The sequence below is a fragment of the Mesocricetus auratus genome, unplaced genomic scaffold (assembly GCF_017639785.1).
Source record: "Mesocricetus auratus isolate SY011 unplaced genomic scaffold, BCM_Maur_2.0 Super-Scaffold_100008, whole genome shotgun sequence".
Taxonomy (NCBI): domain Eukaryota; kingdom Metazoa; phylum Chordata; class Mammalia; order Rodentia; family Cricetidae; genus Mesocricetus; species Mesocricetus auratus.
This window is the reverse complement of record NW_024429192.1, coordinates 4,204,793-4,479,322: the sequence shown is the minus strand read 5'-3', so window position 1 is coordinate 4,479,322 and position 274,530 is coordinate 4,204,793. Positions and strand designations below refer to the sequence as shown.

Sequence of the window (274,530 nt, the reverse complement as noted above, 5' to 3'; positions counted from 1 at the left end):
GGGCCGTCCTGGCCTTCACTCTGATTGACTGTATATGATCATTGTCCAAATCAGTAAGCAGGTTTATTTCTCAATGTAGTTTACATATTCAAAGATGACTCTGGTGTCTAATAATATGTAAGATTAATTTCTTCCTTGAGGGCATTGCTTTCTCTCTGTCTCTCTGTCTGTCTTTCTTTTCCTCCCTCCCATTCTCTCTGTCTGTCTGTCTGTCTCTCTCTCTGTGTCTGTCATTTTCTTCCTCCATCCCACTCTGTCTGTCTGTCTGTCTGTCTGTCTCTCTCTCTCTCTCTCTCTCTCTCTCTCTCTCACACACACACACACACAACTGCAGCATAACATGTAAGTCAATACTGAAGCATGTGCTGACAGCTGAAGCTCACACCTTTTACTTGGGAGAACTCAGTACGCTTGGGTGTGTCATACACTTGTGGCTAATCATCACTGATCCAATGTGCACGTCACATATTTTGTTCCCTAATTAGACTTTCCTGACTTTCAGAAGATGCCCCACATTTGAGGAATTGAGTGTGAAAAGTCAGGGGTCAGGACTGAGAACCTACTATGCACATAACTTCTGACAGGGTTCTCAAGCTCGGACTCCTTGCTTTGGGGGTAAGAAATGGGCGGAGAAGGGGAAGAGTCACACTGCTAGGTCTGTTCGGTATTCATCCTAAAAAAAAAAAAAAGATCCGAGTGAAAGTTGTGAACACAAATCTGCCTCGAAACCAGACACGCTGACGGCAGTTGCTCGGTGCAGTGCTGCTGTGAATGCTGCCTTTCAACGGGCATTTCGAACCAACTTTTAATCCTTGAGGCCGGTTCAGGATGACTAAGTATGCATTTAGGAAAAAGAAAAACAGATGTTGGATGTGCAAGCCCCCGCTGTCAGTCAAGATGAGCTGAGTTCAACCACGGCTTTGCAGCCGCATGCAAAATGAAGAGCATAGCGTGTTCTCCCTCCAGAATTCCATCCCATGCCTGCCTTTCCCAGTGTGGCAGACATGGAGGCCGGTAATAGTTATTTTCCTTTAATTACTCAAGGGATAGAGCTATTAATTTAACATCACTTAACTCAAAATCATATTTCACCTGTCTTATGAATTAGGTATGCCGGAACCGCAGAGTGGTTTTTTTTGTTGTTGTTAACTTACGTGTTTTATGTGCGTGAGTGTTTGCCTTGATACTTACTGTACACCACATGCGTGTAGTCCCCGAGGAGGCCAGAAGAGGGCATTGGATCTCCTGGAACTGGCGTTACAGACAGTTGTGAGCTACCATATAGGTGCTGGGAGCCGAACCTGGGCCCTTTGCAGCAGCCGCTGGTGATCTTAACTGCCGGACCATCTCTCTAGCCTCTAGTTTATTTTCTCTTAAATGGGCCGTAGTTAAGAACAAATACTGGATTTAATTCCACTGACTGTGACCTCCAATTTGATCTCTCGCAGCCTCTATTACAGAATCTGGAAACCATGAAGACAGGGATGGGAACCAGCGACGCTTGGGGTGGGGCGTAAGATCAAGAAAGCTAGTTAAAGCATGTTGATTTATATTTAGTACGGCATAACTTCCCAAGAGGTGACCACCTGTTACGAAAGGCGAAAGCAAGCTAGGGAATACCATGGGTTTTATTACAGAACTTTCTAGAAGGATATTTATATGTAAAATATGTTAAGACAGTAGGGGTTGTCTCTAGTGTTACTGTAAATTATGACAGTCGGGACAGTTTCGACATAGCCTGAGCAAATGAGACTAGACCCTGTACACTGACATTCACGACACCAACCCCCTCTCTGCCTGCCAGGCTCCTCAGCAGCCCTCTTCCTTTGGAATCCACTCTGGAACCTTCTAAATGAACTGGTAGGCCTAACCGTGGAGCTATCTTTATAGCTCTGATTGGATAGCTACTTGATCTTGGAACTCCTGGACTAGAATTCAGTTCATTCTGCCTGCATCTTCCTCTAGTGTTTCATTCCAAGTTATTTGTGTTTTCTTGGTTTTCAGACAAATTCCACCGTGTTTTGTTTCTCCAGGAATAGACATCCACGCTGCAAGATCAGCTAAGTTCTGCAATTAAAACAATTTTCATGTCTGACTTACCTACGGAAATAAGTACTTTTCTGATCATTTTAGTTTCCGTCCTAGCTTCTTGCCAGGCAAGGCAGCTCAGCAGTTCCCAAGCCTGGGAACTGGGTGGTGAGTTACTTTCTCTATTTAAAATATTTGTTTTATTTTCTCCTTGTTTGTTTAAATCTCATCCAAAATCACTAACAACTTCTTCCCTGTTGATTACATGTTTCAATGAAGAAGAGAATGAAAAAGTGTGGCCCTGTCTTAAGATTTATATGACAAGGACCATGCTGGGCTTTTGAACTTCACATTCTATACCATTTTTCTTATTTCATGAAATTTCAAAACTATTGAGAATGGCCGTCGGCATAGATTTACATTACCAAATAGGAACTCAAAGCTAGAATCCAACCAGCAAGAGCTGTGTACGTACCAGAATTTTTTAAGGTACCACAGAGGCTGCCTGCTGGGCCACATCCACAGACAAACACTCCTAACATTTACCAACCTCACACCAAGGTCAGATTCAAAGTCTGACCCAAGAAGCCATTTATTCTCACCTTGGCTTTGTTCAAGGACACATGAATGTCATCCAGTCACCGAGGCTGGGGACAGAGACAGTCTCGTCCCCGTCCTCTGTCAGCAACAGCAGCAAGAAAACATCCTCAAAGTCCAGAAAAGGAAATTTTACAAAGAGCACGGGACGGGGGCGGTAGGGGAGGGTAGGGGGGGTAGGGGGGTTGTATCTTCACTTGCAATTCTTCTGTCTGCCCTCTCCAGGACCAATGGAAATACTCATGCAGGCACAGTTTAGTGTAATGGGTTGAGTCTATTATATCACTCTGTTCCATATTTACATTCATGTTGAATAAAAGTCAGAATGTAGATAAAAGAAAAAAAATAAACCAAAGCCACCGCACCGTGTACAACTCACAGTGAAACTCTCCCAATGATCTAAAGCTGCAGCCGAGCTCTAGAGGAAATTACTCGCCTCTATTTACTGTTTGGATTAAGTGTTAAAGGAAAACAGAGTAATAATATATAAAACCGGGGTTTCCTGTAACAACAGCAATTATGAAAACTAACCTCTGCACCCAGCTTTACAGTTTGTAAAGTGCTGCCTCATGCATTACCTCATTCGGTGGAGGGGGAGTGTTCAATGAGCCCAGTTCTGAGACACATTTTATCCACGGTGTAGAGGATATTATACTCTTAAGCACCTTTAGCAAAAGGTTTCTTCAGGAGCCCTCTGTGCTGAGCACGGATGGAAAGCAGGTTGGGCAATGGTGGAAATCCAGTGTCTGGCCCGTAAATCACACACACACACATCAAATAAAATCTGCCAAACACTTCGTACGCTATGGGCATGTCATCAGACTCAAGTAGAACCCTGCTGTGTCACCTACGGATGATGAAGAGGCCCAAGGTGTGAGAGCATGCTGCTGGAAGTTTCATTAAAGCCGTATTTACTAGTTCAAAACGAATTTACATTGATCTTTTAAACTATCGTCAACCACAAATGCATTAAACCTAAACACTCTTCATTTACTGAAAAATAAATGTGTCAGCAAATGCCGGTAGGGTGGAGGGGGGTTGTCCAACATGGTTCCGGCATTTAACTCACAGCGGCTCAGTGTTAAGCTTTTTATTGCTTGTTGTGCTAAAGCACGCTCATTTAATTGCCAATATATTTCCTTCCTGCATCATTATCAAAATTGTTATCTTAAGGAAATATTGTTTTTAAATAATCTGCTGCAAAACCAGAGCAGTCCGTGGGCTTACTCAGAATAATTGTTTCCTGCGGCAGATGAGAGGACAATTAAGTGGAGCCCGGCTTCAGTAATATTCAGGGAGACGAGAAAGAATGGAGTCGGGTTGTACTGAGCAGCATTTCGGGGAGCAGGGGCCGTTTCTGTGTGTGTGCTTGAGTCAATGACTCCTTGTTTGTACTTTTTAAGGAATTTTGTTAACTGCTCCAGGGCCTGACGCTAAATAAGTCACCTGTGAAGCATTTTAAAATTTGGGGAGCACAAATCATCTCCAATATGGCCTTAGTTGTTGTGAGCTTGAAATGGGAATGGGCCCTCTAGGTTTGGCTTTGATCTCAGCCTGTCCTTATGTTAACTTGGGAAGAAGAAGAAACCCTTGTGATCGGGCTTTAGATGAAATCATCCAGAAGTACGATTAGCATTTCTCAGTAGCCAAATTCAACAGACATCTCCACTCAGTGTGTGAGAATTTCCTGATGATCTTCTCGGTTCTTCATTAGCAAAACCCACAATGAACGGCTCTCATCAGGGCATCCATTAAAACAGACCTATTTTTGAAAGGTTCACTGGGAAGTGGAATTTTCAGTTCAACTATGTTGAAATTCAAGAGACAGAAGAAAAAAAACCCTCTTCTTTACTGAGAGTGCGACTATGGAAAACACTTTGGGCAGTGTTCCTCATTACCAGAGTTATTTATGTTTACAAAAATGAAGGAAAAAGAAAACCACAATTTCTAGAGAGTAAACCACCAGAAGCCAAGAAGGGTTGTAACCAAGAGAACCCAAATTTTCACCACTGACGTTCCATTAAAACAGAAATCCCGGGAACTGACTAGTTATTGGCCTAATAGAAAGAGAAATGAGGCTTCCATGCCCATGCCATAACAAAAGAACCTGTCTCAGTTTATTACAGAAATCAAGTATAAATAAAAGTATGAAGTCAAGTGATAACCAGGGACTGCATAAGGGTGTGTCCCTGCAGCGCGTCAATGGACGGCCAGCAGTTTCAGCACAGCCAAGAAGGGAGTGGCAGACATGGCATTGGATGGCGAGAGAGAGAGAGAGAGAGAGAGAGAGAGAGAGAGAGAGAGAGAGAGAGAGAGAGAGAGAGAGAGAGAGAAGACACCAGAACACAGCCTGCCTCCATCTTGCCTGGCCTCTCCGGGAACCACCCTTTCTGCCATCATTAAGGGTCAGGCATTCTGAAGGCATGGGCGGGCCCACCCCAAACTTCAATATCTCACCTAGAACCCAGAGCCCGGGGCATTTGAAGGGCAGTGAACGTATCTACCGTGGTTCCTATGCCTCGCTCAAAGAGCTAACTAGGCCAGAAGGTCCTGCCGCGCAATGAGAGAGAGGCTAGCAAGCCATTAAGTGGGCACGGGATGGGACGTCAGGGAAAGGGGGTAGCCATCGTCGGGAGTGGCCGCAACCGTGAAACACTGCCAGTCAGAAAATGATGGTGTTACCTTGACAAAACAGAGACATCCTTCCGGGCCATTGCGCATGAATCTTTCTTCTGGCCACAACCCTTCCTCCGCTGTCACCCTCTGCCTCTCACGGGTCCCCCATCGCTATAAATATTGCAAATCCTCGCGCATGGTGTGCCCTGTGCCAGCCTCTGCACTCCTCTGACTTCCTCTGCTCACCTCCCACCGCCTCCCACCACTTTCTTTTTGACCAAACGCTACCTGTGGTTTTCTCGTACTTTCCACCATCCATTTAGGTACTCCAAAGTGTTGGATTGTTGTCTTAAATGCCTTCTTGAAATCAAGACCAAATTCCTCTGTGAGGTCAAAGCTCAGCTCTCTCCTTGACCACAGTGACCCTCTCTCCAGCAATCTTCTGCCCTCCATAAAAGCAGAGCAGCGGAGTGTGCTGAAGCCTGCTCATTGGATAACCCTCGCTGCTCTGTGCAGAGGTGTGTTCAGCTAGGACTCGCCGCCCCCTGGTCTAGCCTCCCTTATACTTTATCAGATACCAGGCAGGCACATTTCTTAAATAAGCAACCTCCCGCCCCGCCATAGCCCAAGCAACAGACAACGTTGGCCCTCAGTCTCCGTGGTACCTACATCACAGGTTCAGCCAACAAAGGGTTGGTCAAAAATACTCAGGGGCAAACCAATGCTTGTGAGTGCAAGAAAATCTCCATTGCTCCCGTGTCCAAAGCAATACAGAATGACAGCTGTTTATGCAGTGCCAGCACCGTACTGGGTGTTAAGATTAATCTAGAGATAGTTTGGCATAATGCGAGGTGATGTGTGGGGGCCATTTGCAAATGTGATACCATTTTATGTAACGATTGTATAAAGACTTTATATAATGATTCTACACGATTCAGATACCGTATGAACTTTGCAGGTATTTGACATTCCAGCTGCATTACTCTTGAGTACATAACCCATGTGACCATGCATGAATTTGAGTGTGGAATTCCATAGTCCGTGAACTTTTCCGAAGACCAACAAACTCTTTCACAAATAACAATATCGTTTTAAACACAAATGGCTTTGCTGTTGGTCCGTATCCTTGCATATATTCTCTTAGTGGTCTCATTCCAACCACACCCCAGTGCAGTAACAATAGTTATTTGCTCTTACACATATGGACCAAAGTGGGCCCGAGATAACCACAGAGCACCCCTCTAGGGCACCAAATGCTAACCTCACTTGTCCTTTATGAGTCAGGAGCCAAGCTCTCGTGGACCACCTGAACTCTGGGTCCACCAACAGGGCCCTCCCTCATCCTGAAGATAATAAAGTGTGTGATTAAGCACAAAAAAACCCACAAGCAACAGCACCCTCAAATATTCATAGGCCTCATATACACACGTGTTTATGTCTTAGTTAATTTGTTCAATTGGCAGTGGTTCAGGTTTTGTGAGTCCAGGATGCTCCAGCTCAGGGACGTTTTACTCACATCCAGAATACAGACAAGCTTTCCAGTCTCAGCAAGCAGGAGCACTAACAATTTCAGGACCAGTTATGCCAGAGTGTAAAACAGATCTCACCAGAGCAAACCTAAAATAATACGACAACCAAGACAAATGATCGCGGCATCATTTCAGAAACGTATATAAAGAATTAGCTAAGTAAGAAATGAGAGGGCAGGCGGATAAGGGAAGAAAATATGTTCAACTGACAGAATAGTTTTTTCAGAACTGACATGTTTAAAAACATCCTTACGAGACACAGTGCGATGTACGATGAATACACACAACTGTCATTCAAAACATAAAAGAGTAAGCCACCGCTAGCGAGTATAGACTGTTTCTATGCAGTCATCACTGCGGCCTTTGCAGTATTGCGTGTGTTTTCTTTCAATGTCTTATGTCGCCTTCTCTGGATTCAGTGGGTAGTCGAATCGCCTGGTAAAACGAGGTCAATGCTGTCATCATTTTCTACTGTGCTATCGTTTTCACAGGTCCGAGTTGAAATGAAATCAATTATGAGAACAAATAGCCTCGTTTTATCACTGATGAGTGGGTTTTGCATCGTCTTCCGTATTCCTGCCACTTAAAACGAAAGAACTAGAGCATGCAAGGGACAGAGAAGGCTCAAATAGTCCGCGGGCTAATGGTGGGAAGACTTAAGTATCGCCCTATACAGCTAATATAAACCAAAGTGGTTTATTACCACTGTTTTGTGATTTACGGCCCACATTATGACTTTATTTTGAAATGGTTGCGTGAAATATTAATGTGTGGTGAGAGAATGCGTAGCAGGCAGCAGGGATTGTCTTCTATCAGATGTAAGGTTGCCTGATGTCTTCCTCGTAATACACCCGCTCTCTCTCTGCTTCCTGTCGATGTACTTATGGTCACTGGCCCCTCACAGTCCAACTTCTCAAGGTGAGATGGGCCTACTTTTGTGTTCCGTTAATTTTTAAAGGGATGGAGAAGTTTATAACGGATGTGAATAATTTATACCGAGTGTTCTCAGCATTGATTAGCGTTCTTTTGAAATATAATGTCTTTTGGATATGGATCGTCTCTCTGATGAAAAGTCAGGAAACCTGTTACTGCATTGCTTAATGGGCAAGTCAACTTTAATTTCAATCATATATAACATGGACGATAAATACTTACATTTCCCCCCCTCTTTGGAACTTGCCAGGCATTAACATTAAACATTAGCTTATCTGGAGAGAAGTTAACAGTGGAGCAGAGTCATTCTCTCTTGGATCTGAATACTCTTGCCTTCTCCAAACTTCTCAGTCATGGCTCCTGGAATATTGATTTCTACCCTATTATAGGGCATCCCACAGTCCACTCTGAAAAGCCCCAAATTTTTGGTGGGGTGAGGGACAGATTCCATCACAACCTAATTGCCCAGTTCCTCATTCTATATCAACATGATTAGCAGCATTTAGCACACCAAACACTGATTGTCTTTTTGAATCCTAGTAGAAGATAACGTTTGATTTCTACTATATATGAATTCACTCATCATTATCCCACTGTTACATATTTTAGCTAGCAATTGATTGAAAAAAATAGCATGCTCACAGCTCATATCACGCTTTCCATGTATGTGGTGCATACCATGCCTGCACTTCACCAAGTCATTCACATTTTCTTTCAGTGACCTGCGTAGTAAATTCTATTATATTGCCTACTCTACATTGTGTTATTACAATTATTTTCAGGTCAGGGTATCTCTGTGTAGTCCTGTCTGTCCTGGAACTCACTCTGTAGACCAGGCTGGCCTCAAACTCACAGAGATCCATCTGCTTCTGCCTCCTGACTGCTGGGATTAAAGGCGTGTGCCATGAGGAACCAGAACTCACTTAGCCTGCTGTGTGTGTGATTATGTGTGGGTATGATTGTAATCTCGGTGCTGGGGAGGCAGAGACAAGCAGATCCCAATGATCGCTTCCATTTTAGTTTGCTGAGATACCATTGCTTGCAAACTCCTGGGTGTAAATCTGCAAAAATCAGGGCTGAAGAGATCCTCAGCCATGGAGAAAGGGTGCATCCTACTATTTCAGTGGGCCTGAACTGGGCTCACAGTATCCTATTAGGCAACTCCTTGGATGTGATGCCCTCTGCTGGCCTGTGTGTGAACCTGCAACCCATGTGCACATACACATAAGTAAATATTTTTAAATAAAGGTTTAAAAGCAGAAAACCACAAACATCTAATTGTTTGTATAAGATCGGACTTTATGAAGGACCAGTGTTGAGAATGAACATGAACTTGAAGTTCCTTGGTGACCTCTGTCCCTTGTTATGGCTCCATGCAGTAAGGATTCTCCCATAGTCCTTTGGGGGTTGTGTGAAAATGTAAAGTAAAGAACACTTGAGCAAGGAGAACTTCCTGCCTGGATAATCATGGGACTGTCATTGAGCACTCTGAGGAAAGACACCCAAACTTCCAAACAGAGGCAGTGGCAGCAGCCATCGGCAGAAAAGAGTTGTAATGATGGAAAACAACGTGAGCACGTGGCCTGGCCACCAGGACTGTGCTTGTGTGGACTGTGCTTGTGTGGTGTGGGCTGGCTGTGCCAGCGGTGTCTGCTCCAGCAGTGGAATCCTCTCCACAAGCCTGTACTCAGAAGCCGCCGCTTAGACCCAGGCCACTTGGTGCTTTCAGATACGAGCCCCAACGGACTTAACTCAGTTCACTCACCGAGTTGTTTACATGCATTCTTTTTAAAAGGATTTATTTATCCATTTATATTTGTGTGTGTGTGTGTGTGTGTGTGTGTGTGTGTGTAGCATATCTACCGTATGCATGCAGGACCCTGAGCGGTCAGAAGAGGACCCCGAAGCCCACGGAACTGGAGTTACAGGTGGTTCTGAGTGGTCTTGTGGGTGCTGGGAACTAAACCCAGGTCATCCTCACGAGCAGTGAGCACTTTTAACCACTGAACCGCTCCTCACACTTCAAGTAGACACTGTGAAAACCTGGACAAACACCCTGGAAATCCAGGAGAGGGGTACTGCCTTCACCGAGAAAAACCCCACTTGAGGACACCGCCTCACTCTCCTGCACTTTGACTTACAGATGCATGGTCTGGGTGCTCCTGGTCTCTCTCTTGGGGTTTGTTGGAATAAATAGAACAAAGTTCAGACAGGAGACAATGTCAGGTTGATTGGGGGTGGGGGGAAGTATTCATAGAAACAGGAGAAATGAAAAAAGAAGAGGGTCAAGAAAGGTTGAGACGATGTCTCAGGAGGACAACACGAGGAAGACATCAACATAGAGCACTTTCAAAGAAGCACAAAGACTGGAAATAAAGTCCTAGAGACCGTGTGTGTGTGTGTGCACATGTGATGGAGGATATCCTTCTGTATATATGTTTCTCTTATTGGTTGATAAATAAAACATTCTCTGGCCAATGAGACAGGAACATAGGTGGGACTAGGACAAGGAGAATTCTGGGAAAGATAGGCATAGAGAGCCTGCCAAGGACAGTCTCAATGTAGTTGACAAAGGAGTAGAAGGTCCGAGCATTCTCTGGTAAGCCAAGACCACATGGAAATACATAGATTAATAGAAATGGGTTAATAACTAAAACAGAGCTAGCCAGTAAGAAGCCCTAGTCATGAGCCAACAGTTTTATATTTTAAAAAGTCTCTGTGTGCTTATTTGGGGCTGAGAAGGGTGGCAGGACCTGGCAGGTCAAGAAACTTTCATCAACACACATGTGTGTGCATATGTGTGTGTAGGCATGTGTGGATTGGGGGTGGGTATCCGCCTATAATCCCATCAAGAGGGCAAGAGAAAAGCACACAGAGATCCCAGGAGCAAGCTGCCTGGCAAGCTAGACTAGCCAAATTATCAACTTCTGGCTTCAACTGAGAAACTCTGCCTCCATGTATACAGTAAAAGTACAACTAAAAAAGATACCTGACATAAGTTTTGGCCTTCACACATACATGTACACACATATACCCACATATATGTATACATATGGGGATGCATATGCATGTACACATGTACATGCACACACACATATGTACACATGTATGTTCACTTGAACACACCCCCCACATGTATGTATACACACATGGGGATGCACACCCACATGCACACCCACCCACATATATGTTCACTTGTACACACAAGTACCCACATGTATGTATATGTACACATACACACATACACTTACATATACATAGACCTGCACACACACACTCATGCACACACATAAACCCACATATATGCACATATATACTCACAGACATGCACACACAAGTACACATATATATGTACACATATACATGCACATATATGTATGTATATGTGTACACACACACACATTAAAGGGGAGAAAGAGAGGAAAAGAAAAGTTTCCACCAGAGGAAAGAAAACCAAACGCTGACATGCCAACGGAGCTGGAAACTGCTGCTGTTTGGAGTGGCCATGTCTAGGGAAGAGGAGGAAGAAGAGATGGGCGTCCTCTCTGACATCCTCCAAAGAAGAAGTGATTGCTCCATGAAACCGAGACAAGGGCGTGCCTTTTGCAGGACGCTTGTCTTCATGAAATGGCACACTGCATTCGAAGTGCTGCTTGTTCATAACCTGCCATGAGACAGTGATGCCTGTCACTGACGTTTTGTTGCTGTGATAAAGCGCTATGACCAAGGCAACTTACAGAAGACCACATCGAGGCTTGCCGATCCAGAGAGCTGAGAGGTCCCTCACGGCAGGAAGGCATGGGCGCGAGGTGCAGACACAGTGATGGGAACAGGCAGCTTAGAATTTACGTCTTCAAAGCCATCCACAAAGCCCAAGAAGCAAACAGAAAGCAGGGCACGGCTAGAATCTCAACACACACACACACACACACACACACACACACACCGCCAGTGACGTACTTCCTCCATCAAGTCTGTGCCACCTAAACATCCCCAAGGAGTGTCACCAACTGGGGACCACATACCAAAATACTGGCGCCTACGGGACGTTTGCTTTCATTATTGAAGCCATTGTAGCTGGGAAAGATGCTCTGTGTCCCCTCGGCAGTGGGGGGCAGACACAGATGCCCTATCACACCAGGAGGCCTCGTTCCCCAGTGCATGGCTCCCAAGTCATTCTGTCTCTGAAGATGTCATTGGGAAAGTAAGAGTTGTCTTATTGGAACAATTTCAAGGAGCTGCTTGCTCTTGTTTGTTATTTATCAAGTCTGTCTAAGATTCTTCTGCCTCCTGTGACCCTGTCCTGTAACTCATACTCCTCTTTCATCTTCCTTTTGCGTCTCTGAGTCTCTCTACCAGTAGCTCAGGATCCACTCCTGTTAAGAGAAGCTTTTTTCCTTGCTAGCCGCTTTGGTTTATCTCCCGCCAGCCGCCTGGGCTCTCCCGCGCCAGCATGGTTCTAGAGCCGCATCAGTCCCAAATAAACACACAGGAGGCTATATTAATTATGAAGCTGTTGGCCTTGCTTGTTTCTTACTGGCTAGCTCTGCCTTAAGTAATTACCCCATAATTGTTAATCTAAGTATGTTTCTTACCGGAGAATAGTTCTGGGCTCCTACCCCTATGGCGTCACATGTCGACTCTCCTGTGTTTCTCCTTCCCAGAGTCCTCCTGGACTCCTAGCCCCACCTATCTAGATTCCTATTGGCCAGCAGTAATTTATTAACATATACACAGGACTTCCCCAACATCTCCTCTTTTCTGTTTAAACAAAAAGAAAGGTCTTAACTTTAACATAGTCAAATTGTATATGACAGAACAGTTATCAAGTAAGAACACAGTTACAACATTTTGTCTATTAACATTTAGCAAGATCTAAAGAAAATATCATCCATCCCATCCTTGTGAGTCTAAAGTTCTATATGTAGCTTATCTCTTATCATAACTAAGGAAAACTATAATTATAACTATCTGTCTTCAACTCCATCAAAGACCACAGAAGGATAATATATAAACACTAGGATTGACAGAGGTATCTTACTACCTGGACAGTCACCCGAAGTTCCTCTATAATGTTGGGGCATCCATCTTCAGCCCATAGGCCACAATGTGTCTGGAACACTTCTCAGCAAAGCAGGAAATTTCAAACTGTCCATCTGCATTGGCAGTCTGTCAGTCATTTGTCTTTGTCCTGCAGAACGTCTCCTAGACTCTTCCATGAAGCAGGAACTCTGTAAGACTGAGTTCAGCAGTCACTTTTCTGTGGGTCCTGCATGTCCAGATTATACAACAACAGTTAAACAGTCTAGGCAAGAGCAGTTTCTTGCCCAAATGGCTAATATTGCCACGTTGAAAGCAAACTCCATAACGAGTTTCTTTGATGCCCATTTTCCTCTCAGACATAATTGGTGCTGCCAGGAGCAGACATTTCTCATTGTCAAGAAAAACCCTAAACCATATTAAATGCCATTTTCTGAAGGTCTTTGAGAGGTTTGAAGACTGTTTATCTATCTCAAATATATTTCTGTATATCTAGAAAACCTAACTTACCTAACTATAAATTCTATTATAAGTAACTATCTATAGTCTGTATTCAATTATGCATTACGTTTTAAAAGATCAGTATAAGCACAATACTTAATCAAGAGGAGAAATATACACATCACAAAATTGACCTTGAATTTGTATCAATAAATGAAAAACAATACCCATACCATAATTCCCCTTTTTTACCATTAAAAAAGATTGGCTGTGATCACTAGCCAATTATAAACAATCCCATTTAAATGAAAACAAAGATTTATAAACAAGATGGGAATTGGGACGTCGCTCATTCCAAACTGCTTCCTGCTGGAAGGGGGCGCTGTTTATACCATGGGGATCATGACAAAACTCAGAAACCTGTATAAGTCCGTATTTTTGGGGTCTGTAAAGCTGTATCATCTTAGCTGTCTCAGTCGTTGGAACACCTGGTCCACTGCTTCCGGGGGTCTTGGTTCGTGAAACCACAGAAGCCTGGAAGGAATTCTCAGCTTTTCATTTTCTGTAGAAACATAAATAAAATCTCCTTTTCCGAGTAACATATCCTTATACTTAAATTTTGAAGTCAAGGTATTTTCAAAAGATATAAGTTGGATTAATTCAGCAGCATTTATAATCAAGTGTACTTTAGCAGCAGTTCCTTCCTGAGCAAGCAAAAAACTGAAAAACACAATAGCGTACAGTATCCAGACTCTCTGTGTGTTTTCCATCTTTACGTGGCTTATTTATTTATCTATTATTACTTTATTTCACTTTTATTTATTTTTCTCTGAGACAGGCTTTCTCTTTGGAAACCTGCCTGCCTCTGCCTCTGGAGCAATTCCTACCGGCGTGCGCCACCACGGCCGGCTTTTCTATTTATTTACCACTTTGTCGTTTTATTTTCTCTCTCAGTCTCACGTATATTTTTAAACACACTGTAAACCTTTAGAGATTTTTCTTTATCCAAGTCTGACTTTACTATAAATCTTTATGTTTTTCTGGCCACGTGTCTTATCTGTAAAACTGCGGCTGTTTTAAACTGCCGTTTCAAGATGGCGGGCGTAAGCGTGACTACAGTTTACCGCCTCAGTCCATGCTGACATCCAGCAAATGTTGCCACTTCCAACTGTACGTACACACCTTTCAATCGTTAGCAGAGTCTCTTAAAACAACCTTGCTGTTTTTTTTTTTTTTTTTTTTTAAGCCGAGTCAGGAAGACTCCGGTAAGCGAGCCGCGTGAATCTCGGCTCGTCGCTAGCAAAACAGAGTACACCTGAGAAAATGCTGCTACCAAAAATCTGTGCTTCTCTCTGTTCTTCTGTTTCTAAAATTCCTTTAAAGCTTTTGTTATTTTGCGTGGAAATTCATGATCCCACTTCCTGACACCATTCTGTTAAGAGAAGCTTTTTTCCTTGCTAGCCGCTTTGGTTTATCTCCCGCCAGCCGCCTGGGCTCTCCCGCACCAGCATGGTTCTAGAGCCGCATCAGTCCCAAATAAACACACAGGAGGCTATATTAATTATGAAGCTGTTGGCCTTGCTTGTCCCTTACTGGCTAGCTCTGCCTTAAGTAATTACCCCATAATTGTTAATCTAAGTATTTCTCTTACCGGAGAATAGTTCTGGGCTCCTACCCCTATGGCGTCACATGTCGACTCTCTTGTGTTTCTCCTCCCAGAATCCTCCTGGACTCCTAGCCCCACCTATCTAGATTCCTATTGGCCAGCAGTAATTTATTAACATATACACAGGACTTCCCCAACACACTCCACCAGCCCAGCTCTCTCTCTACCTCCTCGCCGTCAGTGCTGAGCACCGGTGCCATGGGAAGAAGTATGTAAGTAACTATTAATGGGCACTCTGTAACGGAAACTCAAAAGTCAGGGCGGACAGCTTCATATGGACCGACACATCAGCTGGGGGAATGCTCCTTTTGAACATAATTGCTTGTGTGTTACCTCAAATACCATTTCCCCAGAGGCATTTGTCATGGCTGGGGTGCTCTTGGGCTCTACCAAGGTAGAGATTGAAGATGGGCAAGAGGTAGTTACCTTCACGCTGATAGCCCTGAGGTCCATGCTCACAACCTGGGCTTCCAAACCAGAGGTATTTAGCCCCAGGCCTTGGGGAAAAGTCATATGACTAGAAACTCCCAAAGCTGCTCAAGACAGAGGCTCATTGCCCAGGCCTAGCATATTAACCAACACGAAGCATCCATAGTCATGGCTCTTGGGTTGGGGACATCATGGCCCTTGACTCTTCACCTTTTGCTGCCTCTCTTGGACTCTCATCAGCTCTTCACAGCCTCTCTTTCCTCCTGCCTCCAGCTCTTCAGAACTCTCCAGTTCCATCTTGCAGTTTTACCACTGGGTCCTAGTGTCACAGATCAGAGCAGTGGAGCCCTCAGCTCCTGGTGACTCATTAGTACTTCCCATCAGCTTCCAGGGACTCTCTAGGACTCTCCATTATCTCCTGGGAACTCTCCAGACTCTCCATCATCTCCTGACAACTATCTAGGACTCTCCATCATCTCCTGGGAACTCTCCAGACTCTCCATCATCTCCTGACCACTATCTAGACTCTCCATTATCTCCTGACAACTATCTAGGACTCTCCATTATCTCCTGGGAACTCTCCAGACTCTCCATCATCTCCTGGGAACTCTCCAGACTCTCCATCATCTCCTGGGAACTCTCTAGGACTCTCCATCATCTCCTGGCAACTCTCTAGGACTCTCCATTATCTCCTGGGAACTCTCCAGACTCTCCATCATCTCCTGACCACTATCTAGACTCTCCATCATCTCCTGGGAACTCTCCAGACTCTCCATCATCTCCTGACCACTATCTAGACTCTCCATTATCTCCTGACAACTATCTAGGACTCTCCATTATCTCCTGGGAACTCTCCAGACTCTCCATCATCTCCTGACCACTATCTAGACTCTCCATTATCTCCTGGGAACTCTCCAGACTCTCCATCATCTCCTGGGAACTCTCCAGACTCTCCATCATCTCCTGGGAACTCTCTAGGACTCTCCATCATCTCCTGACAACTATCTAGGACTCTCCATCATCTCCTGACAACTATCTAGACTCTCCATCATCTCCTGGGAACTCTCCAGACTCTCCATCATCTCCTGACAACTATCTAGAAGTCTCCATCATCTCTTGGGAACGCTCTACGTTTCTCCATCATTTTATGGCAACCCTCTAGGTCTCTCCATCATCTCCTGGTGACCCTCTAGGTTTCTCCATCATCTCCTGGGAACTCTCTAGGACTCCCCACTTTCATGCTTTTGACTCTAACACTGGAGTCAGGAGCCCTAGGTCTCATGTGCTTTTCATGCAACCAAGTCATCACATGTTGACACAAGACCCTTCTGCAGAAGCCTTTACTGGGGCCTGATGTAATAGTCGATGAGGGAAATGGGCGCACAGGAGGAAAGCCCTCCAGACTACCTGAAAAGTATCAAGAGCGGCCTGGTTATATCACCAGGGCAGATGTAGAACGGACGTGCTACACATATTCAGAATTTGGACTTTGCAACAATGACAACACAAGCGTCCACTTTCACCAAAACCATTCATCCCCACCCCGTAAGGACCCATAACAAGTGACACACAGAGGGAGCCCCTTTCTGTCAATCAGAAGTTTTGTTTGTTTCTGGGTCACTAATGAATATTCTCTCCCTCCTCTGGGTGTAGCTGAGGACTACTCTTCTGAGTTCCAAGGTAGCTAGGATTGGGTTTGACCAGAACGGCTGTGGGTCAGGCAAGCTGGAAGACACTGGTGCTACATGCGGAGACACCGTGGGTAAGATGGAGTTGGGGGCTCAAGGCCTCTGGAAGCCAGTCACAGCCAACACGGAGTCTCCAGTGCCCCCGCAGATAGAGGGAGCTTCCTGGAGGCACAGTGCTCAGAGCAGCGATGATTCCTAATGTCAGTCCTCCCAGTTTCCCAAAGGGGGACTGCTCAGTTGACTCTTCCTCAAAGCAGAGCGGCACAGGAAAGCAACTGACAGGTGTCAATCAAAGAGTCAATGTCTATCCCCAACTACTCATCTGATTGGAAAGAAAAATAAACATAAAGGAATGTCATGCTGGGCATGGTGGCATACAAGACTCAGAAGGCATACATCTGTGAGTTCAAGGCCAATCTGGTCTACACAGAAAATTGCAGGCCTCTCAAGGATGCACAACGAGACACCCTGTCTTAAAAATAAACAAAGAAATGCCTCCCAAAACATCGTCTACCACTGACACGAACATTTTCAACAGAGCCTGACAGCACTTAACTGTCGTGAGATGTGCCTCAGGAGGACTGGGGTCTTCTACCAGCATCAGCATTCAGTTTCTCCTTCTAGCATCCTTGATCTAGAAGGCCGGAGTGAATCAGAGGTGTGCTGTCCACGTAGGCTGATCAGAACTACTAGGGTTAGTCAGAGGTGTGCTGTCCACGTAGGCTGATCAGAACTACTAGGGTTAGTCAGAGGTGTGCTGTCCACGTAGGCTGATCAGAACTACTAGGGTTAGTCAGAGGTGTGCTGTCCACGTAGGCTGATCAGAACTACTAGGGTTAGTCAGAGGTGTGCTGTCCACGTAGGCTGATCAGAACTACCTGGGTTAGTCAGAGGTGTGCTGTCCACATAGGCTGATCAAGACTACTATGGTTATTGAAATGTGTGCTGTCCTCATCAGTTGATCAGAACTACTGTGGTTAATCAGAGGTGTGCTGTCCACGTAGGCTGATCATGACTACCGTGGTTTTTTAAAACATAACTGACTCTAGAAAAAGTGAAGGAATTCACACTGTAACCCTGGTCATTCTACCTACTTGAGAAGAAGACAAGTTATAAAAGAAAGTGGGGAGTCAGTCAGGTCTTAAACCTCACATGAGCTTAAGGGACTATCTCTCAAGTTACCCTCTGTCTTAAGGGACTATCTCTCAAGTTACCCTCTGTCTTAAGGGACTATCTCTCAAGATACCCTCTGTCTTAAGGGACTATCTTTCAAGATACCCTCTTTCTTAAGGGACTATCTCTCAAGTTACCCTCTGTCTTAAGGGACTATCTTTCAAGTCACTCTTTGTCCACTGAGGAATTAGTGAGTCACATCTTGCCCTGAAATTTCCTTTTAAAGAACATTCCCAGAGTCTTCCTGTTATGAATTTTTAAAACCTCTGTTTATTCACTGGTTTATTCAACAAACATTGCTGGAAGGCCCACTCCACAGCAGGCAGTGTTCCAGGTCTTGGGGACCAGGCTATAGGCTAGAGATGCCATTGGATCTAGTGAAGTTTATAAACAGGAGGAGGAGGACACTCTGAGAGAGGCTTGTGGCCTATTTACTTTATGCACTCATATTACACAAGACACGTCTCCTAGTTTTTGATTTTTAATTGGGTGTGTGTGTGCACGCACTTGTGAGTGTAGGTGCTGGGGTTACAAATGGCTGGCCGCCAGCCACGTGAGCAGGTGCTGGAAACTCAGCCCAGGTCCTCAGCGAGAGCAACCAGGGCTCTACCCACTGAGTGGCCTCTCCAGCTATGTCTTATAGTTTTAAGAATATGAAGAAATAAAGTCTTCAAGTAAGCTCTTTGTTTTTGTTTTTTGTTTTTAATGGTTGCAATATTGAGAATGGAGGCTAGGGGAAGTTCCAAGGGCTGCCCAGTTAAAGGAAACAATTAGTTCATGCTAATGAGCTAAGAGAACAGTGTTTGCCTGCATCCACCTCTCCATGGTGGCCCTCAGGCCCTTCAAACCAGTGAAGAAGCTGGCTTGGAGAAGGTGGGGCTGTCAGTGGAGAGTCTCTTGTACCAATAAGGCCGTTACTCCCTGCATGCTTGTGGGGTGCCTGCTAGATCGCTGTCAGTACCGCCAGAGCTGGAGCACAGTGCCGTATAAGAGTAGGCTCCAACAAGGATCCCAGAATGAAGGGGATAAAAACTGTAGAGCACCAGGAAGACAAAGGAAATACAAATCAGAGAGGGTGTGTGTGTGTGGCAAAACTCGGCAGAGCTCAAGAAGACAGAAAGACAAAATCAATGTCAAGGGCATTTGATACCACTCCAGGGGAAACAAAAGCAGAGGTGAGTAAGCTCTGTTTATGGCTTTAAAATACCATCTCTTGGACGACAGTCATAACAGAAAAGCTATGCTGGGTTCAGTCCCATGCACTATAGACGTCAGAGCCCAGTCCAAGGTCCACTCAGAATCCAGGAAGAGTTCAACATTGCCTGGAGTAGCCTGGCTGACCCCAGAGGCAAGGGGGACCCTGGTGGTGTCCATCGACCTCAAAGCTCACTCTTCCTTCCTCCTCCTCCTCCTCTTCTTCCTTTCTTCCTTCTTTCCTCCCTACCTTCCTCCCTCCCTCCCTCCCTTCCCTTCCTCCTTCCTTCTTTTCTTTCTCTTTCCTCCTTCCCTTCCTTCATTCTTTCTCTCTCTCTTTCTCTCCTTCTTTACTCTGGATACTCTATAAATTCTTTATAATACTCTTTTCTCGCAACCCTTCCATTAGCTCGCAGAGAGGTGGAGAGCACTATGCACCAGGATCACCACTTTTACCAAGTATCTTGCAAGAATTCACAGCCAGCTGTTTCAAAGTCACTGCAATCACAATGTACAGGAAAAAAATAAGGTTTTTCTAATGGTTGTCTGGAAGATTTATAGCCCTAAAATGTAATTAAAAAGTAGATTTAGAAATATACTCAGCAATCAAAAAGATTAAATATTAATGTCGAGTGTAATTAATAAATTATACATCTCTTGATTACTAATGGCTTATTGACTGTAAAAGCCTAACATTATGGAATATTAGGGCAAACAAAGGCTTTTGGGGAATATTGTTCAGCTTCGGGGAGGAAGCAGCTGCTCTTGAGTTTTCAGAAGAAATCTCCATTTTGCAAAGAAAATAATAACTGGCAGAACAGTCTCCGTGACTACTCTTATTCCATCCTGTGCATTTGAAAGGTTCTCAGATTTGGGAGGCTCCTTACTGATGTTCCAGTGTCAGCTGCACTAGGACAATTTTGTTTCAAATCCTATCGGCTTCTAAACTGAAAGAGAGTTTTAATTTCCAGAGTATTTCTGACTTTTATGAAAACAAGATGTCTGATGTCATTAATAGAAGGGTGCTTGCCAGTGAAGACAGACATCTGAAGAGATGTATGGTGTGTGTGACAGAGAACCCTAGAGCACCTATCTCTGCAGGAGAGACGGAGAGATGTACCGTGAACAGGTGACAAGCTTCCCGGCGTTTCTTCAGAAATGCAAGCACCAGTCTTCCCGTGGTCCTAGTGATTTTCCAGACAGCTGTCAGGATATCAGAACCGGGAGACACCCCAAAGGTGACCTAGCCGACCAGCTCCATCCTGGGAGTACCACGGCTCTCACAAGATGGCAGAACGGAAGCATAATGCCTCCTCACGCTCCGTTGTCCTTGTTCCACGAAGTAACCGAGGGGCTACCGAAGCCGCCTCCTTAAGGATCTTAACCTAGGTGTCCTCTGATCTTAAGAGCTTTGTTTTTTGTCAGGGAACGTGACCAAAGCATACGCAGCAGCAAGCTGTGCGCAAACTTTAGAAGCCAGCGTGGGGCCACAGACCCACAAGCCAGCCCCGTTTGTCCTTTTGGAATCAGGCTACGTCTTACTCTGCTTGCTGCCCAGCCTGCACCAAAGCAACAGACAGCCATCAAGTCAATATGAAGAGGACTTTAGGAAGCGATAATATCTAAGCATCCTGCTTAACAAGGTTTGCACTTCCTCAGCAGACAAAACAGGGTGAACGCTAGGGAAAATCAGGCTGCTTCTCAAAGTGTAATACTTCCTGGGTCAAAGTTCAGAGTAATGGAGGTCTAACCCCTCATCCTTCAGAAACCCAGTGAAGGGCTTCATGGGTCTTCTGTCAACTTCAATGCTTGTTCTTCAGACAAAAACATCCTCCCTACACCGATTCTTCACATCGTACACACCAATGACACTCAGTTTTGCCTGTGTGTTCAATAATTATTAATACATAATCCACTCATCCACTTGTCTGTCTAACATTGAACCCTGAGATAATTCACTTCTGCCGTTTTCCCAACAAGTGTAAAATACGTACGAACACACATAACTAAGCTCAGGAGAGACAAAAGGGCTTGTTTCCACGTGGAGGAAATCACATGAGCTTACAGAAAGGTGAAGAGGAGAATAAAGAGAGTCTTCTCCAAGTATAGCCTAGTATTACCACAGCAGAAATTAAAAATTAATATAGCCGGAGACGCATTCCAAGACAGTGATGGCGTCTAGCTGTTTTGAATAGAGATTCCAAGTTCCTTAGGCAGTCATGGTGACGAACTCCTTCGCAGGGAACTATTATGTGGCATTTTCTATTATGGGGCTTTGTGACTTGACTCAGTCTTGTTATTCTGTTGTTGGAGTAGACATTTTAGACCTCAGCTGTATACACCTTTAACCCTTATGACAATACCGAGATACAAACAGTCCTAGAAATTGACATTTTTGTGCTAACTCCTTTAGGGACAAAAAAAAATCTATCCTGAAGCAACATAGAGTTATCCATGATCCACATCCCACCATTGGGGACATTGGCACATGATTGACGAAACAGAGATGATTATGACTATGTTGAAAACTTTGCTGGGACTGTGTTGTGCTCTGAGTGTGAAATGCTTCTCACCGGTGCCTACACTTGGACCCCTGATTCCCCAGAGTGGCACTGTTTGGGAAGGCTGTGGAGACTTGATGGGAGCTCCCTGAAGGAGGTGCAGCCTGACTTCCTGTCTATGCTGCAGAAGATGCAGGGTGACCAGCTGCTTCCTCCCATTCTGGCCATGAAGCCTCCCCGTGGACGGCAGCCCCTCTACCTGTGACCCATGGTAACCTCTTGAGTTGTGTCTGTCAGAGTTTTGGTCACAGCACAAGAAACTAATACAGGAAGTGGCATAATGGGTGACATGAGTCACATTTCACCTCCCCAAACCTGCAAACTTTTCCATTTCAAACTCAATACAGCTCTGAAGATGAAGGTGGGTTTACCTCGTGCCTTACTCTTCCCCTTAAGTAAAAGCCACACTCAGCCCAAATTTGATTAGACCTCACTGTTAATTACCTAACAACTTCCTAGCGACATTGGCCCTAGAGAGCCCTCCTTCCTGGCTGCCAGAAGTCCACAGACACGGAGTGTGAACCTTGGGCTTCAGCAACAATGACAAGGAGAGCTTTATCTGTCCCCTTTATTAACCTGCCATGTACATTCTGGAGTCTCTCACAAGCTGTGGCAGAGAATGTCTAAACGGCTTCCTATTTCAAAAGGAATGACTGGGAGTGTCTGTATTTGGGCTTTGAAATAAAACTATTAGCCAATAACTTAAGCCCCAGATGTAAAAAAATGTTTTGGAGGTATACCGAAGTGTTCTAGGAGTGAAACATGGGAAAGAATAATTAAATTTGAGGTATTTGGACTTTTAAAGCCCTTTTTGGTGGTGGCATTGACAAAAGAGGCGTCATTAATTCCCAAAGCTCTGTGAACTCACACAGGCCTGGTGCTTGTGAGTTGTTATTCAAGTTGACTAACGTAAGTATTTTCTCTAGTTTCTTGTAGTCAAAAATTATCCCACATCCTCCTGTATGTATCCACCAAGCTTACAAAGTGAACACACGTCGCAAAATGCCACAGAACACTCCCAAGTCAAGTATTCCCCGTGCAAGTCATGTATTGGGAGTAACATATTAACTCTTTGGAAGCCTCTCAAGGCCCATTTAACGTATTCAAATAATAAGTCAGGAAATCAACACCAATTAATATGTCTGTGTGCCCGCAGGGTACTTGGCACCATCTCTTGGACTCGGTGGGAAGCAGCCATTAACTGTCCCTGCTCTCAAAGGGCATTTTCCAAATAGGCAGTAACACTCATTGGTTCTTTTACCAAACCGCAGAAAGCCAACACAAAAATGGAGTGCTGGCACATTAAGAGGCCGTGTTTTTTAATGGCAGTCTTAGCCCCGCTGGGTTAAGCCCGTGTCGCGGAGGCAGTGCGGGATGACTGTGGTAAACAACACTTTGAGACGGGATCTCTAATGCCAGGAGGAGAGAAAGCAGGAGAGGGCGACAGGTTCCAGCTTGCTGGGGACACAGCCTGCCCCTTCTCAGGATGGCTGAGAGACAGTCCATCCGTACGGCCCCTCGTTCGTTCGACTCTCATCCCCAGATGAGACAAACACTGCCCTGTGTTCTTGGGGGAGAAGTAGGTATAACGTAGCCTCTGACCTCTAGTACACGGTGGGAGTGCTCCTGGCCCCCGTTTGGGGGGGTGACTGTCAGTGGTGCATGAGTTAACACATGTAGTAGTGCGACTTTGATGGTCTGCCTGAGACCTATACAAGGTTGGGGCCGTCAGAGCCCGTCCACAGAGAGGCTCACAAGCCCCCCCCCTCCTGGAGAGTTATCGTCAGTTAACTGCTGCTGCCACAGGGAGAAGAACGTTCTTCAGTGACTTGGCCACCTGTGAGACGCCCATGCTCCCGTACGCAAGCCCAGTGAAACTCTCTATACCACGAAAATAGATGGGGACCAGGTGGGAAGAGGAAGGGCATCCAGAGATGGGAGCGAGAGACGGGAATGGGGAGAAGGTGATCAAAACGGATGGTACCCACATACAAAAATGTAATGGACCCATTGCTATGCGATTGTGCATAACCAGTAAGGCTAATAAAGCATTTAAAATAGCCCAACTCGAGGAACGGGCATGGGAACAGACATCTCAACGCAGGGCGATCAGAAAAAGCAGAAGAGTCCAGGGCAGCGGGGAGGGGCGAGGGCAGGGGTGAGGGGAGGAGAGGGCAAGGGTGAGGGGAGGAGAGGGCAGGGGTGAGGGGAGGAGAGGGCAGCAGAGTGGGGCAAGCAGAGGGGAGGTAAGAATAAGAAATCTGATTGAGGCCCTACACTGGCAGGGTCAGACTTCAGATCTGCAGGTGTCCTGCTTGGAGGTGCCTTCCAGGGTTCTGATGCAGGGAAGGAGCTGGTCTCCTGGTCTCTGAATCTGAGTGCTCCCTCCTGACTCTGCTGATCCTGCAGCCCTCTCCCTGGTCGTGCTGCCTGCCATGCCTCCTTCCCAGGTAACCAGCTGTGAGCCAGGCCAGTGTCTCCAATAGAAGCCAGGTGCAGCCGGGTGTTGGTGGCGCACGCCTTTAATCCCAGCACTCGGGAGGCAGAGGCAGGCGGATCTCTGTGAGTTCGAGGCCAGCCTGGTCTACAAAGTGAATTCCAGGACAGCCTCCAAAGCTACAGAGAAACCCTGTCTCGAAAAACCAAAAAAAAAAAAAAAAAAAAGAAGCCAGGTGCAGTCACCAGATGTGGGAATCAAACTGTGCAGGTGAATAGTCGGGGAGGGAGAGGGGACCACACCGTGGTGTCTGCAGTGCCACCCCAGGGCTTTGAGAGAGGAGACTGTCTGGAAGCAGGTGAGGGGCATGAGCGTGGGGCACTCCACGTCTCTGATGGGCAGAGTCTGCCCCAGAGCGTCCAGGTCTCAAAAAGCGGACACGGCGCCCGGTGACGGAGGGACGGCGCAGTCCACGCCTGTCACTGGGAGAGAGCAGCAGACGCCGCCGTTCTAACTCAAGGGGTTCGGGTCCCCAAGCCCGGGCACTTCCATCCCAACGGGCTGCGCGTGGTGACCCACCCAGATACGTAAATTAAAGAGGTGAGTAAGGGGGCTTGCAAGCAGAGGCGGGAGATGACTCAGTGCGCCTGTGCGTTGGGAGGAGGTCCAGAGAAAGGGTCTGGTGACTCCCACAGCCATCCTCTCCGTACCGACAGGAAGCTCAGGTTTAAATAGAGCTTGGGAGCTGGTGTGCACCATGAAGCCGTCATGGTCAAGGTGTGCTCTGCCCATTGCTGTCCTACGAGTTGGTCGACGGACTGTTAATCTATTAATTACTGTCATCACTGGAGATTATCTGAAAGACCCCTGGGTGGCGTCTGGTACACAATAAATAGGTGCTTAATACATAACAGGGATCTTTTTTTTTTTTTCCTCAGAAAGGGCAGACAGCTTTAACGACAACTTCTATCAGTGAGTCACTGAACATTTCTACGGTCCTTTTTTTAAATTTAGGTTAGAAACAATCTTGTTTCACATGTCAATCCCAGCTCCCCCTCCCTCCCGACCAGGTCCCCCAGTCCCTCACCCAATCTCCACTCTGATCTCCAGGGAGGGTGAGGCCCTCCATGGTGCATCTCCAGTGACTTGTCATTTTATCCAGGGCAGAGCCTAGGCCCTCCCCCAAGAGTCCTGGCTGAGAGACCCTCCCATATTGTGGCATGGGTACTCAAAGTCTATTTGTACACCAGGGATAAATACTACCCAAGGCCGCATAGATTACCTAGGCCTCCTCACTGACACCCACATTCAGGGGATCTGGGTCAGTCACATGCTTTCCACACAGCCATCAATCTGGAGTCCAAGAGCTCCCCCTTGTTCAGGTCAACTATTTGTGTGGGTTAAATCAGCCCACTCTTAACTCATTTGCCCATCAGTTCTCTCTTTCTGACACTGGATTCCAGGAGTTCAGTTCAGTGTTTGTCTGTGGGTGTCTGCCTATGCCTGGACACCCATGAGCTCACAGGCATTCAGAGCTCACCGTTGGAGTCAATGGACTCTCTTCCCTGTGCATTCACAATGCCGTGAGTGTCCTTCTTATGGTGATACTGTGCATTTGGCTGCAGACTTGAGAACGGGCTCCTCTCACACTGCTGAACCTAGCATGCCTACCCAATGGGTCCATTGCTCTTAAATATGATCTTGTGGTAGGGGAGGAAACCAGGTCACGGCAGGCAAGGAGTTAATCCTGGAATCCTGTTTCATTTTAGCTTTTTAACTTTCCCCCTTTTTGTCACATACCTTGGTCACTGATGTCACTAAGTGGTCCTTAGACGGTTTAGAGTGAGACGGCGTGTGTGCTTTGCCCATGGGGACAGAAGGCTGGTACCTGGATGTGGTTGAGCATGTCTGTACCCAGATTCTCCACACTTCCTAAGACATTTGAGCCCACCCAGGATGTTCCTCGGTTGCCTTGGAGTGGATGAGTGAGTACTCAGAGGTTCACATGCTGGGAACGTAGACCTCACAATGGAGATGTTGAGAAGGAGTTATGAGAACCCTAGCAGTGGGGTCTAATGACAGGTGGTGGGTCCACTGGGGGGTACTGCCCTCAGAAGAGGCCAATGAAGTTCTCTTGGGACTCTGCCTAGTTCCTGCTGAGTTCTAAAAGAGAAAGTGTGGCCTTGAGTCCCTAGGTGGCAGCAGAAAAGATGCACTCAGCTTTGGAATGTGATAGCAACTTCCTTTTGGAACACAGGGCCAGCCTTGCTGTGTTGCTACAGCGTGGCAGGGGGACAGACTGGCCTTGTCTCTGTAATGAGCGAGAGCCACATCTCTCACATTCTTCAGGTTAGGAGTTGAAGCTAATGTTTCACATCAGGAACTGTCTTCCTGCTACGTGGGGAAAACAGTGAGTGTGCTGAGCGGCCTTTACACACTGGTTTGTGAAGGAGCTGGACAGGGAGACAGGATGCCCTGAAAGCACATATGATATTTCCCCATCCTGCGCCCCGTCTTGAGTTTCTGTAGCCCTGGCTAGCCTGGAATGTGCCGAATAGATCAGGCTAGCCTCAAACTCACAAAGATCCCCCTGCCTCCTGCCTCCTCCCAACACATGCTTTCACCTGCCTTTCCCTCCAAAGTCCTGAGACTGAAAGTGTATATTAGTTATTTTTCAGGTGCTGTGACAAAACACTGTGACAAAGGCATCTTATAAAATAACACATTAAATTTGGGGCTCACGGGCCCAGAGGGCGAGAGTCGTCCATGACAGCTCAGTAGTCAAGCATGTCCCAGGCACTCGTAAAGCCCAGGTCTCCATCCACAGCGCCACCAAGAGAATGAAAAGGAAGGCTGTACCCAAGCTTGTTTGGAGGCTTGGCATTCAGTCACAGGAGGACCAAAGGGCTATTTATCTATAGTATCTCCCTGGCTTCTCTCAACTTTGCCATGACCCATGAGCACCTGGGGTGAACATCTCCTATATAACCAGCATCACAGCTCAATGTCAACATAGCATGCCTCTGGATACAGACTCAACATACAACCACTTCCTTTCAGGTAGACAGGAAGGAAGACACTGCATCTCAGGCTCTCTATGTCAGTGATCTAGCGGTCGGTTTAGGGATAAGGTAATCATGACACCACTAGAGAATGCTATCAAAATATAATAATAAAATGCCTTCTAAGATGATTATAATACAGCTGCGGGACAGCTCAATAGCCGAAGTGCTTGCCGTGCAAACGCAAGGACTTGAGTTCAATTCCCTGAACCCATGTGAAAACACTGGGCACTATGGCGCATGCTCATGGAACCAGCAGTGGGGAAGCAGAGCCAGGTGGGTTGCTGGAGCTCACTGGCCAGCCAGACTTATCCAATTGGCAGTCCCCAGACTGGGAAAGCAGTACAGGGACTGGAGAGATGGTTCAGTCAGCTAAGTTCCTGCCATATGTGAGTACTAGGATTCCCAACATGTATGTAGAAAGCTAGGCACACATGTCTGTAACCCTAGCATAGTTGTTGGGGAGTCAGAGTCAGGCCCTAACCCAGAGAGCACACACGGGGTGAAGAGGGGGATATCAGAAGAGAAAAATCTTGTCCTTACACCAACTTCAACTAGAAGTTAATGTCTACTCCCTGACAAATATGACTTCCAGTGACAGTAAGAGTGCCCCACAGTTAACAATGCTGTGACCTCATTTGGCAGCAGCTTTTAGTTTGATGAAATTTTAACCTAGAGAGAAGCTTCAAGAATAGCATATACACTTTTCCTAATCCTCCCTCCTTCCCTCCCTCCTTTCCTCCCCCCTCCCCCCCTCTCTCTCCTCCCCCTCTGATATACCACACTGCACGAGTGTCATAGTCTTAGGAGTAACGAGTGCATAACTCCTGATTCTAGGTTTTCGTGAAATGAAAATAACAAGGCCTCAGATGCTCTTCGTCTCTTTGGACCTCTGTCTCCTCAGCTCCAAGGCAGAATTATATCTGAATGCCAAGTGCCACGAAGGTCCCCTTATGTTGTCACTGATAATAGTGGCATGAGCACCGCAAGTCCGTAGCTGGCAGAGGGGGAGCTTTGGAACTCAGCAGAGAATCGGTAGAAGAAATCAGAGACAGGAGCGGCGGTGGCGGGTCCTCAGAATGGTGAGACACCCTCTTGCAGAGCAGACATCTCTGAGGAGGCTACAGGAACAGCTCTCTCCACTCAAGCAGGAAGTGGGGAGACACGAAGCCTGTCTGCCTGTGAGTTCTAAATGCTAGCATGCTGCACGGCAGACCTCATTAGCATCTAGTTGGGTAGAAAGTCTGGGGAAAGTCTCAAGTAGGGAAACAGGTTCTTGAAATTCCATTTCACTCCCAACTCACAGGGCCACAACGATGACAGGGCCCCACAGAGGGAAGGGACATCTTAGAAACATTGTAAGGGTTTTAATGCTAACTTTAAAAGGTTAGGAACCGGAATCTTCTCTGTTCTGCAGAGGCATTTAGCTATAAAGCAATTTTTTACAAACGTTCAGAATATCTCTTGGCCTTCAGCCTGAGAAAGACAAACTATTTGCCTGTTTGTTCTTTTAATTTGCTTGGCAAACCTTTGCCCTACACCAGCCCTAATAAGTCAATGCACTTCACCAGCATATTAAGTGTAGTCCAGAGTTTCAATCAGTGACTGTCTCTCTGGTGAGGCCAGCTAGGTCATATAGTTCTTTCCTTAAGATTCTCAATAACTACCCTCTGGCTCCCAGGCTGTGCACCTGCCAGCCCAGCCTCTACCTCCTCTCATTTTCTTAAAAGCCGGAACTTGGTTTCATTTTTCACTCTTGATTTTAAAGCAGTTGAATAAAGCCGTTGGAAAGCATGAAAGAGAAAGGGGCCAGCAAGAGAGGTAAATAAATCTAATCACAGTGAAAAGGCGATGAAAGACCTGTGCCCACGTTTCCTCAATTTGTTCTCCAAATGATCCTTGACACGCTCGTTGCCTGAGGACCAGCTCCCGATTTTCATAGGAGACGGGAACAAAAGATCCAGTTCTTTTCGAACACAAATTGGAGCCATTAGTTCCCACCTTTTCCTCTTTGCATTTCCAGGGACGTTAATAAGTAGCTAAATTGACTTGTTTGAATTCTACTCCCGCCCCTTCTCTCGCCCACCCTCTAAGACGAGTGTGGTTGGGCGGTTCGTTAGTTAGGAGGAATGACACTAAGAAAGTCCTTGGGAAATGGCCACCCGCCACTTACGGCACATGCACATGTCTAGTAAACTGAACAACTCAACAGTGTCTGAAAGGGGGCGGGGGGGAGAAAGCTGGAAGTGGGCAGCATGCCAGGTGTCCTGAGCACCATGCCCTTGGCAACACCACACTCCATACGTGTACTCTGGGCGTCTGTGAGAGCACGCAACTGCCAACACTCTCCCTGATGGTTTTCTCTGGGGTGACGGATAGGAAGGTCTGGAGCGCTGGAGGGGTAACTGCCCTTGAGTGGCAAGCAGTCGGCCCCTATCAACCCAGGCTTGAGCTGCAGTTGGCACGTAACCAATGCCGCCGGCTGGAGAGTAAACCTTCAGCCTTCTATCCCACAGGGTGCAACCCTCTACACGCCTGTTCGGCACTGTGTCCCAAAGTCATGCCTTGCAGATGAGTCACTGGCCATTTGCTACCTTAGCAAGGGCTCTGGGTAGCAATCAGCCTTGGGAGAAAGAGAAATGTCTCCCCCTGGAGGAAGCACAAGTGTGCTCACTGACCCATTGATTGTCTGGGCCAGATTCAGGCCCACTGAAACCATGTCTTGTGGAAAAGAGAATGAAGCCATGGGTTCTCAAGTTCCTCACTGCTTTTTAGTCATAAAGTCTTTCCTCCTTGTTGTCATGGTTTTACATCCTCCACCAGCATCTTAGACACCAGGGAATACCATTCAGTCAGTCTTGCAAGTGTGGCAGAGGTCTCATACCAGAATTGAATTTCTCAGTCAAAATTAGAATAATCACATCCTAATGAAATTTACCTTAAGACTTTACTTCGCTCTATGAACCAAAAGAGGACACGGTTAAAACAGAATGTTTTAAGGAATGACACTCCAAGGACTTGGGGGCTACAGCAATGGAAACTAAACCACCCAAATACTCAGCAGTTGGCACATACGTCAGAGGCCCTATGGCTAACACACGGTCTCCCTGTCTCCAGCAGTAAAGTTGCCTTAAAATTCAGGGTGTTACAAGTCCCTTCTCCTAAAAGACTGTGTGTGTGTGTGTGTGTGTGTGTGTGTGTGTGTGTGTGTGTGTAGATAGATAGATAGATACATAGGTACATAGATAGATACTACATACATACATACATACATACATACATACATAGATACATAGACAGACAGACAAATAGGCTGTATGTGGTAACAGCTCCACATAATTCCAACTTTTGTTTGTCTCTTATGAGACATTTGCTTACTTTATATCCTTGCTTATTGTACCATAAGCGGGTCCATCATGCTGAGTGTACATATTAACATTACAAATGGGGGAGACGTATAATTGATGAGGAGAAGGTAAAGTTCTTAGGACATGATCTCTTCTGAGTTGAAAAGGAAGTGCAGGGACACAGCTGGCAATGGGCCTGGCAATATGGCAGAGGTCCGAAGGGTTTACTTGTGGACACGTGGGTGCGACAACCCCATGGACATGACAGAAGTGGAGGCTCTGAGGACCTCGCCATCGGCAGCCAGCACGGACCCGATTGTTCAGAAGGAGACACTCGGCTGCTATAGCCAAGCAGCTCTAGCTTCACGTCTCTTACACAGCAAGCAAATAGTTCAGCTAAGTTCTCTCTGTGCTGTCTGTAGAAGCCGAGGCTGGGCTTGCTGTCCCTGCCTCGAGAGCTTCCACTGAGATTTCCCAGGTCGCATGCCACATCCACAGGTGAACATAAGAAAGCCTGGAGGAGGTGGTGACCTGGCAGAATCATCCTCGCTTCAAGGAAGAAACCGATGAGACCCAGAGTCTAGAGGCTAATTTCCCTGAGACCCAGAGTCTGGAGGCTAATTTCCCCGGTTTCCTACACTCCTCAGATTAATCTCAGAATGACACCAAAAGGCCAAGGTAAGAAATGCAAGCAGTGAAAGCAAGTCCACTCATTGTTTAAAGGGAATTTTAATGTTACAAATTAACATGGTCATGCAAGGGACAGAAACAGTGTCCAAAACAAGCACTTCCATCTATCATCATTTGGTTTGCTTGTCTGAGTCGCTTCTGTGTCACGTAGAAATGAATGAACCATCTCTTCTAAAAATAGGGCACTCCTGGCCTGGCCTCGGACACTGATTTGGTCACCTGTTTGGAGGAGAGCAAACATCTTCACACACACAGTCACTTATTGAAGGCCTGAACACCGAGGCCTTGTGTTGGACTCTGGCAACTCAGAGGGCTGTGACTCAAGCTGGTGTCTTGAGGGATTCTATTATGATACAGACTTTTTTTTCCAAGATAAAAAATAAAATTAGTATTTGACTTTGTGTTTTTCCACAGACTTTGATGATTGAGTTTCCCCCGGATTCTCTGTAAAAACAGAAACCCAGGTGGGAAATAAGATGTGGTTTTATTCACCATTGTTAACTATGGATTCTAACCATGGCAGGATCCTCAGGGTTTCCTCCCTGCGGCCACAAACAGCAGAGAGTTCACAGCCTCTGATTGCCTCGCTTTTATTTTAGGGTCTTCACTGGTTTCTTTAGTTCTCTCAGCGGAACAAGGAGATGGTCTGGGAACTGCTATTTGATTGGACCTAAAGAGGTTTAAGGCCAAGTCCAAGCATACCTCAAGGTTAGCAAACAGGCAGAGATACAGGTTCCTTTGGCCCAGCCTCAATCCCAAGGATTGAAATGAAAAGAAAAGCCTCCCTAAGCCGCCCCCTCTACCGGAGTGTCTGAAGCTAGACTGTGGAGAGCTATATGAAGTCACATAGGCGTACTCCCCACAGTGTGCATGTTTATACCAAGCATCCTAGGGAAAACTCCTCACTTCAGTTTATAAATTGTATATAACCCATAAACTAGACAAGGACACTAGGAAAAACTATTCCAGGTCAATCTATATGTAGATTAATTATAAACGCAAAAATCTTAGGTAAAATATTGGTGATGACTAGAAAATCAGTACAAGGTGTCATTGTATGAGTCTCTCAGGAATACAAGAGCAGATAAACATTATGAAATAACATTCGCAGATTACTGTATGAGAAAAAAGAACCATAGGGAATGTTCTGTAGAAAACTGAGGAGTGAACTACAAATGTGAAACTTGATACTTGGAAGCATGACAAAAAATCATGAAAAATTTAGAGGTGTAGTGTGTGGTGATGTCTCGTTTGTACAAATAAAGACTGTCTGAAGATCAGAGGGTGGAGCTTGCCACTAACTAACCATAGAGGTCTGGAGGTCTGTACAGACAGACAGGAAGTGAGATGGGTGGGCGTAGAGGATATGGGGGAGGAAATAGAAACTCTGCTGTGTTTTCCAATGGGAAGCTAATGAGGTAGAGATTAGGTCTCTCTGCTCTCTCCACATTTTTCCATATGTCTGACCCCAGGCTTTTATTATTAAGACCTATTAGAACTCATGTTACAGGTAGAGAAGTCTTTAATATGGTGTTGTAGTTTGGGTTTCTATTTCTGTGAAGAGACACCATGACCAAAGCAATTATTGGAAAGAAAACATTTAATTAGGATGGTTCACTTACAGTTTCAGAGGTTCAGCCCACTACCATGGTGGGGAGCATGGCTACATGCAGGCAGACATGATGCTGGTTACATCTCGGCTGGCAGGAACAGGAAGTCGACTAAGACACTGGGCAGTATCCTGAGCATAGGAAACCTCAAAGCCCACCCCCATAGTGACACACTTCCTCCAACAAGGCTACACCCAATCAAACAAAGCCATACCTCCTAAGAGTGGCACTCCCTATGAGATTATGGGGGCCAATTACATTCAAACTACCATATAGGGTAAGAGGACTTTATTCAAGTCATGACTAATGATTGGAAGTCAATAGTGTCACCTAAAAGGGAAAATCATAAGCCAGAGACATGACAAACTTCTGCTCAGCAGAGTACCTCGCCCACACAATAAGGCATGAAAAACTAAGAACTAACCAACCGCTGGAAGGGATGAAATAAAAGTTACATAGAGAACTCCAGAAAATTCACAAGTTGTTAGAGTGAAGAAATAGTCGTGAAAACGTAGGGTTGGTGGATGGGTTACCAACCTGCACACGTGCATTTCATGTGCAACACAAGAGCTGATACAAAGTTGCAAGGGAAAGGCATATTGTTCTAAAGAGGACTGCTCATCTCAGTGAACACCTTTGCTTCTAGACAGTTACAATGACAGCTCCCAGATGTGGTTAAAGTCAAATGTTAACATTTATAGAAGGAAGTTAGAGAACAATTCCTTCACAGCTTAAAGTCATTTCCAAGCCAAGGCAGACAACAGGCAACCGGTAAAGAGTAGTATTTCCTGTTTGTCTGTCCGTTTTTAACTACACTCAACTCTGGGGGTGACACCTTAAACAAGCACAGAATTCACATCGAGGAAGTGAGCACCGTAAATCACCTCAGAGGGACTTTGCTTTAGGTGGAGTCAGTTGCCCATGGGTCTGGTGACCATCATTCAACCATGTGAACTTGGGGAAGACCCATTGTCCTTTGTTACGATATCAGGTACTCATACAAAAGGGCACACATAAATCTGTCTATCTTCTAGGAATGCAAGGAGGAATTAACATGAGAAAACCAAACAATATAATTCACAAGTTAAAGGTGAGAGCATATGACCATTCAGAGTCAGAAAAATTATTAAATTCATTTAACAATTAAAGAATTAAACTAACAAACTCAGGCTAGAAAGGAACCTTCTTAACCTCTAAGGAAAGTCAAGAGCCAATAGTGTACTTTGGCAAAATTGAAAGGGCTCCTTGGGTTCAGACATGAATGGTTTCAACCTTTTTTTTCAATTTCTATCTACTTTTGGTGGGCCTTGTAGGAAATGCAAGAAAAATTACTTAAATGACTAAAAGGAGTCACAAGAGAAGCAGACTTCCATTATGCATAGAAGATGACTGTAGCAGGTCCCTGAGTGAGTGTGGGCTGTGACCTTCTTTTGACATTCTTGTGACGTCAGTCTCAAGTCTATAGTAGTATCATGAACTTTAAAAACTACTCTAAAGAGTAGTGTATGAACTAATCTTGCCCTTAAATTTTATTTCATTTTTATTTGCTTATTTTGTGCACACACACACACTATATGTGTGTAATATATACGGGCATGTGTGTGCCATGGTGTGTATGTGGATGGCAGAGGACGGCTTACGGGCGTCAGGGAGCTCTGGGGATCAAACTCAGGTAAGCAGGCTTGGCTGCCAACCCAATGCCCTTAGCCATGTTTCCTGTCTTCCATATCTTGTTACATTGATATCTTTGCAGAACTCCAAGGGACTGCCATCAGCTCCCCATGGGCACGTCCTTGGAACACAGGTGCCAGGCTCTTCAGCCTGCACCCAAGCTCATTGGGGATGGACTCAGTGAGAGACAACACCCACAGGTCCGCTGACATTAGTCAACTAGCAAAGTAATGAATGCATCCTACCCCCCGCTCCACCCGCTTGTCATGAGTCACCGTCCCGTCCCTCAGAGACCACGCTGAAGAACCTGGCCACAGTTCACCCTTCCCGCCTCCGCCTCCTGGTCACTGTGTGTTTGCCTCCCCACAGCGTGGCAGGCCTCCTTTGTGTGGTAGCTAAGAACCCATCTGTTTTCTATCCGTCCTCTCTGGATCTGCAGGCCTCACCACCCCTATGTAATAGCAAACATGTTCGAAACCAATGCTAGGATCAGAGGTATTTATGTAACTTACTGGGAAATTCTACAAATAACCAGAATATTCTCTGTGTGAGGAGACTTTTTTAACATTGTATTTTTAAAGAGTTTCTAAACTCATTTGTGTTTCCTGTTTCTTGTTGGGATGGTGTCAAGCTGCCTTCCTCAGCTTTAACACGTGGTCAAGCCACATCTTATCATGTCTTACCCTTTCTCTGTAGGACACAACCACGCCCAGTCTTTTCTGCTGACATCATTGGTGCCTATTGGACCAGAGCACATTTGCCCTGGGTTTGGAATGTTCTTGCACAGAACATTGCTGTTCCTTCATCATCATCATCATCATCCCAAACGGGCCTTCTCTGCCACTTGGTCTAAAGTCAATCCCTCCTCCCCCTCTTTCTTTCTTCCTTCCTTCTTTCCTGCCTTCCTTCCTTCCTTCCTCCCTTCCTCCCTCCCTTCCTTCCTTCCTGTCTTACATCACTGTTTTCTTGTATTCCATCTATTATGCCACTGGTACTTTTTGCAATCTGGGATCGTATTTCTCCGTTATTTTTGTGTTTTGTTTACTGGCTTCTGGCAAGATGGGTTTCTAGGGCTTGAACCTTGCATGTGCTAGGTTAAGCGCCCCCCCCCACAGAATTTCACCCTGCACAGTGCTTTAGTCTCTTGTGAGCTGCTTCTGAATGAGCCAGAATCCCCAGCTTTCACAACCTTAGCTTAGTACTTGGTACACAGTGGTATTGATATAATATTTGAATGAAGAATTAATAAAAGGAAAGTTGTCACAGGTAGAAGGCAGTGAGATGACCATGGACTGCAGAGTCCGTGCTGTTAGGGCGTGGTGAAGGAGAGCTGAAGGTCTGTCTGTGCAGTAGGCAGGTCATACAGGTATATGCACAAAAATCCCCAAGCCCCTTTACTGCTAAAGCCTTTGAGTTAAGTAAGACTACCTACCTGGAGGCCTGGAAACTCATTTGCCACTTCCCAACACACAGTGATCAGAACTAAGCAATTTAAGTCACCAACTGGAAATAGTATTAACAAATGATTAGATATAGGGAAACACAAAATGGACTTATTCTTTCTAAGGGTGGGAGACATCTTCAAAATTCTATTGTAAGATAAATATCACTGTGCATCAATTTTCCCGTTATATGAATCCTGGCATCACTTAAAAAGTGCCCACCTTGGCAATTTTACAACAGGAAATGGAAAGAGGTTAGGTTTTACCTTGATTCGGGTGTCATTTGATATATACACACAGGAAATTAGGCCACTGAAATAACTTTTCCCCCAATCAAGAAGCTTACAGCCCAGAAGAAGATGCTTCGATCGTCTCATCCATGGCTCTCCTCGTGTTAGCTGTGCTTTTCTTCATAGTCATTCTCAAACCTGCTCTGTGTCGGTCACTCAGAACTGCAGAAGGGGGAAAGTGTGAGTAGTCCCCGAGTTCACTTTTCTTCCTAATATTCTAAGAGCAATGAACTTGAGCTGTAAGAGCCATGGGTGACAGTGACCACGAAGAAACTGTCTTTTCCAGATGCAGGAGAGCATTGCATGTAAGAATTCGTAGCAACTGACACCTGTATAGACACACGCCAGACAAGGTCCCGGCATAGAGAATGGAGGTGGGGGCAAAGCCCAGCCCCTAAGGGAAACCAATAGCTACTGAGAAGGAAGGGCTAGTTTTCTTAAGGAGTTCAGCCCTGACGGGTTGACGACACTCTACTGAAAGGCCACGTGCCCAAGAGTACATGGGCAGAAAAATTAGACTTGATGGATTTTTTTAAGCTGGGCAGGTAGGAAAGAGAGTTGAAGCTCTGAGAAGTTGAGGCTGGGAACAAATGTGATCAAAATGCACTGTAGGAAACTCTCAAAGAACTGACGAGAATGAGAAAACAGATGTCATCTACTAGCATCTGGTACCTTACATTCTTGCTGTGGCATCGAGGTGGGGGAGGGTCTGCTTTCCATTTGCTGGGTAGCTGTTTCTTCCAAGAGGAAACCTTTCGTCCTCAAGCAAAGAAGCTAAAGAAACTCAGACAGGGCAGGAGGCCCAGAGAGATCCAAGGCTCCTGAGCCCCCCCTGGGAACTATATAAACAAAGAGGAATTATTGAGGGAGAGGAGACTCCTCCAAGGTAGCTGCCTATAGCTTATGCATGGGGCTCCTGGGATACAGGCTCCTAAGTCCTTACCCCGATGGGTGTGTCTTTTCAGCAATGTGACTACATGGATCACCCACACTCCTGTAAATGACAGCCATGCTCTCAAGCCTAGAGTTGAGTGCATTTGTTTCTTTGATCTCTTATGAATGCCCTATCCATGGTGAGCAGACATTTGTAATACAGCACTAGTTACAATTCTGTCTTTACCCACACATACACTTGGGGAAGAGTATAGAAGCAGCTTGCCTGTGTCTTTCCTGGCATATCACGTGGAAAGTCTCTAACCCCCAAATCCTAAACTCAAAATGTGATAAAAATCTAAAACTTTCTGAGCGCTGACATGGCACTGGAAGTAGAAATTCCATATCTGTGACACAGTAAGTAGAAAATTCCATATCTGATGTTATTATGACAGGTCATAGAACAGAGGCACACTGGGAAATGTTTTATAAAATGATCACATGTGTAAGGTGGAAATATATATATATATATATATATATATATTCCCTGCATCTCATCTCTAAAATTACCCATCTCTCTGTATGTATATATGATATACATATGAGACTTCCATGTATCTCATCTCTAAAAATCCCCCCTCTCTCTGTAGATACATATATATATATATATGTATATATGTGTGTGTATATGTATGTATGTTTGTATATATAGGTAGTATGAGTATGAATAGATAGATACACACACATACATATAACACACGAACAAATGATATTCTAAGACCCAGTCACTCTGAGCCCAGACTCTTTGGCTAAGGAACATTGGATCTATACTCTAAGTCACTAAGGTGTCAGGGTAGTGCCATAACCAGGTGTGGCAGTGCACCCCTGTTCTCCCAGGACTTGGGGCATCAAGACATCAGGAGAATAAGAGGGAACGATACCAAGTCTAGCCCAAGCTGTATAGCAAGACAGCTTCAGAAATCAAGAAACGGAATCGAGTCACAGCATTTTAACACTCACCTTTCTCCACAGTGCTCTCCACAATGAAAGAAGTGGGCCATGAGATTCTAACCTGCGTTCCAAAGGGGACCTATGGCTCAGGAGATGCTTGAAAACACACGTGAACTGTTTTTAAAGAGAGGAAAAGTTTAAATCCGACGTGTGCAAGGCACTGAACTGATTTGCTTACGAATACCTGCAGTAGAGAAGTGCTTCCAGGCAAAGCTCATACATTTAATATGCCCAGCAATGAATCACAACCACTCACCCCGCGTTTTCCTACTGAAATCATCCCACTCCACATTAATTTTTCTGACTGGGACTTCAGGCCAAGATTAAGCAGATAATTTTTCAAACAGTCGCCCAGTCACTTTTTCTGCTAATGGACAACGCTGAGGAGGTGGGTGAGTGCCCATGAGCAGAGACAAAACAGCCTTCTGTACCAGACTGCAGAGAAAACACTGCTGTTGGGGTGGGCTCTGTTGTTCTAGCCAGTGTATCACATAGAAGCTGGGGCTTTTCTTGCTCAAAGAAGTTACAAAATACACAGCTTAAATGAGAACAATCTGAAAGTCATACGATACCAATTTTGAGAATTAAGTTGTAACTGAAGACATTGTGGCCCATTATCTACCCAGTGGGTTAATCTTGGTCATTAAATTGATTGGATTAAGAGCCACCCAGGAGATACACTTCTGGGGGTGCGTGTGGGGGTGTTCCCAGAGAGGGATAGGTGAGGATGGAAAACTCCCCCCTGAACACAGAGGGGCGCCATCACACGGGCTGGGGGGCTCTGATTTAATAAAGAGAAAAGACAGTCAGAGGAGCACCCTTACTCCCTGCTCTGGGTGTCTCGGCCGGCTGCGATGTGAGGACCCCACCCCCACCCCACACTCCTGCTGCCACAGGCTCCCCACACCTCCCCCCTCAACAGACTGCACACCCCCAGACTGGAGCCAGGATAAATGCCCCCATTTGGAAGGTGCCCCTTGCCAAGTCTTTGGCCACAAAACCAGAAAAGTGACAGAAGCATTCTTCTAGAACACTCACTCGCCATGCACTGGGTTTGGATAATGGGCCTCCTGTGAAAATCAGAAGATGTCACCCCAAACAGCACATGAGAAGGCCCAGTCTCCTCCCAGGATGGTAGTCCTAGCTCTGATTTTAGAGGCACTCTCCAGTACAGCCAAACACGGCTAACGCATTACTTTCTATGTGTTTCCTACCAGACAGACTTAAAAACACTTGTGGGCTTTTCCATGGAGAAAAAAAAAAACATTATGGTGGCATTGCTGGATATTTCCAGATTCTGCTCATAAGAAAGTGCCACTGAACACGATTCACTCAATATTTGCCTCCTATGTATCTCACACTGGCTTTCCGAATTGTTTCCTGACTCGTGCGAAGAGCATGGGAATGCAGCTTGCAGGGGAAGCAAGTAAATATTTATATCCTGAGCCCTGATTTATTCCAAACACACCGTTCTCACATGTTTTACAGAGAAAGTGATTACACATCCAGTTATCTTGAAATAATTAAAAGGTCATCAATTTCCTGTCATGGATGTGATATAGTTTAATTACATTCTATGAATATATTGACCAGACCATCAGGGGACACAGCTGTGGGGAGAGGTTATTATCTTAACAACAAACTGACATCTATTGAGTGGGGTGTAGGTATGTAAGTGGCTAGGGGACCTCGGAACTGACCTCCCAGACCCAACCACAGAGCTGGCTTGAGCCGGAGGGTCTAATGGTTCTCACATCCTGAGCAGAAACCTGTCTTCCCAGTGAGATATTTATGCTGAGACATGTAAATTTATTTATATTAATTTGAAATGTTTCCTCTAAAAAACTTTGACGCTATTGAAATTGTACAATTAAGACCATAAACAAAACAGCACGATTAAACAGACTTCCAAGGAGACCCTGTCTGCCGTTCGTCCTGAGCTATTTTTAAAAAGTAAAAGGAGATGATTTTACCACCATCTGAGTGTGTGAAAAAAATGTCACACAGTAGATGAGACAGAAAAATCTGACCAGCTACTGTAGTCTAGGACTTCCCATCCGTGAAGCCATTTTTTCTCAATCCACCCGCCGGCTGTTTACAAGACAGGGGTGGGTTTGATTCCTCAGACTGGCATGCCCCTCCCTGGAAGAAGAAAACTACCGTCTTCCCCACTGGTCGCATCAGACAGCATGCTCCTCTGTTCACAGCCAATCAGGGCCTGACCAGCTGGCCAGCTTGCCCCTGTCCTGCCCCATGTAGAGCCCGCTTTTCAAACTCCCCCTAGGCTGCACTTTATTCCACCCTGAGAACATCACGGAGAATTTAACGGAAGCCTGCCCAGTACCTGGTTAGCTCCCCCTGCTGTACTCCCGTTCAGAATGTCCAGGTACAGCCATTTCTATTGAGTGGTGGCCTACAGCAGTGCCCAGAGTACAGCTGGTCAGTCTTAGTGTGCAGTTCCTAACTCGTTAACAGTTGGTACCAATGCTTTTCTTGTTTCTGCTCTTGTTTTGTTTGTGGATTTTGTCACCCCTCTTCCCACCATGAATGTGTGCTGAGATCTGCTGGGTTGATGTGATTCCTCTACAAAACCGGACTGAAAAATTCCTCCCGTCTGAACCTTCTCTGGTACACACTCCCTGAAGGCTCCACCTCCCACCCTGTCTCAACCTAGGCAACAGTATTGCTCTTCCTAACTCCACTCACTCCTCAGCATTCTAAAAGAGCCCCCCCCTCAGATAAGCATGTGTTAGCCTTATCCAGCTCCAGCCTGTCTCTGAGAGAGCAGCCTCCTTGGATGAGAAGTCAAATTCCTACTTCCTGACTCTGAGGAAACTACTCAGCATCTCTGCTGGGAGAATAAATAATGCACAATTTAGTAAGTCTTCCAGCGACCAGGCAGCATGCATGACAGGCCTAGTGCAGCCTGGCAATGCATCTGCAAACTGCAGTGTCCCTGGCAATGCATCTGCAAACGGCAGTGTCCCTGCACCTCTACTCAATGTTACTTTCACCTAGAGCCCCCCACAGAGGGTGTCTGCTTCTGATCAGCATGCTGAGGGACCCCAGCCTGCACTGAGTTGGCATGTCCCGATGAGTAATCCCTAGGTCCAAAAGTCCACACATACACAGGTAGGCATTGGTGTGTGGTGTGGTTCTTTTCATGTGTTATATATTCCTCCTGGCCTATCTGATCTCCTGTGATCTCCAGCAGATTTGCAGGCCCAGATCTTCAAGAACTGAATGCAAATATGTAAGTACATAGAAACAAGATTTCCCACAAACAACCATGATCAAAGGCAGTGAGTGGGTGAGCACAGTAGGTGAGCACTTAAGCTGAAGGAACACAGCAGGTGATCCATGGAGCTGAAGGAGCACAGCGGGTGAGCACTGGAGCTCAGGGAGCACAGGGAGCACAGGGAGCATAGGGGAGGCCTGCAGAAGCGGGAGCTAGGGTACAGCCTTTCAGACAAGAAGAGTGTGTGCGCTGAAAGATTTGCTCCGTCTTAACAATCTGAAAACGACTGAACTTCAAATGTGGTGTTTAAAAGTCAGTCACCGACGCTCTTCCCAGTGCTCACCAGAGCAAGGCAGTCTTGGGGGTGGTGGTAAAACAGAGATAATCTACACCTGCCTGTCAACAATGCATGCTACAAATTGATAAGTAAAGCACTAGAATTCTGAAACAAAGTTAAACCGAAAACCAGCAGATCAAACTAAATCAAGAAGTGAACTAAATACACACATACACATACATACATATATATATGGCCGGGGTTCCTTTAATGTATGTAAAAGAAACATATTATATTATTTATTCTTTAAGAAATATTTTAAATGAATGAGCAAAGGCTAGCTAACCTGGGAAAATTGTATACTTTATGTACATATATAACTTTTATGCATCTATTTAATATGTAAATTATTTTTACAAAGTTATTTTTTGTCATAGTTGTGGCCAAACACCTAGAAGACCCAATTTAAAGGAAGAAGACTTGGTTCTGTCTCTGGTTTAAGGGTCACAGAGCACAAAGGGCATCACGGCTGCGGGTGGCTCTGTTCCCATGGAAACATCACCCATCCCACAGCTGCTCCCACTCATCTTGGAGAAACAGAAAACAGAGACAGGTTGGCTCAGATAGAAGCCTCCAGCCCCGACCCTACAGCCCTGATGACTCCTCTAGCTAGCCTCAGAAGGGCTGGAGAGATGACTCAGCAGTAAAGAGCACTGGCTGCTCTTCCAGAGGTCCTGAGTTCAATTCCCAGCAACCACATGGTGGCTCACAACCATCCGTAATGAGATCTGGTGCCGCCTTCTGGCATGTAGACATACTGTATACATAATAAATGAATCTAAAAAAAGTCCACAGTCACTTATATCTTTGACACCAACTGGGGACCAAGTGCTGAAATACTTGAGTTTGAGGGGACACACTTTAGACTCAAGTCACATCATTCACTTACTTGGATTCTCACTAAAAGCATTCACCAAAATAAATCCTAAAAGATTTTAAAAATTAAACATAAGTATTAATACATAAGAAATCAAGAATAAAATTGAATAAGTATTTATAATCCTTGGAGTAGATACAACTTACCACTTAGAATAAAAGCATTAACCTATTTGTTAAAAATTTAAGTTCTTGTCCATTCAATATAGATACAGAGAAGAAAAACAAAGAGCAGCTGTCCTGTTTGGGGGAAACATGTCATGGGAAATATCACATTGACAAAGTAATAAATACCCCTTGGTATGAAGAAATCCATCATGGTTCACGCTAACATGTTAAAGCCCCATAGATAAACTGGTGAAGAATGTGTATAGGCCACCTGACATGGAAACACGGCCAATCAACCAATGTGTGGGAAATGCTTTCCTCCACTAGTAATCAAAGAATGGCACAGGCAGCTTTCATGGAGCAGCATTTGACCCCTATAAAATTAACAAGTTGGTTTTTTTTAATGGTATCGCCTGATGACAAAGAATCCTGAAAGGGTGTGCTCCAATACTGCTGCCATTCTGGAACAATCCCTTTGGGAAGCAATTTGACAAAAAGCCTCAAAGTGCTTATTCTCAATAATTCCTCTGATTGAGGAAGGAAGCCTAAGAAAATAATCCTGAATATTGTGAAGCATTAGTTATAAGAGCAAAAAGGAAGAAAGAACTCTAGTACCAAACTAAAACATGTAAGTTATATGAATTATGCAGTCACTTCCACTAAGCTATGTGTTCCTAAAGTTATAAAGATTGTGCAGACATGGGAAATACATTTTATAACATTAAACCAAAAGCAAGATAAATATAACACACACATGGTGGTTATATTTATATTAAAAGCAAATAGTATTTGTTTTATATAATAGTATATTGGATATGTCATCATATATTATATAATAGATATATATTAAATATATTTTATAATGTGTATATATTATACACTAATAAACATATAACATTATATAAAAATGAATACTGGAAGGAAATATAAAGAAATGGCAGCTGTCTTTCTGGGTAGTTAAACCATGAACTATCTATAAATATATTGTGTATACCTGTATAAACTTCATTAAACCCAAAGACCTACCCACTCTAAATTATGTCTGTTGTCCTTGTCAAACCTTACTGTATGCCACATGAAGCTTTAAAGAAATCATTTTTAAAGCCTCTGTTGTGGTATGAATGTGACATAGTTTATATGTTGGACATTTGTCCCTGCTGGTGGCACTGTTGTGGAAGACTGTAGCCTTCAGAAGTTGGGGCCTTGCTGGAGGGAGGGAGTCATTGGGAATCGCCCTTGAGGTTCTATAGTCAAGCCCCACTTCCCCTCTGCTCTCCACTTCCTGTCTGTTCTCCACTTCCCCTCTACTCTCCACTTCCCTTTTACTCTCCACTTCCTGTCTGCTCTGCAGTTCCTGTCTGCTCTCTACTTCCCCTCTACTCTCCACTCCCTGTCTGCTCTCTACTTCCCCTCTACTCTCCACTTCCTGTCTGCTCTCCACTTCCTGTCTGCTCTCCACTTTCCCTCTACTCTCCACTTCCCCTCTACTCTCCACTTCCTGTCTGTTCTCCACTTCCCCTCTGCTTTCTACTTCCTGTCTGCTTTCCACTTCCCCTCTACTCTCCACTTCCTGTCTGCTCTCCACTCCCTGTCTGCTTTCTACTTCCCCTCTACTCTCCACTCCCTGTCTGCTCTGCACTTCCTGTCTACTCTCCACTCCCTCTCTGTTCTGCACTTCCTGTCTACTCTCCACTTCCTGTCTGCTCTCCACTTCCCCTCTACTCTCCACTTCCTGTCTGCTCTCCACTCCCTGTCTGCTTTCTACTTCCCCTCTGCTTTCTACTTCCTGTCTGCTTTCCACTTCCCCTCTACTCTCCACTTCCTGTCTGCTCTCCACTCCCTGTCTGCTTTCTACTTCCCCTCTACTCTCCACTCCCTGTCTGCTCTGCACTTCCTGTCTGCTCTCCACTCCCTGTCTGCTCTGCACTTCCTGTCTGCTCCCCACTTCCTGTCTGTTCTCCACTTCCCCTCTACTCTCCACTTCCCCTCTACTCTCCACTTCCTATCTGCTCTCCACTTCCTGTCTGCTTTCCACTTCCCCTCTACTCTCCATTTCCTGTCTGCTCTGCACTTCCTGTCTGCTCTCCACTTCCTGTCTGCTCTCCACTTCCCCTCTACTCTCCACTTCCTGTCTGCTCTCCACTTCCTGTCTGCTCTCCACTCCCTGTCTGCTCTGCACTTCCTGTCTGCTCTCCACTTCCTGTCTGCTCTCCACTCCCTGTCTGCTCTGCACTCCCTGTCTGTCCTGTACTTCCTGTTTCACCTCAGCCTGAGGCAGTGTGGCGTCTAGGCTGCACTCTCCTGCGACCATGGAGCCATCTGTCACACACTTTCCCAACCATGAAGGGCTGTGCTCCTTCCAACTGTGAGCCACGGCTAACCCTTCCTTCTCAAGTTGCTGCCAATCAAGCATTTGTTTTCAAGAACAGCTAACATCACTAACACATCCTCCACACCGAAAAGCGTTGTCCTTTCTAAGATTTTTTTTTCAGGAAATAAATTCCTGCCTTTAAAATTTTTTTGAATTTACGTAAATAAGAATCAGCTTTTGTTTTGACTTTCATTCGTATTGTCAGTATGTAAAAAGTAAAAATAAGAGCTTTAGCATTTCTTTCAAGGGAAAATCCAAATGCCTTACCCTGTACAACAATAGTTCTCTGGCGTACCATTGAAAAAAATGCTAGGGCTGGAGAGATGCTCAGAATTTAAGAGCACTGGCTGCTCTGGCAAAGGACCCAGGTTAGCTTCCCAGCACCCACAGGCGTTCCCAGTGACAGGCTCACAACTCCGTAACTCCAGTTTCAGAGGATCCGATGTCCTCTTTTGACGTGTGTTGGCACTGCATCTACACAGTATACCCCTAACCACATAGGCAAACACTCATACACATGAAATGAAAACAAGCAAACCATTAAAAATAAATTTAAAAACTCCACTGATTATCTCATAACCACTGTAAAGTGTTTCCATTTGTCCTCCATTTATTCCTTAAAGTTTGAAGTTCAAAGTAGAAATTTAAGCTTTTTTTAAAAAAATATTGTGACATGGTCCAAATCTTGTGAACATTAAGTTTTTAAACATTAGTTTTTTAAAAACCTATTGGTTTTAACATTCACAAAGCATACCTAAGAAATGTTGGGGGGCTAGCGAGCTACTGAGTGAGAGGACTGTTCAAGTATAAGGACCAAACGTGATAAAAGTCAGACACAGCAACCCAACCTGTAATCTTAGTGTCCTTGATGGGATGTGGAGCCAGAGAGAGGAGCAAGACCAGGAGCTTGCAGGCCAGCTATCCTTGTATTTACAGTGTTGAATGCCAAATTATCTTGTCTCAAACAAGTTACGGCAAAGACCTCCTCCACACGTGGCACCATAACGTATGTGCATAAACATACACACACACACACACACACACACACACACACACACACACACACACACACTGAGAGACAGAGACAGGCAGACTTTCCTAAAAATAAAGAATGATTCTTCTAGTCAACTAAGAAATGTATCAAATTTGGATTTGGCTAAAGTTGAGTTTGAGACTGACAGAAGGGAACACAGGTGCTAGCCAAGCCCTGAACCAGAAAACAGTAGTTCAAAAACGTCCTAACACTGGGAGCCTCTTGGCCCTGAGACCCAAGTGCACCAGCTGAGTTAGAAAATGGGGCACACGCCAGAGGCTTTTAGTCCACCTCTCTCCCCAGCCCTGTACTCTCCTCTGCTGGGCACAGACAGGACATACGGAACAGTAACCAGTCCCTCTGGCCACCATGGACCAGGAAGGCTGCTTGGTCGAGGGGAAAACAGCAGACTATCTCTCTTAGCTTTTCTGCCTGGTGGATAGCCCTGATGGATAGGGTGAGAACCTGGACCACTGACACTTGACATCTAGACGGCATGACATGATTCACAGCATCGTTGGGTTTCAGGTTCTTTCAAAACTTTCAGCCTTGTAAAACTCACTGTCATACTCTGTAGCTGATAGCCACATGGGGCTATTTAACTTTAAAGTCGGGAATGCTGAAAATTCATTTCCTTGGTTATATACGACACATTTCAAGCACAACCACGCTGTTGGCTTCCACATCACAGACTACCGTCACAAACCAGTTCCAGCACCATGTAAGGTTCTCAAAGTCGCCATTCTCCTGGACTCTAGCAATGGTGAAGGGGCCTGGTCCCCCGTTTCTGTGATGATAATAGTTAAAGGGTTTCACCAGAAATCCCCAGGGAGGAGGCTTGAGTGCTATTTACATTTAATTAATTAATTAAAATTTGCCTTCGGTCCCCATATAGAACACACCCTGACTGTGGTCAACGGTTACTCACAGACTTGGTCATTTTGCTGACGGACCACACATTCTCATTGATCAATTCTAAATTGGATTATTGTTAGCTTTAAAAGCGCCTGAGCAGCAGAAAGTGGCTGTGGTGGCAGGCAAAGAAGAGATTGATAGCAGAATAAACAGGGGAAGTGACAAGATTGGCGACGGAATTGATCACTGTCAGCGGGTCGGTGGTCAGCCGGCTGCCCTTTAGTGTCCAAAGCAAACATCAGAATAATGTTTAGACAAACACGTTTGATTTTCGAGGTAATGGGTATGTCAACTAAATGACAAACCTTAGAAAGGTCAAAGGGATATCCATTTTTCAGACTTTTTCAACGATTAATCATTGATTTGGGTGCAGTGCGCTTGTAGGCAGAGTGGGGAGCCCGTTGGCTTGTGTGTGGCTGGGAGATGCTCCAAGACCCCATCAGCAACACCGCCACCACCCGGGATTTATCCAGAGCTTTCCTCCACACAAAGCCGTGCGGTGAGGAGAGTGTCCACTCTTCCAGATTGGATGTCCCCAGATGCAGAATTTCCATTGTTGTAGAGACTTGTAGAGACCCTTCAAGTGCAGTCCATCTTACCAACAATCTGCACCAGAGAGATGGCACTCACTGTAATAAACCAAACGCAGCCAACTTGTTCGCCGTTGGCCTCCAATCTCTGAGGACTTTACAGTCTTGTCCCAGCGCACGATACCATTAATGGATCACAAGTACCCCAAAATTACAACTTAGCGTAATTCCATATTTGCGGGTCACTGTGTTTGTATGTGTTCGCACTGGTTCACATGGGTGAACATCAACACATTCATCTGTACCAGAGTGCGGGCGGAGGCTAGCATTTGACACTGGGAGTCCTTCTCAGCTACCGTCCACCTACTTTCGGAGCAAGGGTTCCACTGAACCTGGAGCACGCTGGTCCAACAGATTAGCAGTCAACGTTGGCGACAACCGTGCTGTGAAGGTCGGTGTTGGCTTGGTTCTCTGATCTCATACAGGGATTGTTCCTTTGCCCCAGGAGACTTGGCAGAAGAAAGCAGACGAGGACAACTTGCACTACAGAAAGCAGCCTACATGCAGCCTACATGCAGAAGGAGCTGTAAAGAGCAACCACGTTTCACACGGAATGCCCTGATGGGCTGGCCCTGTTGAACAGGTGTCCTCATCAAAGGGCTTGCAGTCTCTCAACCTTGGAAGTAGCCAGCGGCACTCTGCATCCAGAAGGACGTGCCGGTGTCCTTGGCTTCTGTGGTGGCATGAATGAAAATGTTCCACTCCCCATCTCCATAGGTCACAGGTTCAGTTGTTTGAATATTTGGTTCCCAACTAGTAGATTAAAAGTTGTGGCCTTTCTGGAGGAAGTACATCACTGGGGAAGGCTTTGAGGCTGGGAATGGCGCAAGTATTTGTGCCATTTCCAGTGTGGGGAATTCTCTCTGCTTCCTGACTGCAGTTCAAGATTAAGCCCACAGCTTCTGTTCTCAGGATCCAGTTCCTGCCACCTGCTGCCTCTGCTCCACCATCATAGACTCCAACCCTCTGCGATCACAAGGCCAAATAAATTTTCTTCTACATATTGCCTTGGTCATGGTGTTTTTTTCACAACAGAATTACTATTACTATTATTGTAGCTCATACAGTTTCTGTCACCGTCAAGATGTTCAGATTAGGTAGCACCTCAGGAGGGAAAGCAGAAGTCTGTAGTCATCTATCCTTGGTGTCTAACATTCCTGCCAACTTCCTGCGTAAGTTACATATGCATTGTAGGCGGCATCTTAGCTCAGGCCACTGTGCAGAATTCCACAGACTCAGTGGCTTAACAAACAGAATTTTAATTTTTTCTCTTGGGCCCAAGCACTACAAATCAAGACACCAGAATAATCAGGGGTTGCTAAAGGATTTCCTCCACTCTTGAAGATATTTGTCTTCTAGCTATGTCCTCATTTCACAGAGATTAAGTCCCGAGGTATCTCCTCTTCGGGTACTAATCTTCTCACAAAGTCCACATCCACATATTCCATCTAACCTTAATTTCTTCCCAAATGCCCATCTCCAACTTCCATCAAGGCTTCAAGATAAGAATCATAAGGGACAGGATTCAGTCCATACATGAGACATGTGATTGTCAGCTTTCAGGAGTAGAGATGGGGGAAATCCATCACGTTAAAAACAACTAAGGAATTAAAAACCAATAAAGAGAATAAATGCCTAGAAAAAGACCCTATGCCACAAAATGCCTGCAGCTGGCAAGATGAACTCTGAACACATGCAAGAACAAGGGACACCTGAGATTATCTGGCCAATCTATACAAGGCAAAATAGAGAATTCCTTCATCCTTATTCAGTAAGGAAACATCCTCTGTCTCAGGACCAGTGAGATCACCCAGTGGGCACAAGTGCCTACTGTCAGGCCTGGTAACCTGAGTCTGTCCATGCAACCCACATGGTGGAAAGAGAGAAACACTCCTGCTAGTCTTCTAATCTCTACACTTGTACACATGCACACACACACACACACACACACACACACACACACACACGCATGCACGCACGCACGCGCGCGCACTCAGAGAGAGTAAATAAAATCTTAATCCAAAATCACCGAGGGCCAACCAGTTTAATTCTACTCTGTTTTCATGATTTTTACTTAAGTGACCCAAAGAACTCTACCAGGGAACTCTTACAGCTGATTAACACCTTCAGCAAAGTGGCAGGATACAAGATCAACTCAAGAAAATAAGTAGCCCTACTATATACAGATGATAAGAGGGCTGAGAAAGAAATCAGAGAAACATCACCCTTTAAAATTGCCACACACAACACAAAATACCTTGGGGTAACATTAACCAAATAAGTGAAAGACCTGTATTGCAAGAACTTTGAGTCTTTAAAGAAAGAAATTAAAGAAGACACCAGAAAATGGAAAGATCTCCCATGCTCTTGGTTAGATAGGACCAATGTAGTAAAAATTGCACTCCTGCCAAAAGCAATCTACAGACTCAATACAATCCCCATCAAAATTCCAGCACAATTCTTCACAGACCTTGAAAGAATAATTCTCAACTTTATATGGCAAAACAAAAGACTCAGGATAGCCAAAACAACCTTACTCAACAAAGTAACATCTGGAGGCAACACCATCCCTGACTTCAAGCTCTACTATAGAGCTGTTGTCCCGAAAACAGCTTGGTATTGGCACAAAAATAGACAGGTAGACCAATGGAATCGAATTAAACACTCTGTGATTAATCCACAAACCTATGAACAGCTGATTTTCGACAAAGAAGCTCAAGTTATACAGTGGAAAAAAGATAGCATATTCAATAAATGGTGCTGGCATAACTGGATATTGGCATGTAGAAGACTGCAGATAGATCCATGTCTAGTGCCATGCACAAAACTTAAGTCCAAATGGATCAAAGACCTCAACATAAATCCAGCCACACTGAACCTCTTAGAAGAGAAAGTGGGAGGTACCCTTGAACAAATTGGTACAGGAGACAGATTCCTGAACTTAACACCAGTAGCACAAACACTGGGATAGACAATTAATAAATGGGACCTCCTGAAACTGAGTAGCTTCTGTAAGGCAAAGGACACAGTCAACAAGACAAAAAGGCAGCCTACAGATTGGGAAAAAATATCCACTAACCCCACATCTGACAAAGGGCTGATCTCCAAAATTTACAAAGAACTCAAGAAGCTATTTTCCAAAACACCAAAGGACCCAGTTAAAAAGTGGGGGGACTGAACTAAATCAGAATTCTCAATAGAGGAGACTAAAATGGCTGAGAAACACTTGAGAAAGTGCTCAACATTCTTAGCCATTAGGGAAATGCAAATCAAAACAGCCCTGAAATATCATCTTACTCCTGTGAGAATAGCTAACATCAAAAACACCAATGACAGCTTATGCTGGAGAGGATGTGGAGAAAGGGGAACATTCGTCCATTGCTGGTGGGAATGCAAACTTGTACAGCCACTTTGGAAATCAGTATGGAGATTCCTCAGGAAAATGGCAATAAGTCTACCACACAACCCAGCAATTCCACTCTTAGGCATATACCCAAAAGATGCCCATTTATACAACAAGGATGTCTGTTCCACTATGTTCATAGCAGCATTATTTGTAATAGCTAGATTCTGGAAGCAACCTAGATGCTACTCAGTGGAAAAAAAAACAATGGAATCTTGAAATTTGCAGGCAAATTGATGGCACTAGAAGAAACCATCCTGAGTGAGTTAACCCAGTCACAAAAAGACAAAGATGGTATGTACTCACTCATATATGGATTTTAGACATGGATCAGGGGAGTGTCAGCCTACAATCCCAGGGCCAGTGAGTCTGGGAAACAGGGAGGTTCCCAAGAGATATGCATTATACCCCAGAGAAGCGGAAAGAGGCAAAATCTCCTGAGCAGATTGGGAACATGGCGGGAGAGGAGAGGCAACCAGGAAAAAAAGAGGGGGATAAGAGGAGGGGGGAGGAGACATGGGGGAGCAGGAAGGTTGAATCGGGGTAAGAATATGAGAGATACCATAATAGTTAGAGTCAATATAGCTTTGAGGAGAGAGCTGACACCAGTGAGATTTCCAGAAATCTACAAGGATAACACCAACTGGAAAACTAAATAAATAGCGGAGAGACTACATTAACAGCCCTTACCTAATGATAAGGCTGATGACTTCTTTATATGACATCCCAGAACCTTCTCTGCTTCAAATGTCAATCCCAGCTCCCCCTTCTCCCTCCCAGCCCCACCCCCATTCCCCACCTCCAGCCCAATACCCACATCTTTCCCCAGGAAGGTGAGGCCCTCCTTGCGGGGATCTCCAGAGTCTGTCATTTCATCCAGGGCAGGACCTAGGCCCTTGCCCATGTGTCCAGGCTGAGAGATCATCCCTCTATGTGGAATGGGCTCCCAAAGTTCATTTGTATGCCATGGTGAACACTAATCTACTACCCAAAGCCCCAGAGATTTCTCAGGCCTCCTCACTGGCACTACATTCATGGAGTCTGGATCAGTCCCCTGTTGGCCTCTCAGCCATCAGTCTGGGGTTCAAGAGCTCCCCCTTGTCCAGTCAGCTGTCTTTGTGGGTTTCACCAGCACTGTCTTGACCCCTATGCTCATCACTCCTCCATCTTTGTCACTGGGTTCTTCAGGGTCAGTTCAGTGTTTAGCTGTGGGTATCTGTTTTTGCTTGCTTAAGATTTTGCTTGCATGCATGTTTCTAATTTAAAGAAGAAGGAAAAAAAAAGAAACTATAGATCATTCCAACATGTGTTACCATTGCTGTGAACACGGACAAACCAGAAAAACTCCTGGAGATCCACAGGTTAGTCTCAAGTCTGCCACCAGATAGTGTACACATAGACCCCACCTACCAGCTTCGGCTGTAAGGTAAACAGGCGCTAACAGTTCACCCGTGGGTGAGCCATCTCTGTGGCATTTCTATGGGTGGGTGAGAAGTAAGCAGCTGTGTTCAACTTCAATATAAACCTGGGATCAGAGTACATTTCAATTTCTAAAAATGTTTTTAGGAGGTATAGTAAAATTGAGGCTCTCCCCTTGAGCGTGAGGTTCCTTGAATTTTAACACATGTGTGGATTTGTACAAACACCACTATAAAACAACACAGGAGAATTTCATTACCGTGAAGCATTCCATTCTATGGGACAACAAGTTGGCTCAGTGGGCAAAGGTACTTGCCTCTGAGACTGATAAGCTAAGCTCAATCCCTGGACCCACGCTCAAAACTGCAAAAGTTGTCCTTGACCCTCGACACACGCACTGGGTCAAGCATGTGCCCCCTCCCACATAGACTAAATAGATGTTCAAAGTAGTTATAAAATAATTCCATATGCCTATCTATTCTTTCCCTGCCCCCATCTCTGCAAACTTATTTCCAGATCTATTCTGATAATTTTTTTTCTCTAAAAGCAGTCACACAGAGTTTCACAATGTGCAATACTTTGGAACTTGCTTAATAGTGTTTCGTGGCATAGACATACCGTTTGTCCCTTGAGGGACATCTGTGGGTATCTGTCTCTGCTTAAGATTTACATTATTTATGGTTTTGTGTATGGCTGTGTGAGTGGATTCCACATGTATGGTGCCCTAAGAGGCCAGAAAAGGGCACCAGATCCCTAAGAGCTGTAGTGACAGGAGGTTGTGAGCCGCTTGACCTGGGTGCTGGGAACCGAACTCCTGTCCTCCGGAAAACCAGTGCACGTTCTAAACTGCTGAGCCTTCTCCCTAGCCCCAGGGTATTGCTTTGATGAGTGCTTCCTGGAGGCCCATCAACAGAGCCTTGTTCCCCGGTGAGGCAGCATCAGAGGTATTTAGAGGCCCTTTGGACAGGCATGGCCAGTAGACAAGCCCTATGTCCCTGGGTGTACTGCCTTCTAAGGAGACTGTGGAACGCCTGCTCTCCATCATAACTTGATTTCCTATAACTGTTATAAAGAGCCTTGACAAAAGCAACGCAGAGGAGAAAGGACTTATTGGACCCACAGTTCCAGATTACAGCCTGTCACCTTGAGGAAGTCAAATGCCAGGCAGGACGTGAAGCAGATACTCAGGTTACAGTATCTGAGAGCTGAGAGCTTTGAGTTAACATGTGCATGCTACAGCCCAGAGGGCCTCTCCTTTTCATTCAGTCCAGAGCCCAGGTCACAGAGCTGCACTGTCCATGTCAGGGCAGGTCTTCCCACCTCAGTTAACCCAAGAAAGAAAATCCCTGGCATGCATTCGCTCACATGCGGACCCACCGGCCAACTTGTCCCGGACAGTTCCTCACTGAAGCCCTTCCTAGGCGATTCCACAAAACCAAGTATGAAGCAGTCCGTGCCTGTCCCCTGCCCACAGGTGAGTCATTTTCTCTACTACAAGAGAGGTGAGGCATCTGATCTTCTAGAATTAGTGAAAAGAACCCTTTCTCTTTAACAAGTTAACTCCCCCCAGGTATTTCACTGCCCCGGCGCACGGCGAAGGCATCTGCTTTATTTTCATTACCCCATCAGCGGTAAGGAGCATTATAAACGTCCAAGTGCAGCTTGTCATGGGAAACATGCATCTTCTTTGCCCAGAGATAAACAAATATTGACATGCGAGTACTAACGTGACAATATGGGTACAGATATTTGCAAGCAAGTCTCTCAAGAGACAGTAACCCTGTCGATCACTGCACACAGGCGATCACACCTTGCCTTCTGTGAGATCTGAGTTGTTTTGGTTATCTTCGGCGGTGTCTGGTATTTCTCTGATGTAACTGAGTATGTTCCCTAAAACATTAACGGAACAGCATTAGCAGCTACAAATGCATTCTAGTGGGCCTATCAAGAGTTACTCTTTCAGTTTGAGGGGTATTTGTTTAGTTTTACAAAAACAAAAAAGTAAAACAGCTTAGTAGAGAGGGGCCCGGTCACGTGAGCCTTGAGCCAGCAAGGACTCGAGACTGAAAGGCCACACATGCTACACTTTGGTTAGAACACAGTGCCTCCTCTCCCAGGGAGAGGTCAATGCTCCCGAGAGCACTTGAAGATGATCATGGGAGCATTCCAGCTGTGTTCAGCAATGCTAACTGATCCTGCAGGACTGAAGCTCTATGGGCCAATCCGTAGCTAGGTCCAGTCCCCCAGGTTGACGATGATAGCATAACGTCCGTGTACTTAAGATTCAATTGCGTTCTTCCTAATCTATGCCCCATTATGCAGGTCTTGGACATAATCTCCGAAGAAGGTAAGCCTTCTATTGATCCCCATCAGCCTACACAGCAACTGGTGTGCAGCAATGCCGTAGTTTACCGGGGGGGGGATATCGATTCTAGGAAACCTAATATTATTAAAAGACAGTTGTATTAAACCTTTTTCCTGGGTTTAGCTGAGCTCTTTTTTTACCCCCTCCTCTTTCCCATTTTCAGAAAAATCAATGAAGCTAGCTAGCATCCTTGTTGGTTTTAGTGTCTACTGAAGCAGTTTCACGTCACCGTAGAACCTACGCTGGGTGAAGCCTGGGCACTGGGGCTTGGAGACCTGGGTTGGCAGAGGATGAGGGCAAGCTCTTGCCTTCATTAGTCTGCCATATGGAAGGAGCTACGTTCAAATTTTACTTCCTTTGTGATCTGCTTTCTTTGGAGTGTAATGATACAATTCATTACTCAAAAGCAATTTCCAGTTTGAGAAAAATCTAAAGAAATAAAATCAACAAAGACAGAAGAATTTTTTGATGACACACCCACCAATCAAAAGGAAAAAACCCTCATAGTTTGATATTTAAGAATACAAGTCATATTCTCTTTGGAGCTATCTAGACTCAAGCTTTGCTTTTCTGACACAGTGAACAGCTGCTTCTGATTTCTGGGAAGATTAAAACATTCTGGAACCCCTCTGCATATCCGAGTTCTGATAAAATGTTGGTATGTCATTATCAAATGTAACAAGGCTGGGACATGGCTGGGAGGCAATGAACCGAAAACTGGAATCTTCATCTAATTATGTCCATGAAACTCCTTTTAATTCCGATGCCATAAATTAGGAATTTGGAATATTAAGAGGGGTTGGGCTTTGCAAAACAACACGTTCTTTCTAGATACTACAAACAGTGTTTTAAAAATAAGAAATCAAGAATAATGTGGAAAATATGTGGGAAAACATCACACTGTTTATAAGACTTTTCAAAGATTTTAGGAGAATTTAGACAATTTTAGCCCTGGAAATATTCGTGGTGTGTTCTGTAGTTATTTTCCATCTCTGTCTCGGGCTTCAGTTGAGTGTGAGACTGTCCACTAACAACCAGCCAGATCTGCGGCACTGTTGCAAACACCATGGAGGTCTGTGCACCTCTGACAAGAGAGGCTGGTGGGATTCCTGTTCACTGTGACCTTTCTTGTTTTCCCACTCGCCGCTAAAGGACTTCTTGTCTTCACTCTAAAAAACAATCCAAAACAGGGACCAAAGACACTGCACAGGGAATGTCTGTCTCACCTCCCCTTCTTTGGGATCTGCCTTCTGTTTCTTACCGTTGAAGTACCACTCCTGGGCTACCACTCACCAGATCTCTTGGATTTCATCCGCGACCAGAAGGTCCTTCTGAGGGACCAAGACACATTATGTCAAATCATATGGAAAACTACTATTAGCTTGACATCTGATAAAATGCTACAATCAGCACTGTGCTGGGAGGAATTTGGCTCAACTCATGCGGCCGGAGAGCTCAGGCAGGTATCCAGACCAGGGTCATGGTAAAAAGTCCACTTCATCACTCCAACCACAATTATTATAAGGGGTGGATAGGTGTGCTAATTTGCTCTCTGCTGCTGTAGTGAAACACTCAGACCAAAAGCAACCTAGGGAGGAAACGGGTGTGTTTGCATGTGACTCACACTTCCCGGTTAATCTGTCATGGAGAGAAGTCAGGGCAGGAACTCAGTCAAGCAGGACAAGCAGAGCCCATGAAGAAATGATGCTCACTGGGCTTGCTCTCAGTCTCATGCTCAACACAGCCCAGGCCTACCTGGGTAGCAGTGATGCTGTCCACAGTGGGCTGGGCCATCCGATAATAATCAGTCAATAATCTCTCATAGACATGGCCATAGACCAATCTGATCTGGGTAGTCCCTCAACTGGGACTCCCTCTGATGCTCTAAGCTGTGTCAAGGTGACAGCTGACGCACACTAGGACAGCAGGTTAGGAACTCATACTGATGGACTTTTGAAACTATGCATCTGTGACTACAGTTGTGCTCTTGTTGTTGTTATAGTTGTATTACATGGGCACCCCACCCCCATCCAAGCCTATGGGAGCCACAGAACCTACGTCAGATAAATCCAAGTCGATTCTGAACCACACAACTTAATCATCACATTGGTCTACCGGTCATCGTTGCTAGTAACCACCCCCATTGCCTTTATTTAGGGAAAAGGGGGATTTATTAACATTTCTTTAGTGTTTTCCTTAGACATTGGCTTTACCAACACAAATGCCCTTGTCTACAATTCCAAGGTGCTCACCCCTTTTCCAGAGGCTAGAAACTATAAAATCTATAAGAGACCATCACACTAAATTCCAAGGTATTTGTTAGAGGACTGACTTCTCTGAACAAAAACAAAATTTAAAATAAGATAAGGAATGCATTAATGAGATGCTAGACATCTGAATCCAACTCCCAAATAAAGTAAGTTGCCTAGAAATCAGGTGTTTTAATCCTTCTACAGGGCCCTGTTTGCCTGTCCTGACCAGCATGACATATCCTAGAATGCAGACTTTATGTCTCCTTCTGACAGCACAAACTGCCTGTGGCCACAGTTGAACCCAGTGCCGTCCTGCCCAAAAATTCTCTGCTTTGTTGAGAACATTTCTGCTCATCCCTTTCCCCTTACAAGCAGCTTCCCATCATTATCTCCCTAAGCCCCGATGCCGTTGACTTCCCAATGACCATCCCTGTGTTTTGCGTGTGCACAGGTGCATGTACATGTGTGCCCACACATGTACACGCATGCACATGGATCTGACATTGATTGTCCTTCTCAGTCATCCTCCACCTTATATTCTGAGACAGGAGTTCAGAGAACCTGGAGCTCACCCATTCAGCTAGAATGGCTGGCCCTCGGATCCTCCCGTCTCTGTCTCCTGAGACCCGGGATCCCTGGCATTCACAACAAAAGCTCGGCTTTTCCTACATGGATTCTGGGGGGGGGGCTGAACTAGAGTCAGGATCCTTATGCTTTCACGTTGCTGGCTGAGCCCTCTACTGACACCCCTGCTTGGCCTTCAGGTGACACTGGGCCAGCCTGTCAGCATTCATACCACTGACACACTCTCCCACTCTTCCCGAAGGCTTCCGTTGTCTCCTAAACAGCTTTTGTGACCACTTCCGCAGCCATCAGATGTCTTCTTATGTGGACTCCCCTCAAGTCTTCCCCCTTCCCCCCTCAATGGCGCTCTCCCACCTATCCAGGTGGAGCAAAAATGTCACCCCCTGAACCTTCATAGTCTCTCATGTCTCTCCACAAAAGAACAGGGGCTCCTGGCCCTTGGCCATTTGTTCTGTCATCATCCCTGCCCTTAGCTGGTTCCACTATGGTTCCATGCTTCAGAGTCCCCCAGCCATGTATATTTCCTGAAGCCCTGACCATTGCTCACTCCCCTTCCCTGACTCTCGGGGGCCCGTGGCATCTTTTGAAGCATGGCACACATACCCAGAAGCCTTTGCATAACTTCTGCTAATGAGTTCTTTCCAGTCACTCTCCAGCAAAGAGGCTTGGATGATCTAAAGTATGATCGTTTGCAATTTAGGCTCGATTAAATTTTGTGGCTGACTTACTTCACTCTTTCCCACTAGGGTCCCCTGTCCTCCCTAAGAACAGGTTGCTTATGTAGAGTGGGTATTTTTCCGAAGGCGGGGGTCCTATGAGAGCAGATGACATTAAGGATCTGGAGGCTCCTCAGTTCTTGCTTCTGAAACCTGGGCTTGTCCTGCATCCCTGGGGAGCACAGCTGTGCAAGGGGAATCACCTGTTGGCTCCCAGAGCAAACAGTTCTGAGATTGATCAACAGCTGTGGGTGAAATTAACAGTGTGGTCCCTGAGGCCATCAGTCCTTGTGCCAACAAATTGGCTTTCTGGAGCCCACACCTGCCTCAAGCTAGTCAATTATCAGTGTTGAGAAAGCAGGAAATGAACGTCCCATGGCTGGGAGCATCAATAATTTAAATAAAGGAGCCATAAAGAGTGGTCCTCCTTCCTGGGGTGTAAATGAATGGGATTCTAAGTGTATGGTAAAGACACTGTAATTGCCAGCAAATTAACTCCCAATGAAGACAGAGAGGGAAATCCATCTCCTTTGACTCTGGCACAATTTCCTTCCAAAGGGATCTTAGCGCTAGGAGGGGGAGCTCAGTTCAGAAGGGACCCTGCTTCTGCGGTGGAGTCGGTTCACGGCAGCCTCCTAGGAGACTTCTATTGACAGGGTGAAACCCACGTGGGGCTGTGAGGCTTTCTGCTTTATGGCTCCAGCCCTCCCAGGAGCCTCGTCTAGAGGTGTGGGGGGTTGCTTGATTGTGGGAGAGCAGCTCTCGTCTCCCCCGTGTCCTCTCTGGCACACTGAGCCGTGAACATGTGTGTGCTAAGTATGCACAGGTGCACAAGTATGCAGACAGCCATCCTGGGTGCCGTTCCTGCAGCTCTGCCTTTCATGCAGGATGTCCCACTGCTAGCATCCTTAGGTCTCCGCCTCTCCAGGGCTGGAATTGGAAGCATGTCCCATCATGCTCAACTTTAAAAATCCTAAGAGTTCTGGGGATCAAACCCATGTCCACGTGCCCGTATAGCAACCACATTACTGACTATTCTGTCTCCCCCAGACTCTGACACACTGATATTTAATAATAAGATCTCTACATGTTTGGCCCCATAGCCAACAATACCATGTGTTTTATTAGGGATGTCCCGTTGGAATGACCAGACCAGAGTCAGGCCTCATCTTAACTGAAGATGGCTCCCCTACTCTTCACCCTCCTCCTCCACCATCTCACTCTGGTTTGTGGGGACTCTGTATCTGGGAGTTTCCTCAGTTCCTTTGAGTTCAAAGCAATGTTGTCAGTCAGCCTCAGCCAGGCTAACACGTGCATGGTCTTCCTCATTCGTGGAGGTCTCTTAACTTGAAAGGCCTTTCAAGTGCACCAGAATGTATAGACCACAGCCTCCCAAACTATATACAAAGGCACCAGGAATCAGTCCTAGCCAGGAGTGAAGGCCTGACCCATGAAATCTAAACCCAGTGGGTGGTTGGCTGTGGAAACCGGCGGAAGACTGAGGCTGTTCCCTGGCCAGTCTGACTGAACACCCTAACAAGAGTGCCTCAGGCAGGGAGCACTCCAGTTTACAGTCTCCCGTCTCAGGGGAGCTAACGCAGGATGCTCGGGCAGCTAGAACACCACATCCACGATCAGAGAGAAATAAACGCACGCACGCTTGGTGTTCAGTCAGTCAAGTGCAGCGGAGGGCAGGAGAGGCTGTTCGATTGCCCAGAGCATGAGGTTGTGAGCTACTTCCTCTGCATGGGTGCCGGGAATTGAACCCAGGTCCTCTGCAAGAAAAGCAAGTGTTCACAACCACGAGCTATCTTGTCCATTCCCTCGCCTCAGTTTTAAAATGCCTGCGGTGGACGTACCCACTCTATCTACAGGCGCTTCGTATAAAGCCCCGATCCGGGATAACTTCAGATGCGGTAAAACAGGGCACAGGAGGGAGGGATCCTGCAGACAGCTTTCTTGTGGCCTCTAAGTCAGAGAGACCGGCCTCCTCCATGAGTCTCACGCACGGCCCTTCTGAGAAGCCATGGCTTGCCTGAAGGAAATCAAGCTGAATGGGGCTCGTCCTTTCATCCACACAGATCCATTCGCTGTCAAGAAATGAGGGGAGCAAACAATGCTAACTGGAATTATTATTGTCTGTATGTTGTGCTGGCCTTGTCTTCTCTGTGGCCTAAAATTAGGTGGTGGTTTATTTAGCTCTTACATGGAATTGTTTTTTAGACTGCGTTGTTTTTCTAACACTGTGGCGGCGGCGGCACAAAAGTCAGGCAGAATAGCTGGTGATTGCATGCAGGTGACTTCATGATCTCACCCTGGGGTGGAGGCAGGGACCCCGTCGAGGAAGCAATGTTGATTTCTGGTCTCCAGCTATCTCACGCCCTCAACTAAACTCAAGCATCCTCCCCAGAGCCCCAGCAATCAAAGCCCAAGCATCGCAGCACCCTAGATTGGAAGGTCTGGGCAATCTCATTCCATCCTCACTGGGTACATGAATGTACCACCCCCTTCCTAGGCAGAAAGCCAGCACCATGGTATAGGAGACATAAAAGATGAGCTTGGAGTCTGTGTAGGTTTACTGGCTTTGCTTTTATTTATTTATTTTTTTATTGTTTTTTCTTTTCGAGACAGGGTTTCTCTGTGGCTTTGGAGGCTGTCCTGGAACTCGCTCTGTAGACCAGGCTGGTCTCGAACTCACAGAGATCCACCTGCCTCTGCCTCCCGAGTGCTGGGATTAAAGGCGTGCGCCACCAACGCCCGGCCTGGCTTTGCTTTTAACTTTTTATAAGATAGGCATTCTCTTTTGTATTGTTACCAAGAATAGAAAAGCGGTTCGAGCTAAGAGACAGACATCACCCCAGTTACTCTAAAAGGGAAATGAAATGGGAAGAATTATGAACATTCAAAAGCGGGACCCTAAGCAGTCTCAGGAATCGTGGCTACAACCTCTGAGCTAAAGGAGAGAGAAAACAAGAACCAAAGGCTGGGGAGAAGCCACCGATGACCTTGCCAAGGCTGAGGGTCAAGTTTATTCTGAGAGATGACCCCACAGCGACTCAGCCTGCTCATGGTGAAGGAGCTCTCTGGAAGGCAGGTAGCAAGGAGGCTCTATAGAAGAAATACACCCATGGCAAGAGAATGTGAGTGGGAAGTAGCCGCCAGTGTTGAAAGTGGGGACTGAGGACACATGTGGGGCTCAGCTATGTAGGCCAGGGGTCACCCCATGTTGACAGTCTAGTACAGTCTAGTGACAACACCAACACGCAGCGGGCTGGCCATAGAGAAGCATCTTCAAGGCCCAATGTTACAAAGCAAGGCAGAGAAGGGGGATCTGGAGCCTAAAAACAGTATGTTGACACTAGGCCTGGAAGGGACACTCACCCTAGGTGTGGCCTGACTTTAATGTCAGCAGATGGCTACCGCAACGCTTTTATCCAGGGAAAGTGAACAGCTTGCTACACCCAGCTTTAGATACTAATGCACGAGGGCATATCTGGGTTGGTTAAGAAGCTAAGTTTTTGGAAGTCAGTGTGTGCATTCCTGTGTGTTAACTTGTTCATGTGTGTGTCTTCATGTGTACATGTTCATACATGTTCATGCATGCCCATGCTACTGTGTAAGCATGTCCCGGTGTGGGATCCTGTGTGTGCACATCCATGTGTACATGTTCATGAATGTCCATGCTACTGTGTAAGCATGTCCCAGTGTGAACTCCTGTGTGTGCACATCCGTGTGTACATGTTCATGAACGTATTCATTCATTTATGTGTGTTCATATGTTTGTGTGAGGATGTTCATGTGTGTACACTTTTATTCTCTCTCTCTTTTTATTTCCTTTGACTTTTCTTGTGTATGATCGTGTATTTGTAGACAAATGGGAATATGGTTGGGTGTGGATATGGACAACCTCAGCTGTCCTTCCTTGGGACTCTATCCAGCTTGTTTTTTTGACAGTCTCTCACTGGCTGAGTGACATGAGGCCCGGATATCAACCTGTCTCCACCTCCCTGTTGCCAGGGTTACAAGGCACTCACTACTCTGACTCTTGTCTATGGGTTGTAAGGCTGGAACTTGGGTCCTTGTGTCTGCAAGGTACCTTGGTTACTTTTACAATACAGTGAAGAGATACTATGACCAACACGAAGCCAGCTGATAGAAGAAAGAGTTTACCGGGGCTCAGGCTCACAGTTCCAGAGGGTGAGTGCATGACCAGCATGGCGGGGAGCCTGGCAGCAGGCAGGCAGGCACTGGGGCAGCAGGTGAGAGCTCACACCTGAGCCACAAACACAAGGCAGAGAAAGAGAGCTAACTGGGAATTGTGTGAGCTTTTGATAGCTCAAAGCCCACATGCAGTGACACACCTCCTCCAACAAGGCCACACCTCCCAATCCTTTCCGAAGAGTTCCACCAACTATGACCAAACAGTGAAATGTATGAGCTGTGGAGGCCGCTCTCATTTAAACCAGCACACAAGATAAGCACGTAAGTTATCTATTGCCCCTTCTCTGGGTTTTGTTAAAGTGAAATACTTCAAATGTCATAAAAGTTGAGCGGCTCTGTCTTACTGGGTAGATTCTTCTGCCACTTACGTAGTTAACAAGTCCCAATATAGAAATCCTAAACCAAGACTTCAAAGACCATTTGAAACCTGGCTGTCACACCTTTACCTTCATGGGACTCCGTTATCCACAGGACCTCTGGGGAGTCTCTACAGAGGCCTCTTGGACTACAGATATTTGACAGTTTTGTCACTCAGTATCCTGTTTGTGGGACCTACACATTTGTTTCAACCCTGGAGAGAGCTGATCAGGCCTTACCACACCTGAAGGCCCTGCTGTCTCCATCACCAGGCACTTCCTGAGGAAGCAGAGACAAGGACCATGCTCCTCAGTTGAACCATTTGTGTAACCTACTCATTATTGCTGCCTTCTCTGAACAGCAGCTAAATTTCAGATAAAAACACCCCCAAAACAACAACAACAACCCTTATCCATAGAGACAGGTTCAACAAATCCCGAGTGACAGGACTGCCCGGTTGCTCAGTGAGTGAAAGCATCATGAGGACCCGGGTTCCCCAGAGCCCATGTGAAGCTGGAAGCAGCAGCCTGGTTCGTGACCCCCACTCCTCTGGTGAGACGGGAGGTAGAGACAGAATCCACAGAAGCCTGTGGGTTAGACAACCTGAAGGCTATCACAGTGGATAAGAGAGCCTAAGTGGGGGGCAAGGTGTCCTCTGACTTCCATTGTGTGTGCAAATGCACAGATAGATTGAGAGAGAGAGAGAGAGAGAGAGAGAGAGAGAGAGAGAGAGAGAGAGAGAGAGAGCTCTATAAAATACATGGAAGAAACAATAGTCTATTATTTTCTATTTACAACTACGAAAATGCCAAGACATCTATTTTAACTGTTGACTTAAATGCAGTTTCGCCTCTAACAAATTTTGGCTTATTTCACTTCTCAAATATGGAGTTCAAACTTGGTCACTTTTAAGATCAAATTTCCAAGGGTGGGAGTGTTGTCGATTAATGTGAAACTTGGAATGTGCATCTGCCCTGATGAGGCGTTTGGGGTAAGGATGCCCTGCCAGGAATGTGCAACCCAAACGAGAATCACAATCAGGGTTTGAAGCCACAGCCTCAGCACTTAGCTCAAAAGTAATTACCGTCTAACCAACACTGGCAAGGGTAGGAGGGAAAAGAAGTCAACTGCGTTCACTGCACGATTAAATGCCAATTAGCAGCTAAGTGGCCTGCAGTAACTCAGTTCTCACAGCTCCTCACAGTGGCCTCCCCATCCATACCACTGGCCTCTGGGTATCACAACTCTATACATCAGGGTAGGGCCCCCGAGGAATCCCAAGACCAGTTGTCACACCAGCTAACATAGAGCTGATGGGCCCACAGATTAGTGGTTAGGATGTGGACTCAAGAGCCAAGCTTCCAGGACACCGGGCACAGCTTCCCCGCTGTCCAGATGCTAACTGGCATGCTGAGTTACTTAATGTCCACGTCTGTCCCTGATAACTGGGGAAACAGTGACTTCCAAAGCAAAGCTTGATTGTGCAGATGACGTGAGTTCAGGGGTGTGGAGCATTTAAAGATGCAGCGTAAAACCACAAAATCACCTAAGGGTTCCCCGTACCTCAACTAGTCCCCTCTCTGCAGCTAGAATAATTTAATTCTTTCCCACCAAATTCCAAATGGTTTCTGAAAATGCACAGTGGAGGCTGTCGAGAAGACTCTGTAAGAGCACTTGCTTTGCAAGCATGAGGACACGAGTTCAGATCTTTAGCTCTTATTAAGATAAAGCCAGCTGTGGCTAAGCATACCTGTAAGGCCACCGCAGACAGGCAGCATGTCAGGCCAGGATCTGCGGAACGCATATGCCGCAACACATATACCTCCCCCCACACAATGCGCTGCTAACCACAACCAAAGCAAAACAAAATTAAAAAATCCCTGCCTTGGGCCAGCCTTTCCCTTCGCTCATTCAGGGAAATGGGTTTAAACACACGAGGATCCCAGGATGTGGGTTCAGCCCCAAACTATAGAGTTTCTGGCATCCCAGGACTGAAACGGGAGGGAACAAAGCAGAGGATTGCCAAAAGGAAGGAGTGTGTGGTCAGCACTAGGCTGTGGACATTTCAGTCACAGTCATTTCTCCATCCGACATCTCTTCCCATCTCGGTGATCGTGAATTCGATGCAAGCAAATACTGCTTAGCAAATCACTTTGAAAGCATAAGCAAGTGATAACTATTGTAAAACCATAAAACTTCAAGACCTCCACCAAGGACAACACGTACTATTTGTTCTCTGGTGACCAGCGAGCCCTTACCCCCCTCTGCATCACAAGCCCCTGCATGCCCCGTGTCCCCTGTCAACTTGGTCAATGGAAACCAACACTGAACTCTTCGATCTGTAACTTCCACCCAATATGGCAGCCACTAAACATGCACGGTTACTAAGAGCCCTAAATATGATTGGACTCAATGACACTGTGCCCCAAATGTAAAAAGAGTATCACAGCTTTCAGAGTCTCAATATGAAAAATCACCTAAATTTTTTAGTTGATAACTTTTTTCGCTGGTTGCATGTAAAAATTGTAACATTTTAGCTGGGTGTTGGTGGTGTACACCTTTAATCCCAGCACTTGGGAGGCAGAGGCAGGAGGATCTCTGTGAGTTCGAGGCCAGCCTGGTCTACAAGAGTGTGTTCCAGGACAGCCTCCAAAACAATACAGAGAAACCCTGTTTTGAAAAACCAAAAGAAAAAATTGTAACATTTTGCATATATTTGGATAGATCCAATACATCATCAAAATTCATTCCATCTGACTCTTACTATATAACCTTGTTAAGTCTGTTTCTCCATATCCCAGGGAGCAGCACAGATTCTAGAATTTAAGGAGATGAAGACATTTGCACCCCATTCTGCGTGCGCTCTTCACAGGGAAATCTTAGTGGAAAGCAGCGGTATTGACACTCTGATGGGCGGGATGGACAGCAGCAGAGTTCATGGAGGGATGGAGATGTCAGAGTTCCAGCTTGCTGACACGTGGTTCTGGTTTCTATCCGCAGAGAATACAACAGAGACCCAGTGATGGCGTCCACTCATGCCCTGCAGCTAGTGCTCCCCTCGGAAGCCAAGCAAGGAGCCCTTACTTTTATGAGTTGAAACCTGAAGTATGTCAGAGTCAGAAATATAACTGCGTGTATATGCCTCTGTGTGTGTGTGTGTGTGTGTGTAATATTTACACACACACGTAAGACAAAGCTTTAGGATTTTCAGAGGAAAAGATCTCAGACATACTCCGCCATCCCCTTAAAGAATTTCATTCACCATCTTAATCCATAGGCTTGGCGTATAGCTTTGTACATACTGAAAGCTTAGTGAGATTTGCTGAACCTAGCCAAAGGGACAGTTTAACCAGCCTTGCAACTGCTGGGACTCTGAATCTAGTCAGGCTGATTTTAAGCAAAGGGTCCAGAATTGCAGATTGCCAAGAATGTGCCCCAGGGGTCTGTCATCACCATTGAAAACTCATCCCGACTTCTTCAGAGCACCAGAATGTTGTCCACATGACGCATCAGGACCTTGGCTCCCGGGAGTACAGTAGCTGTCCCGTTGGCCTTTTCGAGTACTGTCTCGCCACCCCTCTCTGGGCTGCTTCAAACAGTTTTATCCCAGCGAGGATGAGAAACCTGTGTGGACTCCCCTACATCTCTGTATGCACGGGAGTCCTAGGGCTCAGAGATGGGTAGGGCAACGACGTGAATTGCTGGTGTGGTTGTTACTGGATGTCACAGATTCCTTGGAAGGCATCATCTGATAGATCAAGACAACTGCAATTTTTTTCTTTGTCTTTGCGGGTCCTAGGGTGACATTGCCTCAGTACTGTCCTGAGTCACATGAGTTTGCTGGCTTAGAGAGCTCAGGGACAAACGCTGACCTTCCCCGCACTCAGTATCCCAGCTCCACAGGGCTGGCCACCTTCCTGCTAACATGGCCTTGATGCTGACACTTCACAGAGCTGCTCTCATTTCTCCTGGAGAGTCTCAAGGGTAAACCCCAAGCTCTGGGGGGGGGGGCTGCCTCAACCTCTCACACAGCACGGAACACTGACACAAACAGTTGACTTTTGAAACTCCCAGAGCCCGCTATTAATTATAGTAGACCGAATGAATAGTCACCACCTCCACCCTCCAAAAGGATATGTTTAAGTCCTAGCTCCCTGTACTTGGTGTCAGAACAGCATCCAAGAATGGAGTCGTGCGAGGGGAATTCTGGGTGCTTGTGAGAAAACTCCAGGAAAACAAGACAAGAGTCTTGAGAGACTTCGACTTTTATTGTTCTTGGAGTGGTGTGTGTGTGTGTGTGTGTGTGTGTGTGTGTGTGTGTGTGTGTGTGTGTGTGTGTGTGTGTGTGTGTGTGTGTGTGTTGCCATCAGAGGCCAGAAGAGGGTGTTGACACCCAAGAACTGGAGTTACAGATAGTTATGAGCCGCCATGTGGGTGCTGGGAACTGAACTTAAGAGCAGCCAGTGTCCTTAACCACTGAGCCGTCTCTCCAGCCCCCCACCTTGTGAGTTTCTGCACGCAAGGACTATGCTTTCTATGGACAGTGACTTTAACACCCAGAGCCTTATCCCCACAGACAGTTATCTTAGTTCATGTTCTGTGCTGTAAGCAGAACACCAGAGATGAATAAATAATAAGGAAAGGAGGTTCATTTGGTTCCTTGTTCTGAAAGTGAGGAGACCTCTGATAGCTGCTTTTGTGAGTGGGACACCTTTCCCCCTTCCCCCGCTCCGCTCAGAGCTGAGAGAAGAGCAGGTTTCACTTCACCCCACTCCCAACCCCTGCAGAGAGCAAGTCTCTTCCAGAGAAAGCAGGCCAGCTGGGCAGGAGACAGCTCTGTAGTGTCAGAGCAGCACTGTCCAAACAGGCAGAAACGATGGGCACCTGGCCAAAGGAGACAGGCAAGTTGACACAGGTGCACACACCTGCGTGTGTGCGTGGTCACAGGGACACCCGTGGGCTGCCACCCACACCCTGGGACCAGTTCAGTCCCATCCTGCCTGGGAAGTCCATCTCCAAAAGCCTCCCACCTTGCCTGGCTGCGTTCTCCTTGCTAGTGTTCCTTTCCTGGGTGGAGTATCTCTCTGATGGTGGCTCCAGACCCCTAAAAGCTTTCTCCCGAGTTCTCTCCACAGAGCTTAATATTTTACCGCCATAATTGCCCTGGGCCAATTTCTTCTAAAGGAATTAAAAATGCAAATCTAATATTCTAATTGCATAATAGGAGGATCTTGGCAGCCTGATCAATACTATCCCTCCCCGCTGTCAATAACATGGCGGGAAGGCATGTATGTCAGAGCCTGGCGGTCTCACTTTATCACTGGCCCCGTGGCCCATCCACGTCTATGAGATGTGACATTTTATGAGTGGCCTCCCATCCATCAGCTCCGATTTGTGCATCCCGGAGACGCTGGTTGTCATATCAGCATCCGCATCGCCGGGGTGCCAGACAGCACAGAGCTGAAGCCTCATGATTCCAGCAACTGCGCCAAATGACAGGCCTGGACCGCAGCCACACGTGACCCTGATGACGTGAGAAACAGCCCCCTTCCCCCCGCCCCTGGGTAACCCCTCAGAGTAAACACTTAAGAGATGAGAAGATACAGAGATGCAAAGCTCCAAATTCATGCATGGACACAAGGCTCGGGGCGGGCAGTACTGCATGAAACCCTAGCTGCAAGTGATGGCCACTGGCCTCAGTTTACCCTTCTGTAAGTAAGGATCCTGCCCTGCCATTGCTCCAATCCGCAGTCCATTTTGCTTCTAGAAGCGGGACCTTCATACTCAGGGTAGCCTGGATGAGGATCCCTTTGCATTGGCTCAGGTCAGGCTTCTGGGCAATCTGCCAGTTAGCAATAGAAACACCCCCAATTAACACTCATCAACGGGAGAACTAGGTTCCCGCCACAGTGCGCTTCTTCAAGTCCTTCCCGGTTGCCTCTCAGGTGTTGTCTTTGTAGCTGAGACTTTCAGGTTTATCAAGTGCCATGCTGTTTAACCCAGAGTGCTTACGGTCCGTTTGCACACTTAGAGCATCTGTGTAAGCTACGCACACAGATACCCACTTCCGTCAGAACAAGTTGGCAAATGGGGTGCGAGGGAACTTTAAAATCCCATTAAATCTGATTTTAGAGTAACCTGGTGACAGAGGTCAAATGCTCAAATGCTTTGAAGAATTTTCTACTAAACCAATAACATCCCAAAGCACAACACAGAAGGTAATTTAGGACAAGATGACTCAGTGGGGAAGGGGTGCTTGCTGCTCAGCCAAAAGACCTGAGTTTGAGCCCTAGGACCCAGACAGTAGAAAGAGAGAACTAATTCCTATACTTTGTATTCTGACCGTCACAGACACACTGCGGCATGTTTGTGCACACACAGAGATAGATAGAATAGATGAATATATAAGTAAATAAGTATAAAATAAGTTCCTAGGCAATCCATTTGGCTTTGTAGGTATGTCCTCAGTCACGACAGTAAACTTTCTCATCCGTATCGCTCTTTTAGTTTATGTGACAGCTACCCATGGTATCCGAAGTGTTGTGTAAGGAACTTTCACACACAAGTTTGTTTGTTTTTTCTCACTTGGGTTTCATGGTGACCTGGGGAGTTGGGCGAGGCGGATGGTGTCACACAGAACAGGAAGCCATCATAGGAAGATGGGAAGACACACCCATGATTCTCACAGACAGAAGAGTCGAGAATTGATAGCAAGAAGAGCAGCTACGGCCGAGAGGTTGAGCTGGGCAAAGAGGCCCATTTTCAAAGAGGGCACGGTAAGAGATGGGGGGAAGGACGGCGGGAGGGGAGGGGTTTCCTGAAATACGGACTAAGAGGGCTAACATTGATCCTTGGCGGAACTAATCACGGCAGGGTGACCGGTGAGCTCAGGGCAAGAATGCAGTGACTGCCAGGAGGCCACCAGTCACCCTCATCTAATCTTGTTTCCTGTCCCGATAGGTTGTTAGGCAAGGTGATTGGTGTGTCTAGCCTTCAGCAGGGCACTTGACAGAGTCTCTCGGGGTATCCCTGTGGACAAGACGGGGAGACGGGGCTCCACCGAGTGGCTATATAACTGGGGAACACGGACGGTCAAAGTGCTGATGTAACAGAGACAGGGCAATCTGAGAGGAGGTGAGCCCCGGGCAGCCATTGCTGTATCCGGGTCAGGTCCTACCCTGTGTGCGTGCTCAATGGTGGCTTGCAGAGGGACAGGCCTGGTTGTCAGAACATTGAATGACATCAACACAGGAGTCGTGGTAACACGCTGCACAAAAAGACTCAAGATCCCAAAAGTTCCCATCCTGAGAAGTCCAGTGGCCCAAAACTGTGGAGCAGAGATGCTATGGGACAATACAACTCCTTCCGTTGCTTCTGGGCTAGCAACACAGCGACTGACATACATACATGTGCTCCTTGTCTCTGGTCAACTGATGCTGTGTCACCGGGAGACTGCCAGCAAGAAGGCCATGGCCAGATAAGGGTTCTCAAACTTACATCTCTAGAAGCAGAAGCCAGATGAGGGCCTCTTTTTCATAAGGGAGCATGCTCACCTACTCTGCTGCGAAGTAACTAGAAGCAGATTCCTGCAGGAAGGACAAGTGGCCACCACGTATCCCTGAGACAGCTAACACCAGAGGAGTGAGAAGATGCACTCGCTGCTCTGTGAAGAGTGCGGGCACTCCAGAAGCACAGAGAAAGCTCCGGAGCAGCAGGGTGACCCGGTGTCTGAGTTCTGCACTCCTATGTGTGCTCCGCAGATGCATGCATTCCTATGAAGATGCACACACACACACACACACACACACACACACACACAGAGGCACACATGCACACACATGCGCACACCCACAGGCACTCACATAACTGAAAAGAAACCTTTTTTAAGGTTTACCATTAGGAACTCCCCCCGCCCTATTTGGTTTTTTGTTGTTGTTGCTGCTACTGTTGTTGTTTCAAGACAGTGTTTCTCTGTATAGTTCTGACTGTCCTGGAACTCGCTCCAACTCACAGAGATCCGCCTGCCTCTGCCTCCTGAGTGCTGGGATTAAAGGTGTGTACCAACACCAAAAGAACTTCTAATATGAGCCGTTTCTACCAACCTGACACTGCTGTAGACGGAGGTTTCAAAACTGAACAACTGCCCCATGCCTGACGCCCTTGGGGAAGCTGACAGGCCCACAGAACAGCTTGACTCTTCCCCTTCTCCAAAAACTCATCATACCCTTCACATGGGGTCGTGCCGTCAGCCCTCTGTCACCGTAACAAGCAGCTGAGAAGTGGACTCAAGGGCACTGTCATAGGCATCCAAATGCCGCCACCTCCATAGAGCAGCATAGTGGAGACAGCTTTACACACGTGTCTTTGGGGATCGGCTCAGATCCAGCTCATAATTGACTCTTTCCCTGGAGCAGCAGAGCTTCTTCTCCTGCTAGTCCTCATAGTGAGGCTTGCGGGGAAGATGCAGTCAGTCGGGGAAATCACTCCATTGGGTTAAGGGCTGGCTCTGCAGGCATAAGGACCTGAGTTTGATCCTCAGAGCCCACATAAAAGAAAGCCAGAAAGGCATGCACTTGTAATCCCAGTGCTGGCTAAGCAGAGGCAGCAGGGGTTCTGGGGTTGGCTACCTAGCCAGCCTAAATCACTTGTGAATCCCAGGCCAGTGAGAGACCCTGTCCCAAAAGGAGGGGGACTAGACCCTGAACAAGAGGATACTGGCTGGTCTCTACAGGCATCCGCACACAGATACACTGCATCTACTCTCTCTCTCTCTCTCTCTCTCTCTCTCTCTCTCTCTCTCTCTCTCTCTCTCTCTCTCTCTCTCTTCACGAAGAAATAAAGTGGAAGAGCAACATGTCAATTTGGGACCTAGGCATTAAGAGTCTTTGCTGGGAATGGGTGTGTTTGGGGGAGGATCCCAGGATTTTGCCCCAGGCCTCCAATAATTTTGGAAATGATTGTGGTAGTTTCTCGGAAAATTGGGAATCAATCTACCTCAAGATCCAGCGATACCACTCTTGGGCTTACACCCAAAGGATACTCAGTCACACCACAAGGACACTTGCTCAACGATGTTCATAGCAGCATTATTCACAATAGCCAGAACCTGGAAACAACCTAGTTGCCCCTCCACTGAAGAACGGAAAAAGAAAATATGGTACATATGTACAATGGAGTATTACTCAGCTGTAAAAAAAAAAATAAAACAATGACATCATGAAATTTGCAGGCAAATGGATGGAACTAGAAAAAAAAACCATCCTGAGTGAGGTAACCCAGACCCAGAAAGGCAAACACGGTTATGTACTCACTCATAAGTGAATATTAGATGTGAAGCCAAGGATAACCAGACTACAACCCACAGCTCCAGAGGAGCTAGGTAACAAGGACACTAAGAGGGACACATGGGTTTCTCTGGTAAGGGGAATTAGACGTGATCTCCTGGGTAAACTGGGAGTGAGGGTGTCGTAAAGGGGAGGGGATGGGGGAAGGCAGAGGGAGAAAAGGAAAGAGAGACCTTGATAAAGAAATGCCACTATGGGGTTAGGGAGAACCTCATGCTAGGGAAATTCCCAAGAATCAACAGGGATGACCCCAGCTAAGACGCCTAGCAATAGTGCAGAGGGCGCCTACCCCTGTAATAAGATTGGAGAGTACCCCAACTATCGTCATAGAGCCTTCATCCAGTGACTTGTGGAACCAGATGTAGAGATCCACCACCAAGCACCAGGCTGAGCTCTGGGAATTCAGTTGAAGAGAGGGAGGAGGGAACATATGAACAAGAGAGGTCAAGACCATGATGGAGAAATCTACAGAGACAGCTGAACCATGGAAACTCATGAACTCTGGACCTACAGCTGTGGAGCCTCCATGGAACCAAACTAGGCCCTCTGCACATGGGAGACAGTTGTGAAGTCTGGGTTGCCTGTGGGGCCCCTGGCAGTTGGACCAGGATCTATCCCTGATGCTTCTTGAGCTAGTATGTTGGAGCCCATTTCCTATGAGGGGACGCCATGCTCAGACTTAATACAGGGATGAAGGGGCTTGGTCCTGCCCCAACTTAATATGCCAGACTTTGTCAACTCCCCATGGGAGCCCTTACCTGTTGGGAAGAGTGGGCGGGGAGTAGGCTGGGGGGGAGAGGGTGGGAGGGAGAACTTTGGTTGGAATGTCAAATGGAATTAAAAACTTAATAAAATGTCTAAAAAGTGTCTTTGCATGCTCCTACCTTGGCTCTTTGAACCACGCTCAGTCTCCATGGCAACAAGCCCAGGGTACCCTGACGGGGCATGAAAGGCCACGTGGAGCAGAAACTCCCCATTCTATACGATGCTGTCCTTGTGTAGGGTCCCCAAGCTGAGCCAGTATCTGACTGCAGTCACAGAAACAAGCTCACTTGAAAGGAGCAAAGCCACCCAGGACACCCAGACCTGTAGACTCAGGAGTGAGACCAAAAAAAAAAGGCTAATTTGTTAAGCTTTGCAAACATGGGGTGTTGATTATCCAGTGAGAACTGACAGATACAGGCTTCCAGTGTATCCTCAAGTGTTCACCTGCTATCTCTTCCTTCCTGTGATCGCCTGAAACCATTCCATAGAGTCCCAAAGACCTAAACTAAAAGGGGGAGGACAAGGCCTTGGGAGACAGGATGAATTACTATCTGCTTCCCTTTTACAAAGGCCTTGGCAAAGCACATTTATGTCAACCTTGGATGGCAGCCTTCAGATCCTTTGTTTCCTATATTTCCATTCTCCTAAAGAGCAGCAGCGGCATTGATTTCAGCCTCCAATTGCCGGGGAAATATTAAACCCTATTGATTTGAAATTCAGGATCGGTGGCAAGTCAGGCACTCTGCATATTCTAAAGATGGGCAATTTAATGTCTTCAAGTTGAAGAGTAGAGGAGCATCGCAGTGCGTGTCCGATGCAGTCCTCCGTGCCCGCTTCCCCGTTCTGTCTTCCCCTGTGCGGTACGAGCCATCGCACCTGACATGAAGAAGCCGTGGTTTTTTTTTTTCTTCTTTTAATACGCACCAGCACAAGGAACACATAATCTCTCACGATTGCATTGAGGACCACCTTCATGCTTCCTTCATACCCTCAGGATGCCAGCAAATTCCTCGCTGGCAGAAAGCAAAGACACCCTACTGAGCAGGAGAACCCGACAGGACCCACATGGTGCTGTGGGTTCCTGTGATGTCTTGCTGGCAGCGTACCATGTGTCTGCCACTCCTGAGAGCACAGCACCTGCCCCCCAGCACAGCCACGGCTGAAGCAAGCCATTGCTCTGCAATGCTCGGAAAACAGACCCGTGTCCTTCCGAAACAAGCTATGCTGGGGTGGCTCAAGAGCTGGGATCCAGAATAGACAGCTCATCTGAAAACGGACAAGTCTAAGGGTGTCCTCTAACTCCCCATGCATGGCTGCACCATCCTCAGGATGTGCAAACAAAACAGATGAATATTTGACACGAAATAAATTCTCAGAAAGAATGGATGGACTTAAAATGTGTGCAAGAGAGGTCACCCAATCTGAAGGAAGAAAACAAACATGCTCTCTCTCCTGTGAAGATTCTAGATCATAGTCTGTATGTTCACGCATGTAAATGAATGCAAATGTGGGAAGAGTATGACATGAAGAAAGGACAACCAAAGAGGGCATTATTAGGTGATGAGGAAGGACAGAATGCAGGTAAAGACACGAGTCATGAAAAGAGGGTATAGTCAATTTTTTCTATTTTTAACTATTATTTTTCTTTCTTGTGGTAGATACATAAAAGTGTAATCAATAGAAAAAACATAAAACCCTAAGTGAAGCTCCATAGCTCAGAAAAACTCTTCTAACAGGGCAGAAGTTTAAATGCTTAGAGTCTGAGACTAAGCAGGTAGTTTGCCTCTTGTAATCTAGCAGTATGGTGTTTCATTTGTGAGTTCATTTTTAGTAAGGTGGTTTTATATTTTTTTTAAAAAAAAGAACATTGGCTCGAACAATGACTCTAGATACTTCTATTGCCCTGGATGCAAAAATCCCCAGCTCCCCAGTCACCACTAGCTGAGGGCATACTCTCACGGGAAGTATGCACAATGAGCTCAACAAAGACTCTGCTGCTACTGCTGCTGACACTCACTGAGCGCTTACTGTATACCAGGCACATTCCAGTGTTCACTACAGCAACCGATGACTTTGAGTGCTTAGTGTATACCAGGCACCATCTTGTACTCACCACGGCAACCTATGACAGGGACCATTTTCAAACCAGGTAAAGAAGGCACAGAGGAGGAAAGCAGTGGCCCCAGACCTCGCTGCTGCAGAGTCATGATCTGGAACGCTGACAAAACACCTTCATCTGCAGCCTGCTTTGCCCTGTCAACCATGCACCATACCTGGGGGTCATTGACCTCTATGCTTGACCTCCTAGACCACTGAGGAGTCCCTGATGTGTCCAGAAGCCTCTCACTAGGAAGTCTGCCTCTGAGGACCTTAAGCCCAAAAGATAAAGACATTCAATGGCCAAGAGAGACAGAGACATCAGTGGCTAAGAGAGAGACAGAGACACCAGTGCCTAAGAGAGACAGAGACATTGATGGCAAAGAGAGACAGAGACATCAGTGGCTAAGAGAGAGACAGAGACACCAGTGCCTAAGAGAGACAGAGACATTGATGGCAAAGAGAGACAGAGACATCAGTGGCTAAGAGAGAGACAGAGACACCAGTGCATAAGAGAGACAGAGACATTGATGGCAAAGAGAGACAGAGACATTAGTGGCTAAGAGAGAGACAGAGACGCCTGTGCCTAAGAAAGACAGAGACATCAGTGCCTGAAAGAGAGACAGAGACATCAGTGCCTGAAAGAGAGACAGAGACATCAGTGCCTGAGAGAGAGACAGAGACATCAATGGCCAAGAGAGACAGAGACATCAGTGCCTGAGAGAGAGAGAGGGAGACATCAGTGCCTGAAAGAGAGACAGACAGAGACATCAGTACCTGAGAGAGACAGAGACATCAGTGGCTCCTGAACAGAGAACTCAGGAGGCCTCGTCCAGAGGTGACTTATGGAAACCCTGATAACAAATGTTTGAAGCCATTGGGCCTGGTTATTTTCTTAGGTGGCATGGACCCCTAATCTACTGATGTTTGAGGAAATAATAATGAGACTTTCCCTAAAACAAACAGCGAGCAAACAAAACCAGAGTTCATCGGACTCTGTCTCTGAAGCCAGAAATGAAAGAAGGAATCATGTATGTTGGCTGGTGGTTCGAGGTGGGGGGTGGGGAGTGAGGTCTGTTGGTGCTGGGTCTGTGATGAGGCACAGAACCACGACATCAGGACCATGTGGCAGGGCCCGATCACCTCATGACAGACAGGAATCAGGGTCAGATGAACACAGGAAGTAAGGGAAGCAGGATGCACATGCCCCGTGAGCTACTTCCCCCAACTAATCCCCACCTTCTGTCTTTCATTGTCTTCCCTTAATACCCCCATATGGTGAGTCCATGAGGGGATGTCATTGGCTAGATCCTCAAGGCCCTCCCACCTCTTCAAAGCCCATCGGCTGCCAATCAAGAACTTATGAGCCTCTGGGGACATCACACATTCGAACTGTAACATCCAGTGAGGCTTCATGAGGGACCCAAACCTTGCTTGATTGCAGACAGAAGCAATAACCACACTGCTTATGTTCGCGACAGTATTAAAGCAAAACAGGGTGGAATCAGCCTCTCAGAGTGGTCAACAGACCCGTAATTGTGAAGCAGGGACTCCGGGGAGGTCAAGTAGGGCCCTGCAGGGCACGCACACACTGCCTTTACATTGCTACCACCTTAGAAAGTTCATCCCTGGAGCCCCCTCTGTCCAAATCCCAGCCCTCCTCTGGCCAGAGCTTCCCAATTCAGGAAGGGTTGTTAGTTCAATAAACTTTATAAGACAGTACTGTCCCTCCGTTTGCCTACTTAACCACACCGACAGTGACAGGCTCCTCCCTGACCGTAGGGATAGCTCCTGGGGGTGGGACTGAGGAGGCAGGAGAAAAAGAAGCCTCCTCCACAGTCCAGGAGCTGGTATTTCAGCTGACCAATCTGTAGGGCCTAATATTACCCGGATCCGACTTTGGCAGGGCCCCTCACAGCTTCTTCAACATTTTCATAGACAGCAGCATATGGGGGACACTGGAGAAAACTCATGGAGGAGACACTGAGCACACTTGGGGAGCTACTGGAGTGCTGAAATTTACCCCACCGACCTTGTTTCTGTGCCCAGGAACCCCTGTTCTAGACATCCTTTCCCAGCTGGGGCAAGGCTGTCCCAAGAGGAAAGAGTGGTTTGAGGGCAAGGTAAAAGGGTTGCATTCTTTTGTGCACACGAAGAAATGGGACCACACAAACAGCCACGTGTGCCTGTCCTGTTGTCATCAGACAGCTAGGAAGGCCTGAAAAGGCTCTGCGAGGGACAAGGGAGTAAAACAGGTAACAAAACACTAACAATTATGTTACAGGCAGGATGGACGGAGGATGTAAGACTCAAGTGTTTTGTTGTTGTTTTGTTTTGTTTCGAGACAGAGTTTCTCTATGTAGCTTTGGTGCCTGTCCTGGAACTAGCTCTTGTAGACCAGGCTGGCCTCGAACTCACAGAGATCCACCTGCCCCTGACTCCCAAGTGCTGGGGTTAAAGGCGAGCACCACCACCGCCCAGGCCTCAACTACAATTCTACATCTTGTCTTGCCTGGTGGTGGGTGACATGGTGTGTTGGCTTGCTCTCCTAAATTCATGTCTATCACTTGGAGAGCATTATAACCCAAAGGAACTTAGGAGAAAAGGGTTTATTTGAATTACCTTTCCAGGTCACAGCCCATCACTGAAGGGAAGGACAGGAACTCACAGCCCATCACTGGAGGAAGGGAGGAACTCATAGTCCATCACTAGAGGAAGAGAGGAACTCACAGTCCATCACTGGAGGAAGGGAGGCAGGAACTCACAGTCCATCACTGGAGGAAGGGAGGAACTCATAGTCCATCACTGGAGGAAGGGAGGCAGGAGCTTGTTGCAGGTGACCCTACTCCGCCCCCCAAGGACGACTCAGGCACCGGGAGTCTGTGAGTAGCAGACCATGGTACAGACTCGTTTACAAGGAAGTTAGACCAGCCTTTATACCCCCTCCCAAGGTCCTATTGGATCGGTCGGCTGACTCTGCTGTGTTGTCCTTTCCTCGTTGGTGTCTCTGGGTCAGGTGTCTCTCCCTGAGCAGCCTCTGGGCTTTGAGGCAGGCTTGGTGCCTTGGCTCAGGAAGGAAGTGCCTGCTGCGCATACGGGCACTTGCATGCTCATGAGGGCTGGCTTGGGCACGGAGGCAGGGCTACGGCAACTTGGGTAGACTGACTGCAGCTTCTCCTGCAGGAACTCACAGTCGCTCCCTGGAGGAAGGGAGGCCAGGAACTCGAGCAGAACTTGAAGGCAGGACTCCTTGCTATTCTAGACAGCACTGCCTCCAACCAGGGAGCTCACTCACAGCACAGCCACGGACATACAGCAAGAACCATCCAGAAACCCTGCTGCTGGCTTGCTCCCAGACTCATGCTTGGCCTGTTTCCTTATGAAGCCCATCTGGCCAGGACCCTCTGCTGCCCCAGAGAGCCTAGCCCTCTTGCATCAATTAACAATCAAGGCACAGGCGTGCCCATGGGTCAATCTAACCCCAGGTGGGTTCCCAACCCCCCTGCACAGGTGATTCTCAGTTATGGTAAGTGGACATGCGAAACCACCCAGTACACCTTTGAAAAGCCGGGACGGCAAGCTTAAGATCTCCACGTTTAAACACACTGTAGTAGTGAGATGTCTTTACTCTTTTGACTTTTCTTACTCTGTTGGAGGCCTGCAACCCAGCTCCCAAATAAGTCACACACACACAGAGCCCTAGTCTTAGTTATGAGTGCCTGCCTTAGCTTGACTTGTTTCTCAACAGCTTTTCTTAAGTTAACCCATCTACCTGTTCCCTCTGGGCTTTTATCTTTCTTACTTCTGTATATCTTATCTTCACTTTTACTCGGTGGCTGGGTGACTGATCCCTGGCATCCTTCTCTCCTCGCTCCTTTTCCTCAGTTCTCCTATGTATACTCTGCCTGCCAGCCCCGCCTCTCCCGCCTCCTGCCTTCTGCCTCACTATTGACCGTTCAGCTCTTAATTAGACCATCAGGTGTTCTAGACAGGCACAGTGACACAGCCTCACGGAGTTGAACAAATGCGGCGTAAACAAAAGTCCCACACCTTTAAATAATGTTCCACCACAGCACACTGCATCAGACAGCTAGGTTTGCCGACATTAAGAAAACCAGAGCCCCTTAGTCCCAACACCTCCCAGCTCAAGATGCTGTATGTGAAAGACCAAACTCAAGATGCCAGGTATTGTCCTGGCTTCCCTTTCCTGCAAGGGCAGACCTTCTAAGTTAAAAAAAATCCACATCCGGGTATCTCATCTAGAAAATGGGCTTAAGAATACAACCTACCTACAAAGTGCTACCTCAGGATAGAATGGGCTTAAACACATAAGAGTCTCAAAATAGTACACGCTAAAGTACATTTGACGCCCTGGTTTGACCACAGCTCCCTGCTGTGATTTCTCTCTCCCTTTAAGTTCCTGAGGGACTGAGGAAACCCCAGTGGTATCTTTCTCCAGCCCTCCCTGTGCTGGGCAGCGAGAGCCGGAGACTCCTGGAGCTGTGGTTGGAATCGTGGAATCTACTTTCTTGTGGCATTTTGCTACAGTTCACAATTATTGATCTTGGTTTCTGGGAACAATATGGTTACATATTAGATGCTTTCAGACCCAATTTTGTTTAGATAAAGGGTCACAACTTCCTAATCTTGACACAGAGGAGTAACCAGCAGGGAGTCTGGGGCCTGGGGTTCAAATTCCACCTCACTGAGGCCTCTCACCTAGAACAGCCAGATTCTCCCATCTTGGCGATGAGAACAGTGGGCTACGAGGACCCCTTTGGTCCCCCCCATGGTGTTACATAATCAATCGTTGGTGGTGACAGTAGTGGCTCCCCTCTGAAAGAAAGCATGCCTGCAAGCTTTATGATGACTGACCCTTTCAGTGTCCAGGACAAAGGTACTCTCGTTATCCCCATTTCACAGACGCAGAAACTGAAGCACAGAAGGATCCGTCCCTGGCAAGCCACACACAGAGACCAGCGCCTGTGTTCTCTTCCTTATTAATGTTTAATTGTGTGCTTATGTGTGTCTCTTGTGCAGGGTTATAGGGTTATGCAGAGTCTCCAGGAGAAGATGCCTGCTCGCCGCAGCTGCAGCTGGAGTCACAGGCAGCTGTGAGCTGCCCAGAGTGGGTATTGGAAACCAAGCTCTGACTGTACGAAAGATCAGTACCAGCTCTTAACCCCTGCACCATCTCTCCAGCCCCCACCATCTGTGTTCTTATCCATGATAATGATGCCCTTCGGCATCTCCCAGGACCAGAAATGCTCACTATGTTTCCCAGAGTGTGTCCTGTGTGTATGTCCCCACCCTCTCAGCCTCGGTGACAACTCTAAGGTAATCCCACAGGTCATCCTCCAAGATCTTCCCCGAAGCCTTTATGGGTCCTCACACCAGCAGCCCTTGACCCTGGCTCATGCGTCTCAGTCCTGGGCTCTGCGTGGAGGTCATTCCAGAGCCTGGGTGGCTACTGCCCCCCTGTATGGCCTCCCCGCTCTCCCACATAAGCAATGGGCCTTCCAAGGCTAGCAGGCGTCATCTTCTTTGGACATGTTCATACACAAGTTCAGGATTGAGTTCATTCAATGTCTTAGGAGTCGGAGCAGCCCTGATGGAGGATACCTTCACTTGATAAAGTCTAGTGGTCCAGAAGACAGGGTGGTGGCAGAGAGAAGGCGGCCAGCGTATCTTGTCTCAGTGTCGGGATGAGTTGAGGGGCCCCAGAGGAGGAAGGCACCTGTCAGAGAAGGCAGAGTGAGACAACGGAATGCCCACATTTCTACAGCAGAGTGTGAACACCTAGCACCGGGCCTGCAGGTTGCCATGGGAACCTCCTTCCAGCCCCACCCCAGGTGCCCTGGAGGAGTGATGCATCACCTAGGATGTGATCTCCACGTTTACCTTCTTGTAGCATTAATGACCTGTCCCTAGAGGATGTCAACATCGGTTACATGGACTCTGGTTCCCGCACTGAGATCCCATCAGGCCTTTGGGCCAATGGAAACACTTTCTGCTCTAATTCTAGAGGCCTGGTGGCAGGGGTGTTCATGGACAGAATCCCGTCTCAGTCTGTCTCCTAAAGCTGACTGTGGGGCAGAGAGCTCACTTGTCGGCAGCTGTTTTACAAGCAGCAGAGGCTGCTTGAGGGCCGTTGCCCTACTTCAGTGCCCCCCCAACTCACTCTTCAAGGAGCCACCCGACCGTGTGAGTCATCGAACCTTTCAGCCTGTGGGTCACCGTCTCTTCAACCACTCTGCATAGGAACTGACCCACTACACCTTCATCGTGCCTCGTTTTCTGGATTTGAGTAGATCTGTGTGAGACAACTCTCCCACTGCTGCCCCTGGAAGCAAAGCAGCATAGCAGAAGTTAATTCCAGAATCTGATCAGAGTCATAAAGGTACGCCAGGTGATGCCTCACCCCCAGACTAGATGCTTGCAGCTGCTCTTGCCATGAAATGTGACCTCTGCCGGCATTGGTAGAGGATAAAAGGAAACCACCCGGGTATCTCAGAACGTCCAGGGGATGAAGAATTTGCCCAGACTGAGTCTGCTGTTTTTTTTTAAAATAGCTTAATCCATTTACATTTATTTTTATTTGGAATTATATGTTTGGATCAATTTTTGCTGTATGCTCCTGTTTTTTTCTTTCTTCTTTCAACCTTCCCTTATAGGTTTTTCTTTTTGTTCCTTTTTTCTTAGTGTTCTTCAGAAATTATATACCCATACTTCTATGCCCTCACCAATCTACTATGATGCATAAATAACACTCCATAATAATAAAAAGGATCATTACTAACGTTTTTTCATATACTGGTATATCTAGTATCTCTACTCTTCACGTAATATAAGGACCTTAAACCTCTCTTCCTCACAAATTGTTGTCCAGTGTTTCCTTTTTGTTTTAAAAACCCCCCTCAAATTTGATATTGTTCTTGTGGTAAGTTTGCAATGTTTCCCTGGCAGTTTCTTTTATATCTTCTTTTATTTTAAAAGCAATCTTTTCTCATTTACATACCAATCCCATTTCCCACTCCCTCCCCTCCTCCTGATATCCCCTTCTCCCCCCACCCCCACCCCCACCCACTCCTCAGAGAGGGTCAGGCTTCCCATGGGGAGTCAATGAACTCTGCCACCTTACTTTGAAGCAGGACGAAGGCCCCCTCCCACCTATATCTAGACTGAGAAAGGTCCCTGGCAGTTTCTTAGCTTCTTGCTGCCCACGGAAACTATCTAGCATCCTTTTTCTTCTCTCAGTGTTACACTGTTTCACTTGCTTGCTCAGAAGTCTCCTAGACTTTGTATATCTTAAAATATTGTCCACCCCCCCCCATTTATGTTGTGTAGCTATTACTTAGGGATTGAAATATCTAGTAATGGCAGGAAGCAGAAAGGCTCACCAGGCTCAGGTGACGGTAACCTTTAAATGTCAGCTTGACACAACTTAGAATCACCTGGAAGAGAGGCTCAAGGACAGACTATCAACCTGGGGTTGCCCTGTGGGCATGTCCCACAGGGGGTTGTCTTAGTTAAGTTCCTTGATGTGAGAAGTCCATCTGAGGCTGCTTCCATTTGCACCTTATAAAGACTCTTGCTCCAGGCTGGCACAGTGACTGAGTGGGTAAAGGCACTTGTCGTGCAGGACTAGAGACCCGAGCTCTATCCTAGGAACCAACACAAAGGTAGAAGGAAGAGATCAACCCCACAACACTGTCTGCTGCGTCACTTGCTGGCTGTGGTTCCCGCACCTGCTGGGGCACACAGTGATAATAGATAAACTTTTGCCTTTGTCCTGTTTTTAAGATAATTTTACAGGGCGGAGAGATGTCTTGGGGTTAAAAGCATTCACTTCTTTTTTCAGAAGATGTCAGTTCGATTCTCAGAACCAACCCCAGGTATGTCATCTGCCTGTCACACCAGCTGCAGGGGATCGATAGTGCCCCCTTCTGGGCTCTGTGGGTATCTACATTCTCACGTGCATATACTTCACACATACATACATGTGCACATAGGTAAAAATATTAAATTATTATTTTAAAAGTACTTACCTTCCTCATGCCATGACTTCACAGGACTGTGTCAGGGCCTGGTGATCACTGTGTCTGGGTTTAGGGCTAAACTGAAAACTGATTTTTCAATCATGAAAGTTCATCAGTAATTTTTCTTAAAGTATTGTTTTCCTCCTGTTTTTTTTTCCCCCGCATCACCCTTCTGGAACCCCCCCCCCCCGGCCGTATCTGAGAGCCTTTTTGCCCCTCTGAGTTGCATCCTCATTGGGATTCTCAGCTTTACCATCCAGTGTATCGTTCCCGACCTGTGGTCACAACCTCTCCGTTCCCAAGCCCACTTGGTTTTCACTTTGCAAGGCTCATTACTCATTTTGTCACTTTGAAAAATCAAAACACTCCCATTTACAGATTCCTCGGGCATCCCTTCCATCCATAGTTCCTGTTAATTTTCACACTTGTAGGACTTGACTCTCTCTTTCAAGGAGCATAATGATCTCCTATACTTAAGACAAGTGTCTGTGACTCTACACCACCAGTGAGATGAGAGCCTGTGTTTGGCATGGACAGGCTCATGAAGAAACCTGAGGTCTATGCCCTCGACTCAGAGGTGACCCCTCTGAGGGACATTCAGCCATGGCTTCTGCAGATCACAGAGTCCGCCAGCTCTGGGTTTGATGAGCGGAGGGCTTCGTTTGTACCCGGCTGGTGCATTTTGTCTAGTAGCTGCAGACTGTACAGGCCTGTGCATTAATTCTTTCCTACCTAACGTTGAGTGTTAAACCTATATCTGTGACTCAGTGGACTTGTGGTCACTCTCCCAATGACAGAATGGCCCTTGTTTCTGGGCTTCAAGGTCTCCTCAAACCCTCCCTCTGACTTTTTGGCCAGACACCCTCCTTCTGCTCTGTGTTTCCCAAATTCATGACAGATTCCATAATTCCTAGGCTCTGCTTCTGACTCAACTCTTGCCTCTGGCCCCTCGATCTCTCCCTTCCCTGCAACTGAACTCATGTGTGGATTTCTCGATTTTCAGAACTGCGAATAATAGAATGGGCTTCCCAATGGCTTCAGTTCATCATCTTGACCAAAGGTTGTGAGAGAATGTTGGAAGCTAAGAGACATTCATTCATGGCCAGCAGAGAGACAAAGGTCAACATACTCTGTGAGGCAAAAGCCCAACCTCCCAGGAGCTGCCACACCAGGAAAGCTCACTCCTGAAGGGAGCCTTTGGAAGTCCACTCTGGCTTGCATCTTTTGTGTGCACGCCAAAAGTAACCCGGTTAGTTCAGCCCAAGAGAAGTCGCTACCCCTGCATCCTGCCCTCTGGGACAGGGTCCACTTTATGAGAAGCCCTGTTTTTCTTGGAAACGCAATTTCGCAAAGAAGGCTCTGTCTTCACGGTTCCTCACACTCGCCGCATTCAAGCTCAGGGACTCTGAGCATGTGCGCGTCTGTATGCAAAGCTGAGCGGGCCAAAGTCGAGCCGCTCAATAACACACAATAGAAATGTTAACTGCACTATCGATTTCTGATTACATTTGTATTGCCTGTTTAATTTTATTTTCCTTGCAGGAAATTTTTAAATCAAAAATCCAGTTATTGAAAAGCCCATGAGCCAAGTGATACTGATGAGACCGGAGGAAACAGTCATTAAATCTGAAGGCTGTTCCCTCCTCCACTCTCCACCCACCCCCAGCCAGGTTCAGAACCCAAAGAGCCTCCATTTCCAAGCGAGAGTAAATGCATGTGACCTTCAGCTCTACGGAGGTTCACCTACTCCGATCAGCTTTGCCATGTTATCTCATTAAATAAAAACAGTTTTGACACCCAGAGACTAAAGCACCCTCGAGATAACACAATAACACCCTGCAATCATTCCAAATTGGATTGCAATAATCCATTTAGGTGACCATACATATTTGTTATGTGTAATATGAAACATCGCAAAATGAAATCAATAGGAATGCTTCTCGTTAATGAAGATATACTGAGCTGTTATGTGTGGGTTGCGGACTCGATACCGCAGAAATCTTATTTGTATTATAAATTTCAGAGTATCCTGAGAGTTACAAATGAAGATAGCATTTCTTAGAGAAGTGATGGCTGGTCATTTAGGAAATTATGTCATCAATTTGATGTCAAATCTTGGTCTTCCAAGGTCTTTGCATAATAACATAGTCTTAAAGTTCAGGTAAAAAAAATTCTGGCTAAGTGGTTGCATATAATGGCTTGCAAACAAACCAAATAAACTTCTAGGCAAACTTTTACTGTAAGACTACAGTTCTCAGAATAATCTAGCTTTATCTGAAGACCTACCCTATAAAATCCTAATGTACATTTCAAGATGGTTTTTTATTTTTTTACTATTCTCATGAAAACTGAAACTATGAAGTAGAGATAGGTAGGCGGTTACATGTAAAGATATATACAAATTAGTATTGGTTTTTAATTTCAAATACACACACACATGCGCAGTAAGGAGGGAGTGGCATACACACCACGGTGTGGTGCACCTGTGGACAACCTGTCGGAGTCAACTCTGTCTTCCACCCTGTGGGCCTTGGGATGGAACTCAGGCTGCCAGGCTTGGCTGCAAGCAGCTTTATCCACTGCTCCATCCCATTGTCCCTATACATGCATGCATGCATGGGTACATACATACATACATACACACATGCCTAACACTGAGCCTGCAATGCACGCCACTAGAATGTTGCCAAACCACATATTAGATACAATGTTGCGCAGTTCAGAATATACACAATCGCTTACACTTGTCAACAAATAAGATAAGATGTTTTAATTTCTCTTAACTAAACACTTTCTCACAAAGCGGTTTTTCAGAAGGCCAAGTTAAGGCTATCTTTCTGCATTTTGGACATTATGGTGCAGTTTCAGTGAACAGTTGGTGAATATCTGTAATAAGGGCAAGGGATGTGTGAAGTCAGGAGTTAGGATTCCACTGGCATGCCCGATGTCATCGCTCATGTCCCACTGGTCTAGGGACTTGACTTACACCACCAGCAAGGTCCCCAGGAACGGCCTCTCTGGTGAGAGAGGAAGGTTTCTGGAATGCAAAGACAGCCACTTGCTAGTGCAGATTCCTTACGGAGCACTGTGACCCTGCTGCTCTATTTATGGCCGTTTGTCATGGCACCTTCTCCACCAAATCTTCTTAATCCATCAGTGCCTATAACCACGGATCAAAAGCAACCCCTGCAGCCCACCTCCATCCCTGTGCTCGGCTGGATGGGGATGCTGATGGGGATGCTGATAGGGATTCTGCCCACCCTGCAGGCTCCGTGCTCCTCCATCTTCACTCCAAATCCCTTCTACCTGCTACCCCTCGCTCGGCCATCCACAGAACTTTATGCTTACAGTGCTTCGCTCCTTAGGTAACCCTGTGGACAAGCAGACTCCTCCAGGACCCCTGTTCCTTCCACACAGAACTTTCATCCAAGGACCCTCTCTGCCTACAAACCTGGGACTCTGCATCTCTGCCTAGTCTTTGCCCCCCCCCACTCCTCCTCAGGCTGAGAGTCCTCTCTACCTGTGCAAGAGCTCCTCCATACCATCAACAGACACCCACATCTCCCCTGTCCTTCCCCGCTCTGCCTCCTGAATGATGGATCGCACATGGGCAATCCTAGAAATACAGCTCCCTAGACCTCACCTGGCAATGACCCCGCCCACCTGGCACATGACCCCACCCACCTGGCACATGACCCCGCCCACCTGGCACATGTTGGCTCTTATCCCTTTTCTTTCCAGCGCATTTTCTTGAAGCAGTAACTTATGTTCCCTTCCGGTTGTCCCTCCCCTCACTCTCCCAGCTCACCCCCTTCCCCACACCACCGAACTGCCTTAACCAAAGTCCCCAAGGCCGGAGAAACTTCCAATCCAGCCACAAGTTGTCTTCATTCATAGTGGCCACAGGTTTCCAACTTTGAAACATTTACATTCCATGAATTCCCAGCTTGTGTCTTCCACAAAACGATTTCACCTTCTTCCAGTGTTCCTTTCTATTAAGGCCTTGTCAATTAAGGCCTTTTAAAAGAATTTAAAGCCCAGAGAAAGCCGTGTTTATTGGGCGCTATTACATGCGTGTCCTCGGTGACCTCGCTCACCGTCTGAAGTCTGTCCCCCTGACACTGCTGGTAGTGCTGTCATCGCTGCATCTCCCGCCCGCCTGTCAGTTTCTGAACCCTCCCACCCCTGGCCACCTCCAAAGGGTGGTCACCCTGACCTCTCATACCGCCCCCCACTCACTCTCCCCCCTCCTGGATGTGCGGCTGCCTGCCTTGTCGGCCGTGTCCATACTGTGGGGGACATTCTCACCGTGGATCAAGGCCTGCTAACACATCTCAGAAATTGCCTTTCTTCCTGTGCCCCTAGCTCCGCCCTCTCGCCCCGTGAACCTGACTGCAGTTCGGTGTTTATCCGTCCTGGATGCATTCCCTTACCTGCCTCTCGCGTATTATTTACCCATCCCCGCATACATTTTGCCTTTGCCCCACTAACACGTTATCACGTTTCTTTCCTCTAGGGAAGGCTCTGTGGTCCTCCCCTGCACCAGCCCCCCCCCCCCGAACACACCACGAGGCCCAGTCTGTAACACAGGCCAACACCTGCTCGTCCCTCGTCTCCACTCTGATTTCCCAAGCTGAACCACCTCCCTTACAGAGCGCCATGCTCCTGCCGTGATCCCTCTCCATGGAGCCGATTTAGGTCACCCTTAAGGCGCCCACTGCTGCAATTTCTCTTCCGGTCGCCTCGTCTCTGATCCACGGTGACCCTGCCCCTCTGTACACGCCTCGGGTCTTATTCTTGCCACACGGCTATCCGCTCAGCACCCTGGCCATCTGCGCATGCCCAGAAAGCCGCAGCTGCTCTGGCCTCTCTCCCTGACCGGTGAGCGTCCTTCATCGAGAAGATTCTGCACAAGTGCTCAGCTTCTCCTGACTCCGGAGCCCGGTCATGGGCACAGGGCTGGCCTGCTGGGCTTTAATCGAAAATCAATCACACGGCCAGCGCTCGAATGAACCCTGCTCCGGGCACAGGACACAGCACTCAGAGAATTTCAACAAACATTTCGTCTGGAGCGAGAGCGGTCACTCGGTTACTTTAAAGCATTCCAAATGAAGTTAGCATTCTAAATTACTCCAGTGTCCTCCGGAGTCACTGCTTGAAGCCCACGGGCGCAAGCCCTTCATTTGGAGGACACCCAACATCTGGGCTGTTTGACCCCACGAATGACCGCTTGTCTGGTGAGATTGGCCATCAAAGCCTTCCACCATACGGTTTGACTTCCTAAGAGATGGGGTGACTTCTCTTCATCCAAAATAAGATAGCAATGACTTAAATAAATCTCTGCACACAGTTTGATTCTCTGACACAGCAGGCAAGGAAGCCACCACCTTGACGTCACTGGAGGAGGAAACCCTGAGCCGCCATCGCCCTCTGCGTAAAGCATGGCCCTGCCCTCTTCTCTTTTATATTGACACTAATTGGCTTAGGCTTGAAAATGCCCAGGAAATTTGGAAATGCAAGCAATGGGATTAGGATTCGAACTCTGACCCAAGAGATGAAACCCTGGCAACTCAGCATTTTAAACTATATTAAAACGTTTGACTCAGACGGGGGAAGGGGGAGTGATCAGTATATCTCTGTTCTGTAGGGAGCCTGAATTACAAGCAATAGTGAGAAATGACTGTCCCGAGTAATCAGATGCAGCCCAGCAATTCCCAGGGCTCTGGCCAGCCGACGTCATTCTAGACGTCGTTCTCTGTGGGGGAGGTGAAAATAGGAAGAACTTCCGGAAAGAATGTATGAAACCCTTGTATACTTGCTTATTTTCAAACAGAAGAAAGCATTGGTCCCTTATGAGACTGTCTTGTCAATCAGGCAGCTGCCCCTGCGGGCCTGCCCCCAAATGCTCTCCTAACTCACTGTGAGATGCAACTGTTAGTGCCGTTTCTTTTAGCTCGTGTGTGGCAGCAGAAGGTTGGAGAGTTGCGGACAAAGACCGGAACACTTATTTCTTCCCTGCCTCCGTTTGACTATGGCTGTTCTTCTCTACCCGCAGCCACGACCCACATCCGGGGTCCTCTCTAGACCCTTCCATCCATCCTTTCAGAGCTGAAGAAGGGTCCAGCTCCCCAGCGGCCCCTGCCTGCATCCCACATCCCCGTATACCCAACAGAGTGGGAGGGGCAAGAAAAGAATGGGAAAGCTTTCAAGTTCTCAGAGAGCCGCTCAGCGCCACGAACTCAGAAATCCATGGACCGTTTCTGATCATGTGTTGTTTTTCGGGCAAGCTCTGCAAGGGGCTATGTGGCCAGCCTCTAACAGTGTCAGCTTGCCCTCTGGGCTGCTGTGCCACGCCCTCCCTCCTCTGCTGGATGCTAGGGTAAACTGGAAGAGATCAGAGCAAAGCAAGCTACCCCCTGCTTCCTGTGACGCACTTCCTCCCACCAGGCCTCACCCCTGTCCCCCTTCTCCCCCCTTCTCCCCCCTTCTCCCCCTTCTCCCCCCTTCTCCCCCCTTCTCCCCCCAGCTTTCTACCTCCCTCATTTTGAATCCATCGATGGATAAATCTGCTCACTACATCAGAGCCTTTGTGAGCCAAATGGTCTTTAGGATTGCAAACGGACACTCATGACAGTGGGTTTCAGTCCCTCTGGGCATTTCTCCACCTAAACAAGTTGGCAATCAGAATAACCCACGACCACATGAAGAGCCATCTCGAGTTACGAGCCTTGACCTAGGCCCCCGATGCCCGTAGTTTACAGCGCTGTCCACGGTTCTTAGCTCAGAGCTAACCACATCACATTGGTTGACCTAGCCCCCCCACCCCCCGTGCCCAGAGGTCACAGCGCTGTCCACGGTTCTTAGCTCAGAGCTAACCACATCACGTTAGTGGGTTTATTATCCACCTGTCCTCCAGCCAATGGAAAAGAAGTACCTTTTTGCTTAAGAAGTATTCATTTAGCAAAGCAAAAAAATAATAGGTGCCCTGATAAGACCTATAACTTTCTAGCCGTGAGTTCTTGACTAGGTTTATGTTGCCAGGTGCAGGCCTCAAATCCAACCAGAAATCAGTCAGTGATTTCCAACCAGAAATTACAATAAGTGATACTGCATAATATAAACATAATATAATATGATTGTACCATTGTTGTATCAGCTCAAACATCTTGACTGGCAGGTCATTGCTGTAAACTGAAAAGTTCATGGCTGGGAAAGACTATAGATGGCTTCTCTGCCTCATCCTTATCCCCACCGAAGTCTGTAACTGGGAAGCCTCCCTCCCAGAGCCCATTTCTTCAACCCTGCAGGACTTGGGGCTGAGACATCTGAGTCCCTGAGTCCTGTCTCCCCCCCCCACACACACCAGTCCCCAGACCTGGTCATGTGAGGATTATCTTCTCTTCTAAAGGCCTATCATTTGCTGTCAGTAGATGATGACACAATACACGCCCACTCAGCAAGTGGCAATGTTCGTCTCCTGCCCGCCATAGCTCCCTTGGCCCCACTCAGAGAGTGAGGCTCCGCCTTGGTAATGCGTGTGACGTGGCTGAGCTATACCAAAACGCAGACCTCACGGTTACACATCATCCTGGGCTACGCTCCAGTGACCGTTATCGCCTGACCCTATCTGGCCTTTCCCCTTCTCCTTTATCTCAGATATCCCCGGGTGGCCCTGGAATTCTTTCATCTTGTCCTCCCTGTCCTGTCCTGTTTCAGGCCTATAATGACCTCCTCGTTCATTTCAGTCAAGAACACCTTAGGCAAAGAACAGATTATACCACAAAGGCCCCCTCAATGAGGTCCCCATTTCTTGGCCTCCTTGCTTAAGAGCACTAGTTACACCCACGTGGCCCTCTGAATTATAAAGTTTCACATCTTTGTTTTTAATCACTTGGTTCCTTTGGACACGATCAATAATATTCTGTGTCAGGCACCCTGTTTTCGGGTGTTTGTCTAATCGCATTGCTTCTCTTCAAGGTCAAGGACTGATGAAGTTCTTAGTGGTGTCACATGGAGCCGAAAAACAGTGAAAAGCAGACTTCTGTGAGCCCGAGATTTAAGTGTTCGGTCTGAGAGAGAAATCTGAGGAACATCCCCACATCAAGCCATACTACAGGCTTGGAAAGAGAAGATTGTAGGGGGCCATCCCCATAGTGAGCTGTACTACAGTCCTGGGAAGAGAAGATTGTACTACAGTCCTGGGAAGAGGAGGTTCTAGATAATCCAATAAAAGAGCGTGCTCCTCCTCATGTGTGGTCCAGCAGGAGAAGAACATGAAGGTGGGATTCGCAATTCATCTTTAGGGAATGATACCGAGTCACTTGATTGTGGGAGGAAGTTGGAGAGAGAGGAGCAGCTAAGAGAGGCCACTGGACCCTGCACGACAGCTGTCCCCCAAGGATGAAGTCAGCATACACACCACACGAGAGCCAGCCTGACCAAAGCAGAGACAATGGAATGTCTCCCACCTCAAAGGCAGTCAGCCTAAATTAATTTTGATATATTGGCACATCTCTTACGATCTACTAAAAAATTAAATTTTTCATTCATCTATTGTATTCAACAAGCACAAGTTGCAAGCCTGGATTATTAATGATGTCAGATCTTGTATTACTAAAACAAATGCATAGAGGTTCCATTTCTGATGACAAAAGGAGAGTCATTTGTTTCAATCACGGAAGGACAATCTGATTAAACATTGCCAACTTACTGCCAAGCTGGCTGGTCACCAGTGTGCAGCTACAGAACAAATGGAATCAGAGGACTGTCAATCTTCAGATAGTGTCACTGTCCCCAAAATAATAAACTTACGGGAGATAAATCTATTATGACTGGAGCACTTTTGCTTCTTAACTCTGGACTCCTCAAATGCAGAATTTCCATAATTCCCTCCTGTAGGAGCACGGCTGTTTGGAAAGGCTACAGAGGCAGGGACAACATGACCTTACCCGTGTACACATTCAGAACACTGACCTAACCCTTCTGGACAGCGATTCAGTGAAATCAATAAAAAGAGCAAATTCTACAAAGTCTTTGTACATCTGTCTACTTGGTGTATGTGGGGGGGGGTTCACACATGTATACAATGTATCTTGGTCATATGTATCTCCCTACTCCCTCCTTCAAACTCCCTCCCCAAACCTCCCCTACAACAACATCCCCTATCTCCCTCCCGACTTCATATCTTTTAGTTTAATAACTTACTAAGTCCTATTAGTGTTGCCCATGAGCATCTGGGGGGGGTACGGTCATCCACTGAGGCATGGGCAACATACCATTGGTCCCTCCTTAAAACAAAGTGACCCCTCCCTCCTCTGCTAAGTCTCCACCAACTCTCATTAGTGCTTCTGCTATGGGTGGGACATTTGGAGCCTCTTCCCACTCTCATGGTCTTGTGGGTATCTTGTGCAGGTAGTGACAGCTTCTGTGAATTCAGTACATCCGTTTATAACATCAAGGCCTGATCTAAAATCCCTTCAGTGCCCCTCAACCCCTGAAAATTTCTTAGATAGCTCCCATTCTAACTCCTCAGAAGTCAAACATATAATTTATTGCTTGCAGTGAATCCCAGGGTACCAAAGTAACTAAAATACACACGTTTTGAGCCCATTAAGAAAAGTTGAAACTGGCCCGGCAGTGGTGGTGCATGCCTTTAATCCCAGCACTCGGGAGGCAGAGCCAGGCGGATCTCTGTGAGTTCAAGGCCAGGCTGGACCACAGCCTCGAAAACAATACAGAGAAACCCTGTCTCGAAAAACCAAAAAAAAAAAAAAAAAGAAAAAGAAAAAGAAAAGTTGAAACTGAGTACCACATAAAGAAACTTTATTTGTGAGTTTGACCAACCTTTTAAATGTGTCCTTTTAATTAGCTGGTAAATGCTGAAATGGCTTCAAGAGGTAGTAAGTTCACATCATGATCCAACAAGATTTCTCTGTGTTCTGTTTATAAAAAGATGAATCACAATCTTTGGGGGTTTTAGACGTGTATAGCATTGCTGGTTAATTACAGTGCTGACCCACTCCTGTGTGTATGTAACAGCAAGGTCAGGACTCTTGTCAGGCCAGCTAACAACTTCTCTAAACCCCTCCAATCATTTGTCAGACACACCTGGAGAAGTCGTGCACCTTGGACACTGAACCTTACACTCCTGGCTGAACAGAGCCTGCATTATCCAATCTTTGTGATTTTCTGCACTTTACAGAGAAGTGGGGTTTCTTACAGTGTTTCCATTGTAAGTCTGCCCAGCTACGGAACACGCTGGTGTCCCTGGTACAGAGGAACAAGTGATGGGCCACTCGTGGTGATGGTGGAGATGAGGCCCAGAGCTTCACTTTTTAAGATAAGCAAGCATTTCTTCCGCCGGATTACATCACTGTCTTATTTTTTATTTTGTGACATGACCACACTGAGCTGGGCCACGGCTTCTTATGCAGTGCAGGCTGAACTTGGACGCGTACTCTTCCTGCCAAGGCTTCCACGATTGACCGCTTCTTCATCTTCTTTACTTTCTACAAAGAAGTGGGAAGCATCACAGTGCCGTTGGGCTAGTGGGTGCATTAAGCTGAACCGTCTACCAACTGGTAGGCATGTAGGCGATTTCAGCTTGTCGGTGTCCTTATCAGTCTGAGGATGGAGGAACCAACGCCCGACCCAGACGGGGTAGCAGGGAAATACCTTAGTCACGGGAGGAACACTGTGTCGTTGCCGTGTATGGTCCTTCTGGGTCTGAAGCTCAGTGTGAGGCTGGGGCTCTTTACTGATTGTAGGAAGGAAGGGAGGTGCTGGGATTCTGCCTGCAGCGTAGATTAGAATGGACCGGTGACAAGAGAAGGATGCCCCAACCTGTGTTCCCTTGCTCCCTCTCCTTCATCCTCCTTGGTCTATGTCATCTTAAGCCCAGCCCTGGTCAAAGACCGCACTTTCCCCATAGAGACTTGCAGCAGGCTGGCCCTGGCCTGTGACGTCACCACTCACAGACACCATTCGTCCATCTCACCTGTTCCTCCTCCATTTCTGCATTGATTCTTTGTAGTCCTTACCAACTCTGTTTCCTAAAAGCAGCCGCTTCCCGTGGTGAAGACTGTGCGGTGACCTAGACTGTGCGGTGACCTGGACTGTGCGGTGACCTGGAAAGCCTTCACCCCCCACCCTTCAGCTGACCGCCTCTCAGAGAGGTGAGGTCTCGAGATGAAGAGCTGCCTTGGATGGAGGCAGAAGTCACAACCCTGCTTCTCCGTCCCCTGCCTCCCCCTCCAAGTGGGGTTTACTCCCCAGACACCACCTGTTCCTAAAATGAACAGTCAGTATTTGTCAGCTAGATGTGAGTACTGGGAAGCTCTGTCCTGTTCCTGGCCAGGTTGTGTCACCATGGAAAAATCCAAGAGCTGACCATGGCTTTAATTGTGATTAGAAATGAATATCCTCTTTTTTATCAGTTCAGCCCTACCAAATTGACAATGGAATGTAATTCTAGGCTCTTTCCTGGCTCCTTACCTGCTGTAATTTTGAATCTTAAGACATAATATAATATAATATATACTATAACCTATAATAACACTAAAGCCTTGGTCCCCAGCTGGGCACTATTAAAAGGGGGAGGAGCCTTCAAGAGGCGGGACTTCCTGGGACGTCTATAAGGTTACTGGAGACAGATCTTGAGAAAACTGTGGTCTGTTTCTCCCTCTTTCTCTCATTTGCTCTCCAGCCACCTTATGAACAGGCTCACTGGCCCCCACACTGAAGCCATGGTGAGATTCCGCAGAGCCAATACACCCACCCAGCATCACAAGTCAAAATAAGACTTTGTCTTTATCGAGTTGAGATCTAACACATGATGGTAACCCTCATTCAAGCCTTCAGCGTCTCTCTCTCTTCAAGATGGCAATGAAACTCACTGCAGCCCAAGTCAGCCCCTGCCTTGACACCTCCATAATGAAAGCGCCAACGGCCCATCACAGAACATCGCTTACAAGGAGAACGTGCCTACTGACACAAGCTTTTCCCCATTCGGAATCTGTTTAAAGGACAGTACAAGAATGAGAGTCCAACAAACTGGCAATAACATCAGATGCTGTCAGCAAATGAGTGGCCAATAAATTCTAATGCATTCAGGATATGGGATGAAAGGAATCATTTAAAAGAATAAGACAGTGAGGCAGGAGAATGCCCACTATATTTACATGCTGCTGTGGTGTGGACACGAGATGGCCTCACGGCCTCACGGCCTCGCCTGTCCCGTGCTTGGCCCCCACTTGGTGGTACCACTGTGAGAGGTTCTAGAAACTTCAAGTGTGAGGGAGTAGAGCACCGGGGTGTGTCTCGGAGCATTAAATGTGGCCCTGGTCCCCTTCCAGCTGTCTTTTGTCTGTGTACAATGAGATTGAAATACTTCCCTGCCACTATTTTCACCACTATGACGTCCTGCCCAAGTTCGTGGGACAAAACACAATCCTCATACACAATGGGAAAAATAACTGTCCCCAGGAATTTGATCACAGGCATGTGGAAGCAGATGTCACATGGGCCTTGCTTTCACGCTGTCGGAACAACAAAACATTAGGCTGAGAACTCATCAGACACATAAACCTCTGCCCACCTGTGAAGTAAACTGGAGGGAAGGGAGGGAGGACAGTATTTATTTTGATATTGTTATATGAGCTTCTGTGTTATTTAAACGCATGACAGTAAGCAGTTTTGACTTTGTAAATACCTAAATGAAGCCAGGATTTGTAAATACATTTATCATCTGAGACATCATGTATTTGTGATACATTAAATGTTTTCCAATGTGTGTACTTGCTACCTGGCAAACTTACAGAATGCGGTCATCAGTAAATTCACCTTTGCACTTTCCCAGAATGCTTTGCTTAACACATGTATTAGGATATATGCTGTATATCTACATATGCAACATTACAAATATACATTAAACAGAATCTCCCCAGTTGATGATATAATGAAACAATGACCATGACTTTACAATAACTTACCTAATGTGCTGTATGTAGGCCATATATTTTACTATATTTTGCATATTGTCATATATTACATATGCATGCAACCAAATGAGAGAATGACCTGTGTGGTGCTATTATTGTCACACGTGTCTGGGTCACAGTTGTGGGGACTCCATCAGCAAGTGTTTCCAAAGGCCAAGAGTCGGGCTGGAGAGATGGCTCAGCCATTAAAGGCTAGGCTCACAACCAAAGGCCAAGAGCCATCCGGCAGGGAGTGGGGATTAGGTTAGGAACAATGTGCGTACGCAGCTTTGGCTGGTTTCTGTGAGTCAAGGCCACTTAAGCGATTAGACACATGAGCAGGAAAGTCCCCTCTGACCTTGGGGAACTTTACCTGAGAATGAAGCAATGGTTCTGAGGACCTTTTGGGGGTAAGGGAAGAAATTCTCAAGTCCCAGCTTGCTGCAAGAGAGTACTCACTTCGCACACATGCCTCCAAAATCCTGCCCAGGCACCAAAAGGCATTAACTGGTACTTAACTAAATATTCAAAATCTCACAGAGACCAAAGCAATCACCAGACAGAAGAGCAAAGAAAAGCAAACCAAGCCTTTGCCCCCACGGCAGTTAATCTGTCTCCCCAAACCCCAGGTAGTTGCTAGATAGAAAGCCCAGGGACAGAATCGAACATGCCTAATCTCTTTTATAACAATGTTCTTATTTTAACCCATGTCATCGGGGGAAATGGCTGAAAATAGTGACAAATACAACATCAATAAACATAATAATAATTGATTTTTCCAGAGATGAAAAATTTGAAATTAGTGACCATTTCCCCCCCAGCGCATTGGTTGATTAATTTAATGTTTGTCTTGGTCTTTCAAAGACATCCTCTCCCAGAGCATCTGCTCTGCCAGCCGCTGTGATGGGCTTTGTGGTTTTGGACCCCGTGGTTAGAGCACATTGCACAGTTCTGCAGTTTTAAAGAGAGTCTTGATAGTGGAAGCGAGGCTGCTGCCAACACCAAGACTGAGGCCTCCAGAGAATGGAGACTGGCTTGTCAGAATATAAGCTCCGTGGTGTGTGCTCAGTGTCTCCAGCCTCCGTATCTGAGAAACAGACTTGAAGAACAACAACCTACGCGGGACTGGAGAGCTGACTCGGCAGTTAAGAATGCTGGCTCTCCTCCTGGAGACCCAGTTTCAGTTCCCAACGTCCAGATTGGTAGCTCACGACCATCTGTAACTCAAGTTCTGGGATATCTGAAGCCATCTTTTGACCTTCACAAGTACCAGGAAGGCATGTAACACGCAGACAAAACATACACACACACAGAGAGAGAGAGAGAGAGAGAGAGAGAGAGAGAGAGAGAGAGAGAGAGAGAGAGAGAGAGAGAATAAAGATAAGTGCCATTAAAAAACAAATGCTACCTTGCAATTTTCTACAGTGGCCAAAATTCACCAAATTAATTTTAAAAAATCTCAATGTAGACTCAGTAAGGAACAAGACAACGTTTAAGTGGCCTTGACTTTTTCCTCCCCACTTCCTGTCTCCTTCCTTTTTAAATTTTCGATTTTTAAAGTGTTTATTAGATATTTGTACATTGGTATTGTTTCTCATAACGTTTTTATTGATTATTTGGGAATTTCATATCATGAACCCCAAGCACACTCACTTCCCAGGCCTCCCAAGTCCTCCCCTCCCACCCTTGGGACTCCCCCCTCCCAGAAAAAAAGGAAAAGGAAGAAGAAGAGAACAATTCCCATCTGTGTAGCCTGTGTACTCCCTGGAGCACGGTCAAACGCCTGGCCAGCCCCTTAAAGACAACTGAGTCTTTCTCCCCAGGCCCCAGCCTAAGCCCTCAGCTGTGGAGAGGCACACTTCAGCATCCTTATCACAGTTTTTAAGAGTTCTCTTCAGCAGCTTCCTGTCTAGGCTGCTACTTTGGGGGTAAGTGGGGTTAGGAGTTGTCACAGAAGCCTTCTCCATCCCTCTTTCTCTACTGTGAGTCTGTGGTCATCAACACCATGGCACGGTGGCTTCCCTACCCCTTACAGTCATCAGTAACACAGATCGTAGGCTTTCCTGTGACTTCCGGCACCACAGGTCATGTTTGGGTCCCGGTCCTACTGCAGCTGGGGTCAGAGTTGATGTCTCCTTCCCTTTATTTTTATTTATTTTTTAAATGATTTGTTTGCTTTTTTAAAAAAATAATTTACTTCATTTTATGTGCATTGGTGTGAAGGCTTCAGATTCCCCCAAAACCAGAGTTACAGGCAGTTTTAAACTGCCATGAGGGTGCTGGGATTAGAACCCAGGACCTCTGGAAGAGCAGAGCAGTCAGTGCTCTTAACAGCTGAGCCATCTCTCCAGCCCCTGTCTCCATCATATTAAAACACCAAAAAATAATGTTTAATGTCACCTGTAAACCATCCCAAAGTCTAATGATCATATTTACCCTGACTGTGCAATCTCTGCCCACTGTTCAAAACATGAGTACACAGGGGCCCACTAGGAAGGACGTGAATTCTCATGACCCTGTAGTGACTAAGTGAACTCGGGGGCATGGATGGAGCACCCTCCCCCCACACAGCAGAGCCAGAATCCTCCTGCCTCCACAGGTAGCCTTCCCTAGAGCAACCAGGCAGATCTCTACTCAACTCCATGATCAACAGCTCCATCCAATGTCCCCATCACCCAGAGCAACAGCTCCATCCAATGTCCCCATCACCCAGAGAGACAGCTCCATCCAATGTCCCCATCACCCAAAGAGACAGCTCCATCCAATGTCCCCATCACCCAAAACAACAGCTCCAACCGATGTCCCCATCACCCAGAGCAATTCTTGCATAGAACCCTATGCATCTGTACAGAGGCACGAATTTAAATCTCTCACCTCCTGGCACTTCCCAAATGTTACATCACTCAAGGCTCTGTACTTTAACACTCTCAACCTGTGAGCATGAACTGCAGGTGCATACTTAGGGACCAGGATTCCTTGTGTTTCTTTATGCCATCAGCTGCAGCAGTGAGCCTAAGCTTTGCACATGGCTTCCAATGCCCCCAGCAGCAGCTGTCTGACCTTAACCTTGGCAATGACCCTTCCTATTCATTATGACCCTACTTTCCTTTGGACACAGTATGTAGAGGAGTTTGTCTCACCTTGTACCTATTACCCTGGTACCCTATAGATCTACCAGAGGATAGTGGCTTCCACCTCTCTCAGACGTGTGCCCTTTGACCTCATTCCCCTCTGGTCCAGCCTAGGGACCCCACCATTATCTGCTGTAATAGCCCAGGATACCTCTTGTGAAGATATGTCCAGCCTAGAGCTGCAGTGTTCACCCTCACAGGGAAGGAGGCGACAGAAGATACTCAGGGACCCTTATGAATGGACGCAGACTCCTCTGACATTTTACAGAGAACGACTCTCCCCAAATACAGGTCAGGGTGACACAGCACTGAGTCATCTGCAGGCCAAACTCCTTACTTAGGCCGCATCAGCATCAGACACCAATGGAAGATGCCAGAAATAAAGACAAGACCTTTCTTCTAAGAAAGTAACACGTCATTTGTAAACACTTAAGAGTTATTTTTTTCATCTTTTCCTTTTTGGCGCTAAGAATCAAACCTAGGGCTTCATTTCTGCTAGGCAAGCATTCTTCCACTAAGCCACTCGGCACTGCCCAAGTGCACTTTGAAAGCCATTTTTGGCTCCCATTAACTACAGCTTCCTACAGGAAGAAACAGGAGGAAATGCCCTCCTGACTACCTTCTGCCTTCCAGAGCTGCCAGGCAGACTCAGAAAGTGAAACCATCCCCCAGGAGGGCTGGGGAATCCACTTAGAGTAGGGACACAGCAGTCACTGAGTCATGGACTCCAGGCATGGCCCCCATTTATAACCTCTTCCCTTAACTTTGTTTATCTCTGCAGAAACACACAGATGCGTCGCACTTTCCAGAAGTTGGAGCCCTGTGATCATCACTTGTCATCGGAAGAGATGAGATTAGGTAAGTTTAATTCCTCTTCTCAGAAAGCCCACACTGTAACAAATGGTTCCTCGGTGACCTTCATCCCTGGGCGGGGCTGTTGGGTCTCTCTGTTCCTGCTTGGCCTTGGTGTCACAAGAAAGACTCTCAAAGGTGGTGGCCTTGACACTTAACCTGCATCACAGACAGATAAGAGGGCGGAGGGGCTCACCTTCTCAGCCAGCCTTTGCGACACAGGGGCACACCTGTCGGGAAATGGTAAGCATTCCAGAAGCCTGTGTCTGTGCATTGCTGGATGTACCCAAGAAGTACGCAGCACTGAGTGGCTTCCACAGCATGCATGTCTTCGTGGCTGTGGAGGCCAGAGATTTGGTTATCTCTGAGCTGTGAGGGAGGGATCAGCTATGGGCCTCTCTCACGAGGACACTCTCCTCATATATCACTCTCAGGATCTTTTAATCTGCTTTAGAACACCTTTTGAGAATTTTTTATTAGTTCTTTAGGAATTGCATACAATGCATTTTGATGATATTTGCTCTCCTCTCCTAAGTCCTCCATGATTCATGATTCACCCCACCACACCCCCCCACCAGCTGCCCCAGGCTTCCGGGACAGAACTGCAAAGTCACACTGCACAGAAAACAGAGAGAAAGCTGCTGTTTCTTGCAGCTGATGAATCTCAGTCAGAAGTACCTGAACAATGCTAATCTCTAGACAGCCAGCAGGACAAGCAAACTCAAGCTGAGCTCAGGGCTTCAAGGTACCTCTAAGTGAGCTCTTCGTGTTCTCTGGCCTCGAGAGTCCACCTAGAAAAGACTCTGGGAGCTCTGCTTTCAGAAGTGAGCAAATCTCTAATCAGGCTGAACCCTGACCTGACAGAGAATTCATTCAAACAGAGGAGGGTTCTGCTCCCCACCTGGCAATCTCCCGCTGTGGATTTGATCACATTCTTTGCTCCAAAGGAGAAGAAATATGAGGAATTTCATCTAGTACATAAATGCCACAGAAATACTATTAAGATTATGCACACAAAGAAAGAAAAAAGATTTCCTTTTTAAAAAACTATTAAGGTAGAGACCCAAAGATAGCATATAGCTCTGAGAACCTAACCTTGGCAATGAACTCCAGGCAGCTGTCACCATGAGCTCCATGGTGAGGTGGATGGAGGGATGGAACATGGAACCCATGAACCTCCACTGTTGGCCTCACCCTTAGGACAATCAGCATCGTGTCTGCTGTCGCTCTCCTTCAAAGGCAGGACTGAATGAAGCAAGGTGTGGTCTCCTGAAACCCAAGCCTGTGGGCTTTTGCTTGCAATGCGTTGGTGGGTGGTGATGAGCCCCTTCTTTACTTTTCCTGGACATCTGATTTCCACTCTTTTATTTTCCTTTTTCCAGGAAGAGATAAGGAGTCCAAAGCTGGGATCCCTCTTTAAGTTAAAATACCAAAGACTTGGTGCTTCCTCTTTCTGGTGTTAGATGACAAGGAAGGCAGGTGTGACAGCATGCCTTCAATTGTGGCACTGGAAAATGGAGACAGGGCTATCCTCTGGAGTTCCAAGTCAACTTGGGAGGCAGTGTGAGAACCTGTCTCAAATGTTCTATGTATATATGATGCCAAGTAAGTTAACAAAGTAACAGAGGAATGTAACATTCCCTAGTTATAGTTCAAAAAATCCCTCACCCTCTCCCTCTCCCTCCTTCCCTCTCTCCCTCCCTCTCTCTCTCTCTTAAAACCTTGAAAGTGTGGATTTAGGGAAACAGAAGTCAGGCAAAAGGAGCTGAAGGAACTTTTAGATTCTCAAACAGCAGCCCCTGCTCAGATGTGCTCTCAGAGGCCTATCAGCTCTAACCCCTCCATCTAGGAAAGCAGAGCCTGCCAAGAAGGTCAATGTCACCCAAACAGTCTCCAGGGTGCACACAAGTTGATAAGATGCTTCATTGAACTCATCTTAATAAGCTTTATAGATTCAAAAGGACCAAAGATGGAGACAATGTATCTTGGTGGTGAAGAACAGGAGACAGTGTATCTTGGTGGTGATGACTAGGAGACCGTGCAGCCTGGTGGTGATGAACGGCACAGGCTTTATGACCTGCTAGAGACTCGGTTCGGTCCTTGTCGTGGGTTGTATGCCATCGCTCCATCTCCAGGATCCAGAAGTTACATCTTAACCTCCAGTGCCTCAGACAAGTTCTTCACAGTGCTGATCAAGTTTCACTAAGGTTGCTAGGTGGGTCCTCACCTACTATGACTGGCTTTCTTTTAAAAGGAGGAAACTCAGACACAGGCCCTCCCGTGTGGAGACCACCATGTGAAGATTAAATATGTTACAATCTGTCTACAAGCCAGACCCTGTGTGAGACTGCCAGGTGCATCAAAATCCAAGAGTCAAGCCTGGAGCAGGTTCCTCCTGCCAACCGGAGAGGGGAACCAGTACAGCTGAAACCCTGACTGACCGTGTGTGTGTGTGTGTGTGTGTGTGTGTGTGTGTGTGTGTGTGTGTGTGTGTGTGTGTTTGACATACTGTTTTCTGTATCACAGGCTAGCATCAAGCTTACTATACAACTGAGTTTGGTCTTGAACTTCCTGTTCTCCTGCCTCTGTCTCCTAAGTGCTAGCATTATAGGTGCGTGCCACCACAGCTGGGCATGAGTTTAGACTTCTGCCTCCAGCCGTAAGAGAAAATTCTGTTGCTCAAGCCATCAGGCGGTGGCAGTTTCTTAGAGCATCGGTGGCACGGTGAGAGGCACTGGTCACCAGGCATCTTTCGGATTGGCTCCCCTGCCTCTCCTGACCTTGTCCATTCCCAGTGGATGATAATTTCATTTTATAGCATTAAAGGATGTTAAGATTCACTAAAAGTATTGCTGTGTAGACTTTGTTCATATGGCTCAGTCTGTCAAGTACTTGCCCTGCAGGCGTGAGGAGCCATGTCAAAAACCTGGGCTCAGTGGCACGTGCTTGCACCCCACTGCTGAGGAGGCAGAGAGAGCTGTGTCTCTGAGGTTTGCTGCTGACTTAATGAGCTCCAGACCCTGTCTTTGTAAAACAAGCTACATGATTCTTGAGAAACACCTGAGATTGGCTACTGGTCCACATGCTCACGACGTGTGCACACACACTCAAATGCACACACACACAATCACACACAGCACATGACAAATATGCACACACACTCACATTAGCATGCACACAAATGAAACACATAACATGTATGCACACACACTCACATGCACACACACATTCACATGCACACACATGCATTCACAAGCACTTACATGCACACACACATTCACATGCACATACATGCATTCACACACACACACTCACACACACACATACACACACATTAGTATGAATGATGATGATGACTAAGAACCCATATGAGTAATTGTTACAAACAGAAGTTAATACAAAGAGGTACATAAATATCTGTTAACTGAAATTTTTAAAGCCAACATCCACATGAGTCAGTCTATGAATTATTCGTGACTTTTGACTCTCCAGCCACGTGGCAATAGAGGAGAACTAAGCAATCCTTTAAAAAGCCGAAATGTCATTACTTCTCCCAAGCCCTGCCCGAACTGCTCTAATTGTATCTAAATTGTTTCCTTCTTTGCTCTCTCAATAGTGTGATGTGGCAGTGCCCAGGGCCTTCAGCGTTCTAATCAATTATTAATCTGGGAGTTAATAATTCATGTTAATTGGTGCTATAAGCACTTTCTCTGGCAAATGTGACCAAAGGTCACAACTTTTAACAGCAAAGGTGAAACATTCTCCAAGTTTCTCTTTTCCACGGCCTATCGTGGAAATAGCTAAGATACGAAAGACAAATTTAACCAGAGCTGGGAAAGCAAAGTAACTCTACAGCCGAAAGACTAGACTCACACACACACACACACACACACACACACACACACACACACACTCAGGGACTAGTTCAGTTCCACAGCCTGCTGGACACGGAGAGGTCTCCAGGGAAGCCAGACTTTAGCCCCACAGAAGCTGTCCCTGCACAGATGAGCACAGTCATCCAGGTTTATGAACCTCCAACGAGATGATGACTAATATAAGTCAAACGGCTGGATCCCTGTTAATCAAGAACGCTTTTCTTCAGAAAATAAAAGGAGGTGTTTGAGAGACTAGCACTCTCATGGGGGTTTTCATAAAGGATGCCTTTTATAGCTTGCAAGACTAGGCTAGACGACATGTTCCGTGCTGCCACAGGCATGGGACAAATTCTCAGCGAAACCTCACCACCATTGAGCGTTTTGGGGTTCACGAATGTATGTATGCCCTGTTTCGTTTCTAGGACAAATGTGAGGGGTTTCCTCATTGCCACAGAAGGTAGACAAAAAAATCTTATTTCATCTACCCTGGATGCCCTTCCAAGCCCGCTCCTTCTCCCCGGCCTGTGAGGCAGCCACACAGGCCGAGACACTGTGGGTGTTTGATTCCTTTTGAGCCTTGCTAATTGTTTGAAAGGCTCATGTCAAATCCCAGACTGATGCGACGAGATAGCTCATTCCCACTTGGAGAATAAAACTATTCCTGCTAGCTTTTTACGGCCTTGATTAAAAGACAGAAGTGAGCTGTGCAGGGCGTGAGTGTTGCAGACTTGGGATAGGACTCAAATGGAAACCACAGCTTCAGAGAGCCAGGGCCAGGAGGCCAAGCCTTCGACTTGTTTTTCTAAGGAAATGTGAGTAGCATATGCTTTTCATTGCACCCCCTTTTGGCCATTTACATATTGGGGGCCGTGTGCTTGGCAACGGGTCCTGTTGTTAGGAGTCCTTGAAAACCTGCCCTTTGAAACTGTTTTCATTCTGGCACACGTGTGTGTTTTCAGCAGCATTAGAATATACAAAGCTAAGAGAGGAAAAGAGAAACATGTGCACGGAAACGGATGGTTTTTGCAGCCCGACGTCGCACAATAATAAAAGCAATCATTCAGTTGCGACTTTAAAAATGGATCCTTGCCCAAATTTTCTGACTGTTTCCTTCTAAATGACTGTTTCTTTACAGAACTAAGCTAATATAAAGAGATAGGTTGTCCCTGTGCCAGGACTGAACAGGCAAAGTAGGACAGAGGCTGTTTTTAGGGAAGGAATGTAGCAAGATAATGTCTGTTCTGTCTCCTGTAGCCTCTTAGGCAGAGGCCAAAGAAGACACCGCATGCCCGCCGCATGGTTGCAGGCACACCCTCCCCACCTGACTCTGCATAAGTGCCACAGTTCTATTATTTGCCACCAGTAACAAAGATTCATCCTTGTGTTAATCATACAACACGGAGAGTCTTTGTCACTCAGTGTAGTTAATAGACTCCTACTCGCATGGGAATATAGGAGGATGCTCGCTCTCTGTATGTGACTCCGGCGTCTTCAGAGGAGGCACCGGGGATCCTTCCGCCTGCTAAGACCGTAAGACGACAGAACTCCAGCTGCAGTGGGAAAGGGATAGGCAGAGTGTGTCTGGTGGGGCTGGGCAGACAGTTCAGTCAGTGAATGCTTGCCAAGCCAGCCAGAGGGCCCAAGGTCTATCCCTGGAACCCACATAGAAAGGCACACATGTGATCCAAGCCCTGGAGAAGCAGGGATAAGCAGATCCTTGGGGTCACTGGCCAGCCATCTTAGCCCCATTAGCAAACTCCAGGCCAATGAGAAACTCTGTCTCCAAAAGAGTTGACAGAGCCTGAGGAACCATACCCAACACTGGCCTCAGGACTCCATATGCACAAACATACATCACGCACACACACACACATGTACACACACTGACACACACTTATGAACACGCATGTGCTGAGTGAGAAACAGGGTGTTCCACAAGAGACTACTCCAGGCTGAGCTAGGAATCCACTTAGAAACCTATCAGAGAGAGTTAATAGGCTCAGACTTGAAAAGACAGCACTCAAAACAGGCTTGGAGGGCCAGGAACGGGACCACTTATGAAGGATTAGATCCTCCTACTCCAATTAACAACTAAAACTACTCCCCACAGACATACCCACAGGCAAATCTGAGCTAAGCAATCCCCATGGAGATCTCCTTCTCGGGCAACTATAGCATGCATCAGCTTTACAGTTAAAGCTAACTTGAACGCCATGCCTTGTGACAAACATGCCATTTTTTTTTGGTTTTTTGAGACAGGGTTTCTCTGTGGCTTTGGAGGCTGTCCTGGAACTTGCTCAGTAGACCAGGCTGGTCTCGAACTCACAGTGATCCGCCTGCCTCTGCCTCCCGAGTGCTGGGATTAAAGGCGTGCGCCACCAACGCCCGGCAAACATGCCATTTTTTAAAACAGAATTCGGGGTGCACTTAAAAATAATAGATTTGCATGCATGACTTTAATTCCTCCTCCTGGCACCCCATTTTTAGTTGACATATTCTTAAGTGCGTGAATGTCTGCATGACCTCCACCCCAGACTCTTTCTCACATTGTACAACTGATTAGTGTGTGTGTGTGCGCGCGTGTGCATGTGTATGTAACATGTTCATTGTGTGTATGTGCATATATGTGTGTAGGTGTATGTACACGTGAGGAGGCCAGGCATCGATGTCGGGAGTCTTCCCTGACCTCTCCACTCCTTATTGTCTGTGGCAGGGTCTTCCCATTGAACCAAGAGCTAATCAGTATGATTGGTCTAGCTAACCAGCTCCTAGGTACCAAAACCACAGGCAGGCTACCTCACATACATACCTGGCATCTGCACATGTTCTGGGGATCTGAACTAAAGTCCTCATGCCCTTTTGTGTTCCTTTTTCTCAGGATACGCCCATAAAAGGACTCTCCCATCCTTCTCCTTTGGACTCCCCCATCCTTCTCCTTCCCACAGAGACACCAACCGTATCACATTAGGATCCCATCGTCACCACTTCTTTAGACTCCGGACCCCCTGACAGTCCGCAGACACAGTCACGCTGGGAGCTGGGGGCTCAACGGAGAGTTAGGGGAGAAACTCACAGCAAGTTATATCCAAAATCCCTCCAAAGAATAAAATGCACTCTCCACTCACAGTAGAAGAACACCCTGACTTTACAACTCTACAAATAACCTTGCCAGGCATTTTAGTGTAGACTTTATTATTTGTGATATGTTTAATGTAATGGCACAATGATGTGTTATTGCTATTTGATGAGGGGAAAATGCAATCATGTGGCAGGTGTTTTAAGCTGCAAAATATGGATTTAGTCCTATACAACCACATTTTTTACCTAAAATGTCAATTTTGTAATGATACATACATAATCAGTCCTCACTGTGGATCGACATATAAATAATTTGTAATTTAACTTGCGTTTACTGTTTGTTTACTGTTGCGTTTACAATTTGTTCTGAAGTCCCAATGGGAAAGGTCAAAGCTGTCATGATTACCTAAACACTAGATGGTACTTCACGAAACTAAGGCAGTTTCGCTACCGCCACCAATCTGAGTCACAGCAGGAAAGCAAATCCAAACCGATGGACTGATAAAGGCCCCACTGCACCTGCCTCGGGAGGAACCACACCTATTCCTCCTCCGTGAGTTATGAAGATTGAGAAAAAGAAAAGAAATGAATGGATGCTGTCAGGCATCCTGTTTCCTGATTGACTTTGCTATGGTTAGCTCAGGGTGGCCCGGCATGTATACGGAATACCTGCGAGGTTTTACTGATGGTTAAACGTTACCCTTCAGATGGCGCCTCACCTCCGGTGGCTTCTAGGGCCACTCCACACCTTGTCTCCAATCTCCCTTATACTGTGCATCGTGGAAAGTGCGGACCTGCCCTCCAGATGCCAAATTCATGTCAAGCTGGTTGTATAAGAAAACTTCACGAGCCACAAAGGAAGGACGGTTCAGTGGCTGTGGCTAGCTGAGTCTGTGCCAAGCCGGATCCCCACAAGAGGCTGGAGCTGCTGACAAAGGGGATGTCTGGGATCCTAGAGTGCAGCCACCTTAGGAAGCAGCAATCTGGAGTGCAGCAATTTCTTCCAGACTTACAACTGAACACACCTACAAATAGCGAAGGGGCTACCGGGAGCTGCTCTTTTCTTTCTGATCAAATGAGTCAATGATCTTGGAGACAACCTCTCAGCCACAGCAGGCCCAACAGCGTTAAACTCTGTGGCGAAGGGACTTGGAGTCTGAGCATGCCCCACCACAGTTCCCTGTCCCAGGATGTCTTCTCCACACCCGTACCCACCAGCCAGCTCCATGGACACCCTTTTCACCAAGGCCTGGATTCCATCCTGTCTCCCTAGAATGTGCGCTTCCAGAACTCTCAGATTTTTTTTTCAGAGCCTTCGCCTTCATCAAGGTTCAGACACCGGCTCACTTTCCTGCTGTTGCTTCTTTGTCCTAATTCTCAGGAGTGTGCTCCCTGCCAGGGCGTGTGGCCGTGGGCTCCACGCACTCAGAGAGAAAAACCAGCCGCCGGCTCCCCACAGGCAACGTGTGTGCGAGAGTGTGTGGTGGCATTCCTTGTCATATTTCTACTCGTTTACAAATTAACTGAGAATGGATTCAACAAACCCCGAAGGACCATGGAGAAACCACCACACCCCAACACACACACACACACACACACACACACACACACACACCAGCTGCAGGATCTGCAACCTGGCAGTCTGAATCCTCAGCCCATCACCCCTAGTCACCCCACAGCACCACCCACCAGCACCCTTCCAGGACCTGCACGCCTGTCGTTAGATGTTAGCTAATATGCTTCCAACTGTCCCAATTCCTTAGCATAGATGTCACTACCAACGCAATATAGCTTTTATCCGTACTCTCATCCCTCCGTTTGGTGAGGCAGACCCCTACGGAGATGTCAGAGCTACCCTGTGACCGCTACTAAACTCTGGGGGTGGTGCCCTCCCATCCTTCGTTCCTCTCATTTATCAACACCCCTCCCAAGGGAGACGGAAAGATTAGATCTTCAAATATTTCTTCACAACCTGGGATGATCTCTCTCCTCTAAATCCGCTGTGAATAATGGCATCCGGCTCCCAGAACAATAGGAAATGCCCTGCTTCCTCACACACAATCGCCGTGGCAGGGTCACAGACCGGTTCTGTGGGTTTAGCTGGGACTTCCCCACCCCGGGTTCCAATCAAGAAACTTTCTGGGTATATAGTGACACACACCTGTAGCCCCAGCTACTCTGGAAACTGAGTCAAGAGGACTCCAGATTTTTAGGCCAGTGTGGACAGTAGATCAAGACCCTATCTCAAAAAGAAAAAAAAATAGAGCTCTGTTTCCCTATTTATGAAGCGGGATCAATGGACTCCTTCCTAGAATGAAACGCCACTTCCCTTCTGGGCTTCTTCCTGCCCAAATACAGCCCTGGAGCAATAACGGGGTGACCCACAGTAGAAACAGATGATAATTATCTACTAGCCATGCACAGTATGTCTGTGCCTTTCCCTCCAAGGCTTGAGAAACACCTCAGAAAGAGGGGTTGGCGGGAAGAATGTAAGGGCCAGAAGATAGGACGAGAGCCTGTGAGATGAGATTTTTCTAGTCAAACAACAGCCATGCAAATCACACACACTCACACACTCACACTCACACACATACACATACACACATGCACACACATACACACACTCACACATACACATACACATACACACACTCACACATGCATACACACACTCACTCACACACACATATATACACACACACATACACACTCACACACATACACACAGACCACATACACACTCACACACACTCACTCACACACACACTCACTCATACACACGCACACACACACACCAGCAGCAGCCTCGGATGCCTGAACTAGGGCTTCCCACGAGCAGTAAGCATGGGAAGAAAGTGCTCAGGGCCACCCCTGGTCACCAGTCACTGACAGATTCAAGGAACCATTGCTTCGGCTGTGTAGCCTCTTGTGACCCCTCCAGTCCAGTCCCCACATAGATGGCCCTGATAAAACCAAAGGGGTCACAAGAAAGACCAACAGCCATGGTTCTGGTGGGAAAGGCGAGGTAGGGGTTCTGGTGAGGTAGGGATGGGGAGGGACATTGATATGGGCTGTGAGGCGATAAGAGACAAAGGGGGGGAGTGACCAGAAAGCATTGTCCCCGTGCATGAAACAACAAAACCAACCAATGAAACCGCCCTAGCTGTTGTAACTATACTAGTCAGTGGTCGCGGTGCACCGCGACGCATGCCAGCAAGGATCAGCGTTTCACCGAGTCCCCGGCACGATTCTAGGTGCTTTCCTCCCCATACCCCCTATGGCCTGTGCGCCAGCAACATCATTTGATATCTGAGGAAGCTAAGGCAGAGAAATAGCAACAAGAATAAGTGATGGCAAAGAGACCTAAACCCCAGGACCTGCTCTGCAGAGGTCTACGCCCCTCGTGTTTGTGTCTGACCAAATGCTGAACAGAAAGAAGCCTTCCACGCAGGGGTGCTAGGGACATGTCTGGTCCCCCCCCCCTCCTGGTTGCTCTCCTTGGAGCACACCCTGCTGAAGGAGAAGGAGAAGGAGACACCTCCGGGATACACAACGTCACCTTGTGGCGACCGGCAGAAAACTGACTTGACAGATACAGGCGCAGAAGCCCGGATCAGGTGGGAGGTCAGGGGACAAGAGAAAGGTAGTCCATGTCCACATGACCAGGGTGGCCCCATGGTCCCCCACCTGCCCCGTGCCAGCCGACATCAGCTCATACTAGATCAGGACGCCTCATGTTCCCAGGAACAGTTAAGCCATCTGGCTCTTCTTAGCCCCCCCCCCACTTCTAAGCCAGGGAAGTAAGTTGGGGTGACGGCCACAAGGTATGTGAATTTTCCTGAGTCACCCGCACCCAAGCGCTGACACAACCCAAGGCCCTGACCTGGGCCGGGCATCCTGTAAGATGAGCCGGCTTCTGTGTGCTAAGGTGGGCCTCGCCCCTGCGGAGCCTGGTTCTGGTTCCCACCACACCTTGTTTGTTCACTGGGTCACAGAACCTTCCTGAAGTTCAGCCAGGCGTCACAGGACTCATCTGACCATGGCTAGAGGGACCCAAGAAGAGAGCGGGCAGAGAGGCGGGTGCCGCGAGACCCTGACTCCACCCTCCCTGCCAGCCAGTGACACCCTGTTTATTTCAGGCTTCATTTGGCTCTTCAGGGAATCGATCTCTGGGGAAATTCCTATCACACACACACACACACACACACACACACACACACACACACACGCCTGCTTTGTTTCGTTTGTTTGCTGCTATCTGAAGACACTACTATTCTAAGCTGCTGCTGGTGTAGCATCATTAATGCCGCATATCGCTAGAAATTCACAGGTTAGCAGAGCTTGTTCCAGACCTGTTTGCTTCTTGGCATCCTTCCCTACTCAGAAGCCGCCAGCAGAAGTCAAGCCACTAGGATTTTCACTCTTCTTGCAGTAGACACACTCTGTCTTCAAACACTAATCCCTTCTTTCCTCAAGTTAAAAATACAACTCGTTTTCCCAGAAGAAGTGTTCACTGCAAGTAAATAGTACAAAAATTTTAAAGAACATAGCAAAATATTTCTCTCTCGATCTCTTGCCCATAATGGCTTCTCTTTCTTTTCTTTTTTTTTTAATATCTATCTACTCTCTGCCTTTCCTCCTCTAAAGAGATTTCACACAGGAATCATGGAAGCGGCAACTCTGTAAACTAGACCTCATACGCAATCTGTGCATCTTGGTGCCTGTGCGGGTCTACCTGAGAGCCATCAGGTCCACTCACCCTGACAGGCGTACAGAAACCAATCAGAGAGGGCCATCTCGAATCCCAGGGCCCAGGTGAGCTGAATGAATAAGACAAAGGTGGGTTCTCTCTCTCTCTCTCTCTCTCTCTCTCTCTCTCTCTCTCTCTCTCTCTCTCTCTCTCTCTCTCTCTCTCTCTCTCTCTCTCGGTGTCTAGAGTTAAATAAAAGCATCACAACCATACTCATAGCAAGAACTTCGCTGTGATTGAAACAAACCAACTTGTCAGCTCAGGAACTAGAAACTTAAAACCGCCATGCTTCGTCACCATTCTTGTTAGCGCTAAGAGGGGGCGCCAGGTCACACAGTGACCAAACAGAAGGGATCGGTGCCCCGGGGAGACAGAAAGCATCTGGAGTCAACCACACGGCAGGCCTCTAGGCACAGCTGTGAGGGGTTTTCTTGGTCAGGGTAACTGACGACGTACGAAGACCCACTGCGAATGCCACCAGCACCTTCCAATGGTGGGTCCCAGAAAGGGGCCTTGCCAGTGCCTGTCTCCCTCCCAAGTCCATTTCCCGTTTGCATTCCTCTGCCCTGCTGTGGCTGCTGCGGCCATCCTTATAGGTGTCACAACCCACTCCTTCAAGCTTCCACCAGAGGCTCTTCTAGAACCTTCCAGCCCCGCTGAGGCACCAGGCTCACAGACTAGGTAGCTGGTGGGATCGCCACTCTCCGTCATGGAGACAGCCTCACTGGACTGCACAGACCACATCTTGGAAGCCTGTCCAATGACTCCCTTAATACATATTCATATTCATTCTGCGGTTTCTGTCCCTTAGAGCCCTGACTAAAACATACAGGACAGAAACAGTCACAAGGAACTCAACCCCTGCAAGCGTCAAGTTGCTTGTAAGTCACTCTGTCAGAGATATTTATATCGCCAAACTGTGCTCAGAGCATCTTAGATATTATGAAAATTGTAAACAAAGGAATCAAATTCACTCTATTCCACGAATCAGAAATACACTTCAGTTCATCTGCGATAAACAGGCAGATGGGAGGAAAAACACACCATGCTGGATAATTTTCTATTAATGCAGCATAAGAATGTTGCGGGATGTCTGCACACTGTCTGAAAATGTATTTCCTGTGATTGGCCAATCGCTAGGAAGAGGTGAGGCGGGACTTCCAGGGACAGAGAGGACTCTGGGAAGAGGAAGGGCAGAATCTCCAGACAGACAGAGAGGAAACAAAGGGGTACAAGATGGAAGAGAGGTGACACCATGTGATAGAACATGGATTAATATGAATGGTTTAATTTAAGTTACAAGAGCTAGTGGGACAAGCCTAAGCTCAGGCAGAGCTTTCATGATTAATTAATTAATTAATAACAGGTCTCTGTTGTTATTTGGGAGCTGGCTGGTGGGACAGAGAAAGACTCTCGTTACATACGAATATTCCCTCTGTGTGTGTGTCTGTCTGTCTGTCTGTCTGTCTGTCTGGGTGTCTGTCTGTCTGTTTCTGGAAGACGAGTTTGCACACCTCTGAGAAGTGCATGTCACGTGAGTGACTTAATGTCACCCCCAATGTGTTGCTACAGTGAGTAGCATTATGATGGCCACCTTATCCTTGTCCTTCGGTCTTTACTAATGCTCACTTCACGGGTGTCTCCTCGGCTTAGGCATTCCTGCAGACGACTGGGTTTCTTCCTTGATGGTTGAGGTAATGCCCTTGGCTGGTCCAGACACCTGTATGTTTGCCTTCAGTTATCCTCAGTAATGAAGGGGGAAATGAGTTGAAGACAGGTTCTATTTCATGTTCCTCTGGCTTGGCCTGGAAACGTGGGAATGGGTCCAAGGAATTCCGAGACACGGTGGGTGGCTTGAAGAGGCTATTTTTATGATAACTAAATTTGTTCACTTTCTTTTGAGCCAAGCAGCAGTTTGGCTAACGAACCATGCACCTCCTCTCTCTTTATTTGAGAGATTAGACAATGTCCCATTCTCTATAATGAGAGGTTTTTGGGGGTCACAAATACGTGTGGGGGAAGTAGACATGAGATAAAAATGTAATTCATTTTTCCCAGATCCTGAAGTGGCTCCTGAAATGGTCAAGCCAAGAGAAAAACCAGAAGAAAGGCTGGATAAAAGAGGAGTATGACTGAGAGCCATTTCTCTGGGATATGTTTAGGACAGCCGAAGAGCTCCCTGGGGAGCACAGACAGCACAAGTTGCAGCCAGTGAGTCAAGGACTCATCATAGGACAATCATAGGACAAGGAGGCAAAGTGCTTGCTAGACGAACATGTGGACCCGTGTTCCAATCCCCAGAGCCCATGTGAAAATCTGGGCACGGCAATGCATGCCTATGACCCCAGCACTGGAGAGGCAGACACAGGAAACTTCCCGGGACTCATTGGCCAGCTAGTGTGCAGAGAAACCAGGGAGCTCCAGGTTCTGTGAGAGACTCTGTCTCAAAAAAATAAAAAGTAGGTGGGAAGTAAGAGGACGGCATCCATTTCATCTCTGGCTTCTTTGTGTACATACATTAACACACACACACACACACACACACACACACACACTCAGAACATAGATGAGGAGGGGCCAATGGTCGATGTGCCCGTTCTGGCAATCATACTGGTTGGAAACAGATCTTTTGAAGTAAATCACACACATCTTGAGCAGTCTCTGGGAATTGCAAGCTAATCCCTAACAGCTATTATGCATAATGGGCCTAACAAAATCGTCTGTGGGTTACTGAACGTCATATGGGCTGGCATTCTGAGCTGGCTGGCCAGGGTAAAGCCCGTGGACTTACTGAATATGGGTCCTGTCTAGCCCACAAATCTCAAGATTGCCCAGGTTCCTTGGAGCCTTACCGCGCTCCCAGCAGTGGGAAGCCTTGCTCAGCAACCAAACCGCCTGGCCCTTCATGCGAGCAAGCCTGGACAGTTTCCCCGCAGATGCACTCACAGACTCCGCACTTCCCTGAGAGTCACCTATGTTTTCCCAGAGAAAATGCGTCTCTCCCTTAAGAGGAAGCCCTAGAAAGCTCCAGAAGAATGGAGGGCGGCTTTCAGATGCCCAGCCACGCCCTGAGTCGATGATGCTTCTGCCGAGGCAGGACGGCCCAGGAGCCCCCGGGGCCATGGGCAGAACATCTCTTCTGGGGGAGTGTGGGGGCAGCTCCTATGCGAGACCAGGAAGGAGAGGCCGGGCAGCAGCAGGCGCTTGGCAGGGCCTCCCTTCATTTCCCTTGGCTCGCTCTCACTACCTGTCTGAGGGCTGCAATGCAGGAAGGAAATTTTTCGAGAGATTAAACTATCATTGTTTCCTGTGCGGCTGTCTTCACTGGAGTATGAAGAAAGCTTTAAGGGTACTTGAAAGGGGATTTGTCTGATTTGTCTGAACGGCAAGGCTCACCCCCTCCCTGCAGGTGGGATTTGGACAATTTCCTCAGGAAAGTGGTTGATTAGGGCCTGTGGATTTATCCGTGGCCTAAGTATAAGATGCCATGAAGGTGATTAATGCTGAGCTCACCATCGCCGGGAGTTGGGAGTTTATAAAAAGCTATTTTTAACTGTTTGGAAGGAGGGAAAACTCATTTCTCAGGTTGCCAACGCGTCTCCATAGTTAAAACCTTCTTTGTGCCACCCCCCCCCGATAATTCATGCTACCCACAGTTAAAAGGTCGGCTGTGTTTTCGGGTTTTGTAAGTTTGTTTGAAAAATTGATTCCGTGTGTTTTGTTGTTTATATAAAAGGCACACACGGGGGGAAGGAAAAGATGTAAAATTTATTTTCACCCTGGCAGTGACCGAAGCTCCTGAGGACACTCTCACGCCAGAATCTCATTTCTTTTTTTTTCACCCAGCCTGGGAGAGGGAAGTGACTTTCCGGGGTCTATATCTGTCATGCAATTGATGGAGAATGTCTGAGAAGGCCTTCAGAGTTCAGTAACCAAAGGAAAGGAAAGAACAATCCAGAAAATTCCTGATGGATCCAAGGCTCCCTGTAGCATCTGATATAGCTTGGACATGCTGTGCTATCCAGAAATGCTCCAACACACTACTCTCCTATTACAAAGATTCCACACACAAGATCTCCATCATAAAATATGACATTTTCTCCCCAGTCTCAACCAGGCCACCTTTCTTTGGTAACTCCTCTCCCAAAGCCACATTCCCAACAACGTGGCCACAGAATTCGCTAGAGTTGCCATGTAAATACCACGTGTAACTGCACAGTGGGCCAGCATACTAATGGACCAGCACAGGATGTGTCAGTCTTGGTTAGATAGTTACGTTTTGTGTGGGAGTGGTAGATCATGAAACCGTGTTTATACTCAGTTACTGTCAACAATGTTGACACCTCCTCCTACAATCTTTGCAACATCTCAGAAGAGACTCTACTCAACGAGGGAAATCTGAAGCTGCCTCTGGGGTGTTTTTAATTCCTCCATCTCCTTTGTAAGCATTTATAATACCTTGTGCTCTGCCGGGAATACTGACTGCTTCTCCACGCTGTGGAGGTAAGTACAACTGAGATTTTTCAGTGAACTCCCCGTGGAGGCTGGCCGTCATGAAGACTCTGACAGTAGCAGGCGTGAAGTGACATGACCACACGTGTGTGTGTGTGTGTGTGTGTGTGTATGTGTGTGTGTGTGTGTGCGTGCATACGCGCTCCCTCCCCAGGGCCAGCGAGAGGTAAGTTTTCTTTTACAATACCAAGAGCAGCGATAACAAAAGCAAGAACTAACAACTGAAAACCTCTGTGTTACGTACACTCACGAACCCTGGCGCCTCTTACTCCCATTTCACATTGCCCCTGACTGTACTCTCAGACATGGTTGCAAGGGAGACTAAGAAATGTGACGTCTGGCCAAGCAGGCGTTGCTCCTTCAAAACACGGTAGAGCTCCTGCTACAAGAAGTGGATAGAGGAAGAATAACCACAGTGTAACACTGGCCGTTTCTCCGTGTGTGGTTTTTCAACCGTTGCCATGTAGGAATCCAGAAGGACCCTCCGCAGCAAGAAGTGTGGCTAAGGATACAGAGCTCCCAAAGGAAAACCTATTGCTATTACTTTGTACACAGAGTTATCAAACTGCCTCCTAAATACTTAGCCCTGTGCCCGTGCATTAGACCAGGTCTTGGTCCTCATCAGAGACCCCTCTCCCCACGGTGGACAACAGTTAATACAGAGATACACAAGTGGTCGGAATGAAGAGAATAAGTGTCTGTGCAACACTAGCCCATAAATGAGGTTTCTATATCACACCCTTTGCTCCCAAGTCTCAAGGAACATAGGGGGAAAGAGCAGCCAGAGATCAAGGAGGACTTCTAGACACAACAGGGACTGTTGTACCACGGACTCTCAACAGCCGTGACTGGCAGCACAGGACCTGTGGAAGATCTGCCCAGTAAACATCCCAGCATGGTGGGGGAGAGGCCTTGGGGCGGGGCTTAGGGGAGGGGCTTGGGAGGCTGAACCCCTAACTGAGGAGCTATAGGCAGTTGGTGGCTACTAAAGGAGGGAAAATCAATTTGTTTCAGGGCTGTTCCTGCTAGTAAGTTAACCATGCTCCAGTAGACACACCTCTACATGGCTGAGCAGCACTGACTTGGGACTGAGTGGATTGCAGAAAAGAAAGGCATGAAGCTAGAAGCAGGCCCTGGGGATGGGATCTGGGAGGGGTGGGAGCGGGGAGAGGCTGGTGGATGTGATCAAAGCACTTTGCATGAAATTCTCAAAGGGGTAAAGGGCGAGAGTATTGGTTGCTTGGTGCTGTGTCTACGTGATCTCCCGCTAAAATTTTATTAACTATGCGTAACTGTCTACTATGTATTAGAGTATGCAACCTGTTTTCCCGTTGGATTTCTGAAATCTCTCACCATTCAAGTTGATACTGAAGTAAATAATAGCAACATCAGCTACATGGGATTTGTTCAAACGGTGGTAGAGAACTTAAGTTCAAGATGAGCAGAAGGGGAGGGGAGAGGCTTGGAGTGTGTGTATGTGAGAAGAGCAAAAATGAGGAATCCTCCCTGGCATGGACTTGGCTGCCACTGTGGGCTGCTTGGCCAGCCATCCTGACTTCCTCACGTGTGGGGTTATAGACTATTGTGAGCGTGACTATGACTCCAAGAAAGCACACATTTTGTGGCACTTATTGGCTCTTCCCTAGTGCTGGAGACAAGGAAATGCCACTTTATTTTATTATAAAATAATGACTCTCACAGAAAGGTCAATAGTAGATTGGGGTGGGTCTTTCCATCTCAATTAACCTAACCTAGGAAGTGTCTCCCAGATATGCTCAGACATTGACAACAGTGTCAACCACCGCAGTGTAGAAGGATCATTACGGACCTCCAAAGAGAAGACAAGAACAGGAGAGAAAGAACAGATTCTCTCTCATCTAAAGAGGAGTTCTCACTGCGTGCCTCTGGCCACTTTTCACTCAAATGACTGCTTCAGAGTCTACAGGAGCTTCAACATCTTACTTCTGATCCCTAAACCCATGAGTAAGGCTATTCAGCCTTCATACCTCACAGTTTTACAAATAGTAGACCTTGAGTTTTTCCTGGTAGCATCCTCTTGCCTTCTGGAACACCTATGAGGTGCCAACTGCATTCGTTTATTCCCATCAGAACAGCCACAATCCTCAGAGGAACCATCAAGAGTCAACGCCCAGAGTAAGCAACCGTCCACAACGTCTCAGCCTTACTCCTTCCCTCCAGCTCCCCCACAATGAGCAGGTGCAGGTGTCCCACCATGGTAGCCAATGGTTGCACAGAGGCTGATCCTACCTGCTGTGAATACTCAGCACCTCCCTGTGGGGACTGGCCTCTGCTCTCAGGGAACCTCCCCCTTCTCCACTCCATTATATACAGTGTGATGCCTTCTACAGCCACGGTCCTGGATGCCCAGAGTCACTCCCTGGGCAGTGTGAAACAAAGAAGATCCACTCTGTCTCATTTCCCGAAGTGCTGCCTAGAAGCTACGAGGAGGATCCAGTCTAAGGAGGGGGTGAAGGGAGGATACGACAATGTGAAGAAGAGAACATCGTGCCAAGAGCCACTTCCAGGGCTCAGCCCTATTCCTGTCCCTGGCAGCTCGAGGCAGCCCAGCATCTGTTTAACATAGTCCTCCTATGCCTGAATTGCATTAAGTTCAATTATCACCACTTACAGTTGCCATACAGAGAATCATAGCAAGCATAGCATCCCGTCAGCCTCTCGTGTAATCCACTGCCAACTTGAGTCCATGCATGCATGCATGGCTGGATAGAAAAGGCACCAAAGACAAGGAAAACCAACTTCCAGCATGCGCTCCATCTCAGTGTGTGTGTGTGTGTGTGTGTGTGTGTGTGTGTGTATGAGCATCTGTGTGTGTGTACGCGAGTCTGTGTGTGTGTGTGTGTGTGTGTGTGTGTGTGTGTGTGTGTGTGAAGAGCACCAGTTACTCAATGATACAGAAGAGAAAGCCTGCAAGGCAGTCCTCTGAGGGGCCCACAGGATGCCACCCTGCTCAATAAAGCATCAGTTCAAAGTCTTCCCCCTCTTCCTTTGCATCTAAGACTACCAGGAAGGACGTGTTCACTGCCCACAGCAGAAACCATGACCGCCGTTCTCCTGGTCTCAGAACCCCAGTGCATGCCTATCCATCACCCACCCAGTAAGACTCACTGTCTGTCTCCCATTCTCCCAACCAATGCATACTGTGTCTCAGCTCTAGGTCAGCAACTCCGCACGCAGGGCCACAGTGAGATCAAACGAAGTCTCTGCCTTTGGGGAGCCTCAGTTTTTAGCAGTCGGGAAGATTGGTACCAAGCCGTCTGCTCTTCGGGTCAGGCGGGCTTTCTCCCATTGTCTCTCTCAAGGCTGTGCCAGCGAACGTCTGTTGGAGTCTTCCCCAACCGAGGTCGTGCCCTGAGCTGCAACAAACAGAATTCTCCAGGTGGACAGGATGCTGTGAGCCCTTCTAAATGGGGAAGTGGCCCTGAACATGTTCTTGAGCTATTTTCATGCGCTATACTCTAAATATAAAAATCACACAGGAGTAAGGGTTTGTAGCGAAGTAATATGTAGAAACGCATATGGGTGCTGTGAACGGAGACTCCTGAAAAGAAGCGGTGACCTTACACAAGGGCTGATTGACAGATTAGAATTTCAATGACCTGTGAAGGTTACAATGTTGCAAGTCTAGGGACAAATTATCTTGAGCCCTCTTTACCCTGGGCCCAGTAGCCATGTTTTGGCTCACCTCTATGTGTGGCATAATAATCCTTTGGAATGCATGAACGACCTCCTCGTTTCCACCAACCCCAAAGCTAAGGGAGTCTTCGACATCTACGTCTACATTAGACATTTCCCTGCTTCACTCTAACCCGCCTACTTGATGGTCCCACCAGCATATCCGAAAAGAGTGCTGACTTGTGGCTTCCTTCATTCTGACACCATCAAAACTTTTTTTTTGTTTTGTTTTACGAGACAAGGTTTCTCTGTATTGTTTTGGAGGCTGTCGGTCCAGCCTGGCCTCAAACTCACAGAGATCTGCCTGCCTCTGCCTCCCGAGTGCTGGGATTAAAGGCGTGCGCCACCAACGCCTGTCCACCATCAAAACTTTAAAAAATTGCTGCCATGTCAGAACGTGGTACTCGGGAACCTGTTGTATTCCCCAGCCAGGTTGCTTGTATTTGGCTCCGGAATAAACCATATTTTATCCCCTTTGGGGCGGGAGCTATGTTGCTTACACTAACAACATACATGCGTTGTGTGCAAGTATGTATGCCACACGTGTGTGTCGGTGACTGATGTGGTTCTCTGTGCCGTGGGGTTCCAAAGGTACAGCTCTTACCGACTGAGAAGACAGACACCTCGGATAAGAGCTAGCTAATTTAGGAAGTGGTTGTCCCTTGTGCTCAGTCATCGAGAACAGAAAGAGCCAGAGCAACCAGAGACAGGCAGGAAAGCCAGTCAAGGCCAGGGTGTCCTGGAGAACCTGGACGGAGGTGGGAGAGCAGGGGCAGGCTGGAGCTTGCTCGTGGGTCCAACGTGTCAGCCCAGGAGTCTGCACCGTGGTGGGCCAGCGTCGGTTGTCTTTGGAAGCCCAGGGAGACAATGAAGGGTGGCACCAGCCATGCACTGACAGGGAATTGAGCGGCCTCCCTGATCCTCCCACTGTGAACTCTGCCTCACGGACACCGCCGGGGAGACAGGTCACGGAATGCAACCTGGGGTCCAGAAACTTCTCAACACTCTTTCCCATGCTCCTCCAGCCTTAATAAAATAGCAAACTGAAAGAAGGGGCATCGTGGTGGGAGCGGGGCTGTGGGGAAACTCTGTAACAATTTCCCAGAGGCAGCTGTGGGGAATGAAGGGGGGGGGAGGCGCGTTAATAACCTCAAGGGCAATGAGCTCCCTGTGCATACAGGTGTGCATGAGTGTAAATCATGCATCTCAACGGAGATGAATGGGCTGAAAGACAGCTCAGTAGTTAAGAGCACACACTGCTCTAGCACAGAGCCTGAGTTCAGCTCTCAGCACCCACTCCGGATGCCTCACAACTGCCTGGAACTCCTATGCAAGGAGGATCTTTCTGCCTGCACACACACACCCCACCCCAAACACACACATAATTAAAAAGAAACCTTAAACCAATGTGAAAGCGGTATGGGAGGCCTCCTGACTTCAGGCCACGCAGCCACACCCTGCTGTAGAGCAAGCACAGGGACAGACAACGTCATTTCTTGTTCCTTCCCTTCCAGTCTTAAATTCTACATCCCATTGGCGTGGGGTTTATTTTCCAGGGAAATGTGAGACAAGTTTCAGTGGCCTGGTTTTCTTCTCTGGCCACACATGGTCACGTATACCCATAGGTGGTCCAGGACAACAGCTCAGGATCACCCGCTGCGGGTCCCAGAGAAACACGGCAGACCACAGTGGATGTGGACACGGCAGTAATGAGGGCAGCCACAGACCGTCCTTGTCTCAAGGCTCTGTCTCTCGCCTGCTCAGAGTCTGAAGGGCACCTCAGTGAGGCCACAGGGCTTCATGATGCTACCGACACTGAGGAAGAGCTTACCACCTAATGGATTCGGGTCAGCGGGAACATCTCCACTCAGTCCTCAAGGCAGAGTCACACAGCAGAAACACATCTCACAAGGCCAACAAACAATTGAGCCCCTTCCCCCAGGGAGGCTAGAACCAGAGAGAGCCACTGTGCAGATGAGCAGGTCTTTATTTTATTTTATTTTATTTTTTTAGAAACAAGCTTGCTTCACATGTCAATCCCAGCTCCCTCTCCCTCCTCTTCTCCCTTGCCCTCCCCACCAGGCACCCCCCAGTCCCCCACCCAAACTCCACTCTGATCCCCAGAGAGGGTGAGGCCCTCCATGGTGGATCTCCAGTATCTGTCATTTCATCCAGGGCAGGGCCAAGGCCCTCCCACAAGAGCCCCAGCTGAGAGAGCCTCCCTCGTTGTGGCATGGGCGCTCAAAGCCTATTTGTACACCAGGGATAAATACTACCCCATAGATTACCTAGGCCTCCTCACTGACACCCACGGGCCTTAAGACACAACAGTATCTGCCACAACCTCTCCAAACCCACCACACCTCACACCACCATCATCACCAAACAGAAACGTAATGCCAAGGATGCCCCTGAAGAGGCAGAGAGGCCACAGGTGATAAGCACAGAAGGTGCAGATGTGGACAGAAACAGTAGCTCATGGGCACGCATAGAAACCTCACGTCATCTCACACGCTGTGTGTTTACTGAGTGACCGTCCATCAGCGAACAGCAGCCACGGTACAGGGCTCCCCCGCCACTCCCCAGGGCAACGGCATCTATTCACGGTGACGAAAAGATTTATCTTGGACAAGGGGTTAGTTTGGATAAGGCCATTGCTTCCAAACATCGCTTCGGTAGCGTGTAATGGATGGCGTGTAAATTTCAGCACGCTGGCTAAGCCTCTTGCCTCGGAAGGTCATTGGCACAGAAAATACACGGAGCTGAATGTTTGATCAAACATATACAGGCCCAGCTATTCAAGCGATGGGAGACATTTCCCTAGACACCGAGTGTCTGCAGGAGGCTGGGCCTGGATACTCCATCCTAAAACAGCCCTCTTGTTCCATGATTCCTGTGGTCTCCGGGCAGAAGCTAACTTTTCTGGCTCGGTGTCTATAACTGAGCTGGGGTGTGGAATACTGAAAAGAAACCGACTACAGAGGGCCTATTTAGACCTTCCTGGCAAGAGCCAAGGTGGGGAGAGCAGGGAAAGTCTGCTGTTCTTGACAGAGGATTTCCTTACCAGGATGTGGAAAACGCTCTTTCTGTCACATATGGCCAACAGTCGTCCAAAGAGCAATACAAAGAGCGGTTTCAGGAGCTCTGCATCCACTCAGAGTGGCTGAGAATGCCGTGACTGAGCCCCAGCGAGCAGAGCATGGGAGAACTAACTCATGGCCACTTCTTGGACAGAGACACTGTTGTTGACAAGTACATAGGATAAATACTATTACCTAATACACTTTCCACCAAGGGAAAATGTCATCACCCATCTAGTAGGTAAAGCAGACAAGCCCCCCAGCAAAAGCAGCGCAACCAGTCACGCAAACATATCCTCCAAATGCCTCCAGAGATGCCTGTGTATGTTTAAAAAATATTTTTTTTATTTTCATATATGTGTACTGTACTTAAATCATTCCCCCCTCTTCCCTGTAACTCCTCCCACTACCTCTCAAATTCAAGTCACTATTAGGAGGTGTGGCTTTGCTGGAGTAGGTGTGGCCTTGTTGGAGGAAGTGTGCCACTGTGGGGGCGGGCTTTGAGGTTTCCTATGCTCAGGATACCACCCATTGTCTCAGTTGACTTCCTGGTGCCTGTAAGATATAGGCCCACATCTGTCTGCATGCCACCATGCTCCCTGCCATGATGATAATGGACTGGACCTCTGAAACTGTAAGCTACCACCCCAATTAAATGTTTACCTTGTAAGAGTTGCCATGGTCACGGTGTCTCTTTGCAACAATAGAAACCCTGAGACACATACATACATACATACATACATACATACATACATACATACATACAACCCAATGAGTCCCTTTAGTGTTACCCATATGTATATGCTTTTAGGGCTGACCACGTAGGATTGGATAACTAACTATGGGAACTCATTCCTGGGGAAAACTAAGTCTCCCTCCCTCAAAAGTCATTAGTTGCCTGTAGTTCTTCATTTAGGGGTGGGGGATCTTTTGAGCTTTTCCTCCTTATACGATGGCATATCAATTGCTGTTATCATTATTCAGGTCTTGCTTTAGGTAACCACACAGTTGATCTTCACAGATACAGCTTCCCTCTCATACATAGAAGGCACAATCTCCCAGCAGACACCGGGTCCTCTGGCTCTTACAATCTATCAAATGCCCCCTTTTCTGAAATGTTTCCTAAGCCTTATTATAAGAGCCATGTTGTAGATACATCAGTTGGGGCTGGGTACCACACAGTTGCTTTTCTCTGTATTTTGACCAGTTGCTGCTCGCAAAGTCTGTGGGAACTCGGATGCCTCTCAGGGCTGCTAGCCTGCCCTGCTCTCCTGGCATCCCAACACTCCAGAGCTATGAGTTACAATGTCTCTCTGAGATGCCAGGCATCCCTGAGAGTTCCAACCTGCCTCATTAAAATCCCATGTGGCCATTTGTGTCACTGTTCCACCCCCCTTTAAAGTTATCAGCCCTCAGTTACAATAAAGCACTTCCTGTCTGTCTGGACTCCGCAGTATCTGCCCACTGAGTTCTCGAAGGGGTTGGAACAAGATTGAAACCAGGGACAGGAGATGGTCTCCACCAGCCACCTCGCCAGTCAGACGGGTGAAAGGACCCAGCACCTGGTGGCAATCAGCAACCCACCAAACGGTCACATACTCAAAAGTAGAGAGTTAGTACCAACCAATCCCACATCAGACCAAAAGAGTCACCTGACAGAACCATGTACTAAATACTTGCATATTGGCTTAAGTCATTTAATTGTGAAGTTGCTTGTTATATAGTGGAAGCTAACTGGTGAATCTCTGTCTTTAGCGAGAGCTGGCCTTGACTGACTAGACACATGTATTAAATAACATAAAAAGTCAGTACTTTATCCCGGGGGGTTCCCTGCCCACCTGCTTGTACCGTCACCCACCAACATCTCTTTTTCTGTAGGGGCTGCTTTCTCCTGCCATCCCATGGGGAGCACGTTTAATAAACCAATTAGCACAAGCACGTGCTTGTTCAAACACAGCAAGAGTGTTTTGGATGCATTATCACATTGCACTTCATTTTGTTTTATAACAAACTGTGAGACGATAAACAAGGCTCTCCTTTTAACAAATAAGAAAAATTGGAGCTTAGAAAGGAACACATATGTCGATAGTCAATAAATTAGCAATGGTTTCTCAGTGCCAACACTCACAAGGGCCCCTCCTGCCCCACCTCAAGTTTGTCCTCATCAGAGATATTTACATTTTAAAGGAAACAGCTGCCTTCTAGAAGAAAGGGCAACTCTCCTCTGGAGCACAGGGGACATTACAATTCAACAGAAGACAGAGAGACAATTCCAGTTTTTCAACATGACTTCCTAGGGTAGTGTATGGGCCAAGTCCAACCAGACACGTGCTTTGTTTTGTTTTGTTTTGTTTTGTTTTGTTTTGTATGAAGTCAGCAGCCCAGCAGTCCCATTTGCTGGCAGGTTAAGGTGTCCTCTGCTTCTCAATGGCAGAGCTGAGTAATCGGGACCAAGACCACGTAACCCACTGCTCTGCTTCCCTTCTCTGTCGCTGTGATAAACACAGTAACCAACAGCACCAAGGGGAAAGGGTTTATTTCATCTTGCTCTGGCGGGTCATGCTCCATCATTGAGGGAAGACAGGACAGACACTCAAGCAGGGCCCGAAGTGGAGGCCATGGAAGGAAGAAGCATGGTGGCTTGCTCCAAGGTTCACGCTCTGCCAGCTTTCCGACACAGTGCAATCCCCTAGAGACTGTGCCACCCACAGTGGGCAGGGCCTCCCAAGTCAATCATCAACCAAGATAATTCCTCACAGACAAGGTCATGGGCCAATCTGATGAAGGCTGTTCTTAAATTGAGGTTCCCTCTTCTCAGATGAGTCTAGGGTATATCAAATTGACAATAAACACTAACCACAAAGTCAAAAATGTTTACAATTGGCCCCTTTACAGAGAGAGTTCACAAAACCCTGCCCTGGGGACGATGTGATTTGGGTGCAATGGATCAGAAACTAGATTCTGGGCTAAGGAAATGCTCAGAGGTTAAAGTGTTTGCCAAGAAAGAGACTCCGAGTCTGAATTTCCAAAATCCACGTAAATGCTGGGCAGGCAAGGCAGCCGCCTGCAATTCCAGCCTTGGATTTCCCCAGACCAAGGTGACAATTATGACAAGTCCTTCAGTGAATTCTGCATTGTCTGAGAGAGTCTGCTCCTCCCCAATAAGGTGGGGAACAAGGAAGATTCATGGCATCACTCTTAGGCCTACACACACATGCATGTGCACACTCACACCAATGTGAAAGCATATACACACACACACACACACACACACGCATACTCACATGCATACACATAAACACATGTGCCCACATACAGGTAAACATACACACACACACACACACACACACACACACACATGCACATGCATACTCACATTCATGCACACATGTGCCCACATACAGGTAAACATAGAAAGAAGAAAAAGGGAGATTAAAAAGGAGTGCCAGTTCAATATTAAAACAACACGGGATTTGACACCAGCTCCACGCTTCACTGAGCCACCATGCAAAGCCTCTTTGCCACGCTGAGAGGGTCAGCTGTCCCCTCCTCTTGCATGAGACGGCCGGTTGTTGAAAGTCCGATGAGCCTGTAGGAAGGAAGTGTTTAACAAGGCACGTGGTTCACATTCAATAAACGGCTTTGCTCTCCTCTCTCCAAATCAATAAAAGTTTCTGTCTCCTTGAGGACTGTAAGAAGCACAGCAGCCTGTTTGTGGTGGACATGGCACAGCTCCCTGCAGACCTCCTCCAGGGTTGGGAGCTGTGATGCCTCCCGGGGGCTTCTGTGCCCATAATCCTGAGACATGGGTCACACGGACTCACACTGCACAGATGGTGTCGAGAAAAGCAAGACTCACACATGAACATGGCACCAAAGTCACGCACACACACACACACACACACACACACACACACACAAAGGCAGGTCCGCGATGGTGGTGGTTGTGGTTTTCCCCTGGGCAACTCCACCTTCCGAAGGTGTGGATATCTTAGTTTGCTCTCTATGGCTGCGATGAACACCATGACTAAGAAATGGGTTCGTTTCAGGAAACGGTTTACCGTCCATCATTGAGGGGAGCCAGGACAGGAACTCGAGGCAGGAACCTGGAGCAGGAGCCGGGGAAGAACGTTGCTCACCGACTTGCTCAGCTGCTCTCTTATTGGACCTCCTGCCCAGGGGTGACACCACCCACAGTGAACTGGATCTCCCACATCCATTACTAATCGAGAAAACGTCCTACAGACGCGCCTATCTGACGGAGACATTTTCTCCGTGAGGTCCCTCTTCCTGGATAACTCTGGCTTGTGTCAACTTAACAAAAATCCAACACAGACAGTGAAGCACCAGGATTTATGGGTTTGGGGTAACCCGTAATTCTCCTGGTGGGGCCCAAGGGCTGTGAGAGCCAGAGGAGGGTGTTCACCAGTCCCCTGCACACCTGACACCTCTTCTTGCTCAGCACGAGAATGGATTTTGGCATATCATATGAGAAACTTGAAGAACAGTCAGGTTGTATTGGTCTGTCCGCTAAAGCCCGTCCCCTGAAGACATGGAGGATCTTTTAATGTCTTTTCTTCTTTCAGAAAAAGTGCACTAGCCAGAAGCCATGCTCCACCTTCATCCAGACATATTTCAAAACCACCAGGAGGTACCTGAGGCTATGGACAGCTCCAAGCCCTTTCTTTGTAAGCTTCGATTTTTCCCAGATTAACGAGCCTATGACGTAGTTTAATCTCTGTGTGAGGCATTGTGTCTGACAAATGACTAGAGGAAGGCAGAAGAAGTGTGGTAATACAGCATAATGAAGCTACTTAAAACTTAACGAAACTGCCTATCTTTCCATTTAATATTTCCAGATCGCTATGGGGCGTGGGTAACTCTAACCCCAGGGAGTAAATTCCCCAGAGGGATCACAGCTGTGCCTCACGCCATTGTCTGCCTGTATAAATACCTTCAGGTAACTTCACAACAGTGAAGCTTCACCTGGCTGTCTCTGCATGCGGTCGGTCAGCTTTCCGGCTCTGTGAAGGCCCCGGGCTCACAGCTTCAGACTTTTCAGTACAAGGACACTGACACTGTCACTGTGGGGCTGTGCTGAGTATGGTAATAGAGGAGGGAGCATTGTAGAGAATGCAGTTGAGGAAGAGCCAAGAGGAAGAGAGCAAGGTCCCCATGTCTCCTCAAGGCATGCTCTCAGTGGCCTAACCCCTCTAGACCTCACCCTCTGCACGTTCTACTGCTTCTAAAGGGTGCAATAGGCTGAGCGCCAACCTTGGATGCCTAGCCCTTGGGAGACAACTAAGATTCAAACCATAGCATCCCCAGTATTGGAGACCTTGGAAGTCAACACAGTCCACCTTCCGGGACCATCTTCTCCACTCCTCCAACCCCTGTGGAGCTGCCTTAGCCTACATGGCTTCCCAGGCACAGGGAGGGGAGGGGAGGGAGGGAGGGAGGGGAGGGAGGGGAGGGGAGGGGAGGAGGCAGAGCAAAATCAAAGATACCTATTCAAATGTCCACCAACAGGGAAATGGGGAGCTTCGAGGAGCTGTGTCAATTCACAAGAGGGAAAAAGAAAGACAAATGCAACCCCACAAGCACCCAAGGGAACCCTGGTGACCTTGTCTACAAAGAAATTCACTATTTTCATTGTTAAAAGCAAAACCTTTCCCGCAGACCCTTCCAATATGCACATTTGCAAAAGCATGGCTTAGGTCTCCAAAGGTCTGAGCCAATGTCCCCTGCTGTTTACTAAAGAGGCTGTCCTGAGGAGCACAGAAACCTTTAACAAGGTGTGAATGAGGGCTTAGCACCCTCAACAGACAAATAGTTCCAGTCAGAGCAGAAAGGAGGCTAAGCCCAGGCCTACTCTGGAGGCACAGTTACACTAGAAGGGAGGTCAGGGCCAGCCTCACTCTGTATCTGCAGCACACACACAGGAAGCATCATCTCTGCATCCTCCAGACGCCGATGGTAGCGACAAGAAGGCATCGCCCACACAATGCAGTGATTGCATCCTGAAAATCAAAATCCTTTTGATTTAGGACGATTTTCAGTGGAATTGCAGGGAAGGGACACGAGGAAGTCTGGGTCCTATCCATGTTCTCATTGCATTCATTTAATTTTCTGACTTCCCAGCAGATGCCTACAGGCGTCCTATCAGCAGTGAGAGGTGAAACATTTTAGGTTCACACGGTTCAGCCCACAATTGCTCGGCCTATGTACTTGGGCAGAACATCGTGGCTGCAGGTTCACACGGTGAAGGAAAATCTTCACTCTGTGGTGGACAGGAAACAGAAGACAAAGAAATAACCAGGGGTCAGAAACAGACTTCAAAGGTATGCCCCAGGGAGCTGGAAAGATGGTCCCCACAGTTTAGATGGTCAGGCAGAGGACCTGAGACCCCAGCACCCATGTTGGGTGACTCACAGCTGCCTGCAACCCCAGCTCCAGGGGGTATCTAATGCCCTCTTCTGGCCTCTATGAGCACTGCACTCACAGGCTCACATCCGCACATAGATGTACATAGCTACACAAATAGAAATAAAATAAATCCGTAAGCAGGCGTTCGGTGACCCATTTCCTCCAACTAAGTCCCAGAACCTGTCAAAAGAGCACTGTCAGCCGGGGACAAAGCAACCAGCGTGTGACCCTATGGGGGGCTGCTTCCCAGACAGCATCCATTGGGTGGCGCTCTCCCTCAAGAGGGGCCACTTGCCTTATAAGCCAGAAAATAAATTCTGACTTTGTTTTTATAAGCTGTTGGAAACTTTAGAGGTTTGTAAGCGTCAGGACGCGATGGTCTGATTGAGTTTTGAAAGATCTTTGACTGCTGGGAAGTGAGAGCATTTTCAGGAGGCAAGAGAGCTCCGGAGGAAACCAAGGCAGCTATGTCATGGGGAGGTGGAGTCTCAGAAACCCACTCTGCTCTAGCTCTGGCAGGGCTGAGAGGCTTAGGCCATTGTTTAAATGCAGTTTTGAGGGAAAGGTGGGGGGATCATGAGTGACTTCTACTTTTGGCTCAAGCCAAAGTGGCTGGTGGTGCCATTAACTAGAACATTCCTCCCTCCTGATGTATCTGATAAGAAAGGCCTTTTCGCTTATTGGATTTCCTGTCTCTGTTGTCTAGAGAAGACAGACCTGGATCTATTCCGACATAGAGAGAGAGATGATAGCCTCATTATTTTATTTGAGCCCTTGTCGTCTACAGCACTGGGAACACACAACTCATAAATAAAGTCAGTGTAGCCTCTTTATCTCTCTTCCCCCATTCGACTGAAGGCCTTAGCATTGCCTTCTTCTACTGTGATGGATTTGGCTAGAAATCCATCACATTTATTCAAGACTAATACGGTGTTATCTGGTACAAGCAGCAGATGAGAAATCACTCCCGCAGGGTGGAGGCGCAGACTTGGCTCGAAGGAAACATTCGAGACATAAGGAAATCGTTGGAGCACAAACATCAGGCGGCCCTGCGGCTGTCTTAGAAAATGCCATAGTTGACCCCGGAAGCCCTATTTACAGGCAGGCACGGCGAGGAATGCGGGAACGTGGCCCACACCGCGGTTATGTCTCAAAGGTGGGTGTTCTTAGCGTCCTCCGAGAACACCGGACTTGAGACGGGCAATTAAGCAGCGTGGGAAAACCGTCTAGGCGGTGGACATCTAATAATCCATCCTGCTTTCCAAGGACCGTGAAGTACAAAGTGGGAGGGCGCCAGAGCCCTGGCCATTCCCGCCACCAAGACCCCGAGACTGAGCGGGAAACCAGCATGAGCAAAGTGATTTAAAATGCGCGCAAAGTGGAAACGCGGGAGCTGAGGAGACAAAGCTGGTCCCTGGAACCGGGCTGAGACAGGAGGCAACCGGGTCCAGGAGACAGGGTGGTCTACAAGGAACTCCGAGGAGTGGAGCGTGGGTGAGAGCAGGTGCTTAGGAGAGGATGATGGGTAAGGGGCCAAAGGAGGTGGCCGGGACCTGTGAGTAAGTAAGCCTCCCTCGTTGCCCATTAAGGAGGCGATAGGAAGCCACTGAGAGATGTGACATAGAGGGATTTAGGGCTGGGTTTTCAAAGCTTACTGACCTTACACTCGGGAGATGACACTGGCTGAGAGTGTTCTCGAAGGCCGGGTTCTCACAGAGCAGGCTGGAGCCTAGGGAATGGATGGGATCTGGAGATATACTCAGCACCAGGCAAAGGAGGGGGGCAAGGAGACAGGGCCGGGGCAGAAGGAATTTCTGGGATGTCAGTAAAGGTGTTTTATTAAAATAATTGCAACAGTACAGGCTAGCATGAGTCTTAGATTCAGTTCTTATCCTACATAACGGTAATATAATCTGAGTGCAGTGAGTCAGCTCAGCAGGTAAAGGCACTGCCGAGCTTGGAGACCTGAATTCAGTCCCTTCTAACCACACAGTAGGAGAGAACCACCCACAAGTTGTTCCCTGCCTCCACGTGTGTACCACGACACACAGACACACACACACACACACACAGATAGACACATACACACATCTATTTGCATGTAGTTTAGAAGGAAATATAGAATAAGAAACCAAGAAATTCCTTGGAAGTCTTACAGAGAGGAAGACGGGAGAGAAACATTGTAACATTAGGAATGTAATTGAAATCTTTCTCTGACGAGATGGAGGCAGGTAGCAATGTCCCAGACTCAGCAGAAACGAGGAAATCCAGATATAACAACTGTCTAGTCTGGGTTTCCAGAGAGCTGGCACTGTTCCAGATAGGAACCCTGAGCAGGATCACACAGCCAGAGAAGAAGCCAGAGGGAAGCAAGAGGCTAGCATGCCACTCCGTTTCTTTTTTAATAATGGGTCTCTCTTAAGAAATGACCCGGAGGGCGGGCAACCTGGCTGAGCTGTTAAGATGCTTGCCACCAAGCCTGACATCCCAAGTTCCATCCCTGGGATACATAAGATGAAAGGAAAAAAACTTGAGTTCAGCTCCCATGGATTATCCTCTGAACATCACATGCACACAGGCACGCATTCACACACACACACACACACACACACACACAAACATACACACACACTAAATGAAAATATAATTTTTAAGAAACAGCTAAAATTAAGTAAGTCAAAGTCCATAAGAAGTATCTTAGCCTTTTCCAAATTCAAGAGACCCAGCCAATTCCCACACATCTAACAGTGACGCCCTGGGGCCTGCACCTCTGACAGTGACACTCTGGGGCTAAGCTCCTAAGAGCCCTTGGAAGATACGCTTATCCTTCAGGAAAGCCAGCTGTCTGTCTGTGTCTGTGGATGGTAGGCAGAAAATAAAGACACCCTCCACATGACCAGCATGAGTGGTGGGAGCACAGAAACCCACTCTCATTCTGTCTCTTCCCTGTGATCCCTGCTCCCACATGTCCCTCATATCTCCAATCTAGTCTACTCTCCTCACAATACACACGACGGATCTTATAAAATATCCGTGGCCATGACATGTGTTCAATTAGTGATACAAACTGTTTTATTCTTATTAATAATAAATCGTCTGTTTACACTGACCTTTGGATACCTATGCTGTGTGTATAATACACATACATACTTGCACATACATATATACATATAACACACATATCTACACACACACACATATATACATATTCCCAAACACATATACAGACATACATACAAGCACACGTGTGTAAGTACAGAAATGCAATATACAGAAATATTTTACACAACACATATACACACACACATTTTTATGCATATGCACGCACACATAGGCACATACACACAGCTTGGGGCATAGAGATTATAAACCAGCAGGAGACTGTAAAACTATGAAGTGTGGCTGTTAAGGTCTGGATATAAAGTGACCTCAAAGGCTCACATGTTGAAAGCTTGGTCCCCAGCTGGTGACCTAACCATTGAGGGACAATTAGGCCATCAACTTTCTGCCATGTTAATCCATGGAGAGGTTAAAAATTTGTTGTTAGAGGGAAACAAGGGACACTCTCCAAATGGGGTCTCCTTGGAGGAGTGTGGTCAGTGTAGGAGAGTTGCTGGCACCCTTACCCCTCTCCCCCACCCCTGCTTTCTCTCCTGTCCACCACAAGCTGGGCTGTTTTTCTACGTTCTATGATCTGGCCTCCGCTGCTCAGCCTTGGGTCCCAGGCTCACAGCGCTGGAGCCAGCTGGCCCTGGGTCAAACCTCCAAAACCATGAGCTAAAGTAAACCCCCGTGCTCTCTTTACATGTTTTCTACAGAGCTGAGAAAGGACTAACAAGTCCAAGGGAGATGGCCCTGCCCCAGCCAGAGAAAGCAATTCTGACAGAAGAAGAAGAGGAAGAAGAAGAAGAAGAAAAAGAAAAAGAAGAAGAAGAAGAGGAGGAGGAGGAGGAGGAGGGGAAGGAGGAGGAGGAGGAAGGCCGAAAGAAAAGGAATGGGTCATCAAAGAGTCCATCAATTGCCCTTGTCCCAACCCATGTCCCCAGCTGCCCTTAACCCAGTAAACTCAGCACATACAACTAACCATGGCAGAAGCCTAGAGCATTCTGTCCACTGATGACAGCTCTAGGAAATCCACCCCACCCCATTACCAAATAACCCAGTACCCTGCTTTAGATTGGATCTAGAATGTTCCCCTGAACATCCCATGTGTTAAGGTTCAGTCCCCAGCTTGGTACTGTTGAAAGTGGCCGAAGCTTCAGGAAATAGAACCTCCCGAGAGGTCTTAGATCACTAGGGAGTCCCCTGAAGGCGATTCTGGGACTCTGTCTCCCCTCTTGTTTGCTTCCCAGCAGCCGGAAGGAGAATAACTCAACTCCAGGGCATGCTCACACCATGCTGGGCATGCTCATACAAGATGAACAACCTCACCACAGCCCCAAAGCAACAGAAGCCTCCAAAACCCTGAGCTGAGGAAACTTTTCTTCTTCCTTTGTTAATTATCTCAGGCACTTTGTTACAAGTAACAAAAAGCAGACTAACACGCTCTCCCTAAAACACCTTCTCAGCCGGAACAAATTGGTTCTAGAAACTACATCCTTTAGTTCTCAAATCCCACACTTCTGTTAGTAGCCTGTTCTTAGTGTCTATGCTGGAGAAGTTTCCCTTCTGGAGACCACCGGGAAGGGCTCCTCAACCCTCCCTCCCAGACTGCTTTAACACTGGGCAAGAAGTTGTGGAAAATGATGGTTCCCAACGAATGCCAACAAAGTAGGCAATAGGGGCCGCCAGTAATCCACACAGGGCTCCTGATCATTTGCTCTTTGTCAACAAAATACCTAATCAACAATGGGGTGTCTGCCTGTTTTGAATTATTGCTCAGTAACCACGAAATCTCAGGCTATAGTTTATGAACAAACCGTGTGAAGGAGGTCTTCGTGAAGTCGTTTGACAATGTTTGAAAGCCAGCTTCCTCCAAGTGTGCCCCACAGCAAAGTGTGCTCTGGTTACAAACGAGATGTCTTATTTTCATTTAGTAACTCTGGTTAACTGAATTGCTTCTTAAAAAGAAATGCTTCTAAAACCAATATTTACTCGTCCTTCCAGATCTGTTCTAATTGGCTTTGTGAAATCAATGGTCCCCTTGATAATTGATAAAAAGAGTGTCTCTTTTCCCCTGTGCTGGCAATATCTTGGTTTGAATAACTGGACAGATAACTCCTTCGCAAATATGAAAAACAGATTTTCGGAAACAAGCTTATTTTATTAAGCCATGTTATTTAATTTTATCTGACATTTGAAAGTCATTTTTGCTAGTAAGCCCTCCACATTAATACCTTGAGTTCACATAGAGTTTAACAATATGAATTTCCTATCGGAGAAAAGTACAATGTATGTTTGGCAGAGGCCAAGTTCATGAAGAATTAACAGTTATCAAGCTCCAGAGGCAGACAAATTGTCTTCGTTCCTCTCTTGCCAGCCGCTGCCATGCGTCCAATTTGCACTTGGAGATTCTGCCTCTTTCACCGGCTTCAGGAAAGGGAGGACTAGATACTTCACACGCCCCACGCCCAACGTCATCGAATGCCATCACCGGCAGGCACGCAGCCGTTGCCCAGTAGGACAAAGTGAATTGCCTTGAAATAAGGTCCGTGTAAGAAACCTAGGACACTCCATAGGAAGCAGGTTACTTTTATGTGCCTAAGTAGATGTGACAAGTAAGCCATCTCCAAGTGGAAAGTAAATGAAACCTGACTGTGTGCACCCCACACCCCTCAGAGGCAGGCCAGACAGTGTCCACATCCCATGGTCCTGTGGAGAGACTTCCGCTACGCCAGCTCTTTAGAGATCCATGCAGATAGATGGCTGGGATCACCCTGGATGTGAGAGTCCCCAAAAAGGAGGTGAGAGTGAACAGGGCAAGGACTGGGTCAGCAGGCTGAGCTCCACAGCCCTCAGAGAGCTCAAGGAGAGTAGTGAGAGCAGATGCAGAAGACAGGTCCAGAACAGTGAGCGAAGCCAACCACGGACAATGACCCACAGTGCTTCTCCAACACGCTATCTGCAGCCTCTATGAACCTCCACAGCACACGCCACCCACACCCCCAGGGTCACTCAAAAGCGCCCCTCAGTCTCAGGATGATGTTAAGTAGCTGTCTGAATGACATTTCCACTGATGCAGTTTGGAAAACTGCACACGGCCTGGGCTCACACCGCCTCTATCAAGTCTGAATGGAACCAGATTAAACCAAGGTGAAATATGAGCTTTGTGAGCATGACCTGTTTCTTAATGAGTCAGTCTCTTTCTTCATGGGAGGCGGGGTGACGGTGAGGAAATAGAGGTTCTCTCTCCATCACCGTGAGGCCATGGCCCGTGGAGGCTACCGGCATAGCATCTCTACAGGACCAGCCTTTTGTCTCGAAGAGAGCTGTCCATGACCTAGCTAAGCAGAGCAAGGCACACTTTGTCCTGATCCTCATCCATTTCTTCTGTGATCTACTTTATGTGCTAGTACTGACACCCTTTGATTCTCTCTCTATGCCTCTACTCCAAGACAAAAACTCCACCCCAGAACAAACGCAAACTGCCTTCAGTTTCCCGGGACTTGATCCGATGTAAAACAGGAATCCAACACAAGAGACAACCTGAGCCCTATGGTCACAGCTTTGACTGGGAGCGGTGATAGAACAAGGATTCAACCCAACATGTTTGATATCTAATTTTCAGCAAGACACCATTTTCTGCTTCCAGGAACACACAGTGAGTAACCAAGGTCACAGAGAAGGAATCGCCTATGCTTTATCTTAAGCAAAGCAGGGGAAAAAAATCAGGCAGGAAGTAATTGGACTTGATCAAATGAGAAATGAAAGGGGGAAGATAAAAGAAACAAAAGCTCTAATCTAGGACAACAGTGTGATCAAGGGGCATCCAAGCAAATGGAAAAAGAAATGCGCAGCACATTCTTTGTCCCAGAGGTCTTCTACTGAAACCCAGCTGGCAGTTACGGCAGAGACCACGGATTGGCTCCTGGCCCCCTCCTGGGGGCCATTGTACCTGAGTCACCAGCAGGTACGGGAACTCCGGTGGCCTCTGCCTCAGTGCGGTCACACAAGCAATACAGAAACCACTTTTGGCTAGGCTGCAAATGAGCATAATGGAAAGCAAATATTATTAAAAAGACCATCATTTTTAGTGATTAAAATAATCCAGGGCAGGAAAAAAATTTCTCCCATAAGTTTCTAAGTTCTCATTTATCATCGTTTTGCCGCAAGAAGCCAGAGTAATTTTATTTTTCCTGACTTCTATTAAAAAGATCAATACATATGATTCCAAAGAGTCTCTGCTTACGAAAAGATGGAGCGGGCCCGTAATCACATATGAAAGTATTGGCTGTCATTAGCAGGAAGATTGATCTGAAAAGACAGCCAACCCAGCGTGAAAGGACTTAAAAATTTCCATCGGGCTGCCCAGCAACTTTCACCTTCCATAATTAAATCCAGATAACGGATTACTATATCGGAGGCAAGGGTGGCATTGGGGTATTCAGTAGATGCCTGCTTTTAGCAAAGCGATACTGAATTTCTCAGAAAGGGCTTTCATTTGGTGCAAAGTGATTCATGCAGCCCGACAACCCAAAGCCATTGTTCAACATGCACTGAGCTGCAGTGGTGGGCTAAGAATCTGATACCCATGGTATCACATGGCCAACGCACTCTCAGAAGCAGAGCTGAATAGCATTCAGGCAAACGGCCCAGGCTTTGCTTATGAACAGGGTGTCTTTCTGGTTAGCAGGGCCCTTGGTGCTGATCACGTAAAACTCCCAAGAACTGAGTCTGTGGGCGTGCAGAGGGTTTGCTTCACTACCTAGTTCAACTTTCCAGAAACTCACAGTGCAGTCAAAGCACTCACTATGAACCAAGATGGGATTTTTATGGGTCCCTGAAGGCCAGGTAAGCTTGAAAATTCAGACTTGTGGTCTGAAAGCATTCTACACTGAGGGTATGGTTTCGGTGTATCCATGTTCTGCATAAGTATGACGCCAGCACAGCAAAGGACAGCATGCCCATACATGAAAGTGTGTACCATTTTGTACTGAGAACGTCACAGAATAACTATACCAAGCCCCTTGATTTCATAAGTGTCTTGGTTTGTAAGTGAATTATAATAATTTCTTGCACATTTTTGTTTTGGAAATCAGCTGTATAAAATTCTGTGTATCTGCTTCTAGATACAGTATGTGAATAAAAGTTTCGTTCACACACACACAAAAAGAAAACTAATAGACAATATGCAGAAGGGACAGAGACCATGTACTCTCAGCCGGACGCTGGCCTGGACGTCCTAGGACCACAGAGTAGTTTATCACCTGCACACCCCTTTGCTTACTCCACTGTTTACAAAAGTCTGGACATCCCACAACTGCAGTAACAGTTCACGGTTATCAGCCATGGATCGTTCTGTAATGGACTAAAAGCTGGGGCTGGAGAGAGACCGGCACGATGCCCTAGAATAGCACCAAGGCGTGTGAGTGGGCATTGCTCTTGCGTCTGCAGCTACTGCTTACAGTGGACTCCCGTCATGCTGGAGAGGAAGTGTAGGCAGCTTATCCTACCACTCTCCTAGGAGGTCTTACACGGCTGCTTTCCCCAGCGTTCACAGAAACCCCCATGCCATGGCTCCTACCAGGTGCCATCGTGCACACAAAGCAAAACCATGTTCCTCCATGTCTCAGACAAAGCCCAAACTCTTGAGTTTATGAAAATATCAGGAATGAGCCAGGTGTTGATGGCGCACGCCTTGAATCCTAGCGCTCGGGAGGCAGAGGCAGGTGGATCTCTGTGAGTTCGAGACCAGCCTGGTCTACAGAGTGAGTTCCAGGACAGCCTCCAAAGCCACAGAGAAACCCTGTCTCGAAAAACCAAAAAAAAAAAAAAAAAAAAAAGGAGGGAGGGAGTGAAGGAGGGAGAGAGACAGAGAACAGAGAGAGAGAGAGAGAGAGAGAGAGAAGAAAGAAAGAAAGAAGGATGAAAGAAGGAAAGAAAGAAAGAAAGAAAGAAAGAAAGAAAGAAAGAAAGAAAGAAAGAAAGAAAGAAAGAAAGAAAGAAAGAGGAAAAGAAAGGAAATACTAGGAATGTTCATGCTTTTGGAATGCCCTGTAATAACATTATCAGGTAAATTCCTCTGAAGACAGGGGACAGGAATAAGACCCAGGAGTTATTTTTAGCTATTCAAACTTAGTGAATTCCTTCCCATTTTCAGCTGACAGGATTATTTTTTCTTGCAACTAAAAAAAAATCTTCATTTTACTAATGAAGTCGGTATTTTTAGGAGGGGGAGAATTATAATTTTTTCCATGTGTTCTTTGTACAAAACTCTGTGTAAATACATGTGTTCATGCTGGTGATGAGGGCTTGTCTGTCTTTTTTTTTTTTAACCAGTTCTCCTTGTACAAAGATCAAAATGAAGTCATACTAGGACATTGTGACTTTTATAAATGCATGAAAGCTAATAAGGCTGGCATAATCTACAGAAACTGGGTGCCCTGGTTCTAAAGAAGGCTCTACAATAAACAGACAGCCGCTGATGTTTCTACAAACACTTGGTGACAGGAGGATCTGCCACCAGGTAGCCAGCCAAACTCTGTTAGACTGTGTTGAGAGTGTCTTTCTATGGCCAGGAGCTCACCAATTAGGCCAGGCTAGGCAGGAGCCCCGGGATCGGCCTGCTTCTGCCTCCCCATGCTGGAATTAAAAAGTGTTCTACCAAGCCTGATTTTTTTCCACATGGGTTTTGGGTTGTAGGATCAGGTCCTCCTGCTGTGTAGCAAGCCTTTTACTGACTCATCCATCTCCCCAGCCCTTCATTTCCATTTTTAACCGTTCATTCTGCCCATTAATTTAGTAGAAACAGTATTTTTTGTTTAAGCAGCATACAATAGATGGGCACTAACACTGTGCTCAACTCCCCTAGCTAAAACAAACTCAAGAATGATTCGTTTAATAAATGAAATCAATAAAATATTTTTAATTAGTCAGGCTCAATGTTAATTTGTCCTCTAAAGAATGTCGATAGGAATTAATGGCTTATTTGTTTGTTTGTTTGCTTGTTCTGAGAAAAAGACAAGATTTGAGCCACACCCAGCAGGCCCGTCATCAGCTGGCTTTATTCCTTCGAAGCTGTGCCTCCCCAGTTTATGATGCCCAAGCTGCCGCAGCATCACCTGGGAGTCTGTTAAAGCTTCAGGCTCCACTGAGACCGGAGAGTCTGTGTCTTTAGAACCTTTCCCAATGGTGCTGGCTAATCTGTGTCAGCTGAAGTCATCTGAAAGGAGGGAACCACAATAAGGGAAACGCCTCCATAGCATCAGGATGCAGGCAAGGCTGTTGGGCATTTTCTTAGTTCATGGGGATGGGGGAGGGCCCAGTCCATGGTGGGTGGTGCCCTCCCTGAGCTACTGGTCCTCTGTTCTGTAAGAAAACAGGTTGAGCGTGCTGGTAAGCAACCCCCTTCCATGGCCTCTGCATCAGCTCCTGCCTTCAGGTTCCCGCCCTGTCTGAGCTCCTGTCCTGACTGCCTTCAGGGATGGACTCTGAGGAGGAAGCACAAGCCAAGTTAACCCTTTCCTCCCCAAGCAGCTTTTGAGCATGGTGTTCTGCCACAGCAAACAGTCACCTAAATTTACACGTACTCCTACAGCCCACTCGCGTTTGAGGCTCTCCGAGTGAAATGATGGTTGACTCATTCCATGCAGTCACAAACACCACAGCTGAAACCTCAACCGGAAAAGATTCCCCATCGCACACTCCAAATCGCCTGCCAACCACATTATGTTTCACCCCAAGATGTTGCAATGGCTGAAATGAAATTCTGCACGCTAACGATATATCAATATGACGGCTGCTCGGTGTTCCACCATCGAGACACAGAGGACTCTCAGGAGACATTTCAATGGCTCCGGTGTTCCAACAGCTCCCTGTCACCAGAGCACAGGCAGTCACGAGTCAGGTGACAGTCACAGATGCCAAGAGAAGCGCGGATGGGAAGTGTCAGGCCTCGCAGGGCGTGGCGCCACGGGCCTGTAAATCCACATTCAGAGCCCACAGTGGGAAGACCCTGAGCCACAGGCCAACCTGGGCTACATAGTGAATTCCAGGGCAGCCTCGACACATAGAGAGCTGCAGCAAAGGAAGGAAAGAAGAAAGGAAGGAGGGAGGGAGGGAGGGAGGGAGGGGGAGGGGAGGGAGGGGGAGGGAGGAAGGGAAGGAAGGAAGGAAGGAGGGAGGGAGGGAGAGAGGGAAGGAAGGAAGGAAGGAAGGAAGGAAGGAAGGAAGGAAGGAAGGAAGGAAGGAAGATTTTAAAAGTAAAAGAAAAGGACTTGGAGCACACTGAGAACACTGAGAGGCATCTAAGTCTCCGCACTTTGGGATGGATCGACACCACTGTCAAAGACCACGACTCATGAACGCACACTCTCATGCCCTGCCTTTCTGCCATGGATGATGGAGCAAGAGGGCCTTCACAGATGTTTGAAACTCTGGGACCCACGGCCAAAGTAATGCCTGATTGTTGTATTTTAAATAACCTACTCACTCTGAGTTATTGTGGAAGTACAAGAAGTACAAGAAGATGATGAAGATAGAGGTAAAGCTTTGAGATGCTGGAGCTTGCCTGCCTGCCTCCCTCCCCTCCTCCCCTCCTCCCCTCCCTCTCTCCCCTCCTTCCCTTCCTTCAGACACCACAGCTTTCTTTGTCCTCTTCTTGTCTACACTACATAGCGGCAATGCCCACCATGAAGCCTGCATTGTTTTTACACTGATTTACACTACCTATGGAACCCACTCACAGGATGGCTGCTCCCCATGATGCACTCACTAAATCCTGGTCTCCAGAACTTTCTTTCCGGGGTCTTTCCTAGTAGAATCATTCTCTACCGTTTTCCGTCATTGGGAGGCCTGCTGCTAACTACCTGTTCATTTTGTCAGACTCTGCTTGCTTTGGGAGAGGTGCAGCAGTGAACAACAGTGTAGTGTTGTGTTGTGTTATGTCTGGTCATAGTCTGGGACAAACAGGGAAATGGATCTTAAGCCCCAGATAGCAACGCTCATATCCTGTGTTCTTGAGAGAATTTCCTCTAACTCATGTATCACCAAAGCTCACAAGACAACTAGGTGAAACACCAGAGACAGATGCCCAGCTCACATCTGCCTAGACATGAGCCTTCGATACAATTCCACAGTGGGTGTCTACTAGTTCACCCTATGCTCGCCCCTTTAGGGTGGCTGCACTTCCAATAAAATAGAAGTATCCACAGCCACTGCTTCCGGGAACGCAAACTGTGTTCACGTGAGCACAGGCCATGGCGATCTCTTTCCTCCTGGCTCTGAGAAGGCGAGATCTTGAGGCAGCAAAGCCACTCTGATGCCAGTTGCAGTGGGCAATAACCATCGCCACTGTCCCTTCAACTAGACTTGTGACAATGGGTCCTGTGCAGGTGTCAGGAACCCTGTATGAATGGGCCTTCTTCTGATGGTTGGTTTTAAATGACATTTTCCCATAATCTAGAATCGCCTTGAGGAAGAGAGAGAGAGAGTCTCAGTTGAAGAATTATCCAGATCAGGGTTGGCCTATTGGCATGCCTATTTGGGATTGATTATTAATTGGCGCAATCCACTGTGGGTAGCATCATTCCCTAGGCTGGGCTGTGAATGAGTGAAGGAAGCTGCTGAGGAAGCAGGCAGTGTGAGCGTACTCGCTTCCTTCTGCTTGGCTACAAACGTGATATGACCAGCTGTTTACCTTCCCCAAAAGATGGACTGCACCCTGCAATCATGGGCTACAACAAGCTCTTCCTCCTGTATGTTTGATGGGGACGGGTAGTCAGAATACTTGTCACAGAGACAGAAATGTAATCGGTGCAGGCCTTCGGTTGTGCGGCTCATACGTGGAGCAAGATAGCTCAATACATCCCTGGCTACCAGGGAATAGGTAACCCATTGCGATCTCTGTGAGTCGGGCTCCATGATGAGATTGAACCCCACGGTCTTACTTCGGATGCTCTTCTCTGGAGCTGAGAGCATAGATAACCCCACAGACCCTAAACAGGTAGCAAGTGCCGATGTAGACTACCACTCCAGATGAAGCTGTGGTTTCTCCATGGCTGCCACGGTGCTGGGCTCTACTGCTCCATGGAAGAGGATATGGCCCCTGTCTCCACACTGAGTATGGTAGTAGATATACTTCTGTGTTCCATGAAGGCACCCTTCCCCACTCCCCACGCAGCCCTTACTCAGTTCCCACAGTTGCTGTGCCAAGCAAGGGTTTTGTCATCCTGTACAGAGCCCAAAGATCACCCGGGGCGCTGTGGAGCAGCTGGGGTGCTGTGGAGCAGAGGCTAGGCCTTGCTCACAGTGAGTGCTCTGAGACAAGGCCCAGGCTGTATGAAAATCTCCCCAGAGGGCTCTACAGCAGGCGGTAGAGAAACTGCTGCCCAAGATCCCGTGACCCAGAGACAAATGAACTGTTTTTCTTATCCAGACCAATTAAGAATATAATTTGATTGAGATGCTACATTAGCTTCAGAATGCCTCAAAAATATGTGAAAATATTTACATAATAGGATGCTTTTTCCTTCCTCCAGGCCACTAATATACAAACGTTTCTGCAAATAATGTTCACAATTTTCAAATTCTTTGTAGGGAGTTGTTTTACAATGAAATCTAAGTGTATCTGCCAAGTTTTCAAAGAAGATTATTCATTGATTGTACAGTATGTTTTTAAAACTACTTGTTGGTAAACCCCTCTTTAAGGGACCATGAATAATCACTTGAGGGTAAGAAATGCTCTAAACCAAATGCCAATCTGCTGCCAACAATTTACAACAAAAACAAAATCATCTTCAAAACCCAAGCCCCACACAAATGAAAACAGGGACTTTTGTTCTTGGCCACTGAGACATTTCTTTGGTTTTCTTTTAGCACTTGAAAATAACAGCTGTGGGGGGGAATAAATGTATTTATAGACCGTCTAATTTTACCCTTTCGCGCAGAGGTGATTCCAAGGCGACTTTATCAACAGTCACAAGTGAAAGGAAAGAGGGTTTCCATCATTGTAAGTACTATTGGAAACGAGTTACAGGTGAAGCAAGGCCCACAAAGGCATTCCTGGAGAAGATACCAAAGCTTAACCTAACCCCTGAAGGGTGTGAACCTGGGACATGTGCTCCCAAATGTCATCGAGGAGTGCTTAACATTTATTTATGTGCATGGATCTGTGTGTGTGTGCACACGTCGGTATGTGCACGTGTGTGTGCAGATGTTCTCAAGAACCAGAAGAAGGCACCAAAGCCCCTGGAGCTGGAGTTGACAGGCAGTCGTGAGCCACCCAGCTCAGGGGCTGGGACCCAGACTCTGGTCCTCACGACCGAACAACATCTCTGTAGCTTATACAGCGTGGGCCAGTGGCAGCACACTTAATTCAACCAGAACCTCCTAGACTGCAGTGATGTGTCTGCACGGTAGTACCCCGGGTGATCTTTGAGCCATCACTCCAGCCTTGTTTTTATTAATCCAGAAAGATGAAACAATATATAAAACATTCCAGGAAAATGAATGCTAAAGCAACTCAGCTACGAGGCCATCGTGGAAAAACTGAAATGATAATAAATAAATAGTAACTGAATTTCACTTTCCCCTCAGGGAACTCACCATGCAAGCACCTGGTATGGGACACAGGGATCTACATTTAGGGAAACAAGTTGAATAGAATGTAGCCACATCACCAAGGCACTCACCACCCAGGCTACGGAGCACCTTCCAGCTTAAGACACAGCCAGGCACATCACAGGTGTATAGGAGATGACAATTGTGGATGCCTGTGGTGCTCGTTCTGGGGCAGCGGAGACAAGCACTTCACAGAGGAGGAGAGTGTTTCCCAGCAATGCAGATATTGAGTCTAAGGAGTCTGAGTCCCTGCAGCCCTAGACTGGGACAGTCATTGGTTTAATGGGTCCCTCTGTGACCCTCTGCTCATGCTCACCCTACACCTGTCTGCTGTGAGCCCTACACACCCTGCTTCCCTCACCCCACACACACATTTACAAATCTCCAAAGCACACCCTGAGCCTAACACCTCCTGCATGGGGGGTGTCAGCATCGTGGCCCAGACCCCTCTGCATGAATGCACAGGATGGCCAAACCCTGCACAAACAGCCACCAGCATGACCCCTGCCACCCTCTGCCACAGCTACATGGCGGTACACAGAGTAGTAGAAATGGGTTAACTTACAAGAGAGAGCTAGCCAGTAATAAGCCTAAGCCATTGGCCAAGCAATTATGAATATATATTAAGTCTCTCGGTGGTTGTCTTGTAAGCAGCTGCTGGACCTGGTAGGCAGACAGAGAGAAACTGGTCAGATGGGACTGGGATAGACAGAGGAAAGCCTTCCCTTTATAATACTGGGCTTACAGAGAAGTTTCACAACACTGGGGACCCATGATTCTTCCATCCTGTTGCTGTGATCCCCAAGAGGGTATTCCTCTCATCTCTGTGGTCCAAGATAGATCATCGCCTTCTCCCTCTTCAAACCAGAGGAGAGGGAAAGAAGGAAGGAAGGCAAGAAGTCACCCACCTCCAACAAGGAAGGAGACCAAAGGTGCTCTCATTAACCCCGCTGGGGGATACAACTTATTCAGGTCACCCTGGCCACCATTGGGAAGGTCAAGTCACAAACTGAGCTAAAAGGGAGGGTTCTGTGGCAACAGAGGAGATGAGGAGCAGGCATGGGGTTGGCTGAAAGTCTGATGCTCAGGAGAAGTGATGAGAAGCAGAAGCAGAAACAAAGAGGAAGAATAGAAAACCAAACCAAAGCCTGCCAACTTTTCAGAGCCTTCACCCCGGCATTTATGGCCTGCCATGCCCGATTTTCTAAGTGTCTTCAAACAATAATGTCAAATCGCTTTCACTCATATTCCCTAGCCTTGGCCATGGATTTTTGATATTGATTGGAAAACAATCTGCTGCCAATTTTTTCAAATATGGCTGGCATAACGGGCAGCAGGCACAAGCTGGTTCTCCGAGCAATTTGCTTCATGCTAGACGTTGAAGGCCTGAGGATGGATGCTGAACAGCAGAGGTTCCTAATGCGGTAGCCATGGTGCAGGCATGGTGCCAACTGGGACAGTATGGTGGGCTTGTGCTCTGTGAGTGAATTCACCCATTAATAAATGTGCTGACTCGATGCCTGTGAAAACTGTGCCTTGCTGAGAGTTCAGACGTTGGAGAAAGTCAGAACTGACCTCCAGTGCAGGAGGCAGACCTTAGAATAAGTGCCTCCCATTTTCATAAGCCTAGGATGGACTATGTGACATCCATTCCACAGTTGAGACACCAGGTCAGACCTTCCTGCCTCTGGACAATGGCCATCATGTGATTTACAGAGTGAAGGATAGGTACAACACTGTCCTCAGACTGTGTTGTAGAGTGAGAAGGTATTTTCTAAGCATAAAACTACGCAGCCCTCCAGGGGTGATGTCATAAAAAGAGGCATCAGACCGGTAGATTGCTGTCTCCGATGAACCGTAATCTCTAAAAATAGCCTCAGCTGCTCTCAGTTTCTCAGACCCAGAGTGAAACCGGAGAAGTGGCATTCGTGTTCTTGGGAGTCAATATGTAACCTAACTTCTCCAAAACCGGACTTAAATATAATCTGTTCAAGTTACATCCCCCAAGGGCACATCAAGGAGTCTCAGACTCTTAGAGCAGAGTCTAAGTTGATGTGGGGGTTGGTCTTACACACATGGCAACACTCTTCCCTCTTGATGATCCCGGCCGCCTCACTGGCTCTTAAGAGCTCCTGCATGAAGAAGACATGCAGTCAGAAATGACATCAGATACTGTCTTGGGAACAATGATCCGTCCATTTGACAATTTGCTAAATGCTCACTCTCTCTGCTTCTCATTTCTCCCTTCCCGGTTAGTACGTCACACATGTTGTGACAATCAATAAAAGAATGGGAATGCTCCCAGAATAAAACATGCGAAAATGGTAGAAAAAATAAAGATTAAAAAATACCTTTGAATGTTGATTTGATATTCTTCTTGAAACGGCTTTTATGGAAGATGTTAGTTAAAAACCTAAATGTGACTATGGTAGCTACTCACACTGAGTATTGCGGATGGTGGTGCCGTGAACCCACAACCCAGGCTAGCTCAGATCCTACTGAAAATACTGCCACTGATATCCGCAAGGGAGCCCCCGGAAGACTCAGCTTGCGGACAGCCTGTGTCACTTCCACGGGCTTCTAGAGGTTTCCAAGTCTGACTGTGGAGACGTGAAGGCATGAGGATCGCAGATTTGTTGACCGCTGTCTTGTGAGCGCTGTTTTGGACTGCTGTGGGGTTCGCTGTCACCCCCATTGCCCAGTCTGGTTAGGTTTTACCTTCTTAAGAACCATTTCTCTGTGTTTACCAAGACATCAGCCAAGAGCTGTGTCTGCTGCTGTGTCACTAATGCAAGAATGTGACTGAATACTAAGGGGACGCGCCCCTGTGCAAGCTGTCTCCGAGGCGGGTGTGCCACCACATCCGACACATCCACAGAATGCCCACCGCCAGATTACCCCAAGTTAGGAAACCAAGCTGACTTTATGTGCTTCACAGCAAGCTCTGCTGCTTAGTTTTGCGGCACTGAGGGTTGGAAGAGGGCCTGGCTTACGCTAGGCGAGGGCTCTACCGCAAATCTACACCCGCGGTACTACAGCAAATGTCTTAAACGTGTTAGCTCTTTCTCTATGTGACTCCGTGCAGGGAAGAAATGGAGAAGCTATGCAAACAATTTCCAGCTGTCAGCTACAATCTCCACTACGGCCTCAGATGAGGGGTTCAGTGTGCTGTGAAACAGTGTGGGCGAGGCCAGGGGAGGGCTGACAGGAGCGCCCTGCCTTCCTCCCTGCCCCCACACTTCCTGGTCTTCTTAGAACACAATATCTCATTTTCCCAGCTTCTCCAGACAAGCCAGGTGGGTGAGAGATTTGCCCTGGATGGCTTCTAAAACCACTTTACGCCAATTTCAACATTCTAGGAAAATAATTAGAATATCCCAAAATTAGTGAAGGGAAGTCTTCCTTCCAGGATGCCTGTCTGGTCATGCCCTATGGGTTTCCTGTGTTGGGCAAAAATCACCCAGTCTCCTGGGGGCGTGGGGGGGGGCCAGTGACTTACAAAGGTGGAATGTCAGTGAGACACTTCACTGGGATCCATTTCTGTTTCCTTTCTTAGTGGGGCACTGAGGAATCCTAACTGTGAGATCAGGAAACGGGCCCAGGGCCAGCTCGGTGTGTAGCAGCAAGCTGAGGACCCAGCCAGCACACACTTGCACACTCCACGTCTGCATGTGTGTTGGATGACTTTCCAATGAAACTTTGCTCTGCCACACCTCCCTCTCGCTGGAGGTGCTAACAGAGGTCATGTCAAAGACAAGATCCATTTAATGATTTCTGAGTGACTCTCCGGACAGGCACGGGCGATGGGTTTCCCACTAAAGGTCTTGGTGATGGGTTTCCCATTATAGGTTTTCTCTGCTAACTAGCTCGCTCTTGTTATCAAAGGAGAGTAATCTGCTTATTGCCAATTTCAAAGAGATAATATCAAAGTTATCTGATGCCAACTACCTCAGGGTGGAACTTCTAGAATTCTCCAAGATGCTCATAATTTTTTTTCTAAAACTCATCATTACAACCTCACTGTCGTTTCCCAAAGTAAACAGTCGTCTGTCAGTCTGTCAGCCAGTCTGCCAGTCTGTCGGTACCCACAAAGCTCAATGGAAAGAGCAGCGTACATCTGTGCATCAGCTGAATACATCTGCGTCATCTGGGAGTAGGAAACAGCCCATCTGGGAACATCCGGGCACTGCCTCCGGGACGCTGGAAGATGGAAGCCCCCACTCAGTCCAGCTCCAGCATGGGATTGGCACTCTCCAGCTCTCTATGCAGAAATACCACTAGGCAGCTGCCATGTCATAAACACTGCTCTGCGTCCAGGAATGGGACCAAGGGACACACAATTTGTAAGCCAAGTGCCGGTCCTCATGGAACCCAGCTTTTGAAGCAGCCTGCTTGTGGGTAATAATAAGTAAATGGGAACCTGAGCCATGGACCTCGTAGTCCCTACTTTTCAAACTTCCTAAGTATTTACTGCTTCTCCCTGACCTAATTGCTGTCATATTTCATCCCTTCCGGGCAAATGGATACAGCAATCTGACTTCTGACGACTGAGAGACCTTCTTGGCTGTGCGGAGACATCGCCGGCCAAGGAAGGCCGGCTGTGGGAAGCAGCAGGGCCAAGTGGTAGCTTAAATCAAGTCTTCCAGCCTGTTGCAGAGGTGTGTATCACGGACGATGATGACAGGGAGGCAAAAATGTTCCCTTGAACATAGAGTGCTTTGTTCCTAACCCTTCAGGAAGTGAGGGGAGCGGCCCAGGGCTAGACCTGTTTTGTAGGTTAAAGCAAAAAAAGAAAAAACACCACCACAGGAACTCACAGTTGATCCCCGGAAAAGAGAGCCCTCAGGAGGGCTCAGACTCCCAGTAGCTAGACAGAGACCAGACACCGTCTCCAGGAAAACCACAGTACAGAGAGTGCATTGTGCTGCCCGCAGCAATCCTCGGGACAGATAACTTTATCCCAAATTAAACAGAAACCATTTGGGAATGTGAGTTTGGGCACAACATGAAACAGGTGTCTCGTGTTTCTACAAAGTGTCCACAATCGTCTTACGGTTGGCTCACTCACCTGAGCGCAGGCCTCTCCTGAGTGAGAGGCGAACACTAGCAGTTGTTACTCCCCACCAATCTCAGACCAGAGCACTCCGGAACAGTCCATGAGTTCATGGATGGCTTTGATCACTTTTAAAAATTCTGAATGCAGTAAGTGAATTTTAGTAACGTACTAAGGGCTATTGCTTTAGCATGTGAGAAGCTCTTACCCAAACTCTAGCTACAAAACTAAAATTAATCCTGGATGATTTTCAAACTGAAATACAGGAGAGAAAAATGAAAGCTAACACACAGACAGCATCTTCATCATCCTAGATGAGGCAGACTTTTTTTTTTTTAATGACAGAAGCCCCCTGTGCTCCTGTTACCGGAACAAATATCTGAGACAGATCAACTTAACGAGAATAAAGGTTTCTCTTAGCTCGTAGCTTCGGAAGTCTCAATCCGCAGCCATCTGGCCCTATCACTTCAGGCCTGTAGTAAGTGACGTCAGAGGAAGCCGCCTGTCTCGTAGTTGCCAGAGAGCAAAGAGAAGAGGGGTCAACAGGAACCCGACAGCAGCTTTAAGAGCTCATGTCCACAGCTGGGCGTTGGTGGCGCACGCCTTTAATCCCAGCACTCGGGAGGCAGAGGCAGGCGGATCTCTGTGAGTTCAAGGCCAGCCTGGTCTACAGAGCGAGTTCCAGGACAGCCTCCAAAACAATACAGAGAAACCCTGTCTCGAAAAAAAAAAAAAAAAAAAGAGAGCACGTGTCCAAAGACCTAACTTCCTCCCATCAGGCCCAACTCACAAAGACTGTCACTGTCAGATAGGCCCAGCAGTCACTAAGATTTCAATATATGAGCCTTCAGGAGATTTTCACAGTCCTGAGCACAGTAACCTCTGGCCCTAGAATTAAATAATAATAATAATAAAACATTCTATCAAAATTAAGTATTAAAATAATAAAAATATAACCCAAAGTACACAAAAAGAGGTTTGTAACACACAACCTCAACAAATGACTGATACCCATAACATATAAAGAGTTCACAGAATCAATAATAAGGCAACTTAACAGGAAAAAAAATGGGGAAAAGAGCTCAATTTTACTAGAAAAATATGACCAGGAAAGGCATGAGTTCCTTCATGGGAAAGAAGGAAGGAAGGAGGGAGGGAGGGAGGGAGGATACACAGCAGAGGGCTATAAACCGGTAAAAACACCTTGTAGTCCTTATTAATCAGAAAGCCTCGATGTGGACAGCAGATAGGAAATGTTCACGGTGTGAACCCCGGATCCCACCTTTGACATGCCCAATCAGTGTCAGGTGAGTTCTGGCTGTCTGTCTTGTCACAAGTCCCTCAGGTCATTCTGACTCTTGACACCTTTAGATCCACGGGGCTGAAGCTAGGAGTTCACATATCTCACACCCAGGAACTGAATTCCAAAGTGTATCTAGCAAAAGCAGAGCAGTGAACAAGAATTCCCACAGCTGCACCCTCAGAATAAACCAACAGCAGAAGCCGCCAGAATACAAGCATCTGAGCACCGCGTGAGTGCATGGTATGGTCACTGGGTAAAAGCATGGACAGCAACGGAGACAGGGAGGCTGCCTGCCGTGCAACAGGGAGAGAGACCAAGAACCTCGCACACACAACCTCAAACAGATGATGCTAAACACAGGTAAACCCCTGTGTGACTCCATCTGTATACAAAAGTACAAAAGCAGAATTGGAGCCAGCTGCTCTGTGTCAAGGATTAGTTGTGTCGGGAGAGGCCAATGGGCACACAGGAAAGAATGGGGTGGGGGGAGTTGGGGGCCCCAGATGTGGCCACAGTTTCTCTCTTGAGCAGTACACTTGAGATACAGGCCCTTTTCTGTACACTTCAATAGAAGGAGAGGGACCTGGAGAGATGTCTCAGTGATTAAGAACAATAGCAGAGGACCCTGGTTCAGTTCCCAGCACTCACAACCATCTGTTACTCCAGTTCTAGGAGGTCCCAGTGCCCTCTTCTGGCCTCTGTGGGCGCCCTGCACACCACGGTGCACAGACACTCATGCAGGCAAAAAACGCCATACACATAATATAAACAAATCTTTTTAAATATAGACAAATAAATCTTTTTTAAAATGCTCCTAATTTGATTAAAATAGTTCTTCTTTAATTTCATGGTGCCTGGTGACTCCTTTAAGTAAATTGTTAGCATTAGAAAACTTGAAAGCTTAGGAAATACAGGACGCTGGTAACCACCCTGGAGGATGTACACCAACACAACGACATGGAAACGCTTAATGGGTCAGGTCCCAGTGGACACGCCCCTGGAAGTCTGCATAGAGAAACTAGAAATGGCCCCCAGGTCTAGCTGGGAAACCCAGCTGTGGGTGTGGGTCCTCGGGAAAGCTGTTCCTGTCATCAAAAGCAAGCTAGGAGTTTGCGTAGCTCCACGTTCCACAGGAAGCATGTGTGGTTACCATGGAATTAACCTACACATCAGTAGGGTAAAGGGCAGCCTAGAGCCGAGGGACGGGGCATGGTGAGGTGCACCGACCGACCGGCTGATGGTCGTTCCGGCTGAAGTTTGCTAACACGTTTGGTCAGCAGGGCCCATGGTGGCTTTTTAAAGGGTCACCCTCTCAGCCCGTGGTCAGCAGAGCCTCCCCCCTTCTGTGTCAGTCAGTGTGTGCCTTTCCAGAAACCACCCCGGCCTTGGCCACGTATGTGACTTCCGCAACTCTGTGTGAGCTACGCGTCTACATCGTTTTTCCTCTTTCCCGTTGTTTCCTTTTTCAAAATATTTGGGCTGCTAAGATGACTCAGTGGGTAAAGGTGCTCTCCCGCAAGCTTGACAGCCTGAGTCCTGTCCTCCCGAGATGTAACTGGTAGAATGAGAAAACTAACTCCTGCAAGACATCTTCACCACCCCGCCCCCCACACACACCAAGAATTAATATTATTTTCAATTCAAAAGTTTTGGCTCGCTCTTAAGGAACCAACGTATAACTGTCCCCCTCCCCCCAACCTAGAATCTCCTCTTCACGCTGTCAATTGAATAGAAAATAAAATGAGCTTAAGATGTATCTGTCAGTTAACCAATTTGGAAGGGTCTGGTGCTGCTCCCAGAGTGCCAGGGTTCAGCCAGAGGACAACTGGAGACCTTGTGTCACAGGTCACTCAAAGGCTTTCCAAGTTCACTGTCTACCTCAGCACCTAACCTGTCAGTTCTGAAATGCCAGCAAGTCCTGGCACCCTCCCAACGGCACTTCATAGAGTATGCCTCACGCAGACCAGGAGGGACAGATGAGCAACAATTTGAACTAACACGCCTTCTTAAGTCAATAGTCCTGAGCTCCAACACGAGAAAGAGAGAGAGAGAGAGAGGCTGCCTGTGTTGTAGCAGCTTCTCCCTCATCAACCTACTTAACCAGAAATTCATTTCTGAAGCTGCCTCAGAAGTAAGGTGCACTGGATTCAACTCACTATGGAGAGACTGAAACAAACATTGAGTATTATTATTATTCTTAAGCAGTACAGAATTCAGCCTGGCTGTGGTGGTGGTGGCGCATGCCTTTAATCCCAGCACTCGGGAGGCAGAGGCAGGCAGATTTCTATGAGTTATAGACCAGCCTGATGAGTTCCAGGACAGCCTCCAAAGCCACACAGAGAAAACCACCTGTTTCTCTGAGATGACTGTGTGTGACCCACCTGTCATGAATTAGATGTCTCTCAAGAGACTTGAGAGCCACGGAGAACAAGGCAGAACAACACAGGGTTAATCTTGATTGCGGCTTGGTGGGATCTAGAATCACCATGGAGACACACACGGGTGTGTCTGTTAGGGAGCTTCTAGCTGAGCTAACTGAGGTAGGGAGAGACCCACCCTCAGTGACGATAAGGGCACTCTGGGCCGCTGTCCTAGACCGAGTACAAAGGAGAAGGAGAGCCAACCATCAGCACTTACTGCTCCTGTCTTCCCAACGGAAAGTGACCAGATGCTCCTGCAGCCGTGTCTTCCCCGCCACGATGGACTGTGTCCCGCAAGCTGTGAACCAGCATAAACTCTTCCTGGGGTTGCTTCTGTGACCAGGCACCTTGGCCACAGTGATGAGGTCCAAGTAAAAAATTCGGCTCCCCTCCTTGGACAGGTAATGTATCTGGACCACGTTGCTACACTACTCTCTGGTACCCCTAAAGATACACTTGTCATAAATGTATAAAGTATATCGTTTCCTGGGATGTCCTGTACGGTCTGCCTCTCGCCTGACGGAACCAGTCATACCGTGCTTGTGACAAGGGACATAACTAGTGCTTTGGCACCCATTGAATGTCCTCAAACCTTCTGTTAAGCACAAAGCAAACCAGGACAAAAGAAGATAAAACTTGTGTTACATGTGGACAAAACTTTACAAATAATATGTTAGGAATAATGGACTCCTCACAGACGGATCCAGTGACAGAGCTTAACTCACAGCTTCCGGCATAAGCTCAGTTGAGTCATTCCATTCATGTAAACCACTCATCCAAACAGAGCCATTCTGACGGGGGAGAAGTGGTCTTCTCCTGTGTTTTAGCCTTGCGATTAAGACAGGCTCACAGTGAATTGTTTGGGGTTTGCTATTGATTCATATCCCTCCCAGTCAAAATAACTTTAACCATGACAGACCAACAAAGGAACTGATCATGTCTAAAAGACAAACGTGGAAGGTGGCCAACTTTACGATAGATTGTTCTTCCTGCTTACAAAAACCCACTGAATATGATTATTGTGAAACTCACCCCAATCAACTTCAGTCACACAAATGGCTAAACCCAGGAAGATGGGAGGAAAAGAGACTGGGGCTCGGGCTAACCATGGCATTATGGGAATTCGAAGGCTGAGAATCCACCAAGAACTATGAGACTTCTTATGTGGTACCCCCCCCCCAGATCATGGTCCCAAATAATCCTTTGTCCCACTAGTCTAAGGCTTCGAAAAGCCCTTGTCATGTTTAGGCCACAAGGACAGTATGTTCTTCCCTTCTCTGAGCCCCTCCCATCTCCGTGGCACTTTCTTCTCAAACCCCTCTTCTGAATCATGGTTGATATCTTTTGTCCTCAATTGCAGGGGTTCTCTTTAAGGCCCCTCTCTGCAATCCCACACAAACGAAATCCTAGAAGAGGCCCTTCTATCCTAACAGGAGTGTCAAGCCCGCCTTACCTAATGCACAGGACAAAGCCCAGCCAAAGTAGTTAAGGGGACATATTATGGGATGGGCTGGAAGAGGAGTGTGACCCTGAATTGTTCGCCGTGTCCATCTGCAGGTGTGTCATCTCCGTCCTGTGACTGCTGCTAAGAAAATTAAGGGCCACTTTTATTCTTTTAACCAGCAACTTGATGCAATGAAATGCAATCCCTTTAATGAGCAGGTTAATGCAGCAACAAATAGAAGTCTAGGAGACCCATGCTGGTGGGCATATGCACTCATGCAAGTGTGGGCACGCATACACACACACACATGCACACACACACGCACACACACACACTCATTCCTAAGACAACCCTTCCCCTTCCCATCAAAGGGCATGAAATACTTGTCCAAACCATCTCCCACTCTGAACTTAACACAAAAGCTTGGTCAGTGTTGGAATCTGGGTGGGGCCGCCAAACCCTAAAGCTCTGCTTTACAGGGGAGGGGAAACCAGAAGCGTGATGTAATTTACAGACCAATTGAAAGCAAAACACCACTTCCCTGCCAAGTGCTTCCAAAGCCCAACTGTAATCCACTCAAGATCATATCGTCTGGCTCAGTCTTCAAGGTCACGGGGCTATCTCGGGAAGATCGCTCCATGTTGCTCCTTCAACACAAGAACTGTTTCCTAACATTTTGGTCAGGTAGAGCTTTTAAAAAACAAGCTCCAGGGGCTTAGAGTGCGTGAGCCGTTTCTCTGAGGTCTTATTTTGTCATAAGCACATTTATCTGTAATTACTGAAAGTGCTTTGACATGTTAGGAGAGACACTGTGCACTTCTAAAACACAGATCCTTACAGTCGTCCCTAAAAGATGCTACTTAGGTGTGTCTTTCTTCATGGAAGCGGACGAACAGACCTCTGAGTTGTCCACCAAGGACTGTCCATCTTCCTTGTGATGTCAGCTCTTGCCAGGTGATCCCCTACTTCCTGGGTACCCAGAACCGGCTCAAATCTCAACCAAAAGTTAGACCCAGCCAGGAAGGTTTTTTTTTATCTCTCTGTCATTCAACTTGTAAACATAGTTCTTGTCTTCCACATTTGCCATCTCCAAACCCCCCCCATCCAAATGTCGAGACAGTCCCCTCCGCAATGCACCTAGCAGCTGGAACCTCCTGCCGACTCCCAGTGTCATAATCTTAGCCCAAGGTTGCATCAATGTGTAGCCTGCTGTGTGTGGGACTCAGTGACACGTGTACCAGGAAAAGATCACGAGTCAGTCACACCCGCTAGCCACCCACACAAACATAGCACCTCACAGAAAAGCCCTGCATGACGCAGTCTACAAGGAGGATGTTCGCGCTGGTTCTCCGCTCTTTCAAAACAACAACAGCCAGAACCCACCTCCAAGTAACAATGGCGAACTTTGTGGATCACCACATTTTGTAAAGCGCTTTCGCAACCATTATCTCCTGAGAGTCTCACAAAGCTCAGGGACGTCAACCAAGCAGGCATTATACTTTTGCTGAAGATAACTCAGAGGCGGGGAGGCTGGCTCCCTTCTCATGAAAGGGCGGGGCCTCGGTGGGTGATGCTTGTACACCCCAGGCCCTCTGTGGAGGTTGATTAGTGTGGTCTTAACACAAAGAACACTACCTATGGGAGCTTTAGTCTCTGCAATCAAGGGCATAAATCTCTCTAGAAATTAGGCCTCCTGGATGCCATGCCAAGGTTTCCTAAACGTGAGCTCCTTCAGACAGACTTCCTGGTGGCTGTGCTCAATGTCCCTCTCCAGGAGTTGCCAAGGTTCTTCCTCTTCTTGCTCCTGCACTTATTAGATGTTATAAACATCTCATCATGTCTCGGTGCTTGGCAAGGCCTGCCTTATGGTCCGGTCAGCGGTGCAAAGTGGTCTGAAGAGTGACCAGTAACTCCTTCGTGAGCTCCACTCTGTGTGTGGCCCCGCCCTTGTCCATTGGCAATCCTGCCTTTATTTGGAATTTTGTTCATCTTGGATTTTTGTGGCTTCTTAATAGAACATGATCATATGCCGTGATTACCAAGCTCTCTAGTGCCCCTCAGATTTTGTGTTCAAGGCAAGTCCCCCAACTCCCCAAAAACCCTAGCCCTGGCTGTGGTATTTCTCTTAAATCTTTTTTTTTATTAAAAAAAGCTAGGCACCCATGGTTTTCATACAGACCTCGACATGAAGATAGCCCGGATGCTGGGGGAACTGCGTATGTTGGCCAAATTATTTACCTGCTTTGGCCCTTCACAACCCATCAGAAGCCTGAGCTCACAGACATACTTAGCTCATAAAATTAACTCAGAGATGTTTCCCAAATGTCTGGCCCCCAGTAACATACAATAAGGGACAGCTTCATTACTGTTAGCTTCATCACTGCTCAGTTTCTTTCTAAAGTTCTTTTCCTTCGAACTGTGTTGAAATATGAGTGAGCTATTATCTTTACCACTCCAAGTTCAGTAATGTTAAGTGCAATCAGTCACATTCCCATGCTACCCTTTCCAGGACTCTTCTTAATCTTAGATAAGTCCAACTTCATCCCCTCTGAACAACACCCCCATCCCCTCTGCCCCAAGTCCCCAGCAACCACCATATTGCTGTCTGTCCCTATGAGCTCAGCTACTCCAAGGGCCTCCTGTTGTGCAATCGTCCAGCCCTGGCCTTTTTGCTGCTGGCTTGGTTCATTAGCACAGCATCCCCCAGGCCCGGTGTCTCTCCTCCCTTTGGGGGCTGGATGATCTCTCATTTCACGTAGGCGCCACATTTTGTTTTCCGGGAGAGGCATCTACTTTTCTTCTACCTTTTAGCTGTGGTGCACCATGCTGCTATAATCATGGTGCGTAATTTACCGTTACTATACATTGCCTTATACTTCCCTAACGCCTCTGACGGAGCATAGAATGTGAAGTTATCCACCAAGGAAATAATAGGTCCATCCTTTTATCATGTTGGCGATGACTTTGGTGGCACGGTCTAGCCTCAGGGAGGAGCAGACTGTAGGACCCAAACTACTACCTCCCACACTCCCAATTTTATATTAGTTGAGCCTGGGGTTGTGGTGAACTTAGGTCTGGACCAACTCAGCCGACCAGTGATGAACTCAGAAGTGGGTGGTACTAAGACTTCCGCATAGAAAAGCCTGTGTACTGAGTGTATTAACCCACAGCTCCTGTGAAAGCTGTGTAAATTCTGCAACATGGCTGGAAAAGCCTCCATTTCTAATAGGAACTCGGGGAGTCACAGATGAATACCGGGGAGGAAAATGCTGTTATGTAAGCCAAAACATGGCTTCATCCTGCTGTGTTGCCAGGGCACTGACAGACCAGGAAGCATCGAATTCTCATCTTCTCTCATTAATTCACTCATTCATTCATTCATTCATCCATCCATCCATCCATTCTCAAAGACGTATGAGCATCGAGGAGGAGGCAGGCAGTATGCCATGTACCAGCATGAGCAAGTCAGAGTCTACTAATGCACACGCAAGTTCAGGTCACTCAGCAGCTTTGTGCGATTCCCCATTCAGGGCCTCCCTCTGGGACTTCCATGAGTGAGCTTCCATCAAAAACTGTCCTCAGGGTATGTTAGGAGCTTGTTGTCATTGGCTTTAGGTATTTCTTCCGTCTGTCTTCAAGAAACTTTGATGGTTTTGTGCTTGCTTGCCGGTTTTAAATCACCTAGAGATGGGTTAATTTTATGGGCTGTGCGTAAGGGTTCCACAAAGAGACAAAATGTGAGAGACTTAGATGATGGGGATGGTGACAGGAATTTATTCTATGGATGGCCTGCACAGTTGTTGGACCTGGCATGTACAAACTCTGTGGCACAGTCTGGGGCATGTGGAGAAGATTCCATGTTGCAGTGTTAAGTTCAAGCTTTACAGAGTGCTTAAATTAGACAGGAACCCCAGGCAGGGTCTCTAAACTGCAGTCTTGTAGGGTACAAGGTTCTTTGCTGTTGCTGCTGTTGCTGCTGTCGTTGGGCACAGGGAGGAAGCTGTCTTTGCTCTTGAGGTCTTCAATTGCTGTTGGTGAGGCCCACGCACACCATGAAGAGTTACCTGCTTCACTCAAAAGTCTCCCGATTATCAGACTTCAAAACATCACCACAAAAATGTATGGACTTTATACCGAGGGAACGACCGGACTTGTTAGCAAGCCTTAGTGAAAATAACACACAATCCTTGCTGTGTGGCAATCGTATCTCAACTTTTAAAAATTCAATACTAAGATGACAACTCATGCAATATTTTAAATCAGCAAAATATTTCGAGCAAGTGCTTTACGGACAAAAGATTGGCAAGATGGGTCATAGGTAAAGATGCCCGCTGTCAAATCTGACAGAGTTACTTTGGTCCCTGACACCCACAAGACAGGTGGACAGAAACAATTCCTGCAAGTTGTCTTCTGACCTCTCTATGTACACAGTGATGCATGTGTCCTTTCACACACAAATAAAAGTGTAACTTAAATATTTTAAAGACTGTCAGGTAAGAATTAATCACATAAAAAGTTCCTGAAGGTCATCAGGAGAGTGGACCTTTTAGAAAACAAGTTCAAGCTCTTCTTGTGGAAACCCCAATGCAGCTCTCACTGAAGCAGATTGAGGCTTACCATTCCAGGTGACCCAGGTTCTACAGAGGCCCATTTTCCTGGGTCCCTTAGGGCCTTCTTATGGGCCTAAAAATCACAAGTTTTTTAACAGTCAAGAGTTAATGCTGGACTTTTGTTTTTTTTCCCACCCAGAACAATTCTAATACCAGCATCTCTGGTCTGTTTCTCCTTGCTTCTACAAAATGCCTGACAAAAGCAACATAAAGAAACGAGTTTTTTTTTGTTCATGGTTCTTCAGTGCATTGTGATCTGGAAGTTGAAGAAGCAGGAGCTTAAAGAATCTGGTCGCCCAGTTTATGCTGGAGAGGATGTGGAGAAAGGGGAACACGAACACTCCTTCACTGCTGGAGGGAGTGCAAACTCATGCAGCCACTTTGGAAATCAGTATGGTGGTTCCTCAGGAAAATGGGAATCAGTCTACCACAAGACACAGCAATTCCATTTTTAGGCATATACCCAAAAGATGCACATTCATACAACAAGGACATCTGTTCAACTATGTTCATATCAGCATTATTTTAATAGCCAGAACCTGGAATCAACCTGGATGCCCCTCAACTGAAGAGTGGATAGAGAAAATGTGGTACATTTACACAATGGAGTATATTCAGCAGAAACAAAAAAACAATGGAATCTTGAAATTTGCAGGCAAATGGATGGAACTAGAAGAAACCATCCTGAGTGAGGTAACCCAGTCACAAAAAGACAAATATGGTATATACTCACTCATATATGGATGGATTTTAGACATAGAGTAAAGGATTACCAGCCTGCAATCCATGCCACCAGAGATGCTGGGAAACAGGGAGGACCCTAAGAGAGACATACATGGTCCCCCAGAAAGGAGGAAAGGGGCAAGATCTCCTGAGCAGATTGGGAATATGGGGGAAAGGGAGTTAGGAGAAAGAGAAGGGGAGAACAGGAGGGGAGAGGAGGACATTAGATTGCAGGAAGATCAAGTCAGGAGAAGAATAGAGGAGAGCAAGAAGAGATACCATAATAGAGGGAGCCATTATAGGTTTAAAGAGAAATCTGGCACTAGGGAAATGTCTGGAGATCGGCAAGGATGACCCCAACTAAGAATCTAAGCAATAGTGGAGAGGGTACCTTAAATGCCTTTCCCCTATAATGAGATTGATGACTACCTTACATGCCATCCTAGAGCCTTCATCCAGTAGCTGATGGAAGCAGAAGCAGACACCCATAGTTGGACACTGAGCTGAATGCCTAGAGTCCGGTTGCAGAGAGGGAGGAGTAATGAGTAAAGGGGTCAAGACCAGGCTAGAAAAACCCATAGAAACAGCTGACCTGAACAAGGGGGGAGCTCATGGACTCCAGACTGATAGCTGGGAAACCAGCATAGGACCAACCTAGACCCCCTGAATGTGGGTGTCAGTTAGGAGGTCTGGGCAATCTATGGAGCCTCTGGCAGTATATCAGTATTTATCCCTAGTATACAAATGGACTCTGGGAGCCCATTCCACATAGAGGGATAGTCTCTCAGCCTAGACACATGGGGGAGGGCCTAGGCCCTGCTCCAAATGATATGACAGCCTTTGAAGATCCCCATGGAAGGTCTCACCCTCCCTGGGGAGCAGAAAGTGGATGGGGTAGGGGGTTGGTGGAGGGCAGGGGAGGAGGGGAGGGAGAGGGAACTGGGATTGACATGTAAAGCAAGCTTGTTCCTAATTCAAATAAAAAAAGAATCTGGTCACCTTGCACCCACAGTCAGGAACCAGAGATGGATGCTGGCTCTGGGATTGCTCTCATTCTATTCACCTGGAGAAGGGATGGTGCCGCCCACGGTTAAGGTGGGTCTTACCATTTCAGTTAACCCCACCTAGAAACTTCCTCAAAGACACACTCAGAGGGCCGTCTCCCAGGTGACTCTGGGTCCTGTCAGGTTTGCGGTATAAGCCACTGGTATCGGGTAAGAAGCTGCCTCCAGGTGTCTGTTCTATCTCCTGTCTGTGTGCCAGCTTCTAATCCACTGCTTTGAAGGCTACTCATCTTCCTATGGTTGGTCATCTGCAATGCTTGTAAATCCTTTAAAACAGGGAGAAATGAGCTCTAAAAGGCTGGACACTGCCTTAGACTTCCCCATCCAGCCTTTATGGTAAAAGCAGCCATAGATGAAGCAAGACTAACCAAGCATGACTGGGTCCTGATAAAACTAGATCTATAAAATAGGCAGAGGCTCGGCTTGGTCCACACATCTTTATTAGTTGACCCCTACTCTTTATAACAGTCCTGTTCCATCTCCATTACAAATCCAGTCTCTGGGCTCAACTCAGCAATTGCAATTATTAGCCACAGTGACCAAAACAGGCCCAGCACTGTAAGTCAGGGAGGGGCTCCTGGGGCCCTACCCTTTACCTATGACCTATTGGCTCTTGAGAGAAGCTGGGAGAGGGGGAGTCTATGTCTTTCATTGTCTACACTCCAACAGATAGCTCAAAACTCATGGTCACACAGACAGTCCCACTTAACCTGAAAGGGTCAACAAACAAAAAGAACAGTCGTGAATGTCAAAAAGATGTTTGTGGTTAGGATAGGCATTAACGAGCTGCTGGAGAGGTGGAGAGTAAGGTGATCCAAATGCACTGCATGCCTATGTGTGATCATCTAAAATAATGCAATTAGTTTTTAATCCGAAGGGTGAAATGATGTGTTTACATCTGCAATCTGTCTGACAGTGACAGACTCAGTGGAGAAGGCACAGCTTGGCGTGAAGGTCGCACATGGGGGTAACTTTCAGAGCCAGAGCCAGAGGACCTGTCTCAGAGCCATTGTGGACCACTACTCGTGGACTCTCAAGTTTCACTGCTAATAGGGAGTCAAGTGTCCTGGGAAACACGCTCCAATCAATACAGGTACGATGACGGTGATGATGATGATGGCAATGATGATGATGGTGATGGCAAAGATGATGATGATGATGGTAGTGATGATGATGGGGAGATGGTAATGATGACAGTGATGATGGTGATGATTATGATGATGACGATGATGATTATGATGGTGGTGGTGGTGGCTTTGAGTATATAATTATATGATGGCTATGATCATAATGATGATGATGACTGGACAGTGTTCACAACATATGCTAGTGAAGTTCCCACAATATGACAAATACATTTTCATCCGCCTCGTCTCACAATGTATCATAGAGAGTTGTTAGCTCTTCTTTCAGGAGAAGAGACTGATGCCTGGGTACCTCCGAAAGTCCCAGGAACAAGGGATTGCAGATTGGGGAAGGGAACAGGACAGGCAGGCCAGCACCTCTCCCACATCTGGGCACATCAGGGAACCTCCCGTGACTGCAAGCCCAAGCAGAATGGCATGGCGCTGCTTCCGGTCATTTCCACCAATAATGATTGATTTGTTACTACAGCATTCTGGGATTTGTTGCCTTCCCTACATTTCCCATTCTCTCCTTGCTCTAGAAGCTCCCAACATACAGGCGATAGTCACACTTCAGCATAAAGTCCACACAGTAGGCAGCCCCCCCCTGCCCTGCCTCCGCTCCTTCTCCTGGCCTTCCTCCTTTTCCTACTCCTCCCCCTCCTCCTTCTTCTCAATCAGCCAATAAACTGATCACAGTAATGCAGGTCTGACTCTGGCCACCCGTACTGCCACCTCCCACCAAGCCTCAGGCACCCATGGCAATTCATCCCATCCCTGTCACCCAGCAGCTTCATCTTCTTGCCTCAGGCCTGACTAAGCAGGGGAGGAGGAGGACTTTCACCTCTTCTCCTGGCAAAGACAGAGCTGCTGCAAGGCTAGGGGCGACAGGACTGAAGAGCTCTCTCAGCTCGGCCTCCTCCTGCGCAGGTTGGGAAACAGGCATGAAGAGTTGCATGGGGTGGCAGAGATTTCTGTCCCAAGCCAGGCTTACTTTATAATAACTCACACCCACCTGCTGTCATTTCTTCCTGCAAGACAAGTCAGGAAGCAAGGCAAGCTGTCGAACCTCACTCCATCCAGGAATGCTATCTCACAGTTAGCCTTGTGCTCCCTGTAGCGCCCATAGATAATAATAATAATACTATTATCATCATCATCTTTTTCTGGGTTTTTTGAAGCAAAGTCTACTGTAACCCAGCTAAACTCACTATGGCTCTGAAGATAGCCTTGCACTCCTAACCCTCCTGTCTTACAGTGCTATCTGCATAAACTACTGCAGGACTGGGATCACATAAATGCACTGTTGTGGGTCCTGGATGACAAAAACACCCTGCTGTAGTACTGGAATCACACACACACACACACACACACACACACACACACACACACACACACAGCTGCAGGGCTGGGATCACATGCTGCAGAGCATGCACTGCCCCGTGCAAACGCAGCAGAGCTTTATCGACAGTTCTGAATCCCTGAGCGTCATCGCCGTCATCATCAAGGGCTAGTGTGCAAGGGAGGCGCGGTGAAAAGCACTTTGATAAACGGTACCTTTCTCTGGGTTAGAATGGTCTCCTAGTGTCTGGTTAGAGGTGGGGAAAGGACTCAGAATTGTGCACTCGTAAGCCCCCGCTGCTGTAGAGACTGCTCTCAGGGTAAGGAAGGAGGCGGTTTGAGTTATAGGGTTAAGTCAGACCCTGGCCTCTCCAGAGCCCGGTCTGCCTCTGCCCTGGGCACTCTGGTCTGTCTGTCCCCAAACCAGCTCCACCAGGCCCAGGCTGTGAGGGGGCTGGGTTTTAGGCAGTTATAATCCCCTTAGAGCCCAGCCTTCGGGTTTATCTCCAGGAGGAAGCTAATTAACGGAGTGGCGGAGTGGCGTGGGAGGGGGTGACCACAGGAAGGAGGGCCAGCACCAAGGCTGAGGTGAGCAAGAGCCTCGCCACCGGGAGGTGGGGTGGAGGGACAGGCCTCTTCAGGGATCTACCAGCTGTCAGGAAAGTCTACAGCACAGCTAAGAGATGGGAGCAAGAACCAGGGGCAAAATGCAAATTGGGTGACGGAAGCTTAGATGTTGCTGGTGAGGCCAGGAAGAACAACGAGGAAAATGTGTTTACAGTCCTAATTAAACGTCTGCCTGTATCCGTGAAGGGGGGGGGGAGGAGCACGTGGAAGAGGGAGCCAAGGTTTGGAGGGGAAGCAGAATGACTAAGATAAATGAGGAGTGAGGAGACACACAAGGATGCCCAGAGCCCACACCATGAATTCCTGAGGAGAAGCCCACCCTAGGGAAGCCCAAAGAAAAACTTTGATATAATGAAGCAATTAGTGAAAGCTTCAGGGATCCCATCACCAACAGATACGAGAAGGAGAAAGTCTATGCACCACGGTGCGGACTTAAGCGGTGAGGGAAGCCCCCACCGAGCCTTCACTGAGAACTCCTCAAGCCAAGAGGAGCGGACGGGATCTGCCCTCCCACCAGACAATGGAGCTGCCGAATTGGCTGTCCCTGCAGTCACACTGAAAACCAAGAGGACATTGTCCTCTGACCTCCGGGCACGCCATGGCACACATGCACCTACACCCCATAGACACAGACACATCACACACACACACACACAGAGACATACACACACACACACACACACTACCACCACCACCACCACCACTAAATAAAACAAAAAGTTTTAAAAGATTAGCCTCTTCCATTGACACTTCAAATTCATACAGCCATTAGGTAGAAAAAAAAAGATACAATACTATTACTACTACTACTACTACTACTACTACTACTACTACTAGCTTTGTTATCCAAAGGGACAGGTTATAAACACTGAATAGTCTATATTAATAACATGAAATTCCACTGTAAGGACTAGGAGTTACATGAGAGGCAGGACACTTGACAAGCAAGCCCAAGGCCCCAGCCCCAGGAGAAAAAAATTCAGGCCAAGAAAATCATCTAAAAAATACTGACCAAAATCTCCATTTTATATTTTTAAATCTCAAAAGTGAAAGTAGGGGAGTATAAACGTCTTACTGCTTTCTTGCTATAGAAAAGCTTGTTAAGATGACCCCATTCTCGATTTTGACTATATAAAATATGAGTTTTATGATATTTTTATAAGTGTAAAGAGCCACTGGGTAGTCAAACTAGAATATGTGAATTTAACCACCTAAGAAGGTAGAAGCACAAAAAAAAATAATAAAAAACAATTAGAAAGAAGCAAAGCTCTTTAAAAAAAACTCAAGTATTCTGGAAAACACAAACATTAGAGGTGATAGAACAAGTGTCTGAACATTCAACAGAGCTGTATTTACAAGGTAACTGAACATAAAAGACCAGGAAAATATTTAATAAGCAAATTAAAAATTTAATTTTTAATATTAATATCTTCTATTTTATTAAGTAGAGAATCTTTTGATTTTAAAAAGTAGATGGAAAGTGTAGCTGTATTTATTTCTAACAAATTTTAGTGCTGGATGGAGTATTAAACAGGACAAAGGTCAAAATTTTGTTTCAAAATGAATATAGAATCAAAAAGGAAGACAACATAGTATTTCTAAGTGCCACCACACCAAATGAAACAATGGTATTTCAAACGGTTTAGAGAATTAGAACCATTACACAGAAAGTAAATACATTCTTCAATATATGGAGAGGGTGAGAAGAAACAATTCTGGGGGCATTCTGGCTCAGATGGGTGGGTGTCTCAATGTCCTACTGGACACAGTGTGTTACATTAATATAATATTTCATGTCAAATGGACCCCTTATATGAAGATAATTGTGGTGGCTAGCTCTCCTAAAATAATATGAAAAGCATTTTGTAGATTTTATGGTCCTAAATCATACCCGTTTAAAAAAAACTAACAAATTTAATACATTTCTAATGTTAAAGCTGTTACTTTCAATTCTTTGGGATAGGCCAAGATGGCTCTTGTTGGAATAATTACATTTCAGTTCCTTCAGGATAAAAAGAACAAATAAAATTAAATTAACTGAGCCCTCAATCTGAAAAGCAAGCAAATGTAAGAGAGGCTAAAGTGAATAATTTAAGAAGTAAGTGTTGTTCAACTAGAGAGTCCATCTGAGTCCTGAAGAGGGCTCAGAGACCTGCGCCCAAACTCGCACTTCTGGTCACCTGAGTTAAAGACACAAAAGCAGACTTAACCACAACAGAAGCAGAAAAGGTCATGGACAAAAGGTTAAAGGCTATGACTCTTTGGTGTGTGAGCTTCTGAAAAGTGAGTCTTAAAGAAGGATGGTTTACACTGCCTGTGAGCATCTCTAGGAGGAATCGTCTTAGTTAAACTGGCTAACATTGGAAGACCCTGCCCACTGTGGATGGCACCATTCCCTAGGCAGAGAGTCCTGAGCTGTTAAGAGCCGAGCTGAGTGCAAGCAAGTCAGCACGTCAGCACCCATATCTCTCTGCTCTGGATTGTGAAGGTGGATACATACTTTCAATTCTGGACACAAGGTTTTAAACTGACTCCCCTCTCCACACAATGTTGAATGGTAACCTGTAACTACAAGCTAAGTATCTTCTTTATTCCTTTAAGTTGCTTTTTCTCAGGGTATCTCACTGTAGCAACAGAAATAAAACCAGAAAAAAGATATAAAGGCATATTATTTTTAATTCCTTTCCCAAAAACTGTTTGTTATCCAAGTAAACACATATCATAGGCATTAGCCAAAACCTGTGGAGAAAGTTGGCAAGTTACCAAAAATCCACCTCCTAGAGGCAACAGACTTTAGTAGTCTTTAGATACACAGTTTTAAATAAGGAATAGATTGTTTTTCGCAAATGACATCAGAACATAGAATACATGAAAGCCTGCCAGCCCTGTTTATGCAACCGATCTAATCTTGAAACCAAACCCAGACCAGAGAAAGTGAAGCCAAGAGAAGAGTGTGACTATATAAAACAACATTCTAAATAAACCCACAGAATGCTTTTCAAATTATCTTAGAATCACCTACCATAAGGAGATTTATACTAAGGACCCATCAACCACTTAATATGAAGCATGGTATCAGTCAACCATGTCAGGAGAACCACTTCCTCATGTCCTATCTAGATACTGAAGAGAAAAAAATGCCAAGATATCTAGATAATTCTTTAAGACAAAAAAAAAAAAGAACAACTAATAAGCTAAGATACTCATTAATTCACAAAGATTGGCATCTGGGCAAGAGGGACAGCGTCTATAAGCTATTACCTCATCATCATAATCGACAGAAACTTCCTCCTCTACTCACAAATACCCCCAAAGCCCCTGTCTGCTCTCAGGGCACAGGCTATTGTCCCTCAGATGGGCCAGTCCCAAGTCACCGCCTCAGAAAGTCCCTGCCACCACCCTTCTCTCTTCCTTGCCTGGAGACCCCACACACACTGCTCAGAACACCCTCTTCTGATCACTCTCTTGTCTCTCTCCCCGAGACCACAAGCCCCTGCAGCCATGGTTTGTGTCATACAATTTCATTACCCTACCCTGTGACACCAAGAAAGTACTCAATTAGTGTTGATTCCTTGCTTAATTAATCGATACACCAAAAGTTTGCGAGGACGTGTGCGTAGTGACTTCTTCACAGGGAAGCAGTTCTAAATTAATAACTCAGTCATCAAATCATTTGCTCCACCAGGGCCAGCAGCCCAGGCACTCATACCCCAGGGCGCGTGTTTATATGGAACATGCTTGGAGAGATTTGCAGATTTCCGTTTGCAAGCCTGGATCTAAGGAGCTAAAGCTGAAGCGCATCCCACGGCCATGTCCCTTCCTGGTGTGGTTTCTTCTCTGGAGAGAAGATGCATCTGGGCTAGCCCAGGTGTCCTGCTTTAGTTACCCAGTGGTAAGGGACACTCTGTATATGATACTCTAACCCAAACCCAAAGAATTTACCTAACGCAGCTAATGATCTAAAAGTCTCGTTTGGCCAAGCCTAAGTAAACTCCCTCCTCTTCCTAGACACAGCTCTTTCTTTCATCACATTTTCTGGGCCAAGTGACATGAAAGGAGACCACACCAACAGGGCCCCCACCAACTTCACTAGGCTTAAATGGTTATAAAAATACATCCGAGAATTCTAAATATATCACATATTAATGGAGGGCAAGGACGGTGTTCTGCTTCATTATTCCCCACAGAAACTGTAGCACGGACAAAGCCCCTGAAATCCACCAAGAAACTGACTTCAGGAAATGTCTACATAAAATGGCTCGCTTGGGGCATCACTGGGAGGAGTGGGGCATGCCTCGGTGCATCCTGGACATACGAGCGTCTGAAAGCCTTCCCTGCTCGGTTCTCCGGTTGGTGTTTTGAGAGAGGTTTGAGTTTTCTTCTTAAAAATTCAGGAGCAGTTCTAAAAGTTTAGGTAAACAGAAGTGGGCTTGAAGGAGTGGGAGGATGAGCAGGGAGTATCTGGGGTAAAGTGGCAGGCAGACAAGGTTAGCATTAACAGCTACAGCACTCCTGCACAGAGAGAAAGCAGGGGGGACTGGCAGCTCTCCAGGAAGCCTGAGCTATGAAGTCAGCAAATCCGAATTATTCCATACAAATCCCCACTTGCAAAGGATGAACCACTCCATAAACACGTCCCCGGCCCCCGCTGCCTACATTCGTAGATGCTCGCGTAAATATTCAGACCCGAGACTAGAACATCACTGACTCAAAAAGTCATTCTTACCCATCGTCTTCTATCGCTAAGCAATTATTGCTCGGTCACCACTTTAATTTGTCCTGACAACCTACTGTCAGATGCCACCAAAGAAAACAAATGAAAAAATAAAAGCAATAGTTAGTCTCTGGATGATGTATGTTTATGCCAAAAAAGATTACTTAAAAATCCATCTTCCTCCACCTGGGCTGAGAGTCTGTTTGAGGGAACTGTCAGTAAAATCATTACTAATGAAGTACCAGACTATGTGAAGCAAGGCTTAGGAAGGAAGTTGGAAAGATAAATGCAATTTCAGATGCCACACGGTTTTCATTAGGCAGGAAGGCGCTGGGAAAGAGCCTGCTTTTGGAGCAGCCTGTGGGATTACAAGTAACAAATCGTCAAGTCTTATCCAGTCCCATGTACCCATCCAGTTCTCAATGTAAACTCCTCCTACCACGTCCTGGCACCAGCCCATTGCAATAAAGATGGGAAGGCCTTGGGCTGGGGAGGTGGTTCTGTAGGTGAAGCGCTGGTCATGCAAACATGAGGTCCTGAGTTCAGATCCCCAGAAGCTACATACAAGGGCGATATGGCAGCACACATCTGTAGTGCTAGCACTCCTAAGCTGAGTTTGGAGAAAGGGTCAGGGATGGGGGTGGAGAGCGGAATCACTGTGTGGTGGTCTGGGTAAGAATGCCCCCATAGCCTCCTATGCTCAGCCATCAGGAAGTGGCCCTACTTGAGAAGGATAGGCGGTGTGGCCATGTCGGAAGTGTGTCACCGGGGATGGGCTTCCGGGTTTCAAAAGCCCACGACAAACCCAGTGTCTTTCTCCTGGCCTGTGGGTCAGGGTGAAGCTCTCAGTAACCGCTCCAGCGTCATATATGCTGCCACACTCCAGGACGTGATGACAATGAACTAAACTTCTGAAACTGTGAGGGAGTCCCCGGTTAAATGCTTTCTTCGTAAGAGTTGCCTTAGCCAGGGGGTCTCTTCAGAACGATACACCAGTCACTAAAACAGCCTGGAAGCTCATGGACACCTAGCCTGGTACAAAAAAAGAGACCCTGCCTCAAAGAAGGTAGAAGGTAAGAACTGATACCCAGGGTTGTCTTCTGAACTGCAGGTTCACAACGGGGCATGCTCACACCTGCACTCACACACGTGGCCATCCATAAATAAATATGTACACACAAAAAAAACTTAAAAGACAATCATCATTGTGGTCTCCCATCCCACACCAAAAAGAAAAAAAAATGGCTAAAGTTGTAGGCGGTGTTAATAACCCAACCGTCTTTGAATCACTCATCAGACACCCTAGTTCATCTTCTTCCCTAAGGCACCGTAAACCCCGCCATGGAGTCCACAGAGGACGCTTGCTCGTGAGAGGGATGGTCTCGGGATACCCACCCGACTAAATCTCTGAGCCCTGGGTTCTGGACTTCGGGCACAAGACAAAAGGAGTTATGGGAACTAGAGTGAGATGGGTTGCAAAGTGACATCGCATGGTTTACTGCCCCTGCTCCCTCATGCCTACCGCGCCCACTGTCCCTGCTCCCTCATGCCTACCGCGCCCCTGCCTACCAAATTCATCATCCCTTAGTTTACTGTCCCTGCACCCTCATGCCTACCGCGCCCACTGTCCCTGCTCCCTCATCCCTACCGCGCCCACTGTCCCTGCTCCCTCATGCCTACCGCGCCCACTGTCCCTGCTCCCTCATGCCTACCGCGCCCCTGCCTACCAACTTCATCATCCCTTAGTTTACTGTCCCTGCACCCTCATCCCTACCGCACCCACTGTCCCTGCTCCCTTATCCCTACCATGCCCCCTGCCTACCAACTTCATCGTTTTCTTCAGTATTAGTTCTCTGATTATGCCTAGCGTGTTTTGATCATATTCTCCTCTCCTCCCCCAGCTGTTCCCAGATTGATCGACACTCTCCTGCCCACCCGACCTTGTTTCTTTTTAAACCTGGAAAGATCAAGCAGCTATACTGCGCAAATATTTCTAGATATTCTGTCTTCCAGTGGAGTGTGGTCAACTTACTGGAAACTACGCTCTTAGAGAAAACGGTCTTTCCCTCTCTTAGCAGCTAAGGCCAACGGATCCACGACTGGGGTGTGTCTTCAAACCCAGCTCCTAGCTCCAAGCTGTAGCTGGGATTTGGTCTGGCTTAGCCTGGGTTTTCTTCCAAGGAATGATGGGGACAACTCCAGTGAGAAGAGAATAATAAGAATTCACTGTCCCCTAGACTATTTCCAGAATGTTCCGTCACCATTCCCTTTCATTTCTGCATCAACCTGAAGAGTCCCTCTTCCCCCACTTTCTCTTCTCGGGAAGCTCAGGCATTGACATCGCTGCCTTCTCTATCCATGAGGTGTGAATGAGGAGAGCAGCTATGCCACTTGTTAAGACTGACAAATGCATGAGAATTTGAAATTGGCTGTCTCCTTTTCCATCACTTATGCAAAATATCCCTTGGAGGAAGAAAAAATATATATACTCAGAAAAGTTATTGGCGGGAACTCCTGGCAAGAGACTTTACATCTACAAACACAGTGGAAGGCTTTTGGGCACAAAATGCCTAGAGTCAATACCACCACAATTATAAAATCACATAGTAAGACCCCCCCAAAGCTAGGTCACCCAGAGAGACTAGACTTCACCTCTAAATGCACAAGGAAAACATTCTTCTTGTACTTGTTGGGAAACTCAGATTATTTTACTCTGAGTAACACATTTAAAGTTGAATGACCAGCTCACCTGTGTAGAGGGTGCAAGAATTGTGGCCACATACTGAGTGCTGAGAACTGTGTGGAAAGCGGAAAGAAACCCACATCTCCTGACTTGGGACTGATCCTGGAATCCAGCCAGTGGCAGGATCCAAGAGTCAATGGGGACATAAGGATTCAAGACTCAAGGCTACAGTCCCTTCGGAGAAACTGGTGTATAAACCAGGGACCAAGGAAGGGTTACTGTTGTAGCCCTACATTGAGAGACATCTGTGGTGCCCATGTTTGTGCCTGAGAGGGGGAGTGTGGATTAAGAAATTACAGGTCATAAAATTATGGATAATAAAGACAAAGGCATAGGACAAAGACATAGGATAGAATTAGGAGGGCACTCCAGTGAACACTGGGGGAAAAAATCCCTGAGTTTATTATACAGAGTCTTTATATACCCCAATCAAAAGTGGGGGAAGGCAAAGAGACTTCCTCACCAAGATACAAAGAGCAAAAGAGCAAGCATAATTACCTTCTCAATACCCAAAAGCTCAAGTAACCACACCTCAAACCAAGTATCCTATTGTCAAGGCAACATAGACAGTAGCCACACCTTAGGCTAATATCCTGTTGTTAAAGTAAGACCTCCATTTGTAACTTCTTAGGCCAACTATCCTGTTGTTTAACTTGGAGAGAGCAATAGTAGGTTTGAACTCTCTGACCTTAAGTCAAGATGAAGTGGAGTCATCTCTATGGGCCCTGACAAGTTTCCTCAATGAACTCAAGACTCACCCACAGTCTCAGAAGAGAGGAAGATGAAATGAAGTTCAAGACCAGTTGGGTAAGCTGCACAGTGAGGCTCTATAGATGAGGGATGGCAAGTCACTGACCCCAGGACACTGAGGGGACAGGCTGAAGTGTTTCACTTAAATAACTCCTGGTGCCTTTTCTTTTGGGCTGGCACAGGAGTTATAGATGAACTGTGATGGCTATCCCACATGTCCTCTTGTGGATGGTATGAGACTGAGTCTCAGATCGAGACTCTTTCCTAAGGAAATTGTTCTTACCCAACGCTGTTCATCTGTAGACCCTACATCAATGGCTTCTGTGCTGTGGTATGATGAGTGTCTAATGTGTCTGTGAGTCACACTCATTAAACAAAATCTCATGTGTGTCTATATCAGTAGACTGTGGGGTCAGTGCATGTGGGCATACTCTAATCTCTTTAGGACATGAATGAGTCAAAAGGTAGAATTCTTCCTTCTTGCTACCTACCCATCTGCTTGAGTAGGAAAATTCACCTCAACTGTTTCAACTGTTAACTGAGTTAACCCATTCCCCCTCTGGACTCTCGGGCCTTTGAGCTTGGACTTAACTACACCACCAGTTTTTCCAGATTTCCAGCTTACAGATCTTTCTCTGCGCTAGAGGAATCCATTTCCTCAATATCTATCATACACATACATACATATATACATTATATATATATATGGCTAGACTTGCCTTTTGTATATATAATCACATACCTGGGTGTAGGGAGAGATCTCACGTGCCCGCAGCACTGACCACACCCAAATCTCACGTACTCACAGCACAGACCTGGGGGCTGGAGAGACGTCTCAGTGGTTAAGAGCACTTGCTGCTCTTCCAGAGGACCTGAGTTCAGGTCCCAGCACCCACACCAAGTGGCTCACCCATCTGTACATAACTCCAGCTGTAGGTGTCTAGCCATCTGGCCTCCAAGAACACCTGCAGGCACATGCAGACACACATCCTCACACATAAGTTAAACTCTAAGAGTTTCGCTGAAGTGCTCACAAGCTGGGGATGCCTGGGTCATCTACATAATCCTCACAGGAAGTCCACACTTATAGTCTCGTTGTGGTGAAGAGAAGGGGGGTGGAAGCAGGTGGAGCCCCGGGAGCCTGTTGATCAGCTCATCTAGACAATGTGAGAGTCTTCCTCTCAAACAAAAAGTGGGAGGCACCTGAGGAGCAGCGCCCTAGGCTGTCCTCTGCCCTATAGACACATGTGTACAGCCACAGGCACACACATACAAACGCATGAACAAGTATACACACACACACAAACACACACACACACACACACGAGAAATGACATGAAATAAAATTTCTGACGGGGGATGTCCTTCTGTGTATATGTTTCTCTTATTGGATGATGAATAAAACACTGATTGTCCAACAGCCAAGCAGGAAGTATAGGCGGGTCTACCAGACAAGGAGAATGCTGGGTAGAGAGGGAGGAAAGGGAGGCTGCCAGGAAGAGACATCATGTAGAGACCTGGAAGATAGGATGCACCAGGCATTCTCTGGTAAGATAAGGCAATGTAGAAATACATAGATTAGTAGTTATGGGTTGACGATTAAGAGAGAGCTAGCCAGTAAGAAGCCCTAGCCTTTGGCCAACAGTTTAATAACTAATATAGCACCCGCGTGTTTATTTGGGGATGAAGGGCGGCAGAACGAGGTGGGACAAGAAACTCCAGCAACAAACTTCATCCCTTGAAATACTGATTTTCCTTGTCAAAATTTCTTTAGTGCTCACCCTAGATAGTCTTACTATTTCTATCAACTAACCTGCCGGGCTGCCTCTAAATAACCATTGCATACTCCCAGACCCCAGGGGGGACAAAAAGACTGGTATTAGGATTTAAGTGTAAAGTGTGCCCCCTGTAGACACGAGTGTTTGAACACTCAAGCCGTAGACTGTGTAGGGAGAGGTGGGGCATTTGGGGTAAGGCCTTGTCGGGTGAAATGGGTCACTGGGAGCGGGTCCTATGAGTTCTAGCCCTCCCTGGGCTCCTTCCCATCCCCCTTCTGCCTCATGACCCACACAGAGGTAAGGAGAGGCAGCCACGCCCTGCTGCTGCCACGAATTCCGCTCTGCTTTCTCTAACAAGATGGGTCATTTTCTTCCAATCCAGGAAGAAATCCTCCCTTCCCTAAGGTCCTTCTGTGGGCGTTTAGTCGAAGGAGGTAAAGTGTGCAACTAAGCAGCTAGTGAGCTTCCGCCGTGAAATTATTTGATGCCCCCTGCCTGGAGATGATGACATCTCAGTCTTGTGCTCTCTGACCCTGCGGCCTCGGTCACATGAGGTGCTGAGACGGTAATGGAGGCCGGCTCTCACCTCAGCCATCCTTTCCAAAACCATAGCATCTCAGTCCATGGCTGAGACCCTTCCCAAATGTCCTGGGAGGGGGATCTGGCTCTATCAGGGGCCAGCATAACTTTGGAAACCAGAGCCCAGGGATCTCTGCGCAAAACCAGCAGGTGCCCCTTCCCTGAGGAGCCAGATTGTGTCATAAAACCTTGACTTCAGAAAGGTACACACTGGAATTTATTTCTCATACCAATAGCATTTTAATGTTTTCCCAATGGTTCCCAAAAATACCTCTACTGTTTCGCTTTAAACGTCTGCAAGCTCTTTTGAAACTCGTAGTGATTGATACAGGTTTTTAAGTCAGTTTATGGCTGCCCGTGTCACGTTTTCTCCTGGTTCACAGTCTTGTCTGGCACCGTTGATCGGTAAGTCATTTGATTTTTGTCTTTTATTGGGGCCCTTTGAATTTATCAGAACGTTGAGATGATTCATCAATCAAAACAGAAGACTTCAAAGGGATTCGAGTTAGATTTCAGGATCCCGAGATGCAAACCCAGCATCCAGCTTCTTGCATTTCAAACTGCAAGACAATGAGCCTAGTGGGGGATTTTGCTACAAAAGATCTGATGAGTATGTAAGTTACATTTGAAAATCATCTGCTGTCCATATGTTCTCATTCGTGTGTGTGTGTGTGTGTGTGTGTGTGCGAGCACGCGTGCACACATGCATCTTCCCCAACATCCATTTATTATGTAGCTAGATACGTTTTAGGCCATTCATTTCCAACAATCTATTCCCTGAGCCTCAGAGGTCACTGTAAAAGAAAAACAAGGTGAATTCCTTGGGAGGGGAGGGAGTGGGGGGGTGCCTGAACAAATCTTGAAAAACCAGTTGATTCCAGCTTTGTCTGCACCCCTGTTGCAGCAGAGGCACACAACCTAAGTCCTTGTGGTCACTGTTGTGAAATGAACATTTCAGAAACATGTCAGGCAAGGTGGTGTGATGGTGTGTGTTTCCAAAGCAGATAATGCTGGCACTCGTGGTTTTTTGAAAAAGATGGTGCGTTCAAAATGTTCATCCGGAATTTTAAAAGCAGCACTAGGCAAGGAAGACGATGCCACAATCCAAGAAAAAGAGCCCACTCCTGAAATAATGTAAGCGGAGACTTCACCTTCTCCTGGCGACAGTGGGCTAAACACGAGGCCACTGAACAAAAGCACTGAGAAATGCACACGTCAGCACGTCCCTAAAAACAGTTTGAAGCAGAGAGATGCCTAAGTGTCCCCAAAGCTGTGCTGACTGTCACAAACCGGCAAGTCTGGTGAATGGAGCATGGACAGTCCACATCGGTGACTCCCAGTGGGGCCTGGAGAGTCTAGGTGAGGAACAAAAAGATTTCAACACAAGGTGTGAGACCCTGCCCGGAACAGCACACATGCACATGAAATCCAGTGACTCGCTCTCAGGCAGCCTGGGGACTGGAAGGGGCCGGGTCTACGGTTACGGAAGCTTGGGAATCAGGCTATTGAGGGCTCCAGATGTCACACTCAGAGGGGAGGACACATCCCTGCAGGAAATGAACCCATGGGAGGTTTCGCAAGAAAAATGAATCAGGTAAAATGCATCATTGAGATCAGGTTAGCGACTGTTCTGAGTTACTTGGTATTGTGTGTGTGTTGGTTCAATCCTTCTCCACCTTGTTTTCTGAGGCAGGGTCTCTCATTGAACCTGGAGCGTGCTGATAAAGCTAGGCTGGCTGACCAGAGAATCCCAGGGACCCACCAACCTCCATCTCCAGAGCCCTGAGATTAGAAGGGGTTCCAAGCGCCAGGCCTGAGATTTTAATGTGAGTTTTGGGAATTTGAACTCAGGTATTCACCCTTCCTAAGCAAGCATTTCTCAAACCGAGCTCTCTCCCCAGTCAACTTAAAACCTTTACAAAAACGGGGAAACGGGACCCGACTAAGATCTTTCTGGCAGGATTCTCCCACAGAGGCTGTGGGACCTGCTTACATGAGGCATGGAGTCCTCGCTCTGACACTCGCACGAATGGAGGCTGACACCACCACGCTTCATGGCACCTTGAGGATGAAGCAATTCAGCTTGGTTCTGTCAGCCCAGATGGCCTGAAAGACCTGTCCACACAAAGCTTCCTAGACCATGAATGTCAAGGACCTCCAGGTCCTCAATTCCTAGATGGAGCAACTAGCATACGGTGCCCCAGTAACTCCCCAGGCTTGCTGGTCACTCTGTGGAAGCAGAAGCCCGTGGCCCAGAGATGCAGAGCCATGGGGCTCAGGATGGAGAGAGGAAGGAGGGAGATTAGCCCTTGATTGGCTTGTTCACAGCTTCCCATCTGAGTCTCCCTCTCTCTCTCTCTCTCTCTCTCTCTCTCTCTCTCTCTCTCTCTCTCTCTCTCTCTCTCTCTCTCTCTCTCTCTCTCTCTCTCCTCCCCTCCCTCCCCCATCTGCCCCCTCTCCTCTCTGCCGCCCGGCCCCCAGGGAGGTTGTGTGTCCTTCCTTCATTTCTTGTGTCAGATTTCAAGCTGACACGTGGTAATTGATTCCGCTGCTGGTTAGACGGCTGTTAAGTGCGAGAGATGAAGTTTCAATGAAAACAAATAGCACTTGGAGGGCCTGGCCTTTCAGAGCCGAGCTTCTGTTGTGGTTGAGGCCGGGGTTGGGGGAGTACAGTTCAAACCTGTGTGAGCCGGTTGTGTCTGTGTCTGTGTGTCCCCTCACTCACCTTCACCAGCTCCCGAAGCACAAATGACAGCTCGGTTGTCTCAGTGTCACTTTCTGGCTCAATGACAGTCCAACGGCAGGCGGGCGGAGGTTCTGATTCAAACCTGAGGACTGGAGTCCGAGAGGGAGAGATGGTGACGCGCGCTCTAAGCTCCTAGGATAGAAAAGACTTCATTCAGGGAAGGAAAATGGGCCTCCAGGTGACAGAAGTGCCTGAGCGCAATCCCTGCTGTGTGACACGGTGTTGTCTGTCCACCCTGGGCCAGTGGGGGCATTAGCTGATCTTGGCCCATATGAGGTTCAAAGTTCTCCCAGTAAACCTTTGGGTTACAATCGTGGCTACCTCCTGCGTTCCCCAGACCCTGCTTTAGGACTGAAGGATGCTGGGATACTGATGTCTGGGGATGGCTCTCCTAAAGTAAGGCTGCCTGCAGGATCCACTTTGCCTGAGATCACAACTCTCCGTGACACAGGCTGGTTGGTAGGTCAGGTACGTGACAGCCTGAGCCTCAAGCCCCAGCTCAGGGAGACACTGAAGGTTACATGAGCTTCCCACAGTATGGCAAAAGCACCTTCCGGCAACTTCTCTGTCCCTTCCTGCTGAATTCTTTCCTGGACCACAGACGTGTACCCTGAAAACACCCAGAGATCTAAGCCACCAGAGTCTACATTCTGGGAACAGGAGTAGGATTTGAGATTTAAATCGCCACTGAGAGGACCCCGTCACAAAGCCCTCTCCCCAGAACAAGCTACGGTGGTCCATCAGAGACAAAACTACACAGCTGTTTGATGAAAACCTGTAGAAAAGAACGACAACGCTATTGGAACTGCCTGGGACTTACTGCGGGCAACTCATATCTGGGAGAGAAGAAAAGGAAGGCTGAGGCCATCAGCCATTGATCCAGCGCTGCGTGCCTGACCCAGAGGTCCCCCGGCCACCGTGGGGAAGACTCTTTCATCCTAAGCAGGAAGGGGCCCACTGCTGTGGTTTGAAAGCATCCCCTAGAGTTCCTGTTCTAGAGACCTAATCCTTCAGACAGCAGCATCAGGAAGCTGACCGACTGAAGGTGTTTGTCCTGGGCCTCTGCCTTCATGGGTGTCATAATGACATCCTCGCAGGAGTGGGACCTTCCTGAAGGAAGCAGGCTCGTGACGAAAGAGGGTTGAGCCATCTCTTCTCACTCAAGCTCACTCTCTTCCTCTCTGATCTTTTCCCATGAGATGACGCAAGTAAAAACACCGCCCACCCCCCATCAGATGTAAGATCCTGGTCTTAGACACCCCAGCCTCTGGGGATACGGAACTATCTCTGTTCTTTACAAACCACACAGTCTCGGGTATTCTGGGGTAGGAGCACAAAACAGACTAAGACACACCAGAAAAAGAATGTTGGCAGGGTAGCATCATCTGGGCTCACGCACCGACGCGTGGTCATGATCAAATAGCGTAAGCGAAGCCATTTAACCGTCTCGTGGTCCTGGGGGCTGCAAACCCTGAGGTCAAGTGCATTGGCCAGGGTTCTCTGATGGGCAGAGTCTACACAGAGAGGTGTGTGCCCAAGGAGGTCAGCCATGAAGACTGGGCGTCGTGACATGTGGCTGAGGGGCTGCACAAGCCAGCCGCCGCCGGAGCTGAAACCCAGAAAAGCTGGTAGCCTAACTCAGACTGAGGCTGAGGGGCTGAGGACCGCGTGGGGTGGGGCTGGAGGCGACTTCTGCCACACAACCCAGAGCACCAAGAGCCGATGTCCCAGGGGAGCAGACGAAGGAGGATGTCCCCATCACAGACACACGGGATGGATTGGATTCACCAGGTCTCCATTTCATCTGTCTCAGCCTCGGTGGACTCGTGGTGCCTGTGGGAATCGGTGTGGGCTATCCTCTGCTACCCTCCTACTGAGGCAGGTAGGAGGGTTTTACAAGATACGTGGCCATGCACTAATACAATTAAATGGGCACAAAGTTAGCCATCTGGCGGGACATCAGCAGGGCTGGCTCCCCTTAAGACTTACTATGATCTCCTTGGCTTCCAGGTGGCAGCGTTTCCCTGTGACATGCCTATCTCTGTGTGCCTATGCTGTCGTCTCTTCTAAAGACAATGGTCGTGTCAGATAAGGGTCTACCTGAGTGGTAATTATCTTTTTTAAAAGACTCTATCTATAAATAAGAGTCACATTTTGAGGGTCCTTAGGCCAATTTCTAGACCTAAATAAATGCTCAGACTCAAAACGCTTGGCACTGACTCCAGAAACCTGACATATTGTCCTCACACACACTTACCATTGCCTCCTTAGCCAACACTCACATCCAAGACCAGGTCTGGCGCCTGCTGGGTCCACCAGTTAAATGCCAGCACCTATTTCCAGTTGTCTAATGTTTGGAAGCAATACACGTATTTGATAGTGGCAAACACCCACGCTGGGGACTCTGATGTGCCCACTAAGACCCATCAGCGAGGTGCTAGCCCATAACGATCCCCCATCCTGGGGCAGGGGCGAGGGCAGTGACTTGGGACCTGTAAAGCTTGGAATAATTCCTAGCATCGAGGCTGCAGACATGCAGTCCCTATGGAATCACTTCTTGATTAAGCAACGCACTCCCTGTGGAGTGCAAATGGGTGCTGCGGGGGGGGGTTGTCATATGCTGTCCTCCCAGCTGCTGGGAGGCCTCCTGCCAGGTGCTGAATCATCACTAAATCACAGGCTCAGGTACCTGGCGCGCAGCCTTTGATCTGCAAAGTGAGTTCTTTTCATCTCTGCCAAAACTCAAGGCTCAGGGGATGGCCATGTTTGCCCAGAAGAGACAATGGTATTCCCTTACAGCGTTGGCCCCTCTCTGTCATAACACAGTCTGAGGAGACAAGGCCCAGCTGGACCACTGAAGGACGTCAGGCTGGTGAAAGCATCATGTGAGTCAGTCTTGAGGAGCAAGAAGTGGAAAGATGCTTGGGGCCTCAGAAGTTACCCGCGTGCAATTAAAGAGTGGGCAGTCATGTCACGGGGGATTCGAGCCCTGCCTGTCACTTGTAAAGGTCTAGATCTGGGGCATTCCAGGGCAACCTAGCCAGGGAAAAGAACTAATTCCTGTCTCTAGCCCCTCCTAAACAGAGAATGCCCCACACCTAGTCAATTCCTTTGGGGTCTGAGAGATATTACTTCCTAGGAGGGAAGACTTTTCAAAGCCTATAACCATCAATACAGAGGACGCCAGTTTGGACGGAAGACAAAAGGTTAGGAAGGTTCTACCAAAGGCCCAGGCAAGCGGCTCTAACAGTCTGGCCCTTCTGACCCAGCAGCCCTCGTGATCGGGAAAGAGTCCCATTGAAACCAAAACAAGAACTGTGGGGTTGAGGGGACTACATTAGGATTGCCACAGCCAAGAAATGTGATTCCCATGCAGCAGTGAGGGAGAGGAGAGAACGGCCCGCCTGGTGCTACTCTGGAGTACTGCAGACATTTCCTACATACACATGCTCAAACAAACTCTAGAGTACTGCAGGCGATTTCCTATACACGTATGTTCAAACAAACTCTAGAGTACTGCATGTGATTTTCTACACACGCATGTTCAAACAAACTCTAGAATTCTGTAGGCGATTTCCTACACACACATGTTCAAACAAACACGAGCAGAGACAGTGCTTCCTTTCTTTCTAAAATCAGCAGGCATGAGAGACACAAACACGGTAAGTGGGTGGTCTGTGGAAGATCATGGAAATTGGAAAGTTGCGCCAAAGAACTATACAGCATTAAAAAAAAAGACTCCCAGCATATGCTGGTGGGCCCTGGAAAACACGGAACACCTAACCATAGCCACTGAGGAAACAGTCATCTGCAAACCACTGTTCATCAAAGCCTCACGGTTGGGCAGCGCCACTGTCCGGGTGGAGGGTGTGGCAGCTCTTGTTTGTGTGTGGCTAAATACCAGAAAGGTAACCTAGGAAGAGCAGAGACTGGGAAGTCTCCGGATCAGCAGTCAACTGGTAGCTTCTGTCCCCGCCCCCCACCCCACCCCAGCGGAACATCCGGTCCCTGAGTGCACACCAAAAGGGCAGAGGTGGAAACTCTGTATGGAGAGCTCAGAAGTCTTCACACCAAGAACCTTGGGCAGCTCCGGCAGTGCGGCCCCTTGAACCCGCGTGTAGGAGAGGCCGTAAGAAATAACAAAACAGCAAATGCAAACACACACACTTTGCGTTTTCACGCAGAGCTGCTCTGTCCCTAGGCCACCCTACTAGACTGCAGCGCACTATCCATCTTATTTTATGGCCGTGAAAACTGAAGCTAAGTGACTTAACCCAAGGCCTTGGAGCGGTCGATGAAGAGGTAGTCTCTGCACTTGAGCTAACCCTATAGCTTTTGCTTAGCCTAGAGACTGTAGTCAAAAGAAAAAATTTTAAGGTAGTTAAAGAAAGAGAAGGGGGCTGAAACAATCTATAACCCAAGAGACACGTGCAGCTCACAGGGACCAGTCTCTGAGTTTACACCCAAGGAAGTCAGCAATTGGGTTTGCCAAACACTTTTGCAGCGTCGGAGCCACTTGCAGTATAGCGCATGAGCGCCACCTAGTGGCAATGTAGAATTGCTGCCACAGTAACTCCGTCTGGGAACTGCTCAATCCGAAAACCTAAGAGAGGCAAGGTTCTAGTTCCAGAAGAAATTCCCTCACTTTCAGAACACGGCCTTAAATACAGCATGATAAAGAATGAAAATGATATACCCAGCAAGGCAGCGCAAATGATAGCATTAGTAAATGAAGACATTAGTTAAAACATCCATATACAAACCATTGAAGTCTGTGTGCTTATAGCAAATTTAGTGCAGCGATATACTAAAATGTGTCCTGACTAACCACTCTTTTCCTGCCTGAGTCTTTAAGATACTATCTGCTCCCAGTGTTACCCCAGGAGACCTCTGGGCCCTCTGACCGGTGGGAGTTAGAAACCCGTTTCTGTGAGACTCACTTCCTCCAAGATCTGCTGAGTGCAGATGACCAAGGGAGGTGGAGGGAAACTTGCTTGGTTGTGACTGACAGGTGGCTGAGCCATGCTAAGGGAAGGAAGAAGGATACAACTAGATTATGGAGTATTCCATTCATACAAAGTACCCAGGATGGGTCAATCGGTTGAGTGTTGTTTTTGTTTGTTTGTTTGTTTGTTTGTTTTTTCGAGACAGAGTTTCTCTGTATTGTTTTGGAGGCTGTCCTGGAACTCACTTTGTAGACCAGGCTGGTCTCGAACTCACAGAGATCTGCCTGCCTCTGCCTTGGGAGTGCTGGGATTAAAGGTGTGCACCACCACCCGGCAATCGGTTGAGTTTTAAATACACCTACTATGTATACAGTATATATACACATATCATACAGTATACATTCTAATGCATATATGCATATAGTATGCCATATATATATCCTCCTATTGATAATCAACAATTACACTTACTATCTTAGGCTTTCAGACAGGGTATTTTAAACTGGGAATAGGATTATGAAGGCCTCAAGTATCAGTTTAGGGAATCTGACAATGGTAAGGGCTGAATTCATCTTCATTTTCCAGCAATGCTGTGAGTTGAGCCTGGGTCCTCAGACCTACTAGGCAAGAGCTCTACCACTGGTCTATAGCCCCGTCCTGGCTTTGTGGGCAGGCTCTGGGCCTGTGCTGAAGGAATATCCAGGTGACCTGACATAGGAATCACTGAGCTGCCAGCAGTGTCCGTGAGAGATGTCCAGAAGATCTCTCTGCATCTGCAGACTGAGTTCGGAGGGTTTGACCTCCATGTGGACAGACCCCATCCAGTCACCGGGGTCCCAAATGGCTCCCAAAGGTGGGGAAAATGCGGTCCAGGCTGTCTTCTGCCCGGGTCAGTTTCTGTAGACTTCCAACTCCAGAACTCACACCAGCGGCCCTAAGGTTCTAAGGCTCACAGCCTCAGGCTGACAGTTACACCGTCAACTCACATTGTGCAACACAACTGACTCCCCTCCCCTGCTTCTCTACCTGCATGTTATGGCATCTTCCGGCCTGCCTAACCAAGTGGGCCAGTTCTCCTAGGTGCCTTCTCATAATTCTCTCTCTCTCTCTCTCTCTCTCTCTCTCTCTCTCTCTCTCTGTCTCTCTCTCTCTGTCTCTCTCTCTCTCTCTCTCGCGCGCGCTGTCTGTCTCTTGCTCTCTCGTAGAGATGGATAGATACAGATAGATGATGATGATGATAGATAGACAGATAGACAGACAGACAGATGATAGATAGATAGATTAGATGATACATACATAGGTAACACAGAAAGGAGGCTCTGGGGAGAGGTTGAGAAATACCGGTTTCCTAACACCCCCATCCCCTACAGACCTTGGCTGAGACACCTACAAAGGAGAATTATTCTCAGCGTCATTTAGGGAGCCCGGGCTCCTCTGGCTTTCCCTTCAAACAGGGCTGATGGAGAGATGAGGAGAAAATAGACAACGCCTTTGCAGTGCAGTGACTTAGAGAAGCCGATAGAAAACAAACCATCCACACTTGAGTTGCTGCCGAGCGAGGCAGGCCATGTGTGGAGAAGGTCTGACCCCTCTGGATGCTCCCAGCCTCGGGATCCCTGGCTCGAGAAACCCAGTCTGGGAGCACCCAGGGCCTCATCTGTGGACCTGTCTCTCCACCATCAGAAGGAAGCCGGCAGAAGGCCAACAAGCCCACACTGCGCGCGCACACACACACCCAGCTAATGAAAACCACACACAGGCGTGGAAGAGATGTGCTTTACCTGCGCGGCAATCTGGAGTGAGCGAGGCAGATGGAAAATTGCCTCGGGGACATCATTCAAAATCTGCTGCATCTAAGGGGGAATTGAGTTTCTCAAAACTAAAGCCAGTCTGTTTACAAACATACTGTTTTTGCCAAAGAGAATTCTTTATTTTAGGTGCTTTGGGAAAACTGCAGAGTCCTCGACTTTAGGGCCAAAGACGCCCAAATGTTGCAATCCTAAACCTTTGGCCGTGACAGAAACATGTTTGCAAGTGGAAACTTTTCAGTGTGGGACTTCTCATGCTGTTTTGTTTGGGTGTGTGTTTGCTTACTTGCTTGGTGCCAAAGGATTTCCTCCAAGGCTTCCCAGAACTGGGTAGCTGGGGTCAACATGTGTGTTGTGTTGGTGTGTTGGCCCAAGGCCACTTGTGCCCCTCCTCAGACACCCTGAACAATTTGGGATGGAAGAAAAAAGTCAGCTTGGGAAAGCATCATCGTTCCTCTACCTTCAAATCATTCTTTGTTTGTTTTGTCAACACAGAGTTTCTCTGAGTGGCCCTAACTGCCCTGAAACTCCCTTTGTAGACCAGGCTGGCCTGGAACTCAGGGATCCACCTGCCTGTGGCTCCTAAGTGCTTGGATTAAAGGTGTGCACCACCACCACCCCCAGCTCAAATCGTTTTTTAATGTGTGTTTATGTGTATGCTTGTATTTGCACATGTGTGTATGTGTGTTTGCACATGTGTTTATGTGGTGTATGTTTGTGTCTGCATGTGTGTATATGTGTATGTTTGTGTTTGTTCATGTGTGTATATGTGTATGTTTGTGTTTGCACACCTGTGTTTGTGTTTGCACATGTGTGTATGTGTATGTTTGTGTTTGCACATGTGTGTTTATGTGTATGTTTGTGCTTGCACGCATGTGGACACACACGTAGAGGCTAGAGGTCAGTTTTGAGTGTTCCCCTTCAGAACTGCCCAGCTTGTTTTTCAAGACAAGCTCTCTCCTTTTACCTGGAACTGGTCAGCATGATGGGGCTGGCTGGCCAGAGGCTCCAGGGATCTGCCCCCCCACCCCCAGTGCTGTGATTACATGCATGTAACACCACGTGCAGATGTTTCTTACCATGAGTTCTGGAGATCAAGATCCAGGTCCTGGTGGCTGCATAGCGAACACCCTTCCTAGCTGCGCCATCTCCCCGCACCCCTAGGACAGCAGGACTTTACGGACAAAACAGTTCTCCGCAATTGGGTCTGAACCTAGGGTTGGTACAGTCCTGCCCTTTCCTCCTCCCTGGGCTATACTCTGTACGTGAGTAAGTTCCATGTATTGACAATGGCCTCTGGGAGGCCCAGGCTCAGCCCCTCACTCAGCCCCTCGCCATCCCATCTGACCCCTTCCACCCTGCAGCCCCGGGGTGTCCTCTGTCTTCATGGGTTAGTTACAATGAGCCCATCTTGAGAGTCAGAGGGGACCGTGTTCCCTGCCTCCCTCCACGGCTCCGTCTCTGATCTTCGTGATCTGCACCAACCCTGCCCGGGACTCGCCCTATACCTCTGACGACTCCCAGGCCCTCGACAGAACCTTCTGCTCTCACCCATCTCACGTCTACTCATTTTCAGACAGCCCGTGGGTCGCCTCCTCCAGGAAGCCCCCATGCTTTTGCTACCGGGCTGAAATAACAAGAGAGTAAACAAACGGGACCCCGAGGGTAAGGTGACGGTGACGGGCGGTGGTGCCGCAGTGCCAGCAAGGATCTGCCTCCTCCTGGCCTTTTTTCTGTCCCTTGTGATACCTTCATCCTCTGGGTGATAAGCAAGATGTCTGTTGACGTTATGCACACTCGATTTCTGGAGAAGACCGTTTTCCTTTCTCTCTCTCCTGTCAGGCATAAAGCGACGATTCCGGAAGCATCCATCCACTTCTCTGCTTCCACCAGAAGTCCTCTTACGTTATGTAAATGTGGGGTGGGGTGGGGGTGGGGTACGTGTGTGCAGACACCAGAGCAGGACATGGGTGTCTTCCTCTGTCACTCTCGGGCCAGAAGCTACTGTTTGGAGCAGGCTGGCGTGCCAGCAAGCTCTCTGCCTCCAGTGCTGGGGTTGCAAGCACTGCAGCGTTTTATGTAGACTCTAGGATCCAGGCTCAAGCTCTCCTGCCTGCAGAAAGAGGCTATGGCTCACTGAGCCATCTCCTTGGGTCTATTTGCCTAATTTGACAAAACCCATGTATCTGTCATTCCACCAAGGGGTGTGGCACAAGTGGCCTTATCACTGGGCCACCCTGGGGCTCCACATGGGAGCTCTCTCTGTCTGTCTGAATGTCTGTCTGTCTCTGTCTGTCTGTCTGTCTCTGTCTGTCTGTCTGTCTGTCCCTCTCAGTCTCTCTCTGAGGTTCTTGGCTGAGAAGACTATGGTTCTCTGATTAAAGATTTCGTCTACATAGAATTGGAAGCCACGGGCCATTGACAGCGTCCCTCAGCTCTGTGACCCTGGGAGAGTCTACGACACTGTGACCCTGGGAGAGTCTACGACACTGTGACCCTGGGAGAGTCTACGGCACTGTGACCCTGGGAGAGTCTACGGCACTGTGATCCTGGGAGAGTCTACGGCACTGTGACCCTGGGAGAGTCTACGGCACTGTGATCCTGGGAGAGTCTACGACACTGTGATCCTGGGAGAGTCTACGGCGCTTTAATAAGAGTCCTCGTCAGAAGGATCGACCCGACTTGAAGGTGAAAACCCGGCCCCTCCCCAGCACCCACGCCTGACCCCTCTCCTCTCCACTCTTCTCTGCATACTGAGACCCTGTCTCCCGGAGCCCAGCAGGAGGAGGCTTTTCTAAGCCTTTAACCACACACACTGTGACGTACTCTGGTGTCATCACGAGTGCCCTTCTTGTCATGTTTGGACCGTAGAGCTTCTCTGAGAGCCCCAGAATGGTAAACGGCATGCGCCTTACCCTGGAGGTCTGGCTGCCATCTGTCTCCGTGCTTGGCACACTTGAGATTGCTCTACAAACAGTCCTGAGTGAGTAGACAGAAGCCTGAAGTCAATGTCCATGACGGAACATGTCCCCTGAGGGCCACTGTGACCCTGCTGTGTGTGCCTGGACAAGTCCTGAGCCTCTCAGCAACAAAATTAATACTCCTGGGTGTTTCCTCTGAAGTCCTCTCAAAGAGGCACTTGCCACCAAGCCTGATAATTTGGGTTTGAACGCCATGAGAGCCCAGCCCGTAGCAGGAACGAACCAATCCCTGGAAGTTGCCCTCTGACTCCCATACACACAATGAAGTTCTCCCGTGAAGACTAAAGACCCTTGGAAGAAATCAGCGGGTGATTTTACTGTGTTTACTGAGCCCAGCCTAACGAGAACCATGTCAGTGTCCACAAGGAGACCAGACACACTGTGGCTGCGGTGTCACACGGTACCATGTTCTGATGTGTCCCCCCGTAGGGAGACATGTTCCTAAGTTCTCCACCATGTTGCATGGAGTGATGCCTCTGATGGATGGGGTGGTGTGTTCATTTTTCTTTCCTGAGGAGCGTGGGTTGCAGGCTCCCCGGCTGGCAAAGCAGCCCTCTGAAAGCCAAGCCCTCAGAGACGCAGCCCCACCAGGAACCAAGTTCAAGCTGCGTGCGGCTCTTACGTTATGTCTATTTTAAAAGTTGACTTTGGCAGGGACACTGACCACTCACACAATATATCTACTCCACAGGAAGATAAGAAGGAAGGGGGAAGTCAAACACTGGGCTTTTCTTTAAATTCTCACTTGGAAGCAAATACCTTGGCATCCAAGGAGGAACATGAAACCTGCCTCCCTGATGATGATCTCACTGGAGCACGTTATAAAGAAAAGATTGAAACTATAAATAATTTGTTTTTAAAGGCTCTGTGTGCACACATGCCTCCTGGCTGGTGAATTGCGAAGAGTTGGAGTCTCTGGGTCAGGTTCTGTCTGCAGGGTTGTTTACCAGAGCACGAGAGTGTGCCTAAACAATGTTTATCAGAGCAAGGGAGTGTGCCTAAACAATGAGGCAAATCGGATAATCTCATAAGGAGTCACCGGGAAGAGTTGCTGGGGGCTGCACTTCAGACAGGGAAGCTGAAACAGCTAAATCATCCAGAATGAGTCAGATCTGTTGCCAGATGCCTCAATAATTAGGAACAGGCTGGAAAGATGGTTCGGCTGGTGAGGAGGCTTGCCATCAAGGCTGACCATCTGAGTTCAGTTCCCAGCCTATGTGCTGGAAGGGAAGACCAATTCCTGCAAGTTGTCCTCTGAGACACACACACACACACACACACACACACACACTAACACACATATGTATACACTAACACACATACACATACACCAACACACACTCATACACACACAAACACACACGAATACACACACTAACACACACATACACACACAGTAACACACACTCATACACACAAACACACACATACACACACTAACACACACACACACACTGAGCCCTGTCATCAAATGCCTTTGAACAAAAGAGCAAAAACTCTACTAAAATTTGCTAAACAAAACCTGATGCTGAGATTCAGCGGTATACGCTAGGGAATCTTACCCTTTAAAAGCCAAGCCGTCCTTCCAGTCCCCAACCAGCCATGGGGTAATTTTGAAAGGTGTAATATGAAGTTTGCCACATCATGTAGTTGGGTCACCAAAGGGAAAAAAGAAAGATTAGAGAGAGGCATTTTTAGCAGAGGGAAAAAAGTAGAAAAAGAAAACCAGAGGGAGAAGGTCCGAACGAAGCGTAAAGTGGCGTATGTTTGAAAGGAAACGCCCTGGCTGAGTTTTCTCAGTCAGAGGTTAGGAAATGCCCCAGATTTTTCCCACTATTTCCTGCTGCTAACAGCAAAAAGGGTTCAGATGGGGGGGGGAGCTTCTACGTATTCTTAATTCTATCTGCTCCTTCCAGCTGCAACAGGAGGTCAGATATTCGCTAGGCTGCAGTGGGTACCAGACTGTGAGCTAAGATGTTTGCTGGGCTGCCACTGGAAACAGTTTAGCAAAAATCTCTGAGAACTTCAAACAAGAGGCTGGGATAAAGGGGGTGGGGAATGGACTTAGCACATTTCCAGGGCGCTTTCTCACAACCTATGTGAGGACCCAGACAGTCGTGAACTCCGGGAGAAATCTCCACATGGCTTGTCACTCCAGGGAGCTTGGCGGGCAGGCGGGTCCACAGGCCTGTGGTGAGCTGGCCCCTGGAAGGAAGGTGGTGACAGCTACAGCTGATAACACGGCGTGGACAGCTTGAGAACATGCTCTGGGGCCACCTGAGCTGTCCCCTGTGGCCTTTTCTTCCAGAGAGACATCTGGTCAACCACAGGTAAGGGTGAATGGAGCCTGGGAGCCACCAACTCAGCCAACTGTAGTGAGGACCAGACACCCAGAAGCGTATGCAGAGTCAGCTCCTCAGCAGTGAGAAGCTGCTGAGATGGCTTGCCTCGCACCACACCAAGGAACAGCTGTGCAGGGCCGTCCCGCCACCGGGCTGGGCAAGGCACAAGTGTCCTCAGGAGCTCCCCAGGTGATGCGTATCAGGAGAGACACAAACTAAGAGCAGAAGGAGGGGGCGGCTGCACGCTCCGACCCTGGGTCACTGCTCCAGGCATCCATCTGTCTCTGTCCCCTGAGCACTAAGTTCACACTCAGAGTCACATCCAAGTTCCACGTGAGGGCTGGGCCCCCAGCCAGGCCATGAGGGCACAGGGAGTGTTTCACTCATAAGCCTCTCCCCAGCCTGAAAGCGGTTTCCCTGTAACAGAGTTATTTTTTTTAATTCTTTACAGGAAGCTTTCTCAGGTACCCATGTTTCTGTGGAGGTTGTGTGACGGTAGGGAGACCCGGCCTCTACAAACTCCACCTCAGGGTTCAGGATAAGCTTATAACCCAAGTCATTCTCCAGGATCACTCCCGATCCTCACCTTAACTCAGAACGGCCAAAGTCCTTTCCTCACCCAGAACCCACACTGGCAATGGTAAATAAAATAAAAAAAAATAAAACACCAGGCTCTCTCTCCTACTGCCACATGCAATCTCTCCAGTTTCTTAGAAAGAAAGATCCCGTGGAACATGAGGGGGGTCTTATAGCATGGCTGCAAAGACAAGATGTCTAAATGTCTAATGATGAACCATGAATTCTAGAGTCTTCACCCAAATAGGATGCCACAGGCATCACAGACGTGAAAGGCTCTGAGTTCAGAAGTTTGGGAGACAGGGCTTAAAGGTTAAGCTAGTTTCCTTTTTTTAATGTCAAAATAAAATATAATATGAGGCAAAAAACTTTCATATCAACATTGGACACGGCAATCCAATAGGAGGAAAAGGGGCCCAAGAGCAGGCACAAGCGGCAGAGACCCACTGGTTCTCACAGTCACCAGCCCCGTAAAAACTGGAAGCTAAAAGCTGTGATGCACATGCAGAGGACCTGTTTGGACCCATGTAGCCCTGGGCTGGCTGCTTCCGTGTCTGTGAGATCATACGTTCCGTGCTTAGCTAATTCAGAGAGCCTTGCCATCCTGGTGTCCCCTATCCCCTCTGGCTTTTACAATATTTCTGCCTCATTTCTTTGCCAGATTCCCTGAGCTCTGAGGGGAGAGATTTGCTAGAGACCTCCCATTTAAACTCTCTCTCCACGTACCATCTGACTGTGGGTCTGAAGAGAAAAGGGAGCCTCTCTGACGATGGCTGAACAGGGCAATGATCTGTAAGTATAGCAGAGTGTCATTAGGAATCATGTCATTCCTTTTTTGCTTTGCTTTGCTTTTTGTTTTTTGAGGGTGTTTGTTTGTTTGTTTGTTTCTATTTTGACCAGTTGTGTTTGGGCTATCTAGTCTCTGCTTCTTGGTTTCCCAAGAAGTGTCGGGTATGAGTTACAGCTCTGAGGACATATTTGGGAGACAGAGTTTAAGGGTTAAGCCAGTTTCTATAATGCCCCAACTTCTCCGTGTAAGCAAGTACTATGATCTCCACAAGGTAGATAGGAAGCCGGGCATTGTGGTTCACGCCTGTCATCCCAGAACTTGGGAGCCTGAAGCAGTAGGAGTATTGGCATGGGCTACACTGCGTTATCGTATCTCAAACACACACACACATAGACACACACACTTATACAGAGGCACACACAGGTACACACACACACATGTACACAAGTGTGCAAACGCACAAGAGATGTTTCATAGCGGTATCACTTAAGAAAAACGTGTTCATGGGGACTGCTAGTGTAGGGGTTTGAAGGAGACACCCTTTACATAAGTACTGGCCACAGCTGACTGATACTGCTGAAGCTGTCCTGAAAAGAGTAAGATTTGCATGAGAACTCAGAACACCCCTGATGAGCCCTTTCCTTGAGAAAGGGAGGAAAAGTGTGTTTGCCTGGGAAACATGGGAGAGGATTTACAAGCTGTGTTTGAAGAGCACCAGATGGCTGCTGGGACGGTGCTCTGTGGATGGCCAGAAGACCTCTGAGGAGTGAGGTAAGTGGGCAGGAAGGCCAAGGAGTGCCCCACCCCTGCGGGATGCGTGGGAGCCAGGAACGCAATTTCTGAGCAAAGGTTCAGAAGCAAGCACCTGAGGGACGCAACTGAGTCGGGTTCTGATCGTTAAAGGCATTGCCCCAGTCCACTTAGCGGGGAGGAAAGGGTCCCAGCAGACAGGGCTGTGCGCCAGGCGCATGACATTACCCCTATAAAGTTAGGAGACTCAAACTCCACACCCTGCACCAACTTTGGGCAAGCCCTCGGGGAGTCAAGGCTCCCATCTGTAAAATAAGGTCTTCCCATAGTACCACCCTAATAGGGCATTAGGGCGTGGGACTTGAGGGGCAGGGCTGGGGGGGGATGAAAAGTTTCACACGCTACTCACCCTCTGTGAGCTAAAACGGAAGGCACGGTTGGCACTGTCAAGCCTGTCTCCAAAGGGAGAGCAGCTGCCTCAGCCTGGACAGCCAAGGAACCACACACACACTCCCGCCAACCCGGGCAAGCAGCGGGGTCTCCTTCGCACCCCCGGGGCACAAATCTGAATGAGCCGAGGAAGCAACTTATGAGATGGGCAGGAGGGCAGAGAGACTTGGGGGAGCGTGTCTTCTCTTTGGAGACCAAGCCAGAGAGTCACCATGTTGCCCAGCATCTTAAACCGCGGGCTCCATTCACTTCCTAGTTCCCCAGCCACAGCCAAACTGCCAAGAACGAACTAACAGTTCCCCAGTCCGTAAAAATTCTTCAACCCTATTTATAGCATTCCAGAGTTGACCGAATGGCACGGGAAGGAGAACATACGAAACCTCCTGGCTGGACGGGGACACACACACACACACACACACACACACACACACACACACACACACACAAGTTGACAATCGCCCTCAGCTCTCAGCTCTGTGTGTTGCAGTTGAGCCAAGCATTTCTCGGGATGCGCCACTAATATGTTGGTCCCTCCATCCAGCATCCTCCGACTCCCACCTAGCACACGTCCCTGCCTGTCTGCAGATTTTAGCTACGGCCATTCACCGTGTCCTTGACCCCAATGATACCATAGATAAAGCAGGACCAACAAGTCAAAAGACGCCCACTTGGGTGTCTTGAACTTGATCACACTGACAGTTGATGCTAAGATTTCAGCTGACATGTTGGAGTTACTCGCTTTCCCAGTATTAGCATAACTCTGCTGGCTGGGGTGAAATACGACATCCTTCAGCTTAAAGGGGAAAAAGCCTGGCCTGTCATAGAAGATGAAGTAGTGTGCCTAGTAGCTGTGGTGGCTTGTTGAATTGCCTTTCTATCTATCAGAGGGCAAGTTTCCAATGTTGATCCTTACCACAGAACTTACTCCACTTCCTGCTGCTGACTGACCCTTTAATAAGAAAATTAATCGGGTAGCATGAGTCAATTAATCAGAATACATAGCGTTTTTTAGGAACTGGGCTGCCAATGCATTAATTTACGGCACGGGTTTCAAAAAATCAGAGGAACAGCTAAGATCTCAGTTGTTTCATGATATATGATTTTTGTAGGCAACGTACTGAATAATTCATTCAATTGGGGAGTGATGATTGAGTACCTACTAAGAGCCAGTCATGTTTCTAAACCCTGGAGGTCACAGACAAGGGCATGCCACCACTGTGTTTTGTGAAGCGCGCCTCATGTTTGTGAAGGACTCGTGGGCAGACGGGGCGGTGCACAAGCTGTAGTAACACATCAACCCAGGTGTGAGAGCCGAGGACACCTCGGGGAGTGGAGTCCTGAGTGAATGCGCATTGTTGACATGAGAACGGGCCATGGCAGGAAGCATGGCCTCAGACCCGTGGGAAACGGGCCTTTCCTTGTGTGGGTCAAGCTCAGAACTGGCAAAGCCTTCTTCCTTGGGTCCTGGTACGAGCATTTATGGACGTTTGATCAGTGGGAACAAAAGCCTGTGACTGTTCCTCCCTCCTCCTCCCTGATGCTCACAGCCTGAGGCAGCATGCCCACAGGGGCCTTCAGCCTCCACTAGCCAGCCCTCCCCAGGCCGGCCGCCATGCACAGCTGTAGCTGGTGTGGCTTGCACAGATCACCTGACCCCAGCTTTCCTGTAGGTGTGTCTGTGTGTCTGTCCTTTCTTCGTTCCCTCACTGCCCCAGGGAGGGTCCCAGGACCAAGCCTCATGGAACAAGGCACCCAGGTTTCCGTGGGAAAGCAGGGCCGCTCAAAGGAGAGAGCACTCCTGCCCGCCCGCCCGCGTGAGGAACAAAAGGAGGCACAGTAAGGTCTAAGCGGCCCACGGAGATCTCGGGAAATGTAGAGTCTGTGAGTCCCTGGCAATGCAGAGCTAGGCAGAGGCATGCTGTTGTCATGTGGTGAAGTGATCGCTGTATTTGTTCATCCTCCGTTATGAAGACGAGATGTCTGAGGCTAAGCACTGCCTAAAGAAAGCAGGTTTACTTAGCTCACGGTCTCGAGGGCTATGGGTCCTAACAGCAGGTGCTCGCTGGCTCTCACAGAGCCCTCTGGCTTCGTTCTATTGCTGGAGGTGGCAGCCTGGCTAGGGTACACAAAACAGAAAGACACCAGGCAGGAAGCCAGAGAGAAGGGAGGGGACACATTCATCCCTTTACAATGACCACCTTGAAAAAACCAATCAGGGTCCACACAAACTACATTAATCCCTTCAGAAAGCAGCATTCAACGACCCACTACCCGCTAAGCCCAGCCTCATAAAGATGCCCAACATCTTCCCAATAATATCATACTCCAGACCAGGATTACAACACATGGACCCTTGAGGGTCAAACTACATCCAGACCAAACTCGTCACTCTTCATGGCATATCCATACCAGAAAGGAAGAGAGCCCAGGAGCGGATGCCTACCCGAGGTTCCCAGGTCTGGGAAGCTAGATGGCTCAGCAGTCGTGGTAGGACACTGAAAGCCCAGAAAGTCCCTTGAGAGTCGCTGGCGTTGAGTCTACAATGAAGGCTGAGGAAGCTGCAGCCTGGTGTCAGTGAAGGACCACACACACACACACACACACACACACACACACACACACACACACACACGTAGACATTCTCAGTGCTCCCAGGAAGACAAAAGGGAAGGCAGGCCCAGTCCTGCTGTATCTCTTCTCTCTGCCTGGGCTCTCCATTGCAGGGTGCTGCCGCTGAAAGTGGGCCTTCCTCACCCTCCAGACAACCGTTCCCGGAAACAGCCTTGTAGACACGCACAGAAGTGCATGTTCCAGGTGATTCAAAATCCAGTCAAGCTGGGTGGTGGTGGCACACGCCTTTAATCCCAGCACAGAGATCCAGAGGCAAGTGGATCTCTGTGAGTTCGAGACCAAGCCTGGTCTATAGAGCTAGTTCCAGGACAGCCTCCAAAACAATACAGAGAAACCCTGTCTCGAAAAACCAAAAAACAACAAAACGAAACAAAACAAAATCCAGTCAAGCTGACGACCGCGCTCTGCTATCACAAGGAGGGTCTGTGATGAGTCAGTGATACCTGGGAAAGGAAACAGAGGCAGATGGCGGGGGTCTCCTCAACAGCAAGAGTCGGCAAGGCGTTTCCCAGGAGCAGAGCTGAAATGTGCCAAGCAGGATGGAAACTGAGTGGAAGACCACACTACCAACTCCAGCTCAGAAGGGAAAAAGGACCATCCGAGTGTCGGGGAGTGACTGCGAGCCCTGTTCAAACAGGCCCTTCCTCCATTCATAGTACAGGCTCTCTGCAAGCTCTTCTGAGTCAGGTCCGGAACTCAGGAAGCAAGAGTGAACGGGTGTAAGGCTTTCGGAAGCCATTCCCATGCCGTGGTGGAAAGCAAGGCTATAGCCATGCAGCCGGGTCCCCGGAAGAGCCGGGTAGAAGAGGAAGAGCTAGCAGGGAGACCAGAGGAACAGCTCAGGCATGCCATGGAGAGCCTAAGGCTGTTCTAGAGAAAGCAGTTGGCTGAAATCACCAGGATAAAAAAAAATCTCCATACTGTGTAATCAGCACTCATAGATGGAACATGGAGGAAGCTGGAATGAGCAGATGTTTGCTATTTTCGACTCCAATGAATTCAGCAAATGGCATGGAGTATCTGTGTCTTAGTTTCCTGTTGCTATGACAAAATACCCTGGCAAAAGCTGCCCAAGGGGGGAAGGACCCAGGTGGCACACAGTTCCAGGTGACATTCCATCGTGGGGGAAATTCAAGCTATCAGAACCTAAAGGAGATGGTGACACTCTCTCCACAGTTAAGAGCAGAGCACAGTGAATTCATGCACGCTCACCCATATGCTCAGCTCACCTTTCCGTCCTCATACAGCCCAGGATTACCTACATTGGGAAATAGACCACCCACAGCGGGCAGGTATTCCAAAGAATAAAAATAACGCCCTCCACAGACATGTGAGCTGGCCCACCTAATCCAAGCCTTTCCCAAGTGACTCTGCCAATAAAATAAACCTATAAGAATAAGGAAGCACCAAATGATGAAATATAAAAGTCAGTGACTGTCAGACTCCCATGTGAATAAATTTCAAGTAGAAATTGGTGGCCCATTCTTGGAGCCCTGGAGAGAGAGCCCAGGACTTTGCATATCTAACCAGCATCAAATACTCTTAGGAGCACAGTCAGCCCAAAAATCTGCTCTTGGAAACACTGTGAAAGAGTCTCACTGTAAGTCAAAATAGGGAACAATTTAAGAAAAGTTATTTTAAAATGAAAGTGTTTTTCCAGGGGCTCCCCCACTACAAGTGTTCTTTCCACAAAAAAAGTAATAATCAAAAGGTCTCATTTATGACTGGATTACTCCCCGTGTGATGGCATTCATGGCATTCAGGGTCCTCGAAATAAGATCAACGGTTCTCAAGCATGAGACTACCCAGAGCACTTAAGAAAACATGTCTCCGACTCCCTGCTTCTACCCTTCCTGACTGCTGAGTCAGGTCTCCAACACACCGACAGGAAATGATGTCCACAAAGCATCAGGACTCCTTGGCAGATTCAGTGCCTCATCCAGGTGTGGAAGCAACCGGAAAGCTTCACCTCTAATCCAACATCAAGTCCTTAATAGCCCCGAATGCGACAAGCATCTGCTGCAGGAATTGTGTTGGAGCTGCCAAAAAAAAAAAAAAAAAAAAAAAGGCCCCATAAGCCTCCCCGCCAAAGAGGAAGTTTAAGATTCCTGGATGTCAGCAGAGCCTGAAGTAGAGAGCCTTGGTCCAACTGTGAGTTTTCAAAGTAAATATTATTACAATGATGTACAGTTGTAGCTGCCTGATTAGCCAGGCAGCTGAAGCCCTTGGCTGGATCACAGGGCCATCCTAATGTAAGCATGGAGATCTGTAATTGCCACCGCCGACTCCAATGGCCTCCTCAAATCAGTCGGCAAGGATTTGCCACTGCCGTCAGGGCAACAAGAGGAAGCCCGGGAAGAATTAGTCCTGAGCTCTGAAACTGGAGAATTCCGCCAAGCCTGTGCCTAAGGCTGGCGGGTAGAGCTTTACCAAGGGGAAGGGCATGCTGAATGGGTAACAGTGAGAGCTGGAAGTTATTGTCACTCAACTGTAGCCTCGGAGGTGACGGTGACCAGGCCTCGCCAGTGAGCAGGGTTATGCCCACTTCTGACCCTTTTTCCTCTTCTGCTGCAGTAGCTTCCAGCCCAGGTGAGCAGTGGCTGGTATGTCAAGAGGAAAGAAAATGAAGATGCGTCACGAGGGGGGGGGACACGGCAAGGACCAAAGCTACAGGGTTTCTTTGGGGGGGGCTTTTCATTTTGTTTTTTTATTGGTTTATTTTTATTAGTACCAAAATAATAGATTTCATAACGCCATTTCCATACACATGACGGTTGGCATTCCTTTTTAGTTTAACAGTCTAGGATCACCCCGGGAGGCGGGCCTTCAGGCGTGCCTTTAGGGGATTATCTTGATGGCACTGACTGAAGTGGGAAGACCCAACCACTGTGGGTGACGCCATTCCCTTGGCTGAGACCCTGAGCTCTGTAAGTAGAAAAAAAGGGGAGCTGAACAGCAGTGTGTGCTTGTGACACTCTGCTTCCTGGTTGCGAATGTGATGTGCCCACCTACTTCCGCCTCCTACTGCCCTGGTTGCCTCGTGACGACGGACTCCACCTCGGTGCTGTGTACAGACAGTTATTTCCATGAGTACTGCAACACTGCTCACAAATTGGAAAGAAGCAGAATCAGACTAGATGTTGAGCAACAGGCGAGCCAATGCTGGGAATGTACGAATGCTCAATGGGGTGTTGCTCAGCCACAGGGGAAAAACAGGACTGACAGGGAAACTGAATGATGCTTGAGCACATCATTATTACGAGAGATACCCTACGCTCAGGTGACACCACATAATCTCCCTCACGTGAGGGTTCCAGCTTCCAATTTTTAGGTGCGTATCTACATGGGAGTGGATGCGGGTCAAGGATAAGAAACTAGAAAGGGGGCCCTTGCAGGGAGGGAGAGGCTTTGGGAGATGGGCTGGGGAGGGAAATAAAACCGGTGTGTTACGAAACTGGAAGGGGGACCCTGGTGGTGGAAACGTAGAGTCAGGGAGATGAAGGAGCAGAATGGGTGATAAAATCAGATCAACCTAACTTAAGCATAGAGAAGATGCCATGATGAAGCCTGCTACCTTGTGTGCTGATTAAAAATGACCAAGCGTGATGGGAGAGTTTATCCAATTGCTCAAAACCAGGTCCAGAGGAGACTCTGAAAGACACTCCCAGAGGCACAGAGGCTGCTCTCGCTGGGGAACGTGAACTTCCCGCCAAGGTCCGCAATGTAACTCAACAGGACAGAAGCCTGGCACCTCTTCCCGCTTTTGTCTGCCTCCATGACTGCAGCCTGGACTCCTGCTAGGCTGCACAGCCATGAGAAGTGCTGAGGAGTTTCTGTCTATCCAACCCAGCTCAACCCAGCTCAACCCAGTTCAACCCAGCTCAACCCAGCTCTACCCAGCTCAACCCAGCTCAACCCAGCTCAACCCAGCTCTACCCAGCTCAACCCAGCTCTACCCAGCTCTACCCAGCTCTACCCAGCTCAACCCAGCTCAACCCAGCTCAACCCAGCTCAACCCAGCTCTACACAGCTCAACCCAGCTCTACCCAGCTCAACCCAGCTCAACCCAGCCCAAACCAGCTCAACCCAGCTCAACCCAGCTCTACCCAGCTCAACCCAGCTCTACCCAGCTCAACCCAGCTCAACCCAGCTCAACCCAGCTCAACCCAGCTCAACCCAGCTCAACCCAGCTCAACCCAGCTCAACCCAGCTCAACCCAGCTCAACCCAGCCCAAACCAGCTCAACCCAGCTCTACCCAGCTCAACCCAGCTCATGCCAGCAAGGGGCAGGGGCCTGTCACTGTCCTGAGCCTGTAGGCACCTTGGATTCCAAGAACAGCGGGGCTTCCTGGAGGACAGACTGCCCCTAGAGGATTATCCTTGAGGGCCAGGCTGCACCTGGGGCATAAATGGTAACTCTAGTAGGAACCAGGTTGGTTCCCTGGAGGGATGACATTGATACAGACTTCAGACCCCTGGGGAACCAGAACCGAGAAAACAGCCAACCACACGGTGTCTTGACCAAAACTGCTCAGTTAGGCATCCCTCTGGCCAGCTTCTCCCTCTACTTAAACCTAAAGCTGAAGGTGAACTTGCGGCCACTGACTCTCTTCATTTGATCTCCTCTCCAGTGCGCTGATCACTCTCCCCTCTCTGCTCTTCGTCGTTCATCTCTCTCTCATTGGCACATTGTGGAGGGTGACACACAGAGCCTTGGAGGGCAGGGAGAGAATCTGATTACATCTGAGTGGATTGAATAAAAGAATGAGTGATGGGGACCCGGAAACGGTCCAGGGGTTAAGGGCGCCAGCTGCTCTTCCAACGCCACACGGTAGCTCACAGTCACCTCTAACTCCAGCTCCAGGGGACCTGACACCCTCTTCCGGCATCCTTGTGTACCAAGCACTCACACAGTGCACAAGTGGGTGGATGGAAAGACAGTTGGATGGACGGACGGACGGACAGACGGACGGACGGGTGAGTGGATGGATGGATGGATGGGTGGGTGGGTGGGTGGGTGGATGGATAGATGGACAGACGGATGGACAGATGGACAGGTGGACGGATGGATGGAAATACAAGTGGATGGATGGGTGGGTGGGTGGGTGGGTGGATAGATAGATGGACAGACGGACAGACGGACAGACGGACGGATGGACAGATGGACGGGTGGATGGATGGATGGATGGATGGAAAGACAAGTGGATGGATGGTTGGGTGGGTGGACGGACAGACAGATGGATGGACGGATGGATGGACGGACGGACGGACAGATGGAGAAATGAAGCTGATGGAGGAATAGACACGGACAAGAGGCTGAAGGAGGAGAGAAGAGGCTTGTCTGGGAGGAAAACACATCTAAGTCTTCACCCGCTGACACTAGAAGTGACTACTGAGTTCCAGGTACCTAGGAATGCTGAGACAGAAACACAACGCTGACCCCGCTAAACACCACAGGGAGCAAGTGAGACGCATGAATGGACACAAAACAGTATCAAATTGCACAAGGGCCGAAGGAGGAGCATGTGACTATCTAACAGACAGCACAGCAGAACTGACTGACAGCCTGGAGATACCAAACAGGAAGCTGATGCCACATCACGAGAGGGCCAAAGGGCAGCGCCATGACAAAGACATGAAGACAGAAAGCATCCGAAGAACGCACTTTAAGTGTGTGTCTTCGAGCAGTCAGGAAGGCGAGGCTGGAGCGGAGGCAGGGTGTGGACGCCTGGTAGACGTCTAAATATGTGCATGCGGCCAGTGGGACGCGGCACTGCTGGATCCCCTGTCTCTGGTGCCTTCCTGGTCACTCGGGATTTATTTGCCCTAATCCTCCCTTGCTCCCCTTCAGCCAAGGATTCCAGATACCTCACATCATCCCTTGTGGCCCTCATCAAAATTAATGACGCAGTTCTATCTTCTATTATCTGGCAGCTCCAGCGACGTAGAGGATCCATCGGGGCAGGCCTTGTATTTTCTTGTTTGCCACTGTATGTCAAACACCTCAAAAATCCCTGAGCTAGCTGAGCCCTCCTTGGGGACTATGAAGTGAAAACTGCGTACTCTGCCTAACCAAATCTCTCCACCATACAAACTATAGAACAGTGAGCAGGGTCGCCCCGGCCTTCCTGCACGCCTCATCAGACAGAGCAGACTAGATGCATCCTCACTCATAGGCTAGTGGGTTTCATATGGTAGCCCCAGAATCACAGTCCCATAGATGGTCCTTGCTTGCTAAGAGGATGAAAGATAAGCCCACTCACAGTAATGTGTGCCTACTGAATCTGTCCCAGGAAAAGCAAGGGGCAAGTCCCTGTAGGACTCCGTCAGCTGTGGACACACAGTTTTGCTCTCTGCTCTATCTTCTACACCTATTGGTCACAGGTTTCGTCTTTCCACGGTGTCTTGCAGTTAAGACTGTTTAACACAGAGACCCACAGTTAGCCAAGGTAGAGAAAGTACTAGACTGCAGGGTGCCCAGCCTTAAACGGAACCGATACACTAGGCCCTCGCTCCAAAGGCTCACAGATCACCGAGGAAGAGCATGACAACCAGAGGCCGGGATAACTACAAGGGAAGGGTGTCTTCAGGCCACAGCAGGGCAGATGCTTGTGTGAACTTACAGCGGTTGCAGCGGCATGCTCAAGAGCTGGGCAAGCCAGGCCGTGGAGACGGGAGTTGAGCATGGGCCCTCACCCCTGGCCATGGAGCTATAGGCAACTGTTTGCTGCTTGGACAAGGAGAGGTAGTTTTTTCTAAGAATGTAGTCCCCGGTGAGTCAACCCCACTCCAGGAAGACCACTTGCTTAGTTAAGAGTCACTGTTGCTGCAATGGGACACCATGACCAAAAGCCTGGAGGGGGCTCACTCACTTGCTTACACAATAGTCCACCACTGGAGGAAATCAGAGCAGGAACTCAGGCAGGGCAGAAACCAGAAGACAGGAGCTGACGCAGAGGCCATGGAGGGGAGCTGCTTACTGGCTTGCCCTTTAGAGCTTGCAGAGCCTGCTGTCTTACAGAACCCTGGACCGCCAGCCCGGGGATGGCCGCACCATCAATCACTAATTAAGAACATTCCCTATTGCTGGATCTTATGGAGTTTTGTCAATTGAGGATCCCCCCTCTCAGATGACTCTAGCTTGTGTCAAGCTGACATAAGACTAGCCAGGACAAACACACACCAAAGACTATTTGCAGAGCACAAACTAGTCATGTTAGGTTTTTTTAAAAGGACACGACGTTGCACGGGTAGGGAAGTGGGGTGAATCAGAGAAGAGTTGGGAGGTGAATACGACCAAAGCAGGTTGCTACAAAACTCTCAAACAGCTAATAAAAATTAAGGAATACACAATCTGAGATTAAAGGCGAGGCTATCCCTCCCTGAACAAGTAAGCTTGCCCTCAGTGATTCTCGGGGATGTGGGGAGAGAGCCTGATGTTGCGCACTTACAGGTTTCCAATACCCAGCAAGACCCACTATTCCTAAAGACAAGCCCTTGAGGGAGGCTGGAGGTGCCTCCCGTGGCAAGGAGCCAAGCGTCTATTCAAAGCCTGGCAGCTTCAGGAGGCTGGGGGAGAGGAGAGCCACGATTAGAGTGATTTTATCCATGTGTTTCCAGAGAGTCATTACTCTTATTGCTTCTGACACCAGACAGGGGGAGCAAACATCTTCCGTGAGCCTCACAACACAAGCTGAAAAGCCCGGCTCCTAATGGCTCGTTTTGTTTTATTACATCTGACGAGAAGCCAGAGGTAGACAGCACTTAGAGCTGTCTGTGGACATTAATGTCAGAAAGGAACACAGATGGGTCCCCTTTGGCTTCCCACTGGCACCCGCACATGCTCCCCACCCCATCCGTTTGCACGTGAGCCAAGGGGGACCAGAGGGAGCCCAGCACCTCCGGAATCCCTGGCGCAGCTGACACATCTGAGGCAAGCCACGGGGCCTCTTTCTGTGTCCTCTCAGGCCCCCCAGGGATGCACAAGGATGAGAGAGAACCTGCCAAGCATTGTCCCCTAAAGATGACATATGTGCCTGCCATGGGATGGGTAAGATCACCTAGCTGAGGTGTCTACAAGGCAGGGCACGCGATTGGGACAGCACGTATCTCTTAGGCAGGCACAACTGGCAGTTGGATTCTGGCTGCCAATACTAGGAAGCAAAAACAAACTTAATAAAAAAGAAGCTGTGGAAGGGTGAGGAATCTTTGTTCCCACAAGCTTGGGACAGCATGCGTTACTGTGGGGAAGACATGTGATGCATGAGAGCTATGAGTCATGCGGTGAAGACCCTGGACGCTACCGGAAGCCCAGACACATATCTATCTCATAGTTAGTAAGATGCATCCATGACCTTGGACACAGGAGTGAGGTGATCGGGTCTCCTCATTCTCCCCTGAGTAGGGGTGAATATGGAGGTGGCATCAGGTATTGTGACCATAAGAGCCTTTGAAATTGTCTTTCACGGGCTGGTAATGAACACTGCTCAGGACAGAGTCAACTATGGTGCAGAGCTCAGAAATCATGGTGCAGAACTACAGAAATTGATTTTCCAGCCTTGGTATGTCTAGTACGGTTGGCCTGGGAACCTAACAATCATGTTACCAAAGGTAAGTGCAATTCTTCATTTCAAGTAGGTGACTCAGACCCTAACCTGCTGGTGATGAATAGATCCCCTCAGATGAGGACTCGCTTTGCATTTGCAAAGGTTCTGCTCCTTTAAAGAAAACTCTCAAACCATGGAGACATTTACAGTTGTTCCCATAACATCAAACAAAAGCACGGGCTGCTGGAAGGTCCTCACTAGCTACAGACTGGACTGTCTGTATGCTCCCTAAAGACAGACAGACAGACAGACACACACACACACACACACACACACACCACTCAACATATAGCTTACTCTACATAAATGCACACTATATATACACACACTATATGCACACATACTCACACACCACAAATGCTCAACATACAGCACACACAACATATGCACACATACCACATGCAAATCACATACATCATAGTACAAACACATACAGCACACGACATACACATATACACACAAGCTGTACAACACATACACATCATGCATACACAAACAATACACACAATACATAAAGCAAATACACCATACTGCACACATACACACACACACACACACACACACACACACCACAGGGGATATACCTTTAAAATCTATAAAATACTCACAGAGTTAATTTTACTGGAAAATTATCCTCAGTTCTTCCAATATAAGTCCCTGAGGACAGAGCACAAGGAGGGGAATCTTTTTATCAGAAGTTGCCTAAGGAAATAGTTACACCCCAAGGTCCATTATGCTGTAAAAATTCCAAGGCACCTGTCTCCTTTGGTTCACTGTGAAAGCACCACTCAAAAGCCACTTGAAAAATCTAATGAAAATAGCGATAATTTCATGTATTTTTGTTTGGTTTTAAGGGACAAGAATGGTGAGGAAAGGGGCCAAGGTTCCGTTAATTCTGCAGATCTCGCGGCAGACGTGCGCATGGGCAGGAAGGAGCCCACATCTCCTGATTCCCATGATTTCAGAGTATGCTTTCTGCTCCCCACACAAGGCATCATGTCTTCTTTCTCTTGCATGTTTCCAGGTCTTTCTAGCATCCCGTAATTCACAGTGCCAAGTCTACATCTTTAGCTATCAAAAAGGCTCCTACTGCTTGTTTGAAAAAAAAATACAACTCAAAATATGTAATAAAAGTTGGCCATAAAACTGCAGATGTTGGCGTAAATATGCCCAGTGAGAACATTAATAGCTGTGTAAATATTTTAACAGTTCATTTGAATAGAATTTTAAACCTTAAAATGAAAAGAATTCAGAATTCCTTTCCATCTCCCATTTCCCAAACATTACTATTTATCATGTACAGAAGTTAGAGACTAAACATTGAACTCCGCATCTCCCGAAGAATTCTCTTGCAGAACCACACACAGTTTCATTGTCAAAGCAGGGCAGGCAACAATGCCACTGTTCATACCTCACACGGGCTGCCTTCAAAATTCACCAGTTTGTCCAGTGCTCAATTAAAGAAAGAAAGAAATCCCAGATCACCATGAGGCCCATTTCAACTGGGAACTCACTCCCCACACCCCAGACTCAGCTTCCCAGGTGCTAGGGTTGCAGGCAGACGTCGTCATGCCCAGTACTGTTGTTCACCCACTGAGGCTTGTGTGGCTAGATGGCCTTTTATCATGTGTGTGCATGTGTGTACATGCATGTGTATGTACATTCATGCATGCATATGTGTGTGCGCATGCATGCATGTATGTGTATGTGTGTGTGTTTGTGATATACATGTGTATACAGCCATACAGTGATGGATATTTGGGGGGAAGCATGCTACCCTGAGCATGCGTGTCCTTCTGTGTATATTTGAATGCTTACCTTCAATAACTACTTTCAAATGCCTAGGAATGAATTGCCTGGGTCGTGTGGTAAATTCTGTGTTTCTCTTTCTGATAATATTATATACTTAGTCGTGCCTACTAAGTTCAAGCACCCTTTCCCATGGGAGCGTGCAAGCACCATGACTTGGTAGCCTTGCACACTCAGCTCACAGGCTGTGACAACCGTTTCCCGAGATGGGAGGGGCAGGGTCATCATTTCTACGGGTGTTTTGCTTCACTGATAATGAGCACTGGAGCGAGCTATAATGGATCCCCAAACTTCCAAAAAGCCTTTTCCCTCCAAATATTCATAACTTAAATGCCTACAGGTGAATAAACCTGTTTTTCTCAATGCTGCTAACTTCCAGTTGGGCCAGACTTCACTGTCTACCTCGCCAAATAAATGAAATGCATTTCCAGATCACACGCATTCCTGTGCAGCAATGCCAAGGGCAGAAGTCACTGCGATGGATGCAGAACTAAGTGAAGCCAGGTTGGGGAAGCAAAGGCGAGCGGACTGAAGGCGGTCCAGCTAGCTGAGCTCACGGGTGGAAAGAAAACAGAACAGCTTTGAAGCGCAAGGCCAGAGCGCAGCCCCCGGAGATCAGGATGGAGCAGACTCGGAGAGACTCGCCAGTTAAATGGAAGGAGACGGTTAGGACGGGAGGCGCGTGAGGCTCCCGCCTTGCCAATGTCTTCCATGGTTAATTACACGCTGACAGCCAGTAAATTCCTCTAATAGTTTTCGATGGGGAATCTGTTCTACCCACCCTTACAAATACGAAACGGTGTGACCGGTCTAGACCAGCTTCTAGAATCACCCAAGCAGCCCTGATTATCAATGGTGGGGGTAAACTAGGTGAAAGGCTCCAAGAAGGTCCTGCTCTGAGCCTTCTGGGACGGCATCACCATGTATGGGCAATGCCACACCCCAAACCTCAAATGTCCCTGCTTACCAAGTGAAATAAACGTCTAAAGTCACCATCTCTCCCTCTCTCTAGCCCCTTCTCTCCGTCTCCCTCTCTCCCTGTCCCTCTCCCCATCTCTCTCTCTCGCTGTCTCTTCTCTTACTCTTTGCTCCTCTCTCTCCTTTCTCTTTCTGATCCCTCCATCCCTCTCACTGCCTCTGCCTCCTCTCTATAGGTTATATCTCACTCTCTCTCTCCTTCTCCCCCTCTGTCTCTCTCTTCTCTTTCTCACTCTCTGTCTCGTCTTTCTCCTTTCCCTATCTCTCGCTCACTGGCTCTGTCTCCTCTCTCTCTCTCTCTCTCTCTCTCTCTCTCTATATATATATATATATATATATATATATATATATATATATATCACTCCCTTGATCAATCACTCCCCTCCCTATCTCTCTGTCTCTTTTTCTCTCTGTTTCTCTCTCTCTGTCTCTTTCTCTTGCCCCCCCCTCTCTCATTCTTTTTCTTACTCTTGTTCTCAATCTTGCTCTCTCTGTTCAGATGAAGCAAAAACTATCCCAAGGGCCAAGTGACTGAACTTTGAGAGGAAACAAAGACCCCTCAAGTCCCTGAAATCATCTCAAGTCGGATGACTTTGGAGTCAGGCACGTGCCGCTTCCGGTCTTAACCAACCACCCCTCACTCTGTGTTGCATCCTCTGAAAACATTAGTATAGGGGGAGGGTGTTAAATGATTGGAACAGCACCATCTACCAAACAGGCCTAAGTGAGCTCACACTTAGCCTAATGGTAGGAACACTAATATGGCCCTGTCCATGACCCAGCTTAGAGTTTAATGCAATAGGACTGAATACGTTTCCAGGTGTCAAATAGTTTGGGAGTCCTTGAAAATATTTTTTAAATAATACTTCACATTTTGGAGCAACTTTGGGGTCCATTTTCTAGTGGTTCTTAAATACTCTGCACCTGATGGTAGAACGTTATTGGCACCGTGTACGAGAGAACGCCAGGCCTCTCCATCTTCCTGTGTACAAAAGCTTCAGGCTCTTTCTTGAACTCTCCATCACGATCTACCTCTTCTTTTATTGTGCACTTGAAGGGTGTGTCCTTTGTAGATAGAATTTCTCCAAATATCAACAGACACTAAATGATGCTAAGGACACTGACTTGGGCTAAAGGCACTTTTGTGACTCTGTGTGTGAAGACCGTTGGAGCTTATAGTTGGTCTCTCCCCGGAAGACAGGGTAGACAGTGAGGAACTGTTCCCTTACAGACTTAGGACAAGATCCCTGCAACCAATCAAACTGTGCCTTCCCACCGAAAGACCCCGAGTTTATAGAAATAAAATATAAGCTTAAACAGGGAGGGCACCCCACTAGAGAACTTGGGAAGTGAGCAAAGGACCCCATCCCAGGAACTGGCCAAACCACAGAATGGAATGTATGGTTTAGCAACCTTAATTGCAGAAGGGCTGTAAACCCCCAAAAGGCCAATTCCGGGCTGCTGACCACCTGTGAAGAACTGATCAGGGTGTCAGAGATGGGCAAACAAGATTTGTGGGAACCACCATTTACTTAGGGAGAGATGATTAACTCATACCAAGGTTTGAGGAATTTACAACGTGTAGGTCAGGAAGACATCTACTTCCCCTGGTCAGTAGTCACGTACCCCCCCACCCTCCGTCACAAGATAGGGACCCCTCCCAAAAGTTTGTCTTTAAAAGCTGATTGTAACTGAACCTCGGGGCCAATCGATCTAAAAGCTGACCGAGAGGCCCATCTGCAGATGCCTAATTAAAGCCTCTTGCGTGTTGCATCAATTGGCGCGTGGACTCTTGATTCTTGGGGTGATGAATCCAGCTTGGGGACCCCTCCTCAATTCGGGGTACCCCAACACCACAAAAAAAATGTTTAAGGCCTAACTGGGCAGTAATTGTTTACTTCAAAACCCGTATTCCCAGCCCATATCCTGACTGGAGTTTCTACACCACAAATTCCACGTGAACAAATGCAGAAGGCTATCCTCTGGGCGTGACATGGCAGTCACTGTATTGAACTCTGATGACCCACGGGGTTCCCATGGAAACTGGGCTTAGTGGTACTCTGTTGGGGACCAAGGAAGGTCACATCAGGCCAAGTACTGTCTGGGGTATCCTTGGGGAGAGACCAGTCCCTCCCCAAGGATATACAAGCAGTTAACAGCTTCCGGAAGCATGGAGACTTTTGTGTAGTGGTATAACCCTCTTCAAGTTGCCTCACTCATATAAGGAACTACAACCAAAATAAATTACTAGCACACCAACCTAAGCATAAGAGGAATCGTGTCTTAGGTTTGTCATTGATGCCCAATAGGTGTCTAGGACAGTATCTCAGATTTTGCATTCAGATCTTACCGTGAGTTTTCTCCGAGTTACACTTTCCCACTGCCTCTGGATCTCAGTGTCCCTTCCTCCCCCAGGTTAGCCGGAATCCTCACAAGTCACATGGTCCCTTTCACGTCTCACAAGCTGTTGGCAAATTCCCTCAGCCCTGCCTCAGGATATCCAAGGAAGTGAACCAGGGGTGTGTGACATGTCCCAGACGTCGTGTGATGTTTCAGAAGGAAAACTGAGTAGGGTCCCCTACCTCCCCCACACCCCCAACCCCCAGCAGCTTAGCGTCACTCCACTGGGCAATGTGTCCAGATCTGCTTGTTCCAGGACCTACTTCCTGGCTGAGACAACAGAAGTACCTCTGCCAGGATCAAAGGAACGGAAGCACATCTGCAGGGCTCTGGAGGGACCCCACCGGAGTGCCTTTTCCGTTTGGATAATTACTTCTTCACTGACAAGGAAAACAAAAGACACGAAGATGAACCTTTCCCCCACACAAACGCCTGTGTTTAAAATAAATCTCTCGGGAGGCATCTTGACAGAATCAAACTCAACAATGTGAGAGGATCATCTGCAGAGGGTTTGGCCCTTTCCCAAGAAGCTATCATCTAGTTCTTTCTCGAACTGAGGGAACGTTTATCTTCAAAGTTCTGCTCACAGCAGTATGGCGCAGCGCTCCAAGTCGACCTCCAGCAGTCTAAACTCCAGTCTCACGTAAGAGTGAAAAAACGCCTGTGTCTGACCCTCTCACCCAGCTCACCAGACTGAGAACATGCTCAGTGACACTGCCATGCATCCAGAGTTCTCCCAACCCTCCGGAATCGCTGCAAAGGCTCGCCTGTATTCCTCTCTGTCCACACGAGCCACCCACCTCTAAGCTGGCGCAGAGCCCTGGTTTTCCTGGTGTCCTAAAACTGCAACCTTTACTCCTCTGATGCTTTCCAGCCTTGACAAAAACCCAAAGGCTTCCAGAGTGGCTAACACACAGTAGGTGTCGACCTAAGGGTTAAGCATTCACACTCCCAGATGATAACTATCAGCATATTGTTCTGGAAAATTAAATACACCTGGGCCAAGTTCCTTAAGGCTGTACTTTTTGGAGACGATTCAAATTTTACAAAATAAAAGGAGAAAACGGTCCAAGAATGTGAACCTTATTTCTCACATATATTTTCCTAGACGCCTCTCTCTCTCTCTCTCTCTCTCTCTCTCTCTCTCTCTCTCTCTCTCTCTCTCTCTCTCTCTCTCCTCTTTCTCTCTTTCTTTCTTGTGTTTCCCTGTATACTTTGGATTTTCTCAACGTTTTGACCAGCCCAGTCCTCTTTGACCCGTGAACGATCTCTTGCATGCTACACCCTTGTTCTTGCTTCTTAGAAGGGCACCACATGACAATGTCAGGTGTCTTAGATGTACTGTATCATCCGTCTTAAAGGATTCTGGCTGCACGGAGTTCCAGAGGCGACAGTGAGCAACGCGTGGGCCAACACGGAAGGTGGGCACATTCGTTTGGAGGTGTTCATTTCATTCCCACTCTGGGCCGGATACGGTATTCCCATCAGGGCTCTAAGGAACTAATCAGGACAATCTCACGGAAGAGGATTTTGCATCCCTTGGGAATGGTAGGCTAGAGGAGAAACGGACTCGGGCTCTGCCAGGGGAATGGGCATATGTTTAACAAGGAAGACGTGATGGCAAAGGACACGCCAGGCCCTTCATGAGGAGACGCGCAGAGGCCAAAAAGCACGCAAACAGGAAAAGACGCACAGCCATGGAGCACACGGGTCTCATGGAGGCCACACTGAGCCAAGGAGACGAGGAGAGAAAATGAAGTACAGACACATCGGCTGAGAGTCAGCTGTAAGCGTTCGGCATGCTTTGCCAACATGGCTGTGTGCGTGATACCTTAGAAGAAGGACAAAGCACACAGTGTTCTCTCTATCCCTCAAGAGGCTCATTGAGGAGCAATGCATTATATATGTGTGTGTGTGTGTGTGTATGTATGTGTGTGTATGTATGCATGTATATATGTATATATTTCCCTGTGGCCAGAGAGGTGGAGAGGGTGCAGGAATCATTTTCAGTTGGAGTTAACTAGTAGGAAACACAGGATCCGGTCAGAGAGCATGAGTGGCACATTCTAGGAGACACGTAAGATCTGCTGCTGTTGACCCACAGTGACTGGGGACACACAGCATGATTTGGTCTAGCACAAGGCTATAGCATCAAAAACAGAATGACACAGGGATAAAATTAAACGGATCAATGGGGCAGAGCAGAGAACCTGGACGTGAACCCTGACTTCTACAGCCAACAGAGCACCAGCAAACAGCTAAGACCATTCACTGGGGAAAGGAAAACTAGACAGAACAGACAGAAGGAATGGTGGAACCCTAACGCTCAGCACACACAAAAGTCAAGTCAAGATGGGCTAAAGACTTAAATGCAAGACCAGAAGCTATCAAACTTAAACAGGAAACTAGACAACATATTTCAGGATGCTGGGATAGGCAAGGAGTCTGTATATGACCCCCGAAACATGGAAAGAAAAGCAAAGATAGGTTTGGAATTTATCTCTAGTGGAAGGTTTCTAGACGGAGGGGTAGCACTCCACAGTATAGGATAAGAACCTACTGGATAAGAGAAAATGTTTGCTAATTTCCATAACAGCAGGAGAAGAACAATCTGAGTGGAATGGACAATAGACATTTCCCAAAAGATGGCATAAAAAAAAAACCGCCAGCAGACAAGAGAAATCAACACCACTAAACATCAGAGAAAGATCTACCAAAAGCACCAAGATGTATCATCTCACTCCAGCTGGGATGACTCTTATGAAAAACATCAAAAGATGGTGAGTGCCGGCAAGGGTGTGGAGAGAATGGAGACGGTATGTACAAGCTGACACACGTCCGTCTGCAAGGCCATAATGGAAACCAGTGGGGCCAGTCTGCAGCGGGTGTGTGTGTGCGTGTGTGTGCGTGTGTGTGTGCGTGCGTGTATGTGTGCGTGGGTGTGTGCGTGTGTGCGTGCGTGTGTGTGCGTGTATGTGTGCGTGTATGTGTGCGTGTACGTGTGCGTGTGTGCGTGTGTGTGTGTGTGTGTGTGTGTGTGTGTGTGTGTGTGTGTTTAGGATCAAGCAGCCGACTACTGGATTCACAACCAAAAGGCCTCTGCAGCCTCACTCTCTTTGTGGCACTGAATAGCCAAAATTTGGAAATTATTGTCAACTGGCCAGTGAATGAATAAAGAAGAAAATTTGGTACATGTACAAAATTAAATACTATTCAGCCAGGAAAGGTGATTGGTTCTCATCATTTATGACAACACAGATGGAACTAGAAGACTTTATCCTGAAATATAACATTCGGGGCGCACAAAGAAAATACCAAATGATCTGTGTGGAACCCAGAAAGCTGATTTCATGGGAGTGTGATTCGTGGCTACCAGAAGCTGGGGAGAGTAGCTTAGGGAAAATAGAGAGACGTCGGTCAGGCTACACTGAGATAGTGAAGTTCTGGGGAAGGGCCACAGCGTAGGGTGACTGTGGAGGATCATACCTTCACCTCAAGGAAATGATTGACGCTTGAGAACACACACATGTGCGTCCTGATTTGAACATGATGGGGTGCATGTGAACACATATCAAAATATCACTTGGTACCCCAGAAATGTGTACAGGTTTCTTTGTAAATAAAAATTCAAAAGGAAAAAAAGAGAGAGAGAGAAACAGCTCTGGGCTTTATAGCAAGACATTTCCTCTCTTGGGATCTCTACCTCTCTTGTATAAAATGATTACTTCTGTCCTTGCGATGTGTCCTGAGAAGCAAATGGGACAATGTTTTTGTTGGCTCCCAGACTCTCCCGTGAGACTCAGTAACTGTATGACAACTATAAGCCTATAGCCTGCTCAGTCCACATAACGGTGTGTGTGTGTTTTCAGGCTGACCATTTGGTATTGCATGACCAGTTTTGGTGTGCTCTTCCCTGGGGAATGACTGTCCACCCTGATCTCAGCATTCCTTGGCTGCCTGTAGTTCTTTTTTTTTTAAAGACAGGGTTTCTCTGTAACTTTGGAGCTTGTCCTAGCACTCACTCTGTAGACCAGGCCGGCCTCGAACTCACAGAGATCCACCTGCCTCTGCCTCCCGAGTGCTGGGATTAAAGGCGTGCGCCACCACTGCCTGGCTGCCTATAGTTCTTTATCTAGAGCTGAGGCCTTGTGAGCCTTTCCATCTCCCTCCAGCATGCCTACTGGCGTCACCCTTGTTCACATCGTGTTTTGGCAGCTATGTCGGTGCGACATCATGGGTATAGCTTCTCTGACATTTCTAGGAGACACACACTCACAGCAAACTCCCTGGTCCTCTGGCTCTCATACTCTTTCTCCCCCTTCACCCTCGGTGATCCCTGAGACTTAGGTGCGGGAGCTGTGCTGTGCACAGGTCAGCTGGGGCTGGAACCACACGTTTGCATTTTGATTGGTCTGGTTGGTCGGGGTTCTCTGAGGTGGTCTCTGTCTGCTGTACAGAGAAGTTTCCTTGACAAGGGACATTCACAGTAATCAGGAAAGTGGAGAAGGGCAGAAAACCAGTGCCAGGTAAGAAAAAAAGCGTCTCTGGGCTTTTACGACGTTACTTATCCCTCAAAGCAGGTCACTTCCACTGAAGGACTTTGGACGCTGTCCACTGATAGGTTCGGGGGCCTAGAGAGTGCTGACACAGCCCCTGTCACTAGCCTTCCTCTACACGGACATCATTAGCCTGAGGACACATGTGACAGGGAGAGGGCAAAGGTGGGTTCTTAGTCATGTGACTATGTGACATGCTCTCCTGAGGGATGCCCTGCTTGAGGAAAGGAGTCCCCCAGGAGGCAGCAGCAGACCCTGTCCTGTTGCCTCTTTTATTCAAGGAAACAAAGGCTGAGGGAAGTGTTAACTCTGCTACTGGTCCCTAGTATCACAATTCCTAAAGGCCAACAACCGTGGCCAGAAAGGCTCCAGGTAGCTCAGACCCTACAGGTCTCTTGGGCATGGAGAAAAGTCTAACCAAGGAGCCCAGGAGTTCAAAGCATTCAATCGAGGGTGGGAAAACCAGAGAGTGGTGGACTTGGGGAGACGGTTGGTGGGAGGGTATTTGAGGCTTCCAAGAAGCCCAGTCTATGATCTCTGGGGCTAAGAGCAATGTAGCTGCTTGGGTTTGAACCCCACCTTTGTCCCTTCCTGAGTGGGCCATCTGAACACAGTAACTCACCTGTCTGAGCCCCAACTTCCCCATTGTAAAACGGGGGTAAATACCACAGCTCGTAAGGTTAGGACTAAAGGGGTTCGTCTCAGTTAAGGATCTTAGACACAATCAGTGTTTACCAGGACGGGCTTTTACTCTTACCACTTTTGTTTATGCGCAGCAGTGCCTGCAGAGACCGCTGCATGCATGGCAGCGCCTGCGGACACAGCCACATGCAAGTGTGTAGGGCTGTGTGTGCATGCGTGTGAAGGCTGGAGCCCACATCACATCTCATTCCTCAGGAGCTATCTGCCACGGACCAACCCCCCCCACCACCCCCCGTCGCCCAGTGTCTACCTTGGCTTTTGAAGCAGAGCCTCTTGCTGGGCCCGAGGGCTTCCCAGTTATACCAGGCTCTCTGGCCAGCGAGCCTCAGGGTCCCCGGTGCTCACCGCCATACTCAGCCTCTTCACGAGGTTTCCGGGGCTCAAGTGTTGGTCCTCCTGCTTGCAAGGACAGCACTATACCCTCGGAGCCGTCTCCCCGGCCCGTTACCCTTATTATGAACTCCAACACTTCCCCTGCTTGCCATCACACAGTTAGGTGTCACAGTAGATGTCATGGACAGAGATGACACCACGCAAGACACCCTTCCAAGCCCAGGCTGGAGCAAGATACAATTCCTGTCACTTTCTTTCTCCCCCCAGACTCTGGAAAAAGGGAGAAAGACCCAGGAATGCAGAAACACGGGTTTTTAAGTTGATATCCTCAGCTTAGAGGGGTCAGTTGACTCCGTCCATGCCAAGTGTGGAAGGTCAAGGATCGCGTGTGTACCCGTCTTATGAGTGTTTCCACGCTTGGCAGTGTGCAAGGCAGTCCAGCTAGAACAAGGTGCACCTGTGGACAGGAATCCTTTGTGCCTCTCCTCCCTCACCCCCTGGTGCTGCACTTTTTTTTTCCTACAGAAGTTTGCCGTGTCTTTCCCTGTACCTCCTTACACAGAGGACGCCTTTGTGAAGCCGGGCCTGGGACAGGGGCAGAGCACAGAGAGGTCTTGCCGAGCAGAACAAGTTGGTTCCTGCGCAAGAAAATCCCCCTGATGGCAGTGATAGGTTGAACCTGGAATATGCAGCTGCCTCTGGCTGACAACCCTCCCTCCCCGCCTCACCTAGAACCCCCGCTGCCCACGTATGGAGGTCCAGGTTGCACGCTAGTCCACACGCACAGGCATGCCGCCCAGGGGTTCATGGATACTGCATGGCTTCAAGATGCCTGTGCCCATGGTGTCCCGTGGCTTCCCAGCCGTGTGCTGTGTGAGCGCTTCCCTGCCCTGTGGTGAGCCCACATTTCACACAGCAGTGGAGGCTAGCTCATTAGCCTGTCACTAGCCTGTTGACTCCATCCTCAACAGTCAGATAAACAGGTAACAGCCAGCAGCGGAGACTTGCTACATGTGGACACGTCAGGAAGAGGAACAAACCAAGAGGCCCAGTAACCCCTCCTCCAAGCCCATCTTTCGGGTCCTGGCAGGAGGCTTAGGTGTAAATAAAGGGCGGGAGGGTGCTGGGCTAAGTAGACTTGGCCAAAGTGTGGCCCCGCCCATCACTGGCCCTCCCTTGCCTCAGTTCCAATCTCTCCCCGCAAGTGATCAGAACAGCATGAAGCCTCAGTCTTGGGAGGCAAGTTCCCTTCTCCAGCTGTCACCAAGGCCCTTACTTTTCCCCAGCACAAACTACTGAAGGAATTCTAATTTCCTGAGGGTCATTGTCTCAATCTTCTGATAGCCAAAGGTGTGAATGTCTCTCCTCAGAGTGGCTTCCTTCCTGTCAGGAAGGTTACAGAGGCTGGGGTCACCAGGAATCTACAGGGAAGAGTGTTCTCAACGAAGATGGCCCAATAGGCTTGCCCAAACGTGGAGATAGACATGTCTCTGAATACAGCTGTGGCCACCCCCTGACTGGCCCTGCTCGGGTGAGGCACACCGTGGCAGCTACCTTTCAGGAAGCCAGGACCAGACAGGGTTTCCACAGAGAAGATGAAAGGAGGGCTCTGGAAAGCTCTGAGGAGAGACACCCACCCCTCCAAGAGGCTAGATGACGGTGCAGAAATCCATTCGGGCAGCTTCTTGGGCACCAGAGAGTAAAATGGCCCCCAGCAAATGGTGACTCAGCACACTGACAATGAGAAAGGATTCTGAAGTCGGGCTTCCAAATAAGAAGAGTGGAGACTTGCAGACCCGTGCCTCTTAAATTTCCACATTTGTGACCCCTCTTCACCCAAAGAAATTTGTGCACAACCCCAAGCATTAGCCACTTATAAAACAGGTATACAAACGCAACATGTAATGATAATAAATTACGAAGCAAATTTTTTTTACTAGAATGAAATTCAACTGACAGGAGCTGGGTAGCCTAACACTGCTGGGGGCTAAGAACCTGGGAGTTGTTCAGACCTTGACGCTTGGCACGTTGCCTCGAGAGTTGCTGGTCCTTGGCCCATGTTGGAATCCAGAGAATCTGGAGTTCAGCATCAGTGAAGGATGCAGCCGCAGAAACTGCAAAACTGATGCACTCATCACCAAGGAGTGGAAAACAGGCAGGCAAACACCACTGCTGCCTCCCTCGGCCTCTTCAAATCTGGGCCACACAGGAAGTTTCCCTGCCCACTCTGGGGAAGGGCCCTCCCTGTAAATGTCCTCAGAGAGTTTATCAGAGTCTTATTTCTTGGTTGATTCCAGACCCAATCAACCTGACACTCCAGATCAACCAGTAACAGAACACACTGTACAGTGTGCGCCGTTTGCCCTTGGGATCAGGAGACCAGAACATACTGTACAGTGTGCACTGTTTACCCTTGGGATCAGGAGACCAGAACATACTGTACAGTGTGCACTGTTTACCCTTGGGATCAGGAGACCAGAACACACTATAGAGTGTGCACTGTTTACCCTTGGGATCAGGAGACCAGAACACACTATAGAGTGTGCACTGTTTACCCTTGGGATCAGGGGGTCAGAACATACTGTACAGTGTGCACTGTTTACCCTTGGGATCAGGAGACCAGAACACACTATAGAGTGTGCACTGTTTACCCTTGGGATCAGGAGACCAGAACACACTATAGAGTGTGCACTGTTTACCCTTGGGGCCAGCTGGGAACTGTGATTCATGGCCACGGCCCAGCATCACAATCAGGTACCAGACTGGTGTGGGAAAGAGCTGACTTGAAAGCTATTTCTAGTCCACGTGCATACTGTTTATGCAACACTATTTAGCAAAAACAATAACTCCAAGCTGAACCACCATATGTGGCAGTCATGGGTTCCAATGCTACTTCCTGGTACAGAACCACCACCCAGTCAGTTTGCTATTCAGTGGGACTAAGGGCCCCAAGCTGATGGGCTCATAACAGTTTAATAAGCAGTTCTCGTAAGGAAGATGTAACGTCATTCCTGCCAATTTCCCTAGTGTAAATATTGCCGTGGCAGTCAATGTCAAGTTATACCAGTGTGCTGTCCATAACATAGATGTCACAGAAGATGAAGATCACTGGGACATCTCAGGTAGGGACCTGGTTACATAACAGAGCACGGATAATGTGTGAGCACGGAAAGGCTTAGGTGCCTGCATATATTTCTACTATATGAGTGACCCACCCTGCTCTCAAATGATTGTGGACTGAGCTTCCAAGCAAGCCAAACATGATTATCATGGACGATATATTGTGATCATCTCTGACAACTCCAATTAGCAGGAAATATGAGTGGTGTCGGCAAATGAGTTGAAATGTGCACAGAGAAAGATGTTGCATTCTGAGAAATAGCCAAGATCTGTCAACACTCAAGTACACAGCCAGAAATAACTCAGGGCTACATTATGCCACACCCTCCTTTCTTTTCACCCAGCACTCAAAAAAAAATAGCACAATCAACAAGTAAAGTCTTGCAATAATTTGATTTTTCCTCCCTAAATTTACATAGGAAGAAAGCTAAATACTAAAATAATTCATTTTACAAACTACATAATATTAAATTTTGTGTTGGTGTGCCATGCCTAGTGACATATACTGGTTATCATGACATTCAGAAGACGGAGGCAGGGGGACTGTGAGTTTGAAATGGTCTTCTTACTTTCCTGTTGCCCTGGTGAAAACTACCTGGTTTCTCTTTGATGGCACTGATCTCTTTAATAATGAAAGCTGCTCTGTCATGTTTGCTCACTTCATATGAAATGTCAAACTAGGCCCTGCCCTGGATGACATGGCAGACTCTGGAGATCCACCATGGAGGGCCTCACCCTCTCTGGTGATCAGAGTGGAGATTGGGTGGAGGACTGGGGGGCCCAGTGGGGAGGGAGGGGAGGAGGGGAGGGAGAGGGGAGGTGGGATTGACATGTGAAACAAGCTTGTTTCTAACTTAATTTTTTTTAAAAAAGGAAGAGAAAAAATAATTAAGAAAGAAATGTCAAACTAGCTCATATTCATAAAAGTTCCTATTTTTTTATGTTCTACTTTTTGCTCTTTCTTGACGTATACCTGTATAAAAGTGATAGATGAGCAATAGCCGTGGCACCGCCTGAATGCTATGCTGACTTGAAGTTTCCTCTTCCAAAGACATTAGTCCCTTACTCTCTATTGATGGTCACTCATGTGCTATGGTATGCGTATGGAGGTTAGATGACAATGTGAAGTCTATTTGTTACTATTTAGTTCAACCTCATATAAGTTATCAGGACATACACAGAATATGTTCAAGTTCCTTGTCAAAATGCATCAAGAATGTGCTCTAGCCCCATTCCCAACACAATCCTTGCTCCCCTCTGAGATTCTTGAACCAGGCCTATACTAGTAACATTTCTCTGTTCCCTTTTCTTCTAAAACCCCACCAGAACATCCCACTAAGCTCTACTTAGAGTAGTCAAGGGCTTTTCTAACCCAAAGTTCCAAACTCTTCCACATTTCACCTGTATACCAGTTCCAAAGCCCCAAAAACCACAATTGTCAACAGGAGCAACAACCCCACTCCTGGTACCAATTTTGCTGCTTTCCCGGTTGCTATTGTATAATGGCTTGGCAAGACCAACTCAAGGGAAGACGGGTTTATTTGGCTTGTGGTTCAATGGTACAGTCAGTCTATCATTGTGACAGGGAAGCCAGGATGCCAGGAGCTTGTGGAAGGAGGGTCACTTTGCGTCTGCTGTCGCTTGAAAGCAGGGAGTGATAAATAATGGGGATCAGCCTACTTTGCCCTTTTTACTCAGTCCAGGACCTCAGCCCATAGAATGGTGCCACTCCCAATTAAATTGGGTCCTTCCCACCTCCACTGACCTAATCTAGATAATCTCAAGGGCACGCCAGAGGTTTGTCTCATTGGTAATTCTAGATCCTGTCAAGCTGACAATCCCATAAATATGATCTGCCACAGAGACATTGTCTCCCAAAAAAAGTCATGTTGATGGAGATAAGTGACAGGAAAAGATGACTGAAGACAAGCAAAATTTCCTTTAATAATGTACTATAAAATTTAATAATGGTAGAGGAACCTCGAATAGAAAATACATCTAGGTGAACAGTAGTTGTACATATTGATTGTATATGCAATTGATGTCAGAACTAGCTGGGTATGTTTTCACATTTCTCTTTTTTTCTACTTCTATTTTTGTCATAGTGTCAACAGCATAATTTTATAGGAAGACCTTTCATTAACACTGTACAGTTTAGTAGGATAGAGGCAAATTGGCATAGCAGGAAAGCATTGGTGTGGGGACGAGAATTCCTGAGGACAGGTAGCAGATCTGTAGCTGCTGAGCAAGGCCACGCCATTTCATTCCCAAAACTAGCAGTCTGTAAAAGGGAAGAATGAGAAATCCCAACACTGGGTCTGGAGAGATGGCTTAGAGGTTAAGAGGACTGGTTGCTCTTCCAGAGGTCCTGAGTTCAATTCCCAGAACCCACATGGAGGCTCACAGCCATCTGTAATGAGATCTGGTGCCCTTTTCTGGCCTGCAGGCATACATGCAAACAGGATACTGTATACATAATAAATAAATAAATTTTAAAAAAAGAAATCCCAGCACCCGTACAGAAGTATGATCAAATGTGATACTGACATAGAGTCCATCTTAACACTAAAATGTGATACTGACATACAGGCCATCTTAACACTCAAATGTGATACTGACATACAGGCCATCTTAACACTCAAATGTGATACTGACGACATACAGGCCATCTTAACACTCAAATGTGATACTGACATACAGGCCATCTTAACAGTCTTACTGACATTTGCTTCTCTGTTAACAGAGATTTGAATGAAAATCGATCTAAATGACTAATGTGAGACAAATCCTCAGGCAAATACTCTAAACAGATGAATCTATTCTCACTCAACCACGGACAAACAACTCAACAAAAACTAGACAATGAGCTTGAACAGGATCTTCTTTGGAATTAGTCTGCAGATTGTGAGTAGTCATTAGATTATTACAAACAGTCGATAGATAGATGAGATGCCCTAACCCTCAATCACCTCGGAGAGGGTCATCAAAGCTGCAAGGAGATGTTTCCTCACACCTGTTAGAAAGACGGTAACAAATGCTGTGGGGACAGGAGTGTACAGTGATATGAAGACGAGAAGAACCTCAATGGAGGGCCTCCAAACAGTTGAAACAGATGGCATCTCCGCCTCTCAAGTGATACAGCAGCTATAACGGTATGTTCATTATAAGCAGGAAAGTCAAAATACTAGAACCACCCAAAAGTCCATTGACAGATAAACAAGATACAGTATGCACACACAATAAGTATTATTTTGCATTTATGTGCATAAAGTAAACTCGAGGGCATTTTACGACACAAAGTACTCTGGTCATAGGAAGCTGGGTGCTGAGTGGTCCTGTGATTGTGGGGTGTGAGCTGTAGAAGATGCATGGAGAACGGGGTATAGTGATGATTCCCAGCTCCTGGGAGATGGGAGGGAGATGGGGAGCTTTTGTCTGATGGTATACAGTTATGCTAAATAAATAAGCTATAAAGATCTGTACCATGATATGCCTCTAATTAGCAACACGATGCTACTTACATATTTCAACACAGGTTAAGAGGGTAAATCGCCTGTTAGACTTTTTTTTTAACCACAAAAGCAAGCAAGCAAGGAGACACGAGGGAGCTGTGGGACATGGTGGATACGTCTAGTACGGCGAAATTTGCATATTCCCAACTCATCAAGTCATATGCATCAAATACGCATGGTTCCTCCTATATCAGTTATACTGAAATGAAGCTGTTAGAAAACCAGGAGCTGGATTTTAGAGTTTCCGAGTTGCTTCCACTGTCAAAACCAAACTGAACAAAGAATTCCAAAGCATTCAGCATCTTTGCTGGCTGGCTTTGATAAATTGGAGCCTGATCATTTCCCTTTTTTTTTTTATTAAATGTTTTCCTGGTGATTTCTGTGTCACCTGTGTTTCAGGCACACCTCCCTAGGTCTGCGTCATACTTGACGCTTCTATCGACGTGAGAAAACACTGCGGCCAAAAACAACCGGTCCCCATCAAATCCCTCCCCTCAGAGCTCACGGAATCCCTCGGAAGAAGAGGCAGAAAGACTGAAGTCAGAGGGCTTGGAGGACACCTGGAGAGCAAGGCCCTCTGAATCCACTAAGCAAGGTACATCTGTGAAACTGAGGCAACCGTCACGGGGCCTACAGGGGTCTGCACCGGGTCCTCCACGTGTGGATCACAGCTTTTAGCTTAGTGTTTTTACGGGACTCCTAGCTGTGAGAACGACTCTTGGGCCTGCTCTTGGGACGCCTCCTCCTATTGGGTTGCCATGTCCAGCTTCAGTATGATAACTTTTGCTTCATCTTATTACATTTTATTTTGTCGAGTTTGGTCGCATGCTCTGTTCTAACGAGAGACAGAAGGAGAGTGGTCCCAGAGGCAAAGGGAGGTGGGGAGGGGGAGAGCTAGGGCAAGCTATAATCAAGGTATATTATGTGAGAAAAGAATATATTTTCAATAAAATAAAAATAAATGGAAAGGAAAATGTTCTGTCCGATCTGGCCACAAGCCAGTCTCATGGAGGCATTCTCTCAGTTGAGTCCCCCTTCCTAGATGGCTTAGCTTGTGTCAAGGTGACATAAAACTAGCCAGCACAGTTTGGCACAATTGTCTTCGATAGCACATCATGGCCACCATCATGTGACAGCCTTCCATAGTAAACTAGAGTGTAGGATCCATGGAAATGGCCCGAAATGGAGAAAAATCCAACAACTGGAGCTTATCTCTCTTCCATTTGTTATACACACACACGCACACACACACTCTCTCTCTCTCTCTCTCTCTCTCTCTCTCTCTCTCTCTCTCTCTCTCACACACTCTCTCTCTCTCTCTCTCTCTCTCTCTCTCTCTCTCTCACACACACACACACACACACACACACTTCTGCTAACTTACCTCAAGAAAACTGGGTGGTCCACAGCTGGGCAGACTGAACACCTTTCTCCAGGGTGGTGATAAGTCTGAAGGTCAGTTTTCTCCATTTCCCTAAAAAGAAAGAATGCGGGGGGGGGTGTGAAAGCTGGTTGGGCTCTGGGGTGTGCCCACAGGATGCTGTTATTTTACCATGGAAGAGGAAAAGGGAATCAAAGAAAAGCATCCATGCCTCACTTAGGGGGATCGTGGAACAAACAAGAGGAAAGAGACGGTAGGGAGAAAAATACATGAGCTCAAGGAAGCTCTCTCGGCTCTCGATTGCTCTAAAATCAGAACTATGAAATAACAGCGGCACTGAGACAGGGGCATGGTTTTGCCAGTTGCGCGCTTAGAACTACCTCATCAACAGCGTAAAGGAAAAAAATCCTAGAAGTGACAGTGTGAGCGCCAGGGTGTGGAGAGAGGAAGAAAAATCAGGCAGAAGAACAGCAAAGATGAACACCAAGGAGGAGACGAGGAGGTCAAGACCCCTGCGAAGGTAAGACTGTGGTAAGACAGAGTGGGTGACCAGATGTGCCGAGCGTTGAAAAGAAGGAAACGATGGCTGAGATACGCCCAAGAGCTTTGTCAGAGGTGGCCGCTGGTGCCACCTGTAATCCTGTGTTTGCCTCTGAGGCACAGGTCTGAAGGGAAACACGGGTGAAGAGACATATTAGCAAAACTAAGACAGAGAAACCTCACGCTGGGTAGAAGAGTTGGATCCGACAAATGTGGGTCTTGGAGGCCACTAGACAATGCCCAGCTAACGGCAATGGGATGGCAGAGATGTGGAGGTCACTAGCCTCAGACTTGGCATGGAGACAGGACAGAGCCAGCCTTGGTGTTCAGTTTCTGTAAGCTGGGCCTGCTGTTCAGGAGGGCAGACGGCAGGAAGAGGACTGGCTGACAAACGCTATCGCGGTGGACCATGACATCTACCGCTATCACAGTGGACCACGAAGTCTTCACCAAGTGAGAATGAGAACGTGGCCAAGTCTAGGAAACGAGTCAAGGGCAGCCAAACAGCATCAGAGAATTGGAGATCACTGGGATCCTGCCAGTGGGGTGTGGCTCGAGGACAAGACTCCAGTCCCCAGGCCCTGTCTTTTCTCAATCCTCCATCCTCTTTTCAGATTTCTCCTATTTATTCTCTCTGCCTGCCAGCTCCTTCTCTCTCCTAATTAGCTATCGGCCGTCCAGCTCTTTATTAGGCCAATCAGGTGTTTTAGACAGGCAAAGTGACACAGCCTCACAGAGTTAAACAAATGCAACATAAGCAAATGCAACACATCTTTGCATCATCAGACAATATTCCAGCGAATAAGCAAATGCAACACACACATCTTCAACTAACATTCCGCAACAAGGTAGGCGCCAGGTAATGACACACATTTTTAGATGCTCCTTATTCTGTCAGCGCCACCTACGAAGGCATGCTTTACTAAGTTCACATTCACACATACACATTCACACATGCACACAAAGTGTGCAGGGATAAAATCGTCCTTGTCCATAGCAGATGGGAAATCGGTCTCCTCTTTCTTCTCCAAAACATCACAAGGGCAGAGGATGGAAGCTTGGAACACTCACCAATGAGCATGGCGGCTTCCCATCATAACATGGCAGAAGATACCAAGCAGTGCCCCGTGGTAACAGAGTGGCTTTCGGGAGAGCAAGGTGGAGGGGGCAACAAGATAAACAGATGACTTCTATCTTGATCTGCTCTCTAATGATCTGTCATAACCTTTCCCACTGCGAAGGTCCTACTCCCTCAGTTGCCTTAATCCGTCAGAAGGGCAGAGTTGTGTTGACCAGAGACACTTCCTAATGGCCCCACGTCCAGTCTCACCACAGTAACAAGTTTCAGCATTAGTTTAGAGGGCTCCCTCAAACCTCAGGGACACTCTCTCAGTACTTGGGAGCCACAGTGACAACAAGGGAGAGAAAATCTAATGAACACCACAGGCTGACTATTAGGTCCATTCTGTGGCGATACTTTGTTTACCATCTAACAAACAAAGCCTGCCTGAAGATCAAAGTGCAGAGCTAGCCACACTAGTTAGCCATAGACGCCAAGCGGTGGAGACACACACCTTTCATCCCAGCACTCAGGAGACAGAGGCAGATGGATCTCTGTGAGTTCAAGGCCATTGTGGGCTACACGAAATTGATCCAGTCTGAAAGAGAAACAGCCAAGTGGTGGTGGTTGGCACATTTAATCCCAGTGCTTGGAAGTCACATGCCTTTAATGCCAACACTAGGGAGATGGAGACAGGAGAGATAAGGCTGGGTAAAGAGAGGAATATAAGGCAGGGCAGATCCCATCAAAACACAGGAATGCATAGATGCTCAGTAGAAGACAACCTTGGGGAGTTGGAGATTTTAGGAGAATTTAGTATTCCCTGGGAATGTTCATACCTGATGTAGTCTCTATCAAACACTGCCCCCTCTCCCCAGGTCCGTGTGTGTGTGTGTGTGTGTGTGTGTGTGTGTGTGTGTGTGTGTGTGTGTGTATGCACGTGTGCAAGCATGTGTGGAGGTCAGAGGGCAACCTTGCATGTCAGCCCTCACGGTCTACCTTGGTTGAGATGGGGACTCTTGTTTGCTGCTGGGCACGGCTTGTGGAGATGTTTCCGTTTTGCCTCCATCTTACTGCAAGATGCTGGCACCACAGGGCTGTGGCTGGCTTTACTTGAGTTGAGAGGCTCCAAACTCAGGGCCTCATGCTTGCACAAGTGCTTCACTCACTAAATCACTTTTCTAGCCCTCACCCTCTCTTTCATCATCCTTACACACACACACACAAACACATATATACACACACATATTCACACACATATATAAACATAAGCATGTGCACATCCACTCACATAAACACGAGCGCACACACACACACACACACAGAAAGAGAGAGCTATACCCAAGCCTTCTAACTCTTAAGACTCTGGGCCTTGTGAATTAACAGTAACCAAGGCCCTCAGCATCCCCTGATGAAACGGACTGGCCTCTAATTTCCCCTTTCCCAACATCCGCCATCTGAGCCACTTTCCTCTCCCACACTGTTGCTCCCCACCATGGAGTCACCAGAAAGTGTAGAGTGTCGACAGACATGAAGGCAGAGCCTGATGCCTCACACACTCCTTGGGGATTTATTTGGTTCCGTTGATCATGAAACTGTGCACAGTGGGGGACTTTAGCAAGGACAAGAAAAAGGTTTCTTTGACCCTAAACCTGGGAGTAAAATGTATTTAAGTAAAGCAATAAATGCCAGAAACGGCAAATGAGAAACTATAGTTTGACTCTCAAAATTAAATACCCATTATCAAGTTTTTTTGTGTACCCCCACTGGCCCCTAAGTTGGGGAAGTTCCTAGAATTAGGGAGTTCTTGGTCCAGGAGACATCCTCACCACCCCCTCTCCCAGTGGCACTAAGCCCCATACCCTCCCACCCCCACACACCTCAGCCCAGACACTTAGCATCTTGGCAGTCACTGCAATCCCTTCACCAGAGTTCTGGGTTCTTTCTGCCAATGGACACAGCCCACATCCTCTCACCAATTACTAACCATTTCCCCTGTAGTCAGCACTGAAACTCCTGCTTGATCTGCCTGACGTGTTACACGCTTGTGCTTCCAAATACAGCCCCTCCTGAGGCCGGCGTGGAAAGGGCAAACCAGGGGGACAGGCACACAGGCAACAACCCGTTTCCTTCAGATAGTAGCAAGGGAACTCTACCGGGAAACTGACAACCAAGGGCAGAGAGCTTGTTTCTGTTCCTCTCCTCAGAACTGACTGACTCACTGATTGATTCATTACTAATTGATTGATGGATAGCCTATTGGTATACGTGAAAGATCACGTTCACAATAGCTGTCATAGATACCTTACGTCTTGTCCAATCAGAAGAACCACCGCTTATCTAGTTCAAGACCGTGATTCTAAAGCCAGAATACCCTGATAAGCTAAATTAGGTCCTTGACCGAGGTCTGTGGGTGAGCGTCCTGGCAGCTTCCATTAATTTCAAGAAAATGTTGGGCTGTCCACGGACCCTGGCCAGCCAAGAATAGGCCCCATCACCTACATCCACCTAGCGTGGTCCCAGGACGACTCTTCTGGACACACAGCCCTGGCGTCACTCAGACCGGCACAGCCAGAGCATTTTCAGGGGCTTAGCAGTCTATTGCAAGGTACAGGCCTGCTCTCCCCTTCAGGTTGACAGCGCGTGTTTCTAGGGATATCTGAAGGCAAACACACACTGAATCTAACTAAAATGGTCGGACATTGGCCATCCACCCACGTGTCAAAACAGGAAGCAACAATTCTACTCCCCAGTTGGCCCTCAATTGTACGTGAACTGAGACTGACCGGGCGAAAAACATTGAATCACAAGTCTCATTATCCTCGTTAAGCACTCAAAGTATTTATATTTCAGTGCGGGGTTGGGGGGGTGGGGGATGAACCGTTGTAGCTGTACCACTACAGATGCAGGTCAAATAAAACTCTCCAGGACTCTCTGGCTAAGCACCTGCCCTGCCTGTCAGTGGCTCTGCCTATTCTAGGCTGGGGGAGGGGGGTGTGATAAAAACCCTTCATCAGTCCCACTGAAGTTGAAGCTGCTGCTATCTGGGAAGATCAAAGGGGGCCATTCCCCAGCAGACTTGGAGTCTACAGTCCCCTAGCCTGCCATGTGGTGTCAGCCACTCCCCCCTTGTCCCAGCCCAGCCATGGGGTATATAATGACAGTAATTGTCAGTTTGCTAAATTGCCTCCAACAAGGGAGGGAGATGCCCTACAGGCAGCAGCCACTTCTCAGACTCCTGTGAAAACACAGCAAGGAATTCCTAAAAGAAAATTCACAGGGCCTTTCTTTTGTGAATCCTGAGAGGCTCTTTCTTTATATTGATAGCATTGCCTTGGCTGTACCACCAGCAGACAAAGGGGCTTGTGGCTGCCTCTGTGACTTGCTTCAGTCACCGGATCCTCTTCCAGGAGACTTGAGAGAAGGCACATCCCTCCCCACAGCTGGGGGTACTTGGGCAAGTTACATTGCTTAAGGACTCTGCCTGTGGAGAGTCAGGACTGTCTCAGCTCTTTCCTGTAAAAGGGAGACTCAGACTTTAAAACAAAACTTTAAATCCCAGCTCCTGAATACCTTTTCTGCTCAAGTTTATTCTATTCAAATTTAGAGTGTACGAGATCCCAACTCAATATTTTTAGACCCCTAGTGACTAGTCCATCACAGAGTAACTTGTCCTTCTGCCCTCTCCCGAGAAATCGAAACCTCAAGATAAACTTAAAAGATAACACTCCCTGATCCAGGAACTAGCTCACCACATTCCTGCTCAATGTTTAACTGTGCAATGCCCAAAGAATGCTTGCTTGAGATAACCCATAACCTTCCCATTAAGACATGAGCTGTCATTTAACTTCCTCATCCTTTATGATGTTTACCTAACTTCCCCATCCTTTATGTTTGCCTAACTCCCCCATTCTTTATGGTTTTTCCCTTAAAAAAAAAAACCCTGACTATAGCTACTGGGGGTCGAACTCCTCTGCCCCTGAGAGGGTCATGAGCTCGGCCCCAGTGTACTGGTTCCCTGAATAAACCTCGTGTGTTTGCATCAAGAACTGTCCCTCTTGAATTATTGGGGCATTGGCTTATCCCGAGACTTGAGTGAGGGTCTCCCCACTCTGGGGGTCTTTCAAGTGGCTGTGGGAGGTTGGGTTGGCATGATGAAGTAGTAGTATTCAGATGGCTTTGGTCCTGATTTACCAATAAAGCCATTTGAGTAATGAGAATAAGCACTACTGTGAACATTTTTGAATTTGTACCACTGGCATAACGTTATCTGTTAGATTTTAGTTTTAAATGGTTTCTCAGAGATAAAGAGATGACTATCCAGCAAAAAAGATTCATCTATCCGTTCAATCAGGCAGCAAGTATAACCTCTAAATTTCTTTACAGTGTAGTTTTAGAAGGACTGGAAGACTGAGTTTCTCAGCTATCAGCTTCCCCTTCCCCATTTTGTAATCTTTCTGACCCATGAGCAAAACGTCTAAGAACTACATTCCCCAGAAGTCTTTGCAATCACCCTTATGCTAGGGTCCACCATGGGCGGTGCTAGTAGCAGGCTGGAGGACAGAGGTAATTCATAGGTTGCTTTTCTACTCTGGAGATGGTGGCTGCTGGACTTGTGTTTGCTCAGCAGCCCAGATTTACCAGCATCCTTAGTGGACCCACAACGTTTTCACTAATTTCTTCAGCCTAAGGGGGTAGTGTTTTATCATAGTTACTCAGTTTAAGCAAACATGCCTTCCTTTCCATCCTGGACTTCAAATCCCCCCTAGAAATTCCTTCTTAGAAATTCATGGTGGTTGGGTACAACGGTTTGCCTCAGACCCAGGAGACTGCTGGGGGCGGGGGCAGTCAAGAGTTCCAATCAAGCCTAGATTATATGGTGAGCGCCAGGGTAGCCTGAGATAATGGCGAAATTATGCTTCAATAAATAAATGAAGACTGGGGTTTGTCAACAAAACCTATTGAGACACTGGCTGAGGCTGGTCCCCCCAAGCAACACAGCATGATGAGCTACGGAGTCAATGAGGCAGAACTTGATCACATTGTTTAAAGATGATGTTGAGGTCATTCCCTGCAGCCTGAAAATTCACAGTACAACTAGGAGAGGGATTTAAACGACATCAACTCTGCTCCTAAGGCTCATAGGAGTAGCCCAGTCCCTTTTCCGAATAGCTTAGGTTTCAAAGTCACATTCGCTCTTTTGGGCATCATTCGAGTGGCAGGTTGGTTACCTGCAGGATGTTAAATGCCATCATCGGGCTTGCATGGCTGTCCCTGGAGCTCACGTGGCAGGTATTGGATACCCGCGCTGTGATCTATGCCCGTCACAGGATATAGACAGAGGAGATTCGCAGATCAACTGCTGAGCCCCAAGGGGAAGACTCCACGACACATCCATCAAAGTCAAGTGGCAGAGCACATTGAACTGCTTCATTAATTATGAAAATCATCTCCCACAGTGACATCTTGTTAGCTTCGGGGAGGCTCCGCACACTCTCGTGTGGTCCTTTCTGTCGACTTAGTGCCGCGTTTAGTATGGAATTGAAGGCTTGTTTGTTTTTCTCTTTTTCCTCCTTTATAAAGAAAAAGCTACTTTGTGCCTAACCCACACTTAAATATATATACTTGTATGTTTACGTGTGCTCACTGTGTGGATAGAGGTAGCCTTGTCCCTGAAAGGAAGTTGACCGCGCCAGGATTTGTTTTACAAAGATATATAGATGGGGCTGAGAAAATAAAGCTTGGTTCTTTTGAGAAGGTTGAGTTCATGCTGGGAGCTTACACACCCCGAGTGCTCTGCGCAGATCTAGCTGCTGGGGGGAAACTTGGCCTTACTCTTCTTGTCTGTTAAGGAAGAGAAAGTGACAAGAATGTGTGCCTCTCTCCACCCTCTTTGAAAACAATTTTGGCTTTTTGGGTCTTTTATTCCCAACACCTGGGCACGAAAGCTTCAGAACCTCATGGAGTGTTCCATTTCCACAGCCAGGCCCGTTACACAAGCTGAGGGGCCTTTTTGGGCTGCTTGGCTTAAAGACCAGCTCGTGAGGCCCCGCCCACCCAATATGTCAGCCATACTTGATCACTGGGTCCTTCCCAGATGAAGAGTCCACTGCTTGAGTAGCTGTGACTTAATGGCTCTGGGTTGGTTTCTTCAGCATTTCATCATGAACACGCACAGGCTGGTACCATACTCAGGGTCCAGGGATTTTTGTTTTCTGCCGTCCAGACCACATGGCTACCATATTGACAGCCATGGACATAAGCATAGAGGCCAAACACCAGCTTTGTACACGGCCCTCAGGACCCCATCCCACTGGCCAGATCTCAGACACATGACTCTCTTCACCTCAAGTAAGTTGGGGGACAATTGTTACTCAGTGTCCAGGCACCTGTGACACACTCCCCTTTGTGGTAAGGCACAGCGTCTCCTAAGTATTGACACAGAGAAAGCATCAAGCAGACACTTGTTAAATGAACAGCTAAAGAGATGAACGACTCAGACCCTGAAGGGGATGCCAGCTACTCTAAAAACCAGATACGGCAGCCCATGGCGAGACCGCCCCCCATTTGTTTGTCCTCATCAATTTCTCAGAAGTGGAGCTTGCTTCTAATTAGACAAATGTCAGTTTAAGGAAACTGGGGCTGTGAATATCTCACTAGTAACCCAATCATATTCTTTGCCAACATCTCCCAAACACGGGATTCAATGGGACCGTTTTCTTTTGTCAGGAAACACCTATAGTTTAGGAACAGTTGTGGAAGATGTTTTTCTTCCCAAACTATTGGAACTTGAGACCAGGACATAGAGTCAATGTAAATACCAGTGGCACGTAGTTCTCATGAATTAATAGTGAGGCTGGGAAGTTGATTCAAGTCATAAGTGTTTGCTGTACAAACATGAGGGCCTGAGTTGAGGGCCTGACATCCAACAAAAAAATGGCCAGATGGCAGCGTGTACCCATAATCCCAGTGCTAGGACGGAGACGGGCAGATACCTGGAGCTTGTAACTAGCTTGTCTATCCAAATCTGTGAGGTTTAGGTTTGATGAGAGAGCTTGTATCAAAAAGTTAAGGTAGAAAAGCAATTGAAGAAGACAATGACATCAACCTCTGGCCTCTACACACAAATACATGCACACATGCACACACACACACACACACACACACACACAGAGTAAGAATGAATGAATGAATAGACATGAAAATGATGAAGAAGTCTTCTCGGAGTTTGTCAATAACAGCTCTGCCGTATGTTCCCATGACTGTGAAGAGCTCACACGTTGACTGGTCCCCTTCTCTGGAAGCTTCATTTCCTTTAGTTATTTCCCAGCAGTCATGGAGGGCTAGAAATGGGAGATGCCTTGCGGTGTCATCAAAGAAGCCTTCCCATCCTGATGTCACCCCGTGACTGAAGGAATACATCAGAACGAAACCTCATGACATGATTTCATTTCTACCCGGGGTCTGGACAACATCACTTCCTCTTTAAGTAAATGCTAAACCGGAAGGCTATCCAGACAGAGCATCTTAGATGATGGGGCTGTAACCACCCTCCCCTGGAAGTCTGGCATTTGTTCTGAAAACAGGTCTGGATTTCGAAAGAACTCTGACTAACAGAGTCATTCGACGTCCCGATGTCCCTGAGGAAGTAACTCATAAAAAGGCGGTTATGGCTGGAAATCACGGTGGATGCTGCATTCATTCATACCTCGGGCTCTTAAACCATGAGTAAGGACAGGTCCCGTTCGAATGTCTCTAATCAACAGGTGACTGCTGACCACGTGAAAACTAGGTACACGATGCATGCGCTCTTTTGTAATAGTTTTCCCTTTATCTGTTGGAAGTACAATAGGGAGGGTGGAGAATGCTGCCTTCTCTATAGTAACTGGTCATTATAAACGCTGTCATTACAGAGATATGGGATCATCTGTTTTATTTTCAAAGAAATGAAATGCCACAAGACATTGGTGGAGGACTCAGTGTTGGAGACCATATGTAAGTGGCTTGGTCTGAAGAGAGAGAGTTGAGGAGAGAGTCAATCAGAGATAGCACTGAGGGTTAAGGGTTGCAGCTGGGGGGGGCAGCACTTGCATAGCACACAAGAAGCTCTGTATTCCATCCCCATCACTCAGAGTAAATAGATAGGAAGATGGGTTGATTGATTTAAATGAACCTCATCGAATAATCTATCAGCTAACTGTCTACTGCTCCCCCGTCACAGGTTTCATTCCTCCAAGAATGTAAACTGAGTCTCCAGGAATTAAACCTCCACCCACCTATGCTGGAGTCTGTTATCATGCGGTTAGATTCAGCGTCATTCGGAAGCTGGTAGTTGGGCTGGCTTGAAAAAGAAAGAAGCATAGGCAATTTAATAGCAGCAAATATTCATGGACAATTGATATTTATTAACATGGCCACTGACAGGACAGAGATCTTCCCAAACCTAACCTGTCGACCTTCAAAGAGGAAGGGGGGGTCGACAGCTAAAGGGGGCAACACCCACGAGCTCACACTGTGAGGAAGAAGCCACCCTCCCCACCTCAACGTTGATCCAGTTCACTCCAGTCTGGATCCTGGGTCGCAAGCACACACTCTCATGCCGCACTCACTCAGAAAGCATTGCACCAACCCCTAGAGACCAAGAGAGACAGATGCTTTTCTAGAAGGAAGTGGTATGTGACATTGCTTTGGGAGTCCGTTTCTACTCACCCCAGAGAGAAAGAACAGCAGGACATGTTCCCATGTCAAGTCCTGTTTGGTGAACCAATTATTGTGGCTACTTATACGGTGACGATCCCTGACAGACACACAGACAGCCTCCCAGCTACGTGACCAAAAACTCCCTCCTCCCTTGAGTAGTTAACTGATTATAAGTCTTCAGAGAGGGGATGGGTTTGCTAAGCTTTGCTGGTCCTCCGTCTCCTTCCATGAAGGATGTTAATGGTTCCCCACCGTGGGAGGGTCTTGCAGGAGGGTCTTGCTGGTTTGACTCAGTGACCACATCCAACCTCGAGGGAGCAGCCCCACAGCACTCCACCCTCTCCTCCATGCTCTCCCCTTCTTCTTCTACACCATTGCCTGAACCCTGGAGGTGATTATATAGACAAGCGATTGGTGATTCCCTAAAAGGGCTGATGTTTGAGCCATGACGCCACAGATCGCCTCTTAGCAGCCTTACTGACTGTGAGTCACTCAGTAACTTCCACTCACTGTGAGCAGACGCTCCCTTCCACTCAGGTCAACAGCAAAAACAATCTACGGCACAAGCACAAGTGTTTAAAAGACAACAGACGCATCTTATCTATTTCAACAGAACAGTAGTGACTTCCCCAATAGACCTCACGAGCACCCAGCCACAAAGCTTTATCCTTGCATTCAACATCAAACAGAGGTGTACCCCATGCAGAGCGGACCTTAAGTTCAACTGTAAAATAGCTGTTTTCACCCACAGCAGTCATTCACCTGCGTGGCTTGCTGACGGCATTAGCAGTCAGGCTCCATAACCAAGCGGGTCATTGGCAACCACACTCTCCCAGAAGCTCACCCAGCGCCCTCCAGTCCTATGAATGCTGGCCAGCATGGAGGGAAAGTCCAGCCTGGCCCCAACTTGGTTTCTCAATGTCCTGAAACCAAACTCTCTCCTCAATGTAACCATAAGGTACAGTGCCAGCATGTAGCCAACAGCAGTGACAACAGCCTGCATTGTGGGCCACCGGGACACTGTTGCTGTCTTCAATATTCTGGACATGTCTCTGCCCTCCATGCAGACATTTCTGAATTTAGGCTGTTATGTGATTTTTCTCAATTACCTTGCTGTGTAGCATCTGCACTGAAGCAGAACGCTTCCAAACATTTAACAGATGTACCCCATCCTCGCCCCTTTATATATCCATGTTCATCCTTTGGGAAGACAACTTAGAACCTTTTATAGCAAGTGGGTAGGGGCTGAGAGCCCAATACTGTCTGTCCTAAGAAAAATGGAGCTTGACCTCAGAACTCAGCAGCCAAAAGATGAAGAAAAAAAAAACATAAGTAAGATACCACACAGCATTCAGTGATCCCATTCTTTTTATTAAATCATTTCCTCAAAAGAGAAATCTGGGTTTCCGTGGCATGATGGGAAGCACTGTCTAATTTAGCCCTCGATAATCCACATTCATTCTGCATGAGCCATGATGCCTCCTCATTCTGGGTCATCTCCTGGCTGGGTGGGGACAGCTCATGTCACCTGTTGCTCAGCCCAGTCTAGAGCTAAGAGGCCACACGCATGTGTCCTCACCTGCTGCGCCCTCCAGTCGAGCTGACTCTGTAGCGACAGGACTCTCCATGTCTGATGGGCCATGCCTGACTCACAGAAGGGTCCTGAGCCAGGTGAACAATCCCTACCCCACAATATTCATTTTTGCAAGGGAGAAATGGTACAAAGAATACTACGGTGTGTGAATAACTGCCCACCATTGGGGCAAGTTTAATCTTTTATCAATCCAACTATCATTTCTCCCTTCCACTCATATGGGGAACCACTTGCCAGGATGTAATGCCTTCCAGAGACTAACATGGAATGAGTTTGATTTCTTGTCAGTTTTCCACCTGGGAGTCCAATTCGGCACAGATACACCCACATTTGCTCTTAAACCTAAACAAATACTGTGTCTGGTTTTTTTTTCCTTCGTTTGAACATGATGAAATGTAATGGGGGAGGTTGGGAATAGAATGTGGAACTCAGAGGGGAAGGACCTGAAGAAATTCTGCAGCAAACACCCACAGCTGAGTGCTGAAGCCTGGTGAGCAGCATCAGCCAGAAACGACTGCACAGACCTTACAGGCCAGCTCCCTGTGTGTGCCTGAGGCCCAGGGCTGGCCAGGAGCCCGGAGCACTAGGCAACTAGCTTGGGGGCAGTTAGACACACCAATGGACTTAGAAAAATGTTGGAGTTGACATTGTGGACACAGACCAGAGGGACAGGAAAAGAACATCACCAGAACCTTGGTTCTCTGCATTGCCCCGTGTCTCAACCGTGACTTCCAGACTTTGGGAATGCCGAAGCATCGCCGGAACTTTACATGGCTGCTGAGTGCACAGGTCCAGAATAGCTCTCAGCAAACACCAAAAGCAGAGGCAGCCGTGGGTTTCCCTGAAAACGTTAGGGGCAGTTCTCATCCTCGCCAAAAGCTGACGCTTGGAAGAGAATTCATTTTCATTTCAAACACTTTTAAAGTTAATTTAGTTCCCTTTTAATTCAATGTCAACCATTTAAAGACAAGTTTTGAGAGTAATGAATTTATATTATTATAAATTATATTTCCCCCTTCCTTTCCACTCTCTAATTCCTTTCATGTTGTCCCCACCCCATTCAAATTCATGGCATTTTTCTTTCATTATAATTGTTGCATGCATGCATGCATACATACATACATACATACAAAATACATGTATATCTGTGTTTATGTATATATATACTTGCTGAGTTGGATAGCCAATCATTGGGCCCATCCCTGGGGAACACTGATTGTCCCTTTCTCAGCAGCTGTAAAACGTCCCTAGCTCTTCATCTAGGGGTGGAGCCTGGTCAGGTTTCTCCCGCCAACACTGGCATGACTGCTGACTTAGCCTGCTCAATAGGAGGGAACTCATGCCGGGCATTGTAAACGTAGCCAACACTGACCGTGGCTGGTGAGGCCAGGAACCTACAAGAGAACATAGTACTGTCTCTTTCCCCAGCTAATATAACCTGCACATAACTCTAAAAACCTATCCACTTAAACAGTTCAAGGCCTTCTCTGCATGGTGGGGGAGAGTAACACAAAATGCAACCATCAAAATATGACATCGCCATTGCAACTGTGAGCTCACAGCCACTAAGGACACCTGCATGAGTCTGGGCCCTCCGACTTCCCATTGTGGGTGGAGGAAGGAGGCTCCCACAAGCCCGGGGAGGCAATATCTGTGAATGTCTGCCCGGGGCCGTGATGTCTATTTCTCTAGGGGGATAGTCACCATGGGGGGAAGAGGGACAAGGAGGTGGTGATTGGCAATGAGTATGCTAATGCATTTTTAAATGAATAAAACTGCCAAATGTAAAGAGAATTAAGAAGAGCAAAATGCCATCAACAAAGAAAAAGCATAAGTATGCGTGTGCGGGCGCACACACATATGCGCACACACGCATGCACACACACACGGACACACACACACATGCATGTACATACACACGCATGCATGCACACAATGCCCACACACGGGCACACACACACACACACGCACACACGCGCTACACACACATACGAACACGTGTATGCACACACACACACGCATGCACACACTCCGCTGCACACTTGTGGAATCCAGAGGACGGCTCTATGGAGTCACTTCTCTCCTTCTGCTTTTACTTTACTTGGGTTCCTGAAACTGAACTTGGGTTGCCAGGTTCTCAGGCAATTTTGTCAACCCTCAAGGTAGTTTTTGTTGTTTTGCTGTTGTTGCTGCTGCTGCTGCTGCTGTTTTGAGACAGGGTCTTTCTATGTGCCCTTGGCTTTCCTAGAACTCAGTATGCAGACCGGGCTGACCTAGAACTCACAGAGATCCACCTGCCTCTACCTTGAGAGTACTGAGACAGAGGCATTTATTTGATTTGCAATTTCCATATGTTTATTGGATATTTATCCCCCCCTTGGAAAGCGTACATTCAGCTCCTTTTGTTCATTGTTAATTTGTTAATCGGATTGTTTGTGCTTTGGGGTTTCAGGGCTTTTCAATACTCTGGATATTAATGTCCAGTGAGATGGATAACTGGAAATGCTGTCCTCCCTCTCTGCAGGCTGTGTCTCCTCCTGGTCCTTGTTTCCTTGGCTATGCAGAAGCTACAGACTTTAAGCAGGCTGTGTCTCCTCCTGGTCACTGTTTCCTTGGCTATGCAGAAGCTACAGACTTTAAGCAGGCTGTGTCTCCTCCTGGTCACTGTTTCCTTGGCTATACAGAAGCTTCAGACTTTAAGCAGGCTGTGTCTCCTCCTGGTCCTTGTTTCCTTGGCTATGCAGAAGCTTCAGACTTTAAGCAGGCTGTGTCTCCTCCTGGTCACTGTTTCCTTGGCTATGCAGAAGCTACAGACTTTAAGCAGGCTGTGTCTCCTCCTGGTCCCTGTTTCCTTGGCTATGCAGAAGCTACAGACTTTAAGCAGGCTGTGTCTCCTCCTGGTCACTGTTTCCTTGGCTATGCAGAAGCTTCAGACTTTAAGGCACTCCTCTTAGACTCTTGCTGTGACCCCTGAACTGTTAGACTCAGAACCACAGCCTGTGACTACATCTTGAAGTGTTTCCTTATTTCAAAGTCTGCTCTCACGTGAAGGCTGTGGATCCAGGCTGATGATTAGGAGTAAGGCTGTGGATCCAGACTGAGCTGCCTTTGATGATTAGGAGTAAGGGACTTGCTTTCATCCCTCTGCACATGGATATTCAGTTCCCAGCAGCACTTGCTGGGGACTGCAGAGCCTTGGTGTCTCAGTTACATGGGTGGGCCAAAGTTTGTCCCCAAGCAGCACTGGCACAGTGGGCTCTATCACAGGTACCCGGCTGGCAAATAGCTGTCAGTTCGACAACCCTAGGAAAGTCCCAGGACTCTACATGAAGGACATCTATGCAAATCATTGAAGTCTACACCGGCTAATTTAAATTCTTCCAGAATATACATTCTCCCTAGAATTTCCACACAGAGAGGAATGCCTCTCTAGCTCCAACTTAAGGAGATGGGTTTTCTGGTTCTTCTGTGAAACCACCAGCCTTACCTAGACCCCTTGTCTGGGTAGACCAGTAATCCAGACTATTTAAAATTGCTGCCAAGTGCAAAGGGAGACATTTACTGCCTGAAGGGTTCCACCAGAGAGCTGTGAACTCTGTGTTAGTGAACGTTAGCATGGATTGGAGAGACACCTAGTGATCAGGCGAGTAAAACACACAGCAGCTTGGACAAAGTGGCAAATACCCAGACACTGAAGTGTGGGATTATGAGTATCAAATAAATTGAAGAAGCCTCACATTTAAAAATAGGATATGCCTCAAAAGAAAATCAGATTATTCCCTTTCCAGTTTAAGATGATGACCTTCCACGGCTTCTAGGACAAGAACAGCATTGTGTGTCTGCCGCACTTGAGATAGGTTGTTTCCTTTCCTGGCTTTTCACAATTACCAATGGGCTGGGTGACAAAAACAGTGTTTTAATTTTCTGGATTATTAATTATTATCAATCAGAATGATTATTTCCCACTCACCTGTGAATTTCATAATTTCATTTCTCTTAACAGGTTAATAATATTCTATTGTTTACACGTACCATTTTTATACTTTCATTTTGCATTTTTAATTAAAATAGAATTACTACATCACTTTACCTCTTCCAAGCTCTCCCAGGTCTTCTCCCTCTAACCCCTCCCTCTCAAATTGATAGCCTCTTTACTTTGATTATTACTGTTAAGCACATATATGTGTATGGATATGTATATACAGATAGGTAAATCTGTCCATTTGTGCTGTTTGTATGTATGTTGTCTTAGGGCTCACCACTCGTTAAATAACCAGGGAGGGAGGGTGGGGAGACTGCCTCCCAGGTGTGAAGTTTCTCCTTATGGGGCGAGGGGACGCTTTCAAAGTTGAAAACAGGGATGTCTCTGAATGATGTGGAACACACTTCCCTCTTGAAATTAGTTAAAATGGCAAACTGTATTTATGTATTTTATTGCAAGAGAAGTGTAGATGAGAGCAGTTAAGGGCACTGGACGCTCCTCCAAAGTCCTTGGTTCAGTCCCCACAACCACACAATGCTCACAACTGCCTGCAGCTCTAGTCCCAAGGGATCCATCCAACGCCCTCTTCTGACTTACTGCACACACGGTGTATATACATACACGAAGGTAAAACACCCGTACACATAAAATCTAAAAAAATAAGTGGTTCAAAATGCAAATGAGTAACCTTCTAAAAAAAAGATAAGCAGGGGAATTTGAACCTAGACAGAGAGAAATTATATGAAGAGACAGAGACGGCTTCCCACAGCTGAGTGCTGGCCTGGAGCAGACCTTCCCCCAGACGGTCCTCCTACCTCAATCTTCTGGCATCTAGAACTGTGAGAAAAATAGTTTCTATTCTGCTCAAGCCACCCTCCTGTGGTTCTTTGTGATAGTGTCCCTAGATAGTTAAAGTAGAATTTGGTACCAAGAAATCCTAATTGCTTTCAACGTCTCTCACCATGTAGCTGAAAACACAGATGCTTTTATCTGTTATAAACGATGAGAAAACGTTCCTTCAGGAAATGTTTGTTTGGAAGCATCAAATATCTAGCGAGGTCAAGGCCCAGAATTAGCCAGCTAAGGTCTTAACCATTGCATGTTGGGGGGAGGGGGCTCGTGTGAGGGGTGGGAGGGTGGGTGCATGTATACACATGTGTGTGTATGTGACATCAAGCATCTTCTGCAAACGATCGCCCTCCACCTCACATACAAGGTAGAGCCTCCCATGTCAAGGCAGGGCTCGCAGATTCTGCGAGTGCTCTGGGCCAGGATCACAGGATCACAGGATCACAGGATCACAGGATCACAGGATCACAGGATCACAGGATCACAGGAAGGCCGCTACACTGGCTGCCTTTTACCGGAGTGCCGGGGTCTGAACTCTACTCCTCTCCACACACAGCCAGATCTTCACCCAGCAAGCATCTCCCTGCCCAGGCATTTCTACCAAGGTCGAAGAAAATTCAGTAGCTCAAGGTAAGGCTTGCATGTTAATGTTCAGGAAAGGAAGAAGTGGGGATCAGAATTACACATCACACAGTGTGTAATCATCACTCACCACAACTCTATCCATGCAGAAAAAAAAATACATCAGACAATGGCAGACATACACAAATGGTGGGTGATCCTACACCATTAGTGTTTCCCAAGTTTATTAAAATTATCTTGTCTTTATCAGAGAAAGCTTTTTCCATCTCATCCTAACCAGTTATTAAAAATACAGCAGGGCGTTGGTGGTGCACGCCTTTAATCTCAGCACTCGGGAGGCAGAGGCAGGCAGAGCTCTGTGAGTTCGAGGACAACCTGATCTACAGAGCAAGTTCTACGACAGCCTCCAAAACAATACACAGAAACCCTGACTTGAAAAAAAAAAGAATACAGACTTACAAGAATATCTAAGAGTTGGGCAGTGGTGGTGGTGCACACCTTTAATCCCAGCACTTAGGTGGCAGAGGCAGGCAGATCTCTGTGAGTTTGAGGTCATCCTGGTCTACAGAGCTAGTTCCAAGACAGGCTCCAAAGCTACATAGAAAAACCCTGTCTTTAAAACAACAACAAAAAAGAATATCTAATTATTTCTATATGCAAAGCTGCTAGCCCACTTGATAAATGTATGACCAGACCCAAAAGTCACTGTAAATTCTACAATGGAACCCACAAAGGCTTGGGATAGCCCCCTGCAAACAAAACTAAACATAATAATAGGCTGTTATCTGTATCTGGAGCAAGGGTAGTTTTTGGCACAGGGTTCTGTTTCCATTTGCCACTAGAAATATAACCTCTCCGTTTGTGTTCTCCATTGCTTCTCGTTGGGTGGATAAAATGACAACTTATATGGAAATCAAGTTGAGGTCAGATTACTGATATTGTGTGTGAGCAGCTAGAGGTCACAATTACCTTCACAGAGAACCCCGGAGCCCAGGATGCATTTCTGCACACCCAGCATTCAGCATTCTCCTTCCCAGGCTCAACTAACAAAGGAAAACGCAAAAGAGGCTGAAGCTGAGAATTAAAGCCTATGTTTTGATGACACAGGGACAGAAGGCATGGGCAGTGGCAGCCAGGCACTTGGGGTGGCCAGCTCACGGCATTTTGTGAATGTTCCAAAAGAAAAACATGGGCAGTTAGTTTGATCAAACTTGAGTACTTCCAGTTGCGTGACGTTGGACAGAAAAATCAATTACATACTAGAGGGAAAAGAAATCTTCAGTGTGTCGTGTGGGCTCCCAGCATTCATGACTTTTATTTTGGTGAGCATAAAGTATGCTGGGTGCCCCAGGTCCCTGGAAGAGTGGGTCCGCTTCTCTCTATTTGCCGACTGTTTTCCTGCTGGGAGTGGCCTGACCCATCTAGGCCCATTCCTCTTGCTCCTACTCCAAGCGGCCTCTTGGTGGTTCTCTGTGCTTTATCCAAGGCAGTGGAACTGCGTCCCCAACGAGACCCTGACAGTCTGCCTGTGCACACACCTCGCTGCTTTTTAACCATTCCTACCTCACATTATCTTTGAGTTATAGGTGAGGAAAATGTGGACGGTGGCGCACACCTGTAAATCCAGCAATCAGGCAGCTGCGACAGGAAGACAACAACTATGTTCACAGCCAGTGTGGGCTACACAGCAAGACTTCATGTTAACGATCAACTTGCTCTCAAGCACAGTTGAGCACTTAGGGTGCTGGCTTAAAGATGGTTTGTTCTCAACGTCACAGCGTTGAGAAGAGATATATGGCTCCTGACAATGTGCATATAGGGACGGCACCGATTGCACAGATGATGATAGGTAGATTAGATAGATGGATCGGTAGATAGATAGAGATATATAATAGATTAAGATAGATAGATAGTGATGATAGATAGATATAGATGATGATAGTGATGATAGATGACAGATAATGATAGAGAGATAGAAAGATTGATATAGATAGATGAAGATGATAGATAGATATATAGATGATAGATAGATAGATAGATAGATAGATAGATAGATAGATGACAGACAGGTAGATATAGATGATGATAGATAATGATGATAGAGAGATAGAAAGATTGATACAGATAGATATAAAAAGAAAGAGAGAAAGATAGAAGACAGACAGCATGAAGCTGAGAAGGAGACAGTGGGGAAGCTGGAGGGAGCTGGCAAGGTGGTCATACAGAAGACACACGGTGTGCATGTGTGACACTTTCAAAGACTAGAGGAAACATGCAGGCCGTGAAAAGCCCTCAGGAGAAGAGCAGTGCCGCTGCCTTGGACTGGGTTAACCCTTACCTGGCTGGGCTGTCACTCTTATAGAACTGGTCAGTTACTGTGACAAAAGTGCATGGTGCTCTGTGCCCCTGGCACATCCACTCTGCCACCAAGTTAGGACGCAGCGCGAGACCTTCCTCAGAACCTGCCTACTAGAGCATGAAGAATGGAGCCAGTCACGGGGGCGGGAGAGACTGAGAAGACTCCCAGTGCAGTGTCCCAGTGAACAGTGGCCACTGTCTAAACACAAGTGTGATCTACGGCCTCCAGTGGGTAGGCCATCTCAGTTGAAGGGTTCCATGTGTCAGGCAACTGTAGGCATTCTCAGAATGGAGTGTCACTCACTGTCAGAATGACAGACTGAAGAGAGGGAAGAAAGATCCCGTGTGAGCGGACAGAGGAGGAGACAAGTCCGTGGAGCCACCGCTGGCGACTAGGAACTTCCTTTTCCTTTATTTTTCCAAATAAAAACAAACTTACTAGAATATATTAATTGCGTAGAACAATGGATTTTGCTGTGACACTTTTATACATGCATATAATGAGCTTTCATCACGATGCAATTTTCTTTATGTATGATACGTGTGGTCCCATATGGAATGTCATACCTGTCTTCTCTTTGCGTTTAGTCTAAGTGCTGAGTCTACCACGTGCCTCATTAATTTTGCTCTTTAAGGTGGAAATTCGCAGGCTGGGAGTCCCAACATGTTTGAGTTCAGTTTCCTCCCAGACCTCGCTGCCATCAAAATCAAGAGTTGCCCAGAGGTCAGTTACCATCTCTAGAGGGAAGAAATGGCTTAACCTGGGACACAGCCCAGGGACAGAGCTCTGCACGTGTATAAGTTTCATTTCCACAACCACCAACTCCCAAACCAGCAGAGAGTGCAGTATTCCGAGGACCGTGAGCAAGGACATCCTTACCTATGTGCTCCTGGGGAGAAAGACCCACAGACTGGAAACAGAGTGTCATGTCCCGAAACACCAGTGGGTCCCATGGGTGGCCTGTCTTGTCAAGAAGGGGTAGAGGGAAGGATGACGGCCAGCTCAAACCAGAGTCGGATAAGTCTCCTTCCTTCTCCAATGACGCCAAACGTCCACCCGCCATGAAAAGTGACATCGCTGACGGAGATGGCTGTGGTTGTCAACATTCTTATGTCACAGTGACCCCTCTACATGCCACCTAGGATTTTGGGATGTGTCACATAAGCCAATGATTTCCATGGTAGGCAGTTGTGTTAGACTGAAGGAGTTTTCAACCTAAGGTGAAGATTATACAAGACCTTAGCAGATAACTTCCTAAAACCTTGTAACTTGTCTTTACATGGGAATTTTTTTTCTTTCCCGAAGGTACAATAGGTTGTTTTCACCAACAATGAAAGCAAAGCCCAGAGTAGAATTACCTAGGTGTTGTTCTTGGAACTCAGCTCAGATCACAAGAGAACTGTCAACTACCTTTAATTCCATTTTCCAGGAAAGCTCAGTCCATGTTCGACCAGAGCTCATTAATTACAAGACAGCCAATCAGTGGAGGGGCCAATGTCACCAGGCAAGATGTGACTCCATCTGGGTCAACAACATGAAGAAATTCGTTATCAACGTGTAAACACAAGGAGTTCCAGGCAACAGGCCTTAGCATTCCAGCCTTTTGTTTGGCTGGGGCCAGGACATGGAGCTCACACTTCCAAACGGGCCAAAGCCCACTCTGACCCTTGCTTCTAACGAGTGCCCTGACATGTCAGGGAAGCTGAGCCACCTGGCTGAAACTAAAGACGCTGCTGGCAACCCCTAAAGGTGCCTGTGGCAGTGGCCTAGGCACAGACAGAAATATAACATCTTAGGAACGCACCTGGAAAACAGTGATGCCATGCTCACTGGGACAGCGTCCTGCTGGGAACTGCCCTGGGGTGGGAAACCTGAAGCTTCCTAGCCTGCCACAGTCACCCTTACCCGACAGCATTAACCGTAGGCGCCATTCTTCCGTCCCGGTATAGCTGCATCCCAGACCTCTGAAACCCACCAAGCCCTTTGCGTCAACACTTCCTCCCAGAAGGACCTGGAGGTTAGCCCTCCCCCCATGAGAGCCCATCAGACGTCCCTGGGCCTCCTCTGAGTCTCAGCCGTGCCCTGACCTTGGGGAGGAAGGACAGCGTGAAGGAGGCTGCCTGATTAACTTTCCACTTATGAGCCAAATTACTCTACTATTGGCACCTTCATTCTGCAATCGCTGACATAAAACCTTTTACAAAACAAAATGTAATAGATGAGAAATCGATTGGAATTTTTTGAAAGTTTGCCTCGAAGGCAGCTGTGCATGGAGGCGCCCTCTCAGAAGAACATCCTGTCTGTAGAAAGTGCCGGATCTCAGAACAAAGCTGTGAGGCCTGTGGAAACAAGGCCACGCCCGGGCAGGTGCAGAACCCTTTTCCTGGTTGTGGCCCACTGCACTGACCCATGAATACTATTTTTCCGTCTCCAGGGAGGGAAGTGACGTCCTCGTGTGCCTGGTAAAATGATGCCGAAAGCTCCTGTTAGGCCAATGAGGTGCTCCCCGCTGTGACACACACTCTCCAGATCAGCACAGCCGTCTAGCGCGTCTTCTTCGGCCAGTCACTCAAATGTCACCGTCCAGTGAAGCCTTCTCCAGTGGGGTCACAGCAGCAACCGGCTTCCCAGCCCCCTCTCCTCACTGTCTGCCCCGCACTCCTGCAGACCATGCTCTTGTCTGCCCCTCCCCAAATGCCTTGCCAGATGCCTCCCCCACAAGAGGGTCAGTTACGTAAGGACACAAGGCTTTCGGCACAAGACGGACCAGCAAAGAGCGGGCACTCGGCAAGTGGCGCGATGACGTAGGGCGTTTAGATCGGAAAGTCCAAATGGCACCACACACTAGGCACCTTTCCCACGATGGCAGACGGTGGGAAAGCCACTTTCTGGGGGAGCCGGGAGAGAAACGCAGGGAGCAGAATGACTGACTCACTTATATCAGTTACAAAGGCAGAAGCAGGACTCGGGGACCGTGATCCTATCTACACACCCTGAAACTCCAGAGATGGGGACCATGATCCTGTGTACACACCCAGAAACTCCAGAGATGAGGACCGTGATCCTGTCTACACACCCCGAGACTCCAGAGATGGGGACCATGATCCTGTCTACATACCCCGAGACTCCAGAGATGCGTGGAAAAACACCTCTTTCCAGCTGCTCATGACTCACCAGTGAGTCAGGTCACACGATCTGTTTGCTTACATGGGATCCTGCACTCAGAAGGGCCCCCACCTGAGCTCATATCCGACTGAAACTTTTAATGATTTTATGTCTGAGTTTGTGTTTTGGGAAGTCCAATGAGACAACAGTGCACGCATACGTGCAGAAGAGAGACTTTAACTAAAGAGGAATGACTCATGGTCTAGAATCTTAGCAGCCTGTTTCCATGTGTGTTTGTTTAAGACGAAGTCTCATGTAGCCCAGGCTGGACTCACTCTGTAGCCAAGGATGAACGTCTTGAACATCTGGTCCTCCTGCCTCTACCTCCTGGGTGCTGGGATTACAGGACTGCTTTGGGGGGTGCTGGGGAGAAACCAGGGCTTCCAGCACGCCCTGAAAGACCACAGCACACGGTTTTATGTTATAAACTTTGAAGTTAGCATACCATGTAGCAGGTCTCAACACAGCATCTCACACTGTGTGTTACTATACTGTGTTCTGGCTCCTCCTCCCTGTGGGGCCTTTACAATGAACAGCCTAGAAAGTGTCCGTGTCCTTTCAAAAGGCTGATGAGAACTGACCAGGGTAGAGAAGGACCCATTCTGTCTTAAGGGTCTCTTCTCCCAACTGATAGCGATGTGATAGCTTTATAGCTGGCACAGAAAACCCAGCAACACTCTGCCTCAATTAAATCTGAAATTAAAGTGAGTGATGGAAGCGGCGAGTTGCTTCGGGGGAAAGAAATTGCTTTATAAAAATAATTACCGGAAGCATTCATAAGAGAAGCTGGGAAACTGCTTTGTTATTCAGAAACAATTTGGGCTTCTGCCTGGGTCCTGGTTAGTGCTGGGTCCTCCATTCTCCCGCCAGCTCTCGTTTCCTTGGACACTGAGGTCCTCCATACAGCCATGACCCGTGCAGCACACAGTAGGTCAGTTTGAAAGTGGATCCTTGTCCTGCCAGCGGCATAAAACATTTCCCAAGCAGCCCGCCGTCACCCATCTGAGGTCAGTCTCCAGAGTGGCTACAAAGTTGGCATGCCACACTCTGGTTGTTCGTGTGTGTCCCCACAAGGGCAGCCTTTGGCTGAGTTTGATTCCGTAACCAGGCAAGTTCAGTAGCAACAGCGGTTATTTTTCAAACTGGTCAGTTGCATACTACTTCAGCAACTCAAAGGAATCTCCCTACCCTGTCCTTTCAGGAAGCAACCAATGATGCGCTACCCCCCCCCCCACACCCCTCCATAGCTTGCGGAAATGTCTCTTCTTTGACAGGCAGGAGGACTGAACGTCCGCATCTATAAGCCCAGAACATTTTGAGCACCTGAACAGTGGCTGCGTGGCGGTGTAGCCAAGCTAGAGTTACCGCACTCATTCCCCCAGGGACTCTCGGGTTACAGAGCTCATTCTGTGGAAGACGGAAAGTAAATAAAGCAGGATTCCTGTAAACACCGAGCCCAAGGAGAGAGCTATGAAGGGCAGTGTCTCAGAAGCACAAGCGGAATGTGGAACCCGGGGGCAGGCCAACAGCCAAGCCCCTTTGCGGGGGGGGGGGGGGGGGGGTCCAGCAGAGAAAGACAACTACCTGGAGGCTCCCGAGATGCTCAGAGCGTGTCCCTACTCAGCACCCCAATCCTAGGGTTTCCTTGCAGGAAGTGCCAGCCGTGTGTAGTCAACCATTCTCGACGGCTCGTTCCCATGGTCCCTGGGCAAGGCATTGCCTATCTAGTCTTCTTGTTTGGTTTCCCCTGGGAGCACCCCTGTCTCTTAGACACAGCCTCCACCCTAATTCAAAGGTCAGGTTTCGCTTGCTCTGTACAACATCCGCCCACCAGGTACCCTTTGTCCAGCTCTTGGCACCATCCACCATCACTCTCCGAAAGTGAGTTCAACTCTCACAGGTGTACAAAGCGCAACAGACTCCGCACAATGCCCGACAGTGTCCGCGTGGACGCTGCTAACAGCATCAAACCGTAGAGAGCCTCAGAATCACCGACCAACTGAGAGACGAGTCCTGGTTTCTGCAGCTACAGGGTCATCTACCTACCCTGTGTCCACACCGCGTCTTATTTAACCCTTCCTCTCCCGGTTTTCTGTCTCCTGCTATTTCAGATGAGGCTCCAGTGAGTGGCGTTGCGTGTGCATCAGTTTGCCCCTCCCCCGCTCTGCCTGTAACATCAATTTCCTATAAAAACAGGATAATGGGGTCCTGCTCAGTGTATAAAAGCGCTTGCGTCGCAAGTCTGAAAACCTGACTTCTAGTCCCACAAGCCATGTAGGAGACTGACTCCCGTGTATGCACACCGTAACATATACGTCCCTGCACATGTGTGCGCACAAGCGCCTGCACACACGTGCACACATGCACAATAATAACAATGAAGATTAGAGAAAAACATGAGATGACTAGGTCAAAGTGCAGATACACTGGTAGTTCTTGATAAATCACATTCTGCAGACATTGTTATGCAAAAATCTCATTTTGAAAATCTAAAATATGAACAAAAAAGTATGTTTGGAGATGGTGGGGGCAAGCCTGAGAAGCAGAAATAACTGGGTTCTGCCCATTTCCCTTCTGTAAATACAGTATTTCATTAACTCCTTTAAAAAATTCATAGTGCATATAATATATTTTGATCATATTCATTCACCACCCGTGCCCCTAACTCCTCTCAGATCCGTGGCCCTGGTTCCCTCTAATGACACATCTTTTTTTAATAACCCACCACATCCAATTTGGGACGACAATACATGGGTGTGGAACCATCCACAGTCCTACAGTCAGCCTTAAAGAAAGTTGACTCAGTATCCCTCTTCCACCCACCGCCCTTCAGCAGTGGGGGCCTGGTCCACGAGTCCCTCCCCATCCAACAGGAGGCTCTTTCAAGTCGCGTTTTCTTCCTACACAAGTACTACCCGTGGCCAAGCGGTTCTGAGGAAAAGTAAAATAATCGTGCGTGCAGCATTTGACTTCTTGACAACCTCGCTAATGTGAGCAATCCCCTCATTGGGAAGGCTTCCAGGACTCCATCCTCAGCTGACTCTGCCTGTTTACCAGGGGCCCTGTGTCTCCCCTCTCTCTGCTCCCATTCAGTTACCGGGAGGTGTTCCCGCCCCCCCCCCATCCTCCGGAACCTGTTCCCGCCGTTACTCTATTTCTATTCTATCCCAGTGGAGAATCCCGTCCCTTCTCAAATGTCCGTCTCAGAAAGAAGGCAGACTAGTTTAACTGACCCCAGTGCCCTCACCCCTCAGGGCCACCTCCTCAGCCAGCCCTCCAGTGGTCTTCTAGAACACAAACCCAGCCTTGTTTCTCTCGTGGTGAAAGTGGCTTGTTTGCCCTCTGCCTTCTGTGGCCGAGTGTCTAAGTGAATAGCAGACCACCATACAAACCACAGCCTTCTCGAAGGCACACCTCGGGCCCTCTCCTGGCCTCTGGCCACAGCAAATGTCTGCCTTCCCCTGGGAGGCTGGCTCTCCAGAGGCCTTCTCCTGGCACCAGGAACTTTCCTATATGCCTCTCATTCGCTTACTTACTTGGCAAGTTCTTAACATGTACAATTTATTATTTAACCAGAAGGGATATTCTGGATATCCCTAACCTTAGACATCCTCAAAAATTCCCTTGATGTGATGAGCCTCACAGGACCAATCCCCACCTCTGGTACAGTTCTTTGAGGGCAGGGTTTCTTTTTTTTTTTTTTAAGCTTTTATCGATTCTTCGTAAATTTCACATCACGCATCCTGATCTCGAACTCATCTCCCTGCCCCTCCCTTCCACTTCTGTTTTTTCCAACCCCCCCACAAAAAATTCAAAAGTAAAAACAACAACAACAACAACAACAAAAATAAGTAAATAAATCTCCCCGTGGAAGCTGCCGTGCGGCCAGCAAATCACACAGTAGGGATGCTTCAGTCCGTACATCTTCACTCGTGAGCGCTCATTGCAGTGAGTCAATGGTCTAGTTCAGGCTGCTGGCTTCTGTCACGCTATTGATGCCGGGCCTCACTGGGAATCGTCTTGGGTGTCCTGTTGCCGTCCTGTGTCATGGAGATCCTACAGTCTTGGATTGGCAGGTCCGGCCCCCTTCACATGCTCCAGCAGCTTTGATAGATGAGTTGGATGTTGGGTTGGGCTACCTTCTAGTCCTGGTGGTAGCGGGGTTGCTCAGCCTGACGGCCTTCTCTCATCCTCAATACCTGGGCGAGCTCTCCAGCACAGGGCGGAGGTTTTTAACCTTGACAAGAGTCACACTTTGAGTCCATTTGTTATTAGGGCGGAGGGCCATCCTTTGGCCTCCAGGATGTGTGGCGGCACCTGAGGATTTTACCGGTTGCCTACAGTCCCACAATAGTGTCAGCCCCCTGTCCCCAAAGGTTTCAAATATTCCCAGATGTCCTCTGGGTTTACGTGACTCCAGGTTGAGAATCAGGGCATCAGTTACTCTCATCACTCTGTAATCGACACAATGCCACTACTAGACCAGACAGCACTGCTCTGTAGACCATCCAGATGACCTGCAGGGAGTGCGTGTGCGTGGCTGCCCTTGCTGTATGAAGGACAGCAGCCGACGCCCAGCCCGTGTTGATGGAGAAGGTGCTTGCCAGATCATTGGTCACACAGGGTCTGAGCATGTGTGTCGATCTTCACCCATCAATATAACACACCCATGGCCACAGCGTCATAGGGGACCGTTGCCGGATAAGCTCATGACCTGTCACAAACATCTGGTTTCTATAGGAACCACAGATCTACAAATAGAATGGAGACACTGGTACTGACATTGTGAACCTCTTATTCCCTCAAAGGTGGCAATAATGCCTGCCAATTAACTCAAAATACATGTCTTCTGATTTGTGTTCTTTGATAACAGGTGAGATGGTTTCAGCTGTGGTTTGTCCTTTTCATGATGTCCCTTATTCTACTCACCAAGAAACCTACTGGGAGTCCACCACCCACGCAATTATATGAACTAGAACCTGAGATATAATTACACGGTAGGGTTAGAGGGCTCAGGGGACTTGGGGGTAAAACTTCATTTATAGCATGGCATCCTAACGCTGACTACATAATGAGAGAGATTTACGAGTTCTTATCCTGGGGTGTCAGGACCAGCTCCCGTGCTAATGTCGCATCTTCAGAACCATTGGCTAGTCTCCGTTCTCCATTATCAGTTGCTTCATAAAATGGATGTAATTCCCACCGAGAGCTTAGAAGAATACATGGGTGTGGAAATGGAAGGATTCTTCTTACCCCAGACTAGAACTCCCTTGAGAACTAGTTTAAGTCAGAATCTTCCTTTCCAGTGACTGAAGTTAACTATCCTTCAGCTTCTTGCTTCTTTCTTAATTACTAAATGGCTTTGATGACCCCTTGGGCATCTGTGCAGCTGTCCCCTTTCTGGGAGCACAGGGAGCTGCAGTTGGTGCTGTCATTCTTGGAGGACTAAAGCACCAGGCTGAGGTGCTTCTGGTAAGGGTCACTTGAAGGATCTTCCTTCTGGGGGTTAAGGGCTGACAGCAAGCCTATGACTCTGGACTCTCTTCTTGTCCTTTGACAAGAAAGTCCATGATGCTGTTTGTCACCACTAACCTCACATGCAAGAAAAAGGCCATAGTCCCACTTTGATGACCTCATGAAGAAGGGGTCTTCAGCTCAATAAACACAGGCAGTAAATTATCAGCTCTCAGATATCAAAGTTATTCTGACTTTCCCAGCCTCTTGAGCCTTAATCTCTCCTTCTAAACTATGCCACACACCCTCCATCACCTCCCATATCAACTGCAGACCACTGTCCTATCTAGATGTCAAAGAGGCATCCTAAAAACAAAAATCACTAAGATGGACTCCAGGTGACCGTGACATCCTACACCCCCAGTATCCACTCCTACCTGCTTCCCGCTGATACACATTGCCCAGTCCTCTGTCACAAGTGGTTTTTCTCTTGAAGAAGGAATTTGATTTCCTTCTGGAAGCTGTGCTCAAACCGGATTCCAGTTATTATTGGGGAAACATGGAGGAAGGCACTGCACAAAGCCTAGATACCAGCATCACTTTGGACATAAGTGAGACCACCATGCAGGACGTCAGTAAGGTTGTTTTGGTCCAGTCAAAAGGAAGATGAAACCTGAAAACCCATGTGCAACCTCCCACGGCCTTTTCAAATCCACATCCTTGGATATGCCTAATAAGAAAGTTACATGGTAGCTATAACGCTTACAAACCCTTATTGGAGTAATCGGACCCAAGATTAACCATAGGTTCTCCAGGAATTACATGTGCTTAGCCAATAAAATTAGTACAGAAAACCAGTTGAGTCAAATGATAAATTCTATCCAAGTGGGCACATTCTTACAGCTCACGACTGCTATTCTGTCCTCTGGAGTTTTGCTCTCGTTAGCCAGCCGATTGGGCACATTCTCCATTTCTATTTTTTGCCAAAAGATCCAAGGCTCATTTTCAGTGTCTTTTAACCTCCCACTGCTTGACTGACAGACACGCCTGTCTGCAGGGCAGCTCTGAGTGTGTGCTCAGGGCAGGAGTCAGTCTGCATGTCTAAAACTATGACTTGAGACAAACACAGACAGAGGGAGAAAGGTCATCCTTATCCATGAGAGAGCTCACTGTGAGCCATGTTGGGGAGACTTGGGATTAATTTATTTGTGCAATGTACCAGCTCTGATTGCGTTAAAATGACATCCGGGGCTGGCAAGATGGCGCAGTGGTTAGGACCAATTGCAGCTCTTGTAGAGGACCCAGGCTCAGTTCTCAGCATCCACGTGTGACAGCCACCTGTCACTCCAGTTCCAGGGGACCCAACGCCTTCTTCTGACCTCCACTTTTGCCCAAATGGGGTGCACATAAACTCACACAGGTACACATTACATTGACAAATCACACTTTATGAGAACTAGGCAATGTTCTTTAAAGAAACTGCAATGAATTTTTCATGCCAAGTGTGATTTTGCATTATTAACAATAAGTTAGGCTGGAAACACAGCTCAGTTAGCAAAGTGTTTGTTTAACAAGCCTATAGCCCTAGGTTCAATCCTCAGCACTATATAAACAGACTACAGTGGTGGAGACCTGTAATCTCAGGAAGTGTAGACCTGTAATCTCAGGAGGCAGAGACAGGAGAACCACAACTTCTAGGCCTTCCTTGGCTTTCTAGTAAGTTCTAGATGAGCATGGGCTACAAAAGACCCTGTCTGGATGAGAGCAACAATTACAAAACATCTGTTGCAGATGTTTAATGGTATCTGAGAAGATCTTTCGAAAGAGGATCCCTCTACTTCACACATCTGGGATTAGATTCGCGTCTCCAACGCTCTGTGCTTGGGTACATCCCAAGTTCTCTGGGACTTGCTCTCCTTTTCTGAAAGCTGAGTCGATGGTAACCACTGAGCGCCTTACAGAGAGTAGTGCCCTACGCTTCCGTATCAGGTGCCCTTTGCTTAGGGGCAGATGGAATTGCTTGTTAGGACGACAATTCTGCTGCCAAACAGCACGTGTGCCCACGGTTCTGCCCGACACTGTCAAAGTTTAACAGGGTTCCAGCCACCAGTGCCAATGGACAACGTGGTTTCCAGTGAGATCCTCTCACGCTGAACCTGAAGACTCTGCCCAAGAGTCTGATAACCAAAAATAAATAAATAAATAATAATGCCTCAGAGGCCTTGACTAAAGCGGACTGAGTTAACAGTGACTCTCTAATCCCTTGGGCACCCGGGAATTTTGGAGAACGGAACCTAATTGCTCATTGGATTCCAAGGTAAGCCGAAGTCAAGAGTTGATTCTAAGGTCTTAAGGCGGATTAATAGAGATGACATCAAGAACAACAGAAATAAGCACCCGGAGGTCTCTATGTACGCACAATACAGCAATCCAGAACTGAGGGGCCCCTATAGGTAAGCTCTGCCTTCGCTTAGAAGACAAGGAGACAGAAAGACACCCCAAACACTGGGGCCATCATCCAGTATGGGCATCCGGTGTTCAAGGCACACAGCCCTAGGCCAGCACATTCAACTTTCATCTGTGAGGAAGAGATGCCTTCCAGTGTGAAAGCAGTTCGCACTCTGCCCAGTCTGACGAGGTCAGGAGCTCTGCTTCCCCGCTGCAGAGTCTGATGTAGCGCTCTCACTACATGGGGATTTACAAGGTTCAGGATCCTAGGCTTGCAGAGGCTGGACGCTGGTCCATCAGGTACAGTGTCAGGGTGGCAGAGGATGAGGGTTGGGGAAGCATACAGGTGGGACCCCAGGACTCACTGGTCAGCCTAGGTTCAGTGAGTGGCCCTGTCTCAAATATAAGGTAGAGAAAAAAAATAGGAGGAAGACACTCCTCTGACTTTCACATGCATGTGAACACACACACACACACACACACACACATGCACACGATTCTTTGGGCATCAAGTTTCATAAACACTTTCATCCATGGACAGAGAAGGTAGTCTAGAGTCCTCCAGTCAACAGCTGACCCAAAGCCTGAGCTTCCGACAGCTTTCTCTCCCGCTACAAAAGGCAAGGATGTCTCCAGCCAGATTTCTCTCTCTCTCTCTCTCTCTCTCTCTCTCTCTCTCTCTCTCTCTCTCTCTCTCTCTCTCTCTCTCTCTCTCGTGCCTGATGGCATCAACTGTGTTCTTCTCTCCCCCTCAAAGCCACACCCTCACCCCTTCTCAAAGCTGGCAACTACAAACCTCATCGTCCATACTGCCAAAAAGGGGCTCATTGATTTTGTTCTAATTAGTCCTCACAGTCTTCCCCTTATCTGCAGGCCTTTCTATAGGAGAATCTAACCCTCTCGCTAATTAGAGCCCAGCTGGGCAAACAGTGCAGCCCTAGGCCGACATGATAAGAACAACCACACCTGCAGCCCCTGCAGGCCAAGGAGCCTCTACAGCAATCAAGGCAAAACAGGCTACAGAGAGGCTCCCTCCAGCCCCAGCGGGATGGTCCTCCCATTGCTGAATTCAGCTTTGATAAATGTGCTAGGGAAGCTGGGTGTTTCCCCTGCTGCCCCAGGACACAGCACCAGAGGAGGCAGACAATAGTGACACAGGACCAGGCAATGGGTCTAACAAAATGTGTCCCTTTAGCCCTCCTCTCGATAGTAGCCTTTCCCATCCTGCCTGGCCTCCAGCCTGTGCTAGTCTCCACACAGGGATAAACACTTCTGCTGTGTCTGCCTCCAACTCTTACACAGAAAGAAACCAATGTGGTTTGCAATCCTCCACAAAGGCGACACGGTCCTGAACATCTGAGGGGCCATCCTGGGCCTCGTTCTCTGAGGGAGAACAGCTCCACTCTATGTAAGTGTTTCATATAGGATAAGCATGAAAGCAATGGATGGACAGGTGAATGGGTGGGTGGGTGGCTGGGTGAGTGGTGGGATGGAGATGGATGGATGGATGGATGAGTAAATTACATGCATGAATAAATGGATGAACCTATGGATGGTGGGATGGAGACGGATGGATGGAGACGGATGGATGGAGATGGATGGATGGATGGATGGATGAGTAAATTACATGCATGAATAAATGGATGAATGGATATATGGATGTATGGACCTAGGGATGGTGGGATGGTGGGATGGTGGGATGGGTGGATGGATGTAGGAAGGATTAATGAGGATGAATAGATGCATGGGTGGAGTAGATGGATAGAAGAATGGATGGTGGGGTGGATAGAGACGGATGAGGGTGGATGGGTGGTGGGGTGGATAGAGACGGATGAGGGTGGATGGGTGGTGGGGTGGATAGAGACGGATGAGGGTGGATGGTAGTGGGAAGGATGAATGCAGATGAATAGGTGTGTTGTGGATTACACGGATAACAGAATGGATGGTGGGATGGATAGACAGATGATGGGTGGATGGGTGATGGGATGGATAGAGACGGATGAGGGTGGATGGGTGGTGGGTGGATAGAGACAGATGAGGGTGGATGGTGGTGGGAAGGATGAATGCAGATGAATAGGTGTGTTGTGGATTTCACGGATAACAGAATGGATGGTGGGATGGATAGACAGATGATGGGTGGATGGTGATGGGATGGATAGAGACGGATGAGGGTGGATGGTGGTGGGAAGGATGAATGCAGATGAATAGGTGTGTTGTGGATTTCACGGATAACAGAATGGATGGTGGGATGGACCATGGATGGATGGTCAGGTTTCTGGGCACCATAATCCCATCAAGAATGTTTCTCTCCTTTTCCCAGCTGGCCTCCCCCCCCCTCATGTCCAGTGACACCAACCGTGTTCTTCTCTCTCCTCAAAGCCACACCCTCACTCCTTCCAAAAGCTGGCAACTACAAACCCTATCGCCTATAATGCCAAAAACGCTCATTGATATTTGTTCTAATTCGTCATCATAGGCTTTCCCCTTACCTGAAGGCCTTGCTATAGGAGAATCTAACCCTTTCTCTAACCAAATTAAATGGATAGATGATCTATCATTATCTACCATCTACCTAATCAATCTATCATCTATCTATCTATCTATCTATTCTGCTAACCATGAACCTGCCTGTGAGCTTCAAAATATTAAAAAACAATTTGCCAGGAAAAGCCGTTTCCCAGTTTGGATCCATCAAAGAGAACATGAATGCCGTGGCATGTTCATGAGGCTGACTCAACAATCAACCGCAGCTAACCCAACCGCAGGTTAGGATGTGAGACAGAGAGATCTTCAACGGCTCCCAACGTGGACCGGGACAACTGAGCGGATACCAAGTGATGGAAGGTACAAAACACGGGTGGGCGTGGTGAATAATCATCCATACCTCCAACCGCTGTGTGGAGTGTGGCCATCTCTGCTCCATCACAGAGAAGGTGCCGGAAGCCACATGACAGCAAACATTTGATGCCAGCCTCCAAAACATGAATGTTTCCCTTTACGTCCTCAAGAACTTCCTAAGCTTTTTCCCGATTTGTTAAGGGAAAAATTGATAGATCAAATGTTTAGTCCTTAAGGGCTCTAACACACCACACACACACACGTGTACGTGCACACACACACACACACACACACTCTCTCTCTCTCTCTCTCTCTCTCTCTCTCTCTCTCTCTCTCTCTCTCTCTCTCTCTCTCTCTCTCTCTCCAAAGCTCAGAGAACATCCCGGAAGAGGTGGCAGAAAGAATGTAAGGGCCGGGGCAGAACGTCGTGGAAGTCTGTCGAGTTGGAAAGAGGGAGGGGATAAGCAGGCATGAGAGGGGGCAAGGGAGGGCTCGGGGTGAATCCGATCAAAAACGTGTCCTGTGGCTGAGCAGAGCGTCATGATGGAACCCGTTATTACATGTCATCCATATATCTTAACAAAAGCTGGAGAGATGTCCCGGCGCTTAATAGCCCTTGCTGCTCTTGCAGGGGACCTAGGTCGGGTGCACACTACCCACACTGAGGCTCACACTGCCTGCAGCTCCAGCTCCGGGGAATCCGAAACCCTGGAAGACTGCTGCAGGATAACCCTTCCGTATACCGTGAAGATGCATTGTCTCATTGCTAATAAAAAGCTGACTGACCAGAGGCTAGGCATGATTTTCAGGGCAGAGAGAATGCTGGGGAGAAGAAGGGAGCAGTCTGAGGAGACTCCACAAGATGCAGAGGGAACGGGATAGGAAGTACACGACGTAAATGATCCTCGGGGTAGCATGTAGATTAATGGAAATGGGTTAGTCTAAGTTATAAGACAGCCCAGGCTACCAACCAAGCAGCTATACTTAGTATTAAGTCTCTGTGCGGTTATTTGGGGCGTGGCTGGCTGGAAGGACAGAGCTGATCAGTGATCTAGACGGAAAAGTCTGCCTTCAGAGGGCACTACATTCCTGTGAGCGCACACACACTCACAAACACACACACACACACTCACTCACACACACACATGAAATAAATGTTTTCTAAATTGTAATCAAATGCCTTGACAACCCAGCACTGGCCACTCTGCTGAATGAGGACCCCAGGGCTCTCCGCCCGCAAGCGTCGTTCTTAGATATAACAGTGCGTCTCTCTCCTGAACACCACACTGTGGCTTAAGCTTTCACACCTGTTACACATCCGGTTCTTCCTTCTAGAGCTTTCTTTCTGCCCTACTCACCCTCCGAGTCTGGTTGGTGCGCTCTAACCTCTGAGAAGATCAGCCACCTCCCCCAGTCTCACTCAACACCACGGGCACATGCCAAGGACTTGGTGGGAGCAGGGAAAGGCAGGCAGAGCACCACAAACTGTAGTCTATTGCATCAGAGAGAGCTGGAGTGCGGCACTCGCCTTCCGACCAGTGACTGCACGGCGGCGAGTAAGGACGCATCGCCACTGACGGTGAGCTTGTGCCGTAGACTCCAGGCGGGAGCAGCAGCTTCGCCCCCCCCCTACATGCCCAGGCCGTCCTGTGAGGTGGGCATCCTCACGGCGCAGCAGCAGTCTGAGGTAGCGGGTATGCCGCACGCTCACCTAGGCATCATAGCCTGTAAGCGCAGGGCAGTTGGTGTAACTCCGCTGTTGTGATCTCACCAAGAATGGGGTAGGGTGAGTTAGGGAAAGGAGGGAAAGCCGGGATGTAGGAACCTGGAGCCCACTTTAAAGGGGAAAGTCAAACACATATGTCAACATTAAGCCCTCCAGAGGTCTGGGGAGAAGGCTCCGTTGGTAAAGTGCTTGCCAACAAAGAGTCCAACATGGCGGAGGGCATCCGCTATCCCAGAACTAGGGAGACAGAGGCAGGAGGGTCCTGGGGACCTGCTGGCTGGACAGCTCAACAGAATCGGTGAGCTCCAGGCTCAGTGAGAGCACCTGTCTCAAAAAATAAGACAGAAGGCTGGTGAGGTGACTCAGCAGGTCAGGGTGAGGTGACTCAGGTCAGGGTGAGGTGACTCAGCGGGTCAGGGTGCTTGCTGCCAAGCCTAATGACTTGAGTTGAACCAATAAATAATAAGGTTAAAAATGTAAGGTTGAGAACGATCAAGGAAGACACCAAACATGAACCTCTGACCTCATGCAAAAGCACCTAAACACAACACACACACACACACACACAGACTCCCTTTAAGTATCTTAACCCCACAAACAGTAGTAGACACTGTAACAAGACTGCTAATACCTGCTTACGATGTGAAGACACAAGCCCCTCTTCCGTTTGTCTTTTCTACATCCAGGGGAATGAAGACCATGCTGCCCAGAGCCCATTCCAGCACAGACGGCCGGTGAACTTTGATGGAGCATCGTTGCCATCTAGTGGTAAATTAGAGAATTGTCTCCAAAATGCAAACCCATTGGGTACTTAAAGTATTAGACCACACAGACTCTCAGCTGGAGCCAGATTTTTGTAATTACAAAGGAAGGAAAGTTAGTGTATCATTTAAAAGCTGGGTAATTCCTTTAAAAGATTTTTCTCATCTTTAAGTTTTTCCCAGACAAGTTAATGTCACTAATTCTCAGAAATATTTTAAGTTCATAATAGTGTTTTGTCTCAGAGACAGAACACAACAGGAAAAAGGAAGTTGGGGGACAAAGAAGGAGCAAAGGGATGTGAAAGTCACTGTCACATGCTACGGGGAGTCAGAAAGTGTGTGTGCGTGTGTGTGCGTGTGTGCGTGTGTGCGAGTGTGTGTGTGCGTGTGTGTGTGTGTGTGTAAAATATACATACTAATCAGTGCTGATTAAAATGGGCATGATGTTTTCCTGCAGGTTCTTTGAAAAATATTATCTTAGATAAAATGTTAAGTTAACCTAAAGATAGAGGCAGCAAACTCAGATATAGCTACATAATTGTGTTGGTAAGATCTTTCTTTAGTAACTAAGCTGGAAACGTTGCCCAGAGGTTAAAAACACTTGCTGTTCTTACACAGAAGCCAAGCTTGGTTCTCTGTTCCATGGGGTGATTACAATCCGACACTCTCTTCTGGACATTACAGCCTCTTCATACACACAAACACACACACACACGACACTTTACATATAAAACAAAAATAAATCTTTTAAAAGGCTTTCTTCAATAACGTTTTTGTCTATGTATCTTTTTTGAGACAGTCTCTCTGTGTATCCTGGCTGGGCTAGAACTCTCTATGCAGATCAGGCTGGCTCCAACTCTCAGAGATCCGCCTGCCTCTGCCTCCCGAGTGCTGGGATTAAAAACATGCCCTACAAGGCCTTACCTTTCTTCATAATTTTTCTGATGTAATTGTTTCATGTCTTTATTTCTCAAGTACTGAGCCACTCACTTTCTCTTTGTAATGTTATCATAGAAGAATGCCTAATACATTTCCACTTGTTAATCTGACGGATGTTTGCTGAGCTGGTCCTGTGTGCCTGGCATGGGAACTCCGCAGGGTCTGGGAAGTGCCCTGTCCTCGTGGGACATTCTGTAACTGGGGGTGACAGGTGACGCGGGGCAAACATGTCACCAGTACTGCCCAAGGGACAGAACAGCATTTCACCTTTCTATTCCCCAGCCCCCACTATCCAGTGAGTCTCACTCCATCTCCCAGATGACAGATGGGAGTCACAGTCAAGTCTTAACTGGTCTAGATCATAAAAAGCCAGAGTTGGACAGAGAGGGAAATGCTGAGAGATCAGAGAGAAGGAGCAGCCACAGCCACACCTCACCGCCGCAGCCTCTCAGCAGACAAGAGAGCAATTTCCTGTTTCTCCCTGCTTATATCTCGTTTCTGCTCAGCTACCTCACTTCCTGTCTGTCTGTACAGACCTCCAGACCTCCATGGCTAGCTAGCAGTGAGCTCCATTCTCTGGCCCTCAGACAGGCTTTATTTGTACAAGCAAGACATCACCACAAGATCCGGCTTCTCCAGGTCCACACCAACTACACCTCCCACTCAAGCTTTCTACAGGAAATGTCACCAGTGTGTGCTTGTGGTCAGATATTGGACAGGGTTATAATGCCAGGCCCTGGAGGTTCAGGTGTGAGTCAGGTCCTACCTCCAACAGAGGATGCAGCCTACTCCAACTGGACCGTGTGCCTTCTAGTGCCCAAGAGTACACACGTGTACTCACCAGAGATTACTAAAAACATCCTCCCAAATCCAGCACCAACACTGGAAAAACATTAACTACAATTTAAACTTTTAATAAGTGTCTAACTGCGAGGGTGGAGAGGTTGCACTTATTACTCTTCCAAGGACCCAGATCTGGCTCCCAGCACCCACAAGGTAGCTCACAATCATGTGTAACTCCAGTTACAGGGGATGGGATGCTTCTGGCCTCTGCAACTTCCTGCACACATGTAATATCCATACATGCACTCGGGCACAGACATACACATAAGACAAATTGTTTATTTTTATAGGTGCTTGATTTGTCAAAGAAAGTTACCGATTGATTCTGTGGTTTACTTGTACAAAAGAAAAAATAAGTCTGGGTCAACTTGGATTCTGTAGGGTTTTTCCAACCCATTTCATTTAGAGCCATAATACAGCCAGGTGCCCGGATTTTGGGGTCACCAAACAGCAACTGACATGGAGCTGCTGCCTCTGTACCGAAAGGCTTGGCGGTTCAGAACATCACACAAGTAATGAACCAGGGCAAAAGACCCAGCACTTCAGCAAACCCTGCAAGCTTCTGGACAGTCCATGCTCCTAATCCAAGACTTCCTCTCACAAACACCAAAACCGGTGACCGTGGGTAACCACACTGCACAGCCACCAAAACCGGTGACCGTGGGTAACCACACTGCACAGCCACCAAAACCGGTGACCGTGGGTAACCACACCGCACAGTAACGACGGCCACTTCCAGGCAGCCCCTGCAAAGCTTCTGTTTCCACTTCTGATGTGAAATGCATTGTTTGCTTGGCAAAATCCAGAGACATGAGAACTTCCTACGGTAAATGTTGATACAAGAAACCTGTCCTAAGTGACCAGTCATATTTATCAAGGTATTCTATCCACCACCTGCACGGAGTTGACCCAGCAGGCGGGGTGGGGTTGCCATCCTGTGTGTGCTCAGCTTGAGTTGCCTGGATACCACATAAATCTAATTGTTCCTCTCCACTTCAGCACACGGATTGCAGATTAGATCATACCGCTGGGTCACATGAGCAAGCTCCATGGTTCTAACTCTACGAGTGGCCTGCCCGAGCTGCCCTCTGCAGCCAAAGGCAAGGAGCATTCCCATTAAAGATGCCTTAGCATCTCATCAAACACAGCCAGCCTTCAAGGCCCCCTCCCTCCCCGGGCCTCGATTTGGGGTTTGTCACTTCTCATTGCTGGCGAGGTTAGGAGCAGACTGCTGACTCCCCTGCTGCAGCTGAATTGCTGGCACGCATTAACGACATCCTCAGAGAGTGCCATTTGTGGTCAGTCATCAATGCCCATTAATTCTAGGATGCGTTTGGCTCCCACAAACCAAAGCAGAGAGGAAATTTGGAAGAAGAATCAGCCCAGAAAAGGGCCTGGTTATACATTCCACAGGAGGGGACAACTTTAAAGCTATCACTACTGAAAAAGCTTACAATACAGTTACGAAAAGCCATGGAGGAAAAGAGTGTGTGTGTGTGTGTGTGTGTGTGTACATGTGCACATATGCAAGTGTGTGTATAAGTGAGCATGTGTGCGCATTCATTTGGAGTCCTCTTTTTTGCCTCTTTATGATCCTATGGGTATCGTGGGCTGAAGAGGCGGTGATGGCAGCAGCGGTGGCAGCAGCAAGGTCAGCAGCAGACAGCCACCTGGGCAGCAACCACACAAGCAGAGGCCGCCTCGATGGGAAAGGCCGGCAAGGAGGCTGGGACAATGCAGACAGCAAGAAGGCAGAAGACAGAGCTCTGGGAAGACTCTAGGGCAAGAGACAGCAGTCTCTGGCGGTTGGAAGAGGTCTGCACTGCCCAGCCCCGAGGCTGAAGGTCCAAATGCCAGACAGCTGCCAGCTGCTGCCATGAGCTGAGGGTCCCAACACCCAGAGCTTGAGAGCCATGACACGGTCTACTGAATGCTGCTGGGAGCCATCCATGAGGGTGGGACCCCTGCCCAGGCCCTGAGCAGGGAGCTTCACCACCTAAGCATCCAGAACCCCTAAAACTGGGGGCTCTGTGCCCCCATCCTCAGAGCCCTAACCCTCTGTGCCTGGTAGTCCAGCCCACACGTGGGACTCAGAAACTGCCACCCTTTGCTTAGTTACATTTTTAATCCATAAGGAGCAAAGGAACCCAGACAGCCCGTTGATGGCAGAAGGAAGAGATGCTTTCACCCCTGTAAATATTTTTTGTAATTTCTTGTGAATCTGTGATTATTTCCAAAGAAGAAGTTGGAGACAAAAATGTGTGAGCTGCCTGCAGCCGGCTTCATGGCTTCGCCGAGATGGTGGAGACGATTTGCTCTTAACGCTCTTTCGTACCCTTTCTGTCTCTCTGCTGTCCACCAAGAGTCCCTTTGGGGATCTGATTGCAACTAGATGTACCTCCACAAGCCAGATCTACCTCCCCCTCCATCCATAGCTGGTCCAAATGCCAAGTATGGTGGCAGTTTTCAAGTTTCTCCCCGTCTCCCACACGCAGAGCCCCCTGCCCCAAGCGGGAACACTGGTCAGGGAGAAATGCTGTGCTGACAGCCTGCTATCCCCTCAGATGGCAGCAAAGTCCAGGGCGTGTGCACCCAGGTTCACTGGGCAAAGAAGCACATGCCCAAGTTTTCTCTCTATGCCACAAAGAGCCAGGCCACCACCACGCTTCCGGGAGAACTGTGTAAGGTGCACTGAATCAACATGAGACTTCCTGCTATAAGGCTGGGATGGAGTTCTCACCGTTCCCATCCCCTGAGAAACCCTGGCAGGGCTAGTTTGAGTCAAACAACCAGATTCAGATTCTTCAGACAAACCGCTGAGAAACTATTCAGTGTCTGGATGGACAGTGGGCACCACTGACCAGGAAGAGACTACGGATACACCTAACGACAGGGTTGAGCCAGGGCCGTAGTGCTTGACGGTTAAGGCATGGGTGCACCTGCCCTCCCTACCCACCTCCGTGGCCCCACAATCTGCTTGCTGATACCATCTCCCCACTGGGAAAGCAAATCATCTACAAGGGGGAAAAAGAGCCCTCAAGTTTTCACACCTAGTACCCCACTTCAGCGAACCCTGTAAAGACAAATACAGAGTGGAAATTCAAGGGAAAGAGCCTGGGGCGGGGCACCTCCAAGTACGCCCAATGGCCAGGAAAGAGAGAGGTGGGAACCGGTTTTCACAGCCTCCCCAGACAGGACTGGAAGAGAGGGGAGGGGAAAGGGGAGACTCTTCCTCGCTATGTGTCTTAAATGTGACACAATCGGACCCTCTAATGTCACTGGGCAGCTATGAGCCACCCCGTCCTCTCTCCATGGTTTCTCGCTTGGGTTCGGGTGATTAGCAGGCATGGTGATTGTTGGCAGAGCGTTTGCAAATCGACACAGTCCTTTCGGGTGCAGAAACTCAAGCAAATGCTCAGGTAAATGAGTCCTGAGTTATTAGACCCAATTTACAGGTAGGGGCACTGAGACTCAAACGTTCCACGCTAGTGATTGGGTAGCGGTGAGATGGTCGGGTCTTCATCACCATGGAGATGAGAGAAGCGGGTGAGAGATGTTGTCCTTTTGGAAAAAGAAATCAAAGTCCCCTGGCTGAGCGGATGGGAGGACACGCCTCCATCTTTGGTACAGACCCCGGGACAACAGAAACAGGACTTCAGACAACTACATTCATCCCGACAATTCAAAGAGAATGGATCCTAAGCTGGTAAATTCTCGTTTCAAAGGTGACTCGTGGAACATGGTCCCCGAAAAGAAATTCACTCAGAAATATGAGCCAGTCATAAACAAAGGGCCCAGCTGGCACTTGAATTGGGTGGTGCCTCAAATGGGACCTGGGCTTTAGTCAAAATATCAAAGGGCTTTAAAGCTTACCTTGAAGTGGCTGTGGCTGTGACCCTGTCCCAGATGGGGAGGACGGGACCCAGAGGCAGCGGGAGGGCAGGGTCACCATGAAAGCTCAGCACCCTCCTCTCTTCTCTCCCTCAAAGGTCAGCCGGAAGAAAGGAGAGTGAGGCACACCTCCTCACTGAATTCGAGGTCCCTCATCCTCAGGCTTCTGAAAGCACACACTACACATGCATAACACCCAAGCATGCACACACAATACACCAAAACGCACACATGCCCCAACATTCACGACACACACCCCAATTCGTGTGGTTCCCCACAGCTCTCAAGTCCTCAATGTTCACACAACCCAACTTTCACATCTCAACATGCTCACACGTATGACATCATATGTGCCTGACACTCCAGATCCCACAGTACCCCAGCACTTGAACACTTCAACCCCCACACATTCCAATGCCCATAGCCCAACTGCCACAGGTCCCAGCTCATAAATACCTCAGGGGTCTCTACCAGTCAGAGATAATTCCGCGTCTGAGGACACCTCACAGAGCAGCTCCGCAGTCTCACACCAGGACTCACAGCCCCTCCCAGTCTCCAGGCATGACCTGTGGGGCTCCAGAGTCCCCTTCCTGTTCCTGCCCCTCTGTGTTCTGGAAAACAGAGTACTTCCCCACTCTGCCATGCAAGCAAGGGAAGTCCCCGGCCCTCCGAATGCTGCTCCTCCCTTAGACACGGAAAATGGGGTTGGAAGGGTGACTCCAAAAATTATCCAGCACCGTAAGATGTGTTGTTCACTCTAAATCCTGCTGCTCTTTTTGTCCCAATTTTATTACATCTCATGTTCACTTTGTATTCAAAGGGAGGAAGCACCTCGAAACATATTTAAGCATCCTTGTCAAGTCATCCTGTCACGACGAAAGTTCTTAGAAAGCAAGAAGTACCAAGAGAAAATGAATGGAAGAAAGTGTGTCTACAGATAACCCCGCAGCTTGGAGGAAGCCATTTGTCTGGACTAGCCAGATGAGTGAATTCTACACCTATGAGAGACCCCGTCGTAAAATAAGATGTACAGCACCTGACAGACGACACCCAAGGCTGATTATCTGGCCTCTACAGGCACATACGTACACACATACATACATACACACACGCACACACACACACACACACACGCGCGCGCGCGTGCGCTGCTCCATGCACACTCAACTACAGAAATACTAACAAACCCCAAGTACACTGCTCCCCACTTCAAGCCATCTCTCCACAGCAACCAAGACCAGGAAAGTCTACTGTTAAGGTCCCCAAAGAAGAGTGTGTCAACACTGAGGGTTTTGTGGTAAGCCAGGATGAGGTCTCCCTGGAGTTGGTACTGGGCTATTCCATCTCAGTGTGGCTGTGGTTTGGTCCTCAAACAAGTTGAAAGGTAAGCTAATCCTCTCCCTCCCAGGGTTCGCTCGCCTAACCGCCCTCAGCAGAAGTAGAACAGAGAGCCTCAGGGTACCCACCTCAACCACAGAGCCCCCATTACCAGAAGCCAAAGTTGGGGCATAGTTCCCAGCCAAAGGAACAAAGGGGGATTTGGTTAAAAGAGATCCAGCCGGACTCTCAACCACTGGTCTTTTTGAAGTGGGAAACCTCAGAATCAGGGAAAGGTGATGGGTAACCCAAACCACCATAAAACCCGCCACGCATCACCCATGGCATCTTGACAGTGTCAACATCAAACGTTACGGCGTGTGTTTACTGTCTGGTTCTGACTGCCCAGTTGGGTAGCCAGCAACCGCATGTAGCTACTGACATTTACATCCAAGTCATCAAAGGGGCACAAAGTTTGAGATTCAGCTCCTCAGTCACCCAAAGCATATGTTCCGGGCGCTAGCTTGTCACACGTGGGCAGTGAGCGCCCCACTGGGAGAAGAAGTTCTAGAAATGCTCCGTCATCACACAGACAGTTCTGTTTTGCAAGGCAAGATGGATGACTCCCGGGTGCTGGTTTCTGGTCCTGGCCTTTGGCTACCCAGTGTGTAGTCTGATTATTGACTCGTCTGGATTAAGAAATGCCTGAGAAGCCGGGCGTTGGTGGCACCCGCCTTTAATCCCAGCACTCGGGAGGCAGAGGCAGGCGGATCTCTGTGAGTTCGAGGCCAGCCAGTTCTACAAAGTGAGTTCCAGGACAGCCTCCAAAGCCACAGAGAAACCCTGTCTCGAAAAACCAAAAAAAAAAAAAAAAAGAAAGAAATGCCTGAGAGTGATGAAGCGTCTAAGCAGGGATGCTTCCACAGAAACTAGCCTGTGGGATGGTGATGAGGGAGGGGCAGACCCGCCTCGGAGGGGGCAGCATTATCCAGAGGACTGGCTCGGGAAGGGAGTCAGCATCATGCTGTGGACAGTGATAGTAACCAAAGGGATGAGGGGGAATGTAAGTTTAAGAAATAAAAGGTCACCCAGCATCTAACCCAAATTACAATTCTGCGTGTCTGTAAAAGTAAGACACACCTGATTTCTAGATTGGCAATGTCCCCCAGACAGATATACCTGTCTGCCTGTTTCCAGCCTCCGTGGGCACCTGTGCTTGAAGTGCTCATCCTAAAAGCTGAGCTACACAGATCAGTGTTTCTGAAGAAGAAAGTTCTAGCAGCCAAGTTTCTCCCAATGTCCAAGAGAAACTGGGGTTAATCTTACACCTACATTCCCAAATATGTATTGTTTCTCTAAAATGAAATTAAACTATTTGGGGAAACCATTGCTGTCTTTCACATTTCCAAGTTTGGGTTTCTGTAACCGCCTTTATTTCAAGATTTCTCCAGGGAATGAACCCAGCCAGGGCTTCAAGAACACCAGGCAAGCACTAACATGTCAGGCCCATAGCTATTCATTCATGATGAATTTGTTATAAATTGCTTCTGTGTTTTATCTTTCAAATATTAAATACTGACATTCTTGAAGGAGCTGGAAACAAAATAATAAAAGTCAAATTATCATCTTCATATTTTTCCCATGCCACATGAAACACAGTGTGCACAGGTTATAACACACACAAATGTGTGGACAGTTTATAACACACAGACTGTGTGCATAGTTTATAACACACACAAATGTGTGGACAGTTTATAACACACAGACTGTGTGCATAGTTTATAACACACACAAATGTGTGGACAGTTTATAACACACAGACTGTGCATAGTTTATAACACACACAAATGTGTGCACAGTTTATAACACAGGGACAGTGTTGCACAGTTTGTAACACACACTGTGTGCACAGTTTATAACACACAGGACAGTGTGTGCACAGTTTATAACACACAGAACAGTGTGTGCACAGTTTATAACACACAGGACAGTGTGTGCACAGTTTATAACACAGGGACAGTGTGTGCACAGTTTATAACACACAGAACAGTGTGTGCACAGTTTATAACACAGGGACAGTGTGTGCACAGTTTATAACACAGGGACAGTGTGTGCACAGTTTATAACACACAGGACAGTGTGTGCACAATTTATAACACAGGGACCAGTGTGTGCACCATTTACGACAAGAGGAAACACATAATGACATCCTCAGGCAGAGCTGAAGAAGGGCCCACTCCAGAGACAGGGGCTTGGAAAGGACCAAAGAGCCCAAGACCCCAGCACAGATGGGGACCAGACAGCAGCAGACAGTACCCTCGTTCCATTCCCAAACCCCGTTCCCAGAGAAGACAGCAAGTCTTCCCGCCTGCAAGACCTGGTGTTGCTGAAGCCAAGGCAGGCTCTGGCTTTATACATCTAGCATGGGAAACTAGAGGAAACCACTAATTGGCTTTGCTTTTGATGTGTGACAGCTTCTTTGGGACAATCTCCCTGCCAAGGAGGATATGGCACCAAATCAATCCACCTGAGTTGTGTCATTAGGCTCACCCGGCCCTGCGTGCCAAAACAAGATACCCACACCACAGACACTCAGCCTGAGAAAGGTCAAGGACAAGGGGCTTCAATGTGCTGGTACCACTTTAAAAGGGAGTATCTGAAAATAAAAATGGCAAGGTTACCAAGGAGATGCTGAGGAGAAAGACAAGAGGCAAACAGGACAGAGACGGAAACTAAAGAAAGAAGGAACGTGCTGGAGCAGCTCCCAGCTGATGCATGTGACACCGCCAACAGCACTGTCTGTAGACGGTCGCCCCAGCCAGACGTGAAAACCCTTGAGCTCCACAAAGTCAAACCATTCGCCCAAGGGCAGTCAGCTACTCTAATGGCAGAACTGAAATCCAAACTAGGGGCAGCTCGCCTCAGTCTCCCCTGTGCCCTGCACTGTCAAAGACAATCGGGAACTTATAGCTTGCCAGCATTTGAGGGGGTGCGTGGTTGTGGGCATGGGTGTAAACACACACACACACACACACACACATACACACACACACACGTGTCGCAGCATGAACGAGGGCAACCTTGGTGTCAGTTCTCACCTGCTGCCCTGACGGAGACAGCGCCTCCTGCTGGCTGCTGACCATCCTGACCCACGCATTCTGTCTCCGCACCCACCACCACCACCCCGCACCTTGCTGTGGTGTCAGAAGTGGGATCATGAATTTCCACGCAGAATGACAAAAGCTTTAAAGGAGTTTTAGAAACGAAAGAACAGAAAAAAGCATGGGTTCTTGGTGGCAGCATTTTTCTCGGGTGGGCTCTGTTTTGCTAACGACAAGCAGAGACGTGGCTCGCTTAAGGGAGTCTTCATGACTCAGAATAAGAAGAAAAAAACTGCAAGGTTCTTTTAAGAGGCTCTGCTAACAACTGAAAAGTTGTACGTACAACTGGAAGTGGCAGTGACCACATCTCCAAGCTGGCAGTTTTTGCTGGATCTCAGCATAGACTGTGCTGGAGTCACGCTTATGCCCGCCATCTTGGAAAAACTGCAGTTTAAACAGCAGCTGTTTTAACAGATAAAACACGTGGCCAGAAAAACAAAGATTTACAGTAAAGTCAGACTTGGATGAAAAAAAACCTCTAAAGGTTTACAGTGTGTTTAAAAATATACATAGGATTGAGAGAGAAAAAGAAATGCATAGTAATAAATAGAGAAGCCGGCTGTGGTGGCGCACACTGGTAGGATTTGCTCCAGAGGCAGAGGCGGGCAGATTTCCAAAGAGAAACCCTGTCTCAGAGAAATAAAGAAAGAAATAAAAGTAAAAGAAATAGAGTAATAATAATAGATAAATAAGCCACGTAAAGATGGAAAATACACAGAGTCTGGATATTGTATGCTATTGTGTTTTTCAGTTTTTTGATTGCTAAGGAAGGAACAACTACTAAAGTACACTTGATTATAAATGCTGCTAAATTAATTCAACTTATATCTTTTAAAAATGCCTTGACTTCAAAATTTAAGTATAAGGATATGTTACTTTGGAAAAGAGTTTTTGTTTATGTTTCTACGGAAAATGGAAAGCTGTGGGTTCCTTCCAGGCTTCTGTGGTTTGATGAACCAAGACACCCGGAAGCAGTGGGCCAGGTGTTCCAACAATTGAGACAGCTAAGATGATGCAGCCTTACAGACCCCGAAAATAAGGACTTATACAAGTTTCTGAGTTTTGTCATGATCCCCATGGTGTGAACAGTGCCCCCTTCCAGCATGAAGCAGTTTGGAATGAGCGACGTCCAAATCCCCATATTGTTTATAAATATTTGTTTTCATTTGAATGGGGTTGTTTATAATTTGTTAATGATCATAACCAATCTCTTTTTAAAGGAAAAAGGGGATTATGGTATGGAAATGAATACTTGGTATGGGTATGGTTTTTCATTTATTGATACAAATTCAAGGTCAATTTTGTGATGTGTACAATTCTCCTCTTGATTAAGTATTGTATTTATACTAATCTTTTAAAACATAATGCATAATTAAATACAGATTATAGTTACTTATAATAGTCAGAACTTATAGTTAGGTATGTTAGATTTTCTAGATATACAGAAATATATTTGAGATAGATGTCTTTAAACCTTTCAAAGACCTTCAGAAAATGTCATTTTAAATGGTTTAGGGTTTTTCTTGACAATGAGAAATGTCTGCTCCTGGCACATCAATTACATCTGAGAGGAAGATGGGCATCGAAGAAACTCGTTATGGAGTTTGCTTTCAACATGGCAAGATTAGCCATTTGGGCAAGAAACTGCTCTTGCCTAGACTGCTTAACTGTTGCTGTATAAACTGGACATGCAGGACCCACAGAAAAGTGACTGCTGAACTCAAATAGTCCTTCAGGGTTCCTGCTTCATGAAAGAGTCTGCCAGACTTTCTGCAGGACACAGAAAAATGACTGACAGACTGCCAGTGCAGATGGACAGTTTGAAATTTCCTGCTTAGATGAGAAGTCTTCCAGACACACTGTGGCCTATGGGCTGAAGATGGATGCCCCAACGTTACAGAGGAACTTCGGGTGACTGTCCAGGCAGTAAGACATCTCTGTCAATCCTAGTGTTTATATATTATCCTTCTGTGGTCTTTGATGGAGTTGAAGACAGATAGTTAAAATTATAGTTTTCCTTAGTTATGATAAAAGATAAGCTACATATAGAACTTTGGACTCACAGGGATGGAATGGATGGTTCTTTTTGTTTTGTTTTGTTTTGTTTTGTTTTAAGAGACAAGTTTCTCTGTATTGTTTTGGAGGCTGTTGGTCCAGCCTGGCCTCGAACTCACAGAGATCCGCCTGCCTCTGCCGCCCGAGTGCTGGGATTAAAGGCGTGTGCCACCACCGCCCGGTGGGATGATAATTTCTTTAAATTTTGCTAAATGTTGATAGACAAAATGTTGTAACTGTGTTCTTGCTTGATAGCTGTTCTCTTATATATAATTTGACTATGTTAAAGTTAAGGCCTTTCTTTTTGTTTAGACAGAAAAGAGGAGATGATGGGGAAGTCCAGTGTATATGTCAATAAAGCACTGCTGGCCAATAGGAAAGCAAGATAGGTGGGACTAGGAGTCCAGGAGGATTCTGGGTAGGAGAAACACAGGGAGTCACCATGTAGCCACATAGGGGTAAGAAGTCCAGACCTTTTCTCCGGTAAGAGAAATACTTAGATTAACAATTATGGGGTAAATACTTAAGTCAGAGCTAGCCAGTAAGAAACAAGCAAGGCCAACAGCTTCATAATTAATACAGCATCTTGTGTGTTATTTGGGGACTACAACGCGGCAGAGCCCAGGCGACTGGTGGGGAAAAACCAAAGTGGCTGGCGAGGAAAAGGCTTCTCTCAACACTATGTCCACCTTTACCCGGTTCTGGGGATCCAGAGTCAGATCCTCACACCTGCACAGCAAGCATGGTACCCACTGAGCTGTTTGGCCCAGCCCAGCCAGCAGGCATTTTGGGGAAAGCGGTAGCATTGGACTGGGAGGAAACAGTTCTTCAAAGTTGCATAGGAGGAAAAACAGAACAGCAGACCAGGAAGCTGGGAGCCGAGGCTCCTCAGGCCCACACCTCTCTGGGTGTTAGTCAAAACTGCACCTTCTACGACCTACTGTCCGGGAGAGGGCCAGTCTTTGGGTCCGGGGTGAAAACCCCGCAATCACAGCCTTCAACCGCACCAGCTATGAGGCCGGTGCTCCGAAACCCTGGTGGGGGAAACCAGGGCACAAACAGTAAGAAGCCGTGGAAAGGGTGACCGGAAGAAGTTTGTATCGTAACACCTCGGGAAGCACAAGCCACGGGGGAAATAAACTTGTCCCAACCAAGTGCTGGACTAACTTCTCTGCCTCTGAAGAGTCTTTGTCTCAGGAAGAGGAGTACTCTGGAAGAGGTGGGCAGAGGAGAGGAGGAGGAGGAGGAGGAGGAGGAGGAGAAGGAGGAGGAGGAGGAGGAGGAGGAAGTGGGGTCTTGAGCATCACTAAGTGCCAAACCTAAGCCAAGGCTTAAAGTAATTATGAATACTTGATCTAAGGTTATAGACGGATAAGGAATGAAAATGAGAGGAGAGAGTGTACAAAGTCGGTGTTATTGATTTACACTCTGAGAGGCATGCCAGAACTATTATTTAGATGTCAAAATAACTCCAAGGAGAGTACGAGGCTGTTTTGATAATTTGAAACCCAATACCTGCCTGCTTTGAGACGAGGCTTTCAGACACCCAGCCTCTGTAAATCCCACTGCGACGCTCCGAGCAGGTCACATTTCCTCTTCAAAGGTTACCCCGTGTTAAAGTATATGCAATTTCAAAAAGAGCAAACCCTTGTCCCAAAAGTTGAGTCCCTTCTCTTAAAAGCATGTTTGGGCTCAAATTAATTTACAGCCCAAGGGGATTTGGGGGAGAGGAGAAAACTTGAGATTCCAAGTGAAAACAGCCCAGAATCCTGTTGCTTCTTAAATATCAAGAGATGCTGTTTGGGGGCTAGAAGGGGCTTTGCAGGTGAGTGGACCAACCGTGGCACTGTCGGGGTCTAGTAGACACTGCAAGGGGGAAACGGTCCAGCTGGGTGTCAGAGAGCAGGAAACAAGAGTCCAGCACCCAGCAAAAAGGCTAAGCAGCCCACCGACGGGAAGCAGGAGACTAGTGGGTGCCTGTTCCCGAAGCCCTCACTGGAGAGGGGTCAGCAGGTGGCTCAAGCTTTTTCACTGCTCAGTTTAAGACAGGCTGCTGTCCCTATGTCCAGAGAAAAGCCTGACTGCCTCCCGCCACCCCTCTCTCCTTCCTCTTGAGATGCAGGTTAATTGGAGGCCCTGTGGTTAAAGTCACAATATTAAGTTCAAAATAATCTTCCCAATGAGCAACTTCCATGCCCCTAAGTCTTACCCAACACCGCCCTAAGTCTTAGGACTTAGACAGTTTTCCAGAGTTCCATCACAGAAAAACAAATGCAGTGATTCCCACCACCACCACCCCTCCCCCAAAAAACACCCAGGTCTTCGGAGCTGAGGTTGCCTGTGTACTACTGCTTTTGAAGTAACCCTTTTGTTCTTTGTCGTGAAGTTTACCAAGGTCCTTTGAAATATAAGATTGTTAAGGATCCCTGAAGTGAGAGTCTGGAGCAATCATTTGAGGGATAACCGAACTCACTCATCGATGTCTGCCGTGTGCTAGATTACCGAGCCACGTGCAGCCTTACAGCTGTAGAGAGAGGCAGACTCAAGTCTGCTCTCTAGCATAAAAAGCAGTAACTATAAACCTCCATTACAGTCGCCAAACGTCTGTTTCCTGACCAGGACCGTGGAACCCTGAGGCAGCAAAGGTTCTGGCACAGACCTGTCTTTAAGCCTCATGCATGTGGCATGTTAGGTTTCATCAGCCCTGACTTTAAGCCTCATGCATGTAGCATGTTAGGTTTCATCAGCCCTGACTTTAAGCCTCATGCATGTGGCATGTTAGGTTTCATCAGCCCTGACTTTAAGCCTCATGCATGCGGCATGTTAGGTTTCATCAGCCCTGACTTTAAGTCTCATGCATGTAGCATGTTAGGTTTCATCAGCCCTGACTTTAAGCCTCATGCATGGGGCATGTTAGGTTTCATCAGCCCTGACTTTAAGCCTCATGCATGGGGCATGTTAGGTTTCATCAGCCCTGACTTTAAGCCTCATGCATGCGGCATGTTAGGTTTCATCAGCCCTGACTTTAAGCCTCATGCATGTAGCATGTTAGGTTTCATCAGCCCTGACTTTAAGCCTCATGCATGGGGCATGTTAGGTTTCATCAGTCCTGACTTTAAGTCTCATGCATGTGGCATGTTAGGTTTCATCAGCCCTGACTTTAAGCCTCATGCATGTAGCATGTTAGGTTTCATCAGCCCTTGCTGGTAGGTTTTTTCTCCCATGTCCAGCTTTCCTCAGGCAATCACAGGACCCTTGTCACCCGCCCCATAGCTGACGCTCTCTGAATGAGTGTGCCAGTGCCCAGTGCCTTTAGTTTGGCATCCCCGTGTAGTTTTCCGGTCTTTGTTATTCTCTTCTTGTCTCTAATACTGGGCTGTGTTCCTTGAATCTATAGCTTGGCACGCTAGGCATTCGATGTGTACCTCCATGCCGTGGCAGTTTCCTCTTTAAAACACCCTTCCCTTCTGGTCACCAAGACCCATCAGCAACTGTAAGGCAAAGGGGACACTGGGAAACCATCTGACCCTTGCTTTATAGTTCCCCAGCTTGACTCAAGTTAAAAGCATCTCACACCTAATGTAGGCCCTGACCTTTGTTTCTCACAACATTTTCTTTACAAAAATCTATCACAGTTAATTCTTTCTCAGTCACTTCAAAGCATATAAAGTTGTGCCTGGTGTGTTGGTATAGACCTGTAATCAAGCACTTGGCAGGCAGAGGCAGGAGGATTATGAGTTTGAGGCCAGTCTGGGATATGTAATAAAGATGTACTTCAATAATGGAACAAAATGGATTACATGACATGTGTAAATTTTTTTAAGTCTTGTTCCAGTTTGACAACTCACAAATACCTTTCTGAAGGACCCGGGATCCACCCCTTTGAAAGAGAATCATTAAGATAACCCCGTCTCTCCCAGTCTGACTTTGAGAGTAGCAGCCTGCTTAGACGGGGGTCAACAGGGCCCAATTCTATGCCTTGACCTCTGACCTTTCTCCTTCACTACAGTACCCTGAAGAACAGCCGCCTTACATGTTTAGCTTTGTATAGTACAGTTTTTGCTTTGACAAGAGTCCATTCCTCCTATGACACTGTACTTTGTG

General features: G+C 47.5%; 3 long non-coding RNA genes across 3 annotated transcripts; 1 reads left to right on the top strand and 2 right to left on the bottom strand.

Annotated features, from left to right (window-relative positions):
- Positions 1-31,454: 31,454 nt before the first annotated feature.
- Positions 31,455-38,449, bottom strand: LOC121141744. The gene is made up of 4 exons (XR_005878683.1): positions 38,338-38,449; positions 36,501-36,606; positions 36,145-36,215; positions 31,455-31,650 (listed from the first exon to the last, which is right to left on the bottom strand). It is a non-coding gene; the product is annotated as an uncharacterized LOC121141744 (long non-coding RNA).
- A 41,859-nt stretch (positions 38,450-80,308) lies between these two features.
- Positions 80,309-246,708, bottom strand: LOC110341596. The gene is made up of 5 exons (XR_005878802.1): positions 246,578-246,708; positions 222,166-222,255; positions 177,471-177,623; positions 81,539-81,663; positions 80,309-81,057 (listed from the first exon to the last, which is right to left on the bottom strand). It is a non-coding gene; the product is annotated as an uncharacterized LOC110341596 (long non-coding RNA).
- On the top strand, positions 153,341-168,329 carry LOC121141876. The gene is made up of 3 exons (XR_005878801.1): positions 153,341-153,649; positions 162,006-162,182; positions 167,867-168,329. It is a non-coding gene; the product is annotated as an uncharacterized LOC121141876 (long non-coding RNA).
- Positions 246,709-274,530: the final 27,822 nt, after the last annotated feature.